The following is a 288358-nucleotide window of genomic DNA, read 5'->3' on the forward strand; positions in this document are numbered from 1 at the left end:
AGATCTCGGATAAAAATGGGTTTCTTTGGAGGATAAAATGCACAGGTTGAATCATTTGAAGGGCAGGTGTCTACAATGCTCTGCACACCTGTCTTGATGGGGCCCGGAGCTGATGCTGGAGCCCGTTTCCCTGCAATGGCCTCCCTTGCCTATTTGTCTTAGAGTGGCCCTCATTCCCCCAGTGATGCCCTCATTGGCAACAAGGACACAAACCTGGCTTAGTATGATCAACTCTATCTCGAACTTGTCCAGTCTCCCTTCGAGTACATTCTCTCTTAAAGTGTCCTATCTGGCCACATCTGAAACATGTTTTCAGCCAGACTACCCCAGAAGTTGACCGTCCCTGAACAGCAGAAGCTAATATTTGTCCCACTATGTTAGTAGTATCTATACTTTGGCAAATTTTCAGATAGTCATTCACACTTTTGTATTTATAAGGCCAAAGGGCTTCCTGACAATACTTATTAGCATTTTCAAAGGCCAATTGCTTGATAATAAGCATGGCTCCTTCCACATCTCCAAAAATCCTTCCTGCCAATTGCATAAGGCGATCAACAAATTCCTGGAAGGGCTCCGAGGACCCCTGGACCACATTAGACAGCTGTTCTCCTGCCCGGTTATTAGGCAAGGACTTCCAAGCCCTCATGGCGCAAGTTGCAATCTGCGCATACACAGCTGGGTCATTTTGCATCTGGGCACTAAGTTCAGTATACAAACCCATGCCTGCTAGCATATCCACGTTTCTCTGTGGAACCCCAGCTGCTGCATTATGTGCGGCGGTCTGAATACACTGTTCTTGATAATCACTGCACCAAAGCAAATAATCACCCCCACTGAGGACTGCTCTACACATTTGTTGCCAATCACTAGGTGTTAAGAATTGTCCTGTGAAGGACTAAAAAATGGCAGTCATAAAAGGGGCATGTGGATCATAGGCCATAACTGCCTCCTTAAGCTGTTTTATGTCTTTAAACTGGAGGGCTTTGATGCTGTCTCTGTATTGGGTTAGTTGGGTGAGGCACACTGACTACTGGAGAGACTACCCCCCGAGGGGGAGCAGAAGGCTTTGCCAAAGACAATTGACTTCGATAATCTGGGTTATAAACTGGGGGCCGCTCTCCTCTAGTTTCTTTTCCTTTAATCTTACACTCCTTCAACTTCTTCTTTAGGGGCCGTATCTCAGAGGTTAAAGTTGCCTCTTCCTCCTCAGAATTAGAAGAAGATATTTCAGAGACAATCTCAGACGGGGCCAAAGATTTTAAAGATTGCTCCTCCTGCACTTCATTTAGGGCAAGTTCCAAACTTCCTAGCTGCTCTCTTGTTGTCTCATCCTCGCGCCTAAACGCATCTCTAACAAGACGCCATAACGAAAAGGTAGCAATAGGAACACTGTTGGGCCCTTCATTTCGTAAAGTCCTCTGGAGATCAGCTTTCACCTGATCCCAATCTTGTATATTTAGCTCTCCCGCTACCCTAAACCAAGGACTACTCAATTCTATTATTTTTATAAAATTTTTAACACTCGCATGCTTAATCATGGTGCCTTAATCCTCTAACAATCTCACTACTTGATCCACCAGAACTGTGGATGAACCTATGGCACCCAATTTAACACTCTCATACTTAATCCCGGTGCCTTAATCACTAGCCCACCAGAACCGTGGACGAACCTGCGGCACCTGTTTCTCTGGCGCCTTAATCACTAGCCTACCAGAACCGTGGACGAACCTGCGGCACCTGTTTCTCTGGCGCCTTAATCACCAGCCCACCAGAACCGTGGACGAACCTGTGGCACCTATTTTCCCGGCGCCTTAATCACCAGCCCACCAGAACCGTGGACGAACCTGTGGCACCTATTTTCCCGGTGCCTTAATCACCAGCCCACAAGAACCGTGGATGAACCTGCGGCACCTATTTTCCCGGTGCCTTAATCACCAGCCCACAAGAACCGTGGATGAACCTGCGGCACCTATTTTCCCGGTGCCTTAATCACTAGCCCACCAAAACCGTGGAAGAACCTGTGGCACCTATTTCCAACACGCCCATTTCCTACCTTCCTGAGGCGCTGGCCAGCTTCCCTGGGCGATCCGTCAGCTTCCTCCATTCCTTCGCTGAGCTCGGTGGGACCTCCACTTGTGGCACCCGCGCTGCCACCGCGGTACCGAGTCCAGGGCGAGGGACTGCAGACTTAACTCACGCACACGCACACACACACACAAACACAGCGGGTCCTTCGTGCTAAGAGAGCAGCGGCTACAGCAGCAGCCGCGGCAGCGGTTTATTATTCCCAGAGTTCCAAAGAGCCTTCTTATAGGCAGCAAAACAGGAATCCTCCTCCCAGGTGAAATCCCTCAAGAGGTGATTGCACACAGGAGGAAAAGGGGCGCGTTCTCAGAGACAAGTTAACCAACATAAACACAGACATGGAAGCTGCTAGAAACAGGACATGAAACAGCAAGACAGGCAGGCAGCCCAGTCGGGCCTGGTTCCTACACAGTTGTGCATATACAGTTGTGCTCATGTGGAGCCCAGAAAAGGAACACACAAGTCTTTTTCTTTTATTGCTTTTGACTTAGTTTTTGGTTTGTTTAAGACAGAATCTTTGACTGAATACGGGCCTATATTTCTCCATCCCGTCACCTGCCTAAGAATTCCTTGACCCCCTGCACCAATTTCCAGATCTATCCATCATTGATGTAGACTTAACTGAGAAATAGGCAAGTTCGGCTTACTGGCTGGCCAGTGAGCTCACAGATGTCCACCTCCTTGCAAATGAGCCGTGTGTGTGTGTGTGTGTGTGTGTGTGTGTGTGTGTGTGTGTTGAGGATTTAAACTCATATGTGCGCTCAACCCAGACCACAGATAAAATTTTGATTAGGTACTCACTCCAGTTGTGGTCACTGGGTGTGTATGAGGGGAGTGGGGTTTGGTCAGTAGCTTCTGTTATCCACTTGATTTCTGTCCTCATGTCCATCACTGGCACCCTCAAACCGTAGATGGATTCAGAGTGCCCTTCAACTCTGCACTTCTGCCCGGCATTTCTTTCCACTGTATTCCCAACAATTCCTTGGATTTTAACAACCTCTGTCTCACCTGAGACTTTGCCTATTTCTCAGTTAAGTCTACATCAATGATGGCTAGATCTGGAAATTGGTGTGGGGGGGTCAAAGAATTCTTATCCAGATGACAGGCTGGAGAAATATAGGCCTTCTGCAAGACTGTACACAGGACTGTTCACATAGTGAAAACTTTGCAGTTTTCTTTGACTGTACACACACACACACACACACACACACACACACACACACACACACACAATTCTAGAACAAATTTTCTTAAATTTGAGAGATGCCAGCCCATATGAAAGGGGAGAAGATTGGTACTGTCACAGTTACAGAGGCATGGAAACTTGTTTATGTATACCCCTGGAGGTCTTAAGATGTTATTCTTCAACTCAGCTTGAGCACTGCAGTTATAGAATCTCACTGTTCCCACTTGAGCACATGAGTCTTTCTGAGCATCCCATGAGTAGATACAATGGAGAAAATCATTTCTACAGTAGGGTGCTGATGTGAGGGTTGGGTTTCTTGCAGTCTAACATTAACCTAGCAACAGGAGAATGCAATCCTTCAAAGTGGTTGAGTGGTACTCCTCTGATATAGTATGTCTTCCAGATATAGGAGTACAGGTTATGCCTCCTTCAGGGAATGTTAAATTCTCATATCAAATCCATCCTCCGGATTTCCATATCATTTCCGGCTCTGGACTGACCACAGACTAAGTGGGTTCCAACTAGGAACATGGCAGCGAGTCTTATTTCTTAAGTGAAGCTGCACAGACAAGGGTAAATTTCTTGGTTGACATAGATTATTCTGATTTTTGGCTGTTGTCACTGGCCTCTCACTTTAGCGATGAAGTAGCTGCTTTAGCAGAGTTCCCTCGGCAGGGTCCTGAACCTGGCCTTCTATGTGTCACTGTGCCATCTGTTCTGTGTTGCACCATTTCCCCAGGTCATAATCAGTGCACTGAGTTTAAGTTTTTAATTGACAGGTAACCTATTGTTTTTCTTCTTAATCTTTGAAAAACTGTCCCATTTTATTTTAAAAGATATCTTTATATACCTCAATCCTTCTGAAATAGAAGACAATATTTCTGAGATTACCTTGGCAGCTTTATCATTTCTTATCAAAATGTGAAACACATACACACAAGCACACGTACACAAGCACACATGTATGCACACACAGACCTACACACACAAGCTATCCAGTGCAATTGTTTTTCATGTGCCTAGATGCTAATTTGTAATATAGGCATGAAGAGCAGAGCCCTCATGAATCCTATAAATGTATATTTTCCATAGCACTTACTCTTTGAGATCCATGATGACTTTAAACCTGTGACTTTCCTCAATAACTGTGTGCTGACATCTTCCACAAAAATAATGTTTGGAATTTCAAAATAACTAAGGGTGAAGGATACCGGGTTTGTCACTAAAGTATATGTTGTATCTAAGAAGTTCAGCTGTGTATGGTGGTCAGAGGTCATGAATGTTCACCTCTGCTTTCCCCATGTCAGAAAGCCCTGTGGATAGGCTTGACGCAAATGTTTCTTGAAAAGTGACCAAGTAAGTAAACACCAGATAAGCCTGCTCATGCCATTTTAGTGAGGACATAGAAATCATTTGTGATAATTTGGGAGTGAGTCCAAGGTGGACTTCTAAACACATAAGCAAGGTAGTTATTTTTGTTGAACACGTGTTCAGTTCTCTACTAAGATTATATTAAAGATCCACAGATCCTATCTAATTATTCAACTTCAGATACATGTTGAAGATTACATAAATAAAGTCTTATGTTTATCCCGTTTTCATGAAGAAAGACCATCCAGTTCTTAATTGGTTATTTCTAACATACAATATTTATAGCTAAACTGATGGAACACAATAACTGCTAAGACATTTTAGAGGTGGAACAAACGTCTGTGAAATATATGCTGAATGTAAAAGGGTTATAATTAATTTTTTAAAAAGGAGCATATATCATTTATAGACCACTTACTGTAACTTGTACTGTGTTAGGAGTGCTGTCATCTCATCTTTACAATTCCTTAGAGTAAGGTAAATGTATGCCTCAAGTTTACAGACAAGAAAACTGAGAGTTAGTGCAGTGTGTGTGTGTGTGTGTGTGTGTGTGTGTGTGTGTGTGTGTGCAGAACATTGTTTTAGGCGTCGCATAAGAACCCAAGTTGAAGTCTTCAAGGCAGTGGGTTCTGAGCTTCTAAAATCCCATGTTTCTCACAAAATTGTTAATAATATATGCCAAGCACGTGGACATTTATGCAAAAGAAAACCACACGTAGAACTTTTAACTTTTATTTATATTACTTAGCTCAAGAATTACACACTAGCCAACATTGTTATATATTTACATGCTGAAACTGGCTGCAATAAGTTGAAATTCATGAAAATAATTCTTATGTGCTATTCATTGATAATCCTCTTTTGATTTTTACTACCGCATGTATCCCAGAGATTTTAGAAGTCCGGCTTTTAGAAAGATGTGAAAAAAACGATGCAATGAATCCCGCTAGTGCTCTGCATTTTCTAGCTGTTGGGGAGTGCGCATGATGTGTGTTTTCAGAAAGGCTACAAGGTCATCGTAAGGCTGATAATCACTACATCGTGAAGAAACTAGAACATCGCTTTTCATAAAAGGACAGTTCAGAACTATGCAGGGACAATTCCATAACAGAACTATTTAAACACCCATGCAAAGAAAAAGTGTTAAGCGGCGTGGAATTTAAATTATAGGCAGCTTGGAGTGACTTGTGTTCAAAATGAATGTGACTGGACTCTTAGTCACTGAGCCAAAACATGAAATGGAAAAGAATACAAGCTGATGGAAATGTTGACTTGATCCAAACAGGGCAATGACAGAGATGTGTCATCAGATGTACGGTGGTGTGACAGGGAGTGGCATTTGCTTTATAACTCAAAATAAACTTTAGTTTTTCATAGTTTTGGATGTTTATCAAAAATTACTTCTTAAATAAAATTAAAAATTGATGTCAAAATCTTGGCACATATCTAGAGAAATGTTCTCAATGAATTTCCAAAAACTGAAGCTACTTAAGGGTACAGGTTTTTTTTTCCAACTTAAAAAAAAACAAACAAACACACAAACAAACAATAATTTGCTCAGGGCAGCATCTGAATTTGCTCTCTATTGACTCCTTTCTAATTTTTAAAACCATCTTCCTACTGCATTTGGAAAAATTATTTAAACTTTGGTGTGAAGCAGTGTCCTTTTTTTCCATATCTTTTCTTCATTCTTTTTTTTTTCTATCCTTTTGAAAAATAATTCTGGAGTCTTTGGTTGAAAGGAATAATACTATCTAAAGACAAAATGCTACTATATACTTTAAAAAAAAACTTCTTCTAGCATGCATTGTATGTAACAAATTTCTGGAGCTGGTATGAATAAACCTTTTGTTATCTTCAGTGCTGCTATAAACCTCTAGTTTTGGGGAATAGCTACAGTTTGCAAACTTTGGCTTCTTTTATCTAGCATAGAAAAACTATTAAGTTAACCCTAACCATGTCTCCTTTTTTCCATTTGCCATTTCTACAGCATCTCTTGGTTGTTAGTATGATGCCAAAACAATGCTATATTTCTCACTGAAAGTGAGAAAATGGGAGTGAAAAACTAGGAGTAGAAGATGGTGTGTGTGTGTGTGTGTGTGTGTGTGTGTGTGTGTGTGTGTGTGTGTTGTGTGTTATACATATTCATACCTTTATGTGAGAAACAGCAATAGAAACCCTTCTGTCTGGGATTCCCAAATCATTTATGCAAAAGGGTGTTTAAATTACTCTGCTGGGGCACTCCAGTAAACATACTTAGTAAAAAATAAATAGACAAAATTAAGACAAAAACCCTAAGCAATTATTTGTATCTATTGACTATTAATTTACAGCATCTGTAATTATGTACATAATGTAACACGTCAATGTAAGCCATAAACAGAATTAGTACATTGCCTTACCATAAAATACAAATTAGAAGTTAAAAATATTTAAGAAATCTGTTTAAATATTTACACACGCTCAGTGAAAGTTATGGTTGCTTACATAACAGACTCTGTACACTTAGCATAATGGCATGAGAGCTACAGTTGTAATTTTCCCTAACCAACATGGTGAGGGGTAGTGTTTTTTTTTTTTAATTTTGGTCCTCCCCTGAGGAATTTTTTTCCATTTTCTTAATTATTTTAAAAATTTTTTAAATCACCAATGGACAATGTTATCTGTGTCCTTAAAAAGAGAGCAAATGGACATTTGACAAGCAATGGGACACTAGCTAAGAGCTGTTACTCTGAGTACAGTACTATTGGAGTGTCAAACTGTGCAATGTTCTTAGGAACTGGAGGCATTGGTTTGCTGAGAGAGATACTCAGTACCCTGTATTACTTATTTCGGGATGGTGACTGTCGGTTGCCAAATTAAGAAAAAAATTACTCATATACAGGCTCAATGAAGGAAACAACTCATTAGCTTGTTCCTTTTGTTTCTGACATATGAATGCATACGTATGCCTGTGTGTTTACATGAATCTCTATATACACATATACACATGTAGATATGCTGCTGTAAGACCTGTCTGTTGACACTTTCAGTTTTTATTTTTGAACATGAAGTTAGCCATTATACCAAAACACAGTGTCCTACAGAAAATGGAAGTGGTCATAGTTGTCAATTTAAAGCAGGTCTTGCTTAAAATAACTGTGATGTATTTCTCCATTAGGTATTCCACTGCGCTTTTGTGATGTGTTGTGCTTTTGTAAGCGGAAAGATCATTTCTGTGTGTGGTCCTAATGCTAGAATGTAGTGTCTTTTGGTTTAAAAAACATTATTATTATCATTGTTATTATCTTATTATTTTACTTAGCACTGCTCTTGTTGAAATGAAGAGACAGAAGGACTAAATGACACTGTTTGAGTCCTATCCCCTGTTGTTTAATTGCAGTAGAAATAATTGTAACATTCCTATGCAAACACATGGGTATGCTGCATGAGATTTCAATTCGGAAGTGCATTTCATACCTACAAGCAGTCATGTACAATATATATATATACAGATTGAGATCAGAGATTTTGTTTAGACTGTGCATTTGAGAGTCAGAATTTGTCTACTAATTTCTCAAGAATGAAAAAAAAACACCTTAATTGCTGGCTATCTGGCTATTGTATAATCAAAAGAAAAAAACTATACATATGTATAAACTGAGAGTAATACCATTTCGAGATTGCCAAAACACACCTTGGTGGTCCTTTAGTTTTATTACTGGGTAACAAACTAATTGGTTTTCCCAGATTCATCAGATGTAGCACCCTTTCCCACATTCTAATTCAACTAAATATGTAGCTTAAAAATAAATTCTACATGGACCGCTATTCCTGGACAGGATGAATCAGCATTTCTGACCTACATGGTTATTGAATGCCAACATATGGTTTCACTCGGGGGCATTGGTTCCAAGGTCCCATCTTTTCTCTGCACTCATTAGAGCAGAGATGGATTTCCTAGTCATAAGCATATGAAGCCCGCTCTGTGTGGCTGCCTCCCTCCATTTTGATCTAAATTGTGTAGCTGACGTCCCTGGACATCTAAGGTTTTGTTATAATCACAAATGACAATATCAAGGAATTATTATGGCTTTTATGGAAATTGCAAATGGGAGCCTAGACTTTAGGCTCTGAATTGTCTTTAGAAAAATCTTTTCAAAATGGCATGTCACGGATATGCCCCTGAGTTGATTGTTACGCTTCTTCCTGCTGTTTTCTACTTGGACTTCACCCCTGGTGACAAGGGATAGGCACTTTTATTACTGTGATTCCCCAGAAATGATTGTGGAGGAGAAAGCCCTGGAGAAACCTGAAGAATTGTTACTCTAAGCACATGCAGAGATCCTTGGTCATCTGTAGTCCTGTAACTCAAACATGTTCAAGTACATAATTAAAACACAGGAGCCAGACTCCCCAACATTGATTGGGAAAACAAAAACACTATAACCTACCAACTCACTTTTGAGAAAAATTAGAAAATAAATGATAAACTATTTTTTCTTGTTTTCCCCCCCATAATTGTTGGAATACACAATAGTGCTTAATGTCCCAAGAGTTTTAATCACAGGGTGTAGGTGTAGGTGTCGGTGGGGGTGTGGGTGTGGGTGTAGATGTGGGTGTGTGTGTGTGTGTGGGTGTGTGTGGGAAATAGTCATCTGCAGGATGATACATTTACCGGGGACACTACTCTGATGACAGAATTTTTTGATTGCTTTAAACATAGAAAGAGCCAAGTCATCATCTGAGGAAAAGGTCAATCAGAGTCAAATTTATAGAAAACTTAGTAATTCGGTATTTTCTATAAGTAAAAGCCAAATAGGACCTCTCTACATTGAAAAAATAAAATAAAATATAGAATTGTATTCTCTTCTGTGCCTAGCATATGAATGCGTATGCCCAATGTGGAAAGATGCACAATGACATCATTTGAAAAGCAGGATAAAAACAATGCATCACACCAGCCTGCTTGTCAGTCACCTTCGCTGCTGTAACATCAAGTACAGCACTCACCACCACTTTGTCCTAATCCCATTGTCCACTGGTTCTCATGTTTTGCTCGATTAAGTAGATTGCAGTATATACAATGAAAGCACCCTTTAAATCACCAAACCCCACTGAGCTGCAGATTCCATTGATGCATATACATGCCTTGAAGAATACAGAGATGGACCTCATGGCACATAAGAAAACCCAGTTGACGCAGTCTCAGCAAAGCCTCACCAGGCCTCTCTCCTAAGTGTAAAATAAGAATTTGGAAAGCAAGAAAAGCTGAGATGATGATTAATCCTTCAAGGCAAAGAACAAATTCTCTTTTTGAAATACTATATTAGATTCAGAAATAAACTTATAGGGAAGACAATGTAGGGGCAATCTGATACTGAGAAAAATGACCTGCTCCTCTATTCTCTGTAGTTGACTATTAGGATGATTCTCAATCTACCAAAATACTTTTAATTCTCTTCACATTTCTATTTGATAGCTACTTTTTGATGAGATAAATGATTTTTTTAAAAAAATACTCCTTATGTATGCTAAGCTTATGAAGTTGGCACATCAAACCCTCTTATCTACTCTTTGCTGGTCAGCGCTGTGTCCAGACCAGTTGCTGTATAGCACTGATAAGGGTCATGCTTGTTTTTGTTTTTGTTTTTGTTTTTGTTTTTGTTTTTGTTTTTTACTTTCTCTTCACCACAGTCATTTTTGGATTTGTTTTTTTACCCTGACCTGTGCTGTTAACTTTTATTTTAACCTCCTAGGAAATAGCTTTTTGGCAAACATGAGCTTTGGCTGCTATGGTGATCTGTTCAGGAGTCTGCCTCTCTCTAATGCCTATATGAAAGACATGGCAGCTGGTTCTTTGTAGGCAATCAAACAGACCAGTGGAATTGGTTTCCTGAGTCTCCTTGAAGCTTTGCCCCGTATCTCTGCTTTGACTGTGCTCAGAATGCATGTGGATCTATTAGACCCCTGAGAATCATCTTTCTGTGACACCTTCATCGTCTGGCACGGACATCACTGACCATTGGAAGTTACATGTTTGCATTATTGCAGATAATGTTTCATAAGCATAGTGCTGTTCCAATAGCAGGCAGATCTTAGGGAAAATGATGGAGAGCGCTTGGGAATGGCCGTGTCTCAGAGAACTGACTGCCAATGCTACTGAGCTTTCTAACATCTCCTAGAATCTATAAAGTGGAACACTTCACACTTGGTCTTGCCAGCATGTGTACAAATCACTTGCATTGTAACTGGAAAACCACAAGGACCTTAGTGTATCCATTACTTAGTAGAAGCAACCCAAATGGTATGAAATGGACCACAGGATAGGCCAGCAACTAAGGTATTTTAACATCACTTTTGTCCTGGATTGATGTGTTTTCCAAGTCCTACATCAGGCTGTACAACTGTTTGAGGAGGAATCTAGTCTTTGCTTCCCGTGGGAGGCTGTAGTTTAGTTCACATAATAAAGCCAATAGACAATGTTGAAGAAGGAAAACACCACGGGGAAGAAAATGCGGGACCACCGATCTATGGCGTTCACATCAGTCAAGTCGGGGATGGTGATTTTCAGTTGGGACGCACGTCTCCTCAGGCGACTCTTCTTTTGTGCCACATGTCGCTCCAGAGCATTTCGGCCAAAACTGTGCCTGGGCAACCCAGCTTTTCGATACTGGATGCTGGAGGCATCGTAGGCAAGCATTGTGCTCCTGGGGTCTCCAAGTCCCATTACTGCTTCCGATGTGGCCATCTCATTTTTTATCTCAAGAGTGCTGAGTAAGATGTTCTCATGGGGGTCCATCTGCCAGGAAGAAGAACCAGAAAAGGCACATCAGAAACCATAAAGCTTTGCTGATGCTTGTACTACAAGGAACTAGACAGACATTTAAAGAACTATCTATTGCAGTGACAGAGTGCTAGCAATCCTGTTGCAATGCTTGACTTTTAATTGCAGCTCTGCCGCTATGAGCTATTTGAGTTTCAGGTTTTCTTATTTATTAGATGGTATAGATTCAACCCAGAAGATTCCTAAAATGTAATTATAATAGATTAACTAGCATAAGCTTCATAATTTCTACTTATTTCAGGCAGGGAAATATAATATTGATATAAACAGATGCAGAATCCAACTTTATTATGCATGGTATAATGGTATGGAATTAGCTGCAGTTTATTCACGTGTTTATGTAACTTAAATATTTACTGAGTATATTTATTTTGAGTATCAATGTATAATAACTGTCATTTTTTTTACCTCTCTGGCTGTGTTAAGGACTGCACTTGGAGCCTTCACTATTATAGGTAAATGCTCTACCACTGAGCAACATGCCCATCACTATTTTTCAAAATTACAGAATAAGAAAAAGTAAATTCAACTTTCTGTGCATTGAGAAGTAGAATGTTCTACAAGAACCGAACATGTATGGTATCTTTAAGGCATTGATTATGCAAGTGAGTCTTTCTCCTTGATTTCATTGACCATCACTGCAATAGAAACTAACATGACTGATCAACTAAATATATTTGTCACACTGACCCACTTAGAAAAAAAAATATTTTTAAAAGAAATTTGTTCTGTAAGACAAGATTTTGTAACCTGAAAATTTCCCCTGGGCTCAGTTCCCAGCATGCACATGGTGGCTTACAAAATCTGTAATCTACTTCTAGAGGATCCAGTGCTTTCTCCTGGCCACCATGGGCACCTCCTACATGTATTACACATATATACTATGCAGGCAGAACACTTACACACAGCCAATAAAAACAAAAAAATCTGTAAAAGTATGAAACTATTCTATTAGTATATTGCTAACATGTGAATTGCAATTCTATACATAAAGTATAATAAAAGTAATAAATGGGGGGGGGAAACTGGCTGGTTGTAGGTATCAATGATGTACAGAGACAAAACCAAGTAATGTATTATATGATATAGTGGCATGAACATGGATTATGCAGAAAACAAAATGTTATGAGGACTACATATTAGTAATTAGCATTCATCTAAGCTCTTCTGAAAATTGGGTACTATAAAATATAAAACATACTGGAGTATAATAGTTGACCACCTCTATCAAATATTCTTTGTTTGTTTATAGTATAAGGGTACTTGGTGGCTAGACTAAACAAGAGTGCTACTAAAATTAATCTGAGGAGCTTATAAGAGTCGGAAGCACAAATGCATATATGCTAAAAGAGTCCCGACTGTCACCGCAGGAAAGGGGCACTGAAATGCTTTTGCTATGTTGTATTCTCTGTGTCAAGTGTTGCACTAAATATACATAACCTCCCTTAGGAAAAAGTGCTCTTTCTCCCTGTTCACAGGCAAGGGTGTTCATCTGAATCTCCCTGCAGACATGTGGTCTCACCTGAACCACCTCCCCAGACATGTGGTCTCACCTAAACTTCCCCCAGACATGTGGTCTCACCTGAACCTCACCCCAGACACGTGGTCTCTCAGTACAACTGTAAGTCAAAGCTGGCTCTTCTAAAAATTCACATTTGCAAGTGAGAGGATGGGACTTGTCATCACTCCCTGTAGCTTTAACACTACATCTGCTGTCTGTTTTTTGTCTGTACTGTCCCTTTACTCATATAGGAAATAACTTTTAGCATATATTTTTTTCTTTAATGACTTTTGTAGCTTTCCTTATTCTGACCCCAGGATGTTTGCCTTATTACTGTGGTAGTGCAGCAGGAGAGGTTACAAATCAATGCTAGACTTGGCTGTTAATTGTGTAAAAGAATAGTAACAACTGTATTAAGAGAGTTGGCAACTATCAAAAGTAACCTTTTTGAAAGTTCTAACAGATTGTCCTCGGATGATTGATATAGCTTCAATGAGTTCCTAGCTTATTATGTATGGAATTCAAGAATTTAATTCAGTGATCCCTAAAGCCTTATATGTATTTATTTTTCATTTACAAATTCGAGAGATACGTTCTGTGTGATTAGCAGAGTGGGTACTATAGAGAGATACAGTGCAGAGGAAGACTACACTGTTGCAGAGTCCTCAGGGCAAGGGCAGCCCCCAGAAACAATACTGGGTGCCGGTCAAACTGTTACTTTTTAAAATATCCGTTTGTTATTATATTTCCAATTTGTTATTTTTAACATTAGAAAGTTACACATTCCCTCAACTCTATTGAGAGCTAAGGTAGGACTTGAGAAAATTAACTGAAATGAAATAAGTAAAAAGGAAGACACTAAAGCACTATAGGAGCTTATTGTCATGAAGTGGGATGATTGTAGTGAGAGGCAAGCAAGTTCCAGGAACATGGAAAACAACAACAACAACAAAAACAAAAACAACAACAACACCAGCAGCAGCAGCACCAGCAGCAGCAATGAATAGCCATGCCAAAGAAAAAAGTTAGTGTGTTGGCGTGTACATATTGTCTTATGTCATGGGAAACATTCCCAAATACATAACTGATCTTATAAAACTAATATCACTGTTCACTGGATCACTAAATTTGATATTCTAGAATAGACTCAGGTGATGATCTTGCCAGGCTGAAGCAGGAGGAGGTGGTGGGGATGGATGAAGTGCATGGTGTACCCGTGTGGACAAAGGAGGAGCTGCGTCTACTCTTTGGTAGGGACTCCCTCACTAGAACACTTTTTTTTTCTTTCTCTTTTTTTGAGACAGGCTTTCTCTGTGTAGCCCTTGCTGTTCTGGAACTCATTCTGTAGACCAGGCTGCCCTCAAATTCTGAGCTCCACCTGCTTCTGCCTCCTGAATGCATCACCACACCTTCCTCAAGAACACTTAAACTGTAAAATAAGACTGCTTTTCTAGATTCAATTAGCTGACCAGTAAGAGGAAAGAACAAATTTATCTAAAATGCCTTTTTTTTCCTAAAAAAAATTCTTACCCATGGCTATGGATATATGAAGTAGGGAGGAATAAGAAATTATTATTTTCATTTGTAATTTATGTCTCAATTAAGAGGCAGGAAAGAGACTCAAGCCAGTTGTAGTTCCCTGTCATATGCTTAAAGTAGAACCCAGTGACATTGCTGTGTTTTTCCCAGCCAGTCCTTGGAAGAACCATTTTTTTTCTCCTTCATCGGTCCTGTTTTCTACAAGGCCTCTTATATACAGCAGTTACCTTCACTTTCTGCTTAAGTGTAATTAATTCCTCACTAAAAAGGCACTCCGTGGTGCCCATTCTTGGGATCACCAGGTTAGAGAGTACTCGTCAGTCTGCATTATCAGCACCTGGAACACGTGCTTTTTACTGCCATGAGACAGGCTGTTGTACACTGTCCTGTTTCTCTGTCCTGGAGCAATCTGAGCTGATCCAGGTGCTGCCTTTCAGACTTAAGATTCAACCTCTCTGATTTCAGTTTTATCAAGTATCAATTGGTGGTGGGGAGTAGCAACACCAGTTTTCTGGGACTGTTTGAGAGGACGCAACAGCTGTTTGTGCAAAACACTTAGGCTCTCTTTGTTCATAGCCAACATTCAAGAAGCCATAGCTAAGTTTGTCATTAAAAGACTCAATACAGCTGAGCACTCTACTGTTTCTTATTCTCTGCATGCCTTCACTGTAAATAGAACATCTGTAGCACACTGATTTCCCCCTACACCTTCCACACACACACACACACACATGCATTAAGGCTGAATAAGAGTAAACACGGAGATTATAGAAGCTGGAGGCAGTGGCTGCTTGCTGTGAAACAGTATTTTACCAGACATGACATGGTGGTCACGCACATGAACTCATAGCAGCTGTGGCTGCTGCATGCACAAGAGTGATACGAGATCACACCAGTGAAAGCCCAGTATGGGTAGGAGACAGGCTCATCACACTCTACCCCAACTGAGGAGCTATTGGCAACTGATGGCTTCAGGTGGAGGGAGAGAGTTCTCTTTAGGCATGAGGCCCATGAGAGGCTACCTCTGTTCCAGCTGACAGTCCTATACTCACACACATGCAGAGAGCATTAAGTGGGATTAGTAGGGCTTTCTTTAAGCATATGAAATTGACATTAAACATGGTAGGGGAAGAGGAGAGGAATCAGGTGGGACGGGAATGGGCATAGATTTTGTGACAATGCATTATAATCATATATAAAATTATCAAACAATAAAAATCTCAATAGCTACTCAATAGCTACTCCAGGATGGTTTGATTCGCCATTCAGAAATTTAGACTCACCAAGATAGGAAAAGGCTTTCTTCAAGGTTGACAAATATGAATAGCCAAAACACTATGATTGTCACACTAATATAATTCCTGATTGTTTCATGGTTCTTCTTGCTGTATGAAGTTTATTTTATATATGTATAATAATATAATGCATATGTAAAATATTATTTAAAAATGCTGCAGGCAATCATATAAGCTAAACCTTCAGAATCGCTACTTTAAAAATCTGGATTAGTTGGTGGTCTCTTTAAATTTCTGAGTGAAATACTTAGCATTTATTAACTACTATATGTTTAATTATAAAATACAATTTTGTTAAACATATTAAGTCTACCCTGAGTGATTTCCAAATGTTGAGATGAGATGAGTAGAAGTTGCATTTAATTTCTTGGGCAGAGAAAGAACAAAAGGCTAGGAGGCATTGCTACATGCACCATGTATGCCCACTCATTTTACTCTACCTAGTATCACCTAGGAGGGCAGTGTTATAAAGAAAATTTTCTAGAACAAATTTATCAGTGCTGAATTGTCTTGATAGTCAATTGATACAGGAAGACCCAGCAGCATTCTCCAGACAGAGGATCTGGAACAATGTTAAGAGGGGGGAAAGAAAGCCGAACACCTAACCAAGCAAGGCACCACACCAATCATTCTGTGCTTTTAACCGTGGATATATGATGTAATTCCTGCCTTGACTTCCCTCAAGTGATGAACTGTAATTTGGGATATAAGCTGAGATAATTCCTTTGTCCCATGAGTTTCTGTGGGTCAGGATGTTTGATCGCAGTAACGGAAATGAAAGTAGGACACCACATTTACAGAACAAGTAACACCCTACTGATGACAAGAAAAACAGGGCCTAGAGGCTAAGGTCAAAGAAAGACATTGCCAGTGTACAGTGGCAGAGAGCAGGGACAAATGACCTGACTTGTCTTTTCCTCCTGTTATAGTAGTTTCACTAACATGCTGATTACAGAAAATTATACTAATTTTCTTCACATTTGTCATTCTATCAGACAATACTTCTTGAGGGCACATGAAAAGAGGTCTGTGCGTGCCAGTGTTGCATTGTCAAATATCCTGCTTTTCTCACAGCACAAAGCAGATGCTCAATAAAGAGTGATTGAATGAAATCAGTGTTGTGATAGTGAGCAACCATAGTCACCTCCCTGTGAGTCATTAGTAAGTTCGAGTCAATAATCTCATGTCACTTTAAAGATCAGAACTCCCCAGGGACACCACTGCAACTCCTTCTTTGCCTCCAAGATTCCTTTCTCTAGTGGCACAGGTCTTTTTCTAAAATAGAAAAACTATACTCCCATGGTTCCCAGGGTCACTTCCAGGACGAACAGCCTGAAGCTAAGATTAAGCATTTAATTTTCAGACCCCTCTCAGTTATTCCAGAAGCCATGAAGAGCTGGCTCTGATCCCACAGCTGGAAATTAGTAAAGTGGTGCCAGAGTATGAACTAGATTTATGTTGGCTCCACTTCCCCTGCCCCTACCTCAGTGGGGCAGTCATCTGGAGGCTTGCACAGTTCTCCACAGGAAGCATCAGATAGGAGTGTTTGGAATTAAATGTGTGAAGAAAGGTAAGAGTTGGGGTAAACTTGTGTGAACTCCGACACCTTCAGGAGAGAACACCATCTGTGTTCTAGCTGCTTATCATGTGTGGCCTACTTGTTATAAGTTAGGCCTGGGAATACACCAGCCGCATCTTTCGTATCCATTTTTGTGCCCTTGCTGCAAGTGTCCTTGAATAAGTGTCTTCCTGTTGTTGTGATGGGCTAAGTAATAGACATTTGACCTTTTTAGGAGCATGTTATGAGTCTTCAGATAAACAAGACAGAAAAAATATACTCAACCAATGCTAGCAGATTTACACCTAGAAGCAGGTGGCTCTGGGTGGGGAAGATTACATTAAGATACTTGAAGTGTAAGGGGCACTCATGGCCCCACCAAGTAGCTGGCACAGACAAGGAGTCTATGATCTGATGTCTCCGTGCCTTTTTATGGTGACTTGCCTGATGCTAAGAAAGGCTCTCTTTCTTCATCCTTTTTTTAAAAATCACTTTATTTCTTTATCTTCTTTTTTTCCTTTACTTCCTCCCTACTTTCCTGTCTTCCTTTCTGCCTCTCTCACTTCCTCTGCCCTTTTATCTCATCTTTTTCGTAAGTGATCATGAGTTCAGTTTTATGTGATCCAAGACTCAAAAGATCACTAGGATGTGCTTCGTGTCATTTAGAGGTCTCAGGAACTCTGTAATACAGGCAGAGCAGGAAAGGAATTAGAGACAGTTTTCTCTCATAAGAGTTGCTCATAATTCAAATTGCAAATGAGGTGATCCAGCAGAGGAGTTCAATCATTGCAGGCAAAACAGTGTTGAGTTTTTGTGTTTGGACCGGAATAAATGAGTACAGGACCTGCTAGATCTGAGAGCCTGCCTGTTAAATTGGTGGCTCTGTATTTCCTTGTATACATTGTTCTTTCTCCTCAAAGGTTGTAAACCATGTAAGGAACCAATTTACTGGGTCATGGCTAAACTGACAGACTCTTTTACACATGTCTTATACTCAAGGCACATTACCTCTAAGGTTCTTTTAATTCTCCATAGTTTGTGTAAAAGCAACATTTACAATAAGTATTTTGTTAGAAGAAAAGAAAAATTGCTTTTATATGTGGATTTTAAAGTCAATAATGAATGTTTATGTTTATGTGTTTAAGGAGCGATGTCTGTTGTTATAAGATGCTGTTTGCTATGAAGGTTTTAGAAAGAGATTCCCAAAGAACTTTAGAACAGGCATTATCAAGAGGGTAGGAAACAGAAGATGGGAAAAAATGTAGTGAGGTGCCTAAAATGTCACTATTTATAAGTCAGAGAAGAGTGTAGCATTGCTGACCTGTGGGTCTCAGTGTAGTACGTCAATGCTGCCACCAACCTGTCTCAGGTCGACCAGGGAAGCCTGACTTGGGTGGTACTGTGGCGGGTGAGAAGATGTGTCCCTGGTTCCTAAGCTCAAGTGTGCATCGCAACCCCCTGGAGATCTTGTTAAAACATATCTGGCTTCCACTCTTAGGATACCCGAATCAGCAAACTTGGAATGCATCTCAGTAATCTGCATTTCTAATGAGTTCCCAGGTGACACCAGGTTTCTGGTGTAGGGTCTATATTTAGGAACTACATCCTTTGGACAATAGATGGAGGGTACAATGTGACTTCACATAAAGATGCAGCAGAGCTCTGAAAATGTTGAAAAGGGAAGTTACTGGCCAGTTGACCACCCAGTAGAGAGCAGCTTTCCTAGGAAACATATGCAACTTCTGTTTGTGCTGTGTTTACAAGAAATAAGCATCTCATGATTAGCTTTAAGAGATTATCACTTTTCTGCAGCCTGACAGAAACTCTATGCCACATGAATCACTATATCCTCATCTTAAATATGAGAAGACAAAGCATAATGGCTAGGGATATGCCTAGGTGTGTGTCCAAGATCTCCTCCTAGTTATTCAACTGTAGGTCCTCCAGGATGAGCTGTGTCACAGAATGCCTTCTCTGCACATCACTTAGGTGATAACTATTAGAACATTAGAAGACATTGCCTTAAAAATAAGGGTGGAGCCGGGCGTGGTGGCGCACGCCTTTAGTCCCAACACTCGGGAGGCAGAGGCAGGTGGATCACTGTGAGTTCGAGGCCAGCCTGGTCTACAAAGTGAGTCCAGGACAGCCAAGGCTAACAGAGAGACCCTGTCTTGAAAAACAAAAAGCAAAACAAAACAAAAGGGTGTTTTTTTTTTGTTGTTGTTGTTGTTTGATTGTTTTTCCCACTCTAACCTTTCCTGGTTGTCTCTCTTCATGAGAGCAGTAAAGGTGCAGGGAACACTGTTTATCTTGTCTGGTTTCTCCTGAAGACATGAATAAGAGATCATTTCCCTGTAACCTATTGCCCTGCAAGAGTCTCCATTGCCTTAGAAAACACTCCAGCATTGGTACGAAACTCTTCTCTCCTGGTATTGCTACCTATTCAAATAGGCATGGGTATTTTGTTGATAGCAGCTGAAACCAGGTGGACAAGGCAAAAAGCAAACAAAGCAAAGAGAGAGAAATGGGGGAGTAATCCCACATGATGTCTTTTCAGGGAGCCTTGCTGATGGTTATGCATTGTGCTCTTATTCCAGACTCGGCTTGTTTGGGGAAGGTTTTTAAAAATCACCCTTATCAATCAATTTTGCTGTTTCCCATCCAGCACCGCTCCCTGCATATAAAGATGCACCTGGAGTTGCATTTATTAATCAAGAACCAAGTTCTTGATTTTGAGAGGCAGACAAGAGTCTCCAGCCAGGATCCTCTGAGAATAAAGACAGCGTGCATATCATTGACATGGAGGGCCTATTGGCTGCAGAGACACCTTTACTCATGTGACATGTCTTACTTTGCAGACTGACCCAGGAAACACTGACCCAGGGCATTTAGAATACAGCATTGTTTGTCTTCTTATTGTCACTATGTTAACATTTTTCATCAGGGGAAAAAAGCTTGGCTGGCTAAAGACCCCTATTTTGCTGTTTAAAATTATATTAGATTTTGAAAAGGGTGCCTTAGTTTTATAAAATGATTGACTAACCCCAAACTTGGCTTTAGATTCACTGCTTCTTTGCCTGCTTTCTAACCATGATTGGCATACTATCTATAGGGACGTCCTTATGTCTAAGGTCATATACAGAAAAAAAAATCACATCTCTCACCGGCAGATTAGAATCGCCAGTTTACCTGAAAAGGGGGAATAGGGCTACTTTAAAATTCAGCTCACCACTGACATTACCCACGGAATGAGAAATTGCAGATATATAGAAACAAGTCCTAACGATGCAATTTCCCATCACTGTACCTAGTGAGGGCAGGAGATCTTGTTTTATCTTCCATGAAATGGCACTGTGGCCTGCAAGATTTGAAAAAGCTGCTAAGGCAATGAACCAGTAACACCCGGGGAGATACAGAGCGCTCTTTCTGGAGGGGAAATCCTCTGAAAATACCTAGCATACACTCAGGATTCTGTGAAGTGAAAGAAAGGTCAACCAAGCAGAATATGCAATGGAGATTCTAGGAGTGCAAGTGAGGGCCAATGCTGTTGACTCTTCAAGTCCTTGAACCAACGCAAGTGGAGAAAACAGCACACAAAGCTGGCATTTAAACTTTGGGACTGGGTGTGGAGAGTACTTCTAGAATACCCAGGTAGCTTTTGTGTCACTTTTATATGCATCCTCCTTTCATTCCCTCCTCTTTCCTTCTTCTCTCTCGTTCTCCCTTTGTCTTTTCCTTCATTTAAAAAATATATATTAAATTGTCACACAGTTACTGTGCAAATTGCACATGCTTTCATATGTTAGCTGGAAGGTATAGGTGGGCCAGAAGAAAACAACTCTGTCCCCCAGATTCAGTGATTTTTTTTTTCTCTCTTCCCTAAGCTCGCCAAACCAGTGTGTCTTCAAGACAGGAAAAGTGAGACTGCCTGTGTGTTGTAGGTCCTGGATCCGTAAAACCATCTGAAAATTTGCCACAACTACTTACTCAAACAACAACAGTGCTAACAATGATAAACTGACTCTCTAACAGAGTTAGATAAGTCTGGAAGCTTCTTCTAGTCTAGGCTAGGACATGGAACCCACCAGGTGCTGAGAGATAAATATTACACAATCATATTCATCTGTGGATACAACAATAACAACACCCCCACCCCCCACCCCCAACACACACTACCAGCAATGAAAAGGTGGGGTTTTTTTTTGGTTTGTTAATTTGTTTTTGTTTTTTTTTTTTAAACAAAAGCCAGGATGTATATAAGATCTGGTTTACTATCGTCATACTAGAGCTGCCCTTTGTATCAAAAATGAGAGGTCTGCATCTGTCAGGGATCTAGGGGAGAGGAATAGAGTGGAAGAGGGAGGGAGGGTAGGGAATGGGAAGATACCAGTGAGGGGATAACAATCGGGATGTAGTCTGAATAAATTATAAGAAATTAAAATTTTAAAAATGAGTTCATGATTATTTCAGGCCTAGTTATGTGCTTAAAGCTTTTTTTTTTTTTTTTTTCATTATAAACACTTAGCAGAGAATGTACTGTGTTGATTATTTTCAGTATAGATTTTAAAAAGTAGCACGGGGTGGATGCAGTGACAGCTCATGTAATTTTGATCATTCTTATTTTTTTTTAAAACTGGGCATGAGTGTACATATCAAAATCCCCTTAGTAAACGGCTTTTATGTTAAGCATCATCAATCAATGCAGTCATTCCTTATGGATCAGCCACCTGTGTGGTTCTAATGTCATCATCCAATGAAAAGTTTCTGTTTCTTGGCTACCAAGAAGAGACTTGATACCCTATGAGCATATACAAGGGGAGGAGGTCCCCCTCAGTCACAGACATAGGGGAGGGGAGTAAGGGGAAAACGGGAGGGAGGGAGTAATGGGAGGATACAAGGGATGGGATAACAATTGAGATGTAATTTGAATAAATTAATAAAATATACTTTTAAAAAAAGAAACGTTTCTGTTTCTCTTACAAAAGGATTCCATTGGGCCAGCAGAGAAATCAGGTGTGCTAGGGGATGTTTTTTTTTTTCGGGGGGGGGGGGCAAGCATCCATTCTAAGGAAGTGGAAGCAGAACTCAGCATCAAAAAGAGCACATGCAGTTTCTTTTCTTTCAAGTGCCCTGGCGACAGGCCTCATAACACTTGTAATTAGTGGAGAATGAGTACTGTGGAGCCCATGATAGGCATGACTGTCTATTGACTTGACACTCTTACCCTTTAGATGCTTCTACTAGAGTTCCTGCCCTTTCTAAAGTTACAAGCATTGACAAGAACATTGGCTTCTGCAAGGACGGCAGATTGCCGTTTTGACTTTCTCTCCTTCTCCTTCTCCTTCTCCTCCTCCTCCTTTTCCTCCTCCTATCCTCCCCACCTCTGCCTGCTCCTCTTTATCCTCCTCCTCCCCCTTCTGTTCCACTTCTCCTACACTTCTTCCTTTTTCTAATTCTGTCTTGCTTTTTCCTGCCCCCTCTCATCCTACTCCCTTCTTCCTCTTCCTCCGCATCCTCTTCCTTGGCTGCCCTAATCTCTTCCTCCTTCATTTTCTTCTTCAACACTATTACTCACTGCTTGTCTCAAGACTCTGTATCTTCACCTGGGGCTTTCTGAAATTATGGACATGCTAAACCCCTTAATGCACCTTAGTCAGAAAATCTAGGTGGATTAAGGAAGCCTTTGCTAACTCTGTCCACTGGGTTCAAAGCTGTTTATTAAGTTTGCCAAATCTGTGTATCCCTCAAGAGAGGTGATGCAAATGGTTTGTGGCTTGATGCTCTGGATCGATTATTCTGACTGCTACAATGGGTACAAATGAGCACTCAAAATCAAACTAAGTTGAATCTTCAACAATGTTATATTAAATCTTATATCACTCATATAATCTGGCTTATGATGGTTATAAAACAAATTTGAAGCAGGTATAACGGAAAATATGGAAAACTTGGTCCAGAAGTGAATTAGATTAAAAGATAGCCTACCTTGATTACAGCTAAATAAAAAGTGTCAGCATAATGTGATGGTCAAAATTACAGCTAAGTGTTCATGAGGAGTCGGATAAACTTCATTTTAGACTTCATTTATACAAATTTCTCTTGTAGCTGCATTTAATTTGTTATTAGCAACTAACTTTTTTCACTTAATATATGGAATGATGTTAGAAATTGGAGAGAAGGAAAAATTTTGTCCTAAACTTCATGTGGTGGAAAACACTTCTGATCTCAGCACTCCGAAGACTAAGAGGTTGCAGGATCTCAAGTTTGAGGTCAGCCTGCATTACAATCAAGTTCTGGCAGGCCTGAGCTGTACAGAGAGACTGTTAAAAATTAAAAAAAAAAAAAAAGAATACTACTTCTTTCCTCATTGTGTAAGGCATTGTAGAAGCAAAATCTCTAGGGACCCTCTCTAGTAGAAATTCTTAAGCAGTTTTCTTGATTTTTGGTAGCTTACAAACTTTCCAACTCTTTCCTTCTTACAGAAACCAATTGGCATCTTCCTGATACTAATTACAGGTAGTAGGTTTGTATTTGTACAGGATATTTGGATTGAAATAGATGAGCAGCAGTTAAAATTAGAAGAGAGATGAACACATTCAAACAGCAATACGTTATATTATTAAACCACCATGAATAACGTGCACACTGAGCAAATGTTTTGAGGATTGGTGAAATTTTCTCTTGGTGCCTTTTCTTAATTTAGTAAAGAACATATTAAATTTGAAAGTAAGGTATCATCTTTGCTGTAGGGAAAAGAAATAGGGATTAGTTTAAAATTTTCTGAAGAAGGGAAAATTGAAACTGTATGTATTAATAGTTAATATTTTTTGCATTCCCAAGAGGTTTTGATTGTTAAAGATCTCTGTGTTGTAGAAAATGAAGTCAACTTTTGTGATGAGCTTTCCTTGGTTCAAAACATTTTTCTCTAGGTATAAGTATGTTGGTCCTGGCTTGACCTTAAGTTCCTAGGATTAAGAGCTCTTTCTGCTTCTCAGCCTGCCAAGGAGATGTGACTGTCAGTTTGCACCATTGCATCATTTGGGAAAGTTTGGGCAAGTTTCCAGAAGTGGATGTGAGAATCTACACAACCCAACCACAGTAACTCACAGGAGAATGAGACAAAAGTTTCTCTCAGCTCAGTTTACATGTGCTGTGCTGACACAAGCCCCAGGCTGGAATCAGTACATTGATAAAAATCTCTCATGAACCAGCTCATCTATCCCAAAGCATCATAGGTGGTGAGTTCTTTGAGATCTTTTACCTATATTACATAGCTTGCAATTCACCATTTAGGTTATGAATTAAGTTACATAGTAAGACCACAGAACACACTTGCTTTGCTTTCCTTCTGAAGGCTAGAAGCATGCTAGTCGGTGGCTTTTAGTGTATCGAAGTATGGAGGACAGAAGTGGGAAGCTACACTGGAAGAGGGGCTGTGTTTTTTCCTGGGACACACACACCACGCCAAGTATGGTAAGGAGGTGTATAAGTAAGAGAGGTAAACAGTGTCTTCAGACATGTTCCCATCCCTATCACAACCTTCAATCTACTATGATTATTAATAAGTTCATAAGGTCGACTTTCAAGTTTACTTAAAGGTTGCAATTAATTTCAAGGTTGTGGTTTAAATGGAACCAGGTCATTAGAGGGGGATACTTATGATTGTTTTCTTCTCTTTGGGTTTGGTTTTGTAACTAATCCTGAAAGATATTGTCCCATAAATAAATGAAGTGGGTTTTGTCTGAAAAAACAAAAAACAAAAAACAAAAACAAAAACAAAAAACAAAACAACAAAAAACACCCTCTGCCTCCATTCTAAGTCAGGGAAATTGTAACCCACTTGGAGTTTTTAATCAAAAAGCAAGAAGTCCACAGTTTGGTTGCCGCCACGTTCAGTCATGGCACCAATGTTGTGTTCTATCTTGTACTTTTTAAAGGTTCATTTATTGTTTGGTTTGTTTGTGTGTTGTGTGTGTGTGCATTTTGTGCATGTGTAGCGTAAGTGTAGGGTTAGAGGATGGCTTAGATGTGTTGACTCCTAAACTCACAGCAGATGTAATTATTCTAGCAAGATTTGCAAAACCTTTGCCCCACCTACATTCCAGCCTGTGTCAGGAGGGTCTTATGAGGCTCCACTTCTAGCTGAGGACCTAACAGCAAGAACTGTATGGCTGCCGAGAGAGGAGAAACTGTTGTTTGTTTGTTTGCTTGTTTTTTCTTCAGTGGAATAGCCACCGCTCATGTTCCAGTAAATAACCTCAGACCCGTGTACACACAACATCCCTAATTAAATAGTTGGGAAGAAGAGAATCAAGGGAATGTACACGGGAAGAGAGAGAGAGAAGTGGGGGTAGAATACAATCAAGACATGTGTGCATGCATGTAACTATTAAAGAATAAATAAAAATAATTTTAAGAAGTTCAAGTCTATTAGAACCGAGACAGAACCATTATGCTCAGGAATGTTAGTGCTAAAGCCTGGCTGCTCAGGCTTAAGTCAGGTGGGTAAAGGCATATCACAGTGTAATCCTAGGGTTATATTAACCTTGCTGAGGTCATTTAATTATTAAAAAAAAATAGTATGTGTCCAATTGGGTTAGAGGGGATGACTCAAATACCTTGAACTCAAATAATAAACTCAATAAATACTAAGCCTTATTCTACAGAAGTCAGGAGCTGCACTCATGTGTAAATTAAGAAAGGTTTGGTCTGGTAAAACAGCTCCCAGTACCAAACATCTATGAACTGTAGAGGGGATGTAAGCAGTACCACCTCTAGCACTCTCAAAAAAACAAATGCATCGACCCAGGTGTGGTCCTCTTTGTTACAGCCCTCTGTCAGAGAGCTGCTCCTAGGCATGAGGCTATATCAGTGTTGTAGTTTCAATATGCTAGGAGGTGACTAAAGTTAAAAACCTCATTGTTTGCAGGAAGCAAAAGGACTGTCAATCATGTATATTCCTGGTGCTTAATTTGGGGACCTTGTTTGCATCTTTATCCTTACGGTGACCAGAGGCAAGAAACAAGTAGAAATATTCCACTTCATTATCTGCCAACAGGATTAGTCTAAGTTTTGGAAGGCCCAGCCTGCACTCATCAACAAAATTAAATTTTCAGACTAGTTCTTATTCCATTTATATATGGAAAATAAGTATCTGTTCCTGCAAATGAAATGCGTCAATAAAGACAGCCTCATTATGATGATAATGATAATATGCAATTCACATTCTGTGCGTGCTCTTTGTATAGTCACATTTAAAATTCGAATAGAGACAAGAACATTTATATAGTTAACAACTAAATTTGCAAATTGGAGTTGTGGAGACAGCTTCGCATTCTCGCTCATCTCCCAATTTGCTGGGGGAGGGGGGGTTCTTGGTTTAGTTCCACAGCTTGACTGAGCCTCAGTTTCCACATTGTTAAAATACAGGAATGAAAAGAAGGTGACAGAATACATAGGCCACCAAAGCAGAAGGCAGGGAGGGAGGCAGGGACCATTAGGAGGAACTAGAGGACAGGAGAGGAAGTGGGAAAGGAGCACCAACAGGACAGAAACATCTGGAAAACATCATAATAAAAACCACTGCTCCAGAGGCTAATTTCAGGAGAACTAATACAATATAAAGAGAAGGAATGTTATTTTGAGGTTGTTTTAGGATGGCTTTACAGTATTTAAAAAGTGTCCTCCAAAGGGCCACAATTTAAAGGCTTAGAATCAAGCCTGTGGCTCTGTTGAGAAGCAGCAAAATGGTTAGGAGGTAGGGCATATAGGTCATATTGTGAGCATGTTCACGTAGGGCATAGTGATGCATTAGTAAAGTGTTGTCAACCTGTGCACCGTGATCCCTCTGGAGTTGAATGACTCTTTCACAGGGGTTGTCTAAGACCACCAGAAAACACAGATATTTGTACTACAATTCATGAAAGTAGCAAAATTGCAGTTATGAAGTAGCAATGAAAATATTATGGTAGGGTCACCACAACATGAGGAACTGTATTAAAGGGTTACCACATTACGAAGGTTCAGAAGCACAGTCTTAGTGCCTTTCCCCCCTATTTTTAGCTTTTAGAACATCCTGACTATGCTAAGTTGCTTTTAGATTAAGTGGATATGCTCCTACTGGCAATGGGAGCAATGAGGTGTGGAGTAAACCGTAAGACAAATACACCTTTCTGTTGATTTGTTTCAGATTTCATTTTACACAACAATGAAAAGCTGACTAACACTGTAGATCCACCAGTCTGTCTGCAATAACAAAACGTCACCATTTTTAAGGCGCTAATAATAACTTGCAAAGTCTATAAACCGTAGAAATGATTCAACTTTATAGACTCATTTACTCAGACAACTCTGTTTTGCTGTTGTTGTTGTTGTTGTTGTTGTTTTGTTTTCTCTCTGCTTCCTGGTAGATCTATACTTCCACTGTGACAGAGTAGCAATGACCTCCCATCCCAAGTGGGTGGCTTTAAGCCAGATTCATTACTCATTCCCTTCCCCTTGGCAGTGACTGGTGCTGCAATGGAAAAGACAAAACAGCCCGTGACAAGGAGGACTTGTTCCTAAGAGGCTCCCGCATACAAAGGAAATGCCCATCTCTCCTGGCCAAGAAAGAGAAAAGAGGAAACCATTTTTGCTAATATGGAGGTCTTGTATCAGAACAAAGTGTTCTAAGTAAGATTTAGGGCTGTCTGGCTTGGTCCCCCCATCTTTTGTTTTATTCCCATTAAGAACTGGTAAAGAATCAGGAAGATCTCATAATAATTAGCAATCTCTTCAGATAAAATTTGACCCAAGGGGTGTGTGAGTGTGTATGTATGTGTGTGTGCGCGTGCGCGTGTGTGTGTGCGTGTGCGTGCTCGCGCGTGAGGTTGAGGCAAGTTCTTAGGCCGGCCCGAGATTCACTGTGTAACCTGGGCTACTCTCAGATTTCCAGCTATCATCCTGCTCCAGCTTTCTGACTGCTGGACTAGTACCCTACAAGTCTAAAAGTAGTCATCTTTTGAGGAAAATTCAATTACGTCTTACAGCATTCTAAATAAAATTTTTCTGAACTTATTTGAGTCACTTCAGTTCTTTAGTGTGCTTTCTGATCTTTCAGCTTGCTGATCTCGGCAACATCAGAGTGAGCTTGAGAGATTAGGTCTGTGTCTGTTAATCTCACAAACAAGAAACTGAAGAGAAGGGGAACTCTTTAGTGAAAGTCACAGAGTTGTTCCAGAGACTCAGCTATGCTGACTACCCTGGCTTTATGAATCCAAATTAGATTCTGTGACTGGTTCTGACAATTATAGAAGCGAGAGGAAAGTTATTTTAAAACAGCTTCACATGCAATCTGTGATTAAAATGTGCAACTCAGAGCGAGAGAAAGAAAAATCTAGGCATGCATTCTAGCTTTATATAGTCCCAGCCCAATAACTTTCTGGCTTGTATGGGATTCTGAATAAATCCCTGAAATCGCTGGGTTTCAGCATCTGTGTGTTACATGAGAGAATTTTTGGACATGATGCTGTCTACTCTTAAGTTCATGATAGGCAATGCTAATGGACCAGCTGGTCCCGGACACAATTTCAGCATTCTCCCTGTAGCTCTCAAGGCAGCAGGCATGAATCATCCGGAGTTGGTAGTCAGGGAGCACTCACTTGCATTCCCTCAGCTAGACCCTTGCTATTTCGTGTGACCCATAGATCAGTTGCTTTTTCGTCACAACACTGGAAAGCCTGTGGAGATTACAGAATCTCAAATTTAGATTTAGACATTACAGACTAAGCGGTTTGTATTCTACCAGGGTCCCTAGGTTACTTGTATGCATATTAAAGATTAAGAGGAATTGGGATAAATCAATTAGCTCTAACCATGTTATCTGACCTTCTAAAAGTCAATGGTATCTGGTTTAAAAGAAAATTAAAAAAAAAAAAAAAAAAAGAAGGCCGTGGGAGGATGAATGCACACTATGTTCCTCACTCACGCATCTGGATTAATCACAAGTAAGGCTCCATAGAAACCCTCCAGGAGAAAGTGAGCTGCAGAGGGAGCTATCAACTCTATAGCAGCCAAGGAGTTCTTACTCAGCTGTGGTCTGCTGCCTTTTGTGCATTTGGCCAATTACATGCTGAATTACCCTAGTGAGCATTTTTCAAATGCACCCTCTTCTGTGCCTTCTCAACTCTCTCCTTAGGAGAACTGCTGTTCCTGCGATGCAGCCTCGTCAAATATCGTCCTGCCCCATCCTAACACTCAATTTCCCCTAGCTCAGAAGTTAGAAGGTGACGGTAGACAGCACATGCTGCTGAACTCTGGGACACAGAGGAAGGCAATAAAAGAAAAAAATAAATACATTTAGAAGATGTGGCTTAACATTGTGCTTAGCTGATGCCCTGATATTTCCCAAAAGGAGAAAATCCCAACTGGATTCTGGGTGAAATACTGAAACCATTCAAAGCAAAAGAACCTGGGTTCAAATGACATGTTTGTCTTCTGTGAGCTATGAAAATGAATTCTGCTCTCTAGGCTTCAGCTTTGATCACGAGTGTCATTTTCTGGGACCAAACAGTTTATTGAGTAAGTTTATGTGGTCATGTCAGTTCTTTGGTGGATTTTTCTAAAATTTATTTTCCCAGGTAATCAGAAATTCTGACCTAATATGCTGGAAATAGAGCTAAGAGAAATCTATGAGAATATAGGTTATTCACATATAGTGGCCCAAAGATGACCCTCTATGTAATTGTGTTTTGGGGGGAGTGGGTAACAGGAGATGTTTTAAGTAGATGACTTCACTGACTTCTGACTTAACACAGCTCTTAGCGAGTAGTAGCTCTTAAGAGATATCAATATTCGAGACTTGGATAATTTGCTCATTGCTACAGAGTGCTAGAGATAGAATGGATTCCATTCACCAGAATGCTGCCCTGTGTATTCACATCTCTCAAAGGCATCATTGTCAGAATAAAGAGTCTGTGGTGTCCTGCAGATCAAACTATGCAGTTTTAACTCACAGGATATAACGCCATATAGTGCAGGACAGTGCTATAATGAGGCATACTACATTAGAGCACAAGCCTTAATTATCTAATTGTTGTGTGACCTTGGGTTGGTCCTTTATGTTTATGCATTAGTCTCTTCATTAATAATGAGAAGATCCTTCAAATAATTCCCTAGAGTGAAATGCTTTTCTGACATGCTAGGTCCATTCAGCCATGCTAGACAGGGGAGAGACTTTTTCCTACTTCTGATTTTCATGTTAGGTTTAAAATTTACATTTTATTCTGTGATGTTTTTCCCTGAACATACAGCTGAATGCAGCATCTCTCCCCTGTGAAAGTGGGTAGCACGCATTATTATCAGTGTGCTGAATGAACTAGCATCATCTCGAGGACCCATACTACTAGAATCATCTTCCAGAGGCCATGGGAGAACCCAGCAGACCCAGTGAGATGACAGCATCGAATTCAGAAGCAAATCTTTAAAACCAGAAAACAGTCTCAACTCTGTCCTACTATTCTTCCATAATCAGAGTCAGTTACCATTCGCAAATGCCAGCTGCTCTCCCAAGAGCTGTCTACCTGTCTTTGATAAGACCATGGTTTTGTGGCAGCGCTGTAAGTTTCACTGCGCAAATGGGATTTTGAAACTCTCTGAGCTTCTACCCCAAGCACACACTGCTAAAACATGAGTCTTGGATCTTGAGCTATGTGCTGTCGCCAATCCAAGCTGAAGCTAGGTTCATCAATCTAGAACTTTCTGTGCCCTTAAACCATCAACATAGAGAAGGCGATCCTCTAGGAGTAATCATCTGGTAAATACTTCGTGACTGGTAATCACATTCACGGTGTTCTTTCCAAAGCTGTGTTCTTTGTGAGAAATTCCATCCTGGTCTGCCAAGGGCTAATAAAAGAGGAACAAAGTGTAACTGAGAGACTGTCAACGGGGACAAAACGCACGTGCTTGCTTTCAGGAGGCAAGCATTCTCAAATAATCCCTGAGCCTCAGTAATAATCCATCTGAGCGTAGAACTGTGACTGCTAGAAATTCTGAAGGTGTGAGGTACAGGTTGTGATGGAAGGTAGATAATGGGTAATTAATATAGATGGAAAGATGAAATTCTAACACTCTCTACCACAAGGATGTGACCCGTTCAAAATTCAAAATCACCTTGTATATTATAGGAAGAATTAGAAGAAAAGAACCAGAGGGTTCCAAGATTATTAAGTAATGAAAAAAAAACCCAAAACATTCATTATTCTAATTTAAACAGAGCATACTGGGCACATGTATTAGATTATCATACTGTATTTCATAAATGTGTCTGATAACAATAATAGCCCTTTGTTCCTGGCCTGAGGAAGTGTGGAATACTCCATGAAGCAGTACTATGTGGGTGGTTGATCTTACAGCATGCTTTCCAGAAGATAGCTGAGACTGGCTGGCTTCTCCTCCCCTGACTCAAATATTTAGGTCCAGCTCCTCTTTAAGCAACCACCGCAAGTGTCCTTTGACTCAGGAAAGGAAGGCTGCTGGAGCTTGTCCAACTTTCAGAAACATCTACAGTCAGGGCTAGGAGAAGTGTTGTGAAGAAAACAGCTTGTTTATTTTTGAGGGGGATTTCAAAAATCATGTCAGGGTCCATTTATGTTATGTCTCCCGAGGTACCCTTTTGGCCAAAATTAAATAAGTATCAAGTTATATTGCACAGCTCTTTGCAGCAGAAGCCGTAACAATCCTGAATTTCCTTAGGAAAGTGAAAAGAAACTTGCTGGAGATATTGTATTTTTTTTGTTGTGAAATAATTCAATATTAATAGGAAGGTGATTAATAAAAATGTGACGGCAGCTATTGATTCCCAGAATGGCTCATGGAGCACACACTTTTTTATCTTTATTTTATTTAATAAACATTTCATAATCCTTATGGTTTTTTTTTTCAGGGAAAAAAAGATTCCTGATGATAAAACTTTACCTCATTTTCTAGAATCTGAAATTCTATCAGTGTAAAATAAATACTGTAAAATAACTCATCCATGGATAAATGTATGCATAAGAAAATATGAGAAACTAATTATTCATATTATGTGTGTCTCATTCTAACTTCACTAACTTGAAGAGGCTAATCATTTGCTTTAAAATTGAACACTATTGGAAAATGATAATTTCCTTCTTTTAAAGACCAAATTGATTTTCAGTGTATCAAATTATTTTTTATTTATAGCCAAGAATAAATACTGATGTTTTAGGAACGGTCTTTTTGGTGTCTACAGGTTAAGAAATATTTCAGTCTTTGAATTTTTATACATATTATCCATGTCCCTCAAGACAACAAGCACCTTAAACTGAGCTTTATGAGTCTTCTCTGTACATTTCTATTTAGTGATTTTTTTCCTTCTATTGATGTTTATTATTGAAGTAGATCTGTGGTTTATTTTATGGTTTTAATAGGAGTTTGGTATCATTTATTTGTGGTGAACATTTAAATGACTTAGACATTTTCTTTACTGCTATGTACTATAAGAATTTTAGCATAGCTAAAGGTAACTACATTTCAATGTTTGAAAGGATTTATTGTGGACACTTTATGGGCTGGATGTTCTTTTTGGGCTAGGGTTACCATTAATATCTATTCTATCAGACACAAATATAGCATCATTTTCACACTCATTTCCCAGCCTCTAGAAAGATCTCTTTGCTTTTAGATTCATGTGTGTGTATGCGTTTGTGTGTGTGTGTGTGTGTGTGTGTGTGTGTGTGTGTGTGTGTGTGTGCGTGTATGTGTGTGTATGTGTGTGTGTGTGTGTGTGTGTGTGTGAGAATGTGTATATGTACATGTGTGGGTGCATGCTTGTGTGATGTGATCAGGGGACAACTTATAAAAATAATTTATTGGGATTCAACTCAGGCCATCAGCTGTGGGTACAGAGTTTGAATCCAATGAGGCCAGTTAGAACCTTCAATCTCCTCTTGCTCCCATTTCTAACCCTTTGTTTCTTCTCCATTTATGGAGAGACCTGGTGGCACTCAGAGGAAGGCTAGCAGGCTACCAAGAAGAGACTTGATACCCTATGAGCATATACAAGGGGGAGGAAATCCCCCTCAGTCACAGTCATAGGGGAGAGGAGTAAGGGAAAATGGGAAGGAGGGAGGAATGGGAGGATACAAGGGAGGGGATAACTATTGAGATGTAATATGAATAAATTAATAAAAATAAAAATAAAAAAAGAAAAGTTATCATAAAATTCATCTTGAGATACAGCTTTTTCTCAGCTAGAATCATTTTCTTTTCATTTTTGTTTCTCTAGTATTGACCCCTGCCCTTCTGATCACATTTACCTCTTCCAGGGTTTCTATGTTGTTTCCTTGTTTGCATTCCTCATCTTGATTCAGATTTTGCTATTGGGGTTTCCTGTTCCCTTAGCTACATTATGGGTAGATTTCTTTGAGCTCCACTGCCATTAGCTCTGGCTTTGCTTACATATCTTTTCCATGCAGAGCCTCAGTTGATAGTGAGTGTTGCTTTATTCCCCTTGTTTGTTTTACTTTTCAATTTCTGTTTTATTATTTAGGAATTTTTAGACAGAGAGAAGATAAAATGAATTATTTTATACTTCCATATCTCTAGTACTTAATTGCTCAGAGTAAAACACGTGCTTTCTGTTTTTTTCTTCCCATTTTAGAGGTGAAGCATACATATGGCACACCCCTCCATGGTGCTAGTATATAAACATACTACATATAGAAAGTGATAGGGAATGATATGTAAATAGAGATCAATATTTTATTCTTCATCAAAACTTTTTCATTTTGTATGTCAGGACTTAACAGTGTACAAGCATGTCAGCAATATCTTTCTTATTTTATAGTTGTTCATATTAGACACACCTCAGGAACAATTCACATATCTAACAATGCATGGATATTAAATACATGTTTAGTAACTTATGATCTGGAATTCAGCAAAACATTGTCATTGGTTTGATTTATATTTTGTATTTGAAAATACAAAAACTAGCAATCCATGCAATGGTAGAACATGTCAACTTTATATAAAATAGTATCACTAAGTATGAATCAAAGGCAGTGTTAGTAATAGTTATACCTGTGTGTGTGTGGATACAGGTGTTCTCCACTGTTTAAAACCTTAAAAATATAGGTCCTCTTGGCAACCAATGCCAATATTAGTAGCCAGTTATAACTGAGTGCCCTTTGCCTGGTACTGTATACGGCCTTAGCATAATTACCTCACTCATCTTAGCAGTCCCAAGTGACTTACGGTTTTCAGTCAAAGAACTTAAAACATTAAAATATCCAATGTCATACAGCTCAGAAAGACAATACCAGAAAGTGGACTCATTTCAGTCTGACTCTAAAATATAGTCTTTCTCATGGCCTCTCATGATTGCCAGAAACATCTTGATTATTTAGCATATTACAGCTCTTATTTAAAAATTTAAATTCTGAATACAAACTTAAAATGAAGAACAAAGACATCTAGAAAAAGAAGGACAATATCAGAAAAAACATCAGACTTCATACTTCAATGTATATTGTTGAACATTCTCTTTAACCAAGTATATGAAACAGAGGAGCTTGAAAAACAAGGGGTTTGTTCATTGGGTCATAGGGTATTAACTTCTTCAAACCATCACTTACACAACGTGGTACCCAAGAGGCAAAATTTCTTCAAAATATTCTCATGGTGAAAGACTATTCTGAATTTTCTTGGTGCTTTATCCAATCATCAGAATAATCATCATGAATTTTTTTTACAAATGTAACATTTTTCAAACATTGGTATAATAAACACGAACTCCCATATTGTTTCATTCAACATGATCATCGTTACTTCCAGAGCAGTGCTGGATCAAACCAGTCTACTTTCAACAACAGTAACTGAAGTTTAAACATCATGGCAGAAACAACATACTCATGATAGCCTGAAAGCACAGAAACGACAGCCTCTAGATTTTGACGTGATTAAGACGAAAACAGTGATTAACAAACTCTCAAATTCCTCTACTCCCAGAACCTATTGCCATCTCTCAGGTAAATTCTTAACAAGCAATGAAGTACCAAAACCAAGATGCCAACTAACACATCATCCAAATCTGTGCCTCTGCACAATGGCCAAGGGAGGAATGAAGTGTAAAGACTTTTGAAGCCAAAATAGTAAAATTCAAGAACAGGATAGTTAGGAGACACAATATGGGAACCCCTCAGGCATCAAGTCCTCACAGCAAAGGCTGAAAAGCAGTATTACTCTATCCCAATCAGGAAACGGACATCAGAACACAAAGCCGAAGTGTGCCAGTGGACTAGTGGTGAGTGATTGGGTGAACGGCAGAGTATTATAGAGTAGCTTCTCCCCTCTCACTCGGAAGGTAATAGGATGGACTGTTTGCCCATCACTGACACGTGGGGATTCAGAACCCCAACTCTCAGTATTAGTACACAAGCAGACTAAGAGTTGTTTAATCACAAGATTTAACAAGGGTCCTTTCAATTACTGTCTTTACCTCCCGTGATAAAAGTGTGGGACCTGCCAAACTAATACGTATTTATAAAACAGATAACAATAAAGCAAGGACTTGATGCAAATATAACATTCTTAGCTACAGACAAAATAATCTATGGCAGAAGGTAAAAGTTTTGAACTCCCGTATTCCAAACAACAGAAGAAAAGTTTGGCTTCTTCCTCAGTCAACTGTTCAAAACACCCAACAGCAAAACCAAGAAAAGCCAAGCTATATCATGATACTGCAGTCTCTCTATACAAACAACAGGCATATCTAAATGCAATTCCCTCACTCTGCTCTCTAGTACTGTGGTAATTTAACAGTTATGTCCCCCACAGCTGTGTCATATTGAAGACTCAAGTAAGTCTCCTGAGGATATTTCTCTTAGACTCAAATCCCAGTGGACACATGCCTATGGATTATCTTCATTGATGCCAAACTCTATTTTAAAGGGAACATCTAAACAAATTTGTCCCAAACAGAAATAGAAAAAAAATGGATTAAAAACTGGCTATCTAACCGTATACAGAGAGAAATCGTAATTGGTAGTCCGTCTAGCTGGGGAGAGGTTTCCAGTAGGGTCCCACAAGGATCGATACTGGGTCCCATTTTGTTTAATATCTTTATAAAAAATCTGGAAGACAAAGTAGAGAATGTGCTAATTAAGTTGACTGATGGCACTAGTAGTTAAGGTGAACTGGATGTATATATATATATATGTAAACGCTATTGGTCTTCAGGAAAACTAAAGAAAAAGACCAACACTAATGAAGAATGGGAGAATGCTGGTTAGTTGCTTTTCACAAGAATTTGCAGGGTTAATTCTAAGCAGTAGGAACAACACTGAAAAGGTCAGTTTCTTTGCATTACAAAAGAGTCAGCCAAGGCATATGAACAATACAGAGTCACAACACCCCAATGCAGAATAAAGGGCCTCAAATGGGGATCCTCTTTGGAAGAGTTTTATTTAGAAAACTGGTGGCTGTGGGTTTCACAATGTGAAAAGCAGATTGGAAGGACTTCAAGTGTGCAATAACCGAGACGGAAAGAGCAAAAATGACTAGATCCCCAAACGCATACACGGAGCAATGGGCAGAAAAAGAACTCAGAGAACCACAGGAAGCTTAAAACAGGGAAAGTGAGGAACTGACAACTTGAGGCATGAGAAGAAACAGGGCAAGAAAATTTTTAAAAACGCAAATTCTATCAGGAAATACATACAGAGGTTCGCTTGCTCCTGCTCACGCACACATGCAAGAGCGAAGAGATAGGCTCTTGCGTATTTTTCTCATTATCTATTTTTGGGAGATATTATATGTTTTGAATTACTGCAAAGGACACTTGGTCAAAATATCAGTAGGTCTTATGCTGGTTTGAAGCTGATTTAAAACGCTTAGTATTTTAGTATCTTAATATTTGCAATTTAGGTTGTTACATAGGAACAGGTAAAGGTTATACTCAGTTATTGACTTTCACATGCAGGATGCTGGGTTTAAGTCAAATAAACTGAACAGATGGACTAATGTGGAACGAGAGTTGCAATTTTCTGTTAGGACCATGCACCGCACGCGAAGTATGGTCAGAAAACCCAGAGCAGATCTGGGGGGCCTTGGTTAATTTCCCTAAACAATTGTGGTTATTGGATATTTCCTTATTAGCTTCGGTTTCTGGATTAAAGAACAGCGTGGGAAGTGTTTTAAAAGCTGAAAAATATTTTTCAAAATGTAACAGTAACTAATAAAGAGAAAAAAGAAAATACGGAAGTAAGCACAGCTTTTCACCTTTGACATTTCTTATCTCATTCTACCTCGACCTTGAAACATTCGAAATCATCTCAGCTGGTCAGATACAGTTCTTTCCTCTCTAGGACGTCATCAAAGCAGAAAAAAAACTAATCCCTCTCCTAGTGGTTGATTCTTTTTATTTTTTATTTTTTGCTACAGGAGATAACAATGCTTAGCTGATTATGTGTCCAATCTTGGGGGGGAAATAATCTTACAATTACAGTTGAAAAGAAGAGACATTTCTGGTAAGGAATCATGGTATTATGCAATGATACTGACACAAAAGAAAAGATTACATAATCAGAATCTGGCGTGGCTCTCCTCTGACTTTTTGTGCTGGGTGAAGGAAAGTTGGTACCTGAAATGCTATATGGACATCTTTTTGTCTTAATCTAGTCAAGATGATATCAGATGTTCTGCCCTATAATGTGTCTGACAGAATTTGACACAATGAGTTTGCTGTAAATTGTATAGCTAATAATAATTGAAAAACAGCATCTCTTGTTGTCATGGTAATTTCTGATATACATTCTATTTTAGGTAGTATCCTTCATTTGGGATGTTGGACCATGTAATACCAAAGAAATAAGTACTAATAGGTATACAGTTGGCCTATTTTAATGTGAAAGCAGTAATGCTTACCATACATAAGAGCCACATTTTTATTAATATATGCTACTTAATTGATAGCTATTAGATAGTGAGGACTCTCTCACACTCTTCACATTATCATAATAATCTTTAAACAATCTCTTCATAATAACATTATGAGAGAAGAATTGACCCAATTTCATAGATGAAATATTGAAGGCCAGATAGATTGACTACTTTCTGTTGTTACACAGATCCAAATGTTAAACCTGATTGATTCAAAACTTGATGTGGAATTGTTCTTGATATCTTTACTGAGGTGCTGATCAAAAATGATGAAATTATGTGGTCAAAGAAACACAAATATACTACTTGTTGGGGGGAGGCATTGTTTCTCAGGTTTCAAGTAGGAAGGTTGGGTACTTTGGGCCATATGATTCTTCATCCTAGGAAGCTGTCCTGGGCACTGTGGTTTGTTTACTGACATCCTTGGCTGCGTCACTAATAGCAACAGCCACCTCCTAGTTTGATGATGTCTTGAGACACACTTCCCTGTTTTGAAAACCAGCTACTATTCAGAGCTCCCTTGGCATTCTTGGTGTTCTCTGTCTTGCTATGATCTGCACTGTGCTTGGCCTCAGCCAGGGGGATGGTCTTTGCATTATCAAAAAGTGCCTACCCCATGAGCTCCTCCCTGCTTCTGTTTGGAAACAATTGGATTTCAAACTTTGCAAGGCTCTTTGGGTTCCTTTTGTTTAAAATCTCCACTGCCTCCGTCTTAAATTTATCATTTAAATGTAAATTAGTATAAAGAGATCACATAGATGAAGGTGAAAATGGATCAGATGGTATCTTATTAAGTCAGTCTTGCATTCGGCCACTCTTTAACTCATTTCAAACCTGAGTCCTAGGAGACAGTTTTATTTATTATTCTTTCTGTTTTCTTTATGTATCTGGTGAATCATGAAACAGTCTTAACAGTGCTCTCATTTGTCAATCTGAGGAAGGCATACCAATAGGCTGGCTGTTGCTGCCTACCAGCCCGCAGATTCCAGCTATGGCGTACCTGAACACTGGGATTAAATGGGCATTTGCTTGACTTCATGCTTATTGGCCTTTATAGATTATATATACCTACCATCTTCTGAGAAAGATGAGTCTTTAATTAAAAATACAGTCTACAAACAAACATCAGACCTATGGTTAAACTGGGTTTATGACTCAGAATTTGGATGGAATTGGCTCTAAGTCCAGTGGCAGAGGGTACTTGTGTTCTATCTTTGGAATTAAACTGAAGTTGAAGACATTAAGATGTCACTGACCTAGTAAACTGATGTTATGGTTAATAATTACAGGTGGTTGTAGCACATTTTTTTTTCCCAGACCATCAGTGTGAACTATTTAATGAGTTCTATATTATATGCTATTTCAAAAATGCTAGGAAAACATTAAATGAAAACATGATTTAACTCAAAAAAAGTTCAAACATGGAATATAAAGACATAACATCATAGTTACTCTGTTTAAGGCAGAAAACTCTACAAAAGTAAGCCAGGTGAAGTTATTTGGATCAAATAAACTCCCCTCCATGGAGACTGTGACAAAGCCCTCAATGTGATAATTCCTAAATTGGCTTGCAAGCCAGAATAAGCCAATGAACCTAAAACACATATGATGCCCAGGCTTAGGAGGGACCCAGGATTCAATCTTTTAAAAATTCTTTTCTGAGCATTTCACTGAGATGAAAACCTGACTTCAAGGAAAAGGAAAACAGTATGTAAACTTGTGTAGGAAGTCTTTGATCCTGTTTCACTTCGTAAATATGGGAGGCTCATTCAGGGAAGTCCTCTGGGGTAAGTGGTACATGGGGGAAGGCTTTAAGTAATCCTGTACAACTGGAGAAAATTACTCCCTCCCTCCCCCCATTTCTCCCTATCATTTTGATTACTTGGAGAGGAAAAACAATCTCAGGTTGTTGTTGGTAGGTATTTAATGCTTTAAAAAGTCATTTATTTCTATTTTAAAAGAAATCGAATGTAGCTATAGGGTCCAGAGCCTTCGTTTAGTAGAAGCAGAAGTTTAACGGATGCAGTTTTATTTTTTTATTAAGGTCAGGTACCAGCAAGTGCCATTGAGTGAGATGAAGTTTTCTTTTTAAATAAATATAAACAAGTGAGTGAGTTTAGAGTAATGTAAAGTATTCACAACATATGACTCTCATATATAGAAATACAGCCTGTGTGGTTATCATGCAACAGAAAGGGAATCCAAGCACTGGGTGATACATTTGGGTAGCCAATTTTGCCTTTCACGTGTCATCTATGTAGTTTTTGGAGGACATCATCATTTTTCCCTTAGACCCTGTTTTCCTATGTCTTAACAACTCCATCAAGTCCTATAGCATCCTTCTATGAGTTTAAGCAACAAAGACTATTTCTCTGTAAATGTACCTTGTTGACATCCAGACGCATCTTCTCATTGTTGGCATTAGCAGCTTTCTCAGCTGCTTTCTTTTGGCGCTGGGGTCCTCTCCCAAAAAAGATGTAGTTGACCAAAGCATATTCCAGAAGGGCCATGAAGACAAAGACAAAGCACCCCATTAGGTACATGTCGATGGCTTTTACATAGGGGATTTTAGGGAGTGTCTCCCGGAGGTGGGTGTTGATTGTGGTCATTGTTAGGACAGTTGTAATTCCTAAAAGAAGAAGAAGAAAAAAATAGAGTAATGACATTCCTGTCTCCTTGCTGTTCTCATAGCAGCTAGAAAAGCTAGTTTTACTTACTTATATATACCAGCCTATACACTTCCTAGCAATATATGCAAATTAACTTACAGTGAACATGAATTGTTATGGAAATTTTAATTGTATTTTATGTTTTGTAGTTTTTTTATAATTAGTGGATTGGAAATATGAATTAAATATTGTGATAGCCATGTACACTTGGGGCAAATTAGTATAGGGATGATCCTAGCTCAGATTCCTAATGTGTCAGGAATAGGAATTCAGGTTCTGGGAGGCGCTTCCAGAGGAATGAGTACATATGTCTCAGTCAAACAGAGACTGGAGATGAACAGTCACAGCAGACTTAGGACATTATATGTGGGAAAACTTCATGTAAAGGCTGGATTAGAGAGAGCTCACAGCTCTTTAACAAGATTTCAAGATCTTAATATGCATATTAGAGAAAAATGGAGGTCAAATGAGAGTCTAATTTAAAGATACTACCCAATGCTGTCTAGATGTAGACAGGGAAGCACAAACACAGACATACTGAATTTAAGAAAATCATCCTGGTAGCAGTGTGGGGAATGAAGAACACAATATAAGACAATGGTATAAAAAAATACCAGTTAAAAAGTTTCCATGATATTCCATATGAAAACGGAAAGGTAAATTTAAAAAGCAGACATGGATCTATGAATGCATTATACAGTTGACATACACCAACTAGTGCAAACATTTGAAAGCTGGAAGCAGAGGGTTAAAGACAGAGGAGCCAGAGTGCTCATGTTTTTGAGTTGGACAACTGAACACATAACACACAGACAAGAGGCACAGATCAGTTATAGTGGTCCTTATTGAAAATGTCACCCTTGGTCAGGCTATCATTGCTTGTCCAACAATGGAGAGCAGTTAAACTGAAAGCTATTATTGGAAGGTAAAAGCATTGCAAGTTCAGAGTCCTTGGTATGATCCAGTCCAGTTTTGTAGTAAAAGAATGATAAGAAAACAGACAAATCACAGACAGGGACCACGATCACGGGGGGGGGGGGGGGGTGGGGGGGGTGGGGGGGGTGGGGGGGGTGGGAGGGGGTGGGGGGTGGGGGGGGGGTGGGGGGGGAAGGGGGGAGGGAAAGCTGCACTGAGATCTGGGGAGCTTTCATCTTCAAACCTACCCTAAATCACAGCTCAAAACTTTAACTTCACTGTCCAAATACTTCTCTCATGCACTTTTCTCTTTTAATCCTTCCTCAGCAATATTTTTCGTTTTGTTTTTCTTAGAAGCTCATGAGTAGCTACATGAACATAAGTCCGGACTTCAGTTTACTTTAGATAAAATGTTTTCTTACTAATCTCAGATGTTCTTTTTATTAGTCATTTTGAAACGTTTCCAATTTCATTTTGCTCCTTGTCATTTTTTACTATAGTAAAATCTATATTTTACACATACTAAACCTGGTCATGCCTAGTGAAGTCATTGGAAGTTAGTTATGTACCTCATAATAAATAGTTCGAATACAAAGATGTTTTAAGCGTTTTTAAAAGCATCAATAAGTTACTTTTCTGTCCAATCACATCCTTAAATCTCTTTTTGACCCTTTAGTCTCCCGTCTCCTGCTGTCTTTACCTATAACCTCTTTTCATGCTGTCCTCTACAGGTCCCATGAACACAATTGACAGACCATCACAAACTAGGCAGAAATTGTATGTGTAGTTAGTCTACACAGGTACTTTATGTCGCTCTAAGATGATACATAACAGAGATCACCTATTCCTTATTCCTGGAGGTCACTGTGCCTCCCTCTTCCCTTTGATCCATCTCAGGCTAACTAACAGCATCCAATGGAACCCCGATCAAACTGAAGCTAAGTCCTTTCACTCACCTACTCAGTGTCTCTATTACATTTGGAATAAAAACAAAGCTCTTAACCATACCCTTGAATCTCCCCCTTTTAAAAATTAAGAATTTATCATATGTTTGAGTGCTAGCTAGATCTGCATGTCAGAAGAGGGCATCAGATTCCAGTATAGATGGCTGTGAGCCTCCTTGTGGGTGCTGGGATTTGAACTCAGGAACTCTGGAAGAGCAGACAGTGCTCTTATCTATTGGCCCCTCTCTCCAACCCCTGAATCCATTCTTGACCCTTTAGTCTCTCATCTCCTACTATCTTTCCTTATGGCCACTCTCCATACTCCCCGGTGCCTCATTGGCATCCCTGGTTTGTTCCAACCCAAGAGCTTTTGGCATGAGCTTAGACTATCATCACCCAGATATCTTCCTAGATATTTATTTTCTTTAAGTTTTTTTTCTCCTCCTGGAACAACACTTCTGTGTGATGTTACCCTTGATCACGGTAACACTCCCATGGATAGCTACAAAATGCTTGCTTACTTATTTCTGCAGACTTACCTCATGTTATAATTTTTGTGGCTCTTCAGTTTCTCACTTTTTAAAAACATCATTTTAGAATTATCATACAAAAGTTTAGGTATCATTATGACATGTTTTAGAACACTTTCTTTGTTGCTCCTTACTGGTCATCCTCTCCTCTAGCCCTCTCTCCCACTTTTACCATCCCATCCTGGTACCCACCTTTGAGCTTTCAGACAAACTCTGGTGCCCTCCTCCCTTTCCTCCACACCTATTTTTGTTTTTTCATGATGACCTTTCTACTTTTATTCACATATATCTACATACTTACACATAAAAACACTAAAAGTTAGCAATCCCATGTGATAAAAAAAATGATGTAGCATTTATCTTGCTGAGAACCTCACTTGATATAATTTCCAGATTAATCTACTTTGTCTCAAATTTTATAATTTCACTTTTTACAATTTAATAAAATTCCATTCTGTATACAGATCACATCTGCATTATTCCTTTTGGCCTGTTTAGTGGACATTGAGGCTGCTTTTGATTTCCTGCTGTAGTGACTCTTAGTTATATTTACTGATAGAATGTAAGTTTTAATAAAGAGAACTCCATCTTCGGTACCTTGCTGTGTTAGCACATGTCAGATGCAAATGTTTTTGAATGAAAAATGAGTGCCTTTTCTGTGAGTGTAGTGACATAAGCGCGATGTTATGATGAAGGTAAACAACCTGTTATCTTAAGGGGGTTGTTTAGAAGTGTAAGTAGAGATATCTGTGCAAAAGGTCATATGATTTGCTTTACTTGAATCTTATAAAATACTTACTCAATGTACTTTAATCACATCTGGTGTAATGACAGAAAAACAAAGCCAGGCATATGATAAACTAGATGACCAAGGATGTCCCAGCATCATGGCTCCTTTGTCTCCTGCCCTGCACATGCTGTATTGAAGCATGAATGAACCACCAGAAAACATTTTGCTTATATATTTGTTACATAGCACATCTCCATGCTAGGGCAGGGGATAAAAGGAAGCATTTAGCAGGTGAAAGAGCATGAAGACAAATTGAGCAATTATACAACATTATTACATGAAATATGTTTTGATAAGACTACCAAACTGATGAAACCAATTTCATTACCCACAGCTTTACCGTTAACTAATTTTGACACGGAAGAGCTTTAATTTGTGTTTAATTGATTTAACACTGAGTCAGATCATCGAAGTCTCATGGCTGAACTCTTGTAATGAGAAAAGTCCAGTCTTATCATACGCTACAAAATGTGCGCACGCGCGCGCACACACACACACACACACACACACACACACACACACACACACACACACACACACCCCACAGGGGTTAAAGATGAGAGAGGAAGGAAAAAACAGAGAGGGAAGAGGCAGAGAGGAGAGAGGGAAATGGGGGAGAGAGAGAGAGTGGGGAGAGGGAGAAAGGGCAAAGGGAGAGAGAGAGGACTCTACAGTTTGCAGATGGCCTACCTAACGCAACTCGTGCAGCAGAAGCATCATAGTTGATCCAGAAGGAGACCCAGGAGAGGATGGTAATCAGAATGGATGGCATGTATGTCTGCAGGATGAAGTAGCCAATATTCCTTTTCAGTTTAAAGCTGAGGGACAATCTAGGGTAGGAACCTAGAAAGGCAATTTGAAAGCATCATCATTATCCCTCAGTAGTTATAGGGTACTTTCCATGCTAGGCCCATGGAAAGTTTGCACTTCTTTCCAACTGTCATTCTAGCTACTGCTGAAGGGCATATTTTTTTTCCTGTAAATTTAGTCTGAGATCCCAGGTGTTTTAATGAGCAGCAGAACTTAAGAGTGAACACATTCCATTCTTGCCAGCAACTAAAGAGTCCTTGCTCTTCCTGATCAGCCTCATATATTACCTCTAAGACGTTCAATCCCTGCAACTGTGAGGACAATAGAATTTGGAGCAGTCACTTTGGTTTCCCTCTTTCTATATCTTCTTAGTATATTTACCTTGAATTTTTTTAAAATATAAGAACAAGGATCTAGTGACAGTAAAAAACACCCTCAGAAACCACAGAAGGCATTTTTCAGTCTATGATCAGAACCCAGGTGTCTGTGTGGGCTCTCACTCTGTATAACCTTCGGTTTGCTTAGCAAATTAATTGCTTGTATTATAATCTAAAGTAAAGAAACCACCTATGGTAATGTAGTGAATTTCCACCTTTAAGTATGATCTATGTGCAATAAACCAAAGAACCAACGTGGTGCTAAGAACACAGCTTTTAGTATGCACTAGGCTACAGGGGCTAGGTGGGTGGGCATGGTGGGGGAACCCAACCCAAAATAATGCCTCTCTTCCAAGTACCAAACAAAACAATCCATCTCCTCTTGGCAAAGAAGAGGTAAAGAGATGGGCTGGGCTCTGCTTGAGATTGCCTTCTGGAATACACCTGTGTATTTCTGAATAGTCCAAGAGGCCTCTTAGAAATAGTAATAGTAACATAACTTCTCTACTGCTGCTTTCCTAAGGTATAGCACCTCCCATCTACGCCCCACTCCAAGGCATCCTGAAAAAAAAATAGGATGAAGAAGCTAGTTTTGCTTAAATCATTCCCCCGATACAAACCTGTGGAGAAAACCACCTTCTTGGTTATGAGTTTATAATCTACGATGGAGAATTGAGGAAGCTCGATTTTTGTCACCCCCGTGACTGCATTGTCATCACCACGCCAGTAGAACTCAATGTCATCAGTTGTGTAGCCATCTGTAAAAGGAAAAACACATGGATGCACAGAACAGAAACAAACACATGGAAAGAAGACTTGTGAAAATGGCCGCACTCATATGTATAAGAAGCTACAATGATGCTGCGATGTGTGCAGTAGCAATCTAAACATTTGGAAGTCCACTGAAGCATTCCAACCTCACAGAACCTTATCAAAATGGAGGTATTGGTATTGTTAGACCCACACACGGTGTCAAAGGCTTAAGGAAATTAACAGAATCCTCCTCTTACAAGTAGGGAACGGTGCACATGAGGTTCATATGTAGATCAATCTGCTTGTGAGTCTTCCCCATCTACAAAACATGATCACATTATCATTTGACCCTAGACTGAGCTTTAAAATGATAAAAGAAGAAAAACAAGTAATTCGTTTGGTGCTGAATTACTTTTTCATATTCCACCTCTCCAAACCCATCTTTTTTTTTTTCTCATTGATTTTTGAGCACTCAAGATCTTTTGACTTTAATAATCTCTAATAGACGTGAATGGGTAGTGCGATTACAAATGCACAGTACACTCAGGAAGCATACTTCCATCCACTTAACATTAATTTATAGGACCCACATGATGCTCATCACTCACTATTTGCAGAGAAAGGTTTCCTTTTGATAAAGACATTGATGTCTTTATTAATGATAATGATCCCAAAATCCATGAATCTTAACAAGCAAGCACAGAAACCGTAAGTGCAACAAATAGCACTTATTAGATTATAAACAATATTTTCTTTTTTAAATTTTTTAAATTTTTTATTATTAATTTATTCTTGTTACATCTCAATAGTTATCCCATCCCTTGTATCCTCCCATTCTTCCCTCCCTCCCATTTTCCCCTTATTGCCCCTCCCCTATGACTGTTCCTGAGGGGGATTACCTCCCCCTGTATATGCTCATAGGGTATCTCTTCTCCGTAACCTGCTGTCCTTCTTCTGAGTGCCACCAGGTCTCCCCCTCCAGGGGACAAAGGTACATGCAACAGAACCTAGTATAGATTAATAATTAATAGTCTCACCTAGCCTAGTTGTCACTTAAAACATTATGTGTGTGCATGTTTATATGTACATGTTTCTCTGTGAGTATAGACATGCACATGTGACACACATGCAAAGGTCAGAGGACAAACACAGGTATTGGTTCTCACCTTCCACCTTGCCAGAGAAAGGTTTTCTTGTTTTGCTCTAGCATATGCTAGACTAGCTGTCCCATGAGTGTTTGGGGAGTCTCCTGTGTCTGATTGCTCACTCACCATAGGAGTGCTGAGATTACAGACAGAGCTACTGTATCTAGCTTCACATGGCTTCTGAGGATTGGAACTGAAGTCTCCATGTTTGCACAGCAAGTGTTTTATCCACTGAACTATCTCTCCAGCCAAGAAAAAATATTTTTGATAGCAGTAGCATATTTTCTATTTTCTGCACAGACTACACCTCAGTTCTGATTATGGCAACTTGAAGAACATTTGAAGTTTCACCCATTCATAATTACATATCCATTTTTATTCAGAGCACAAATACAGATCTTCTAAGACTTAGTGAGCATCTGTATAGGTGGTTCTACAGTGTAGGATTTGGTGACCTTGTCAAAATTTTGTTTCTTTTCAAACACCATAAACTCTATTGAAACAGAATTGTGGACTTTTAATTGATCATATTTTATTGGCATGAGCTAATCTGGTTATCTTTTTTAAATGGAGTGTCTGTTTTCATAAAAAAAAACCTTTGATTTGAAAGTAACTTTGATGATTTTATGTACATTTAAGTGATAAGTTAATGGTACCATAAATAAATTCCCAGCAGAGAATTTATAACCCATTAAAATACTCATCACAATCCTAAGAAGTGAGGTTTCTCTAAGAAAGGACAAGGATATTTGTCTGAAGGTTACACTTTTCCTATTAGCAACTCATGGTCCAGACTGATAACTCAAATGCAATACAATTTATTTGTTTTATATATATATATATATATATATATATATATATATATATATATATATAATGAGTTAGTTCAGAGTCTTTGATAAAAGCAATTTACAATAAGAGAAAAGGTTAGAAGTTTTTAGAAGCAATCAAGGCAGGTACTAAGAAATTTTTCCTAAAATTGGATTTGTCATCCATAAACATAAAAAGGGGTATTTGTGAAACAACAAAGCACAATCAGGTCCCATGGGAAGAGGTTTGGAAACAGCAATGGCCACTTATAGATCCAGTCAAAGTTGGTTGGCAGATACTAGATGTCATCCCTTTTCCTGAGAGCCAAACCTCGAAGAACAATGAATCTGGGTTCATTATCCCAGGAGCCTAGTAATTAAGATGCTTGTGGAGCTGGTGATTTGACCTAGGGACTTGCTTTTCCTTTCAGGTACGCATCTTAGATAACTGCATTTTGTGTGGCACGTGAAAGCCTTGAGAACCACTTGTCTATACGCGAGGTATAATACCTCTATAAAATATGGCCTTTTTTTTTCACTAGGACCTCTAAAATAAAAATAACATATTTACTTATATCAACATTTACAATAATAATTTTATAGGGGAGAAGTATTTATACACATTATTGTAAGTGTTGACTGCCCATATTGTGTATGAATTACTTTTATCCTAACTTGATGGCAGGGAAAACTAAGGCTAGGAAAGATTACATAATGTGTTTAAAGTTACCTGTCTGGCATGTGGCTGTGTAAGGAATTCTTGCCAGTTTTCCCCCAAAGACAGCATTCTACCACTGCACAGTGTTGCTAGGAAACATAAAACAAGCACTATGCTAAAAAGAGGCAAAGTGCCCATTTTGTAATGTAAGCACAGGGTAAGCAACACCATACCAGAAGAGGAGAAAGCAATCTGTAAAAATTTTCCAATCAAAGGACTAAGGCTGAGCTAGTGAAGACTCTTCCAGCTTCTCCTCCTCCTTCCGCTCTTCCTTGGTATTGCTCATCTTTTCATTGATCAGTGTGAATCTTACACAGCCAGAGACAGAGGAATTGGAAAACAGGAGGCATTTCGGCAGGAAAGCGTAGGTTCACCTAGTGGAAACATTACTAAGAACTATATCCACTTGCTTCACAGTGTTCCCTAGCTAATACCTGCTAGAGGAAAAGGCACACAGTAAAGTCACTTTGTTAGCAAAATAGTGACTTAATGTTCATGTTGATTTGAGTGGACAGTTATTTATAACTATGATTTATCTACTTGTTTATACATTATGGCCACACACACACACACATACACACACTGGCTACGTATCTATGTCCCAAATAAATATTTTCAAATTTGATTTTTAAAATTTATAAGAACATTTAAGGTTTAGCTATCCAGTGGTTCTTTGTCATACATTTATTCTGTGTCTTGTAAAATTACTGTATGTATTCTTTGTTTTCTCATATATAAAGTAGATAATAAAAATAATAGTTGCTTTAGAGGGGTGAATTACAAAAAAATCATTGCAAGCTTTTTACAGTTATTTATTATTTAAATTTTTAAATTCTTTTCAAATGCCACAAAACATATTTTTATCACATTTCTCTCAGTTTCACCCTTACAGCTTCCCGTATCCAGCCTGGAACTTTCTGTTTTTTGTTTTATTTTAAATTTAATAATCACCAACTCCAATTGTGCTATCAATATATTTCTGGGTGTGGGGTCAGCTACTCCAATGAGGCTGACCTACACCTTTAAAGCAAATGGGACCCTCCTCCCATAATTCAGATAACTGTACAGAAGAGATAGTATTAATTTTTTGATAGTTTAAAATATGAATTAACAAAACAATAACATTTAGCTACATTCCATCTCTTTGTGGTTTTATGAGCAGATACCAGGGAAGGCATGCTGGGAAAGATGAGTGATTTGACCACATTGGTAGGACTCTCCTAAAGGTCTAGAAATTGGAAGTAAAGAGTTCATTTTGATGCCAAAGATTTTGAAATCTAATAAAATGATATAGCACATTATTAATTTTTCTTGGCTGGGTTGGAGAGATGGCACAGTGGTTGAGAGCACTGACAACTCTTCCAGAGGACCCAGGTTCAATTCCCAGTACCCACATGGCTGTTCACAACTCTCTGTAACTCCAGTTCCTGGGAACACAAGACCTTCACACAGACATACATACAGACAAAATAATGTTCATAAAATAAAAATAAAATTTAAAATAATACTTCTTGGCTACAGCTAGTCTTCAAAAGCAAAGTCATCCTGACATCATTTTGGTTAGTGTGGGCTAAAATATTCCAAGTTAAAAAAAAACACCAAAACGAATGCATTTGCACACACCCTCTGTTTCTGAAGATGAAAGGCCCAGTCCTCTTTGACTGAGCTAGGGCAGGCAAGTTTAAAAAGACAGTTCGCTATATGGTATAGGATTGGTTTAAAACAGACCTAGTTTTCTCCTTACTTTGAGTTTTCTCCAGAGAAATGTTTAGCTCTCTCTCTCTCTCTCTCTCTCTCTCTCTCTCTCTCTCTCTCTCTTTCTCTCTGAGTGATTAAAATCTAAGAGGAAATATATGCAAATGTGCATGACCTGACTTTCATAGCATTCATAATGAAAATAGGTTTCTTTTAGAAATCATCAGAAGGTAGCCACATACTGAATTGCTGCATTAATGTCTCCCAAATCAGACTTACCTTTTATATTTTAATTATCTGAGCAATTACATTATTTTTGTTTGTATCATCAAAATCACGACCTAAAAACAAATTTCAGATGGGCTATGAATTATACAAAGCACAAATTTGATGCATTTTACCTGGAGGAATGAAAGTGATATGAGCTCACACCGTGACAGCACTTCAGATGAGGAAGTAAAGATATGGGCATTTATAAGTAAGTGTATAAAAAGAATGAGTTGGAAACATTTTGATTTCAAATATCATTAAATAAATGTGTTACTAAAGATCTAGGGAGTAGAAATGCCACATTTAAACACAGATACAAAAATGATTGAATGTATCCTTACAAGAGTAAGATTATTTTATTACACAACTACACATCTTGGTATTTTAATTTTTTCACTCTTTTTTTCTTTTCTTTCTTTCTTTTCTTTTTTCTTTTTTTAATTTTGAGTCAGGATTTCTCTGTGTAGCCTTGGCTTGTCCTGGACTTGCTTTATAGACCAGGCTGGCCTTGAACTCACAGTGATCTGCCTGCCTCTGCCTCCCTGAGTGCTGGGATCACAGGCATACTCCACAGCACCTGGCTATGTTTTTCACTCTTAACTGTCAGTCTACACTTATCGTGTTATTCATTAGGTAAATGTTCAATTTTATAATTTTACTTTGAAAACAGTATGTACCCATCCCAAGACATTAAGCCATGGAGACCAATGAGCACACTGATAAGAAATGAACTGCTTACAGCAGCATTTATTTTGGGTAGTGGGGGATTAAAGTGGCTTTGTCCTGATGTCATTTTTTCACTCTGGAAGCTGCTAACCTGCACTTCATGTTTACTCAGGTAATTAATTTTATTCCTTCTCATGTCTTTGATGGAATTGAGGACCAGATAGTTTAGTTTTACAATTAAGCTTAGTTGTTTTGGGGTTAAGATGTTTTTAGGTCTAGATAGATGTTTTAAGTTGATAAGTATGAGATATGATAGATATTGATTTACACTGAGAATTTTAGATAGGAAAGATATTTTCTTCAAGGTTGCCAAATACAAATAGCCAAAACACTATGAATGTAAGATTTATATAATCCCCGATTGTTTCATGGTTCTTCTTGCTGTATGTAGTTTATTGTATATGTATGTAATAATATAAATGTATATGTAAAAAGAAAAACAATAAAAAAGAAAAAGAAGTGACTTTGTTCACTCATAATTCCTCCAGGCTTTCTTTTATAGTAGATATGAATTACATATGAGTTTATTTGTTAGAAAATCATATTAGGAAACATTTGAACTCAAATTCTCCACCTTTCAGAAATATAAAATAGCACTTGGAAAACTTTCCATCAAACACTCTATTTCTAAAAATTTAGCATTTAACTCACTCTTAGTATTCATTTCCATGTGGTCACTTCGAGTCTCTTAGGGACTGTTAGCAGGAAACATTACTCTTATAATGCGCTTTATGGAAAAAGGTTCCATCATCAATACGTTGAAGAATAAGAGCACATTTGGGCCAGTGTCTGTTGTCACAGAACATTTAACATAGTAAAGGAAAAGAAACCATGAAGTAAACAATCCATTTAATTTTACTTATTCCTAACATAGCTGAGACTTGTTTGGCTTAAAAAAAAAAACCCTTCTCATTCCAAGGCAATTTTTCCATAAATGCTGGATGGCTGGATGGGACCAGTTCACACACTGTAGGGAAACCATCCATAGTGCTCTCAGTAATGCCCACCAAGCACTTCAGAGAAGCACATGAGACTGCTTATGAACCCTCAGAAGTAACCCTCTTTAATAGATTAAACATCATTTTATTCCAAATGTTTCCAAGAAAATATTGTTAATAAAAGAAATGAACTGTCTTTCGTAGAGCAAAGCAGGCAGACATTTTAGGGAAGAAGTGTGGAGAAATGATCTCAAGAAAGAGAGTAGACAAACTATGGCACCAGCCAAGGAAAATATAGGCAGTAAGCTTCGAACCCCTACCCAGACCTAGCCAATGGACAGGACATTCTCCACCACTGAATGGTGAGTGAACTCTGACTTTCATACAAACTCTGGGGCCCCATTTCTGACCACGTCTCCTTGATGGGGAGGCTTGGTGGCACTCAGAGGAAGGATAACAGGTCACGAAGAAGAGACTCGATACCCTATGAGCATATACAGGGGGAGGAGGTCCCCATAGTCACAGACATAGGGGAGGGGAGTAGGGGGAAAGTGGGAGGGAGGGAGGAATGGGAGGATACAAGGGATTGGCTAACAATTGAGATGTAATATGAATAAATTAATAATAATAATAATAATAATAATAATAATAATAATAATAATAATAATGTGAGTAGAGTCCTTGTGTCTAACTCAAGTGACCGTAATTAGAAGCCTACAAATAAAATGGACTCCATTATATGCAATGGGCCTAAATGTTGGGCAGGAGTACAGGACTGTAGTATCAATACCAAAGCCATGAGGATTTTTCAGATACAGTCATGGCTTTTAAAATTCACGAATGAGTATTGCTAAGACACTCTGAGTGATTTCTCTGACTCTTTGTTTCACTTTCTTCACGCTGTTCTTTAGATGAACTGCTAATCATAAATGTTCCGCTGTAAAACCATTTCTAGACCTCAAGCAGATGAAAGTAATTGGGCAAGAGAAGGCCAGGCTTGATTGTGCAGTGCTTGATCACAAAGCATGCCATAGGTCATAGCCCAATATTCATACATGCATCAAAGATTGTGTGTGTGTGTGTGTGTGTGTGTGTGTGTGTGTGTGCACCTGTGATTAGCACTCATAAAAATTCAACTCTTATGAATTATGAGACTATAAAATCTATCACATTCAAGTAAAATGTCAAAGGGTGGACTTTAAAATAGATTAGCCCTGGCAAAACAGTAATTTTTATCTCCATATAGGGCCAGAGTGATTTGTGATATTTTATAAAAGTTTAACTGTAGTGCAAATTTTAAATGTTTCTATTGTGCTTGCAGAGATAAAGACACTAATGCAATAGTTCAGATCTAAAAACATTAAAGAATAATAAACAAAAAGCTATGGACATCAATAATAGCAGCTATGAATTTGGAAGCCTTATGGACAAGGTACATCCTTAAACTTTTTATATGGTCAGAGCATTACAGTTGGTTGCGATTGGTTCTGGATGTTGGGATTCTTCCTGTGACAGAGGAAGAATATTTGCCCAAACATATGAGCTCTCAGTCGCAAAATAATACAGAAGATTCAGAAAAGTTTTGGATTTAAAAAAAAAATAGGCCAGTGCTTCCTAAACTTTCTGTGTATAGAAATCATCCAGAGATTTTGTTAAAAATGCAGACTTGATTTAGATACGAAGCCCGAGACTCGGCAGTTCTATCAAAGCCCTAAGGGAGCTGATGCTGTTTGTTGACAGACCATCCTAGAAGAGCAAAGGATTAAAGGATTTTTGCAAGGTGAAATTTCTCTCATCTGCCGTGAGAGTCAGGTAAGGGATGCCTTGAAACTAACAGGATGAACTAGGGAACATGATGTCTCTGACAAACAAAACTTTTATTGGATCCAAAATTAAAATATCTTTTCTTGTTTTAGGGTAGATACTAGAAAACAATTCTGGTATACTGTCTGGGGAGCTGGTTTTATTTAACTGTCTACAAGTTATCAAAAAGTGATACTGCACAGAGCAGGAGAGGGGCCTGGGTCCAAAATTTTAGCACAAATGTACATGTATGCCAATTTCATCTCAGTGTTTACCCTCATTAGGTTCTCCCTCCATATCTAGCATCCTAGAGTCAGCACTCTTGAATGACCCATCTTAGCATCCCTTGTTTACTTGAGGTCCTTGTCTCTTTCCATTCCTGCAGCTTCCTTTGAGAGCACTCTAGCTGAGTGTCTGCCACCATACTTCCCAGAGTCCAGTCTTTATTAGAGGATTTGTGGATCTGCTGGTCTTAGTGACCAGATTATCAAGACGAATATCTGGCTCTGTAACTGTCTTCCTCTTTTGTGCAGGTCTAACTCAAGCCAGAACTTGTCCTACCAGGGTGAAGTGAATGTCAGTACGGTACTAACCCCACCCACCTGTGCCTCATCAAATCTCTTATGTGAGACCCAAAGCTATTTGCTGAGTGGCAGATTGGTAAAATCGCAAGCCTGAGCATCATCAGTGGCTTAAGCTGTGCGAGTCCCAGGCCTCAAGTTCAAAGTCATTAACAGAATGCCAGTGCTGCTGGTACCAGTCCAAAGAAGTATTTTATTGAGTGGTGGCTGTGTTTAGTCAAAATTCCAGATGTTTTGAGCTTTTAATAGGTCTTGTCACTCCTAGAGTGAACTGAAGTATCCTTTGATGAGCCTCAGCACTCTAGTAATGATTTTCTCTGGGCTGATAGATTTTGGGAACCAGTCTGCCACACTAGCCTCCAGAGGGATCCAATACCTGCAGCTCAAATACAATAGTGCTCCCTTGGGGAAGGCAGAAATAGTCACACAGAAGAGCGTGCTAACTCAAGAGTGGTAATGGAAGATGCTTAAATTAACAAGGACAATTGAATGGCCAAGAAGATACACACAGCTGTGCAATAAAATGCCACCAACTGTGACACCAACCCATCTGCTTCCTAATAAGAGGTGACAAAGGAAGTAAAGGCCCAGCTGACTGCTTCAGGGACTGATGGGGATCTTGTCATCTTATCCCACTCTTTTGCATAGTCTTGCTGGGACACAAGATGAACAGAGGATCACTTCTACAAATGGGGCAGGCAGGAAACTCATAGTGAGGGATGTTTGGTCTAGAAAAACTGCTCATCTATCCTATGGAACTATTAGGATAGAGCCTGTCTCATAATACTCTTCTTACACGTTGTATAAAAATCTCCTATTTGTACTTGAATAATATGTAAGGGCATCTGATATATTTAATATAAGTCATCTGGCACCGACCGCATCTCTTTCACTAAACCATGAGATCTTATTTAAACAAAGCATATGCTCTTTACATTCACAAAGTGGAAAGAAATATGCCAAACATCAGATATTTATTACACAGTTATTGAGACAAACTAGATTTATGTTCTGTAAGAGGGTTTATGTACCCAGCAAGAGGGAGGACATAGAGACTGATGACTTACACGGCACTCATGTCGACAGATGTGCAGTTAAATGTGTCACTGCTGGCTTGTCTGAGGGAGTTGAGAAGAATTCACTATACTGGGATAGAGAAGGGGTTTTATAAGACAGCCATTGGCTTATGTGATTAAAGTATTTCAGCTCCAAGAAGCCCGGTGCTTCCTAAGCATCACCTCATCCCATCTTTAATAAGCCCTCTAACACAGAAGTTATTTTCTTTATTTTGTATGAAGAGGTTAAGTTACTTGCCCTGGTGTCATAAATGGGAATTGAACTCAATCCTCTTTAATATTGGTGAAGAATCTAATCCCTTGGTCAATATAATTTGCCACCACACATTATGATACAAAGGCCATATGTTTGAATTATGTAACAGTATTGAGGTATTATAATGGAATTCACTTTTTTCATTTTAGAGCATAGTTTGGCATACTTTTACTGGAATATAGGGTCACCCGAGGACATTTGTATTAACATTGTATCCACTCCTCTTTGTAATGGGAATTTATAACTCCTGCCATCAAGAGGTAGACTATTTCTCTGCACCCCAAATCTAAGCTGTCTTTGATGCTTGTTTTCATCATCAGTACTGCTGACACAGCTCCAGCTTCGGCCTCAGGAAACTTTGTAGCTATGATTATCCTTTGAGCTTCCTACTGCCACCATGGAAGCAGGCCTTGGACAGCCTGCTGGATAATATGGAGTGCGCGGCACACTTTCCTTTATCGTGGCAGTCAGACAGCAAGCCCTCAGCCTTCCTGCCTGAGGACAATAGATGCATGCATGGCCACAGCTAAAACGAGCAAAACTTGGCTTAGCTCGACAGAACCTCCCAGCTAATTTGTCGTCTTTTAAGCAACAGCAAAGATTGCCTTTTGTTTTAACTCACTGAGTTTTAGGCTAGCTTTTAAGTACCAGGAACTAAGAGAGAACAATACATCTGATTTAAGACTAAAAACAATCTCTCTTCCCTTCCTGGAGATGTAGGATGTATATATATATATATATATATATGTGTGTGTGTGTGTGTGTGTGTGTGTGTGTGTGTGTGTGTGTGTGTGTGTGTGTATACATACACTTTTCTTTCTACGGTGGAATTCACTGTCATATCCAAGCAATACTTCAGGAAATCTCTGACTGCTTTTATAAATAGAACACCAACCAGAACACCTACCTAGATTACTGTTACAGTCTGCTACACAGACACCATAGCACTGAGACAGCAGAATATAAGCCACTCAGAGTTCATGTCCTGCATTTCAAAAAGCATTATTGTCCTCAAACAGCAACTCTCACGTCTTGGATTCCACATCCCCCCAAACCACTGAAGACCCTAAAAAGCTATTTCTGTGGATTACAGTTGGGGATATTTACCATGCTATAAATTAAAATGTGCATTAAAAACATTATTATTAGTCATTAACTAGTTGACCGAAACAGTCATGGTCCAATACTTTTCTAATATGAATAACATCTATTTATATTAAGACAAATTATCCTTTGCAATAAAAAAAACTATATAGAAACATGTTATTTTGAATTTTGGTTCATCTCTTCTATGTCAACAGAAGTTAGCTAGATCCCCAAGTATAGGTTCGCATTGCCACTGCAGTCACATAGGTATGTGTGTTCCCTCTAGGTATTGTGTGTTCATGGTGTGAAAGAATTGAGGTAATGAGGCAAATAAAGTCTTGATACTCTTGTGAAGGGAGCTTCACACCTGGGAACATTCTAGAAAGTTCTCTAGATTTCCTCAGGGAAATATGAGGAGTGCAGACCACATGTTGGGAAACTGCCTTTGGGATTCAGCAATATGAAATTCTATGATGTAGGTAAAACCATGAAAAAAATTCATTTTTCTTTTAGATCTATTTAGTGAGTAGGCATGTTTTTGCTTGTCTGCGCCATGGGGGTCAGAAGAGAGTAGAACTATAATGTGGGTTCTAGGAACTAAACCTTGGTTCTCTACAACATCAGTAAGTGCTCTTAACCACTGAACTAGATCTCTGGTTCCAATTCATCCCATTTTGAAATGGCTAAAGACTACTAAAATCTAACGTTGTTGTCTTATGCCGAAGAAATAAAAATACTTCACCCTCGAAAAGCTGGAGATTTAGAAGTCATTTTTAGTTCTCGGCTAACTTAGAAGTAGTATGCATTCACAGTTCTTATTTTAACGTTTAAAATTTTTCCCCCTTGGTCAAGGTGGGCATGTGTATCTGAGAAAGGAAATTAATGCATTTATATGCAACTGAAGCTACTGTCCATTCATATCTGCCTCTCAACCTGGCAGGAGCTGTGTATGTGATTGTGGGTTTAAAAAATACATTTGCTCTTTATCTTGGGATGCTTACCCTCTTCCTCATCACTTGGATCCTTTTCTCTAAGTGTGAGGAAGAGAAGGGGCTGCTGACCAACACTCAGAGGACTGCTGTTCCTAGTTCAATAGCTTCAAGCATCTGAGGCCTGCTGCCGTTCTGTAAGTGAGCCTGGAGTCAGACTTCTCCAAATGAACCTTCAGGCGAGACCACGGGTGCAGATGGCAGCTTGACCACAACTGAATAAGAAACTCTGAACTCAAGGCACCCTTACTAAGAATTTCTTTTTTTTCCTGAGCTTTACGCATTCTGAAATACGAAATGTCTGCCACTTAAATCATTTAGGCCTAAGGGAAATTTGTGAGTCAGAAACAAATTAACATTCCATTTGTGAAATAAACACTAAAAAAAAAATTGGTGTCTAGAAGAATGGATGTTAACACAATAAATTTACAATAAAACCACAGTTAACAGTAGAGTCAATGATGAAAAGTCAAGAACATTTTCATTCATCTCTCCGGAGTTGATGTTCACTCTAGCTGCTTTCATTCAACACAGTACTTGAAGAATCACTAGTAAAAACAATTGGGCAAGAGAAATAAATAAATTAACCTAACTGGGAAAGAAGAGATTAAATTGTATCTGTTTGGAAACACATATATGCATATGCATCCAAACATGCATACACAAGTACATATATACACACACACATACACACAAACAAAAATGTGCATACACACAAAATATTCACTCATACATGAACATATACACAGATGCACAGATACATACACACATATAAACTTGCATGCACACAGATGAACATACATGTACACACATACACAAATGTACACACACACACACACAATCACTTAAAACTAATAAATGTATAAGGAATGCAAGATACCGAGTCTAAGTTTTAAGAAATAATTAGTGTTTCTTCACATGAACAATAAACTACCTGAAAATGAAATCTAGAAAACAACCATATTCATAAAAGATACAAAACTTTAGAAAAAAGTCTAATCAGTGAGATAAAATAAATTGAAAACTGAAAAACATAAATGAAACAAACAAATCCTGCCATATGAAATAGAGTGTGAGCATTGTGACAACAAAGTATTTCTAGACAAATACAAAGCTGAGTGAGCATCGAGACAGGGAAGGCTTCGTGTGTTACAGGTTTATTTGAGTTTAATACATGCAGACCTGAATATGTAAACTTTGACACATGGGAAAATGTTTTAACTGGAGATAAACGTCTGAATATAAACAGCACATTGATGATTAAGTGTTGTGCAACTGTATGAGATAATATGTGAATTCAAATTAGGCCAAACATAAATGCAGTCTAAGGTTGAGCAGTCAGTGTATGCGCTCACACCCTCAGCTAATATGGTAAGATAAAAACAAGGAGACCATGAAAAAGAATCAGAAAAAATACATATAGTAGGAGACAAAATTAGAGAGCATGCCACCAATGTCATCAGAGGAGAAAAGGGTAATGAGAGGAAACCAGTATCAACAGTGTTAAGTGATTCACCTCCAAAAGGTCATTTGAGAGAACTGGAGAGTTGCACTGAGGTCATTAAGAGCCATGGCAATCTCAGCTTGAGTCATGGTAGAGGGGCAAGACATACTGGGAGAGTTTGCTACAACACGGAAAGTTAGCCTTGTAGCCAGCTGTGTTTGTTAATTAAAGGAAGATGTTTGCTTTTAAATAAGAAGAAATGTGATCTCCCTTGTCACCCTGTAGTGGAGCAATAGGGCTGATAGAGGAAAGAGAGTGAATGGTTGCAGCCATTCCCTTGAGTGGGCAAAGAAGAAGAAATTTCTATTTACAGGAAGCATGACAACAGCAGGGAGAAGGTGGCATGTGGGTGAGGATGCTGGTGGCTGGGTAGGGTGCAGGGTGGGAGGATTCTAAGTCCTCTCATGATGATTCGGCTTTCTTAGTGGGGTGGAAAGCAAGGCCATTAGCTAGGAGAACACCAAAGGATGTGTTGAGAAGATAAGAAGAAAGGAAAAGCATTAGGAGAGAGGGAGAATAAACGGATCAATTATTTATAACATGGTTGTCCAGCTAAATCAATGACACAATTGAAAGCTGTAATCGGAAAGACAAAATAGGCTCATCATACTGCTTTGCTTAAGCTACTTTAACTGGCCTTTTTCTCTGATCCAAAACATTCAGACCAGAATATAGAATTGCATAGAAACAGCTTTGCCTCTTGGGAAATCTGTGGGTGGCAACTTTTTATTTTGATGTTTTAATGATAAAAATCTAGGACACGATTATGTGAGTGTCTTTTTTTTTTGTACCCTGGAAGAAAGAAAGAAAATCTAAATTCTAACACATCTAAATATATCTAAGCACACTCAATCCAATGGTTACAGATGTGCAAGCATACTACATACATATAGTATGTACACTCACAACCACAGACACCCAATCACACAATTTTAGAAATATTTGCAATTTTAATTTATCTATATTGCTCTATAATCCCTCATAATCACATGACATTAATAGTAAAATTTATACTTTTATAACATCTGCTTAACATTGATAAATTTTCTATAAATTTCAATTTTTTTTTGTTTTCAACAACTCTGTAGATACATTTAAACTGAAATGCTTCCCAGAAACATGGACTTGGACCTTTATCCAGTTCATCTATGTAATAGATAGGGCCACAATTCCAGAGACATAGTTTCTTTCCCTCAGAGCATAAGGATTACAAAGGCATAGGTATATCTTACTATAAGATGATGGTGATGGTGATGGTGATGATGATGATGATGATGATGGTGGTGGTGGTGGTGGTGGTGGTAGTGGTGAAGGTGGTTGGTGGTGATGCTGATGCTGATGGTCATGATGTTAAAAACAAAATAATATTGAATTTTTAGTACACTGCACTATGGTAAACTCTATGTAAGATAATATGGCATGCTTTAAATTATTTTTTAATGAAGCAACTGTTTAGATAAGTTTTCCTTAACCCCATTTAGACTTATACAATGCCAAAGATATTACCTAGGGTTTTATTTTGAAAAAGTTTTTTTTTAAACCAGCTTATAAGAACTCATGCTATTTTTCATCCATAAAAAAAAAAGTCATCTTCTCCAGCAATCTACTGAAAAGCCTCAGAAGTGAGCAGCCTTGTTGTCAGTGGTTGCTCGGCATTGTTCTCAAAGCAACCCATGATGATTTAGAAAAATGGCAGATTTCTATCTGGGGAAGAGAAAGTACGAACTAGAACACTGCAAAACGAAAAGAAAGCAAAGAATACTAGATTTGTATAAAAATACTCAGTTTTCCAACCTGCCCATTGGCAAAAATTAAGGAATGGTTTCAAGCTCAGGAAATAGAGATGGTGCAATGAGTAAAGTCAATGGTTAAATACTCCTCTCAGCACATGCCAGTCTAGGGTTAACATGGAAGAATACTAGGAAATCAACTCATTATTTTGAAAAGCAATACAAAAAAGTATAGGAAGTCTTAATTATTAATAAAAATATAAAATAATTTAAGACGAGGGAACTAATTCTCATAGAAATATCTTAGCTAATAAGTTAAAAAACAAGAATAATTATATGATCAATCATTTCACAAGCTGTGATGATGTACTAGATCTAAGGCTCTTGCCACAAGAAGATGGCCCCAGTGCCACTTGTCCTGCTATAAAAAAATGATTCTCACTAGGTAGTTAGTGCACTTGACGAAAGTAAAACCACACAATTACTAGAAATGATTAAGGTTTATTCCTGCAAAAAAGCCTGAGGAGGAAAAGTCCCCCAATAAGACACTCAGAAAGATAGATAAAATTAGGAAATAAAGATGTCTTAAAATCTACCACACTAAACTAAGCACTCAGCCTTCTTTTACATTGTATGGAAATCTAAAGAAAAACGTAACAGTTTTTAATATGAGCAAAATTATACATCAAAACTACTTGAAAGAATTACAATTGCACGGACTTTATTTGGATCTGAACTTGGCCAGTCTAACTGCTTTGAAAATAAACTCATCTAATATATGTGGGCACTGACTAAAATTTGATTACATTGAGATATAATTTCAAAATGTGATGTTCAGTGATTATCCCTATCCATAGTCTAAAAGGAGTTTTTAATCTAATGGGACAGCTGTAGTACTTAAGGACTTGGCTGCAAAGCTGTTCTGACCCGGCCCGTGGTACGGCAAAACAGCTCTGTGGACCTTCACTTCTGAGTACTGAGCTCACAAGCTCATCACATTGGTATCTTTTTTAGTACCCGGCTGAGCTTTCCCGTTTTAAAAGTGAGGGAAAGTATGGTTCGTGGACAGGGAGAAGCAGAGAACAGCACTGTGTTTCATCGCAGGTCCCTGGACTGTTTTGTAATTTGTTTGGTATTTTCTTCTTTTGGAGGCTTATGAAGCAATTGTGGTAAAATAATCCTTCATTTCTTTCATGCTTTTTTTTTTTCCTGGGAGCCATCAACCACATTTACAGATCTCGGCTTACTTGTGCCAAATATAGGCCAGAGGGAATGTTACAAAAAGTAGGTTCCTAAAAACAGACATGCTGTTTTTGAATAATTTCAAAGGTTTGTACTGTTCCCATCATAATGTAATTTTAATCAAAGACAATTCTAAAGGAAAAGGATTTTAAATATTCAGCGTTTTGTTAAAAGTTTAACAAGCTGAATAGAGGAATGGAAAAGCTGCTTTCATCATTGTCGTTGTTGTTGTTGTTGTTGTTGTTGTTGTTGTTGTTATTATTATTATTATTATTATTATTATTATTATTATAGTACTGGGAATTGAACCTAGTGCCAGGCAAATGATAGACAAGTTCCCTCACACTGAGCACAACACAGCCCCAATTTATACTGGTTTGGGAAATTTATTTTTTCTGCCTCACATATGACTCAGTACCAATAGTGATTAAAGACTACATAATTTTCTTCAAGATGTAATACATAGAATGACAGTCTTCAAATATTTCAGTTACAATGATTTATTTTACATTTTATACTACTGCAGTTTTCATCAATCTATACTGTATGGAAAACAACTCAAACTTGATTATTTATACTTATGTGTCTAGATAATTGTGTATGATAATCTGTATTTTGGTAAAAATGTTCGCATTATTTGATGTTAATTTGTTTTTATATTTTACTCTATAGAGTTTTTTCATGGATCATATATTAAACTCATCTAATCTTTTGATAATGAAATAGGGAAACTTTATGACATAGGCTTTAGAGTTATTTTCTGTTATTGTATTATACCAACTACCTGCAATACTTTATAATTATATATTATATATTTTATATATAAACACTTTATATATAAAACACTTAATTTTGGAAAATCCTAATTTGGAAAATTTGGAAAATACTTGTCCATTTGATTTTTTAATTTATTTATTTTTATTGAAAATAAATTCTTCTCTCATATAATACTCCTCAACTACAGTTTTCCCTCTTCTACTCCTCCCAGCTCCTCCAACCTCCCCTCTTCTCTCTGCCTCTATTTACTCTTTAGAAAATAATAGACATCCAAGAGACAACAATCAAAGAAGACAAAACAGATCCAACAAGGCGAAGCAAAAGCCTTCATATTGAGGCAGGACAAGGCAACCCAATATGAGGAAAAGAGTCCCAAGAGCAGGCAAAAGAATAGAGATACATCCTCTGCCACCCTTAGGAGTCCCTCTCCCCAAACACCAAGCTAACATCTGCAATACACATGCACACACACACACACACACACACACACACACACACACACACACACACGACAGCTGGTGCAAACCATGTAGGCTCCGTGTTTTCCATTTCAGTCTATGTGAGCCCATATGTCCCCTGCTTAGTGGGGCTATCGTCTCCTAGTGCCCTCCATCCCTTCTGCCACCTAGAATCTTTCTTCCTCCTCTTCCACAAGGCTCCTAGATCTCCAAGGAGATGCAATGGAGACCTACTGTTTAGTAGTTTAGACTCTCTCATTGCATAATGTGGGTGGTGTCTGTGCCCCATCTCCTATCTGCTTTCAGAGGAAACTTCTCTGATGATGACTGGACAAGGCACCAATCTATGAGTGTAGCAGAATGTCATTAGGAATCGTTTTGTTGATTTTTTTTTCTTGGCCAGTAGTATTTGATTCTACCCTAGGTCTCTGGGCTATCCAGTTTCTGATTCTTGACTATGCAGTATTAGGCATAGGCTCCCTCTCATGGTCTCGGCCACCATTGGTCTAGTAGGTATTGCAAGCAAGACATATCATAGGCTGCGGTTTCTATGAATGTGTTCCTGTCTAGGTTTTCCTTTCTTTAGTCTGGAGTGTATCTTACCATGCCAAAGAAACTAGATTGCAGGAGTGGAAGCTCCATACAGGGACTTGCTTGGACCTCTCTATGTTCAGTGAGCCATGTGGATGTTGTCCAAAGCAGTGGGGCCCTGCTATCAGTTTTCAGGGGGCATCTAAGTTGTTTTAAGTTTCTGGATACTATGAATAAAGCTGCTATAAACATAGTTCAGCAAGTATCCTTGTGTTAGGATGAAGCATCCTTTAGGTATATGCCTAAGTGTGGTATAGCTGAGTCTTGACGTAGATTGATTCCCAATTTTCTGATGAACCACCATATTGATTTCCATAGTGGCTGTCCAAATTTGTACTCCCACCAGCAAATGAGGAGTGTTTCCCTTCCTCCACATCCTTGCCAGTATGAACTGTTATTTGTCCTATTTATCTTAACCATCCCCACAGGTGTAAGATAGAATCTCCAAAGTAGTTTTGATGTGCCTTTCCCTGTGAGCTAAGGATACTGAGCACTTCCTGAAGTGTTTCTCAGTCATCTGAGATTCCTCTTTGAAAATTCTCTATGGAGGTCAGTACCCCCGTTTACATATAGGATTATTTGGTGTTTTGATATCTAGTTTCTTGAGTTCTTTATATATTTGGCTGTTAGATCAATATTGTATGTGGATTTGGTAAAAAATCTCTTTCCATTTGTGTAGGTTGCTGCTTTCTCGTATTGATGGTGTCCTTTGCCTTACAGAATATTTTCACTTTCATAAGGTCTCATTTATTAATTGTTGATTCTGAATCAACAGTACTGTACTGTGCTATCGGTGTTCTATTCAGAAACTCAACCCTTGGGCCAATGAGCTCAAGGTTATTTTATATATTCATTTTATATGTTCTTATATTTCTCTCCTATATCTTAGGGGGAAAAAGGCAAAAATAATGTTTATGGTATTAATTTTATGCAAGTACTCACATTATATCTTGCCAGGCAACTGATTAATAAGGCACTTATTTTCTAATCTTAGAAAATTAAACTACTTTTTGTTTCTTCCAAGTTTAAAATGGCCTACTTTGAAGATAAAGATATAGTACTTCTATAAAAAGTATATTTGTAGTTATTCAGACTAGTGCATATTATAAAGCAGATTTTTAAAAACGTCATTTGAATTTGAAGAAGAATAATATCTTATATTCTTTAAAAGCACTCTTTAACTGTACAATAATATGACCTGCATAGAAGTACCTTTTATTTTTTCTTTTTCTTCTTTTTATTTTTGTTTTTGTTTTTGAGAGAAGGTTTCTCTTCCCTTCCTGCCCTAGGCTTGCTTTGTAGACCAGGCTGGCCTCAAACTCACAGTGATCCACCTGCCTCTGCCTCCTAAGTGCTGTTATTAAAGGCATGTGCCCCCATGCCCAGCTCTAGAAGTACCTTTTCTAGTTTTTCATATTTTTACAATTATGTCTGCTTATTTATTTATTTATTTATTTATTCACACTGTTGTGTTTGTGCATGTGTTTATGTAACACATAAACTGTCAGTAGACAGCTTTCAGAAGTCAATTCTCTCCTTTCTCTGAGGAGGTTCTGAAGCTGAACACTGGGAAGTATGCTTGACTGGGAAGCCTTCTTCCTGGAACACTTCATCAGTTTAGCATAATGGAAATTTTAAAAAATTAACACATATCATATGATTCATCATATATACACACATATATACACTACCCATACACATAAATGTATATACATATATGTACATAACTGAAGTTAGTTTCTAGAAGAGATATCTGCTTGTGATGTTCATTGCTACATTTTCAATAATAGCCAAGCTTTGAAAATGTTTAAATGTTCATTGGTTGAAAAAGGATAAAGAAGATACAATATACCCAGGAAAGGGATTTTATTTGGCCATACACACAAGGAAATCCTGCCTCATGCAACAACATTGGTGAACCTGTTGGACACCGCATTTAGTGAAGTGAACCAGGCACAATATGACAAATTTTGTGCAATTCCTTTACATGAGCTGGATAAAATAACTCAGAGATTGAGTGGGCATCGTCAGGAAATAAAGGAGTAGAAACCAAGGAATAGCTGTTTAGTGTATATGAAATATAGAGGTTCCTCCCCAAACCAGAAAAAAGAGCTATTGTATGCTCATTGGTTCTATTAATTCCTAGGAATTCCAAGGAATTAAAATATGTAGTTTGGAGACAGGACAAATACCCTGAACTGCTCATTACTTGTTATATATACTGAAATGCTACACCACACAAGGGAAATATGTAACATTGTTTTATATCATTTAAAATGTAAAAATGCAAACAACAAATTTAGTGAGGATATAGACAAAGGAAAAAAACATTACCCATTGTTGATTGGAATGTTGCCTTGTCTAGCCACTGTAGAAATCATAATAACAGTTTCTCCAAAATCTGAAAAATAGATCTACCATGTGACCTAGCACTACCATAGCTGTGTATTTACCCAAAGCATTCTGAGTCCAAATAGCTCAGAGATATTTACCTATCAATGTTTATTGAATAACTAATCATGATAGTTAGTGATGGAGCCAAAATAGATGTCCCTCAACAGAGGAACGGGTGATAAAGATATGTTATGCACACAGTGGAGTTTTAGGGTTTTTGTTTTTGGAGACAGGGTTTCTTTGTGTAGCTTTGGCTGCCGTGGGCTAGTTTTGGAGACTATGCTGACCATAAACTCAAAGAGATCTGCTGCCTTTGCCTCCCTGAGTGCCAGCAGTGGAGTTTTTCAGCCACAAAGAAGAAAGAGCTTATGACAGTTGCAGGAAAATGGATGCAGATGGAGAAACTCATTTATAATAAACATGTATATTCTCTTATGTCACCATTCACTACATAATAAAAAGTGAAGCTGCATATTTAAATAAACAGATACAAACTCCAACTCAGCCAACAAATGGAAGAATAATGCTTCTCTTGGGTACTTATTCACCTCAAAAATGAGTTTTGTTCCCATGCTTTAGAGCGCTCTCTCTCTCTCTCCTTTTTAAATTTTATTTTTATTTTGAAATTACAGCCTATTATATAATTTCTCTCTTTTCCTCTCTCTAATCCTTCCCATGCTCCCACACCCACTCACTCTTAAAATGATGGCCTCTATTTCTCTAATTGGCATTTCATATACATATATGAACTCACATACTCCTAAATATATAACTGTCTTGGCTTCTTATCCAAGAAAGATCTCATGAGTGTTTTCTGTAGTAATGAAGATGCTGGCAATTTCTCACTCAGGCATTTTATTTTTCTTTTTGTTTTGAATCTGCTTAAGTTATATGATTTAGGATCCTTTTATGGATAATGTTAGGGTCACCCGGTCATCCCCGTGCACTTAGCAGATTCTATATACCTCAATGTTCGGTAAGGTTGCTCCTTAATTGGAAAGTCTGCAGACAGGAAAGTTGGCGCCTTCACATTGGGGAGTGTTTCATTCTGCCAAGTTCCCCAGAGATCCGATGTTATAAAAAGCAACCTAGCTTCCTAAGAATACAATAAACCATTTCGAAAAGGAAATGACAGTCACAGAAAGGGAACCTCTTTAAAACTGCAACTAAACTGAAAAGTATGACTGACTGGCAGTGAGCTCCAAGACAGAATCACGCTGACAAAGCAATGGCCGAAGAAGATTTCCTACTATCCTCCAGCCATCTCAGGGATTCTGTTCTCCTGCTTTTTAGCTATGAAATTGGAAAGTCGTTGTTCTCCATATTTGGATACTTGAATCTCATTCAAGTAAATGTGCACAAAGTACTACAAATTTAGAACCAATCATTTGACATCATATCAAGAAAATCAGAGGAGATCTAATTTAATGACGTTGCTTTTTCTACCCCAATGCTAGTCACCTGGTCACCTTGAGAACAGGAATAAAAGTCACCATTGCCCTGTGTAGTATGTGGTAAATGATTAACTAACTCTTCACTCAAAGTATGCATGCAAGAACGCATAAATGGTGCAACAATGCATAAATGATGCTATTCTTAACACAGAAATAAGGGCTTGGTAACAGTGATGAATCAGTATTAATATAATATCTTGGTAACAATTTAAGTAAGTTTTTTTTAAAAAAATACAACCTTTTGGAAAATTACATATGGTTCTAAGACATGTTACAATAAGAGAAAGAGAATTCCTTGAGAGACAACAATACTTTTTCTCCCGATTTACTAATCTTTCAGTGTCAGGATTAGAAATGTCTGATTATCTCTAGTTTGTGTTAAATTCCAGATTCTACTTTTTGTGGTTATTTAATAAAATGTCCACTTTCATAACATTTCAATCTGTAGATATGAAGAGATGTTTCTGTATATGACAAAGCATCAGTTTTTTTTAAATATATATGACCCTTGTGAAGATAAATCACAAAATGAGTAAGGAGGTAACAATCGGGATATAATGTGAATAAATTATAAAAAAATAAAAATTTAATTTAAAAAATGAAAAAATGCTTCAGGTGAGGCCTGGTACTTACAAAGAAATGAACTAAAGTTAGATCTATTCTTATGAAAAATTCAAATAAAATGCTAAACTAATTCCATACTTTTAGTTTTTTAAATATTGTGTATCAACATTACATTTCTCTCTGGGTGCAGTATGAATTGTTATCTAATATAAATTAGAAAGTCTGGCATTTTCATCATTTTTTTTTAGTGTTTGATGATTTTATACATGAATATAATGAGCTGTGATTAGGTCCCTTCTCCATTCCTTTCTCTCCAGTTTTTTCCTGTGTACCCTTCACTGTATGGGGATGGCTTTAAGGCCATGTACTGGAGCAGAAATGACTCTCCCAACTCCATAGCCATCAATTGCCAATAGCCCTTCGCCCATCCATGCTGGGATTTGGGGAGGATTTATATTTTGCAGGGTTTGTGCATTCAGTCACAGCCACTGTGTGTTCACATATGCAACAGCCTTGTCATGTCAGGCAACTTCTGTTTTGTCATATTTAATTCAAATTTTCTCCTCTTTTTGTTATACATAAGTATATATTTATCATAGGTTGTGTCTCTGCAACTAAATTATTTAAAGTCTAAATTTATCATCCAAATACCCCAAGAAATGTCATTTCAAGTGTCAGAAAAAGCTACCACATGCTTCAAAGTTCAGTGGAAATGACATACACATTTAAAGATCAAATGTTGGCTTCAAGATGTTGAACGCCAGGAAATAGAGAGAAGCATTTCACAGTATTAAATGTCTCTTCGAGTGATAAGGAAGAATTAAGGAAAACACTCCTTACTTGTATTTATTTATCTTACAAGTGTGAGTTATCACATAAACGCATACGCGTGCCCCAGGGCACGGGTGTGGAGGTCAGGGGATAACTTGTGGGAGTCACTTTTTTCCGCACCAAGTGCCTTATGAAGATCAAACCCAGGCCATCAGGCCTTTATCCACTAAGCCATTTCATTGGATCAAAATGCCACATTTTATAGGAAAATTTAAATATTATTTTGGAAAGACATCTCCAGAATCCACTCAGGCAGAAACCCCAAATCTAGTGACTGATGCACACAGGTAAACCTAAGCTTCTTCCACATTTGAAATTTAATTTGTGATCTCATTTTGCATAATCCAATTTATGTATTCTCTTTCTCCTCCCCTCCCATTTATCACCCAGAATATTTTTATTTCATTTACATTTAATTTAATGCGTATGGATGTGTTGCCTGCATATATGTATGTGTACTATTTACTCGCCTGGTCCCTATGGCATCTAGAAGAGGGCATCCTACAGTCTGGGGTTTCTGTTAGAGATGGTTACGAGGTACCATGTGGGATCTGGGGATCAGGGCTGGTTTCTCTGGAAGAGAAGCCTGTTCTCTTAACTACTAAGCCCTCTCTCTAGGTCCACTCTGTATTTTTATAATAAAGTATAGACAAAAAAATCAAGAAACATAAAAGCATCAGAGTTCTCTCAATTAAAAACAAAAATACATACAAGGTATCAGTACTTTTTAAAATTTAGCTGCTGAAAAACTATTCGGTGATGGTAAGCTGCGAGTTCAGGCTTGAGTTGGGATGAAAATGAGTTTCGAATGGGAGGATACAAGGGATGGGATAACCATTGAGATGTAACAAGAATACATTAATAAAAAATTAAAAAAAATTAAAATAAAAAAAAAAACAGAAAATGAGTTTCGAAGTTGTAACACGTAGCATAGCGTAAGATTTTAGAGAAGTGTACTGAGCAAGGCTTTAGAGATTATTACAGAAGAGAGAAAAGTCTAAAGGAAGGTAAGAAAGAGAATTGCCAAGCAGGAAGCAGACAAACATGGCTATAGAGGTTCAGCAGGGCCCAAATATGCAACATCATCAACACGTACAAGAGTAGAGGATTTCCAGTTACTCTCGGAAGAAAGTCCCGATTTCATGGCAACATTTCAAGAGGCTGAGAAGAGGCTTCCTGAGGTAGAGCTCCCTTATTTTCCACATTGAGTCTCCTTGCATTATTTGCACAGCCAGGCCTGTATTTGATGATATGTTACTTAGTACTGATAAGCCTAGTGGCCCAACAAGAGATGGGAAACCTTAGGCAAGAGACGTGATTGTGGGTTTGGGTAAGCGTAGGAGCCAGTAGACTTCCCAAAGGCGAATGTGTAGACGCTGTTAGCAATTTAGGTGGAGCACGCTTTGGGTGTAGATGATAAACGTGTTGGATCCATTCTCCTGTTGTTGGCTCTCCTTCACTGTACTGAAAGGTGCCACGCATGCTACTGAGACCTGCGCTTAGCATCCTAACTCAGCTAAGGGCCATGTGTGCTACGCTACTGACCGGCCAGGTAAGGTGTGCCCACTAGTGTGGTAGTGCCTAGTATGTTATGAAAACACTTACTAAATTCCTGCTGCTGTCCTAGGCCACTGGCAGAAACATAAGAATTATAGTTTATTTTGGTTTAGAGTTCTAGAGGGATAAAAGCCCATCGTGGTGGGGCAGATGCATGGCAAAAATGGTAAATGGAGCAGGAGGGTGAGGAGAGATGACATTTTTTAGAGCAACCATGAGACAGAGAGTAAATTTGAAGAACTGGGAAGCTGTGTAACCGCAAAGTCCACCCCCAAGTGATGTAGTTCCTCCACAACAGGGCCACCAAATGGAAACAAAGTGTTCAAGCACTACCGCCTATGGCCTGCACTTCCCACTCAAACCTCCAGTGTAAGCAACTGCTTTCTGATTGGCTCTGAGTCTTGCTCTATGGGAAGGAATTCGTATCTGAATCTTTAAATATGGATAAAAGTCCCTGGCGGGGGGAGGGGGGCTTATAGACCCTAATAGGAAAGCTGCTGTTGGAAAAAAGGGGGGCAGGGCATAGAAAGTGTTATAATTTCTGTTGCCTTCCATTAACAGATTGTGGTTATTCAACCTACTTGAGATAATCTTTTAACATTTTAACATTTAAAATGATGCCTGATAGAATAATTCAGCAAAGCCAAGTAAAATATTACAGATGGCCTCAATATCATCAGATCTGCAATTGGTTTGATTACACATGTTGATGCTTATGAGTGCCACTCAATCTGCAGGCAGGTCCTCATTTGGCAACCTCTCCCAGCAAGGCTTCCTATCTTTAAATTTCTCTAGGTCCTATTATTAGAAACACTTGTTTTAGAAGTTCATATAAGCTCCTGGTTTCTCTCATGTGGTTGTGATCCGATCAACCTGCTGAAACCGATGCTGTAAAATAGATTTCCTGCAGGAAAACTGGCAGCTCCCGCCGTGAGACCATTGAGTTATTATTGATTAAGAAATCTTAAAGGAAAGTATTTTTTAAGTAGTACTTTATATAACAGTTCTATTTTTGACTCCATGATAAGAATATGCATTAGTGTGGTATATATCATGTGAATTTCTCATAGATGTGAGTGACAAGCATCTCTCCATTATAAAGAAAGAATCTGAGAGAGAGGCTTAGATTTTTCTACAAGTTTGTAAGGCATAAATGACCTCTCAGAGACAGAGATGGGCAGGTGGACACACACAGATGCAGGGAGAGACAGACAGAGAAACAGATTGGAAACTACCCCTTGAAGTGGGTAAGTCAATCCATTGAGATGCCTGTAGTTGAATGAGTGGTGATATTCTTAGGGTAAATTTTAGTTTGTTCTTAGAAATGGATTTGCTGTATCCTGTGGACGGTCTTCATTACGACTTACTACACATGGCACAGCTACAACTGAAGTATGTTAGTAATAATTAGAATCTTTATTACTGGGCAGGAGAGATGATTCAGCATGTAAGAACAGAGAACCTGAGTTTGGTTCCTAGCACTCAGGGGCATTGGCGCCCAACTACCTGTATCGGATGTGTACATATAAACAAAAGCAGATGCAGAGTTCCTTCCTGTGAACTTGTCAAGATTATTGGTGTAACCTTTTGAAGTAACAGTTGAAGCCATTTCTGCTCCTCAGCCTTTTCTTCCCCTTTTAAAGGGCAAATTACAAACAGAATTTTCAGATAAATTTGCTTATATTTCAGTGATTACTAATGCTCAGTGCGATAAACATTTTGGTCAGGACTAAACATTTTAAAGAGAAATTCCTAAGAAGCAAAACACAGACAAGCCTTAGAATGTGCTGCTCGGCATTGGAAGCTGGCCTTTTCAAAAAGCACACCTTTTTCTTCTTTAAAAGTGAAAAGTAAAACCTAAGGATTTCATACAGGTAAAATGGGATGGCTTACTACAGAGCAGACATTACGTGAATGAAAGAAAGTGTTGGTTTATCTCTCCAGGGCTTTTTTCCTCCAACAGCCCATATACTCAGTTTGATCTATTTATCAAGTGTTTATAAAACCTACATTTAGGTCTTGTTTGGAATACCTGGACTATGTCACACAGAGTGAGACCAATTTCCAAACAGCTATGTGACTTGGAACAGTTTACCTAGCGGGAGGAATGTAGAAATATCTATTTTTTTTCATTCACCAGTATGTGTCTAAAACTCTGTGTCCACTCTGTATATGTATCTGTCATTTCACGAGAAACTACACTCCAGCATTTCTATTGGCTATCATTCATTCAAAGTATCTGTCCTCTATTTTTTCCCATCTCTACCATTCTGTATATCTGTCATTTCATCTAGAGAAACTACACTCTATCTTTACTATTGGCTACCATTTCTATTGGCTATCATTCATTCAAATATCTGTTCTGTAATTTTATTCCCACCTTTGAATTAGGTGTTTGGCAAGAACAGGCACGTAGGTTTTTGTTTGTTTGTTTGTCTGCTTCAAGACAGGGTTTCTCTGCTTAGCCTTGGCAGTCGTAGAGCAGGCTACCCTCAAACGCACAGAGAGCCACCTGTCCTTGCCTCCCATAGCGTACCACTGCACCCAGCTAATTTTTGCTTTGGTTTGTTCAAACTGACAAATTTGGGCCGTACAGATGGCTCAGCAGCTAAGAATGTTTGCTGTTCTTGCAGAGATCTGGACTCAGTTGCCATTGCACACCCTCTGTAACTCCTGATCCAGGGAGCCCTGTACTTTACTGTCCTCTGAGGCCACCAGGTCCACCATTCTGCACACTTCCAGTTTCCTCCAGCTGAACTACCAACGAAGCTCAAGCCAGTGGGGGGAAAGTCAACTCTGCTATTTGCTGCAAAATTAAACCAGAAGAGGAGCCAAGTATGACCACCAGTAAGCCCTTAGCACTCAGGTTGATAAAAGAGACACTGTTGAGTACCAGGTCCTGAGACTTCAGGTGTTGGCGAAGTCAGCCCCTATGTTGTGGATTCCATAGAGTACAACAAGCAATGTTTCTCATCTCTTTTTATTTTTATTTTTTATTTTTTATTTTTTGGTTTTTCAAGACAGGGTTTCTCTGTTTTAGCCTTGGCTGTCCTGGACTCGCTTTGTAGACCAGGCTGGCCTCGAACTCACAGCGACCCACCTGCCTCTGCCTCCCGAGTGCTGGGATTAAAGGCGTGCGCCACCAACACCCGGCTCTCTCATCTCTTTTTAAAGAAAAGTAGTACGGAGGTACATTGGGATCTAAGAGCTCTGGGGTTATTTTCTTAATGTTCCCTCACCTCTTCCTCCACTTAGTTCTGAGAGACAGTGAGGGCTTGAATGTTGAAGGAATTGTTAAGACATAATCTTGTTTCCAACCCCCTCTGACAAGACTCAAGCTTCAGAAATATTAACATTACTTTTATTTACAATGTTTTATTTCTAAGTCATGATCTTGAGACTAATTTCTTTTGGGGATAAGACTTCTAGGAAAATGCAGAAGCTAAAGTAAAAAAAAAATGATGACCATTGGTATTCATATTTAAACCATAAAAATTCTCATGTATGAGGTCTATATGAACTGACATATTCTTATCATCTTTCTATGCATGTATCATCTGTCTATACCTTCAATTTATCATCTTTCTGTCTCCCATTTATCTCTATATATTTCCTCTTCTTTCCATATGACCAAACTGAATGTCAATAATCTTTTTGAATGCTATGCTCCATCTTTAAGAATCGTGATTGCCATGTAGTATGGGCCCCGTAAAGTCTTGATCCTTTGTTTTACTATTTCTTACAAAATCTCACTGAGTTGTAAGAAATGGGAAAAAAAAGTATATATACAACACATTTGTATTTCAAGCCCTTCACTAGTCAGGAAACTAATTGAATGCATGAGTGGCCATGCTAACCATTTATGAATTCTCAGATATTAACATGTGCTACAGCCCATATGACTGCTTATCAGAGTAATGGTTTCAACACACCAGTCAGAAGATATCAAGTATAATAAGTAAGGTCATACCCGTGACCAGGGGATAAATCTCAAATTAGATGTATGTTACTCAGAATTTAGTTTCATATGAAAATTAAGTATCTTTTTTTTTCTTAAAAACAAAACAGAATTTTAACAACAATGACCTTGTATTCTCTTTTGGGAAGCAAGAGACACAACTGAAGATGTGTGTCGTCTTCAGAGGTAGCTTGGGATATGGTCTCTTTCTGTCTTGGCTGCTTCTCATATTAATATGGTTTTTCTAACCTTACTGATTCTGCCTTTGTGTAAATGGCAATTCCTATCATTCCATCACTGCAAAAGGCCTTCAGGAAAAGCAATATTCTAACAGGGATAAGATTTTGAGATTTTTGAGCCAAATGGATTTGGTTTCCAGTTATCAGCCTCATCACTTGTAGTCAAATGAATACAACAGCTTCACCTCTAAACTTTAATTTTTTCCCGTATAAAAATATGGGCTACACAAAAACATCATGAGGCTTAAATAAGATAATGTAGCTAAATAGCCTGGTATCTAAAGTATTCACTAGCTGGTAGCTCTGGTGTCATAAATAGTTAGTGACAAAAAATCAGGTTTCTTATTATAAGTTTTAAGCTGACTTATATTAGAAGATATTAGAAAATGTACACCTAACATACACAAATACACTCATTCACTCGAATCTTCTGTTGCTTTTTTTAATTTCATAATCAGGATGAAAAGTCTCCTTTGCTAGAGCCATGTGTCTTGATAATTTTTAAACTGTTTCCTTCATCAAATCCACACAAATTAGACATTTATTCTGAAACTTATTATATAAAATGAAATGAAAGGATATGGATTAATTGATTGACTTTTGTAGTGTGGAGTTAGACCCAGTGTTTCAGGCATGGCTATGTCAGCACGGGACTAGTACTAGATTCCCATCCATGATCATTAAAACCATAAAATCTTAAGTTCTACAGTCATTTATTGGAAATCACAAAAGCATCTATTATAAAGACAGAGCTGAAACTGAAATAAGGGGAAGATAAAAGCAGTTAGCTTCTTTAGGATGTAAAGGATAGGTTGATGGACAGAGTACCCACTGGCCTTATTTTATGCTAATAATAAGCATGATATTATTGGAACTCAGGATGTTAGAATCAGCCACGGTATTAACAAAGTCCTAGGATGTAGATGAATCAAAACTTAGTAAGACACAATTTAATATCTACCTTAAAAGGCCAAATGGAGGTACATGCAAAGGATAACAGTCACAAAAAAATTGATAAGAACTAATATTCCCTAAATCTAGCATCATTAGTCAGAATAAAAGAAAGTATTCAGGGACATTTTAAGGGCATGAATTGCAGGAATGTTTCAGATTTTGGTCTCATTTGCTATTTATAGAAAAATAAAATATTGCTGAATGACTGAGTATAAATGTATATAGATATAATATAATAAATTATCTGCAGAAGGCTATAGTATCTCCCATCTCAAGTGTGACTAATGTTAACAAACAATGTGATATCTACATCTTCAGTCATCATGAAAACAGGATCAACAGCTTCATGTTCTCCTTTCTCCAATATGCAATAATTTCTGCTATACCCATGGTGAATTCCACCACAGGTGCAAGGCAATAGGTCGTATCAGACAAGTGTTTGTTGGGATGGATTTGAGAGAAATGAACAGAAATTTTATTCCCAGATGTCTAAAATATGTCCTTGACATTTGTAGCAGGAAGCCTTTATTTATAGACATTATAAATGAAGAGGGAGGGAAGTGAAGAAAGGGAAGTGATGACCAGAGAGCCTGCATCTGAGAAAAGCTAAGATGTGTTATTAGAATATATGGGCTAAGTCATAAGAGTCTAATTAAGATCAATTTTATTTTTGCTACCTCTTCCTTTATTTGAAGTTAAGCATTTAAAAAATATTAAGTCACAGTCAGGCATGGTAGTGCACGTGTTTAACCCTAGCTCTCGGGAAGGGGAGGCAGAGGCAGGTGGATCTCTGAGTTTGAGGCCAGCCTAGTGTACCTAGTGAGTTCCAGGACAGACAGGGATACACAGAAAATACTTGTCTTAAAAAAAATCAACCAACCAACAACCAACCAACCAAACAAACAAAATGTATATAAGTCATGATTGGCAAGCCTAATATTTTGGTAAATGATTTATAAAGAATATTAATGAGAATAACGCCATCTGATAAGTAGAATGTCTAAAGGGTCCCCGTGTTAGCTGGGCATGGTGGTGCACTGCTTTAATCCCAGAACTCAGGATGGCAGAGGTTTCTGTAGCTTGCTGTGAATTCAAGGCCAGGCTGGTCTACAAAATGTGTCCAGGATAGCCAAGGCTACAAAGAGAAACCCTGTCTTGAAAACCAAAAACCAAAAACCAAAAATAAAATAAATAAAGCCTTTTAACAAAAAGAAGAAACGAGAATTGTGTTTTATGACACTGGCTTCCTAACTGCAATAACTATTGCTCATTTTTAAGTATTAGTTGTGTATCTCTGAAATAAGCTTTCCATATCTATTGGGTACTAATCGTAGGAGGAATAGAACATATTCTGCCAAGGCTATGATTAATCTCATAGAGATGAGAGGATGGCATCATCATGACTAAAATCATTAGACCTGGTAAGAGCTTTTCCTGGTATTTGGCTGTGTGAAATCTTTAAAAAAATAAAAAATAAAATGGATTTGCTAATGGCTGCTCAAGGGAAATGAATAAATGTTCTAGACAAAGTTCTTAGGAGTAGGGGCCACTGTGCTTTAGCAAGTAATTTAGAATGTCTCCCGGTGTAAGCGCTCCATACATTATTGAACCATTCGTTTGGGCTAGTCATTTATAGTGTAGGAGTCCAGAGGACTCATCACATATTTTTCTCCATACATAAAGATTTTTGTTAAATTGGTGAGTCAGGGGTGAAAATTATCTTCCTACACAGGAATTGTGAATTGTGTTTGCAGATCAATTCATATCATCCTTTGTAATAATTTGTCTCAGTGTATCTTTAGGTTAGACACAGAGTCTGCATTTTTCACTTGGAAATCAGTTATTTTCTATTTTAAAATTATATCCTGCTTTAGAGGGCAAGGATGAGAAACTCGAGAACTGTGACACTAAATATTTAAGACAATAGGCTTACTAGCTCTATGCTTTCAAAAATATCAATTTATTTATTCTTTGAGATTTTTATCTAATACATTTTGAACATATTTATGCCCTCAATTTCTCTCAGATCTATCCTCTACATTCTCACCTCTCTAACCACAAAACCTGCTCAGTTTTCTTCATCTCTTTTAAAACTCAACAAACCCAATTATGATATCCAACTGCTCTGGGCATTAGGATCTGCCCTAGAGGTGGGTTGACCTACTAGAAGTCACACACTCTCCCTGTCCTAGCAGCTACTGAATGCCAACTGCTCCCCAGCTAGTAGTAAGATTTTGTGATCTACTCTTTTCTTCCATGTTGGGATTATGTCTGGCTTGAGATTCCACAGGTCTGTGAAAGCTGTCACTATCACCAGGACTTTACTCAGGTGCCCTATTGTGCCTTGGGCTTTCCTAGTTCTTAAAATCTTTCAGTTCTCTCCACCACAAATGATCTTAGATCCTGGAGCGAGGGATGTGATATACATTTTTATCATGTTAAATACACAGAGTAGTAAAATGACTACTGAAACCCATGAAACACTCTGTCGGCAGCCTTCTGTTAAACCTATGTCTAGCTCCTTCCCTACCACCTAGAGATACAGGGACTTGAGGAGTCAGTACACAGTAGAAAGGAGTTCTATAAAACGTAAGCCCATTATAGTTGTTCAAACAACACAAGACATGTTTGAGTACTATGAATAGAAGCCAATCTAAACTAAAATGGTAATCAACAGAGGCATTGACAGTCCTTTCCTGCTGTAGAGCTCATAGTGCCTGCAAAGATACCCCTCAATATTCCACTCCTGAGTCATAAACATTTACTCTTGTAATGAAGAAGTGTGCCTCCATCCTGTACACACGTTGAATATTTAAGGAAAATTTCTAAAAGTCTCATAAAACACAGAACATAGTGTTTACAAGATACTGTCTATTAAGATATTTTAAATAACATGACCTCAAAGTTTCTTATGTTTCAGTTTCACTAACTCTCTTCTTCCAAGTGCTCACACTTTCTTGATGAGGTAGTGATGCTTGATCACCACAGAGTAGACATAGCTTCATGAAGTCTTGCAACAGATTCCACTGCTAACCACTTCCAACCATTCCCTCTCACTCAAACTGCTTTGCTCTGTTATTTGGTCAAAATATGGCTTTAGGGTTGAATGCGCTTGGACTTTTAAATGTGACTTCTAGAGTGGGAAGCACTTGGAAATTTTTAGTGAATTGTGTCAAAGTGTGAAAGAGATGACCCTATTCTGACTAGAAAGCAAATGAGATCAAATATTAGGGGAAATCTTTTTGGGGGGGGTTGTTTTAAACTGAAAATAGAGGTTTTATCTACATATTTTAATTATGCTTTCTCCTCACCCAACTCCTCCCAGATACTCCCCACCCACCCAAATCCACACCCTTTTTGAAAAGTTCTTTCTTAATAATGTATTTTAAAAGTCCACACTATTTTGTCAAACAGATAACAGAAGTATAGTTACAATGTTTTCCTTCAAAAATGGAACTAATGTTTTATAATGTTAAGTATATCTTTGCAACTCACAGATAGGTTTATACATGGTTTTAATTTTTAGGAAGCATGCATTAAATTTAAAGCAATAGATAATTGACTTTTTTTCAGAATAATGTTCACAAATCCCATTTGTTTTTGCCTATTAACCAATGCCCATTATTATTATTATTATTATTATTATTATTATTATTATTATTATTATTATTATTATTATTAATTCACATTATATCCAGATTGTAATCTTCTCCCTCCTGTCTTCCTGTTCCTACCCTCCTTACCCTTCTCTGATCTATTCCTGTCCCCTATACCTCTGGCAGGAAATCTTAATTGAGAAAAGGGAGAGATGTAGAAAGAGAAGGAGGGAGCAGCACACTGAACAGTAGTAATATACTTGAGTATTTATAAATACCTCATCACTTTGTAGAGTTTATCTTACAATTCCCTTACAGCTAACTTTTCTACCTATACTTAAATGCTTTGCTGGTAGTTCTACTTCCCTGGGGTCTGTTTTATTAAGGCTGAATTACGGTCTATAACTTTTCATTTTAAGCAATATTCCTGCTCCAGGGCATGTGTGAGGTCCAAGGGGATTGCCCATTAATAAATATGTCTTCTTAACTAGCATTGGTTATTGTTAGAATCAAGTTGGCTTTATTCCACAATTCCATGATGATGAAATTTTTTTCACAAAACTTTAATTCTCCAGTACTTTAATTTACCACTAGTACTGTGAACTGTCACCAGAGCACCAGAAAGCAACTTCATTATTTTATGAGAACCAGGTCAACACAATAACTCACCAACATTCTAGAATTTATTAGGTTCGTTTCTCTTTCTCTTTCTTTCCTTCCCCTTTAACATGTTGAAATCTCTATTTTAGAAGCAAATTGCACCAACTCCATACCCAACCGTGTTTGCAAATAGCAACAAATATGACCACAAGAGTTGAGAATTGAGCCTCTTTGCAACTACCAAGGGGAATTAGCTTCCTATGTTGCTTTTGGAGTAATGCTGACTCACTTAAATTTCTGTTTCAGGCATGCAATGCTGGAAAATCAGAAAGTAGAGTGCAGGATATAGGTATAGTCCAGTGGTAGAGCCTTGCCTACTGTGTGTGTGATGTTGGGTTTGCATCCCTGTACCATGAAGGAGTTGTGAGAGCTGAGTCTCATCAGATTTCAAGTAGTATAACTTCTGACAGCATAAATGCCATGGACTTCATGGTGAACACAAACTTCCCCTGGGGTAGAATTCCACATGGGATACTGCAGGGTAAATGCAATGGCTGTGCCAAGGTACTTTGTGACAAGAAGTCAATTGTTTTCAAGATTTTACAAAAGTATAAAGAAATGGAATTGACTGATTTCTGAGGTGTGCAGGAGTAGTTATAGGACATACATTGGAATGTCACGGGCACTAAAATAATCAGATGTTCACCTGACTTCAAAGGCCCTACCACAAAGGTGCTTCATAAGAAACAATTTAGAAAGGCTGAAGTGTACTTAAAAAATGCCAGATTTAAAGCAACACTCCATCTTCCATATGCACGTACTTATTTTTCACTTAAATTTTTGCAATAGAAGAAGCATGGTATTTGGAACTACGCAGCATCAATTTCAGGAGCTGGCATTTGCATGACATGGGGAAAACAATTTAAAATTTCTGGGATTCAATTTCCAAACTTGAGAGATGAGTATCAGGATGGCAGGCCGTAAGACTATAATAAATGTGTAGATCTCTGTGTATAATCCTCAAATATGACATTACTCAATAAGGGGAATTCATCACCACCAACAGCACCATCACCACAATAGTATTATTATCATGGTGACTTAAGATCAGGGAAAGGTTAGCAGTTTTTTCCCACCTTAGAAATACTACAGAAAGCACACTTAACCAGCGACTTGTCTGGCTACTTCATCTGTCCTGTACAAAGATGTATTATTCTATCGTTGACTGATGCTTTAGGATGAGGCCATGTCCTTTTGGGAGGGGAGAGACTTCATAGTGAAATGGGCTAATGGATATTTGGTGGGTGTTCAAAGCACTCATTGCAAAAGAAAAATGTCCTGTTCCTCTTGGGTCCAGGAGTCAAGCACAGAAATATGTTTAGTGAGACTCCAAGCTAAAAATTAAATAGACACTATGCTGAGGAGAGTGAATTTTGGAGTGGAAAAATTTTCATTTCAAATCTGGCTGTGCTTTTTAGCTACATAGTTAATATAATGCTATTAACCCAGTTTTTTTTTTTTTGTCGACTACATGGGCACTGTATCTTGTCTATTTCATGTTACTGACATGTAGTTCTATCAATATTTGTATATACAGTACAGAGTTGTATACATAGAGAAATTTCAATGTTTACTCTAATCCATTGATATTATTCAACTTATACTATCTGGTTGCAAAGTAGGCTTTCTGCTTGTTTAAAATTCCACATCATCACACCTTAGTGAAGTACTCTTGAGTCATTCAAACTAACTTCAGCTTTGATGTACAAATGGAGACTATGTTACATTTTTCATGTAGTCCAGACTGTTTAAGGCAGAAAGACATGTTAACTCCTGGCAACACCCAGCCTACCTCAAAGAGGATGATGAACATCAAAGAACCTCCTTGTGGAGATGGCTTCCAATGTGGCAAACAAGCCACTGGGAAAATGGCTTCATTTCTACCACAGACAGAATTCTGCCTAAAAAGGTGCAAGTTTGGATGCAGGCAGAGTCGATGACCAAATTCTGCCAAGGCAAGGTAAGCAAGTCCTCAACAGTTCCTGCCTCACAAATATGCCTGTCAGATATACTGGACCAATATTATTGAGAGTTTTGTGTGACTATTTAGGTAGAAAACTGTCTCTGTCATCTTCTCATTTGGAAGGCTACTAACCTGCACTCCCAGCATACTCAGGTAGTCAAGTTTATTCCTTCTCAAGTCTCTGATGGAATTGAAGACCAAGTAGCTTAGTTTTATAATGCAGCTTAGTTATTTAGGGGTTAATATGTTTTTAGGTCCATATATATGTTTTAAATTGATAATGACAAGACGTGATGGAGATGGATTTACATTCAGAATTTTCGAAGCACCAAGATAGAAAAGAGGCTGTCAAATACAAATAGCCAAAACACTAAAAATGTAACATTTATATAACTCCTGATTATGTCATGGTTATTCTTACTATAGGCCACACTGATAAATTACCACTACACCGTCCTCCCCATAGTCAAGGGATTTTGAAGTAAAATCTGGCAGTGTTGTTAATATTATTACATTAAGAAATTAACAAGAATTGTTTTATAATACCAAATACACAGAAAGTATTAAAATTCCCCTACCATAAACCTTTTGCATAAGATGAGGTCTATATGGCGTATTCAGAGGTTTCAAAATAACTCAGCTTTTATGCAAAACCTGTTAAAATACACACATACATGCAAACACACACACACACACACACACACACACACACACACACAGTTTTACTTGGGAAGATTCTGTGTGGGGGTTCTCAAATCTGACAAAAACATGTTTAAGAAAAATCAAGAATCACTCCCTAAAAGGAGGTGTGTCCAAGTAAGAGATTAAGGAGATGAATTCCTTCTATTGCAAGGAAAACTGCAAAATGAAGTTGCTAAACATAAAACAAAGGAATTTATTCTTTAAAAATGTTTTAACAAATGTTCCTTTTGTTTGTTACAATGCCTACAGGGAGATATATCCTCTGTTGCATAATTCTGTGCAATTGCAATGGTGTGGAATGGGTTGAGGCGCACTCCTCCTTTTATCTCTGGTATAATTGGGAATAGACTCCCTGAAATTCTCACAATGCCCCATTCTTCCTTCGTGGCAGGTTCAAGTGTTCGCTTTCCTTCACTGATCCAGCCATTCACCAATGCGCATTAAGAGCACCAACTCACATGATGAGGCATTAGTTTTGATATAACTGTGATATGATACCAGATCTTAATGAATCCTCACATGAAGAATATTTGAGCCTTGAGACACTTAGTGCTACTGAGAACAGCTGTGCTACGGCCATCACAAGATGACTTAAAATAACTTTTTCAATGTAACAACTCTCTATCCTGTTCTTACCGGGAGCCAGGCCTGTATGTGGTGACTGGGACAGGGCAGCCTTTTGCTCATCCGGACTGCAGGCTCTTGTTCAGTTTAGGCAAACATCCCCATGCTTGTGCATTGCACGGGTGGCGTAGGTGGCTGTCTATTTATGTCTAGTATTTGGAGTGGTAAATATGTCAGTGCGAAATCACTGCTTTATGTTTTCTGTGAGCCTTCTGTTGACACCCTAAGCCTACCTGTCAAAGTTGCCATTTACCTATTGCCTGTTTACTTTCTACCTCTTCCCAGGGCATCTCTGACACCCATGAAATCAGCTTCTGTGTAAACAACCTTCAGCTGCATCTAAGTTGAGCTTCCCTTACTTCTGGCAATAAAAAAGCAGTCTTTGATTTACCCTGGCCTTTCTTTTTTTTATATATTTTATTAATTTATTCATATTACATCTCAATTGTTATCCCATCCCTTGCATCCTCCCTCCCTCCCATTTCCCCCTTACTCCTCTCCCCTATGACTGTGCATGAGGAGGACAGTCTTCCCCCTGTATATGCTCTTAGGGTATCAAGTCTCTTCCTGGTAGCCTGTTATCCTTCCTCTGAGTGCCACCAGGCCTCCCCATCCAGGGGACGTGGTCAAATATGGGGCACCAGAACTCTGGTGACCCTAGCCTTTCTTAAAACATGTCTCCAACTTCAAGGCTGGAATGAGTGTCCCATTTCACCCCAAATGCAAATATCTGCCAAGAATATCTCCATCTCTACATAGTCTGCAAGTATTCCCAATTGAACTCTAGCACATCAATCACTTTTGAGGCATCTTCTACAAAATCTCACATGAATATTTCTCTGTAAACTGTATTTCTAGCAAATTTTTACCTCATTTCTTTCTTTCACTGAAATGTGCAGAAATGGTTTCATTAGGGAAATTTGTTATAGAACAAACCGAGTCAGTATTGAATCTTGGAAACATTTTTATTTCCTACTAACTGTTTGGTTTCTGTTAAGTAAAGTAGAAGGTTCTGGATAGTAAGGTGGTAGTTAGAGAAAATGTTCTTAGGCTTTTAGCATATATGGGCCCAAGAACCACATACTCAGCTGGGTGTGGTAGCACACATTGTGATCCTAGCACTTGGGAAGGCAGAGGCAGGTGGAACACTGACTTTGAGGCCAGCCTGGTCTACAAAATGAATGCAGAACAGCCAAGACTACACAGAGAAACTCTGTCTTGAGAAACCAAAAAGCAAAAACAAGTGAAGAAAACCTTAACAAACCAAATGGCAACAATAAAACAAAAACCCCGCTATATCAAAAGGCAAAAGGAAAATAATCATTACATGATCATATGTTCTGTGTCATGTCCTATAATAACCAATGGGTACCTAATATTGAATGGCATTTTAAAAGGTCTCTTATATGGTGGCATTTAATCATAATGTATCAACATTAAATAAATGGGTATGAGAGTATATCCATAAGCTCCGTCCTGAAGTGACACTTTCTAATAAAATGCAAATAAATTGTGAGAAGGTAGTTTAAAAATTTTAAACTTCTATGTGTAAATCATACTTAAATTGTTTGTCTATTACTGCGTTGATATTTAGTTGGACACTTTCAAGCACTGTAAGTCCTTGTGTGCTATGTCAGCATGTTTTCATTATCATTGGGAAGGGGGACAATGGAATTATTACAGTAGCAATGATCCAAACATCTGCTTTCTGTGTGGCCTTGAACAACTTGAAGACAAGATAATATAGTTCTATAACCAAGTTTAGCTGGTTAGGGGACAAGATCGTTTTAGAGCAAGATAAAGAAGTTAAGCTATTAGAGTTGAGATAAGATAGATATTGAATCTCATTCGGAGATCTAGACCCAAAAAGACAGGAAAAATACTTACTTCAAAAGAGACGAATGCAGATGGCCAAGTCACTACGAATGTAACATATATAGTACTCAGTATTCTCATGATTGTCACATGGTTCTCCCTGCTATATGTAGTTTGTTTTACACATGTGTAATAAAATAAAAGTATATATATATATATATATATATATATATGTAAAATAAACTCTCAAAAAAAAAAAAAAAAAAAAGAAAGAAAGAAAAAAGGAAAAAATTCTGTGCCTCGGCAGATCTCTGTGAATTCCAGGCCAGCCTGATCCAAGGCAGCCAAGGCTACACAGAGAAACCCTACCTTGGAAAAAAAATTCTGTACTTCAGTCTCTCGCTTATGACATCAAGGTGCAAAATTTAGGCATAGGACATGTACCAGATGCCTGGGATCATTAATCGGGATTTTAAAATTAGTTGGAGAACTGAAGAGTCGCACATGACTCTTGAGGTGTGGTTGTTAGGGTGTGATGTGGCCATCAATGCTGGAACATGGAAATCGTACTGGAACCTGGAATCAAGCTGTCCCACTGTCCACGTTGCCTTCCTACCTACTGCCTATGCTACCCACTGCCCTTGTGTGCAACTAACCCCTATTTCCCTAGAGCCCAAGGGAAACGATCAGACCCTAGCTCATATGCTTGCTGCAAGATTGGGGCGAGATAAGTCAAATAGTCAAAAACTTAGACCAATGTCTTTTACTTAATAGTTTCTATGAGCAGTGCATATCCTGTTATACATTCTGAGTGCACGTGTGACTGCATGTATGAGGGCTGTGGAATGCAGTTTGTGCACATACAGAAGCAAATTCAAGTGGCCCTCAGAATTTCACTCCCAATTCAAGCAGATTCCTTCCTGCTGCTCTTTTTTTTTTTCATGCGCAACTTACTTCACTAACAAACAGGACCACAGGATGCCGTTCCTAACTGTGGGGCTGGATGCAGCAGATTCAGTCATAAGTTTCGCCATCTTATCTAATGTATACCTCAGCCCGCGATACCTGTCAACATTTGAAACAGTGGCATAATTCTCTCAGAAAGTCACCCAGACTGAAATCTCTTCTGGTGGTTTAACACCACTAAGGTCACTTAAGTAATTTCAATATTATTCAGCTGTCTCTCCTTTAAGAACCAGCCAAAGAAGCTCAATTATGAAATTAGGTGGCTTCTCAGACATTCCACTTTCCTGTTAAATATATACCGCCAAGGAAGTTAAGGAATTTGACTTGTTAGAAAATGTTGTTTTATGAGTAGTGTGAATATATATCCATTTGTATGTATACATATATGAAAATACAAAAATATAAAAACATAAATGGACTAGATAATTAAACCACATAAAACCTGCAACTGTTCTATGATAGAGTTCACCATAGACCTCATACAAGGGCAGCTGTGACAAAAATGAAAGCTCTTTTGGTGAAAAAAAACAAACGAATGTTCTCCAAACACAAAGAATAAAAAGGTTTAGAGGAAGAAAAATGAGCAGCTCATATAGTTATATGAAAACTAGATCTGAAAAGAATTTGAACTCATACTAAACTAGCGGTTATGTAAAAATGAGGCTTTATCACAGAAAACCATCTTTACTAATCATACTGCGAATGAAAATTTACATACCGATAGAGTGAACTGTGGGTTTATGAGTTAAAGAATTCTTTAGGGGGCAATTTAGCAGGGTGTAAAAAGTTTAAAATAAAAATCCCCAGATTAATCAATAAGTCCTGTTCTTTTAATGTAGTATAAAACAAAAGAGAGGACAAAGAGGACAAAATATGTGCTCTTCAACTTCCCACTATATATGATTGATTAGTTGGAGAATTAAAAAAAATTAATCAGTAGCACAGTTGTTAAATATACCATGCCACATGCACATGATGCAATACTGTGCGAGAAACAGAGAGTGGCATCTCTCAGCACTGGCTGTAATAGATGTCCGTGATATATACAGAATAAGTACGAAGAGCATCATAGGATGTAGTGCTGAAAGATAAATAATACATTATCAGCACTGTTTACCCTGGGGAATAATAAGGGGTTGCCATAAAGGTAGTAATATCTCACTTTTAATATTTGTGTAATATGGTCAAGCTTGAATGCAACATTCCCTCTAATTTCACAGGTGACGTGTATGGAGTGTTCGGTGTATAGTTGTTAATGCCATGGGTACCATCGGCCTTCATTGTCCGACTGGGTATTCTGACCACGTAGATCAATTATCTTAGAGTTGTTGACATAGGGGCCTTGTTTATTCCTACACTGGACTTCCTGTATTGTGTAGGATCTTATCCAAATGTCAGCTATCCCTTAGAGACCTGAGAGCCTGCGCACCCTGCTGCATTCCGCAGCCCCGGATATTCTAATTTGTGCAGATTAATAGAACCGTTCTCCTGCTTGTTTTCAATTGAAGAAAAAGATTCACTTGTTTTACATTAACAGTCACAGGGTGCACAGACTTTGAAATGAATCTTACTTCATAGAAGAGATGACACAGAATTTTTTTTTCAAAATAAAATCTCTGAAAATGGAATTCTTTATTTGACCCACAGTGATTAAAGTAGAAAACTGTTCTGAAATCAATAGAATTTCACACAGGAGCACAAATATATAAACAACCCCTGTGCTCTACTCACCATGTGTCCTTTGAATTATCAAAGCAATATGAAGATTTTCTGAACTTTCTGTGTCAAATTCCATTTTAATTTTGCACACACACTCATCAAGACTTCATAGTATAGATGATTATCTGTAGTCAATATTCTGATGATAATAGATGATGCAGGGCACCAACATTACAAATCATTCATCCGCTGTCTAAAGCTAAATAACTGCTCATATGCGCCCTTCGTGTAGAAAGCCCATACAACAGATCTCCGTAGCCTATCTTTTATGTCTGTTTGTATCTCTTACAAGAAAACTGGGACTCTAAAATTAAATTCAATATGATATGATTGATAAACAATTTAAAACAATATTCCAGGAAGGGTTTCAAATATTCATGCCTTAAAAACTGAGTCAGAAGTAATTAAATGGGTGGATATGGTGATAAATTCTAAGAGCTTTCAATACTGAATTGCAACTGTACCCTATGATATTGGTACTCAAAGTCAACCACAGGTCTTTAAGAACCCAGTCTGAAACATAGATGGAACATTAAAAAAAAATCATTATTTAACACGAGCTAACTAAGTACATGCATCCTTTTATTCAAAGGTCCTCTTAGTGATTTAATTAAATGCATAAGGTATACATAAACAACTAATACATTTATATAAAAAACACACACAACTTAAGTGAACTGCCTTCTCTTTGATTCCAATTTGTGTAATATTTCTGAAAGGTTCAGTAAGAAAATACTCAGAGAAAGATACTTCAAATCTGTCACTAGAATAAGGCTTTTGTAATGAGTGTGGTAATATGTTTTTATCATAATTTATTATGGTATATTAAAAGATATATTATTTTACAAATTTATTACTTTTAAGTGATACACATTTTTCAAACTGAGGGGTATAATTCAGTTAAGATTCTGGCTCTTCATTATACAAACACATTTTACGAGCACAAAAATTGTCTTATGATATACAGCATCCTTGATTATTTTTGCCCCTAGAAGACAGATAACGGGAGATGTATTGTTTACTACGAATTTAGTAATTCATATGCTATTCAAAAGTCCCTGTAAAGCAAATGTTTTAGGCTTTTTTAAGGAAAAAAATTTATGGACAATAAAATAGCCTAGAGTTTACTTTATTATCAAACCTTCACCCTCTGTGCTAGAGTACGGCATCATCACAGTCCAGTGTATCTTCAATGACAAGTTGATGATTAATTGCTATATTCAGAAATCCAGTGACCTCACTTCATCTTTGGAGAAACATGCAAATAAAATTTACATGTAAACTCGTAGAATATATATGTAGAAAAGAAGAACAACTAGAAGCTCTATTTTAATAAGCAGCATGCTGCATCATTTCAGAAACACAGGATGTGAAGGAGACAATAACATATAAAATATAGAAGCTCCAGTCTGAATCTGTGATTAACCAGACCAGTGACCTGGAAAGGATTGGTGCCTTATCTGTAAATTTGGATAGTTGAACTAGAGGATATGTGTTTCTCAATTCAGTGGATTTAAAACAACAAACAGTAAGGGCCTTTTCAGAAATTGAAGCATCCAAGTTGGGTTTTAGGCTAACAGGAATTATAATTTTACTGGGTTGCAATCACCCAGATGGTCCAAATTAGTAGGTGCACCACAACTGATCTTAGGTTATTCAGCATGTCAAAACTGTGCATAATTAAACTTTAAAATTATACTCACCAGATCCTTCTCCCGTTACATAGTTCACAGTGTGATAAATAAAAATTTTAGACTCTAACAAAAATCACTTTAGTGCTGAAGCACAAGAAATTTCAATAATAAATAAGATGTATTTATAAGCATGGCCATATATATATATATATATATATATATATATATGTATGTATGTATGTATGTATGTATGTATCAGGTGCGATGTATACATATGTCATTGTGTCTTAGCAGAGAAGAAGAAAAGGAGATGGGTAAGAAACACAGAAGGAAAAGATGAAGGAGAAAGAAGAGTTCCAGAAGGAGGAGGGATGAGGAACATAAAAAGGAGAAGGCAGGATTAAAGAGTCAGCTTGGAATATTTATTTTATAACCACAGTGAAAACATCTTGTTTTATGAATGTTTCCATCAATATAAACATTTATAACAGATCAAAAACTTCTATGATATGCCTTTCTAATGGCGTGATACATAAGTTTCTCTTAAAGACAGAGGAATCAACCACATAGGGGCAAACTTCATTTTCCAGCAAATAATTGGCACTGGTGTTGGCACTAGAAAGGTTTTGGATTAAGCAGGCTGCTCACAGTGGAAAACTGTGAAACTGGGAACCTCCCAAAACTCTCCTTGAGCTGGAGTTTCCTCAACATCAATATGATGATAATAACTGCTATGTAATAAGGTAATTTGGCATAGAAAATAGGCAATATATTTAAACCATAGTGCCTAGTTGTTTCTCTTTAAAGAAAATGTGAAATCAATTTGCAAATGATCAATCTTACTCCATGCTTTAAATAGCAGGAAATTCCACAGAGCTTTTACTGGGCTTTACACAGTGAAATGTAAATATGTAAGGACAAGTCTCCTACTCTGCTGCTCTTACGTCCATTCGGCTGGATTTTATGTGTCTTCTTAAAGAAACATAACATACATTTGAGTAGGCCAATTTTATGGGAAAAAAATCCCAAGTTAACACTGAGGGATCTTCTGGAGCAGCCCTGGAACAGTATTCAGTCTTCTAAAGTGTTAAAAACTACAGGCAGGTCAGGGCCCTGGGGTCTTCCTCAAACTATGGCACCAACCAAGGAAAATATAGGCAGTAAACTTTGAACCCCTACCCAGACTAGCCGATGGACAGGACATTCTCCACCGTGAAGTGGAGAATGAGATCTGACTTTCACACAAACTCTGGTGCCCCATATTTGACCATGTCCCTTGGATGGGGAGGCCTGGTGGCACTCAGAGGAAGGATAATAGGTCACCAAGAAGAGACTCGATACCCTATGAGCATATATAGTGGGAGGTGGTCCCCCTCAGACACAGACATAGGGCCGGGGAGTAGGGGGGAAAAGCGGGAGGGAGGGAGGAATGGGAGGATACAAGGGATGGGCTAACAACTGAGATGTAATATGAATACATTAATAAAAAAATAAAAATAAAAGAAAATTAAAGTGTTAAGCTCAACAACCTGTGTGAGCAACTCAGCATGCCTGTAAGGATATGCAAGGGTCTGGGTTGGCCCCTCAAGCAGGAAGATTATATATTCATAGAAAAGCTGGCGAAACACAAAAGATGAGCTTAGCTCATGGAGCTTTTACCAGTGCTGGTTACTTATGTGGCACAGTCGTACAACATGTTGACCTAAGGAAAGCTGGTTGAAGAGCGTGTCGGAAGCCTATATACTCTTTTTTGTAACACTTTTCCAAACAAATAGTATTTAAATAAATCCACTCCAAAAGTTTAAATTTGAAAACTGATACTACTAATAAGCAACCAGGCCTTCAACACCTGTCTCTTCTCCCTTACTTGCAGTCCTCGCTAATTTTGCTCCTCCCTTACCAGCTAGCTTTCAGCAGTATCTCAAACCTCCATTGGTTCTCACAGCGACACATTATGAAAATGTTTCAAACTGTTATACTTATTTCTATCCCCATGCATCTTTCTAGATTTCAAGTAAGAGTCAATAATAGAAAATGCACGGCTCAGAACCCGTCAGTAATCTTGGACTGAACTTATCCCAGCTAAGTTCTAAGGTTCGCACATTTCATTAGCTTAACAAATTAACTGGCAGTGACAGTGGTATGGCAATTAGGTTACATAAAACCATAACCGTAAAGACACATCATTAGGCTATATTTTTAAACTTCCATATGCCACCCAAAGTCAGGCATAAAGAAACATGTAATGCCATCTTCATGACAGATTTTCTTAAATTCGCTCGTTTCCTCAATTTTTCTGACATTTCATTGAAATTTTAATACTCTACACTCTGACATTTGACAGGTTTGCTTCAACTAACTTTGTCAAATAGGAGCATCTGTTTTAAATTGGCAAACGATGCCCCACCATCCCATCTTCCTTTTTGTTAAACTTGTGGGCCATTTTAACAAGAACTATTTTTTTTTTAAGCCTGTGCTATTCAAAGGGGTCTTTCTAAACCACGCTCCGCAAACAGCATTTGCTTACTTTCTTTAATTACTGAGCTGGCCTGCTGCGGTGTAAGGTCAGATAAGAGTAAAGTTGAATGTGAATTATTTTCACAGGGTGCAATCAGGTTTTGCCCGACTTCCGATACAAATTCTGAATTCTCATAAGGATTAGAAAACATAACACCATGAACAGCAATGAGCATGTAAGATTAGCATTGGGAAGTGCAGCAGAGTGCAAACGGGTTGCTGCAATAGGAGATGGCTGCTTGATTTTTCTTTGTCCACCCACAGTCTAAGAAAGGTGTCTCACCTTTTCTGTACTTGGGAGATGAACAGGTTCGAATGCAGAGAACATGGTGGAAGATATTAGCAACATGGGATGTGATATTCTTCACTTTTAGGGAATAAGGGGCAAGAGACAAAGGTGATCGGGCTATCAGATTATGACAATAACTTCCTGGTAGTCCAGCAGTTGTCTTGGAGTTAGAAACAGGTCAGACTGTGCCTTACATTACATACCTCTCTTAGACCTAACTCCTTGGACCTAACTTCTCATTTCTGGATAGCACATAATAATTACTGCAGAAAGTTGAGGGACAGGAGTGGTATCTGGGGGCTACAAACCTGAAATGTGGGGTGCTATGTTATGAATTATTAACTTTGGAACACTCAGCCCTAAATGGGCTGTCTCTCTTCCCTCAAATTCAGGGATCCTTCCGGAAGTGCAGGCCAAAAGAGTGTAAGAGCCAGAAGGGATAGAGGACAGAAAGAAAATAAGACCCTCGAAATCACCATGAGCCAGGCTCCTATGAAGTCACAAAGCCCTGCACAGGGCCTGCGCAGGTCTCACCACATCCTCTGCATATAGACTATGGCTTCCAGTTTAGTGTTTTTATGGGATTCTTGCTTTTTCTCTTCTATGGCTTGTCCTGTTCTCCAAGCTCAATGTGATAGCTTTTGTTTTATCTCATATTTAATTATGTTATATTTTAACATTATCTCTTAGAAGGCTGTTCTTTTCCGAAGGAAAACAGAGATGGAGTGGATTTGCATGGGAGGGAAGGCTGGGGAGGAACTGGAAGGCGTAGGGAGAGAGGAAACCATACTTAGGATATATTATGTGAGAAAAGAAACTATTCTCAATCAAAGGAAAATTAATTAAATAAATGAGAGTGCAGGTCAATGGCTTTGATCTGTAGTACTGAAGACAAAATTTAAAGTATGTCTGGAAACTCTGTTAAGCCCGGAGCCCTGTGAGCCAGCCCAGGCCTCACACAAGGTGAATCTTACAAGGCTTATCAGACAGAGCTAGGCCCATAGCTTATTTCTTTCTCTTATCCAGATGTAAAAATGTTAGTAGTTTAGGGGTTAAGATGTTTATAGGGCTAAAGGAGAATATAGGCAGTAAACTTCGAACCCCTACCAAGACCTAGCCAACGAATATGATATTCTCCACCGTTGAGTGGAGAGTGAGATCTGACTCTCACACGAACTCTGGTGCCCCTTTTCTGACCACATCCCCTGGATGGGGAGGCCTGGCGGCACTCAGAGGAAGGATAGCAAGTTACCAAGAAGAGACTCGATACTCTAAGAGCATATATAGGGGGAGGAGGTCTCCCTCAATCACAGACATAGGGGAGGGGAGGGATGGGCAAGGCCATGCTGCCACGGAGAAGTGTTTTTAGGTCTAGATAGCTGTTTTAAGTTGATAATGACAAGATGGGATGGAAGTTGATTTACATTCAGAATTTTAGATGCAACAATATAGGACAGATGTTTTCTTCAAGGCTGCCAAATACAAATATCCAAAACACTAAGAAAGTAACATTTATATAATTCTTGATTATGTCATAGTTCTTCTTGCTATAAGTAGTTTATTGTATATATATATATGTAAAAAATAAAACTTTTTAATTAATAAAAAATTAAACTTAAGCAACCACCTGTGATCAGTAACTATCAATCTATCACACAGTTACAACAATTGGAATAAATTTAGGTCAAATGTTTTGGTGGAAAAAAAATTTCCTGACAAAGGGGCTGTGATTAAGCTGTGTGCTTCTGGTAAATGTGAGTTGCTATAATATCGAGATCTATTTTATACTCATAAATAATAGTTTCTAATAAAATGAAACAAAAGCCAGATAAAAAATAAAATAAAATAAATCCAAGAACATATTTTCTAATGAAAACATAATTGAACTAAAAGTTCATCATTATATTATATACATTAATAATCTTACTAGAAGTAAAGCAACGTAATGACAAATAGTCTATGTTACAAAAATGAAATTGAAAAACCCATTAGAGAGGTTTAGAAAAAATGTTCATGAAAATAACATTTTGGGAAATCAAATAATTTGAGGATAGGGGAATTTTTTTTTGAAATTTTAAGGCTATATATTTAAAGATTCAACCTGTGGACCACTTTTTAAAATAGGTATATTTTTTAAAGTAATAAAATAAACATAAAGAGAGAAAATACAAATGGTATATAGAAAGAAATATCCAACAGCCAGGGCCAAAGAGGGCCTTTTATAATACTAAAGGGAATGACTCAGCAATTTATCAACAAAAAGAAAGTGCAGGTCACCAATATGAAAGAAAGAAAAGGGACTATTGTTGCACACCCCATTAGCATGGGTGTTATGATAAGAAAATGTGAAAACTTTACACAAATTTGATTCTTAAGGAAAAAGAAAAGTTTATTGAAATAGTCAACTTCCTCTAAATCATGCAAAAGAGAGAAGCTAATCTATTAAAAACCCATAGCTATTAAACTCTGAAATTTACCAAAAATTTCCTGAAGAGCAAACTTTCAACACAGATCATTTTACATGTCTGTGTTGAAAAGAAGTCAAGAAAGGAAGTGGAAACAGGCTCACGGAAACCTTTTTAGAAGACCAAGGGCCAGGGCCAGCAAGGTTATCACTGTCACAATGGCAAATACTAACAAAATCTCATACAAAACAGACAGAGCTTCAATGTAAGTTCATCCCTAAAGCAAAAACTAAGAAAAGAGCACATACCACACTCAATAGCTGCTTAAGTGACACTAAATCAGCATCTCTGGGAGGCATTCAATCTCAGACCATAGTTTATTTACAAACAGAGTAACCAGAGGAACAAAAGTCTCAGAATATAATTACACTATATATCAAAAACTCTTATTTTAAACAGTATGGATATTTAATTTTAGCTTGCCTTTTATACTCCAATAAAAGGTGCAAAATATGTTAAAAAATGCTACACTCTGCAAATGAAGTTAATTGCAGTTTCATCCTTTTCTGGTGTGGTTAAAATCTTTAACCTCTGGTTTCTCATCTTTACAATATGATAAAGCCACTACATGAAATCTGCGAGATGACCCAAGGAGAGACTTAGTCAAAAAATACACAGCAGAGAGACATTCCAAGTGGCAACTGCTAGTTCCACAGGTCAAATTAGAAGGGATGTTGCTGCCAAATTTAACTTATCTTTTGTTAATGTGTCTTCACAATTCAAAACACTGAGCCAACAGCAGGATCCCATGCCTGCAGTACCCATGCTTAAAGTCAAATCAAGAGATTGCCATGAGTTTGAGGTCAGCCTAGCCTACACAGTGAGTTTCAGACAAGCCTTAGATATACAGGGGGACTTTCTCTCAAGAAGAAGAACAAGAAGAGAGGGAGAGGGGGAAGGGAAACGAGGAGGGGGAGGAGGGAGGAAGGAAGAAGAAGATGAGGAGAAAAAGAAGGAGAGGAAAAAGGAGGACGAGAAAAGAGACATATCTAGTTAGTGTAGCATGACCTTAACATTCAAAGCCAGGCAGAACTGAGAGATGCATTCACATCATACCTTGTGGGCATATTGTAGCAGCTCATATGCTCTCTTCTGTTTATTTGTTATTATAAAACAAGTATAATTGAAAACATACATCATCATCCCATCAAAGGCAGTTCATCCTTGATGTATGTTTCCTGATTCTGTTCCTCAGTTATAATATTTGGCAGTAAATTTGATTAAGTGTATACTCAAGTAGTACATTACTGTACATGTAAACAAACAGACTCAGAATTTATAACTGTAGTAAATCTTTCTCTTTCAACATCATTTTTGCAAGGGAATTTTTACACAGGGCATTTGAAATCCATTCATTTGGTATAGTGCCTTTATTTTTGGTAAGAAATAAGTCTTTTATTTCCTAATTGTAAAAAAAAAAAAAATGGAGAATCGCTGACTAGAAATGCTTTAAGCGATCCTTAGATATATTTGTGCCAGGATAATAATAGTGACAAATTAAAAGCACTTTCATTTAGAACATAGACTGAGGTGCTATAGAAACTTTTATTAAAGATGTGGCTTAGTAGTACACGTCCTAGGAGAAGGATATGTGTGAAGGGAATTTCCAAGATTGCATTACAACACTACAGCTCATTAGCTCTATGACCTTTTCTTAATCATTCTTACATGACTGGCATGCTAATATCGGACAATAAATACAAGCTTTTAGTATATAACAAATGTCCAATAAAGTATATACAATCATACATGTTATACAACTATGTATGTCCGTAGGAAGATTCACATTAAGTATCTAATATTTTTATTTGAATAACACTATTTCACTTGTCAAATATATTGTTTGCAGGATAATCCAATAAAAATACATATATATGAGGGTATTCTTCATTCTATTATTTTACATCTTGTTTTGATAAGGTCTCTTGATACAGTAAGCTTTATGGAAATGGATAAATACACGTGGTGAATTTGCTGATTATCACCCACAAAGCACTACTGTTGATAAAAGATCTTTCAGGGCAAAAATCTCTCCCTTTAAAAGCTCAGTTGTCCTTACTTGCAAGTAATGGGAACTATCTTGGGATATTTTAAATAGAAAATTATTTATTAAACTTAAAATGAATAGTAACACATTATAAAATGGGATTATTCATTTATAAAGAAAAAGGTGGAAGTATCTAATAGATTGTAAATGCATCAAATGAGTAGATGGAATTTAGTAAAGGCACAATTCATATGATTTGTTTATGAACAAATTGGAGTGTGTTAATTGTGCTAGAGATATAAATAAGGAAACATAGTATATACAAATGCCTAAAGGTGTGAACTCTAACAGCAGACCAACCGGTACTGGTAGCTGACTCACTGAGGACTGCATTCTCCAGCTCACTTTGCTGGACAGTTTCAAGTGAGGTGTGAGATCTTTTAATGAGATGTGCTTGCTGAGACATGAATTCAAGGATAGACTGAGTGGAGAGAGAAGTACAGTTTACAGATTCTGGGTTATTAGCATAGATTATGTAACAAGCAGGGTACTTTAGGAGTAGCCCCTGGATTCATCAGATGGTCACATTATCTCATGAGCAGCTGTTGTTTGGCAACAGAAGGATGGGCTACCACTCTGGAAGACATACCAGAAAGCTCAACCTAGTTTCTGTTTCCTCTATCCTCTCAAGAATTCTGTAAGTCCAATTAATCTCCTCTGCTTAAAACCTAGCTATGCAATTCTATTTGCTACAACTAAATCTTATGCAATACACTGATTGCTGGCCTGTGTGGCTCCATCTATGCAGTTATATGTTGGTCTGTCTATCTACCTATCATATCTCTCTCTCTCTCTCTCTCTCTCTCTCTCTCTCTCTCTCTCTCTCTCTCTCCTCTCTTCACACAGACATTACTCAACCCTAATGTCTTATATGCTCATATGTACAGATGATATTAATAGCTGCCACCTGAGATTGGGTGAGAGCAAGTAGTCAAGTCTGTGTCTAGATAGCATGGCACTGTGCACAAAGCACTATTTGGTACATGTTGATTCTTAATACTTACAGTAAAAACAATAATCAGATAATTAAATAATAACAACTGGGTTGTTTGTCACAGAGATTGGCACAGGTATAGGGAATAGACTTGGAAGACATCATGAAGAAAGATATTTGATTTTCAAAAAAATAACCAGCATTATTTATGGCCCAGGAAAAGGGACAAATCTTCGAGGGGTAATGCAGTGAGTCAAAACGGAGATGCGTCACAGTTCAGTGAGCTGCAACTGTCAAATGAAAACAAAATAAATTGTCAGGGAGTGCTGCAGGGAAAGTCTGTGGGTGTGCTCAGGACTCTTGCTTATGTGGCTCATATCGTGTGTCTCCAGTGCTTTCCAATTTTCACCCTAAACACTAAGGAACCTACGGCTGTGGCAGCTTCTCCAAATTCAGATGGAGTATCAACTGAAGGTTGCAGGAAGAGACACTATCCACCGGATGACAGCATTGTTGACACCATTCCCCAGCCTTAAAAAAACCCAACAAATGGGTTTGCTATCTGCTCTTCCTCCCATGAACCTTGAGCACTGAGGACCCACACTGCATCTTCATATAATTGTACAGACTCAGAGCAGGGATCAACTCAGTAGTAGAAACTTTAGAAGGAGAGAGGGCATCAGATTCTGAAAGGTAAATTTGTTCAATGCTGATTTCTGAGCAAAGCATCACTAAACACCCAGTGTCCTGAAAGACTCAAGCTCACTCTGTCCTTAAGAATATGCTTTAATTTAGTGTCCCTCAGTAGAAGAATGGATAAAGAAACTGTGGTACATTTATACTATGGAATACTACTCAGCTATTAAAAGCAAGGAAATCCCGAAATTTGTGGAGAAATCGAAGGAACTAGAAATTATCATAATGAATGAGTTAACCCAGAAGCAGAAAGTCTCAAATGGTATGTACTCACTTACAATTGGACACTAACTCAAGGGGCATGTCCCATGAAAGACCTCACTTACCAGGAAATTGGGATAGATGAAAGCACACCCTATTGGGACTCTAGGTGAGAGAAGTATGAGAGAATGGGGAAATAGAAGGATCCAGAGGGTCCTAGAAACCTACAAGAAGAACATTATGATGGGTGGATCTGGGCCAAGGGGTTCTGCTCAAATTACTGCATGAACCAAGGACAATACGTGCAGAAAACATCGAACCCCTACTCAGATCTAGCCAATGAACAGGACATTCTCCACAGTTGAGTGGAGAGTGGGGAGTGACTCTCACACGAACTCTGATGCCCCATAATAGACCATGTCCCCTTGATAGGGAGGCCTGGTGGCACTCAGAGGAAGGATAGCAGGATACCAAGATGAGACTTGATACCCTATGAGCATATACAGGGGAAGGAGGTTCCCCTCAGTCATAGACATAGGGGAGGGGAATTGGGTGAAAGCAGGAGGGAGGGAGGGATAGGAGGATACAAGGGATGGAATAACAATTAAGATGTAATCTGAATAAATTAATTAAATAAAAAAAGAATATGCTTCAATTTGGGATCTGTAGCCTTGGCATTCTCCCCTTTCCTTACTCGAGCAGCTCTGTTTATCAAATAGCATTGGAAGAGTGTATTACTCTAGGAGTCTCTGGCTAAGAGATGGGGTTCATACAGCTGAAAGTTGGAAGCCATTGGGTCCAACATCTGCACATTTTATATAGTATTGATAACTCATTTCTCCCACTGAAATGTTACAGGATAAAAACTTATATGGAGGTGGAGTATATCACTAAATAATTTATCTCTAGTTTCTCAATGTCTGGATGCCAAAAAGCATCTCTGATTCTCACGAAAGTCTTGATTGTTGCCAGAAGAAAAACCACATGCCTCCCTACACTAGAAGCTCCGTACACCTCACACTTTGCACACTGTATCAGAAAAAAGCCAATGATCTGTTGAGAAAAATGAAACTGAACAAATACAATTTCCATGTACCAGACTGGGAAGTACTAATTTGATACCAGTAAGTTGTGCTTTGTTTAGGTTTTCCCAATTAGGACTAATAACAGCATTTTCCTTCGCAAATGTAACCACGATCATTTGGATTCTAAAGTGCTTCAGGTTTTTTTTTCCATCTTAATGATTTTAAATGCAATGGAGACACCGGAAGACAATAATTTAATGACTATGGGGTTTACTCTCCTTTTCTATGTGCTGGAGAATATAACAAGGGATAGTATTGAATAATACAAAATACTTGGCAGGTGCAGACTCCTTATCAAACAGACACCTTGCACTGTTCTACATCTGTTCAACATTATAGGGGGCATAAGATTTTAATATCCATTTGTATTTATGCTCTTTCTCCTTTCAACCCTAAATTTTATATTGGGAAAGCATTGTCCACATACCCTGTGTCATTAAATGTCATCATCCATGCAAAACTAGTGTGAAGAAGTGATATCAGAAAATCTCCAGCCAGGAATCATGTGTAGACCCCCACGGAACAGAATCATAAGACTTGACATTTTGGGTTTTTTTTTATGATGCAGATGTTAAATTTATGTGAATCCACCTTATATTTTGAAACAGACTTTTTGTGTGATAATAGAAATATTTTATTTGCATAATCTGTCCAATATGGCAGCTTCCAGGTTCACAGTGACAAAGCATATGAACATAACCATAGTGTAACCAAGGAATTGAATCTTTAATGTTTTTATTTTGGTAAATATAAATATCACATTGGACAGCATGGTTATATATACTATATTCGTAAATATATGTACACATGTATGTGTATGATATGAAATTATTGTGTTTAATAAGAAGTCTGGTCATGTATTTTAAGACAGAAATAACATCTTCCGCAGTGGATGACTGGTTAAATAAAAGGACATACCGCAGGAAAAAAGGTGAGGGTGGTGACTGAGCAATCAAAATTAGAGATTTTAGAAATTAGATGGATAGTTTCCAAAGGGAAAAGTTCACTAGCAAATAATTTATTTTAGAAAAATAGTAATATGGAAGAAAAAAAAAGGTAGTTCATTTTCATTCTAATCTATGATAGACAGTTTTAGGAGGCTCTATAATTATTCAGTGGGAATTCCAGGCAGAGAAAATAGAGACTACATAAAGAGGAGACGGTGAAGAAAAATAAGATTTTTTTTTTAACTGGTGAGAAAGATATTATTGAGTGAAAAGGTTCATAGCCCAGATTACGATATACGCTTCACATCCAAGGCAGTGCTTTCAAATGATTAGAGAAATGAGTAGCAGAGGAATTCAAGTACAGACGTCAAAGTCAGACCTAACACCTGCCCCAGGAGCTAAAAGTTCCTGTGCAGGACTTTTCTATGGGCAATGGTCCTAGATCCTACTCTAGATCATATTCCAAACATTGCAAGGGTGGGGAGATGCAAATTTGCCTTCTGCAAGACTAGATAAAATTCTAGAAACTGTCAAACCCATACAGCCACGCCCGATGAATTAATATGACTTGGTGATCCTTTGCCATGCTATAGGCTTTTTATTTGGTAAATAATTATAACTAGTGTACACTGAGGTTGCAGAGAAATATTTTTAATTGAAAATAATTTAAGGATCATTTAAAATTCTGGATAGCTTTACTGCTTAATGCATCTCCTTTTCTGGCTGTCCAGTACAGATATAAATAGTCACAAGTACACTCTTTTCTACTGAGCATTATGAGAGGGAACAGACTCAAACAGATTAAGATTATTTTTAAAAGAATGCAATTATAGTGGGTCTTATTAGTGTCTTAGCTTAATTCTGCACAGATACAAATGTAAAATATATTCCTAAGAGGAAAATTTGAGGAAAGAAAGATAGGTAGCTAAGTAACTGTAGATAAGCAGAAACACCACACACACACACACACACACACACACACACACACACACACACACAACTTAGCAGGGTGTGATTTTTATCTTTTCCTAAACAGCGTTGTTCCCGGAGGGATATGCAGATGGGCTCTGCAGCCTTATATAAACCAGCACTGCCTTATCATCCTTTAATTAAATTCTTTCAGCTTTTGCTGGTGCCAAGTAACCTCAACCCTCAGCTACTTAGAAACTATCTAATCTCATCACTTTCCCAATAAAATAATTTCTTCGTGCCTAGTAAATGGTCTTGCAGAATACAGCCACCCATTTGATTTTCACAAGCTCTAATTGCCAAGAGCTTTTCTTTAACTTTTCTGACCTAAATTGCCTTCTGGCATCTTTTAGCATTGGTCTATTTTTCTCTCTAGGTCAGACACAGTCAAGTTTCTTAAAGAGGAAATTCTGCAATTATTATTTGAAAACAACTATACCATTCTAGTGCTGCATTTCTTCCAGCCCCAGTGCTTTTTCCTCAAGGTGAATCAGTCTACAAGACTACAACTATATTTCCTTCTACTGGGTCTTTAAGCTGTCCATTTTATGTATTATTTACAGAAGATGTATGTTAAATTGAGTCCAATAGTCTAGAAGTAATTTGATAATATCAGTGGTGATGTTATTAGCATCAGAGCTGTTGCCTAGAGAATCATTAGTCCAAGCAAAGTATAGAAATACTATCTTGTTTATCTCACCATCTCCAAAAACTGCATGACTAATAAACAATGATTTGAATAACATCAGCTGCTACTTGCTGAGTTCACTGAAGAAGTTATATTGAGTCTTCTACTTGTATTCCGTAATAGCCACCATCACTGTGTCAGTTTAGCCCAGAGACTCATCTACTCACTACCTCCTCTGCTCTGGAATTACTGACATATTATAAAGTGATTCTGACCTTGTAGTAGTCATGACCAACAGAGTCCATACTGACCACCTAGAATTCTCAGGATGGATTTCAAGGTTTGTTCTAAGTATCATCTCTTTAACTCAAAGAATTACACACTCAGAAGGAGATGGATTAACCTGGATGAAGCTAGGGTATCCAGCTTGGTGACTCCATGCCTAACTAATGGAGAACGCATACCTAAACACAATACAGGCAATAAACAGAAAACCAATAGACAGCATCAAATTGAGATAAACTTAAAGCATTTCCACGAAAAGCAGGAACAAGAGAGGCTTGCCTGCTTTCTCCATCTCTATTCAACATAGACTTGAAGATCTAGCTAGAACAATAAGAGTATCAAAAAGGGATCAAAGGCATACAAATTGGAAAGAAAGAAGTCAAATTATAGGTATTTGCAGATAATATGATAGTATACATAAATGACCCCCAAAATTCTATCTGGGCACTGATATAGCTGAGAAACAACTCAAACAAAGTGATTGGATACAAAATTAACTCAAACTAATCAGTAGTTTACATAATCAAATAACAAATGGGCCAAGAGAGAAATTAGGGAAACAATACCCTTTACAATAGCCACAAATAATATAAAGTATCTTGGTGTAACTCTAAGCAAGTGAAAATGAAAATGAAAGACCTGTATGATAAAAACTACAAGTCTCTGAAGAAAGAAATTGAAGAAGATATCAGAAAATGGAAAGATCTCTCAGGCTTATGCATCAGTAGGATTAACAGAGCAAAAATGGCCTTCTTATCAAAACAATGTACAGATTCAATGCAATTCCCATCAAAATACCTATATAATTCTTTACAGATCTTGAAATAACAATTCTCAATTTTATATGGAACAATAAAAATCTTATCCAATAATAGAACTTCAGGAGGTGTCTCCATCCCTGATTTCAAGCTGTACTACAGAGCAATACAAATAAAAATCACATGGTATTGGCATAGAAAAAGATTGGTTGATCAATGGAATTGAATTTAAGACCATGAAATAAACCCACACAAATATGAACACTTGATTTTTGACAAAGGAGCCAAAAACATATAATGGGAAAAAGATAACATTGTCAACAAATGGTGCTGGTCAACTGGATGTCTACATGTATAAATAGATCCATATTTATCACGCTGCACAAAACTCCCAAAGACCTCAACATAAAACCAGATACATTAAATCTATTAGAAGAACTGAGGAAGAACCTTGAACTCATTGGCAAAGGAGACAACTTCCAGAATAGAACACCAACTGCTCAGGCTCTAGGATCAATGATTAATAAGTGGGACCTCATGAAACTGAAAAGGTTCTGTAAAGTGAAGGAAACTATCAATAAAACAAATGACAGCCTACAGATTAGGAAAAAATCTTCACCAATCCACATCTGACCAAGCGCTAATATCCAAAATATATAAAGAAATCAAAGAAATTAAACACCAACAAACCAAATAATCCAATTAAAAGTGGGGTGCAGAGCTAAACAAAGAATTCTCAACACAAGAATATTGAATGGCTGGAAAGCACTTACAGAAATATCCTTAGTCATCAGGGAAATCCAAATCAAAATGACCCTGAGATTCCATCTGACACCCAACAGAATGGCTAAGATTGTAAACTCAAGTGACAGCACATGCTGGTGAGGATGTGGAAAAAGGAAACACTCCTCCTTTACTGGTGGAGGTACACATTTTTATAACCACCATGGTAATCAATCTAGAGGTTTCTCAAAAAATTGGAAATAAATTTACTTCAAGACTCAACTATATCACTCCTGGGCATATACACAAAAGATCCTCCACCTTACCCTGACACTTGATGAACTATGTCCATTGCAGCCTTATTCATAGTAGCCTGAAACTGGAAAACACCTAGTTGTCCCTCAACTGGAGAGTGAATGAAGAAAATGTGGTACATTTACACAATGGAATACTACTCAGCTATTAGAAACAAGGAAATCATGACATTTGCAGGCAAATGGATGAAACTACAAGAGATCATCCAAAGTGAGGTAACCCAAAATCCAGAAAGACACACTTGGTATGTGCTCACTTATAAGTGTATAGTAGCCATATAGCACAGGATAAACATAATAAAATCCACAAACCAAGAGAAGTCAAGGAGAACCCAAGGGAAGATGCTTGAATCTCACTCAGAACAGAAAATACAATAGATATCAGAAGTAGATAGAGGGAGGGATCTGGGTGGGGAATGAGGTAGCAAAGATAACAGGAGTGGGAATCACATGGGCAAAAAGAGGAGGAGGGGCTTATAAGGAAAAGAACTGGAAGAGAGAACAGAAATGGGAGGGCATCGTGGGACAGGGGAGGCTCCTGGAAGTCTATGGGAGTGACCCTAGCAGAAACTCCAAGCAACAGGTGTTAAGGAGCATAAAGTTAGCGCCTCCTGTAGGCAGGTGGGACTTCCAGTGGAAAGAGGGTGACATCAGCCCACTCATAAAGCCTTTGACCCAAAATGTGTCTTGTCTGCGAGATGAGAAGTGGCAAAGATGAACAGAGATTGAGAGAACGGCAAACCAGTGACTGATCCAGCTTGAGACTCATCCCACAGGAGAGGTTCACTGTTACTGAGACTCTGCCATGCTTGCACACAAGAGTCTAGCATAACTGTTTTCTGAGGGACTTTATCCTGTAGCTGAGCTGATGGAGATATATGCAGAGACCCAAGGCCAAGCAGTGGGCTGAGATCAGTGGTACTGTGGAAGAGTAGGAGGAAGGAGAGAGGGAGCTGGAGGAATCAAGAATACCACAAGATGACTTACAGAGTAATCTAACCTGGGCCCATTGTGCCTCACAGAGACTGAACCACCAACCAAAGAGCTTGTATGCCCAGAACCTTGACTGTATATATATGTGTGTGTGTGTGTGTGTGTATATATATATATATATATATATATATATATATATATATGAAGCAAATGTGCAGCTTGTTCATCATGTAGGTCTCCTAGCAAAAGGAGTAGGGAATTTTTTCTCAATCTGCTCCTTACCACTGGGTCACCTTCTGTTAGATGGACTGCCTTGCCACTCCCAGGTGGGAGAAGATGTGCTTAGTCCAGCAGTGACTTGAGATAGCATGGTGAATTGGTATCAACTGGGGGCCTCCCCTTGTCTGAGAGGAAGGAGAGAGGGAAATGGGAGGAAAGAGGTGAGTAGGACTTGGAGGAGAGGAGGGAGGAGGCTGGAATTGGTATGTAAAGTGATTAGATAGATAGATAGATAGATAGATAGATAGATAGATAGGAAAAAAGAGTTAAATACTTTATTCTGCCAATATTATTTATCAGAATATTGTGTTTTATTTAATTATATCCCTAAGTCTATTATAGTGCATAGTAAGTAGTGTCCAATGAATATCAAGTCTTCTAGACACAGGTTATGCCATCTTTATTGAACCAATATATGTGTTGTCAACGTGTTGATAGATAATGATGACTTAACAATATGATTGGGGCCATTGAGACATAATAGATAGGAAGAGAAAAGAGGGAAGCAGAAAAAGAGAGAGAAGGATACAGGGGCAGGGGAAGGAAAAGAGAGAGAAGGAAAAAGTCAGATGATTCCTTGAGCTACCAAAGGAAACAATTGGGTAACATGGATATTACAGAGATCTCAGGGATCATCTATAAACCTCTTTTTAAAGGATTAGCACTTAAAGATATTCAGGAAAATGTAAAAAAAAAAAAAGCCTGCATATCACATGTATTGTTAACACAGCATCATACTCCATCTTCGACAATGATGCTTGAGTGTCTGGATAATTCTGTATGTGCTAATTCCCTTTAAAACAGATCACTTAGACTGGGACATTGAGAAAAGCTCCATCCAATATCAATGTCTTCATTAATGCACATCAATGATCTATGATCACAACAGCCAAGTTATTGTGCCTCTTGGGGGCTAAATGATCCAGGAGAGATATCATTTTTACCTCTTTGAGTCTGTTTCCCTGGTTATAAGAACGGAAATATTACCAAATACTTCATTTCACTGGGCAACTAGAAACAGACATGAGTAGGGTGAACTGAAATGTCATGTAAATGAAAAAAAAATAGCCATTTTCAGGCTATAATTTAACCCATGAGTGTTGCCTGTATATGCTTACATTCCCTTCCTTAAGATAAAAGGAACCCGTGGTGCTTTTTGTTTGTTTGTTTGTTTGTTTTTTAAGAGGAGAAGAGAAGATTTGAACGAAGATCACTAAAAGTCTTCCATCTATGAACAACTACAATTCTTTATGAGCGCAATAAAATTTTACATCCAAAAATGTAATCCAAATAAAAAATAAGTGATACCCAGAAGCAAACTTGTTTCATGAAATCCTTCCACTGAGCATCTGAAACTGCCTAAGAATTTGGGGTTTTTTTGAGAAATATTATAGCATAAGTTAAGCGCATGTAACATGCAATGCTATCCCAAAAGATATTTATATAAAATTAACCATTGAAATCCTATATTGCAGTTAAATTAACCAGTTTTGTAATGAAAAGAACTAATTTGGAAATAATGATTATCTAGAATATAAGTATGCAATTAGTTTCTTTATAAGTGTGTGTAAATTTAATTATCCCTAGAAGCTGTCTTTTATAAATGAGTAAAAATACGCACAACATTTCATAAATGCTCTATGCCTGCTCAGAGCAGTGATTTGCCATAGCTACAATTTCTCTCAAAGGCAGAAAACATCTCCCCAGTCCAGCTACTTGCTGTAAAGAACAATGAATTAAAATTGTCTACTTCTGACTATGGACTGTGATAAACTTCAAAAATGCTCCAAAACATTGGTGGAGAAAAACAGATTCAAAGTTCTTATTTCCCTTAAACCAGCTCTTTGTGAAGTCTGGAATGTAGAAAGATTACAAAATCAACTACATAGCCCACCCAGCATGGCCAATGATTGAGTAATAATAATAATAAAATCCATGGTGCAAAAAAAGCAAACACATTACAAAATAGGTCAGCATCATAAATAGAATAAACACACACATCCGCATACACACACACACACACACACACACACACAGAGAGAGAGAGAGAGAGAGAGAGAGAGAGAGAGAGAGAGAGAGAGAGAGAGAGAGAGAGAAACACATATACCTACACACACAAGCCAATTTTGCTCACTCTATGACCTTTGACCTTCCATAAGAACATAAGCTTCCAACACTGAAAATACTGTTTCAATGCAAAAACAACATCTACAGTCCAACCTACATAATGCAATCGGTCACATTCCAGATTCACTTTACGACTATAAGGAAAAACATTTGAGTTTCAAGGACAACTGGGATATTTTATGACATGTTATCACCTTGACATATTTTCTCAATCGTGTCTTAACCCTTTCACCAATTTCATACTTTAAACGCCTGAACAGCCTGTGGATTCCTTACAGGGTATTAGTGCTGTTTTTATTGCCAAATCATACTTTTTACTAAATATGTTCCACCACGATTTAGAGATAGATGGAAGGAGGTGGCAGTATTATGGAATGGAGAGGCTGTTCAGTGTCTGCCTGGATCAAATTTCAAGTACTGCTCTAGCAATTTTGGCAAGACCATTGATTTAGGTAGGATGCTGCTTAGCAGGTCAGTGGGTAGAATGAACGTCAAACCAGGAGTTCAACCCATCTGACCCCTCAGTGACTTACAGCTTTCAATCTCCAAGGTGCAGTTTTGTTCATCCAGTGGATACCGCCTTAGATCCATCATACAGGCAGCCGTAGTTGTGATTCTAGAAAAGAAACGGCAGTGTGTGTTGTTAGTGCTTAAAGCAAAGTGAAGAAGAGAAAACCAAAACAAAACCATAGCCCTCTTAGAGACTGATTCCTACCCTAAGCATCCACAAAAGAGACTGGTGCATCTTTCGAAAACCATTTTCCTTTACAAATCTTCTGTTTGCTTCTGAGGAGATTGGACTTTAAGAGCATCCAATGGGTCACTGACTACTTGAATCGAAATCACCTACATGTGTTCCTAAGGCAAGTCTCTAAAGCAAAGTCTCCAGAATGCCTTAGGGGTGAAGTGGTCCTAGTTGTATGTCAGGTGACTGGGGGTGGTGTCAAAACTTTTCCACGGAAGGACTCTCATATTTGCTTTATCCCATCCTTCCTCAGGACTCTCAAATCTAATCTTTGAATAATCTTAGCTTGCCTGCATCCTTTTCTATGCCTCACTAAACCACATGGAACTTTGTAAGCACCATCATTAACATACAACACACATCACCCTTCTATCTACGCCTGATTATGTTGCACTAAATAATCCGGTGTTCTCTTGGCTCCTTGCTTTTGCACTGGGGAGAAATCAATAGGAACAATCAAGGGGAAACAATAGAAACAAAAAAGGAGCCACCAATCAATGTTCCTTTGGCATTTACTTTCTTGGTCATAGTTTTACACTGATACTTGCATTGATGGTCTACCAGAAGCCACAAATCTCATAGGTCTAAATGATTTACAACGTTTCAATACAATATCCTGACAGATCCCAAAGACGTAGACTCAAGTATAAACTCTGGTTCTATGTACAGAAGCTAATAGAGTGCTCAACACATAGTGGGCTCTTCACATAAGAATATCTGCTGAAGAAAATGAAGAATAGAAGCGAATACTGGATTTGGCTGGCCTAGATTTGCTCAGGTGTGAGGAACTCTGAGCTCTGACAGAAATAGTAAAATAAGTTGGAGCTCTGATCTGGAGGCAAGAGTCCAGACGACACTTTTTTAAACTGAGATCATATCACATGGAGCCTCATTCCAGGAGCACACATTAGCAAACCTGAGAACTAACCCACAATGTACACTGGAAATATGTAATTTGATATTCATAATTGAGTTTCTTAATTTTAGGGTTTTTAAAATACACTTCCCAAAGCGGGTTTTTTGTTGATTTCTTTCTGTATTTAATGAGTCCTGTGGGTAACTCGGCCTCAATTCTCTACCACCCTGCGGTCTCCAATGAATCTGTCCGCATTGCTTCACCTTGAAGTCAGTGCAGGAGCTGGGCCTCACAATTTTCCTTTTGTGTCCCCACTTCCATCATCCACCCAAAGGCATAGACTTCATCACACCTCTGTTTTAAAAATGTAGTGGCTCTTCCAAGAGAACCCAAAGCGTTGACTTTGGCCTACTGATTCCCTTATGGTCTGTTTCTCTTCCTCCTTCTCACTACCGTCTCCACCTATGTCTTCGCTCAATGTCTTCCAACCTTCACTTTTGTTCCCTCTGCCTACAACATGCGTCCCCTTCCCACATCTGTGACTAAAAACCTCCCTCCTCAGAGCAGCTCTTCCGGAGCAGCCTACCCAGGATGATTTTCTTAATTCATGCTCCATCTTAGCTTTCTATCACCGCCTTCAAGCAATTACCACAATCTGGAATTAGCTTGCTAATTGTTTTCTCAGAACAGTCTATTTCTTTCAATAAAATTTAAGCTGCTTATGGGCCCAGTCTCTGTCCAATTCACTGCAAAGGCACTCAATAAATACCAGCTGAATGAGGAAACACATTAATTTATAATGAGGCAAACAGTTGGATTTGCTCATTATAAGTCTTTGCATTTGGAAGATTGTTTTATTACTTTACTTCTTTTTTTTAACTGAAAATGGTACTGTGTTTTAGGATAGAGATGTTCCTTTCACAGTTTTTACAATAAGTGGAATTTAATCAATTTAAATTACATGATGTAAATTGCACTAAAATATTTTATCAATTTGACTGTTTCAGCTTTCCATGAGATTTATATTATATCTAAATTTTATGAATTATATTAAAATTAATACATTTAAATTACAATTTATTCTGGTTACATGGTACTTAAATGGAATTTTTTTCTTGGCCCATTGTTTCCTGTTATAATTTTGCATGAATTTGTAGATTAATACACTGTGAGTTGTCACTTAACGTACAGATTACAAAAGGAAATGGAATGTTGGGCATACCATACCTCAATGCACATAAAATGGTTGAATGAATTACTCTCCCCAGAAACTAGGGAAATTACTTACTTTGTCTGGTAAAATTAATAGAGTACACAGAAATGTTACAGGGGCCTAACTGTAATGTCATAAAATGGGAGAAGCAAGTACAGAAAGGCAGCTGTGTAACTGAGGTGAAGGTTGTAATTGCTACTGCTGGTTGTAGTTCACATCACTGCTTGATACACATTCATGGCAATTAACAACCATGACCTTTGAGTTACACACCAAGAAAAACAAACCCACTAATGCTAGTAAGAAGGAATGGGGGTTCCCTTCATGTTTGAGTAAAAGGAGGGATGACTGGAGATACACACACACACACACACACACACACACACACACACACACACACACACATATATAGCGTGTTTGTGTCGTTTATTGTAGTACAGTCAAAACTGTGGCACCAAAACTATCCATTTTAAATCTTGATCATGCATGCAAGGACTACTGGCCCTTCAGACAGATGACTGGCATTCTCTGACAATTGGAAATACTTGCAAACCAAGCTGGTTGTAGGATGATAAAAGGAAGGACTGTGGAACTTATAAAGTGCTCTGCAACGTTTGTGAAAATCTGGCAGCCAATAAACAGATATCAAGGCTACTCATTTCACTGAAAGGTAGAAAAGTACTTATTTGCCCACATGAAGAAATGCAGAATGCCCACATGCATCCCTTACCAATAAGGCAGAATCGTAAATATAAATATAAATAGTGATATCATAAAAATATAGAATATTCTTACTCCATACACTTATATATCATAAACTTGGTTTTTTTTCGTGACCAAGAAGTTAAAGAATTATATGGTTTTGCCTTACTTTTATTTAAAAGGCATATGCCTGACCCATGCCACTAACTCAAGATTAAAATAATAATAAATGACCAAACAAAATAGAAAGGCACACTCCATTGTGATCACTGATTGAAAAATTAAGAATTTTTAGGTGAAACTTACTAAGGGCTAAATATAACTCATCCAAGATTTATCAAGTAAATTTGATTATTAAAATCATTATAGTAAAGAAACTACTCTGTGATAAACCCCATTCAAAGAAGTCCAGTGACAAGCATCGACATCTGTTTTGTTGATAATGGGCCTGAGGTTCCACAGCTGTAAGTACAGCAGATACAACCTCAGTCCTTATAAATATACTTAGCATTATTAACAAGCCTTAAATCACTCAGTGCAACCACTAGCTGTCATGGAAGAGGGGCTTACAACCTGTTACACACATGTCCTGGCTAAAATGTGCAAGATTCAGAAGATCAGGGAATTTTCTGTGAAATGGTGTCTCCTAGGAATGTCAGATTCTACATCCCTAAGTTCTTATCAGCATAACTCTCCAGATATGAGATGACCAAAGGTGACACTAATTACAGACATGCTCATACTAATAGACATGCCAAGTTGGACTGGAGTTAGGCCTCAACCCTACACAACGGAGGACAGGCAGAAAAGGTATGCTGAGAGCAGGGAAGTAGTTTTCACCAGGGAAGAGAACACTAGTTGCCTATCTAATACCAAATGGGCAACTCTGAAAGCCTACATACAAATAGCATTCTGTAGATTAATTAGGTTTTAAAAGCTTAACAAGATTGAGGCAGCCTTGGCTTTTAATCAAAGCAGTCAGTCTACCTCCAGAATGCATTTCACTTATGTGTGAAGAGCCTTTAATAGTGTAATTGTAAACATCTTCTAGAGAGCTGAACTCTTTTGAAGGATGATAGTTTTGATTAGAAATTCCTTTTCACTACTTAGTCATCATCAACTATCGCTCTACTGTGCCTTATATCATAAAATATTAACATAGAGCAAGAAAACTAAATACTCAGCATAGCCTAAGGATTCACTAAAGGCACTCATAAATCAAGAAATTAAAAGGTAACCCAACATTTTTATCAAAGCTATGATGGATATTTTTAAAAGTTTTAGAATGCATGCATATCCTTCAAAGTACGGGTGTAGCCAAAGATGGCTACAGAGCAAACGCAGATACCCCTTTTCCTTATTCATGGTGAAACACTCGGAATCACAATCAGAGTGACATATCTTAAACCTTCCAGGAAACTCTTTGGGAGGAGATTTGGGAGTTGAAAACACGGTCACATATGAACAGCCTGTGATAGTCTGTGTCAGATTTCAAACAAAGACGGTAAGCACATGAATGAAGTGGGTTTTGAATGACTATAATTTTTTAAATTGATGATGATATATTTATTCGTCAAAAATTGTTTTTATCCATATTATTGTGTGTTTAAAATATCAAATGTCTCATCCGGAACAACATTTTGTACACAATGTTCTAATGCATGCTGCACTTTTGTTTACTCGACAAATACATTTACTCAAATCCTACTACCAATAAAAATTGCAATGAAAAAAAGAAGACCTTCTGGAATTAGGAGGCAAAATACTGAGAGGAAAATGAAGAATTTTATAATAGGGAGAGGGAGATATGGCTCAGAAATTAAGAATATATATTGCTCTTACAGAAGGCCAGAGTTCAATTCCTAGCAGGCACATCTAGCTTGCTCACAACTGCCTGTAGCCACAGCTCGCCAGGTTCCAATGCCCTCCTTTGACCTCTGTAGGCATTGCACTCTTGATGCACACACACATACACACACATACACATACAGGCATACACATACACACATACACACACACATATACACACACACACACAGTCAAATTGAAAATAAAATCTTTAACAAGATCAATTACACAAACTTGTCAATGTGGATTTTGGCGGCTTTCAGACAAACCAATATAAATTTTCAACGTGAAAAAATATAAAATGTAAGCATTAGTATATTAATTCAAATCATAAAATGCTGGAAAGAACTCATATGATTTTTTTTCCTTAACATTTCTTTTAAAGTTGCTTTCTTGCCATCCTATTATATTTGACATCATTCTGTATCTTATGGCCACTTTCTTGGAAAACAAAATGAATCTTTCACACTAACTTGTGCAGAGTCAGCTAGATAAAGGAGGTGAATGATTTCTTAAGTGGAGTGTCAATTTCAAACACCGCATAATATTACTTGATCAGTTACTAACAAGTTATAGACATTATTAGTGCTAAGAAACCATTGCTTCTCATTTGAGTCTAGTTATTGTTGTCATCTAATAGCCGCAGGTAGTGGAGTACTTATGCAGGGTTACACTGAGAACGGCAGAGCTGAAATTTTGATGTCAGGAGTTTGATTCTTCAGTCTACGTATGTACGAATGATGTTACTAATGAGACAGACGATGTGGACAGCCTGCTGGTGATTCTTCAGAAGTCTGTTACGTACATTCAGAATGAGCCTACACGTTCTGTGATCCTGTATTCATACATTCACGATATGACCTTGAGATGCTGTAATTCTGTTTTACCCACACACGCAAATGCTGTATCTCACAGATGCTTGTGTTGTTTTACTCAATTATGTAGATGAGCCCACCCCAGACAAGTAAATACAAGTCACTCCCTGAGGAGTTCCAGTTAATACTCTCTCTCCCCCTCCCTCTGCCCCTCACCATTTTGTGTGTGTGTGTGTGTGTGTGTGTGTGTGTGTGCAGTTCTAGCCTCTCAAAAGCCGTGTTGCTTACATTAAAATCTCCAAGTCTCTTGCATAATTGTTTTTAAAAGCTCGTTTAAAGTCCTCATATAGAGTCACATGCACTACTACGCTCAACTTTGTAATCACCCAAAAAAAGTAAGATTGCTGGCAATCATGTTCCCATTTGATAAATAATGCATTTCAGATTCAAGCTATTTGTGCTCCTCTGCAGATGTTTGGCCTTCTGTGACTCTTTCATTTTCTGGAATCTTATGCTCTACAAAGATACTGTGACCATTAAAGGGCTACCCAGGTCTCTGCCACAAACGTAGACACTATTATTAAAGACATTTCCCTAAATAAATAGCCTGTTTCTGCAACACAACTAGAAGGCTCTTGAAAGATCTCATTTTGTGAGCATGTAAACCCCACTTCACCATAAACATTAATATAAATGTCCCAACCTAGGTTCTTATTTGCCTTCTCTTTTCTGCCTCTGTTTCCCCCTTCTTTCCTGTACTACCTTCATTGTGGTTTTACGTACAAATTCTATGCTTATCTCAGAAGCTTTATTTTTTTTTCTTTCTAAAATTTACATCAAGAGAAGTAAGAGGCACAAGGAAAAGTAAACGTCATATTTTAGATCATAAGTTAATTAAAATCTGACTTTGTAGCCCAGTAAGAGATCTAATGGGACTATGATTTCTTTAATAAGGGGGACATACAATAAGAATGGGAACTCTGAATTATTTAAAAATTAACTTTATTTACAATCTAAAATAATGATTTGATATACTGGTTGCTTTTGACATTATATCTTTTAAATTAATTGGCTTATTTCTTTTTCTGTGTTACATATTAGAATCCTACAATTTCAGAACAATTCATCATTTTTATCCCCATATTCTTTCTTTCTATCTATCTATCTATCTATCTATCTATCTATCTATCTATCTATCTATAGATGGAGCCTTCTGTCCACTAAGTCACAGAGGGCTATCTCTATGTCTGGAGTGCTAGGATAAAATAGTAAAAGCTTTGGGCCACAACAGTGAGCTAATTCGATTTTATTTTCAATAGCTCACAGATGTTGTTTGAGGACTTGCCTGTGACAGCCCAAATTACAACTTCAGCGGTGTCTTTTCACTTCTTTTTGGTCTATTCCAAGTATATGTTAAAACTCAAACTACACATGTGGGAGCCTTCCTTTGCTTCTCTGATTGGATCCTCTAACCCTAATCCCCAAATTTTGTCTTCTTGAAAAGTAGCCTGATTGGACTTTCCAACCTATTCTAAGCCTAGCTGTCTGGCATAAGGAATGGAGATCAGGACAGGAAACTGAGGTCAGAAGGAAGTTAAAACCCACAGAAGCCAGGCTTCTTTCTTGCTGGACCCGTGGCCCATCCAGTTCTCTTGCCTTTGAAAAGTGCATTATAGAGAGATGATGACAACCTGCTGATCCTATGTTGTTAGGGAAGGGTGTTTTTGTCTCTTTGTAAATAGTCCTTTTATTGCCTCCTCAAATTATGCCATTTTCGGTGTGCCATCTGTTTCCTGTTGGGTTCTTGACTGATAGAATACATTATAGAAATGTATTTAAAATCAGATGCACTAACAGTTATGCTGTTAAATATTAGAACAGTTCCTTTCTGGAGTTCTCTGCCCTGAGAATTTGGCATTAAAATAATGGCTATCCTTTCCCCCCTACCTTAAATGAAACACCTCACCCCTGTCATTCTGGAGTCTGTTGCTCATAGCCCATCTAAAATGCCTTCTCCCACTACCCAGCTAACACAGTGCCTCTTGCTCCCCACTACTTACCTCCCATGTTTACTTTCTTATGAATATTTATCACTGTTAGGATTCTGTGTGTTCATTTGCAGTATATGTTTCTTCCTCTACTGGAAGACTGCTGGCACTGTCTAACTAAGGCTGGATTCTCTACAAACTGATCCTGAGAAGTATTCATTTGGGATTATCAACTGTGCAGAGAAACTAGAGGAGGGTTTGGGGAGAGAAAGGCTTTTTCCTTTTGCCTGTATTCTAGGCAGGATGGCAGTAATCCCAGCATGGCTGCTCTTGTGGGAAAACCGCAAGATTGCAGTAGGACTGAAGTGGCCCTTAACCAGCCTCTCACAGCCTACTATGCACCCATAGACTATGCCAACAGAACAGAGAGTAACACAGTTGATTTATTTTTCTCCTTCCCTCATTCTCTCCTACTCCCTAGAGTTACCTTGCTGAATTGATAGGACCAAAGATTCTAAGTGGCCCACAGTTAGTCTGTCATCATACATGATTTCCATGCACTGCACCTGCATCTGTGATGAGCTGAGACCTACAACTTACTGCCAATTCATAACTGAGTCCAACACAATCTGCGCATGCCACCATCTCAGGGCTTTCTGCCACCTGACCCCAACCACCAAAGAATTGCAGCTACATGGTACTTTCTACTGTTTTGGAGTGCTATGCTTTACATAGAATTGATACAAAGATGTGGGAGGGGTGCTTAACATCACCTGTAGTAACCACACCTGTGAGTTATGAATACAAAGTAAGCTTTGGTTATTATTGCTCATATAATCAGCATAAAACTAGAGTAAACAATACCCAGACTCTGCCTAGAAATAGATGCATTCCTGTATGCTGTGGGTTGAGCAACAAACTCCTATTAAGTTTCTGAACCACTGTTTGTTTCAATCAAGCAAAACCTAGTGAATACACTAGCCTTTGCCCCGTGAAATTCCACTTTGGGGACTTAGTATGATGACAGACTGGTATACAGAGATGTTGAACAAAATTTCTGACTAGGTAAAACAGGAAGTCTCGTATATAATACATGGATGCCGAGAAAAGTTTTGTTCTGGGCACAGGATGTCATACAGCACTCTGCAGAAGAACAGAAAACATAAGGAAGCATTTAGAGGGGCCAAGCAGGCCCTCTGCATTTGCATGCTCTCATAACTACATCAGTGCATACCTTAGCAGCTAAGACTATCCTACAGGGGGTGAGGAGCATTGATTAGTTGATGGAGTATTCGGTTGGTAAGCCCTGGTCTCTGAGCTCTGTCACCATCAATGCATAGAACTCGGCTTTGTGGTGCATGGCTGTAATTCTCACCCTGAGGAGGCGGAGGCAGGAAGATCAGAAGTCGCAAACCCGTCTTCTGCTGCCTACTGAGTTCCAGACTTCCTTGGGCTACATGAAACCTTGTCACAAGAAATCTACTCAAAGAAGCAACAACAATGTAGTTGGTTGTTATTTTCCTATGTTCTGTAATTTCTTTGTTTCTAGAATGAGTAGGATTTATTTTTCTCTCTGATAAATGATTTAAAGACAATTTTATTTATGGGCTTGAGGTTAGGACAGCGCTATTCCTGGCTCTGAACTGAACTCATTCCATGGTTTTTCTTCTTCTTCAGGTGAGGACATTTGTACGTTAGGCAGGGAACACTCACTACACTCCATGGGTTTGAGAAGTGGTTATCAAAATTGTGGTGCATATAGGCACTTCAAAAGGCTGCATGACATTAAAATGTTTATGGGAAAACCATTACTTAATTCTGGGCTTTTAAAGCAGAAAAAAATGATTAAGTGACATCTATGCAAATGCCTTTCTAATGACTGAGTTCTCTCCCTGAGATTTCTATAATTATTGTTCTAATGAATCTCCACAGACTTAGAACTCAAGCTCGCTGAAAGAAAATCATTTGGTCTTCAGAAAGCTGTGATTACCAGAAAATATTGTTCTATATTTAACATCAGATTGAATTTCTTTAATTGTAAACTATTTATTCGTGTTCTTTGCAGTTTTGGTCTAGGAAGTGTTTCTATATTTCTTTTTCGTAGAGATTCTTCACAGTTTATAAAATTTATTCTCCTGGGAGCCATCTCTCACCTGCATGTTCCTTTATTCTGCTGTTATGTGTAATGTTTTTATTTGTTGCCAAATGAGTGGAAATTTAATTTGTGCATTCAGATTTTATAATTACCTCTTGAGTCCATTAAGATTTCATATGGACATATTGTTCATGCTTAGAACACAGGCTGTGTTTTTAATGTGAAAAAAAAAATGACTGCCATTATTTTCTTGAAAACTGTCATTTCTTTCCAGGGTAAGAAGTAGTGAAAGCATAGATAAGGTGAGATTCTCATCATTATTAATGCAGATATAATATAAACATTTGTATACAAATAATATATAGAGAGAGTGGAGAGTGTAGTTTAATTTCTGTAAATGCTTGCCCAGCATGCAGGAAGCCTTACATTCTAGCCTAGAACTGCATACACAGTATTGTGGTGCTCTCCTATAATCCTAGCACTCAGGAAATAGAGACAGGAGGATTCCATGTGCAAAGTTAAGTAGGCAAATTCAAAGTTAATTCTTAATTAAGTAGGAAATTCAAAGCCAGAACAGGACTCACAAGATCCTGCTAAGCGACTTTCAAACAGTAAGCTAGTAATTTTGTTTTTTATAATTTTCACGGAGCATTTTGTATAATCACAGCAGCCAGAGATGAGCACAAAGAAATATGAAATAAATACTCATCCTTCCCTGCATGCCTACTGAGAATATGGAGTTTGGTGCTTGAGACACTAGTGCAGACAGACCTCTCATATCCACAGGCACAGAAGCAAACAGGAAATGAAATTTCAGAAGCTTTGGAACTGAATATTCCTTGGCTTCTATCATGACTGCCTTTTGCTGTGGGACCTTGAACAGCTTATAAGGAAAAATGATCCTGCAGCCGGAATACTTTATCATCCTGCAGGTTCAAGCCACTCCACAAAGCCGTGAGGATGTTTGCTTAGTCGTAGAATAATTTCCTCAAGCGTGTTCAGCTACTCTGAAAGGTGGGTGTTTTGAGCTGAAGAGTGAGAGGCCCTGTGCCTCTAAGCACCTGAAATTAAGACAGCCCGTGAAGGTGCTGGACAGATGGCTCAGAGGTTAAGAGCCCTGTCTTTTCTTCCAAAGGTCCTGAGTTCAGTTCCCAGCAACCACATGGTGGCTCACAACTATCTGTAATGAGATCTGGTGCCATCTTCCAGTGTGCAGGCACACATAAGGGCAGTCTGACCAAAGAAAAGAACAGCACTGAATAAATCTAGTGGCTGATAGATTATATTGGAACCTATCCAATATAAGAGTGTTAAAAAACAGGAGCAAAAGGAGAAGAGAAAGTTCCATGTAGTCAAATGATGACTCAATTTGCAATAAACTTACCAAACTAAGCAATTAACTAAAGCAAAGTAAGATGAAGCATGCAAAAATGAAAAGCGAATCTCAATATTAGGAAGAATTTCAAAGAAAGAGAAAATGTTCACGAATGGAGATTTTTTAAAAAAGTGAAGTACCTCTGTTCTTAATGGATGGCTGAAACAGGATGACTTGAGTTGGAAGCCAGCCTGGGCTACACAGTGACGAGTTGCAGGCCATTTTATACCAAAGTGTGAGTTTGCAGGATCCAGAAAACAAAGGGGTTTCTTGTGAGACTGTGTATCCTACTAATGTGAGACCCTATAAGCATCAAGTCTCACTATGACTGCCTATATATGAGCCAAATGAGGACAATAGACATGCCAAATTACAGCAGGTAAGCCCATGAGGCCTCCAGCCTGCAAAGCAACTGCAGGCAACAAAGACATGCTGAAATGGGAGAAATCGTCTTCCTGAGAAGATCACATAAATTGGTTATCCAATAACAAATGCTCAGCCCTGAAAAAAATACATATAGGCCATATTATACATACTGAGTGGGTTGTATTTAGGGATATGTGTGTGTGCATATACACATATATATGTTACGACAATTAATGAAAAAAGGTCATAAATTTGAAAGAGAGCAAAGAGAGGTATATGGTAGGGTTTAAAGTGAGAAAAGGGAAGAGAAAATGATGTAATTTTATTATAATCTCAGAAAATAACACCCCAAGTAAAATAGAACAAAAGTATGTTGAGTAATATATTTATATTCTGAAATTATAATATAAAGTCCCCAAAATATTTTAAAACACTGTGAGCAAGACACAATGGAAAAATTCCATATTTTATGACAAGAAGAGGAGAAATTAAAAACATGATATCGGAGGAGAAAAGGCATGTGTCAGTTTTATTTCACCCCACTGTGATATAGGAAGAGGGTTGAAAGAAAATGAAGGGTGGCAATATTAAAAAATGAATCTTTTCTCACTCTTGATCCTATCTTTGTGTTTACTGTAATTCTCACTCTTTTCTTTCTTTCTTTCAGAAAAGATAGACGATCTCATGGTGGTGTCAATTGTCACTGGCTATCACAGCAGGAAAAACAGTGGATTCTAGGGGCAGGAGAAGCTCTTGGATTCTACCGGGGAGCAGAGAAGACTGATGAATGATACCAAGCTCCATTCATGTGGAGGGCTCAGTGGAGCAATGATCAGCTCTTCGCATGATTCACTGTGGACCAAAGAGAAAGGGTTGCTCATAAATTTTTACCATGAAGGGCACTGAGGATTTAGGTTAAAGAGAAAGATGACTCTGCTGCTTATAGAACTATAAATGGTGAGATGACTCTCCAGGGTGGATAAGCAGGCTTCTTTGCCTGGAGATGATGTGTAAGGAATAGGGTCGTTTGTCAAGATGATGGGATGAGGGGTAACTCAGGGTACAAGGATGAGCTATATTTTCTGGTTCATGTAGACAACCTCCCTACCTGTTAATTTATCACAACTGAAACAAATGTGTAAATTAGTTAAAATGGCAGCCTATCTTTGCTAATTTGATCTTAGCTGAATTTTAGCTAAAGAAAAAATGGACAGTGACTACTAAGGTTGGTCAGTGTAACTGCATATCTAGAGGTTCAATATAGCTTCTAAATATCAAAGTATTTCAACACATGCTTACTGACAGTAAGACTTAAGGAAAGATATTTCTGAAAACAATAGGGTAGGAGCATCCTTAAAGAGCTGGGTAATATTTCATGTCTATATCAGGGTTATTGTGGAGTCTCTGATTAGTTATGACATTTGTGGTTGAACACTACAATGCTGCTAATGAGTAATTGTTTCTGGATTAATTATTTGTAAGTGATTAAGATGCAGCATATCACTGTGACACAACTGGTTTCCTGTTTGTTTTCCCCATTGTCTCCTTGCCTTTCCCTACCTTCTACCCAAAGGAGATCCGATTGCCTTCCCTTGAGAGAAAGAAAGGTAGACTGATAATTATCTAATGCTTACCATCCTGGAGAGAAACACTAGGCAACAAGAGATATTGATAAAAGAAAATGGCGATAAATGGTATTAAGACTGTAACATATGGAAACTATTTCTACATAGAACACGAAGTGCAGTGTTCCTGGTATTTTTATTTTTCTTCCTAGAGATAATTAAAAAACAGGAACTTTACAACTGAAGCATTCTGTTATGGGGATAACCAGCAGCTTTTCAATTGGCCATAAGGCCCTCACTAAGGAGGAAAGAAACATATCCCTGGCCAAGAATCCTTGGTGGGGAAGTCATAAACCCCATTACTATTGCTAAAGGGACCTAGAATCAAGCTACCTTCTAAATAAGTATCGTATCAAGCTGCCTTCTAAAAAACTATCTATCCATAGACTGGTTCTGCTTTCACATCCCTCATGACAGAAGCAGTGGGTGGTGGTTAATACGGAGAATTACAGGGAATAAGTTTGATGTAATTAGCCCTAAACAGGATACCTATGTGTGACCACATCCTCCATCAAGGCTCAGTTACCAATGTGGAAAAGTTGATGAAATGACTATAAAAGCCATACAGCTGCAAATTAGCCTTCTACACATGAACAGGCCGTTGCACTCACAAATTCACAGCTCCTGTAGCTGCCTGCATAAGGTCTGCACAGGATCAAGTCAATCAACACTTCAGGATGAAAAGGAACCCCTCCCCTCATATAGCTAAGAGGTGCTTGCTTGTTGATAGAGTTTGGGGAGAGAGAAAGAAGGCCATTGTATGCTGACTACGCTACAGGTTATGATGCCGTATACCCTTGTGCATATGGGAGCCATTCTTTAGAGTCAGTGGATCCTAAATTGAAGAAAGACATGAAGCTGGAAGATGTTGGGAGACCTGAGAGGAGCTGTGAGATAATAAAGAGGGTAGATATGATCTAAATATATCACATATATGTGTGAAATTACCAAGAATAAATTATAAAATAAAAGAACATATTATAATATTTAATGATGTTATATTGGCCCCAAAATAACTTTTATAAGTTCCATTGCTTCTGAGGGCTGATGCTAAGTATCCCTTGCTATAATCTGTCATTTTATAATTGAGGAAATTAAACCTCTGAACGTCTAAGTGTTTAACCCTATTCTGCAGTCAGTTGGATGTGACTGAAGACCAATATAATTCTCTTTAGAGTAAAGAGTTTATCTTGGACAGAACGGGGCAGAATGAAATCACAGCCAGGACATCTATGAACTTTCAAACAACTTCAATTGTACTAATGAATGTCCTTAAAATTTAATTGTACTTTATAATAGTCTTAAATAAGCAGTAGAGTAAACTAAATGCAAAAATAATAACAATAATAATAGTTTGTAAAGCATGTAGCAGCGAATTCAGAGACTTCTAGGCCACCCAAGATTCAGAGACTATGCAGTGATTTTTGAAACAGCTAACTTATAGACTCCCTCTAAGACGCAATGTTCCATTAAGGAAGAGGGTTTAGGGAATGCAAAAGATCTGGAAAATAGGGCAAAGAGTTCAAAAAAAATGCAAAATTCTAGATGTAACACAACTATTTTAACCATCAACTCAGTGTAATTACTTGCATTGGGATCACACAAAACCAGCCCTCTAAACATCAGATAAAGAAGGAGGAGGCTCATGGGGTCCAGCATTCACCCTGGAAACTACTGGTTATTGACAAATCCCTGGAGAAGGGCAGTCACTTCCTCTCTTGTGTACATATTAGTGAGCTCGCCAGATTCCAACAGAGAGCTTTAAACCCACACTCAGTCAGACGGCACTGGTGAAACCCAAGGAAGGGTAAAATAAAATGAACGGAAATGAACATGAGAGAGACATTTGTGGGGATTGAGGAGGGTAGACAGGGGTGGTGGAGAGGTGCGGGCGGGGGGGCGGGGGGGGGAGTGGAAGAGGGCAGTATGCATCGTGCTTACCTTTTAAAATTGTAGAAAAGAAAATTTATTTTTAAAAATCAAGAAGAAATCAAAGCTAAAATATATGGCAATGATAATTGTGATTGCTCACAGGAACATACATTAAAGTGAGGATAAGACTGACATGATTGATATTACATAGTTACATTTTTAGTCAAATGTGTAGGTCTGTGAAATAGTGGCAAATTGTTCAATTACAGAAAATGAAAATGTCTTCAGGAAAGGCCAGACATCTGGTCTGTAGGCTTCTTACACTAGAGAGCTAGTGCCTACAAGCCAACACAGAGACTGGTCGCAATGAGACTCAATAAACTTTTCTAACTTTTACCTTGACTGTCTCACATATTTTGTCAAAATAACAGAAAAATAACACAAATATATGCATTAAGAAATGAGAGTATAACACTAACACTCAATGTGATATAATAAAAACATGTTTACTTATTTGTTTGCAATTTGTAATAATCTTTGATAGATATCACCTGTTACCATAGGAAACAATGAAATTTTTTGCTAATATTTTCTAAGTATTAACCATTAATTACACTTTATTAATGTTGTTTTCAAGACTATTTATTAACTACCTACTCTCTGAAAGATGAACTCAAATGAATATCATATTCAAGAGCATGTTTATTATACAATTATAGGCAAATTTGTCAAGTTTTTAATAAAACAGTTGTATTTCATGGGGGAAAAGTTTCAGCTTTTCATAATATATATGACAAGTCTATCTAAGAGCAAAATGACTAAATTATCATAAAACTATCACTACATTATTTCAGCCAACTTCCCCTTCTTTGAACTAAAATCCTAGGAGAAAGGAACACCGCTATCAAAAATTCTGAAAACTCGTAACTAACTAAAACTTCATGCTGTTGATTTTTGGAACATTATAGAAAAAACAGCCAACAGTGTTGAGCTATCTTTAGTCCTCTTACAGAAATTATTTCTCACCTCTGTATCTAACTCTAAGAGTTAACATCATTCCTCAGTCCTCCAACTAGAAATAAAATGAGTTCACAAAAGCATCAGTCCCATCAGGTACAGATAGCAGCATTTGCCTCAGTTTTTCCCAACTTCTGGCTCTTAAAATCTTTCCTTCTCCTCCTTTATGTGACGTCCCCTAGCCATTGTGGGGAAGGGAAATACTTTTTTTTATATATAACATCTGTGACTGGGAATTCAATAGACATGTGTTCTCTAGCTGTTGCACTAGAAAAGGCTCCTCTATGAGGACTGAGTTGCATCACTTTAGAGTGAGTATAGAGATACATACTTGGAGGGTAATTTGATACCATAGTATTTAGTGAACTCCCAACCCATGGGTTCTAGGTCAGATTTACAATACTGGCTATGTGTTTCCTCCTATGGAATGGGTCTTCAATCCAATCAGAATTTGGTTGGTTACCCCATAACATTTGTGGGCTCAAAACAGCATTGGACATATATTGGCAGGTCAGTTCTGAGTGTAACTTTCAGGTTCACAGCTCAATAAAATACAGATGGCTTTTCTTCTTTGGCAGCCTACATAACACTTTCTGGTAGTAGGAAAGGCTAGCCAGCACAGAGGAAGCTTCTTGGTCAGTATAAGTTTGATTTATCCATGTTCTGTTAACGATGTCTGTATTGTCTTTAGCAACATGGACTAAACATCAAGATCCAGTGGGTAACCAAGAGTAATCACAATACTTCATGTTCCTTTGGGGTCTCCAGGATACCTATGAACAATATCTTGAAGACAGGTATCTCACACACCTCACACTGTTTCTAACTTGATGAGCTATGGCTTCTCGGAAACTCAATACGCCTGTGTTGGATAACTTTAACTAAGCTCCTTTTGTGCTCCCTCTCTGCCTCTCTCTCTCTCTCCGTCTCTCTCTCTGTTTGTGGTGTGTGTGTGTGTGTGTGTGTGTGTGTGTGTGTGTGTGTGTGTGTGTGTGTGATAAAACAGAAGGTATCCATATGGCTTTTCAAAAACCCATAGTGTTAGCCATCCTCTTCTTACAGCTTTTTCTGCTCCAACCACATCTATTTGTGTGTGTGCGTGTGTCTATACACATTTTAAAGTCATTTTCACTAGCTACTTCCCCTTTATTTTCATTTGTCATGCTTTCTCTGTGTGAGTCTCTTACCTCTCTTTTTCCAAAGTTTTACTTCACTTGAGTATCTTTATGTTTTCCATGAAGTGGGTTTATCCCCAGTATTTCTCCTAACACACACATGCACGCATGCACGCACACACGCACACACACACACACACACACACACAACATGCTAACTACATAGTAGATACTTTTGTATACTGCCTTATCAGACAAGTAGTCGGTATCTCAGGAAATTATATCCAAAGATAGATGAGATGAGAAGAGGCCCAGCAGGGAGTACTAGAGACCTGTTATGGTGATTCAGTTTTTAAATACCTGTTTTAATTTACTATGTTATGTGCATGAGTGTTTTGCTTGCATGCGTGTGTATGTACCATGTACATGCTTGGTGGCTAAAGAGGTCAGAAGAGGCCGTCACCCCTCTGAGACTGGAGTGAACACACAGTTGTGAGCTACCATGTGAGTTCTGGGAATCAAATCCATGTTCCCAGAAAGAATAACAGGATCTGAACTGCTGAGCCAATGCTCCAGAACCAGTAGCAGTAGTTTTAATAGTCAACTTGACACAGTCTAGAATCACCTACAAATGGAGTCTCAGTGAGGCATTGTTTGGATTAGGTTGCCCTACCTACATGCACCTGGGGAAGTGAGGTGATTTGTAACTGTGTGTGGAAGAAGCTTCTGAACTGAGTAGGAATGGAAAAGTGAGCCGAGCACTGACCGCCATGTGTGCATTAATTCACTGCTCTCCGCTCTTGACTGTGGCTAGGACATCACTTGCTACTTCATTTCCTGTTGCCTTCACATGCCCAGAAGGGTGGACTGTAACATACCTTTCTGAGACAAATAAATACATTCTTTTTTAAGTTGCTAATATCAGAGTGTTTTTATCATATGATAGGCAAGAAAACTATAATATCAGGCAAACGGAGCCATATATAGCTCTTTTCATATGGCTTCTCTGGGGTAAAAAACAGGCCAACTAGGTCAGAATTCAGTTTCCTCACAAATATAGTTACATGTTACAGAGACTGATAGGCATCAAGAACCTGTAAATAAATCCCCCACACCCCATGCACATTTACTTTGTTGTAGAAACTTGAATATCAGCCTTGTGTATCTTAGGCCAGCACTCTACTTTTAATCCACAAGCCCAATCCTAGAAGCCTTAGAATGTCACACCCACTACCACCTGTAGTTAGTTTAAGATAGTTTTTCTCTCTCCTTAAAAGCATGGAGCAGGGGGAATTTAGCTCAGTCTCAGAGCCCATGTCAATTATGGCAGACCTTAAATAGGTGCCCTACGGAAAATTGTACATATTTTAGAAAAACCTATTAAATTCGGAAATTACAGCTAAAAAGAGAAACTCAACATATAAGACACCAATGACTGTATTAAAACAGTAAAATGCCAAAAACTCACATAAATATCCCAAGGAAAAAGGTTGGCAAAATATATCACTTCACAAAAATAATGCCGACCACGCACTCTTAAAAATGGTGCTGCAGTAAAGGGAAAACGGAAGCTTACTTATCACATAATATTAACAGGAGGAAGAAAATTACAGAGTAGCAAAAATAATCAACGTGTTCTGTGAAAAGAAATATATTCATAAGCATCTGGAAGGACATCCTGCCTAGCCCTAGTGACAGACACTTCTGAAGGTGTAATCACTAGTGTTCACTTCTAGCAGCTCTAATCCTAAACTCTTTACTTTTCTGATTCCTATGATTACATATATTCTGGCAAATAGAAATCAATATAGCACTATCATAAAGAGGAAGGAAGAAGTAAACTGAAGATACAGAAAGGGCGAGGGAGGAAAGAGGGAGGATGAAGAAGATAGAGCAAAGGAGGGCATGATAAATTGAAAATGGCGAGAGAGAAGAAAAGAAAGATGAAAAAGAAAAATTTATTTTCTTTTGTTTAATATATTTTAAATTAAAACATAATTACCGTATTCCCTCTTCCATTTCTTCCCTGTAAATCTTCCCATGCTACTCTCTCTAACCCCTTGGTAATTGATGGCTTTTATTATTTGATTAATAATAATAATATTATACAATAATATATATTTATTGTGCATAAATAATAATCAATAATCTGTTTCATCATACCTATATGATGAAAGAGAAATGGCCAATAAATAGTCTTTACAACGTTCAACACCATTACTTATCAGAGAAATTAAAATTAAAATTAAATTAAATTAAAATTGAGATTTCATTTTACCTGAGTCAGAATGGCCAAGATCAAAGAAATTAATGATAGCAGATTCTGGTCTGCATATGGGGAAATGGGAACACTTAGTCACTGCTGATAAGAGTGAAAACTGGTATAACCACTATGAAAATCCATATAGATTTTCTGGAAATATATTTATCACACGATCCAACTATATAACTCTTGGGCATATATCTAAAAGACTATGTATCTTACAATAGAAATACATGCTAACTCATATTCATTTCTGTTCTACTCACAATAGTCAGAAAATGAAAATATCCTACATATCCATCAATTGAAAAATAGATAATGAAATTGTGGTACATTGACACAACAGAGGGTTGAAAATCAACAAATAAGTTTTCGGATATCCAGTGCCTCACATTCTTAAAAATATATTTTTACACTGATAGCAAAAATTAAGTTACTAATCTTGTTATCCCGTGTGCTCTGGAGATACAGAAACCATGGAATGGCAATATTCTACACTGAATTAATGGATAAGTTACATTCTTATATACAATAATGCTTTGAAAATGAAGTCATAAACATTTGCATCTGTAACATGAATCTATAGCTAAGAGAAATTCATTCAAACAACATATCCTCAAATATGAAAGTTACTATTTGTCAATTATGCTAAGTCAGAGTTTTACAGAAAGGTTATGGTAAATGGGGCAATATGAAGTAGTTGCTATAGTTTTCTGTGTCAAACAGACATGGGTTCAGTATTCAGTTCTACTGTTACCAGATGAGTGCCTTTAGGAGCGTTACTAACACTTTCCATGTTCCTCTTTCCCAGGCATAAAATATCCATGCCTACAAGTAAATGCTTGCAAAACAATTAGTACAGTATCTAGCACATAAGAGATACTCAGTAACTACAAATTAAATGAATGCCTAAAAAAAAAATAATTGAATGGAAAAAAGAAACATGTAAAACACCATGAGCAAACATCCATATTTTGAGTGAACTTGGGAAGCATACTTATAGTGATGCTCTTGTATGGAATTTACATAAAAACACTATTCTTCTCGTCAGTGACTACGTCATAATCCTACTGTGTTATCTGCCATGCAGTCTTGATACTAACAGTACCAGGAATCTCTACTCATTGGCACAGAAAGATAGAGGCAAATGCCCATTCCTTGTGCTGGGCAATTTGCTTGCATCATAGACAGCATCATGATCCTGGAGCAGCCTAGGTCCCATGGACAATAGCTATTCAGTGCTCATGACCTGGGCCATAAGGAAGAATGCCCATCTGACACTCATTCTGCTGTCTTGTGCTTTCGTATTTCCTGTTCATTTCACTCCTCTTTTCTGATCTTGGTGTCGCCCTCAAGCCCTATGACACAGTCTGCCATCTGTTTGTGCACATGACACTGTCCAGAAAAGTCAGAGTCTTGTGTCCTCAATTCTTTTTTTTTTTCATTCTGTTGATTCTTACCAGTAAGAAAAACAAACGAGGGACCACCAGCCTATGAAACATGAGGATGTCATGACTCCTGTAAAGAATAGACCATCCAGCATCACAGACTGTTCCAGCCCAGACTTCAATATGCACTTTCGCACCACACAGAGACTGGACAACAAATATTATAGCTGGTCTTCTTAAGACTGGACATTATCCCAATTTTTCTTGGGTCCCCCCCAAAAGAAAACTCTAGCTCCAAACAGCAGGGATCAAATTTAAGAGAACAATACCCAATCTCCCAAAAATGGGTGGGTGGGTGATTTTTAGTCATTTTACGCATGATAACTGTTGTCATCATTAAAAAGGGTTGGTTACCACAAAAAAAAAAAAAAAAAGGAATATCTCCACTTTAAGGACCTGGGTTGTAGCAAATACTTATGTAGCCAACTCCTCTTAACAGTCTCCTGTATACCACAATATCTTATTGCTATTACCTATATTATGGCATCATATTCCTCCATCATGTATTTTCAGTCAGCAACTGGAGTAATGATCTATTGTGAATTTGTCTATGCATATTCTAAACTCTCTTCTATCCATGCCTACAGAAAATGAAATGCTGCAAGGATGAAATAGCTTTCTGTAATTAAACAAGGCTGTCACTGAATGATGGTACACTGGGTTTTTTTTTTCTCAGAATTTTCAAACATTACAAAGGATGAAGTTGAGCCAAGCAGCTCATTTATTCTGGGAGAAAGCCCAGAAGCCTGGGCATCAAACAAACACAGTGGAATCGCCAGAAATAAAAGGCACATGTGAGCACCAGCATCTTCCTTGTCTGAGATGCCCATGACTCTCCCAATAAGCGTGAAAACTAAAGCCAGCTCAAGGACCCAGACTTCATTCAGCTTCTTTGATGATCCAGAATTGAACACAAATGTCCCTTAATTCATATTATATAGAACATGGTCTCCTGCGGTAAACTCTGTCTTCTTTCTGGCTAGAGTTTAGTAGGCACTCATGCCTGTTTTGACTGTCCTTTCTTGTTTTCTCTCATTCGCTGCTGCCCATCCTGGGTACCTCACAGTGGATCCAGGGAAACTCAACTTAACTTTCAATAAAGGCCATGCCATGTGGTCCGTCTCATATCTTCCTTCATCAACAGTAAAGACTGTCTGCTCAGGCAATCTGGAACTTAACAAGGATCCACAAGTCAATCCATAATGAATGGTAACAGTGAGGCACTGAAATACTCACTATGTTCTTACAATATAGGCCAAAGAAAAGAACTAGGTTGAAACTCACTATCATGTTATGAGCCTCTTTGACATTGGTGTATCTAACTGCCCAAATGGAAGACAAAACTACAGGCCCAGACAATTGTGTCCAAATGCTTAAGATTTGGAAAGTTTGAAAAACAGATTTTACTTTTCCAGACATGGTAGTTTCTCTTCATGACCTCCACTACCAGCATTGCTTCCATCATATGGACAGAAGCAGAGAAAAGAGCATCTGAGTTGTAATTGATGTACTCTATGCTCAGCAAATATATGACATTATGATATCAGGGATTAGCAATCATAAAATTTAGCCACAAAGCATTTAATTTTTATGCATTTGTAGCAACCACCATGGCATTTACCTCACCCCTAATACATTTTCTGAAGCATTTTTTAAAAACCATTTTATTAGAAAGTATTCTGTCTTTGGCATACTTTATGGTAGAGGCTATTATGAGTTACCTAATTTCTATCTATACAACTCTCCTACCTTGGTATTTTCATCTATCATTTAAAGAATTTTGTTGGTCAAAAAATTTATGTGACAGAAAGGAGCACCCTGTCAGTGGAAATTTACACACAATCAATTCATATTCACATGTAAATTACAGTTTAGGAAGCTGAAGTCAGAGTAACAGTAGATCCAGTTTTTATTTTAAAACATCTGTGTAATATGCTGGAATACATATTACATGAAGATTGCTGTCACTACTAATGTAGTTTTTATTCAATAAAAAGGATGTCCAACATTGTAAACACGTAGGACAATAAGATTATATTTCATCTCACTGCAACATAGTAGCCTCTGATAATTGAGTTATAGATGATTGCAACTTAATTTTTTATTTTGTTTTCTACTCCTTACAAATTACCTCAGGAGGCAAGTTCACTGTTAGGCGGTTTTTGCATGACTTGCCTGCACTATAAAATACAGAGAGAAATCATTTGGAGAATGACTCCTTGGAGAACACACATAGCACTTAGCTGATAGAGTCAGATCTAGAATGATAGACCTCAATATTCTGTGGAAAACTGGTACTGAGTAATTCAATTACACATATATTAATTTAACATTTGTAGCTGCCTGCTGTGGAACACATGCACTAGATGTGAGGTGTTAAAAATTGGGTACAAAACAAAGTTCTCTGGTCCCATTGGGGTGCTATTTGAGTAGTGAATACATAAAAATATAAATTATATTTATATTCTTTTATATTATATAAAAGAATTAAATAAATAATATATACTATAAAGAATATAATATTTATATAATTCACTATTTTTCAAAAGTATTGAGCACAATGACATGAAAGAGAATGATTAGAAATTTTTGGACAAAGTGGCATTACATTTAAATTCCCTTGTGCACATGAGACTTTTCAGCCCTCAGAACCATGTGAGTCTTGGTTCTAACTGGAACTCATCCTCAAAGCTCTTTCTTTTTCTCAATAACTTCTCTAAGCAAATGGATAACAAATGTCATCTTCTAAAAGAGTATCTTTAGATACTTTGCAAAGATAGTATCTTTGCAGTCATTATGAAATTCCTATGGTCCTCTGTCTTCACTGAATTCATCATAACTTGAAAGCCTTGTATTCACTACTAAATACACTTATTGGTCATAATATTTACCTTGGTAGGAGCAGTGCCTGGAAATAGGCACTGTCTTTGGTTTACTCATTCCTATGCTACGAACTCACCTAGAGCAACCAGAACTACAATTAAATGAACTGATGAATATGTGAGTGAAGTGCTTAATGATTCACTTACAGATGTATCAACAATAAACTTGTTTTCATTTTTCTCCAGCTTCCATTTTGATCACTCCATAGATATTCTTAAAGTTTAGCCTATCAAACTCAATAGGTACATTGAACTTCTACTCACGAAAAGTCCTGTATGCCTTTATCTGTTTTTCCATATTCCAGTCCATGCACCAAGTTATTTCTCTCTGCTAAATCCAATTAAACTATGAAGGATTAGGTTTTAGAGTCAAACAGTGTTTGAAGCTATTTCTAGCTTTGTCATGCATAGTGCAACTTTGAACAACTTACTGAATTTGTTTTAATATCCTTTATTTTAATAAAATGATTCCTTGCTTTCAATCACACTCTTATTTAATTGTATCATTTTCAATGAAGATCCGTTATGTGACTTTCTACCACCTATGTCTTTGAAGCTAGAGTCTGGCTTTTGCTATACTCTTTCTCTTCTTATGTGTTTATTTTCTTCCCCTATTAACTTCCAATTTTTTGTAAGTCGCTGAATTTGGAGGGCTCATTTGCATTTGTGTGTGCCCAATGCTGGCATGCAGTGGGTACACAGTAAGTATTCACTCATGTATTTCCTTCGTCTCATAATTCATTCCCAACTTAACATCATAAGCTACAACATAATAAGTCAAAGTAAGATATTTGCAGTAATGCTAATAATAACAATTATCTTTGAAATCTACTTAATAAGCACCGGACAATTTGCTAAATGCTTTATAACTACTCATTTAATTGGCTCAATAACCCCCCAAAGTAAGTATGATAAGATACCATTTTACTGTTAAGAAAACTGAAGCTCAGAATGTCCTTGAAACAAGGCGATTAGAGTCTAAAGCCGTGCTCTTCACATTGCACTATGGCTGGGCCATTGGATCAGTGTGTGGATCTGTGTAAATGCCCAGATATCTCCTAGTGTTCTGACATCTGAAGAATCTTTGTTTTCCTCCTTTTTTAAAAATCTTGTTGGTTTCCCTTAGCTGTCAGCTTATTGCAGCTGCTAAAATATAAATCCCTAATTATTTCCACCATTATGGCTAGTGGGAGCAATCCAACATAGGATTAGTATCTTCGTCTAAGGATTTATAGCCATTTAGCATCATGCTGCCTTTCTATTCTGTCCATAGGAGAACACATAATGAGCTCATTCTGTTAAGTAAAACAGCTTGAGAAATTCATGTTATGGGGAATGAGATTTGAGTCATTAGCCTATTATACTGGTTCAGTTTCAAAGGGAAGGCTTGCTTCATTTGTGGCCTCCAAAATCAGGAGGTACAGATGGCTAGAGCTTTCCCCTTATCCATCTAGTAAAATGACTGATTAAAATACTTTTTTAAAGTCTTTAAACAAATTCTTGGAGGTAATTTATACAGGTTGAGTAATTTTCAATTTTCTTTTTCTTCTTTCTTTCTCTTCCAAAGAGAAATAAAACGGAAACAAATATCACTACTTGGTCCATAAAACCAATAGTTATTCCAATGTTCTTTTGAACCTTGCCCAAAAGTCTGGTTCATAAGAGAATCTGACTAGTTGCCCGTAATTTAAAGGCTAGATAGACTCTGAACTCTCTGCCTCCCCCTCCATTTTAAATGTTGATTCTAAAGTTCCTAGTGAAAATCTCAAACAGAAAATAATGCTTTTACATCTTGAAATAGAAGTTAGAAAGTAATTTGGGTAAATTCTTCCTGAACTACAAATTAAGAATAAGAAGTCTTTAATGTATCAGCAATAATCTTCAATGTCCACTGGGAAATACTTTTCTTTAAATGAGACAGAGTCAACTATACATCCAATACCTTATCATATGTATAATATTCTGTTGACCCATGGTCAACATGGATGAAATGAAGAATGTGCAAGTTATGCCACTTAATTTGTATAAAATTGTGTAAATATTTGCCCACTGTAGTATATAAATTATACAATGTTATCCATAGATATTTTCAAAATCCCATTAACACATTGGCAGTGGGTTCCAACACCTTGCCCCTTTTTCCTCGTCATTGACGTGATCATATTTATTCTTTATGCCTATAGTACCAGATTCGTGCCTTTTGGGGAGCACTGCTTGGAATCTGATAGTCTCTGACCATTCCTTTCCTGCAAATCTCTTTCATGCCTCTGCTTTGTATCAGAGCCAACATTTGACTCTGAGACATTATGAGTCTGATGCATTATGACAACAGCCATATTCAGCTTTCTTTCCACTGAAGTCAGTGGACATAATGGTATCTAGGGACACATGTAGGTGGGAATAACCACTAGGATTTGGTGAGACAGAAATATTAAAAAAAAAAAAAAGCAAGGTAGTTAGCTTTGCCTTTCCATTTCAGATGTTTTTCTATTTAAAACATCAGCAATATGTTACAACAAAATGTGCCCACGCACCATCTCTACTTCACAGTCTTCAGAGTCCTGTGATTCTGGCTATAATGCTGTTGATTTGCATTTGAACTAATTGGTAATGTCAATAAAACAATGATGATTCTAATTCATCCCATGAAACCTTAGGCAGCAACTGCAACAACAGCAAGACAGAAAGCAAATCTTTGAATTGGAAGTTGAGTGTTTGGGTATAATACTGTACCTTTAAAAGAAAGGAAGGAAGGTGTCCTAACCAGGGTACTAGAAACACCACATCTGAGGCAATTTTACAACAAAGTGTTTAAATGGGGCTTACTTAAAATTTTTAGAGGGTCAGTCTACTCTCTCTAGGTATGGAGCACGGAAGCGGGCAGCCATAGCCCTGCAGAAGTAGCTGAAAGAGAGACTGGGCTAGGCATGAGCTTTTAAAACCTTGAAGCCCATGCCAAGTGATATACTTCCTCCAGCAAGGCCAAGCCTCTTAATCCTTCCTAAATAGTTCCACCATTTGGGAACCAAGTATTCAAATATGTGAGCTTATGGGTCGGGGGGTGGTAGGTGCCATTCTCACTCAAACCACCACAGAAAGTGAACTTACATGTACTATAAATTGTTTCTAAATACACTTACTTTTATTCTAAGTGATTTTTTATATGAAAAGGATGAAGAAGAAAGTTACTTTTAAATCTAGGTATGTAGGGGGCTAGATTCAGTTCATGCATGTTCTTTGCTGGTACTTCTGTCTCTCTGTAAGGCCTCATGGACCCAGGTTTGTTAATTCTGTTGGTCTTTAAGTGGCCTCTCCTCCAGGTCCCTCCTATCCTTCCCCAACCCCCACTCTTCCAACAGGACTCCCAGAGCTCTGCCCGATGGTTGGCTGTGAGTCTCAGCATCTGATTAGATCAGAAGCTGGGATCTCTCAGAGGACCATTTTGTGACTGATGGGCATTTTGATCTTTGTGTGGGTTCCCTCGTGTGTTGAGCAGGTGCTGTCTAAATTCCCCCTAATGGGGCTGCTCTTCCTGCCCTCAGTGGATGAGGATGAGCTCAGTCCTCATGCAATGCGATGTGCTAGTGTGGGTTGGTAGTGGGGCTCCCCTGTTCTGAGGAGAAGGGGAGGGAGGATGGGGAAAAAAACAGGAGGGTGAGACCTGAAGGAAAGGAGACCTAACAATATCAGGATGTAAAGTGAATATGTAAATTACAAGTACATTTTTAAAACTACCTACGGTTCTTTTAAAAATTCATCTAAAATGTCCCATGATATTAATTTTTCCCCATGGAGCAGAGGCAGGACTTTTTTCCCTGCTTTGAGGACTAGTATTGTGTGATGCGTTCTCTCACTCTGGCCAAGAAGACTGATATCCTTAATAAAATCTCTTTTGTTCAGCCTGACAAAATACAATTACTCAATATCTGTATAAAATTAATTAAACCAATTAGGAAGTCTAAGCTAAAATTGATATATTAATGTTTAATAGACCACATTTCTATGTGTGATGATATCTTGTACTAAAACGTGCAAAGTAGAGAGAGCAGATGGAATTAATAAAACTCCACTTGCCTATACTCACTACAGGCTAAAATCATCTTTTGCCATTTTCCTACTGGCAGAGCTTACACAGGAGGTGGTTGAAGTACTGTTTCTGGAACCTGCTAGGTCTTTCTTTAATAATGTGAACCTTGCTGGGCATGGTGGCACATGCCTGTAATCTCAGCAGTCTAGGAGGCAGAAGCAGGCAGATCTCTGTGAGTTCCAGGTCAATCTTGTCTAAAAAGCAAGTCCAGGACATCCAAGGCTACACAGAGAAACCCTCTTCTGAAAAAAAAAACCAAAAACTAAACAATGAAACAAAAAGTAAATAACAAAAAATATGATATGAACCTTCAATTAGGAGTGGCAAGTTTCTGATGTAATGTTACCTATAAGATATATATAGATATGTGATATCAAACTGACTCCTACCTCTACACACACAAATAGAGAGTAAGTGAACATAGATGCCATCTTTAGATGGGCCAGCTACTACAAGCTACGACTTTTGCAGCAGTGAAGTAACTACTATAGTAGTTTAGCTACTACTAAAAGCAAGAAGGCCGTTTTGTATGTAAAACTGGCTCCAAATCAAATCAAAACAAACAACAACAAGAAAAAAGGCTCTAGTATGTTTTCAGAGTCATTTCTTTACTAAGTGAGATTGCAGATGTAAACAGTACAGATATGGTACATTTCTAAATTGTACTATAAGCAGCCTTCCCAGTTTCTCATTAAAGTACTAAGCAAATTTTAAAGAATATCACTATGTCTTAGATAAACAATCTCATAACTCACCTTCATCAAAGCCCACAAATCATATCTTGTATTAGGTAAGAAATACATCTTAAGCATATCCTATAATTGTTAAAAAATAAATTTTGGAAGGATTTTATTCACATACTACTTTGTTTATAATTACAAACTCTTAAAAACCAGATACCCAGGTCATATGTCTAGTTTTACAGAAAACTACACATGTACTTTTCTAAAATGATTATAGGTGAAAATTAGAGTAAAGGGTTTTACTTTTTTAACTGCATTTTCTAAATATTCAAAAAGGAAAATAAAATTTTATAAGTTAAAATGTTTTCTTTCTGTTATGGTTAAAGAGTTTTTAATGTGACAATACGCTTAGAAGTGATATTAATGAACCGGCATTAAATAATTTCAATGCTGATGCTATTTTAATGAAAATCTAAGTTGTTACAAAGCGATATCACCTGTTGACAACATGGGTTAACCAGAATGTGATACTATTGTTCATACTTTACAATTAATATATTAGAAGAGGGTTTAAAAAAAAAGATAACTTATATCCTTGGTATAGCTCAGCTTATTGAAAAATGCTACATGCAAATGAGATGAGATTTGCAAGGATAGCATACATAAGCAAAATTGCAGGACTTCAGGCTTTGGGGGGGCTAGAATAAGCATTTAAAAACATTTTTAAAAATTGATTGAATGAGTCATCAAGTTTCAGACTAGAATGTTGACTGGCTTCCAGTTTTATTATTCATTAGCCTTTGAAATGCATTAAATATAGTAAATTTCAGCAAGAAGGAATATGGATTATGCGTTTGTAACATGTTTGTGACCCTAACAACATAAGATAAAATCCGATTCCTACTGGCTCATCAACCAGGGTGATGAATAGAAATTTCATGTCTTTCTTTCACGAAGGGGTCCGCAATGATCTGGTTGAGTGAGTGCTATGTGAGAGTAGAACATCGTTGACTCTGATTGAAATATTTGCCTTATTAAACAAAAGGAAATTTTCCTGTACAGTAAAAGTTTTCTATTTTATTCTTTTCTTTTTTGTTTTTAAACCACTACTTCCGTAGTATTGTTCCTTACTTGAGAACACTCTTCCCCATATTTGTTCATATCTCCTAACAGAAACATTTAAAGAGACCACATGCCCTGTGTCCCGTTCTCCATTCCCATAACTCTGCTTGTTTTCCTGGAATTCTGGGAGGACCAGAAACACCAAGCAAGCCACTCCTCCCCAAAGCTTATATTTGCCAAAATACTTAAAAGTACACCCAACAGTAGTAATCTGCCCCCCCATACAATGTATCCCATTCCCCAACCCACAATTTTGCCTGCTTTATCGGAGGCCTGCCAGGTGTCCAGAGGCACCGGGTAAGCGCCTCCTCCTCCATGCTGGCCTGCCAACTCCTCTGAAGATACCCCACAACAGCAAGTTGCACCCCATACCATGAACTCCATTTCCCTCCCCACAACTCTGCCTGTACTATTGGAGGCCTGCAGTCACCAGGGACAATGAGGTAAGATCCTTGCCCACTCTATTCACTAAAACACACCCATTACCCTTAAACTGCTCCCTACACCCTGGACTCCATTTTCCATTCTACAGCTCGGTCTGCCACCCTGGAAGCCCGCCAGCACAGGTTATACCAGATCAAGTTGGGAATAGAAACTCCAGAGGCAAGGGTAGCATCCAAAACACCAAAGACCACACAAGCCATAAACACCCCAGGGTAGATACTCTACTGTTCCTAAAGACTAGCTAGTCACCAGAACTCCAGGCTACTCAACCCAGCAGACAGAAATGAAAGAGAAACCAATGGGAAAACATGCAAATAACACCCATGCAACAAAAATAAACTCAGAAATCAGCATCTATACAAAACCCAGATGGCTAAAGGCCAGCATAAAAACACAGTCAACAAGAGCCAAGGCAATTTGGCACCACCAGAACAGAGCTATCCAACTTTAGCAAGCCCTATCCTAACATAGATGAAGCACAAGAAAATGACCTTAAATCTAGACTTAGGAAGAGGATAAAGGCTTTTAAATAAGAAATGAATAAAGCCCTGAAAGAAATACAGGAAACCCTGGATATGTGAAAACTAGATAAGATATCAGGAACTACATACACAAACATCACCAACAGAATACAAGAGATGAATGACAGAACCTCAGAAGATATAATAGAAGAAATCAATATATTGGTTAAAGAAAATGTTATATCTAAAAAGTTCCTGACACAAACCTTTGGGTCATCTGGGACACTCAGAAAGGACAAAACCTAAGCAGAATAGGAGTAGAAAAAGAAGATTCCCTGCTCAAAGTTCCAGAATATATTTTCAACAAAATCACATAAGAAAATGTTCATGACCTAAAGTAAAATATGCCTATAAACATACAAGAATCTTGCAGAACACCAAATATATTAGACCAAAAAAGAAAGTTTTCCAATACATGACAATCAAAACACTCAATGTATAAAATAAAGCAAGAATATTAAAAGCTGGAAGGGGGAAAAAGCCAAATTACATATGAAGGCAGACCTATCAGAATTACACCCAACTTCTCAACAGAGACTTTTAAAGTCATAATGGCTTAGATAGATGTCTTACAGTCTCTAAGAGACTACAGATGCCAGCACAGGCTTCTATCGCCAGCAAAACATTTAATCACTATATATTAAGAAAACAAGATATTCTATGACAAAACCAGATTTTAAAAATATCTAGCCACAAATCTAGCCCTACAGAAGATATTAGAAAGGGGACTCCAACCCAAGGAAGTTAATTAGACCCTCACCAAAAAGGAAAGAAATAATTACATACAAGTAAAAACAATGGAAGAGAAGCACAGGCACACACACACACACACACACACACACACACACACACACACACACACACAAACATGCGTGTGTGCACATGTACATGCCTATACACTCACTACCACCAACATCAAAATAACAGGAATTAACAATCATTGTCCATTAATATCTATGAAAATCAAAGGACTCAATTCACCAGTTAAAAGGCACAGGCTAAGAGAATGGATTCGAAACAGGATCCATCATTCTGATGCATAAAAGAAACACACCTCAGCAACAAAGAAAGATATTACCTAAAAGTAAAGGACAGGAAAAAGATTTGCCATTCTAATATCTAATAAAATAGACTTTCATCCAAAATTAATCAAAAGAGGAGGACACTTTAAACTCATTGAAGGAAAAGTCTCCCAAAATTATGTGTCAATTCTGAATATCTATGCCCCAAATGTAAGGGCATCCACATATGTAAAAGAAACATTACTAAAGCTTAAGTCACACTTTGAACCATACATGTTCACAGTAGGAGAATTCAACACATTTCCCTCACCAAAGGACAAATCATTCAGAAAGAAACCAAAGAAAGAAATAATGACACTAATAGATATTATGAATCAAATGGACCTAACAAATATCTACAGAATATTTCACCCAAACACAAGAAAATACACCTTCTTCTCAGCACCTCACTGAAACGTCTCTAATGTTGACCATATACTTGGATGCAAAGCAACTCTTAACAGATATAAGAAAATTGAAATAACCCCCTGTATCTTATTAGACCACCATTGATTAAGGCTGGAACTCAACAACATAAATATCAACATAAAGTTTATAAACTCATGGAAATGGAAACACTCCCAACTCTTCAACATAAAGTTCATAAACCCATGGAAACGAAAACACTCCCAACTCTAGGACCACTGGCTCAAGGAATAAATAAAGAAATAAAGTACTAAAGACTTTCTAGAGTTAATTAAAATGAAGGCGCAAAATACCCAAACTTAATGGAGCACAAAAGAAGCAGTGCTAAGGGGAAAGTTCATATCACTAAGGACTTTCATAAAGAACTAGGAGAGATCCCATAGGGGTGACTTAACAGCACACCTAAAAACTCAAGAACAAAAAAAAGCAAACACTTCAAAGAGGAGTAAATGGTAGAAAATACTCAAACTCAGGCTGAAATCAACAAATTATAAACAAAGAGAACAATAATACAAAGAACCAACAAAACCAAGAGTTGGTTCTTTGAGAAAATCAACAAGATAGACAAACCATTAGCCAAATCAACTAAAAGTCAGAGAGAGAATATCCAAACAAATAAAACCTAAAAGAAAAGAGGGATATACAACAGACACCAAGGAAATCCAAAGAATCATTAGGTCTTACTTAAAAAAATGTATACTCTACACAATTGTAGAGTATTATAGCATCTATGACATATTATATTGGTTTTTTGGTTGTTATTGATTCTTTTACAAACTTCATGATAAACATTTTCAAGTACGCTAGCAATCTGAAAAAAATGACACCATTAAATTCAACAGGCATGATTTCCATCATACTACTAGTGTCTCTATCACTGTTATGTTTTAATTCCTAAAAGGTTTACTAAGTAGTATTTTCTAACAGTTCACTCAAATACTGTGGATTTAGGTCTTTCCTACCTGTGGAGAGGGTTAGGGAAGCAGTGATTGGTGCATGCTCTTGGTTTATGCCACAGACATTCAGCTTTTCAAAGTCTCTGACTTGCAAAATGTACTACTGGTCATTGTCTTGGTATATAAAACTCTCTGACTCTCAGCCTCCTCCCTCCATGTTGAATGATTAGCCTTTCAGTTTTCATTAGCGCACTGATAGGTTTTACTGACTTTTCTTTTTCCTTTTTGCAATGACCTTGTCTATGTCCAAGGATTAAAAATACACACACACACACACACACACACACACACACACACACACACACACGAACACACACACACACACACGAACACACACACACGAACACACATACATACTCAACACAAATCTTCGGTTTAACTAGAACTCCCACAGACCTGCTGTTTTGGGGGTTTTATTTGATCATTCAGGAGAAAAGTCAGTCTCTACTGATCTACCAAAAGATGTTTCCAGCTGGCATTTCTCCTTTTCCTTTCTCTCTAGATTTGTTTCAGGGCTTTTCTAAAGTATTGCTTATCACCACACAACCAGTACACAAAAGAAGGGACAGAAGAATAAAGAGTAGTATTTCTGCATTAAGACAACTAAACTATCCTGTACATTAGCTATGTAAATTTATATAGGTTAATTTGTTCTTCATATAATATGGAAAAACAACAGGACTAAGTAGTAAGAAATAAGAAAATATATACAGTATCTCATACAACATGCTGTAAAGCCTTCCATGCGTCCTAGTTATTTACAATAACATTCTAATTGTAAGTAATGTTTCAACATTTCTTTTATTTCACATCAAATCCAAATAAAGTTTTTACCAGACTATTAGCAATGGGAAAAACAGGACTGATAGTAGATGAATAGAGGGAGAGGCTATAAGCATTTGTACTCTATATGGACAGTGGTCATTTTAACCAAATTTCTTTTATCTACTGCAAATAATATTCCTGGAAACAAGAAAAGAGTATCATGTATGCACTGGTTTTCAGTAAAAAAAAAAAAAGTTCTTTTTTTCCATAAAATTTGCCAGGGCTACTTAAAATGTACTTTAAAATCTTTTTATTAATTTCATTTGCTGATTAACATTGCAACTGAGAGAACAATCAAATTAATGATCCAGCTTTGCATAGCAGTGATAGTTTTATGAATATCACAAGTGTTCAAAAAATTGTTTATTGCACCAAGAGCCTTTGTTGGACATGGAGATGGAATAATAATGATCTTCTACTATCAGGAGTCCAGGTTGCCCTTTCTGTATCCAGCTCAGATATATAAGAGGTCCCCAAACCATTTGCTTTTAGATAAGTGGTTCTCAACCATCCTAATACTGTAACCCTTTAATACAGTTCCTCATGTTGTAATGACCCCCAACCATTAACTACTCTTGTTGCTACTTCATAACTGTCATTTTGCTACTGTTAAGAATCATAATGCAAATATTTGATATGCAGGATTTTGATATGCAACACCTGTGAAATGGACATTTGACCCAAGAGGGTCATGACCCACAGGTTAAGAATCTTTGCTCTAGGTGCACACTTTGACTAAACCTGTACCACCCAGGCACTTCCTCTGGCATGCTTATCCACCTCCTTGACAGTACTGGTCATAGATATATTAATAGGTTTCCAAACCATCTACTTATGAGGTACACATCTTCCTGTGGCTGTTTTTGGTCCTGACCGGTAAGCAGTTCCTCTGCACCCTGCCTCTCATGCATTCTACCATTGTCGCATTAACACTGCCTCAGCACATTATAGAGCTACAATCTTGTACCTCTGGGGCATACTTTTATTACTTTGTGAGCTCAATGACACCAGACAGAGACTAATGAAGGAGCCATGGGTGTGGAAGTCACTTCCCTGCCCCTAGCGTACTTCTGTGCCCTGAACACCACAAGAAGTCAGAGGACATGATCTATCTACATCTGTCACACATGCACAACACTCTTCAAAACACCACAGCTTATGAATTTAGAGGCCACAGATTCGTAACACTGACCACTGTCCCAAAATAATTTATGAAACCAGGCTCTGAATATTAGTGGACATGTGAAACTGCTGCCCTGGCATAACCCCTTGCCACACTGCACTGACTCTGGTTTATGAAGTCAGAGGCCGTGACCTATTCTGAACAAGTTTGCCTATGCCAACCACAGTCAATGCCAAGTTTTTCCCCACTAAGCTCTAAGAAGCACTGAACCAAGTCAAGCCTTGTGAAGCCAAGGAGATGCTAAACCTCCTTTAGTCACTCAATTCCACTGTGATATAAAGCCCCAAGTCACTCCAACATACAAACACCAGTGGCAAGAAAAGCCAAGAACATGTCTCCTCAAAAAATTAACAATTACATAGTGGTGGCTGCCAATGACAGTGACTTAGACAAAATTCCAGACAAAGAATTGAAAAGAATGATTATAATAAATATGTTCAAAAATTTCAAAATGGACACAAAGAAACTCGTGAGTGAACTGAAAGAGAGTGCAAATAACCTCCGGATTCAATTCTAAGAAAACACAATCAGCTGAATGAATTAGAAAATCAATTCAGAAAAAAATCATTTCAGGATTGAAACTAGAATCCATCAAAGACCAAGAAATACTGGGTATAAATCAAACTGAAATGGTACTAGAAATAAAAATTCAGTAAGTCAAATAAAAACCTCATTGGAAAGCCTCAACAGTAAATGAATCTTATATCGGTTAAAACATCAGTGTTGCAGGCAATGACAATTTTTAAAATATATGATTGAATGCCAAATATCTGTAGGACACTATAAAAAAACAAGTTTGGGAGTTATAGGCATAAAATAAGAATCTTATGACAAGAGCATAGATAGTAATGTCAATAAAAATCATAGAAGAACACTTTCTGATCTCTTAAAGAGATACCCATTCAGGCAAAAAAAGCATAGAGACTAGAACAAGAAGAAAAATACCTATATGATATTTTACTAATAGAACTAATAAAGGATTCTGATAATGTCGAGAGAGAAGGTTTATGTCTCTATAAAGGCAGATCCATCAGAGTAGCATTTGGCTTCTCAGTGGAAACACTAAAAACTAGAAGCACTTGGAGCAACAAAGGTCTTTTAAGTCCTGAAAGACTTGCAGCCAAGATTTATATACTCAAGAAAACTATTAGTCCTAATACCAAATAAACAAAAGAGTATGATAAACATTCTTAGGTGCAGAAGCAACAGAAAATAATAAACATGCATGTATATGTGGTTTTGTGGGTTAGACAGCTCTGGTTATCAGTCCTGATCTTCCACCTTGTTTGAGATAGGGTATCTTTGCTGTTCACTGCTTCATACAACAGGCCATTTGGCCAGAGCACTTCCAAGCATTCTCCTGCCTCTGTATCTCATCTCTCCATATGAGCTCTGGATAACCAACAGATAATACTATACCCAGCCCTGGATTCTGGGAATTTGAACATAGGTCCTCATTCTTACAAGGCAAACATGCTACTTTTTGATCCACCCACCACTATATTTTTCTACACAGTCAACACAAATTCTTCTAATTTATTGGTTACTGCTTCTGGATAGCACCCAGGATGGTGTCCCAACTTTCTAACAAATATATTACAAAATCCTTTTTACTAGCTTGCCATGCTCCATGAATAATTCTACTTTTTCTCATCAATCCATGAGAAACTTCTCCATGTGTTTACAGCCTGATCTGTAAAGTATTTGGGAAACTCATCAACTGCAGCTTCAGCAAATTTTATTTCAGAACAGTAGTCAAGGATTTCCATGACTGAGCAATGATCAGATTAATCAATCAAACACCAGGTAAATGCTTATTTATTGTCCATTTTACCCATTCTCTGACAAAGAACCTGAGATATAAAGTTGTATTAGAAGTAAAAATGTAGCATGAACATAATCATTTATATATCAAACATGAAGAAAAGGCAGATACATTGTGTATTATTAATACACAATTATTAATAGGACTCTAACTTTTCTTCTTCCAGGTAATTTTTTTATTTTGGCCAAAAGCAATAGTAAAAACACTGCAAAAAATGGCTGCCCCCTAGGCTTTCTGGTTATTCATTCTGTGCATGTCACCTGATTATGAAATTCACCTCGATGAGGCTGCACTGTACCAGAGTTGATCTGTCTTTCATATGTCCTGATAGTACAATCCGTGCACTTATGAATTTGGGTTTCCTAGGTGTGGTCCAGCAGGAGCTCTAAGTTTCACTGCAACTAAACACTGGTTGAAGCACATTTTTCTCTTTAATCAGTGTTTTCAATTTTGCTAGAAACAGAACAGCAGCCTAGTCACATACAACTGTATCTTCTCCGGGAAATTTTTTAGTGTCTCAACTAAACATATCCCTATGCCTTCATACGTCCCTATTACTTTAAGTACATGGTTTGGTGTCCTTCATCTTGGTATCCTCTGATGAAGTCATTGCCCAGGCTCAGTGCTTCGCACACAACACACTTTTGTCAGATGCGAGGTATTTTCTGCTCATGTCTCTGTTACATAACTGGAATGTCTTTCTTATTTTAAGTAATACTTTTCTTCGGTGTGACAACAAAACTATTAAGAATTCATTTTCCTACTTCACAATTTAATGAACAAAGATTTATTCTCCCTTTAGATATTAACAAGCTCAGCAGATTGATATTTTTGCTTCTTCATAAAAACAATAAAGTTTACCTGTTCACTAAACATGATATCTCTACAGCTTCTCTCTGCTCTATCTAAATTAATAGTCTCAGCACTCCTGAAATGGAGGACTGCTATTAAGAAAGATAAAGGGCTATTTGAACACAGCTACTGCAGTTCCATGACAGTTGATTTGACAGCCAAGATGGCTACAAAGGCAGAGTTAGCTACAGCATGGTAATGTGGAGGGACAGAGCGACCTGTTTCTTATGTAGGACAAGATAGTTCAGCACGTAAGATTTGATCATGGTAGTCATCAGGGTGCATAACTTGAGCTGGGCATGGTAGCACATGCCTTTAATCCCAGAACTCAGGGAGGCAGTGTCAGACAGATCACTCTGGGCTTGAGCCTAGCCTGGTCTACAAAACGAGTCCAGGACAGCCAAGGCTGCACAGAGAAACCCTGTCTCAAAAACAAAGTGCATAACTTGAAGCTCATCTTTCATTTTTGCTAATTCTATTTACTGTGTTCATACTGCAGTTGTTGTGGACATTTTTGCTAATTCTATTTACTGTGCAATTGTTGTGGACAATAAAACTCAAGGTGCAGATAGGATGTGGGGTGGCATCTGTACAACCTATGGAAAGCACTTAGTTCAGTGTATAACTCCTGAGAAGGGTTCAATTGATGGATATTACTGTTTCCACTATCATTATTATTATCATAGGATAGCTAGATATTTATGCAAAGTAATAGATCAGAGGCAACTGAAAAAGTTGACATTTAGAATGGTTCCCCTCTCTCATGAAAAAAAAAATTACATTGTAATAGTTTCAGAATAAAAAATATTTTGTGCAAAATAATAGATCAGAAGTAATTGAAAATGCTGTCATGTAGAGTGGTCTCCTTCTACTATGCAAATAAAATGTTTATATTGAAGTCATTTCAGAATAAAAATGTATTTTCATGTTTTTCCAGAACTTCACCAATTGGTTTTAATTGAAGTTAAGCTAGCTTTCTTTACAAATTATTACCATCCAAATAGGCTGGCATTGCAATGCTTTACTGGAGATACATTTAAAAGTGTAAATTAATCATTAATAAACATGAGGTGAATATTTATTTGCAAGTCAGATTTCTCCTTGGAGGATGAGAAGCTATGATATTCCTCTCTGTCACAGGAGGGCCATGACCCAGTTCAGCAGCTTAGGAGCATCTGCCATGTCCAAACAATCATTCAACAGTCAGGGTTTTCTGTTTTCCAATTTTCAAGAAACCTTGTGCTTCAGCTATTTTGATATTGTTTATCCTTGTTCGTTAAAGAAAGCGGCTTTGGCATCAGCAGCTGATACTGAGAGATAAATCACAAGAAGAAGGAAAAAAAAAACCATAACAACTTAGTCTTAGCAGGAGCTAAGTCCTTTGTACACATGCTATCCTAAGCTCCCAGATAGCTCCCTGATAGAAGGTTTTAACTCTTTTTCAGCGGAACTGCAGAAGGAATAAATAAAAAAACACAGTATATCCCCTGACAATGGACCATTGGGTTTTCTTTTTTCCAGGAAAACTTAAAGTTTAAGATCCACGTTACAGACCTGAGGCCATACAGGACAGTGCCATCTGGATGCAGCCGGATCATACGGTTTTTGACGGTCACTCCATGTACAAATGACTTCTTATCATTCAGGAAGTAGGTGTCAGGCACCCAGAGCTGGTCTGCCACTCGATTGTCCAAAGTCAAGTTTAAAGGGATTACGTTGTAGGACAGCCTCTTATCTCTCCAGGCTTGCTGAAAATACATCGTCAAGGTATAGTCCTGGAGAAGTGAGAAGAAGTACAGTTATTTTGGTATCCTAACAGACTCGTGAAATGTATTCATTCATTTAACTAATTATTGGAAAGCTCATATGATGTGGTATACATGTACCATAGCAGTAGGTACTGTGAAAAGAGGATGACCACACAGAATTTGTTACATGTTGCAGGAAGATAGATATCAAAGAATAATTTCATAATTTTCTTGCTGTTTCACAAACTAGAGTGCATAAGGTTGTTTAAGGTAACATATAAATACAAATTTAAAAGAACTGATAGGCACTTGTTCTCCTCTGTACTGAAACAATTAACTAGCACATCAAATCTAAGATTTCATGCATTGATTCATTCAACAAATGTTTAATTTGTTCCTGGTATGTGGCTGGCTGTGCTGAGAAGTAGATCAAAAGCCTGCTCTCAGGGAATTTATAAACCAAGCATAGATAAATGAACAGAATATCAAATAATGCTGTAGTCCACCAAACAAATAAATTGAATTTAAAAGCATCTATCTGGGATGGTGTTGAGGGAAGCCTCTCTATGGATGTGAGATGGTACAGAGATCAGCTAAGCCCAAACCCCTGACTCACAGAACATTCTAAGCACAAGTGAATCTAAAACGTCCTGCAGCTAGAGTGGAATTTCCGTGCTTGGTGAACAGAGCGAAGACACTCTCAGAAGACAGTGGGGACACATAGGAAGAGGGGGAACAGAACAAGTTCATGAGATTTACCCTTCAGAAGCAGGTGGATATTTATAATAACCAGCTGCACAACGACAATAAATGTTGGAGGGGATTTGGGGAAAGAGGAGCCCTAAGCACTTGGGAGAAACGTGAACTAGTGCAGCCACTGTAGAAATCAGTCCAGACATTTTTCTAAATCTGAAGATATAATTACCATATGACCCAGCTATACAATTTGAAGCCATACCAGAAGGACACAAAGTCCTACCACAGAGATACCTGTGCAGTGCTATTTATTTGACATTATCTGCATCCTCTAAGAAATCAAACTAGCTTAGATGCCCATAAATGAATGTATGAGAAAATGCAGTGCACGTGAATAATGGGATTTTACAGCATGAAACTAAAAATGTCACCACATTAACAGGAAAAATGAAAAATGATGGAACTGTAAATTGTTCTGTTAGCAGAAAGAAGCTGACTTTGAAAGACAAATGTTTTATGTTTTCTTTCATACATGGATCATACACACACACACACACACACACACACACACACACACACACACACACATCAGGATCATGAAATTTGAAATGGGACTATGGGAGGGGGAGCTTCTATAGGGAAGACAGGAGGACGACCAGCCAAAAGGTATAAAAGGATGGAGGATGGATGTGAGGAAAGAGAAACAAGAGCTCGTTATCAGGTATACTTTTACAGCACTTCTTTTTGCCTGAGTTGATTAAGTATAAATGGGGCTTTTAATATATGCCTAATATAATCAGAACTATTATGGAAATTAAATAAATAATGCAAATGCAATTTGTAAACCACAAAAGCAATATATTATGAATAAAGCATTTACATTTATATTGTGACATGCTTGATCCATTAGGAGCCTATGGGCACAAAGGAATTGCTCTCTCCCTTTCATTTGAATGACTAACCGGAGGACCAAATACTCGTTTGAAAAAAGATAATTACAAATCTATTTTAAAATTAATTCACAATGACCTACTTGAGGGCTTTTTAAAAAATGAGAATCATGTCTTAATCATTCCAGCAGCCTGAGAGGCTAGATCAGCACCAAGTCACAAATAGTGAATGAGTGAATGTGCTGTAAATTGTGCCTCTGGGATTTCTGCCCAGAGCTAGATAATTCCATATATAAGGAATGCTATTCAGTCTCTACAATGCCCGAGTTTTTCCCAAATGTGGTTAAGATTTATGTATTCTAATTCAGTGGCTCAAATGATATTATATGCTATATAAACTTTTAAGAAAGCTATAAGCATGTCATGTATACAAAAAGTTTAAATAAGTCTCTGGTTTTACACATTTGCTCACTTTGACCTCATCAAGACATTAGCCCATCAAACATTATTGAAAAATGCCAGCAGACTTCTCTTTTAATAATACAGACATACTACATGCTGTAGGTAAAATTCAGTTCAGTGGTTTGCTAGGAGCATTACCCTGGCCTATTCTGCCAATGTCTAGTTCAGAAAAGAGTTAGTGTGAAGGGCATTAGGGGAATTTAATAGCTTAGCAGAAACAGTACTTGAGAGTCTGGAACTACAGGGCCACAAAACTAGAGCAGGATCTTGCATAGCTTTCATAAGTCTATGTACCAAATAACTTAAAACCAGGACATAAGACATAAAATAGGCAATTAATATTGAGAATGAGAACACATTTGATTTGTAATTCTTAGAGAGAAAATGTTTGATTATTAATCCTATTAGAAATCAACACTACCTGCATTACCTTGAAAATACACTTTATGCTAAACCCAAGTGGAAAAAGCTGTTTTTTTATCAGTCTGCTGAAACATATTTGGGAACATAAAATTATATTCTCTTTTGGTCCAAATACATGTAATGATCCTATGTTACATGCTAACTCCGGCTATTTTTCAGCAAGGCACTTCCTGCTAAGAAAATTCCAATTTAGAACATGGACATTTTGTAAATTAGAATATCATCTTCCATTTCATTTATCTCAAGATTACACACCATGGCTCTGTCAAGGAGGAAAGAATTTGTGCACATGAGGAGAGAATGTTCCTGTAGTCTCTCCTCTCCTCTCCACTTTGTTTACCTCAGATAAGTCTTTCCAACTTTCCTAATAAGAGCTTGTATCCTTTAGAATTTAATGACGAGGAGCTGTCGCAAAGTTGTTGCCCTCAAACTGGAAATTCTCAATTTGACCGCCATTCAGGTCATCACCATAAACAATGATTTTAGGATGTCAAGACTAAAACCAATTATTTTCAATCTTACGCATACTGATGATTGCACTGCAGCTTGTTTGTAAAATAATAAAAAAAATCTAGAAAGCAGCTCTCTGATTATGCTGTGAAGTAGAAAATAGTAGATGGATAAGAAAAGGAATCAGCTGGGTGTGGTGGCACACGCCTGCAATCCCAGCACTCAGGGAGGCAGAGGCAGGCAGATCTCTGTGAGTTCAAGGCCAGCCTGGTCTACAAAGTGAAACAGAAAAGAAAAGAAAAGAAACATGAAACAAGATTATTATTTTAATTTGTGCTTTTTCATTTCATTGAATTATCACACATGCATGGGTGCACACGCCTTTATACAGAGCTGGAAGAATATAGCCCAAAATGAATGTACATACATGCTACATTCATGACTATGAGGGTGAATGTTATTAAGATGTCATCTCCCTTGACATTATTCCTTAAGTAAGACTCAATAACAACATTAATCTTGTCTTCCCCATTTGTTAATATTGGAAATGTGGTAAAAATGTATATGCAAACCACAGGAATAAGCACAGTCAAAATAATTTGGAAAGGAAAGAACAATGTGGAAGATCGCAGAATGGAACTTAAGGCTTAGTATGAACGAATGCTTAGATATGTGGTGATAGTTGTAGAAACATAGATCAGGGAAATGTCAGAGTCTGAGTCAATCCTCACTCTTCACACAACTGTGGAGAGTGTTCTGTCCATTAGCTAGATCTGAGTAAGGGTTCAAAGTTTACTGCATGTATTTTTTTTGGTTGGTACAGTAGTTTGAGTAAACCCTCTGGGTCCAGATCTGCCCATCATTATGTTTTTCTTGTAGGTTTCTGACCATTTCCCCCTTGGTGGGGAGGCCTGGTGGCATTCAAAGGGTAAGCAGGCTACCAATGTGAGACTTGATAGGCTGTGACCATATGGTGGGGGAGGAGGTCCCCTTCTGTCACAGACCTAGGGGAAGAGAATAGGGTGAAAGAGGGAGGGAGGGAGGGACTGGAGGATGCAAGTGATGACATAACAATTCAGATGTAATCTGTATAAATTAATAATAAACAAAGAATACTTCTGTGTTTCAAGGAACCGAGGCCACAAGACTCGTTTACTTGCAGTGTTCTCAGAGGCACTCAGAAGCTTCCTCACATGGCTCCATGCTTGGACTGTGTTCCGACAACCATTGATATCTTTAGCATTATATTATCTATTACCCAGTGTCATATACTATGACATATACTATGTGCCCTCAAATTGTCAAATAAATGTCAAGAGATGTGCCTCAAAAAGAAAGAAAGAAAGAAAGAAAGAAAGAAAGAAAGAAAGAAAGAAAGAAAGAAATGTAGAGTCTACAAATAACCCCACATGCCTGTGTCTTCACTTGATTTCCCATAAAGAAACCAAAGCAATCAATTAGAGAATGCATAATCTTTTCAACAACAATTCAACTGGATGTCCATACAAACACCAATGGCTCATCCTTCTGAACCATGAACCCAAATAAACACAATCTTCTATGAGCTGCCCTGGTCCTGAGATTTATCACAACAATAAAAACTAACACACAATATATGATACATGTATAGGCATATACATAAATGTGTACATATATGTATGGAATTGCCAAAGAAAATTTTATTCATTTGAATGCTATCCCAATAGCATTCAATTTTATAAACTAAAAAAAGCTACTTGGACCCATGTAATAAAATATAACTAAGTAACAAAGGGAACAAACATATTCATATATAACATCATCACTGTGTGATGAACATTAGCAATGAGGTGAAAGAAGTGAAAAGGATTCATATTATATAATTCATACAACATAATGGGAAAGGTAAAGCTTTTAGGAAAAGAAACAGAAGGGTGTTATTTAGGGATTCAAGATAGGCTGGGAGGTGGTTTGACACCAAAGGTACCATTTGTGATTTTCAATGGCAACAACTTTCTGTTAGATACAGAATTTTAGAATTTTGTTTAACTGAGAATTCTATCCTTACAGGAGGACCTTACTTTTTATGCAAATAATGTATTTCAACATTTCTTTTAAAAATAATGTAACTGTTGGGAGAAGGAGAAATATCTTCTTTCATCTATGAGCCCCTTTATTAGTTGTCTGCTACAGACTCCATGCACATATATCACATACATATACCTGCACAATACATATATATATATCATAAACATATGCATATATGCCTACATATATAGAAATAATAATCAAAGAAAAGGAGGCTATCTATTTGAGAGCCAGGTGGCATAGGAGAAGCCGGAAGCAGAAAAGGGGGAAAGTGAAGTGATTCAATTTAATTCAAATAAATATTGTTTAGAATATTGTTTCTGTAGCCACTCCCACAACGGTTGGTATCCAGGTTAATTTCATTTTCTTAACTCACTAAGTGAATCTAAAGCACAGGAGTCAGAGCTACAAGGGCAGACTTTATACATGCGATGGGGAAGAGTTTCCTCCATGAGATCCTCTGCTCCCATCAAGAGAAGCTGGCAAGACCAGTTTGAATGGCTATTGGTTCTCTAGTCCCAGCATATCCAGGGCGGCACTGGGATTTGGTGGCTTTCAAGGCCATTTCTATAATTAGAATAACTGGATTCCAGGAACGCACCATTGACCTTACATTCAAGGTTCTTTAATACCATTTTAAGAATGGCATAATGGCAAAACTGAATGGTTAATTTTATGATGTCTTACTTTTAAATTAATGTTTACTTTTGAGATCATAACGGACTAATTTTTTTTTTTTGCCTTTATGTCATTTGTTTTCTTATATATCAAGGTTCAAACTTTTGTTCTCTCTTTGGCTCAGTGTTTTAGAAAATACATAGCCTGAAATAATTTGTGAATATCATTATTGATTTTATAAGCTTTATCATTTATGAAGTGTCTGGTCATGATCTTTGTGACGTTCCCTGAGTATTGTATTATGTGTGTGCACAAACATGTACGTGTGTGTGTTATATGTATGGGTACACATGTTAGTACATGTGTGGTCGGTCACGTGTGTGTGTGTGTGTGTGTGTGTGTGTGTGTGTAGGTACACGAGAACATCCATATAAGTGTAGACCTAAAGTTGATATTGAATGTCTTCCTAACTCTTTCCCTCTTTACTTATTGAGCTAGGGACTCTCATGGAGCCTGGAGTTTATCAATATCAAGTAGTCTATCTGGCTAGTTTCTGAGGTATCCCCTCTCTCTGCCACCTGAGATCTTGGGTGCCAGACACTTGTCCTATCCACCACGTACTCATTTTTCATATGAATCTGTGGATCCAAATTCCACTATTCCTACTTGCATAGCATTAAACACTAATCCATCTCTCAGCCCCTTTATCACATTTTCTCCTTGAGTATATTCCTTTCTTCAGTCAAAAGTGTAGGTAGATACACCTGCATATGCATATTTTGATAATACTATTTGTAATCAGCTTTGAAATTTTTCATTTCGTTTTTTTAAGTTGTTCACTTCACATCCTGGTTGTATCCCCTTCCGTTACCATCTCCTGGTCCCACCTTCCCTCCCTCATAACCTCTTCCTCCCTTCCTTAGACCTCAGACAGGGCAAGCCCTCTTCCCCCTAACATCTGACCTCTGCCTATCAGGTCTCATCTGCACTGCCTGTATCCTCTCCCCTCGTGGCCTGGCAAGGCCATTCTGCTAGGGTGAAGTGATCAATGGGTGGACAACAGAGTCCATGCCAGAAGCAATCCTTACTTTCCATATTATGGGACCTACAAGGAGACTGTACTGTCTATCTAGTGCATCTGAACAGGGGTCTAGGTCCTTACTATACATGGTCTTCGGTTGGTGCATCTGTCTCTGCAGCATCCTGCTCCTCCACCTGGATTTGTTGGTTCCATTGGTCTCCTTGTGGAGTGCTTGACCCCTGAAGGTCCTTCTTTCTATCCCCCAACTCTTGCATAAGACTCCCTGTCCTCCACCCTGAAGTTTGGCTGTTGGTCTCAGCATCTGCTTGGATTCCCTGCTGGGTAGAGTCTTTCAGAGGACCTCTATGGTAGGCTACCTTCCTGTTCCTTCTCTTCAACTGCTTCCAGTGTCTATTCTATTTCTCCTTTTGAATGAGAATTAAGCATTCTCCCTATGGTCCTCCTTGCTATGTAGTTTCTTTAGGTCTGTGTATTAAGGTGTGGTTACCCTGTTCTCAATTTATAATTTAGAGTAAAAATTGCACAATATGTCTATAGTATATTTTGCATGACTTCCTCTAAGATGAACATTTTACATAACCATAAAACTATCAAAATAGGAAATTAATACTCAGATATCCCTATTTATCATTAACAAACTGCTAACGCCTTAGACTAGCCCCCTCATTCATTAAAGTCCTTTTTCTGTTCCAGAATCCATCCAAGTTGCCACCTTATCTTCTTATACTATTTTATTCTGGAATAGTTTCCTAGTCATTATTTTTGTGATAGTGCTTATGAAGACTTCTTGTTAGTTCTTTTTGTTGACGGTCATTCAGTCTGGATTTTCTGGTATGTGTGCCTAGTGGATTTACACAGTTTTAGACAACAAGACAAACACTAACTAACATAAGCATGATCATTACACAAGAAGATTCTTCCTATGGATCTGTCTTCCTCTCGCTACTGACTTCCCAGACTGCAGCACCTTCTGGCCAGCTCGAGCCTCAGATCTTTGCTCTGATAAGTGTTGCAGTTTCTTCATGGTCAACCCTGTAGGCTTCACTCCTGTGTCTGTGGCCACTACTCATCACAAAGCTTCTGCCTTTTCCTCTACTGCCTTTTCTTCTGAGGCTTTCTTATTCTTTTCCTTTATTTTTATCTGGGGAACTCAGCATTTCTATTCTATGGATCTTTTCCTTTTTTTTTTTTTTTTTTTTTTTTTTTTTTTTTTTTTTTTTTTTTTTTCAATCCACAGTCACTCATTTGGGGAAAATCACCAATATATTTTCATTTACTTTTCTGTGTCTGGGAAGAAGCCAACAGGGTAATGAGTGTGTTTATTTGTTTTTGGTCTATCCTTTGAACCTGCAAGAGCCTCTGCTAGCTTCTTTAATGGGATGATTTTAAAATATATTTTCACCAATGATAAAATATGGGATTAATCTGCTTTATCTATTGTAGCTTTCAAAATGACTGTTACTGCACTAGATACTGAGTTTCAGCGAGTAATCTTGTTTGTATGTTCTTCTGGATAATAACTTTGTCTTCAAAATTAGATATTTTCAGAGATTTCTCATTTTCATCTCTAAAGTTTTATGACTTTCTGGAAAAAAAAACCCTCTTTTAGTTACCACTTGTAGAAACAGCAAGTATGTCTAGTAATGGAAAGTTGCTTATACTTTCCATTAGCTAATGGAATCAACATTGAGGTTCTTTTTTATTTATTTATTTATTTATTATTTTGATTTATTTACCTATTTATTTATTTATTTTTAACATCGAGGTTCTTAATGGAGTGTCTGAACTTCTGTCGCTTCAAAGATAGTTTTAAGACTGGGAAGGCAGTAAAGGCCATGAGTATGAAATCATATGGTTAATTTAAATATAATATATGTTTCTGATATATAAAAAGCCACATACATCCAACATGTACATTAGTAGATTTTACTCTCAATTTGGCTTTTTTTTTTTTTTTGAGGGCAAGTTTAGAAGGCACATTCATGTTTCCTTTTTGTATTGTCACTGAGTTCAAATTAATTTTCACAATTAAAACTTTGTTTTTTGCAAATGATATCACACATGATGTATAAATTATTTGTAAACATTACACCTATAAAACAATTTTATACACAACACCAATTTTTTTTTTACTTCATAGGCTATGAGCTCCTTTAGAGAAATTCTATCTTATTCACATGAGAACAGACAATATTTAGTACACTTTAAGGCAAATGAGAGAACAGCTGCCTGATATATGAGATTAATTTCTTGTGAAAACTGAGAAAAATACACAAGAGACTCTACATGTTATTTTTCTTTCTCAATATTGCATTCTTAGTGGTATATTTTAATGCCTTGTTGTTTTGTTTTTAATTATATATATATATATATATATATATATATATATATATATATTGGTATGTGGGCATGTGGACATGAATCCAAGCACCTGTGTAGGTCATAGATATGAAAGTCCTCTTGGAGATAGAATTAGAGACAATTGTGAGCTGCCTGAAGAGGGTGGTACTGGGAGGACCCAACTCAAGTGTTCCTAACCAATGAGCAACCTCTCCAACCCTTGGAATATTTGTAGGAAAAAAAAACGAATGCTGTTTTCATTTAAAATATTATAACAAACTTGGTTTGTCTCCAGTCTTAACAGTTGACGGCAAATTACTACTACATGCTAATTATTACAACGTCATCGTCACTGTCTCCATGTTCCATCATTGCCTTTAATCAAGAAGCACATGATAGCAGCCTTGAATAACAATAAGACACACATCTGGGGAATGGAAATTGTAACTAAGATCACTCGTAAGAACAGGCAAGTTCAGAAGGGACTAATTGTATTCTTGTTTGTGAAACCAAAACGCACATGGTCAGAACAGTGAACATTTCCATTATTTTACGTAATTGATTTTGCATTTTATTGTAAGTAAATGCACATGGAGATATGGCTTCCTTGATTAATAGAGTTCAAAAGCTTTTAACCACGCATAGAATGAAATACCGACTTCCTTCCACAGCCTTGCATTACTTGAAAACTCCATGTTTCTTTGGACTCACCTCTTACTGTGACTTTTTTTTTCCCTCTCCTTTCTCAATTTTCAGATCCCCAAGACATTCTGGCATTCTTTCTATGTCTTATAGCTGTTTACACTCTACTAGCAAAAGAGATAAGGATCTCTGAAGGACAGGATCTATCTACTTAAAGTAAAAGGACCTCCGAGAAGCATGCATAGAGTCCGACCAAGCTCTTTCTGCATTTGTACCTTTATTAAATGCTCTGTCTTCCACAGCTGAGCCCACAGATTGTGATCTAATTCAGGTCCCAGTAATATTTCCACATTATCAACCTTCTAAACTAGAAGGCAATAGAGGAAGGTTCATCTCCCCCTTAATGGAAGCTGTCACAGCAGATGTTCAATTGCAGCATTGTGGAAGAAGCACATGGTAGCAGCCCTGATTAACAACTGTAAGACACACATTTGGGGCAGGGAAACTGTAACCAAGATCACTCATAGGGAACAGACAAGTTCAGAAGGGGCTAATTATATTCTTGCTTGTGAAACCAAAATTCACACGGTCAAAGCTATAAACTTTTCTATTATTTTGCTTAGTTGATTTTGCATTTTGTTTCGTTGTATTTATATCTTATTATAGTCTAGTGAGAGTGATATTTTTTTAATGACAAATATAACTGTTCAGCTTTGTTCTTATTCTGACTCATGGCAGACACAGCTATAGACTGGATTCCCCTCAAGAAAATAAGCACTGGGAGTGCAAACTTCTACAACTACTCTGGAAATCAATTTGCTGGTTTCTTAGAAAATTGGAAAAAGATCTACCTCAAGACCCAGTGATACCACTCCTGGGCATATACCCAAAAGATTCTCCACCATACCACAAGGACACCTGCTGAACTATGTTCATAGCAGTTTTATTTGTTAACCCTAGAAACTGGAAGTAACCTAGATGTTCTTCAACCAAAGAATAGATAAAGAAACTGTGCTACATTTACACAATGGAATCCTACTTAGCTATTAAAAACAATGACATCATGAAATTTGCAGGCAAATGGATGGAACTGGAGAAGATCCTTCTGAGTGAAGCAATGCACACTGAGAAAGACGCACAGGGTATGTACTCACTTATAAGTGGATATTAGCTGTAAAGTACCGGATAACCGTACTACAACCCACAGACCCAAAGATGCTAAGTAACAAGTACAGCTCACGGGAGAATGCTTGAATCTCACTCAGAATGGGAAATGCACTGATTGATCTGAGGTGGGTGGAGGAAGGGAGAGAACTGTGTTCTGGGAAATGGAGTGGGAAGGAGAACAAGAGAGATCAAGTGTGGGGGCGATGGAGGGAGAAAGAACTGGGAAAGAATGGGAATAAGTAAGGGGGAGCATCTCTGGGATAAGCCAGAAACCTAGGACAAGGGAAACTCCCAGGAAGCTGAGGGTGACCCTAAGCTAAGACTCTTAGCAACAGGCAGTATGGAGCCTGAAATGACCATGTCTTGTAGTGAGAAAAGATTTCCAATAGAAGGATGAGGACACCAACCCGTCAACAAAACCTTTGATACAAAATTTGCCCTGCCTCCAGGAGGTTTAGGAATAAAGATAAAGCAGAAATTGAAGGAATAGCCAAACAATGACCAGCCTAACTTGAGACCCAACCCAAGAGCAGAGCCAGTCCCTGACACTATTAACAATATTCTGTTATACTTCCAGACAGGAGTCTAGCATAACTGTCCTCTCTGAGAGGCTTCACCCAGCAGCTGATGTTAACAGATGCAGAGACCCACACTCAACCATTAGGTGGAGCTTGGGGAACCTTGTTGAAGAAGGAGGAAAGATAGAGGGGGCCTGAAGGGTCAAGGATACCACAAGAAAACCTACAGAATCAGCTAAACTGGGCCATTAGGGGCTCTCAGAGACTGAACCACCAACCAAAGGCATGCATGGGATGGACCTAGGCTCTCTACACATATATTACAGATGTGCAGCTTGGTTCTCATGTGGGACCACTAACAACTGGAGTGCTGGCTGTCGCTGACCCTGCTGCCAGCCTTTGGGTCCTTTTATCCTAACTGGGATGGCTTATCTAACCTCAATAATACATGCACCTAATCCTACTGCACCTTGATATGCCACTATGAGTTGCTATCTATGGGAGGCCTACCTTTCTGTGAGGAGAAATCGATGAGGGAATGGGGGAAGGTGAGGTATGAGGGAGTGACTAGGAGAAGAAGAGGGTAAAATGTGAACAGGATATAAAGTAAATAAATTAATTAACTATTGTAAAAAGGAAAATAGGCACTGAAATTATGTTTTCTAGTATAATTTATACCTTATTAATGGACATTTACTCTGTTTCGCTTCCATTGCTTTAGAATATTCTATATTATAATTAGCCTGTACCCAAGCTTAATATCTGACATGACATTGCCTATGGGTTCATATATATATATATTTTTCAGTAATCATAGCAACTTTGAAATGAAACATTGGATTCACCAGTTACAAGCTGCTGTGACATTTGAGTATACACCCAAACTCTCTGAGACATTGTGATCTATTTAAAGGTGAGAAACAGTGTTTTATTAATAAGTTCACAGATGAAATGTGATTGTCAGAATGCCTGTCTCAGATTTAGTTAGTGTTTCTGTGACCATTGTCTATTATATTAGCTTTACTATTTCCATCTCCAAGTTTTCCGTGTGATACATTTGAGAAAGAATAGTGAGAAGATTTTCAAAGTCATGTCTTGCCTATGGATTTCATTGATCATATAGTCCACATTCTTACCTCTTCACCAATATAAAACACCCATGATACTGTTGATTTTTACTTTTAACTTTTTCCCATATTGCTTTCATTATCCTCTATCACTGTCCACAATGCAGAAAATAATATATGCACACACAGGATTATACAGCAGTTATAAACTACAAAAATTAAGCGTATGTAAGATAAAATATATCTATTTTATTGCCAAACCCAAAGTTACACAATGTAATGAACTTACATGCAGTTAGAACTGGCACAGCAACTGATGCTGTGAACCATCACAGTTGATGTCGATGAGGACAAAGGGCAAGTGTTAGTGTCTGAACATACATCACGCAACTGCGAGTATACTGCAGAGTATCAGAAAGCACACATAGACCAAATTTAATACAAAAAATATGACTCTTTCGGTTCACTTTGATTGTGCAGAGTGAGAAAAACTATTTGGGGTGGGCAGAGAGCACTGGGAAGCAACTTACAACAACTCCCGCACTATAGGGTGCTGCCTGTGATATCCAGCTGTCTCAAAGGTGATTCAATTAGAAAAATGTTCCTTACAAATAAACACATGTGCGACTTAAATTCATATTACTCTATGAGGAGATGAGGTCTTTTCAGAATAAGATATTTGAAATTTGGTGATTCAAAGGGACAATGTATACATGATAGCTAGAAGAAGGTCATTACATGTATTTGACCATGATGAATAATTTCAGTGAATGAATAATTAACTCACATAACTTTTAAAAATAAAAGTTGGTTACTTTATAAGTGAATTTTTCATGGCTGTGTGATTTGTTTTCAGAATAAAAAAAAAGGTCACAACTTAAAGAATTGTCTGAACTTAAAAAAAAAAAAGTTTGGCTGTGACAGTGCAACATTTTCAAAGCCATATAGATCATTACCTTAGAAAACAACTATTCTAATGAGAAATTAAGCAGAGTATTTCAAATCCAGTCGCCTATCTGTTGGGTAGTTATTCCTTCAAATTAAAACATTCCCATCCTAACATTCCTGATAAGTCTCAGGAACCCCAAAACTTGAAAGGCTGAAGAAAACTTGTAAGGGACTTCTCCAAACTTACATTAAGTAGTAAACAATTGGAAGGGAAGATGGAGTGGTGCAGGATCCTGTTTCCTGACTGTGCAGGGAACTCCAGGAATGCTGCTATTGTGAGTTTCCACTCATGTGTGGGCTTTTGGGAGTGCAGCTACTTTTCACTTACTCATATCCTGATCAGGAACTCCAATAAATTCATGAGCTAGTCTTGGGTGGAATGGAATGGTCTGCTAGGTCCAATCTGTAACGATTAGTTGTCTGTTCATGTTTCCCAGTGAGAAGTTACGTGAGCCTGAATTAGTTTGTTTAAGTATATTCTGTGGTATTCATGCAACTAAAAACAAAACTGCATAATTGTAAACTTCTCAAGATAGGTTATTATCATTAATAAAACTATAGCCATTTATGTAGCCAACTTGTAAATATCAGAAACTAAGGCATTATGGCATGATTCAAGACAAGAAAAATGAAGAAAGAGGGCCTGAATTTCATAAAGATAACACAAATTTAAGTTTACTCTTTAAGACCAGTAGCTAAAGATTCTACTTGTTGGGTGTATCAGGTTCTAGATTGGGAGTGAGTGTTTTACTAAACTAAAAAAAACATTTGAGTGAGCCTAACCATATTTCTTTTCAAGACAGGGATTCAAGACAGTAGCCTTGGCTCTCTTGGACTCACTTTCTACACTAAGCTGGCCATAAACTTACAGAGATCTGCCTACCTCTGCCTCACAACTGCTAGGATTACAACCATGCACCACCATGCTCAGCTGCCTACCCATAATTTACCACATTTATTTTAGATGCTTATCTTGATGGGTTCCAATGGGGGAAATAATACTATGACTACATTTCTGCACTTCCTCATGTTCTGTTAAAATGTCCATAGAAAAACAGAGCGGAGTGCCGGGCGTGGTGGCGCACGCCTTTAATCCCAGCACTCGGGAGGCAGAGGTAGGCGGATCGCTGTGAGTTCGAGGCCAGCCTGGTCTACAAAGTGAGTCCAGGATGGCCAAGGCTACACAGAGAGACCCTGTCTTGAAAAACCAAAAAAAAAAAAAAAAAAAAAAAAACAGAGCGGAATATCATCAACTGTAAGACCTTGGAGGAAATCCAGACATGAGACACTTGCCAAGTGACACCTTAGTGTTTCTTGGCATTTCAATATGTAAAGGCAAGTACAATTGACTATGCAACCATTACAAGTCGGAATGGTGCCAAAGGCTGCATAGATCTTTATTTTAACCTGGAGTTTCTGTTTTCACAAGACTTCACTTTAAAACGAGGTATAGACTATAATTAAATGAAAATATCAACTTACAGACATGTAAGCACATGAAAAAGAAAGCAACAAACATTATGGTAAAGATCAAAATAAAAGAGAATGATATTAGAGAAACTAGAAGAGGAAGCTGGGCTGGTTGCATCAGCTCAGAGACCAAAGAACGAAAAGGATCACGAGTTTAAGGACAGCTTGGGATTCAGAATGAGTTTCTGAGCCAGCATGGGCTCCTTAACAGTGTAGTGAAACCCTGTCCAAACAAAAGAAAACTGCCCTAATAGAATATGAAACAATAGATAAAAAATTATTTGAAAAAAGCCATAAATATATTTATAAGCTTACTTAAAGCTTACACACACATATATGTATATAGATGATAGATAGATAGACAGAGGGACAGACAGACAGAGAGACAGATAGATGATAGATAGAATTAAAACTAAGTTAGCCACAGACTATTTAACAAAATCCCAATGCCAGCCAAGTGAAACCTCTCTTCTAGTATACACTATTACTATTGGGCTTTGTTACACACCATAACTTGAAGGTAGGACAGTATTTCTGAGATACTACATACTTTCAGGCAGAGGACTGTGGGAAATTAAGCTGGTATTGACCTGGTAACCTCCCCTCTGAGGACTAGTTCTGATTATAACAGAAGGTTCTATACAAGCTGTGAGTGGAGAGAAACAATTGCTAGGTCCTTCCCAGCTGTAAGTCTTTCAAAGCGCAATAATGATCATCCTGGCAAGATATCCCCATGGTGCAATTGCATCACTTATGTCTTAGGCAATAACCACAAGCTGTCTAATTGGACCGAAGGCCCACTCAATAGGATGGCACACATGCATGTAACAGTAAATTTAACTAAATACACAAAGCTAGAGAAGTCATGGACTCTAAAGGAAAACCTACAACCGCCATTTTCCTACGTAAAATATTAATAAATAATAATAAATAGTTTCTAAATGTATGCTAGACACCGAAAAGTACAGTTCTCACCCTTTATCAAATAATTTTTCTTTTGCAGCAGATGGAGTCTACTACAGAGATCCACACATGTCAAATATGAAAAGTAAGTGACCCCAGATGCCCAACCCAAGTTGGTACATTTAAAAAGCATCCCCTCCATCTAAGGCTCAGGAAACATCATGAGGGTGTGGCAGAAAGATTGTGAGAGCCAGGGGAGCAAGGCACCTGCTGGTACATAGTGTTTTCTAGATGTGACATGGCACCTTCTAGTACATACTGTTTTCTAAATGTGACATGACACCTGCTGGTACATACTGTTTTCTAGATGTGACATGACAGGGAAGCTGCTCTCATGAAATCTCAAAAACATGGTTGTATAAACAACACTTGCATAATGACCGCACCAGTCAACATGCCAAGTGGATGTAAGAGATTTCACAAGACCCCACTCTAGATGAAAATCTACAGGCAATTAATACCTACTAAGGGAGGGCAAAGTAGTTTTCTCCATCCAGGGATGTGCTCATGGAAAGGGTTTCCAGTCCCAAGTGGTTATCCTAAACATATGTGCATAGAACAACTCCAAGTGGATTCAGTAACTCAGTAGTTGTGTGTGTGTGTGTGTGTGTGTGTGTGTGTGTGTGTGTGTGTGTGTAAGAGAGAGAGGAGGTAGGGAGGAAGATTATTGAAGAGTTTATGGATTTGAAAGGGAATGGGAAAAAGGAGTAGTTGGAAGGAAGAGAAAGAGGTTGCAAATAATAGAAATTTAATGTGCTTATATACTTTGCTTGGGTATGAAAATATCAAAAAACAAAACAACAACAAAAAAAAAAAGGAAAAACCAAAGAAGACTCACAGAAAAACAAAAATATGAATCTAAACCTTTTTATTCTGAGTCAAATTTTCACTATTTTTCTACATTTACTTACCTAGATAATATTGGATAATTACCCGAAACTCAATAAAACTCAGTCTCATTATCTATAAACCAAAAGGCAATAAAAATGTCTATGTGATAAGACCGTTTTGAATACTGAATGTTAGAATTCTTGTGTAGAAGCAAGTACAGTGCCTGGTCTACAATAAACTCTAAATTAAAATGTTAAAAGGAAGACTAGAAGATTTCCCACTATGATAGGAATAAATCAACAATGTCAACTGGGACTCCTCATCAGAGCAATTACACAAGAAAAAAGTTGCAAAACAAAAGAAATCACATTACTGTCATGCTCTCTATGTATAAATGACTATTTGACAAAGCCAGTAAGAGTTATTAATTTAGAAACGTTGTAAAATACAAAAAAAAACATTCACTTGATTATATTTCTGTAACTTAAAAATGGAAATTATGGAATTGAAAAATATTTGTCAGCCATGTACCTGATAAATATTAACAATGAAAACATAATAAAGAACTCAACAACAAAAAACACAGTAATATGACATGATAGAAAGCCAAATTATTTTATCAAAATAATAGAAAAAATATCAAAAGAAGATGTCGAAATTTGTGAAACTATAAATTGACATCTCTATGAGGTGTCACTTCACACATATGGTAGCTACTATAAAAAAATCCTCCAAATGCAAAATCAATATTTAAAATACAAAAAAACCACAAAATATACAAAAAATAGAAATTTTAGAAGATGTGTAGATATTGGATGGAACTTTTGGATTATTGATGAGAATATGAAATGGGATAAATGCTATGGGAAAGTATAACTATCCAATGAGTGAATGAAGGAATGAATGAAACAACAGGTAATCATCCATGATTTCCTTTTGTGGAAATAACTGAAAGCAGGAATCTGAGAAACAAATCCAGTTCTAGAATGCTTGCATACCATGCACAAAGACCCATATATAATCACTAGTATCATAAAATTATAGTAGTTGAGAACAGAATAGTCAAAGGATATATTTTGGCCATGTTCTCAACATTGTAACAGCAGCGAAAGATAGACTCAACTAAAAGGAGGGAGGAGAGAGGGATGGAGAGAGGGAGGGATGGAAGAGAGAGAGAGAGAGAGAGAGAGAGAGAGAGAGAGAGAAGGAGAAAGGGAGGGGGAGGAGGAGTGAGAGAGGGGAACAGGGGACTAAAATACACATAGACATAGTGGGAAGTTATTCAGTATTTATGAACTGGAAGAAATCCTAATATGGTATACCACAGAGAACCTTTGAGAACATCATACTGAAATAATCCAAAGAGTCAAAAAATCAAATACTGTATAAATTTATGAGTCCTGTAATGTCTCAAGAAGTAAAACAGTAAAATAGTAGCAGAAAAGGAGGAATAACAAGTTGATTGCCAGTCTCAGAGCTTTTAGGTTATCAGATGGCAAGTTTTGTTGGTGCTGCAATATTGATGTAATAGCATCAACAGATAACCACTTTAAAAGAGCATACAAAGTACATTTGTCATATATGATATTTTTTGCTAAGCAAAGAATTATATTACAAAGCAAGCATCCCTTTCTTTTTTTTTTTACAGATTTATCTATTTATTATTATATTATATTATGTATACAGTTCTCTGCCTGCCTGTACACCTCCAAGCCAGAAGAGGGCGTCAGATCACATTATAGATGGTTGTGAGCCACCATGAGGTTGCTGGGAATTGAACTCAGGACTTCCAGAAGAGCAGTCAATGCTCTTAACCGCAGAACCATCTTCAGCCCCATCCCTTTCTTTTCTATTTTAAGTTTTATTTTTATTTTTAAAAATTTTATTAAATATTTTTACATATGCATTTATATTATTACACATATATACAATAAACTATCTACAGCAAGAAGAACCATGAAACAATTAGGAATTATATATATATGTTACATGCATAGTGTTTTGTCTGTTTGTATTTGGCAGCCTTAAAGAAAATGTCTTTCCTATCTTGATAAGTCTAAAATTCTGAACATAAATTAAGATCTACCATACCTCATCATTATCAACTTAAAAAATCTATCTAGACCTAAAAATATCTTAACCCCTAAACAATAATTGGAAAACTAAACTATCTGGTCTTCAACACCATCAGAACCTTGAGAAGGAATAAAATTGATTACCTGGGTATACGGGTGCAGGTTAGCAGCTTCCCAAGTGATAAGATGACAGAGACAGTTTGCTGCCTGAACAATCACCCAAAATTTTCTATAATGTTGGAGCATCATCATTAGCCTTCTGGCCCAGTATATCTGACAGACATATTTGTGAGGCAGGATCTATTGACAACTTGCTTATCCTGTCTTGGCAGAGGTTCACCATCAATTCTGCCTGTATCCAAGCTTGCCCATTTTTAGGCAGAATCCTGTTGGTGGTAGAAATGACATTTTTCCTAATGGCTTGTTTGTCACATTGGAAGTCATCTCCATAAGGAGGTTCTTTGATGCTTATTATCTTCAGTGAGGTAGGTTAGGTGTTGCCAGGAGTTAACCTGCCTCATTGTAAACCTATCTTTGAAATAATAATGACATCTTTAAATGTCATATTCTGAATGTCTCTAACGTTTTTGAAGACCCTATCCATCATCCCTTTCTTAATACGTTTGGATTTCTATATTTGATGACAAATGGCCTTTCCATGTAGTGAAAACTGGCCTTAAACTAATGACCACCTTTCTTAGCTTTCTCTTCGCTTGGATTACAGATGCATAAAATCATGCCAGGCTATCTTGCAGCTTTCAACAGGAGATATTGTAATGACACTCACTATAGGAGAACCTGAGATCATGTTTCCCTATTTGCATTTCAGGTGGCATAAGGTAAGCAAGCAAGCATGTCCCAAATACTCATATCACTTATATTCCCACATGTGCCGAGCATGAGTTTGATCAAGGCAACTTGGAAAACATTAAATTGATATAATATCCAGAAAGGGAAGAAATGCAACGAAAGGCATTTATAGCTTTGTTGTGTCGTGATTATGAAAATTTGAAAACTCACTTTAAACAAGTTTGCACACATAGCACCATTTTGTTTTAAATAATGTAAACTCAGTGTTCAATGATGTACATTGTCATTTTGACCAGATGTGACACATGTGGTGTGTCTTCAAAAGCAATCTTTGATATCTAAACCATCAACACCTAAGAATTCATTTTTATGCTCACTACCCAATGACCAGAGGCATATATTGTTACCAAGCATAGCAAGCTAACATATAAAAATATGCTTCTTGTGGTGTTTTCTAATGGTTCATTAATCTGCTGGTTACATTATAATTCCATACAAAACATTTCAGACAAATGCACATCCCACATGGGTTTTCAGGAGCATTTACTCTGGCTGATGACAATATTTTCTCACATGTTTTACCTTATTTACACTTACAGTGACTAGCAGAGCCCATCCAACCTTAATTGCCTACTTTATATTTCCCTTTGATTCTCAGCAGTGATTTCATATGAAAAATAAAACAGTGTAAGAAATCTGAAAGACAAGAAGTGCCATGTAGACCCTTTTCAATATTTCAGATGCTTATTTTTGTTCTTCTCAGCATGAGCCAAGCTCATTCTCTCCGAAGCGGCAGCTTCTGAGGAGATCTGACAGTTCTAAAGGGAAAGGACATTTTCAAGTAAGGACATATCTCTGTTTTCATACTTTTGACAAGCTTGTCGAAGCTGAGAACTCAGCCAATTTGCACACTGAGGCTGGCGCAAAGAGAAAATGCTCAGTCAGTGCTTCCAAGAGAACACCTGATGGCCAAGATGAAATGTAAATGCATGTGATTAGGTTTTAAAGGAAGAATGCTTTTTCTTAAGACCAAAAGTGACATTGAACATACTGTTTCAGGACTTTCTGTATTCATGGATACAGAAACAGGCTAATATTTCTGGGGATGCTCGTAGCATCCTATCTCTCATGTGTCTGACAATCCTCATCATGATCCTTAGTTCAACCTCTGCATCTAGGTAATTCTTAGATCAAAGGCCCTGGGCACCTCATGATAGCACGTTTGTCATTTCCAAACATGGTTGTTACCAGTTTTTCGAGTTTGCTACCATGAGATCACTAGAGAAAAGAGAGTCCAATGAAAGAATATAATGAGGAAAATTTAAATGGTTCAAAATGCCAAGTCACCTTGAAAATAGCACTATTATTTTTGAAAGCCATTGAATGTGTGATGACAGCACTCGAAAATGAAGGAAATGGCTTCTCTGAGTCTAAGAAAATGAACAATTTAATGGATCTGCTCAATGGTGAGAAAATTCCATGGTAACCATTCACCAAGGTGTGGGAGTTGATTACAAAAGTTAATGTTGTCCTAATATAGCAAAATTTAAGAAGTCCACATGTTGTTTTTTGATTGCACTCATAGGTCATGATGGAACTAAGTTTTTGGTGGCTTGGTTTCCTAAAACTTTCAGTGTGGTTTCTACTGAGAGAGGCCTGCACTCTCCCCTTCGAACTTGAACGAATCCTATCTGCAGGGTATGATTATCATCCTCAGGAAAGCAGCGCATGTGTTTCTGGAACAAAGCAAGTGCTCTGTCTGTGGACAAAGAAATAAAGGAAGCAGTGTTCCTATAAATAACACTGTTTTCTCATTCTAAGCCATCATCAAAGACACCAGTGACTATGTCTCCATTAAACTTTATTTCCTAACCCTTACCTTCTCTAAAGATCTGAGGCAATTTATTATAAGGTATGTTTCCCAGAGGTGGTGTTTAGTCAAATATCATAGAAAGGATATGTGTGGTCATGTCATTGCCACTAGTGTTCTTCCTAAGGCTGGCTACTTTCATTCGCTAAGACAGAAATAAAACATTAAAGTTTGATCTTATATATGAGGACTTGGTATTTTAGCACATTGAAAAGGAATTTTTTTGTAGGCGAATTTCTGTTTTATTGTTCCTTGAAGCAGAACCTCATGCAAAGTCATGTTACATAAGCAGAATAACAGAATATACTTCTTTGTATTGATTGTTTTGGAAGAGGGGGTAATACACCTTAAAGGTATATTTGTTTAAAAAAAGAAAAAATATCAAACTTGAGAGTCATTAATTTGATTTTTTAAAGCAACAGTGAATCTGCATTTTCTCCTTTCCTAGTATAAATGTATAATATGAAAAAAAATCACATAAACATTTGGTACCATAAGCCTCTATCTATTTAAAAACACAAAAATACCACTGAACAAAGATGTGGCCACATGCTATGTATCAAGTTTTATGTCAGTGTATTTTACAAGCTTGTATTTAAGTACAATGATTTGTGTGCCAAACATTTCATGAAAATACAGGTTAAAGGTAACTTGGAAAAATCCTATTATACATTAAGTATGGCCATGCAAGCAAAGGAGCTTACTGATAAGAAATGCAGAAAGCTGGGCCTGGTAACATAATTCTATAATCCCATCTACTCAAGAGGCAAAAGCAGGAAGATCACAAGTTCAAATCCTGGCTATATGGCATCGCAAGATCTTACCTCATAATTTTAAAAAAGGGAATAAAATGGAGGAAACGTAGGATGCAATTTTTTATTCTGCACCATGGCACCTGCTGATTATAGGATGGGAAAGCACTTCTACAAAGGTTTATTACGTGGTAAAATTAAACAAAATTAGATGGTGTCTAAACAGGTGGAAATACGATTTCGGGGAATACTTTGAGAAAGGATATGCACTGCAGCAAGCATGATCCTTAGCCATTTTGCCATTTTAGTCCAACAGGTAGCAAAATTCTATCCATTCTTATTAGCCTTTGCCCATGAAATCTACCAATAAAAGGTTCTTTCATTTTTTAAAATTTTTCATATTTTAATATATTTTGTTGTAGTGCCAAGGCTGAATAAGAGGACCTAGTAAGAGATCATTCTTCAAATGATAATTCCAAGTGAATAAAAGAAAAGATTCAATTATTTTTTAAAATTAAGATATTAAGTAGATGAAATCAGAGCAAAACAATGAACAAAATGTTCTCTTAAGACCTTTAGGCATCATGCTCAATCGATACGATTAAAGTAAACTAAAATGCCTTTACAATGAATAAACCTTGAATAGATGCTGTGATCCAGGACACAGAATGCAGAGTTCTGGCTAGGAAAAGGTCCATATTCAGAAAAATTTGGGGAATACTTTAGTGTAGCACATGATAAAAATAAATATTCTTTAATGGAAAGACAGAAATCATTGCTACTTTTACACACAGCATGAGACAACCCAGAAACACATACATACAGGTTTGCCTAGAAGAAAAATACAGTTAAATGTTAAAATGATGGGGCTGCTATGGAAGTATTTTTTGAAACCTGACTCTTTAAGGGAAGAATTCTTTCTCCCAAATCCCTGACAGATGGTAACCCAAATTCTGCTTGGATACTTCCAGTAATGAAATCTCTACCTGGCAGAGTCGACACTGCACTTGGGTGGGCAAGATTGGAAGAAAGCTGCTTCCCAACTCTGATTTTCACCCTCTAGTGTACACAACATTGATTTTCCCTTTGAAAAAGTAGTTGATGTGTAATTTGAGACATTTTGCATAAATTAAGGCACAAAGATAAAACGAGTGAAAACAGCAACAAAATGAGACTGTGCTTCTCATGAATATGTCTACAGACAGCTGTAAGAGGCCAGTCCTCCACTGAGAAAGGACCTCGATTTGAAGGACAAATGTTACAGCCCTACACAAGATCAGCTTGGAAAAGACTCATGAAGGAATCATTGCTGATCAACATTTCCCTTCCTTCATGCTATTTTGTCCTAAAGGTGACCAAAAAGACATCTTTTAACCTAACTTGTTTTACGGGTATATTGGGATATATATGATACCAAATATCTTTGGATCCTGCAAATTTCACGAATATTATGGGCTGATTAGTCCCCATCCAAACTCTATCCCAGTCGTCCTTTATCTGACCTATAACTCATCCATCACATCTTTTCCTTTCTCGACTTGGTCAAATAGTCACACGTTTACCAAAGTCCTTCCTCAATATACACTTTTTCACCTTTCATTTTGCTTTGTAAATTTATGTTAGTATTGGTATAGAGTGTTCAAGACAGATTTGAAACATCTTAATGATATCTATCAGAGAGTCAGCTTGATTTTCACTGTGATGCAACCTAGAATTACTAGAAAAGAGACTTTCAATGAGAAACTGTTTTGTTGTTGTTGTTGTTGTTGTTTTTTGTTGTTGTTAAAAACTGTATTGACCTGTGGACCTGCCTGTGTGAGGTTGCCTTAGTTAAGTTAATTGGTATGGGAAGACCTATCCCAGTACATGTGACAAAATTCTCTAGACAGTGTATCTTGGACAGTACAGGAAGGGAGAAAGCACAAACAAGCGAGCAAGTGCTCATCCATTCATTCTCTCCCTGTTCTTGACTGTGGTTGTGACATGACTTAAGCTCCTGCTGGTGTCACTTCCATGCGGTTGTGGTCTTCAATATGGGGGTAGAAGCTAAACTAAACCCTTTCTCATCTAAGTTACTTGTTGTCAGGGTATTTAATTGCAGTGACAGAGATTAAACTAGGATCCTGTGCTGCACTTTATGTTCTCTTAATATTAAACTTTATTCATTCCCTTTACTCTCCAGGCTCCCTAACACCTAGACTTTAACAATTTCTCATGTCTCTCACATCTTTCCTTATCAGATAATGAGTCCTTCAAACGACTCCTAGTAACTCATTAGGTTCTAATCATATGAGACTTGATGTAGGAATCCCTGTTTCTTGATGATGAGTTCTATACCATCACCATTTGCTCCTTTGCCTGCATTCTAATGTAAGTTACATATCTTCTAACACACTTTGGTGACAAATGTACAGTTTTCCTGTAAGGGTGTTTGTTATGTTACAACGTCTTATTTGATTTCTGCTCCAATACATTATAAGTTGTACTGAGTCAGGAGCATCCTTCATGTATGCATTCTATATTTCCATTGTCAGGAACTGGCACATTGTAAGAAGTTGACAACATTGAGAATATATCAGCATGAAAAAAGTAGTTAATCTCCATGGCCTTTGTGTGGTTAAACATCTATTTTTAAGAAAGGGAAGATCAGATTGTTTGATCTTATTTTAGTTTGGGTAGATATGCTGAGAACTCCACTGACTAAATACATCTTCTAGATATATACTACTACGCCTGTTGCAATGTCACTTGTGGTCCATATCTGGAACTTTTGATTTGTGAATGATATATCTTTTGGTTTAGGCATGTTTCTGATAAAAGTGGTAAATTATCAAAAGTTCCAGTTATGGTGGCCAATAAAACAAGCTAGTACCATTAATGACTGATATACTGTGGACTTAAATAGTTGTTGGATATAGATGGAAGGATGTAACAATTCTAAATATAGTACAAAAACTATATGACTAAAATATAATACAGAGAGAAAGTTGAAGATTCCTTGAAGGGAAAAATATTGAATGAAAATATGAAATGACTCTGGATTTAGCACTATGGCTAATGTCAGATGTTTTTGAGAAAAAAAAAAAGGCCTTAACTAAAGACATAAACTTCTGAAAAACTATGGCTATCAAAATAGAAAAAGCTGCTATAAAGGAAAGGAAAAAATTTCCTAGGCAATGGCAGAATATGAACGTGGGATAAAACTAATCATTAGTGAAACTTTGTAGATAACAATAATAGAAGAATTTGGAAAAGAAAAGCTTTAATCTAAACCAGCAGTTCATTGTGAGTATAGTTTAAAAACTAAATAACAATATCCTTATTACTACCCACAATAAATCCTTGCTATGTACAAAATGCGCTATTTTGTTTGATATTAGTATATTGGATATAATAGTAATAGTAAATTGAAGCATAATTAATTTAGTTGTTTTGTTAGAAAATACAGAGCTGCAGTGTTGGGATTACTGTGAGAACCCATCAAATGATACTTATTTTTAGATGTGAAAGCAAGACAAGGTTTTAGGTTTTTGTTTGTGAGTTTGTTTGTTTGTTTGTTTGTGTTTTGTTCAAACCCCAAATCAAATTATCCTAGGGTATTTTAGATTACATGAAGGGACAGCATTCTATGCAAAGGAGATTTTAACAACTTTTGAGGCATTTTAGCAAATACTTTTAGACATATTGTCTTTAAAAATCAAAGAAGATACTACATATATATATATGAATATTTTAAGAGCCATTTTTTCTCTCTACACTCATATTTAAATGAAAAATAAGTCTGACATTAATTTAGCTATCTATTTCTAAGCATCATAAAACCTCATTGTTTGACAAGTAAATGAAAAATGTTGTTAAGTTATATATTTATGATTGATTCTTTTTTCTTGAGGCTGAAATATAAATAAAGTATTTCTCCACTTTCTTTTCTCCTTCCAAAAAAAAAGAAAGAAAGAAAGAAAGAAAAGAAAAGAAAAGAAAAGAAAAAGAAAAAGAAAATAAGGAAAGAGCTCATGACTTAGGGAAATAGTCATTAAAACAGAATTCAAACTCAGAACTGTCTGCAGCTAAGCCCACCAGCACTGAAGGGCAGGATGAGAGGCTGAAAGGAGGACTTGGCAATTAAAAGCATGCATTGCTCCTGTAGAAATCTTGAATTGGAACCAAGAACACATCAAAAATATCATCCACCATAAATAAGTAGGATTCATCCCAGGCATGCACAAAACTCAAGTTCAAGTGGATCAAAGACCTCAATATAATATCAGACATACTAAATTTATTAGAAGAGAAAGTGGGGAAGAGCTTTGAACTCATTGGCATAGGAGACAACTTTCTGAACAGAACACCAACAGCTCAGGCTCTAAAATAAACAACTAATAAGTGGGACTTCATGAAACTGAATAGATTCCGTAAGGCAAAGGACACTGTCAATGGGAAAAAAAAATGACAGTCCAGTCTGAGAAATGATCTTGTCCAACCCTACACATCACAGAAAGCTAATATCAAATACATATAAAGTATGCATGAAATTAAATAGCACCAAACCAAATAATCCAATTAAAAATGGGGTACAGAGCTAAGCAGAGGATTCTCAACACAGAAATATCAAATAGCCAAGAAATATTTAAAGAAACTCTCAACGTGCTTAGTCATCAGGCAAATGCAAGTCAAAACAACTCTGAGATTCCATCTTGCACCTATCAGAATGGCTACAATCAAAAATTCAAGTGACCACACATGATGGTGGGGATACGGAGAAAGGGGAACACTCCTCCATTGCTGGTGGAAGTATAAACTTCTACAACCACTTTCGAAGTCAGCCTGGCACTTTCTCAGAAAACTGGCAACAGCTCTACCTCAATACTCATCTATATCACGCCTGGATATACACCCAAGGATGTTTCACCATACAACAAGGACATTTGTTCAACCATGCTCATAGTGTCATTTTCATAATAGCCAGAAACTGGAAGCAACCCTGATGTCCTTCACCCAGAGAATGGATAAAGAAACTGTGGTACATTTACACAATGGGAAACTATTCTGCTATTAAAATAAAGGAAGTCACTAAAATTTGCAGCCAAATAGGTGGATCTGGAAAAGATCATCCTAAGTGAGGTATCCCAGACCCAGAAGCACTGCCATGGTATATACTCACTTATAAGCACATTATTAGCCATATAATATAGGATAATCAAACTGCAATCCACAGACTTAAAGAAACTATGTAATAAGGAGGACCCTAGGTAGGATGCTTACTTCTCATTTAGAAGAACAAATAGAATAGATCCTGGAAATGGTTGTTGAAGAGAGGTAACAGGACAGGAGCCTACCATAAATATCCTCTGAATGACTCCACCAAGCAGGGGATCAAAGCAGATGCTAAGATTCACAGCCAAATGTTGGGCAGAGTGTGGTGAGTCTTATGGAATAGATGGGGGGATAGAATGGCCCAGAGGGGACAGGAGCTCCACAAGAAGACCAACAGAGCCAACAAATCTGGGCTTAGTGGGGCATGCGGAGACTGGGACCAACCAGGGACCATGTATGGAGAGGACCTAGGCCTAATGTTTAGGTGTAGCCCATAGGCAGTTAGTCTCCATGTGAGTGCTCTAGTAAGGGGAGAAGTGGCTACCGCTGCCATAGGCTCTGTTGCCTGCTCTTTGATCACTCCCCCATGGCAATGATGCCTTTCTAGGCCACAGAGGAAAGAGATGCAGGTAGTTCCGATAAGACTTGTAGTCTTGGGTCAGTTTGTAGGGCAAGAGGTCCCCCCCTTTCTGAGGACTAGGGGAAGAGTGAAGAGAGGATGAGGGAGGGAATGTGGGGCCAGGAAGAGGCAAGGGACAGAGCTACTATCTGGATGTAAAGTAAATAAATTTTTTAAAATTCATAATAATTTTAAAATAAAAAAAAGAAATCCTGAGTTGAGTCCCCAGCATCCATATCAGGTGGCACACATCTGCCTGTAATTCCACCTTCAAAGAATCTGATGCATCTGGACTGTACAGGCACCTGCAGTCATGTGCACAAACCCACGTACAGGCACATTCACATAATTAAAAAAAAAAACAAAACAAAATCTAGAAGGAAATGGAAAATACAAACTGACTATTATTAACCCAAAATACTTTTGGTCAGAGGGATTTGGGTTTAAGACACAAAATCCATTAATATTTGCGTCCATCTCATGCAGAAGGTATGACCTTCCTGTCTCAGTCTCCTGACTCTGAGGATTCAGCTGTGAATCATCACCCTTAGTTCTATGTTTTAACAGTTTCGTGTCATCTATAGTGAGGGACAAAATTTTGTCCTCATGGCATCATTTGGGTGCTCAAAAGTTCTGGATTTCTGTAATCCTGGTTCATATTTTCTAGTTACAGGTGTCAAATACTCAATATACACAGAAATTCGGATCTAAAAGGAGGCCCAGTGTCCATTATGTGTGTGTCTACTTTACTTCTGTTTCTGGATGTAGCCATCCAAAGAATTCCTTAAGAAAATGACAGCCTCAGCTAGGTATTGAAATGAGATGGACCCCGCTAGATTACGTCATCCTCTGGGCTCAGACATGTTCATATCACTCAACGTGGGTTGGTAAATCTCTACTTCACATTTTCTTGGTCTAGGAATGTGGAATAGGTGTTTTGCTTTGTAGACTGGGGACTTTTATCTTTTAAAGAGAAGGGAAACCCTTGAAAAACAACTGCCTAGGAATAAAGAGAAAAGATAAAATACAGTCAAAAATTAAGGCTGATTGAACTGATTGCAGACAAGATCATTCAAGCACCTCTAGATGCTATATTAGCAATGTCTGAAACCAAAGCAATACCTGATCATTTTGTTTAGTGAGGCAAGGCATTCCCATTTTACAGATGCCTGCTTATGTTCTGTTTTGGTTTTGTCCACTTACATGGCAAGTCCGTGATATTTGGATCACTTTAATGTACTCACCAGCAGATCCACACTAAACTTTGAAGGATATGTATGACTATTCGGTTTGAAAGATACAAATAAAACCAGAGTCCTTAGATGGAAAGAGGCATCATAAGACAAAAGCCATCATTCCTGCCATCAGAACCCTCAGTTTGACATGCTCCCTTTATCAACCACAATTCAACAGTCTATAAAACCAAAAATATATTCACTAGAGACTCCATGTGGCTTGAAAACACGCACCTGAAAGCACTTTGTCAATAGTGATGGATTGCATTTTAATCCCCTACACACATCACTGAAAGAGAGTTTGATAGCATCTATGATACACTCTAGCCAGGTTCAGGCAGCCACAACACAACGCCTTTGCCAAAGCTTACAACAGGCTAGTTTGAAGGACTGCATATTGATTGAAGAACACTCAGTCGTGGCATGTGAAGTCAGCTGTGTAATGCCTGAATTTATACATTAACTCACTGACTTTCATTATGCAACTCTAAAATAGGCAGACACTTTTTTCTTCCCATTCAGTCCTATCTTTTCAAGACTCCTCCTCCATCTGTGAAGATCATAAATAATTTATTCCAGAAAATCATCAGCTTGACGCTGGCACTCTACTGTCTTCCAAAGTGCTAGAAGGTCAGTGTGATAAACTACCTCACATAAATAATTTTGAAAATCATTGAACACAGAAAACACACCTCAAGGGTCACTGTTTGTTTTGAATTCAGGCATAAGAGAATTCCTTATCAAAAATTTCAAGAAGAAAGCTGAGCTTTTTCAGCAAAAAGACTGGCTTGTTCCTCGAATCATGTCAAGCCAGATCTATGTTTTTCTTTTAAATCCACATTCTCTTCTTAGGTTGTACAAATATTAAGGAACTAACTTTTTTTTTTTCTAGGACTATATACCTTAGTAATCCTGCAGATAATGAACATGCTTTTCATGCATTTTCCTTGATAAACCCTTTTCATGATTTGCTCTTTGCTTTCCAATTGGGAGACAAGGCCAGGGGGGATGGACCAGTGGTTAACAGTACTGATTATTTTTACAGAGGACCTGAGGTAAATTCCCAGTACCCATATGATGGCTCCCAAGAAGATACAAAGCCTTCCTCTGGCCACAAGAACCAGACATGCACTATGGTGCATAGGCTTATATGCAAATAAAAAACATTTATTAGGAGACAATTGAATTTAATTGAAGGCATCGAGTAAACACACACATACACAACATAACATATGCACATGTGCAGGTACATATACACACTGCATTCCTAGACAAAGTATCACTTTTGATATATTTCCCAACATGATAAAATGGGTCCAATTGGACTAGACCACATGATAACAGTTGTGGGGATAAACTTCATTTTCCCACTGCTGTAATTGCCCCTTGCTAATATTTAACTAAAACTATTCAAGAAAAAATAAACAAATACATTTTTAGTATATGGAGGCAAGTAGAAATTTGGGCAATAGGTCTTTACATGTGAGAAAAGTTCATGGGGTCTCTTGACTACCAGCCAACACAGGAAGGACTCAGCAGAGCACAGTTGGATTAGAACACAGACTTAAGTCTGCTCATTTTCAATTGCATAAATTTGAGCTCATTGTCTATGCTCCTAATTTTATTACCTGTAAAAATAATGTCCAATTTACAAAGTAGCTCAGAAGATACAGCAAAATACCACATAAAAGACTCGCTGATGGCTAACAGATACTCAATAAAAATGTGTTGGCTAAACACATGGAAATTATAAAGGAGAGAATTCTCCCAATTGGTATCTTCAAATACTCACATGTTCCCACATTTTTAATGCTCTTCATTTGAAAGAAGAGCTTATTACTAAGACAGAAAATTCAGTGAGTATAGATGTTCTGTGACAAAGGTTAAAAATGCTGAAAGAACCGGAAGCACTAAGCAAGGCTATATAATTAAATGCATTTGAGCATTTCCAATATGTTTTTTATGAATGTGAATAACTGAGCCATTGAAAGATGAATAAGTTCACCATTATTCCTCTACAACACTCTTTCTATTAATAACACTACTGCATTCAGTGTCACAATGATTGGGATCAATTGTGGAGGGTGCATCTGGATACTTTGATTTATATTTTCACTTGTAGTTCTTCTTCTTCTTCTTCTTCTTCTTCTTCTTCTTCTTCTTCTTCTTCTTCTTCTTCTTCTTCTTCTTCTTCTTCTTTTTTCTTAAACTTTCTTCTATAGAACTTTAGGCATTATGGTAGCAGTAGCATCAAGAGATCCTGTAAGTCTCATATTTATGTGGGCATGTAGGTTGAGCGCCAGAAGTAGATGTTAGATGCAGTGAGCTTTGCCCTCTAACTCTTTGAGGAAGAATGTACATCTTCCTGTCACTACTGTCTACTCTTCTTACTGCTTACATTCATTCTTGTGCCACCTCAGTTGCAACAGGTTTGCAAGAAATCATTGTATGAGTGTGTGCTGTGGTTAAAAAGTTGCTTATAAAACCTTTATGGTTCTAAAAGATTATCCCCTATAACTAGTTTATCGTTATTGGCTTTTGATCACAGAACATTTTAAGGAAATCTCCCAGTAGGCTGAACGGCTGGGTTTTGTGCATTACCATTATTATTTTATTATCCCCAAATGAAAAAAATTAATTTCTATTATAAATTCTTCTCTAATCCATTCAGTATGCATAGCACCTGTTAAAGGTTTGCTCCAGTTTAAAGCAAAACGTATTTATCTGGTTTTCATTACTAACTTTATAGAGTTGATTTCAGAACAAAATATTTACAGATCACTATAAGATAGTAACACATACACACACACACACACACACACACACACACACACACATATATATATATATATATATGTATATATATATATATATATATATATATAGTGGAGGAGTTTGGAAAAGAGTAAGTAGAACTACATGAGTCAGGTTAATGGTTGTTGTAAAAGTCATTATTTTGTTACATTATTGTTACATTAAGTGACTATACTTTTACTCTATGGTAAAAGATACACATATTATTATTAGAGACCAGAGATGCCTTCTAAATAAACCCAAGACATCATTTGATAGCTGAGCCATGAACTCTAATGAAGCAATCATCTTTATCCAAACAAACAGATGATTGGTGTTAAGGATGGATGGCTGCTGAGTGACAAGGCCATATGTAATGGAATTTCTAATCACAGTTTCTTCCATGCATAGAGGATCAGCTCAGTTTTGGCATAAACTATCCATCATGGATTAATGCAAAAGCACCAAATGATACTCAAAATTATGTATAAATATTTTAAAATATTTTACCACAAGAAGAAAAAGATGTAAAACAAGAACATAAACTATTTCTTACCATGTATTCATGTCAGCCAATTTATAATTTAAGTTATACAATTTCATTTTCATTAACAGCCTCACTGGTTGTATATTGCCATAACGTTGATTTCTCAAAAGTGAGAAAATCAGAGATTAGGTAAATAACTCTGCTAAGATTGTGGACATAGGAGATATGAGTATCTAAATTCAAATGCAAGCAGTGGGAGTAAGGAACTTCTGAGTACTGACTAGTCAGAGTTAGCAGAATGTAAAGCATAGTTCTACTGCATTTTCATTAAGACATTCTCTTGCCTCTAGAACAAGATACCTTTTTCACATACATACTGTTCATATTATTCATTTAAAAATTAATTTTAAAAAGAAGAAATCTTTACATCTGAGTCTTTCTCTAAATTGTAGTCAACCATTTCTGCCAGCCATTTCCTTCTCTCTCTCTCTCTCTCTCTCTCTCTCTCTCTCTCTCTCTCTCTCTCTCTCTCTCTCTCTCTCTCTCTCTGTGTGTGTGTGTGTGTGTGTGTGTGTGTGTGTGTCTGTGTCTGTGTGTGTCTGTGGGTGTACAGGCACTGGATGAAGTTTGAAAAAGATTCCTGGTGCCTGGTGTCCTGGTCTATTACTCTTTACCTTATTACCTTGATATCCTCTCTCAGTGACCATGGGCCTCACATTTTCTTTCGAATGCTTGGTCAGTAGGCCTGCCTTAGGGATGTGACTCTTTCCTACCAAAATACTGAGTTTAGGAAGACTATTCCCTACCTTGCCCACCATTTAAGAGAGTAATGGAAGTCTTCAAGAAGAGAGCATCGTCATGTTTGCATAGTGTGTGCTCTTACCTACTGACACTACTCATCCTACCTATTGGGGACTTTTCCTTATGACTCTAGAAATATTTCCCATTCTGAAAGGGCTCCTAACAGAATCACAAGCCATAATTTCTTCCTCATTTCTACATAAAATCGGAATGCTTCAATGAGGCCAGCATTATAAAATGGAAACGGTCATTAAAAATTTTTTCCCTGTATACTCAGATAATCAAGTTTATTCCTTCTCAAGTCTCTGATGGAGTTGAAGACGAGGTAGCTTAGTTTTACAATGGAGCTTAGTTGTTTATGGGTTAATATATTTTTAGGTCTAGATAGATGTTTTAAGTTGATAATGACAAGATGTGATGGAGGCTGATTTACAATCAGAATTTTAGATGCAACAAGATAGGAAAGATGCTTTCTTCAAGGCTGTCAAATACAGATAGCCAAAACACTAAGAATGTAACATTTATATAATTCCTGATTGTGTCATCGTTCGTCCTGCCATAGGTAGTTTATTGTAGATATATGTAACAATATAAATAAATGTCTTTGTAAAAAATAAAAATGTTAAAAAATAAATATAAGAATAAAAACAAGGTAAGGAGAATTAAAAAATATTTAGCCAGGGCAGCAAAATTAATCAAATACCATTAACTATTGATCTTGTAATTCATGGGGGGAAAGGTAAAGAAGCTTATAATGGTACTAGTGACAACAGCATCATTTCACTGTGTCTGACATGAGCATGCCAGCTACTTATCTAGAAGTACAAACATAACGTTACATATACTTAAATGAGACTAGAGGGATACTTGAGCATCTAAAGCCCTTACCCATGACATTAAATTCAATGATTCATGACTTTCTACTCAGTATTACTGAGGTTCTCAATGCAAATTCGCTATTGTTTTCTATTAAAGCCCTTTTCAAGTATTCTCTTTCTCTTCATTGATAAATTGCTGATTTGTATTATCGATAACAGTTTGCTTAAAGAGATATTTCCCCAATTCTGCAAAAAGATATGTGTGAAAAATTATTTAATTTATTAAATTCAAATTTAAATAAAGAGACATTACTTTAAGTAGTTCGTATTTTCCCCATTGATTTTAAATGCTGCCTTTTGTACTAAATTAAATGGTTTACTTAGCTTTCATTATTAGCTCCTTGGCAGAAAAGACTCCCAAGTTTCCTTTACAAGCATATGATTGTGTCATTAAAATTGAATTGGCTTTTCATATGAATAACTGATGTCCTTTAGTATCATTCTAATTGGTTATTGATTGTATATAGAAACTTAATTTTTGTATACTTCTGTGGTATTTGACCACTTCAACATAAATTTAACAGCTCTTGAAATAGTAATATATTTTACCTTAATATACTTGCTAATATTGAAGTTATTTGGTTTATAAATCTCCTCTTGATGCAGCAATCCTTCTCTGAAGGCACTAAATGTTCTCTTATATTCACAGTATAAGATGCAAAGAATCATATGCCTACTGGAGCTAAGCCAACTGTTCTCAATCTCTGGGTTACGACTCTTTTAGGGATAGCATATCAAATATTTACACTACAATTCATAACAGTAGCAAATTTAGAGTTATTAAGTAGTAACAAAATAATTTTTGTTTGGAGCTCACCACTCTACAAGGGTTGCAATATGAGGTGTTAAAGGGTGGCAGCATTAGGAATATTGAGAACCACTAAGCTAAGCACTCACTGTACTATTCTGGTGACAGAAGTACACATAATTAACATAATGTGGGGGTTTCCAGAGACACGGCCCCCATAGACTCATGTGTTTGAATGCTTGGCCATAGAGAGTGGCACTATTAGGAAGTGTGACCTTGTTAGAATAGGTGTGACCTTGTTGGAGTAAATGGGTCACTGTTGAGGCAGGCTTTGAGGTCTCTTATTCTCAAGCTCACCCAGTATGGCACCCAGTCTTCTTCTGCTGCGTGCAGATCAAGATGTAGAGCTCTCAGTCTCAGCTCCTTCCTTCTGCAGCACCATGTCTGCCCGCACGCTACCATGCTTCCTGCCATGACCTCCAAAACTGTAAGTCAGCCCCATTAGTTTATTTTTTTTTTAATAAGAGTTGCTAAGTTGTGCAAGGTAGCACATGCCTGTAATACCAGCACTCTGGGAGGCAGAAACTGGTGGATTTCTGTGAGTTCAAGGCCAGCCTGGTCTACAAAGTGAGTCCAGGACAGCCAAGGCTACACAAAGAAACCCTCTTTCAAAAAGAAAAAAAGAAAAAAAAAGAAAAAAAAGAAAAAGAGTTGCCATGGTCATGGTGTCTATTCACTGCAATAAAAGCCAATGAAAAACAATTATTTAAACTAATAAATTGTTACACGCTACTCTAACATGGTCTATATTTGAGGATGCATGCAAAAACTTTTGCTAGTATCACTAGATTGTATTTATTAGAGATGAAGCAAGACTATCATTATCAATTCAACATTTCACACAGCATTCTAGCTTTGACATGGAACATATGTCTTTGGTGATTTCATTTACCATTATCATGTCAATGATATGCCTGCTGCTGTGATTATGTGTGTGTGTATGTATGTGCATATAAAATGCATGAAGACATCTGCAATATTGGCTTGGAAATGAAGAACAAGTTTATTTTTCTATAGGAAGTAGACGTAAATGTGAATGGTACACTCTAGTGAGCATAAATTTTGCTCTATGTGACCTACTTGATAATTCTCTTGGTAGTACATAATGTTCAGGCTTTGAATTCCATTTGCTATCTTTATTTGAGGAAAAAAAAAAAAGAACTATTTTAAGAAATCAAAAGCCAGCAGGGCAGCATCCCGTGGCCATTTATCACAAAGCCCAATCCAAAAGCCTGTGGATAGGACAGAGCTGCTTCTCATGGGAACTCTCAGAACCTGAGGTTACTTGCTCATGATCAATCCAATTAAACATCCCAGCACAGAGGGAGGTAAGCGCCCCCCGGTGCCCCACCCTTAACTGAGGAGCTTTTGGCAACTGATGGCTTCTCTGTGAGGGAAGGTCACTGTTCCTTCCCCAGTGAGTGGCCGCACACCCATGCACAGACAGACAGCACTAACTGGACTCAGTGGGTTATAAAAATGAAAGAAGAGACGTGGAATTGGAAAGAAGACATGCTGAGCAAGGACTAGGGGGTTGGAGGGAGGCAAGATGTGCATGTTTAAATTTTTCTGTCTTTTTTAAAAAATATTTTTATTTAATTTATGTGCATTGGTGTGAGGGTGTCAGATCTTAGAGTTACAGACAGTGGTGGCTGCCATGTGGGTGCTGGGAATTGAACCCGGGTCCTTTGGAAGTGTAGACAGTGCTCTTAACCACTGAGCCATCTCTCCAGCCCCTAAAATTTTCAAACAATAAGGATACATTCCATTATAATCCATGTGTGTATGGGAAGTAAAACAAAAATAAATCTTACCAAGTTTTTTTTTAATCAGTTTTCCTTTTCTGGTATGTTTAGATTCAAAATTGGAAATGGTTTATTTGAAAAATGTTATTTTAAATTAAATTTTCTTAAGATCCATATCATATGCTTTTGAAAAGCATTCACTCATTATGATGTCTATATGAATTTAAATCCTACTTGTGTGTGTAAAGTAATATAGAAAAAAAAAGAATCAAATTCTACTTGTAGTAGTTTGAATGAGAGTAGACTCCATAGGCTTATGTCAGAAAGTGTTCAGCTCCCATTTGCTGGACTGTTGAGGAAGGATTAGGAGGTGTAGCCTTGTGGTAGAAGATGAACAATTTTGGGTGAGCTTGAAGGTTTCAAAATGAGAAGGTTGGCCCACTAGTACTCTTTCTCCTGCCTACAGATCATGATGCATGCTCTCAGCTACTGCTCCGCTGGTATGCCTGCCTGCTACCATCACACCTCCCACCATGATAGGAATGGACAAACCCTCTAAACCTGTAAGTGGGAACCCATTTAAAAGCCACGCTTGGTGGGCATGGCTGTAATCCCAGCACTCTGGGAGGCAGAGGCAGGTGGATCTCTGCGAGTTTGAGGCCAGCCTGGTCTACAGACTGAGCCCAAGAAAGCTAAGGCTACACATAGAAACCCTGTCTCAAAAAACTAATTTTAAAATTATGTCATTACAAAAACAAAACAACAACAAACAACCAATTAAATACTTTTTGTTTTAAATTGTCTTGGTCATGGTGTCACCTCTCAGTACTAGAACAATAACAAGGCACTGCTTCAGCTTAGTAACAAAAATTCACAAGAAGAAATAAAGCAATAAAACAATTGGAAACTGAATATTTTAATGTCATTCAAAAAGAGCTTTGTGTCTCACATACTTAAAAGGATTTTCTATGATTTATTTCTCTTTTTAAAAATCTGAAGATTGCTTTCTTCCAAGACAATAAATATCCTCTTTAGAAAAGGTCCTTCAAGAAATATAATGCCAACATTTCAAAATAACGGATTCTATACTCCAGGGGCTAAACGGTTTTCAAGATTCTTTGATTCAAATTATGGTCACAAATGGGAGGTTTCTCTGAAAATATCTGTGATGTTTGAACCATGCTCTAAGCCAAATCAAAGCCAAAGTCACCTTTACAAGGAAGAATGGTAGTCAAAAGAAAACATGTTTGATCTCAGTGGATGCCAACACATAAGAATTTTTGCACTGCCCTTTCTTTGTCTCTTATATAATCAGTTGGAAAATGTAGACTATTGAAGCAGATAAACTGGCACACTTCCTTGCTCCAGTGTTATTATTTGCTCATGGTGTTGTCTCTAGTCAAGTGGACTTCATACTTCCATCCCTTACTAGACATCATGAAAGTCCAGCCCATTGCTTCAACCACATAGGAAGTTCAGATATACTAAATCATTGATGGAAACAGACTACTGGCCTGTTTGGAAACAAAAGATTCTTTCTTGGGAAGGGTATGTAAACACATCAGTCAAACTGAAGAGATACAAGCACGATCATTTAGGCTACTCTTTACTATTCGTGTGACTGCACTTTGTGAAGGTTATGGAATCTCTGATTCCTTTTTCCTATCTGTGGTTTCCACATCACTCTCTCTAGAGGACCTTTAGGGAGATTAAAGTAATGAGTCACTCAGAACTGTAAAACAACTACATACTAGCATCTCATTACTTAGTAATTTTTCAATTGACTTTGTTTATAATTTTACTTTTGTCAAAATTCAAAGGCACGTATTGATATTCTATAGAAACTATCCATAAGAGTGACAGGTAGCATGAATGAATGGATAAATAGGGAATTACTCAATTATAACCTATGACTTAATCATCATTGCTGTCAAACATTGCCACATAACCTTCCAGAAGACAAATATGAGCAATTTATGACCATTTTGTGATTCTACTTTGTTATGATTTAAAGTTCAGCTACAGTTTAAATTTCTTCTCCATCATGAAATGGTGCTTTGTTATCTACAGAGGACTTACTAAATTGAAGTTGTTATCAGTGTTCTTATTAGATGGTGTGCATTTTAACATTCTTTTCATTTTATCTTCCAATATTGATAACTTCAAGGTATATCCTTACATAGTACATCGTTACACATTTGGGAAAATGTTTCCCTAGTAAATACTTTTTTTTTCTTTTAAAAGTACTTTTATTCTTTGACGATTTCATATATATGTAATGTATTAGATCATATTTATCCCATTACCCCTTTTATTGTTAAGTTACTTAATTATTCACTTTATATTCCAATCAAATATCTCAGTTATTATTTTTATTATTTGCATGGCAATGGTTATACCCCCATGAGACTTGTCTCTAGCTTCTTTAAAAATACATAAGTCAAAACCACCCGACATTCAAGGTGAGCTATTTTTTGTATTACCAGCTCTAAGTCCTATATATTAAATACATAGGAGTGCTTGACAGCATTAGTCATCACAGACAATAAAATTCATCATCACCGGGATGGCTTCATAAGAGCAGTGACAAATGTTAGAAAAATGTGAAACAATAGGTAACCATATATATTGTATTAAATAACTTATACACAATACTTATTATTAAAAACTTGGGGTGTTTAAAGAAGTATTTTAGGCACCTGAAACACGCTGATACAAAAATTGCAGTCTAGAGGGGAGGATAAGTAGCACGTAATGAAGACATGTTAACAGGTATGCCAATATTGTCCCCATTCTATAATGATGCTGGAGAGGTAGGGGATGTGATTAGAGACCAATTTCTCTAACAATATCTGAGTACCACACTATCTTTTAACGCCAAAACCGTACTTAGTCCCTGTCCTTCCACACAAAGTCCTCCTCTCAAAATCTCACTTTAACGGCGAAGAGGAAATAACAAAAGACTTTTGGAAGTAATTTCAAGTTGCATTTCCATTAAGGAAAAGGAAGTGCTGAAATTTCTGAAAAGACATCAGGCAGATATTATTGCCATGAAGTAGACACAATTAAGCAGCCTGTAGCTGGCTAGACAAAGGTCTAAGTACCATGTATTTTGTCCTGACACCATTTCATAAGAGCGTAGGCTGAAGTATTCTCTCTGTGTAGTATTAATTAGTTGTACATGTCACATAGATGGTCATCTTCGCCCATGATTTCAGAAGTACAAAGCACTATGCTAATATTAGAAAAATAAGCCATGAAAATCTGTACCCCCAGTGCTGTGCAAGTAAAGTGGAGTTAATTTACCAGAACAACCTAATTTCCTCTAAGCTATTCTCTCTTTGAAGAAGCTCTGCTTCTCTGTTTTAAACTAGTAATACTTAATTCCATTATAGATAGCTATATAAAGAAATGAGGCAACACTACATAAATGGAGCACTAGATCTTCCTTATTTTGCTCACTCTGAATTACCCTCAAACTAATAAATTTTACACTGCATATAAAATTTATTCTGATTAATGTACCTGAGAAACCAATATTAAAATACCATCTACAAAGTATGTTGTAACTATGAAAACCAGTCTTCTATCCTCATGGAAAACTGAATGTTTATCACAAACAAGTCCCGTGTCTTATGCTCAGCAGCCAATCAATAAGCAAATAAATAAATATATATATACTCATAGATGTTTAATATAAATATACTATTAACTTGAGTAAGAACTGATTTTAATCAACTCAGTATCCTGCATCGTAAAATCACTTGACAGTTATATTGCTACAATGATTTTGTTCTGTGTACATTATACTCCAATTTCAATTGACATATACATCCATGAATATCACCTTCAGTTTTAGTACCTGACATAGCAGCCAAATGCTTTCTTGCATCTGAGAAGCGTTTGCACCACTTCTATACCCTGGGGTAAAACAGCTCAGTCATCACAGTCTCAAAAATTCTTACCTGCCTTCATCAACGAGTGAATTTGTCCTCTTTTTAGTATCAGCTCTGTACTTAACACACAGCCATCCTGATATCTGTATTTACAGTACCAAATGCATCATTTGTTTACATTTACTAAACACATTCCTGTCTGATTCTAACTTCTAAGTAGTTCTCAAACCTCTCATCACATCATCTCTTCCTAGTAGTTACACTCAAGATATAGACTAACGCATTGTATTATGGCTTCATCTCCCTTTAGTTGGATTTAGTTCTTTTTCAAAGGACCTTATTTCTAATTAAGGTTATATTCTGAGGTACTGAGAACTACGATTTCAGCTCATGAATTTTGAAAAGCACAATTCAATACACATACATACACATACACACAGACACACACACACTACACACACACACACACACACACACACACACACACACACACACACACACTGTTATTAACAACACAAGATAATTCCACTTTAAAATTGAAAAATATGGCCAGGCTCAGTGGCCTGTAATTCCAGCACTCAAGGAGGCAGAAGCAGGCAGATCATTGTGTTTCCTACAAAATGAGTCCAGGCAGCCAAAAATACACAGAAAAACCCTGTCTCAAAAAAACTAAACTAAACTAAAAAAAAAAAAAATTAAATACATTTATCATGAACTGAGCAAGGATGACACCAATAAACTTGCCAAAATGGCCAAGTGAAAGCCCAGAAGACCTAAAGTCAACACGAAGAACTACAGACAACTAAGGAATTCTAGAGTGAGAGAAATGGTCTTGTCCAGTGAAGAGAAAAGTAATTGGTTAGTCAATACCAAATGGTTGCGCCTAGGACATAAATATAAATAACATAATATAGATCAAGTAGGTCATATATGTATACGTATGTATATATATATATATATATATATATATATATATATATATATATATATATATATACGTGTGTGTGTGTGTGTGTGTGTGTGTACGTATATATGCATGTATGTCATAGCAGTGAAAAAAGAACATGGATTTGAAATAGAGCAAAGATGGAAGGAGGAATGGGACAGGAGAAACGATGTAGTTATATTAGAATCTCAAAACTAAAATAATCAAAGATGTTTAACTTGAATGAGCATTGATTTTATTTTTTTATTTAAATAATTTATTCAGATTACATCTTGATTATTGTCCCCTCACTTGTATCTTCCCTTTCCCTGTTTCCTCCCTCTTTCATCCTTTCCCCTCCCCTAGGCCAGATGGCGACCTCCTCTCTCATCCTGTGATCATGGCCTGTCAGGTGTCATCTGGTAGTCTACATTGATTTTCATCATTCCAGTACCTTGGATCTCTTGCCTCCTACAACCAAGTATCGTATAAAACTCAAAAATGACCATCAGTAGAAAGTGCACCGAAATCACACACCAGGACTGAATATGACCCAGAGTGTTGCAAAGATTGGCTTTTGCAGTCTTTTGTTGCTTTCCCCAAACCAAATTCTTTCAGAGTCAGGCATTGTCGAGCTACATTGCATCTGAGGTGAGAAAACAGATGTTTTCTGTGGTGTTGTATCCTTCCCCTGCCAGAAATCTCGGCTAAGTGCAATTTCATTGCAGGATTTCATGATTACAGCTCCAGGGAGCTCAGTGATGTGTTCAACAGCTGACATTTGCCTCAAGGGTTATAAATGTGTTTGCTGGTTTCTGACCACTGTGCTGACACTTTTCCTCACGTCTTCTGAAGGGCATCCCTATTGTCCCCTCCTAGCCCAGCTTACATGAAGCCTCTGAGAAGCCATCTCCTTGTTGAGACGGTTTCCTCCATCCCTTAGTCATACCGTCATGTCATGCGTGTTTTGTTTTGTTTTGTTTTCACAGAATATTGTGTCGGATTTTATTTGCATGTTGACTTGATATTGCCACTGTCCTACACTAGGAAAAATATCAGGCAGACAGACATCTGGTCAGACTTGTTCATGTTTTTACCTCCTAACATTGTGTCTTTTCTAGAGCAAATGGTTAATGTGTATCTGTTAAATACATTTTTTGTTTTGTTTTTTTTCTCCTTTATTAATTTATTCTTGTTACATCTCAATGGTTATCCCATCCCTTGTATCCTCCCATTCTTCCCTCCCCCCCCCATTTTCCTTTTATTCCCCTCCCCTATGACTGTTCCTGAGGGGGATTACCTCCCCCTGTATATGTTCATAGGGTAGAATGGGGGTTGTATGTGCTTTGTTCACAAACTGGATGCATATGCATGTACAGACACTTGAGGGAAATGTGCTGATCACTAAACATGCACCATAGGATACTGTCCTAGGAGAGACATGCATGGCCCTTTACATTCTGGTCCTCTGAGTTCACCCAGGTATCTCAGCCATGGATTTTTTTTTTTGTTGTTGTTGTTGGTTGGTTGGTTGGTTTTTGTTTGCTTTGTTTTGCTATGTTTTTTGAGACATGGTTTCTCTGTGTAGCTTAGCTATCCAGGACTCTCTTTGTAGATAAGGCTGGCCTTGAACTCACAGATATCACCTAGACTCTTCCTCCATGAGTGCTGGGACTACAAGCATGGAACATTGCACCCAGTTCTCAGCCATGTTTAATGTCTACATACAACTCTGATTTTCAGTCATCTCAAACATGTTTTCATTAAGTCAAACTAGTGTCCTCTTTTTATGATATGCATTAGCTTTAGAGGATTAGATTTGTCTTCTGAACTTGGGTTTTCTATCAGAATTGTTAATTATTTTTTAAATGAGAAAATGTATGCCATTTTAAGACCTTACCAGAGCAAGTGCTCATTAAAGAGTGGTTATAGTACCATGTGTCAATATTTGTCAATGGATCCAGACATGCTTATGCAGGGCAGTTCATCTAAACATGACTTACAGAGGCGGGCCATGTTATGCAAAGTGAGTTCATCCAGTCAAGTCAGTCTCATTTGTTAGTGGCAAAATTGTTTGTATGTAAAGACTATTCTGAAGACTTCTATGTGAAAATCTTCATGGTTTTAAGAAATTTCTCTGGAACACTTTGACTAGACATAAGTACAAAAGAAAAGCAAAACATTTTTTCAAATGCAAAAGTAAAATAAGTCTTTTGTTGACAGCAATTTGGGTCTACTTTTGGAAAAAAATATGTTCTCTTTACCCAACGGGTAAATTGCAAAACAATTTTTTTGCTTAATTTGGATAAACCAATGTGTGAATTATTGCATACTAGTACAGCTCTAAGAAACCCAAGTTTACTGAATATTTTCTACTTTTATTTTTTCTTTAGTTGACAAGAAAAAAAATGATATTTACATTCTGATATGGTTCATGTATCCCATTAACTCCACCATGGATTTAAGATTCTTTAATCTTCACAGATTTTTAATTACTATGCAAATGTATTAACTAAGCTACTTAGAGTTAAAGGTTAGGAACCAATGTAGAAATACCAATAAAAAGTATTTCTTCCTTTTATGTTAAGAATAAAAGTAACTTAAAATTTCTTACACCAGTTGAAATTCTTTAATATTGCTTCCTATATGGCAAGAATAAGCTATGTGGATTGGCACATATCTTTAATCCCAGCACTCCTGAGGCAGAGACAGGAAGATATCTCTGAGATCAAGGCCAGCCTAGTCTACAAAGAGAGTTCAGGTCATGCTTGACAACATAGTGAGAACCTGTGTGAAAATAAATAAGTAAGCAAAACAAAAACAAAAGAAAGCTATTTTCAAATACACAAGATACCAAATACGTAAGAAAATATACTTGTTTCAACCTATAGACTAAGTAACATTTATTTTTAAAAGATATACAGACTCCTGGTCCTGGTAGTGCATGCCTTTAATCCTAGCACTCTGGAAGCAGAGGCAGGGAGATCTCTTCGTGCATTCTGTCAGCCTGGTCTACATAGTGAGTTCCAGTGCTTTGTGGAGAGATCCTGTCTCAAAAACAAATAAACAAACAAACAAACAGAAAACAGATAAGGAAATTCTAATGGGCCCAGGTCTAACAAACTAATACCAGAAAAGAAGAAGAAAAAGAAGAAGAAGAAGAAGAAGAAGAAGAAGAAGAAGAAGAAGAAGAAGAAGAAGAAGAAGAAGAAGAAGAAGCAGCTTAAGAGAAACAACACATGGATGACAAAAAATTAAAACTGAAAACTTCTAGTTTTGTCACGAGAGACTATTGTGTTTTTTTGAAGAAAATTATTTAGTTAACTGGTCTCCATGACTATACAAAATTAAAATATTGAACTGAGAAAATTGTTTGAGGAGACAAATGCAGTAATATCTTATAAGTTACGGGATTAATGAAAAAAAATCCAGCCTCAGGATGAGTTATCAAGAAACGCTCAGTTTTAATGTATGTTTGCAGGGAGGGCTCTCCTACGATTTCCCACTGTGGATATTCCTAGCCTTTGCTACCACGACTAATATGAAAGGAATGTCTTCCAGACTGAGCCCAAATGTGTCAAATGATAGATTGAAATCCCTTACATTTTCTTAACATGATACAAAGTTCATTTCACTGTTGAAACTGGAAACGTGAGTGTACCTTAAGCAGCTCAATAGGTGCAGTGCAGTCATGATGCCTGTTCCTGAAAAGTTTCTGCACATCTATGCATAGCGTGTCATGCACAGACTGATCCTTCCAAAAGCTCCTCTTGCACGTCTGTCCACTGATCTGGGAGTGTTTGATTTAGGTAGAGTAAAGGAGAGGGCAACCGAGCCGAGCCTCTGGTTGCATCAGGAAGACACCATAAAGCACATGCACCATGTGTGAATGCAGGAAAAGATGTATTACTAGTGGCCACTCATGAATGAAATCAGAAGCCTAGCAAATCTGCAGCACCAGATACGCACATGCCTGTAACACTTTACACTTGACTGCACTATTAGATTTTAGTTTAAACTGGAACTCATTAACTTAAAACAAACTCCCTTGGAATGCAAGGGTGGCAGTTTCTTACACAACACTACCATAGCAACGTCCATTGAGCTTGATAAGGTTAACAGAGCTTCAGGGCAGAGTCCATGAAGTGGTGATGAAGATGCTGCGGAGAGCATCTCGGTGGCTGTAGAGAAAGGATAAGCTTGGATGGCTCTGCTGTGGAAGGTCCTGTATGCTGGCAAGAACTGGCAAAGAAACAAGTAGCCAGATCAGAGGCACCTTTGTGGCTATCATGAGCCACAGCTGAAGTGGTAATAGTGTGGAAAGAGATTAGAAGTCAATTGCCTCACATGTATAGACTCAGAACTCACCAAGCACATGTTCATAATGTTCAGTCTTTTACCTAGTGATTCAAATTGGCTTTGCTTAGCAACACCATGCCGTGCCTCATCCTTGTCTGAACAAGAAGGAACATTCTAAAAACAGACCAGGACATTTATAGAGAAGGTTTTTATGATTCTCAGCTCTAGGTACATAGCTTTCTGGGCATCCTTTTCCCATTAAGAAGGCCATGCCATTTGTTAAGAAGGAAAGTCAGTGGTATGTTAAGGCTTTTAGTATACGAGAAAGATACCACAAAAATGATTTTAATTTTTCAGAATCTTAATTTTTAGAGACTCTTTCTGCATGTAAATTCTATTAAAGTTGGATTTTATTAAGTATGAAGAATTTAAACCTCAAACAATTCTGAGGGAGATTTACGTCATTTCACAAAAAAAGTTAAGACATTAGGCAGCATTTTCAATGCACCAGTCTTTGAGATATAATTGATGTCATTCGGGCTCTGATTATAAACTATAAAAGTGAAAAGTTATTTATAAGTTTTCATGTATTGTATGACTGTAGGAGACATGAACTAGGCTATGAACAAATATGTGTATGTTTATTGTATGTTTTTGTTAGTATGTGTGTGTGTTTGTGTGTGTGTGTATGTATGTATGTGTGCACCTTTGGAGTATGTAAGTGTCTGAGCAGCATATGCATATATGTTTGCATGTTGATGTTTTATATGTGTATGTACATGTGTGTGTGTTTGTGTGTGCATATACACCTTTGGAGTGCATATATATCTGTGCAGTGTGTACATGTATAAGCTTGTGCATGTGTGTATGCATGCTGGTGTGGTGGTGGTGGTGGTGGTGTGTGTGTGTGTATGTGTGTGTGTGTGTGTGTGTGTGTGTATGTGTGTGTGTGTGTGTGTACTTCAGCAAATAGGTAAAGCATATTTGTTTCCATGAGATAAATGCGAAAGAAGCAGAACTAAGCTCCTCATCATATTTTGCCACATTAGATCTCACGGATCAATAAACCTTGCTAAGCAGTCAATAGCTGCTGCAATACATTGCTTAAGGAAACAGGCAGAACAAATCCTATTTACTGATTTTTTTAGGCTCGTCTGATGGGGTCTACTTTTTTGGCTGTGACTAAGAATATCCAAGATTTATGATGCCTGCTTAAATGTGTCAGTCTTTTGAACCTAGATAAATCTCATATGGACAAAGGAGATGGAAGATCATTGGTTTTACTGGGTTCTCCAAGTTACCAAGGGCAATAAAATGAAATGATGCTTAGCAAGTTTCAGTTGCTCCTTTGGGACTAACTATCAGGGTTATCAGCTCTTTAAAATAATGAGTTGATACTGGCTCCAAGTACCTAATCAATGCTCTCAAAAAAAAATTCGGCATTCACTCTTTCTTAATTTTTAATAAACACACTGGCTATACTTCATATAACCTGCTTCCTGATCAATCAGGACAACACTAGACCTGAGTTTGGAAGATGAGAATTATACTTCAAAGTTACCAAATTTGTAGCTATTGCCAAAATATCTTCCTTGGTGAAACTGTTTACCACATCTGCTTCTTAAAGTCCCAACCACAAACTGAGGTTTGACTTCACCAAAGTTTATTCTGGGGATTAATAAGCTTCTTAGGCTTCTTACAGAACACAGGTGAGGAGTAACTTACAGGAGTGTTGGTAGGCCCTTGACTGAAGGCATCACCTCCAAACCATTTAGAAAGAATAGTGGCTTTCCCGTAGCCATATTCACAGACTCCCCTCCACCAGTCTTTCGCATCACTTCCACAAGATCTGAAGGCTCTATGCATACAACTTGCTAGAAGTTGTTTGATGCTGTGTTGGAGTATTCTGACCCTTCCTGCACCCTCTTCTGTGAAGCAATAGAAAAAGCCAACGAACCCAGCTAGGATAACCTCTCACAAACAAGCCCAGCTGAACTTCAGAAGTGTGACTTGGAGAACAGTTTTGTACAACAGTAACCATAGGATTTATGGAACAAAATGATACTAATGTCGACACAATTCACTTCTTAAGATTAGGAAAAGAAGGGAGGGAACAAAGTGGGAAAAAAAAACTTGGGTTCACCTGTCAAAAACTGATAGTTGAGACAGATAATATGAAGTTGCTTTCAAAATGACCAAATTAAATTGATAGCATCAATGTTCTTGTTGGGTGTAATTATATTCAAGAAGGAAGCATCAATGGACAATTACAATATTGTTCAAAACATGGTGGTCCTAATGCATGGTGCAAGCCCATGTTTGAGTCATGTTATCTGAGAACCTTGGTCATGTCAGAATACTCCCTCTGCCTCAGCAAAGAGTAAGTCACCCTTTTGTGGTAGAGAGGGCCATCTCTTCTGAAAATTCAGATTCCACTACTATTTTTCATGCTCTGAAAGTGACCTTGGCAAAAATTTCCATATGAATCAGGGGACAGCATTCCCTTTCCAGCCTGGGCACACAGAGTGATTTAATAAAATAAGATCTCTTATTTCCACTATAACATGAAAGTCAGAAGCCTTAAAGCTCTCAGGGTCCCTTCATGGGGTAAAAGTTTTGTGCCTGTTTTGTTTGTTTGTTTTCATTTTCATGAAAAGAAAAGGTGTGTCATTTTCTGTGCATGAGCCTCGGAACTGTCTTTTGAAGACGAAGCTCTTGTTAGCCTGGTGTACTTGAGAGCCTCTTCAGTGCTAGCACACATTTAAGAATCCACACATATAATTCAGGAACAAATCTCCTTTACAAAGAGCAGAGAGGAGAGTCGGTGTCCTCTTTTGCATTTCAGCTATTCAATGAATCCCTTTCAGACTCTTGAACAGATATTAGCATATGGAAATATTAGCACCTAAGGAACCTCCTGCAGATTCCTGCAGATGGGACACCTTGGGAGGATTAGCCAGCTGAAGCTTTGTGGAATCAACAACAACGCACTGCTACAAAACAGTCACAAAATATCCAGGAGGAAAGCAGATTTTCTAATGGACAGCCTAACACCATTTATCATCTATCTTTTCACTGTAAATAACAAATGCATGTTTTCTTCCTAGAGTTGACCATGTCGGGTTGCTACTTTAAAATTTTAAAACAGTCTACCATTTTTAAAAAATTCATTTTCATTCATGTTACCCATTTTTTATTTTGTTCATTTAAAAAAATATTCTGAATTGGTAGAGTATATTAGGCTAATGCTTTTATGCACCTGCATAAATATAACCAGGGCTCAGAAAAAGAAAAAGACTGGCTCAAGGTCACAAACTAGTGAGAGGTAAGATAAATTTAGAATGTAGGTTTACTAGATCCAACTCTAGTACCTCTCTGTGGAATGGTTCCCTTTTACCATTAATGTCCACATAAGGACACAATTGTATTCATTTGCTGCCCATACATAAAAGCTGAGATCGGATTTGTTTTGAAATTCCTATAGAAAAAGGTAAATTTATTGTGTGTCAAATTTTGGGCTTTTGGTTTTGTTTCGATTAAGGTAGGGTCTCACTTTAGATCGCTGACTGGCCTGAAACTCCCTATGCAGTCTTGAACTTACAGAGATCAATCTGCCACTGCGTGTCATAAAGTCAGGTGCTACTAAACCTGACTATGTGTCATCTTTTACTGGACACTATTTGTAGATGTCAAATGATGTACAGGAACTTTACTAAGCCTTGTATACACATTAAAGTATTTAATTGGGAGAATCATCCTTTGAAGTTCATACCCTTCTTGTTCTCATGCAACTGACAAGAAGACTGATAGTCTTCTTAATTTGAACAATGTCGCATAGCCAGTGGATGGCAGGCACAAGATTCTATAACCCAACATTTAAAGGCTATGCATTGTTTCCAGTGTTTATAAAACTCAAAGAAAAAGTATCCAGTCTCTAAAAATTTACCTGCCTTTATTAGTTTTAAGAAACAAACTATACTTCTAATTGATGGAAGTAGCCACAAAATGTATTCAATTCTGGCCTAGCAATAAAATATATATTGTTTTGCATTCCATTCTTTAAATGATATTGCCCAATTTAAAAAATATTCACTATTTTTAAAAAATGAACCTGCAAGGAGGCCAGGTATGGTGGCACATGCCTTTAGTCCTAGCACTCTGAAGGCAGAGGCAGGTGGATTGCTATGACTGTGAAGCCAGGCTAGTGTACATAAGGGAGTTCCAGGACAAGCTAGAGCTACAGAGTGAGACCCTGCCTCAAAACCAAACCAAACCAAACCACAACAAAACAAAATGAAAGTGAAAGCAAGAAAGGAAAAAAGAAGAAAGGAACTTCAAAGTATTGTGGCTAAAAGCAACTCCTGGGATGGAAGAGTTCATTTTCTTACACCTGACACATTAAGGCATATTTATTCTCTGGTAAGCCCTGATAAACCACATTTTATCTACAATATGATGCTTCTGTTTAGCTCTGATCTTTATTTTCTTTTTTAATTTTAGTGATAATTTCAATGTACAGACTTCAGAAAGGAATGCTGCTCATTAAAACGTCCAGTTGGATCTGCTGGTCAACTGTAAGAAGCATCTCTTGAAGGCCTCTGATACACTTTCATTCTCACCGACATGCAGATTCTTATATAAGTGAAAGAATGCTGTGTTAACATCGCACAAAGTCTTCTAAAGCAAAGTCCTAAATCGAACTGAAGCATCCTAGCATATGAACTGCTGGTTGAATGTAAGCAATAATACCTTCCAAATAAAACTATAATTTAGTTGTTCCATAACTTCCTGAGCACAAGCAGCACTAATGAAACAGATTACAGGTTATTCTAACATTAATTTAATTCATCTCTTATGTAACCACCATGAGTCAGATTCATTTTGAGTTCAACTGCATATGGTTAGAATAGTCAAGGAAACTGACTTCTAAAGCATGGCCTAGAAGGCTATCCGTGACATCTTCTCATTGAAATAAAACTTCAAAGCACAATGAGTTAAGATTTTACTCGTTATAATGATTTTAGTAATCAGAATATGAGCCATGTTAAAATCATCTGTACATTGTGAGGTCATACTACATAATTAAGTACAAAGCAAGTAGGAGTACAAAATACAGGCTGACTTGGATGTATTTCACAGGTGATAGACAAAGCAGAATTCTTTAAAAATTGATTTATAATTGATATCTAGTGTATAAAACCTACCACAGTTAGGCAAAGTGTAATTATTTTTAAACTTTGTGTACTGACATGATGTATAAAATTGCAAACTAAATCAAAGAATTCTGGATGTGGAACAACAATCATATTGAGCCCATCATGTAAACAAAGGCAGCTCCTAGCAGAAATACATGAACATCTCTACTAATAGTGCAAAATACATGCACTCCAAAATACATCTATTCTTTCTTTTCTTTCTATTTCTCTTCTCTTTTTAAAAAAACATGTAATTGGGGTTAGAGAACTGTCTCAGTGGTTAAGAACACCGGCTGCTCCTACAGAGGACTCAGGTTCAGTTCCCAACACCTACATGATAGCTCATAATTGTCTGTAACTTCAGTTCCATGGGGTTTGACACTCACACAAACATATAGGTAGGCAATAGCAGTGAACATAAAATAAAAATAAACAAATCTTTAAAAATTGTATTTGTTGACAAGTGTGTGGCATATGTGTGTATATGATCACATTCAAAAATTTTAACCAGCTGTAAACCTTTGGAACTTAAACAATGACGTGAATGGCAAGAGGTGAATATAAGTTCAAGAGTGTTGTGAATGTTATGAAGGCAACCATCCACTTTCTGAGTGGTGTTAAGGCTCACTTCATGGAAGAAATATAAGCATATTACTATAAACATAGCTGAGATCTCCTGGTTGGGTAGCTCAATGGCACCAGTGTAAACCTATCATCATCATCATCATCATCATCATCATCATCATCATCTTCCTCATCATCATCATTTTGCTAAATGGACATAGTATCATATTGCTTCTAAATTTGTTTCTCTAGACCTATAAAATATTGGGGCTCTTAGACATAATCGGAGATGTTTCTTTGTGCAGTGAACAGTGCTTAGTCTGGAATCTTCTAACTGGTCAAGATGTAGAGTGTCAGGAGTGCTCAACCAACAAAAGTCACCTACATTACCTTCCACAAGGTCCAGAGACTATAGTAGAAGGGAAATGGAGATTCTAAGAGTCAATGACTAGGAAAAACTGGACCAAAGCAAGAGAACTGCAGTCACAAACTCAATAGCAGCTATTGGTTGCCTGCATAAATCCTGGACAAGAACAAGGTAATCAATCAACAAGAACAAGGTAATCAATCAACATTCTACAGTGGTGAGTGGAGGGGATTGTGAGTCCGCATTGAGGACTGAGGAGCTATTGACAGTTGAAGGCTTTGCCTAGAATTACTTTTCTTTAAAGGTGTGGTTATGGGAGGTTGGCTACATTCCAGTGGATAGTCCCAAGCCCAGGAGTATATTGGCTGCACCAATTTTACCTAGAAGGCCTTTTTAAAAATGAAGACACAAAGTTCCACTATTCAGGGAATTGGGGTAGATCTGACAGGCAATATGGAGAGACTCTAAGATAAATAAGATCAAAATTCATTTTATAAGATTAATATTAACTATATTAAAGAGAAACTAAGCATTTCATATATTAATAAGGAAAAACAAACACACACACAAAGAAACAAACAAACAAAAACAAAAACAGAAAATGCCTTTCTACAGTTTCTGATCTCTTGCCATTTTCTCAAAGACATATTTTCTTTAACCAAAACAAAAATTAACCTACCATCAATGACTCTAAATCTCCTAAAACATATGCTGTGCTTTATTCAGTAACATGTTTTATGATATTTTCTAGAAATTTTTAGCTAAACAGATCAACATGTCCATCAAAACAGATAAATAAAACTCGCATGTCATGTTAATAGACATGGGCAAACAAGGATTGCCTTAGAATACTCTAATGGGAGAGTTTCATGGTCCTTGTTTTAAAGGCACCAGATCTCAGGACACAAGCCAGCTCTGACTTAGTGTTGAATCCTGCCAAGCCGACGCTATGGATGAACTACACAGGCAATATTAGAGCACAGAGTAGCAGGTGCACTGATTTACTTCTGATTGTAACTACTTTAGCATAAGACATCTCCTCCTTATAATATGTAGATATATCACCTGTACTCCAAGTCATTTCTAATATATATGGACATAGTCCTTGGTGGGAATCATGGTCACTCTATCCATGGAAGTTATTATTTTCAACAAGTTTACAACATGAGGGATAGAGATGGGACAACTTCTGCAAAGACAATTATTTCAACACTATATTATAGGACACAAAGTTAAAGGAAATGAAAGGGGTGTTAAGAGAATGTTTTCAGTGGCAAGCAATGTGGGTTGTTTGTGACAGATTAGAAGATTGAAATTAACATTAAGCAATCATATTTTATGCATTTAAGTTGATTAATAATAGGCTTGCCTTAAAAGAGGTGCACAATTTTATATGTGTGTGTGTGTTGGGGCGGGCAGGTATCAACCATACTATCACCATCAAGAGTGCTCCACCCTAGACTGAAACAGAAGTGACAGCAAGAACGGTGGGGCTGAAGGGGGAGTTTTGTGCTTGTTCATTTGACTGAGAATGAAAAAATAATCATTGAATGAAAAATTTTCCTTTCAGACCCATTCATAAAAAATCCAAAGCACTGACATATAAGTATAAGAATTACATGGTGCTTATGGGAATAAATTTATCAAGAAATATGCCAGGTTCACATAAAGAAAACCAAAGAATTCTATTGAAGCATTTAAAGGAATAGAGGTAAGTAGAAAAGAGAGTCAATTTCAATAGGGAGGACCCATGAGAAACAAATTTTCTACTCTGCTCCATAGGAAATTTCAAGACAATTTAGTATTTCACACAAAAAAAATTAGTGATATTTTATCCTACTAAAGTTTAAACATTTTATGAATGCAAAGGTTATAATGAGTGAATATAAGAAAGTTTTAAAATGAACATCAACGTAGTGTAGGTGATTAATTATCTTTAGCATGAAATCACCAGCACAAAATATAGATAAATATTTATGAATCAATAACAGAATAAAAATTATAGATCTAAAAGCATGAAAAATAAATTTAGAAGTATATGAAATACAAATATATATAATTATTCTATATAGTTTATTTCTTAGTATCAAAATTTTCCCAAAGTAATAAGTCTCATCCATAGAGGATTGATTTCATAAATATAGTATATATATATACTAAAAATACTACACAACCACTAGAATTACTACAGACAGCATCACAAAATATTGTCAAAATTCTGACTGTGATAAATATACCTGAAAGTATAATAATATTATCCTACTTTATTTCATATAGTAAATATATTAGTAAAACTATTAATACTATAAATAGATTTTTATGAAGTCTAATGATTTTATATTCATTTTGCTACTTATAAAAATATACATCTAGTCTTTCTGGCTAGAGACTATTTTAATGGCCAGAAGGAAAAGAAAAGAATCCAGACTTTTAAAAAGTCCTAAAATATGGAGAAAATTATGTGGCAGAGAAATTAACTTGATTTACAAATAAAATGACATGCAAGTTAAATCTATCTTACACATTTTAATTTCTCTGTTAGCAAATTAAAAAAACAAACAAACTGCTGTCTAAAACTCAGAAAAGATTTCTCATGATTCAAATTTCATCAGTTACAAATGTAGGAGTAAATTCAGGATTCTGGTGACTTTGATTTGATATAAAAATGGTTTCATAAGTGTAGAAATAATTTGTTAAAATTTGCCAGTATATTTTTGTTGAAGGACTCTGCTACTAAATAAGTATATATAATATATAACTTAGCAATTATATAAAATATATGTATGCAAGAAATATTGTATAAATACAAGATATATTTTTCCTGATTTAGTTTTAATCAATCCATGTGGAAATTAGGTAAAGTATGTTAAAGATACAGATATCAGATGTATGTTGTTTGAGCAACATACTTTAGACATGAGTCTATTCCAACTGAAGTCTTTTGATTTGAATAGCTATTATTTCATCAAAATTGAGAAGCTGATCACCGGAGCATTCTGAGACAGGTGTCATCCATTTAAAACGGCAAGTGTGATGTGAAAAGCTGATTTTTCTTCTCTCCAAAAGTCTCCCATAAAATTTATTCAAAATCTAATTTTGTTCTTAATTCCCAGGATTAGCATATACTTTCTTCTGAACACATTTTTGTGTTGAGCAAGAACTGAATTCATTTCTCAGGAATGAAAGCTAATGTACAACAGCTAAGAAAAATACAAATTATAATCTCCAATTTACTCACTAATCCTACTACTGCTGAAAGTGATAATTACTAGCAGAATTCATATCTGATTGACCGAGCCCATATGCTCAGTGTGACAAACCTTGATTTTTTTTTTTCGAACTTCTATTCCTTTCAGTTTTGTGGATTGTCAAAATTCACCTACCAAACTGGAGTGTAGACTACTACCCATCACCCTGGGGGATTACGGCAAAGGCACATGTACTCAACTCCCAGCAAATTTTTCTATTAACTTGAGAAAAACCTTTGAGTGAAATCAAGCTTCATCTCTGCTTCTGGAATATTCTAGAGTATCATAAAGAAGACTGCAATTTTCTGGTTCTAACTAGGCTCTAGCTTCATCTACTAAACCCCAAGTCCACACCCACGAACTGTTACTGTAGAATTTATTTCACAGTTTCTTGAAAATAAGAAATTATTTCTAAATTGTACCATCTCATAGAGGTTTATCAATAAAGTGAGTTGTAAAATTAGTCATAGTTATTTCCCAGTTAAACATCAGACAATATAATTCACTAGGCATAGAAGAGCATGCCTTTAATCTAGCACTTGCTAGGCAGAGGCAGGTAATCTCTGTGAATTTGAGGCCAGTTTGGTCTCCAAAGAGAGTTTCAGGACAGCCAGGGCTATTACACAGAGAAACCCTGTCTTGAAAATAGAAAAAGAAAACAGAAAGAAAGAACAGAACAGAACAGAAAAGAAAAAAAAACAATAACAAAAACAATTAAAATTCATTTCCCAATTGAATTTTTCATTTTCTTTCCAATTAAAAGGCGTAAAAAACAAAGTAGTACTGCTTCAAAGAACAAGGAAAATACACATCCACTTTGGTACATATCTCACCCAAGTTCAAAAGGGCACAATCTGGACTAGGGGTCATTGACAGAGAGAGGTTCACAATACAAGTGCTGACATTCAGCTGGGCAAAGGAAATAAAAATAAAAATGAAAGAACTAGGCAAACCAAAAGCCAATTCTAGGTTATGGACACATCTGAACATAGTCCTTATTGCATAGTTCATACAACTGACACCAAGTGAGAATCAGTCCCATCTCTGTCTCCTCTTTAAAATAAACGGCATAAAAACAGCAAGCAAAGGAGAATTGGAGAACGAACACAGAAACGGTGATTGACACATAAACTCTAGTCATGCACACCAGTTCACTCGTGCTTAAAACCCTTGTCATGGTGGAAATTTTTGCTCTCATTCAACAATAATGCTGAAAGGAGTTCTTTCTGGTGATACAGTTCAGTGATAGGCCATGCCCACCTAGCAAGTAGGTGGCCCTAACTTTGATCCTCTACACTCTGAACAAATGAACAGAAAAGGAGAAAACAAAATGATTTGTAGAAAAGTCTGTAATTCCTAAAAACTGACAGTGTTAGAAGATGATTTTTGTGAGTGGCTAAAAGGCTGCGTGACTGCTCAACTGTACAGTTGGCTGTCAATCTAACTTTCACAGCCTCGAGAAACAGGAAAGGGCAAAGCTTTGTTTGGAATGAAAGGTGAGCAACACTCAAAAGCATTGGTCTTTTTTTTTCTGTTTAAGACATTAGAACCTGCAAAGTAAAAAAAATGTGGATATATTCATGGAAAGCATCAAATAGTTAATTTTCCCTATTTAAGTACTACTATACAATATTCCTGTTAGGAATATGCAGAAAAAAGTGATCTTGAATTTTACATGATTATTAATAAGAATCCTATTTTCATGAAAATTGAAAAACTCTGAACCAGTATAAACATGAGAATACAATGAAAATATTACATCTATCTCTTTAAAAAATAAAATCCTATTTAATTGCCACACTTGATTATGTTTCATAATATACTAATGCATACATACATTGAAATATATGTAGAGCTAGAATCAAACACCCTGCAGTTTTAAACCTCAGCAGTGGCCCTATCATCATGTGATTATGAACAAGTTTATTACTCAAAGTTTAGTTTATACATCCGTAAAATGAGCGGTTATTTCTTTTAGTTATTTGGTTAATTGTGTGGTCTACTTTAGCTAAAATAAATAAACAATTTTCTAGAAACTAGGCACTAAGTGACGTCACAGAAACAAAAAACTGACATTGTAAAATGGAGTTTTAAAATTTTTATTTATTATAAAAGATTAAAAGCTATTATTCCTACCAAAATGAAATGAAAGGTCAAAATCTCAAAATCTACTAATTAGCAGATTTAAAGTGATATAATTTATTGTATATCAATATGTAAACTGTACATATTGATATATGACAGTGATTGTGTCATATCACTATGACATAACATTAAAATAATATGTTATATAAAATATTTATAAAGATATTTATAATAGACATAGAGTCATCATGTATATTTATATATTAATAATTGTGAGATAAACATTTATGAACCATGTTTATGCATCTGAAGTACCTAAATCAAATAGACTAAAAGAATAGAATTTATACAGAAATAGAAATAGCTACATCTAAATTTTAAAAGAAAATACTACTGTGAAAACCGAAATTTTTAGAGTTATTTACTTAAATAAAAGAGCATTGTTTTAGTTTGGATTTAAAATGTCTACCAAAGTTTACAGATTGAAGTTTCAAACTCTAGTAAAAGGTGGTAACTAGCGGTGGTGGAGCCTTTAAGAGGTGGGGTGTTGAGGAAGGAACTTTGGTCATTAGGTGTGAACTGAATGGGAGGTTAGAGTCTGCTCAGTTGCCATGAGGTGGACCGGTCTCTTCTACCCTCTTCTCCAGACATGGGATGCTGGACCACTACAGACTCCAAACATCAAGGGCCATCGAGAGTGGACTAAATTCACTGAAGCCATAGGCAAAACCAAAACCACCTTGATTCAGTCGATCATAGTAACGCAAAGCTGAGTAACACAATGTGATATGAAGACCTATAGCCATTTTAAAATATTTTTGATTCATAATCTTGAATAAATTTCAGTGGCTGTGTTATTGATCTTTAAGGTGCTCAATGAGCCAGGCTTTACCTTTCAAAAAGGACTTTATTTTTAATTATGTGCATATATGTATTATGTGTGTCTATGTGTGGATATGTATGTCACAGGAAGCCAGAGGAGGCTGGAGTCATTTGACCCTGTGGATTTGGAGTTACAGGCAACAGGGAGCTACCTGATATAGGGACTGCTAATTGAAATCAGGGCTTCTGGCAAGACCAGTATACCTTGATGCCAAAACCTTCATCACAATTAGAGACCAGCGCACTGTTTCCCATGACCCTAGATGGTGAAACTTATCAAATTCACTTCTAACTTTACCATACACCAGTGTTTATAAAAGAATTACATTTCCTGACAATACCTTTACCTGTGATCTCCGAGAGTTATGAGACATGAACACTTCTGTCTCACACTTAGTAAACTGGAAGACGTAACAGAAAAGGTCGAGGGTCACCATTCAAACTAATGCTCAGCATCTCATTGTGCATTGATCCTTCACATTCTTATCTCATCATCTGAAACAGTATTTATCTTCCTCTCACTTTCATCTTCTGCATTAAAGCAGAATTCTATATAGTAGAGAAAGGCTTAACTAACGTGAAATCTACTGCAACACCTACTCTAAAGCCTAGCCAATAAGGCACTGCTTCCGTCAGCACTTGATGAATATTTTCCCAAGGCTTCTACTGACAACCTTGCTTCTATGCCTCCAACAAACCCTGTCCTCAGTGGCTGCACCTCTGAGGATAGTCAGGCCTGTTCTGAGAATCAGAGGTACCTGCAGAGGCTGGCTGCCCAATCTCTGGTCTTCATCTCTGGCTCATGTATCTCTTTCCTAAGATATACATTGATCCATCTTTAAAACTTCATTAATTTAATTGTTGCTGTTATGTTAGGAGGAAATTTATTTCATCTTCAATTGCCTGAGAATTATTTTATCGTGAAGACCTCTTGGCAGGAAAATGGACACTAGGTGCCAACTTACAGAGCAAGGAAATGAGAGTTGGCAATAGAATTGCCTATAGAATGTTAACAAAACTGCCACCAAAAGCCAGCAGGCAAAACACCTCTCCAGAGTTATTCATATAGATTTTGACAACTCATGTATCCCCTTGAGTAACATATAATATGATAAAATAAAATAAAATAATATAATATAATATAAATTTGGGAAGTAAGACACCTGACTGGAAATATTGTATGAATTTTGGTTTTCTATATTTTAAAACTCATAAACATTAATGCTTTCCTCTTTAATGTTCAGTTTCAATATGTGTTTACATCACCCAAAACGTAGTAATTTTAGAAAAACTCAGAACGTCATATCTCTGTAGATATGAGTCAAGTTAATATAGATACTTTAATACAATAACTGTCTTGCATATTTTGTATATCACTGTTAATAAAACATATGATTACATTATGCTTTATTTTTAGTTAATCAATTGCTATAGATATACATATCTATAAATTAGATACAACAGATTTCTTTTTTATAACAGGCAATATAATAACTGGTAAGTGATCAATATGTTCAAATGTTTGTATATCATACAAAATTATAGAAAGAATACGGACAAACACTAATTTTCTTTGGTACTAATGATGTTATGTATTCTTACTACTATAACTGTAAATTATAAAATTAAAATGCAAATAAATGCAAATTAAAATGTCCTATGAAATTAAAATACACAGTATAATACTATAAAATAACTAAGAGAACTGAGGGAAATACGAATATGAACAGGAATTAAAATTTAATAAACCCAAATGAAAACAATTTTAAAGAATTAACAAGAGTACAGATGTTTTCTCATATTTTAAATCATTTACTCACAATAGACCTTTAACATAAATGAGAATGGCCATAAAATACAGAAAAATATTGTTCAGTAAGAATGCTCTTCCTTACTTGCTTGAAAACAAAAGCATGCTATTCTTAGCACCAATGACTCTAAAATACATTTTTTCATAACTTAATGGCTGTCATTTGCATCTAATAAATAAAAGTGTGAGATGCTATGAACACCATATGGTACACATGGCAGCTCTCTACAATAGAATAGTATCTGACCCCAAATGCCAAAGTTCAGATATTTTGAGTGAGTCCAAAATAAAAAAGCACCCTTCTTAAAATTAATCCTTCCTCATTCAAAGTATTTTCTCTAGTTTATATTCTTGTAGGAATTCTGTAACTCTGTGGATTATGAGAAAGATAAAATGCACTTATTTGATACATTTATAAATTATGGCACTAAAGAAAGTCCCCTAATCTGCTTTCTTTATAACGTAAGGCCATAGTAAGATCTTTAATTCACCTTCCATTCAAACAAAGTCTTGCTGAGTATCCAGTAAAAGAAACAGCAAAGGATGTACTCTGAGAAAGCCAAAAGAAATATTTTTAAAAGTGGAGTTATTAAATAGAGTGGCTGTTTAAAAGCACATGAAATGTCTAACGAATGCATGCTTGTGGTGATTTGTGCTTAGATCACATGGGAAAGAAGGAAAGGCACACAAAAGAGGACATAGGGTGTCTTGATAATAAAGGACAAAAAAGGAAAGAATGCGATGTTTTCACTTAGTGCCTATCCACAGCTTAAAATCGTTAAGACAGTTTAAAGCTTTTGTAAGTTAGGTCAGAGAATATTGATGGCAATTATTTACCATAAATTAGTACCCATTATGAACACTTGACTGATATCTCTGAAACACTAAAATAAAACTAGACACATCAGTGACTGACACTCATTAACAATGAGAGAAATTAACCACATCTTCTACTTCCTCAGGTGCCTGAGATCTTAAACAAATCTTCCTTTACTCACTTGGTCAGATTTAATATATACTGAATAAAGTGTTGAACTGAAGGAATTCCTTGTGTGGAATTAAGGTGTTTTAAAAACAGAACAAGGAGTGACAGTAACATCTCATAAATGACTGGTTCATTAATCTATCTGCTGTTTTCTTACACACACACACACATACACACACACACACTTCAGAAGAATGAAAAAAAAAACTCACTACAACCAAAGTATCCTAGTAAAAAGGAAATGGTCAAATCATTGGACTTTCCCATGTTAACAGTGTAGTCTAAGTGAGATGCTAAGATTGAGAGATGAGAAGGTGCTTACTTCCTGCCTGGGTGACCTTGAAGAATTCATTCTTCATCTCTGCCCTTCAGGTTTCCTTTTTATAAATAAGTTGATTGTAATGATCTCAGTTTTTATAGGAGGTTTGATAATGAGATAATGAGAAATAACATGATGACTATGTAAGACTCCATAAACAGTGTCTATAATTATTTTATGATACTAATGAGATGGTGATGATTGCTGAACAGGTAGAAGAGGAGATAGAAGAGGAGGAGGAGAAAAAAACAACATGGAAGAAGAGAAACAATCTGGAAAGAAGAAGGATGCAAAAGACGGTGAAAAAAAAAGAAAAGGAGGCGAAAAGAGAAAAGATGGAGGAGAAAGAGAAGGGAAAGAAGGTGACGAGAAAAACATGATAAGAAGAGGAAAGCGAGGAGGAAGAAAGAAAACAAGTAGAGAGGAAGTGAGGAAGAAGAGGAGAAAGAGAAGGAGGAAGGGAATAATTTGTCAAAATTGAGTTGAAGAGTTTCTATGCATAATCTGTTTAGAGCTAATGCAAGCTGTGGCCACTGAGTGTCCATTCATGCTTCTTCATGACCCTTCCTATTGTCCTAGTGACCACCCTCCACGTTCCACCAGACATTGCTACCTCCTGGTCTCATTAGAAGATGTCTTCTCTGGTAAAGAAAACATGAAAATCTTCCGTCAAAAACTCTTTCAGCCTTTTACAACAACCTATGTTGTTCTTTGAATCTTCCACCTCCTGCTTGCCTCCTGAAGGGTACAGTACATATGGCTCTTTTAAAAAAAGCAATTTTCATCTCTTCAAAAGTGCAGTTGGCCTCCAATCACTAAAACGCTTCTCACTGCACTTCCTTAATATGTTCCGGTTCCTGTGACTGAGAGAGGAGACTCACAACTTCTTTAAAGTGATTCTGTTAACACTGGACCTGATGGACCACTTGTTTGTCGTTCATACTCTGGTAAGCCTCAGCTTCTAGGCCACCAATTACTTCTTGGCTGCACGTCAGCTGCGCACCATTCTGTTTCCTCAGCTCCTCCTTGGTTTCCTACCACTTAGACTGCAGTACTCACAAGACCCCCCATTTTCAGCTACCTTTTAATTGCTTTCTAATTTTCTCTTCAAACAGTAAAGAGTCCCACTTACACGACACAGTGTTCAAGTCTATCTGCAATCCTTCTTTCTCTGTTGAAGGCTTCCATTTTCAATCACCCCATTTGAATGCTACATACATACAGAAAAGTAAAATGCTCAACATTACTTGAACTGAACCCACCATCAGCTGATGCGTCATCCTTCCGGCCTCCACTGCCATGCTTATTCTCTCTAGAGCAATAAGCGACACAATCAAAATCTCTGGATTCATCTAAACCACACCGCTCCTCATCTGTAACTGTATGGGTTTTACATCTCCTCCATTACAGCCATAGCTTAATTCACCAATGCTTCCTAGCTGTTGTAGTTATCTTCCAGATCTTCTCCTGACCTTAGACTTTGTTCCACTTCCGTTAACCTCCTGCACTTCAGAACCATCTTCTAGAAGTTTGAGTCAGCCCATACGATTCTGTTAAGATTTCTGTATGAGTCTTTTTTTCTCTTTAGAAATAAAACAAGCCTTTTTTTTCTTTTTAAATTTTAATTTATTATAATTTATTCAGATTACATCTCTATTGTTATCCCCTTGCTTGTATCTTCCCTTCGTTTCCAACTTTCTTCCCTCTTGTGCCCACTTCCCCTTCCTTTGTGTGTTACTGGGTCTCCCCACCAAGGGGAAGTGATCAAATTGGGGGCATCAGAGTTCATGTCAGAGATCGTCCCTGATCGCTCCACAAAAAATTGGGAATAGTGCTACCTTAAAACCCAGCTACACCATTCCTGGGCAAATATCTAAAAGTTGCTCCTCCATACAACAAGGATATTTGCTCAACTATGTTCATAGCAGCCTTAATCATAATAAAACAAGCTCTTGAGTAATGCAGGCAGGCAGGCAGACAGACAGACAGACACACAGATTCACACACACACACACACACACACACACACACACACACACGAGAGAGAGAGAGAGAGAGAGAGAGAGAGAGAGAGAGAGAGAGAGAGAGCACTCTATATAGTCTGAACTCTTTCTGTGGCTACATCACCAACTCTTCAGCTTTGTCCCTAGGATCACACTGCTTTTTAAAGCTAATAGCAAGTCCTTGATACCATTTCCCCCTCTCCCATATTCTCTTTTATGTCAGTTTTAGTTTCTGCTTGCAACACCCATCAATACATCTCAACCCTCCATTTTGATTTCTATGTAACTCATCATTATTCCATATTTTATTAAATTCTGTCCTCCTTCAAAGTACTTACAACTTGACACTGGGATTCACTCTATATTGTTGTTTTAAATGGTGCATGTCTACAAATTGGGGCACTATGATTCTATGCCCTGTTTCTCCACAGATGCATTATAAGTTGTAGACAGTAATAGCATTTCTGCTATGAAAATGAATTCTTCATTCGATGCTGGAAACCTCACATACTGGCAGAGACAATATTATTTGTTTTGATCTAATTCATCAAAGCAGACAGGAAAACGATGTAGCATATACTAAATACTAAATGAGCATTAAAATTATGTGACAAAAGACTGATATAAGACAGAGACTACTAGGCACCTGCTTGGCTGCTCAACAAAGGTATGAAAGAAAAGACAAGACTTAGGCTAAGCATACGTAAGAAACCGAGGCAGAATTGAAAACTAAAGCACACTCAAATATAAAGTTACATGAGGTCAGGGGCTGGATGAAATTCTCTGTTGCTCTGTCCATCAGGCCTTACACATATCTTGCTTATAGTAACTGCTAAAGAACTATTTCTTGAATTGAATTTTAAGCTGTGCAGCTGGTGATACAAGAAACATCTGTGTATTTTTAAAGCATTACTTCTCTCCATTTGCCATCCCATAAAAAGGTAATTTTGTGAATGTGTTTACTAGAACTCTTTCCTGAAAAGTGAAATATTGCTTTAGTTGGTTGGCAAATGTGCCATTTCAAAATGAAGAATCTGCCTCAAACGAAGAAAAAGCTATTTTGGTTCATAATTCTCAGAGCCAAATTTGAATCATAAAATGCACTCTTCATCAAAGAATCTTAACAAAAAGATTCCTGCCAATTTAACCAAAGACATCTAAAAATATTTCATTCTAGAGCCAAGCTTCCTGCTTAGCAGCATTCTGACTGAGATCATATTTTCCAAAGATCTTCCACTGGGTGATGGTCACCTGAGTCAAGAGCCTCCCACATTGTCACTACATTCCCAAGAACTGAGAGTGACACACTGTTTAGAAACTTTGGACTTCCTTCAATTTTTCTACATTTCAAAGTTTCCCGAAACTTTTATGTATTCAACCATTACCATAACAAACAAATATAAACAGAAGAACACATGACTTGTAGATGGAAGTCAATTGAACATGTCCTTTACACATCACCCTGGAGGAAATTGAGTCTTAGTGAGGTACATGGCCATTAAAAAATGAACACAGGGCAGCAGCAGGAATGGACCCTGGATGCCATGATGGCTGGATTGGAATTCACTCCTTAGTAAGTTGTATGTATCCCATCTTGTTTTATTAATTCTGGTACTTATCTGGGATGGTAGAAAAAGAACTATTGCTCTCCTGACACTTAAGGAAATTAAAACCTTTTTACTGTAAAAACCCTCAGAATCTTTCTACAAGTGCCATCTGTTAAAAGAAAAAAAAAATACATCAACACAATCCTTTATTGCTTCAGTCCAAATGAGGGACTATGCAATAAACATCTTATTTTGAGCGGCCAATGGGAGTGGGTGGGGGGTCTCACTCATCTCTTGCTTCCAAGTGAATAACCATATTTGGAAACAAGGTAATAGCAACATAGGCTACAAAAATATTCTTTGGAGGCTTAGTTTTAGGTCAGCGGAATTGGTAGCTGAAATAACTAAATTTTTCAACAGCTCAGAGTGTGGCTGGACAAAGCCATGAGTGTCAGCACTAAGCTAAGAAAGGAATCTGGCTTGGAATGCTTCACACTTGCTTCAAATCATTAATGCTACAGTGCTGTCCCATTTACACGCTGACATTTATTTTTGCACTTTCGACAACCCATGACTTTTCTGCAACAGTAAATAGCTCAAAGTGATGACACCCTGCCTCAGCTGGATCTATATTTTGACTAGCAGGTCTTGGCATTGTGTCCACCTCTGGTATCTCTTCAAAATGGTGCATGTAGGACAAAAATGTCAGTGAAATTCAAGGGAAAAAAACATGAAAACTTTAGCCCTCTATGCCATGTAAGGATATACTAGACCCGAGTCCTTTCCTGACCTACTGTAGTCACTTGGAGTCATTTGGTGAGCATTGGTTTATCTCTTGCATATTTTAATTTTTTATGAAATATTATTTTGTGATTTTTTTTAAAGAAGTGGTTAGTAAAATGAAGTTTTATTGGAGAAGATGAGCATAAATTAAAAAGAGAAATGAGATATGAGTTTGATCCAACCACATGTAGAAAACCCCAAACCTTGATTTCTATATGACTTTGACATTAGCAAATCAATTTAGAGTCAAGTATGTGGGATAATGGAGGAACCTAGATTAGAACATTTTCTATTTTTATGTTTATTACAAAATATGTAAACTGATGAAAGACTTCTCAAATTGCACATATGTATATATTTGCATATTTGGGAAATTTATTTCTTTTTTTTTTTTTTTTTTTTTTTTTTTTTTTTTTGGTTTTTCGAGACAGGGTTTCTCTATGTAGCCTTGGCCATCCTGGACTCACTTTGTAGACCAGGCTGGCCTCGAACTCACAGCGATCCGCCTGCCTCTGCCTCCCGAGTGCTGGGATTAAAGGCATGCGCCACCACGCCCAGCAGGAAATTTATTTCTTAAGAAAGACATTCTTAAGACCCACATAGGGGAATCCCTTACTGTGTGTTTCCAAATTATTGTCTCTCTCCTGTGTTTGTGTACCATACAACAACAAAAAATTCTAATTATTAGATTATGATGTTCCCACTGCTGAGGTAATTGATTTTCCCTCTTGAGTTTCTGTAAAATGGTCAGAATCTTATGATGCCTTCAGATTGTTACTGTCCAGCACTTATAGCCATGTAAGCTGCCTCTTTGAATTCTGGGAATATGGCAACTTCTGTTGAATTGAGGTGAGAGCCACACTAAATCCTAATACTTCAAATTTTTTGAGTTAATTAGTATGTCCTAAATTTTATGTCCCAATGGCTGGCTTAAAAGTATTTGTCTAAAAGCTTACACACTCAATCTCCTTCTTTAATTATTTGTCCACTCTCAAGACAGGAAGACCAGAGAACATCAGAGCAATCTGAAATGTGCTGTGTGCTATCAGATCTGAAAGGGATGCTGGGATAGTACATTAAGGATCCATCTATTTAGATAGATTTTTCTAAAAGCAGAGGAGAGAGAGAGAGAGAGAGAGAGAGAGAGAGAGAGAGAGAGAGAGAGAGAGAGAGAGAGAGAGAGAGAGAGAGAGAGAGAGAGGTCACTGGAGGAATGCCCCTGAGTTAAGTGGGGGAATCTGGGACACTTGTCCTTGTCATGCATGTCTGCAGTGCTCCTACATGGGCAGCAGGGGGCGCTCCTGCATGAACCAAACCCCCCCAAAAAGTGCTTCCCTGATGAAGAACACAGGTTTTCTTTTTCCCACACCCCCTCTCTCAACGTGCTTGCTTTCTGTACAAATCTCAGTAAGTGTGGCTTTCAATACATTGTATGAGGTTAGTGCACACGATGATTAACATTGCTGGGGCAGCACAGCAGTACACTTGGTAGTAAGCTTGCCTTGTGGAAAGAGAGTGGTCAGCTTTTATCTCTTTGAGATAGCTGAAGGGGTTAAAGAAGATGGAACGTAGTGGGGGTGGAGATGTGGAATGTCCTTAAGTATAAACAGACAATTTCCCAAAGCAACAAGTGGGCATCCATCCTATCCCAGGACGAATTACTTAGTCACTTTGTGATAGTTTAGTTTGCAAGGTAGACTCCTTGTTATTTTTTTTTCTCATTCAAATCCTCCTTTTACCACGACTGAGCCCCAAACCCAGAATTGGAACTTGACAAAGTGAGGCTTCTGCAAAGCTGTCAGAACCATAGCTTCTGCAAGGGGCCTCCAGCATATTGCTGCCTTTCACAAGTGAATGTGTGGTGTGTTTTACTCACTCTCTTTGGAGACACAGTATTGGATCCAAATTAGGAAAAGTGCAAAGAACTACAAGAAGTTGTTCTGTAACTACACACACCATAAGTGCCAGGGCAATATGCCTTACCCCTGTCCCAATACATTAGAAAGTGTTCAAGCATACCACACCCCCATCCCCCAATGGATGCACAACCCCCACCCTTTCCCCCAAATAAAGGACTGCAGGAACATAGCTATGAACATTAATACTCACCATATTGACTTCAGAAACCATATCAATGCTGGCGATATCAATGTTCATTCCTACAGCCACAGGGGGACCTGCAAACCAAGACGGTCAGCCACGTGACTCCTCAGAACTTAGTCATTCACACCGAGAGTTGTCACTGAGAACTCTAAAGAAAGCACCTCTCTAGAGCCAATGCTTAGATTCATTACTCTCCTACTTCTTTGCAATGAGAATTGGGGGAATACTCCTCCAGGAATATGTACGCAAGTGTTGATGGGCCAGCTGTTCCAGCTGTGTCTACACACATCGATGTCTCAGCATCTGAGTTCATACAATTGACAGCTGCACAAGAATGTTTTAGCCTTAGGGATTTGTGTATATTGCACTGAAGCCACCATCACCCCTTCTCAGTTTCCCCACCCACTTCTGTGTGTAGGTTTTAACTCTTTGAGTTCCAGGAAGAGTCTGAAGCAAAATTAAATGGCCACACTAGCATATCTGGGACTGCAGAGAGAGAGGGAGAGGGAGGGGGTCTTTTTCCTCTGCTATCTTTATTCTCCACTCCCCCTACCCCCAGACGCCCATCCTCCCCTATATTATTCCCCTTAGAGGACTGGAGAGTTCCCTACAGAAGCCACTTTAAACCATGGCCAGAACTCTTCCAAAGTAGGTGGGCACAGGGAGTTGAGGCCACCTCTCAGCCAACTGCCTCCACATTCTGTCCTCAAAAATACTCAGATAACAAGACAGCCCTGGGCACACTGTTAACTAAACTTAAGAGGCTTGTATCTCAAGAAAGCTGTGACTGGGAACAAAGATTTACCACGGTGAAAAAGGAGGAAAGCAGTTACAATGTCTGATCGATCACACGCTAAGGGGGTCTTTAAAAAAAAAAAAAAACCTTGCAATAGGTAAGCAGTAACAAACTGGCTTAAGTTTGGATCCGTTGCACAGAATGGTAAAATACACCACATGCACCCATAACTAAGGAGAGGGAAGAGACAGCACACAAGCCCAAAAAGCAGCTTCGGCTATAGCTGGGCTGTTTCTTATTTGCAAGGCAATTTCATTACCTCCAAAATCTGGTCTCAGACGAATGTCATAGCCTTTCAACAGTCTGTCCACAGTCTCTTTAACCAGCGACATATTACTAGGGTCATTGACACTAAAGGAAAAAATGACAATAAACAGGAATGAATAAAGAAGCCAGCACGGCATCTTCAACAGCCCTGCTCACAGAGAGGTATGCAGGCAGAGCACTGACAAGTGAGAAAGGAAAAAGACACTTACCTCTGAGCACAGACAGCGGCGATTATTAAGGGAAATGACCAAATCCCAAAGTAGTCCCTTTTCCGGACTCTCCACATCCCTTTAGTTTTTGATGGGATTGAGGGATTCACTGAAGAGAGGAGATCCAACTTAGTCTGCCCAGTGCAGTAATTCTAATGTGGGGCGCATGCGCACGGCGTACCAAAACATCAAAGGGGCAGTGGCGGCTGCTGGGGACCGAGATATCCGTGCTTAAAAAAATTAAAGGAAAAAAGGAAAGAAAAGCATATATGTGTGTAGTATGTACATATTTGAATAATATTAAACTGTCACCCCAGAATGCATCCGAAGTAAAATCTTTTTTGTTTTGTTTTGTTTTGTTTTAAGACAAAAGCAACCAGAGAGTCGGGTAAGTTTCTGTTGTTCTGGGAGGTAGTTTTGCACCTCACGGTGTGTTGGGGTTTTGGAGTGTGTGTGTGTGTGTGTGTGTGTGTGTGTGTGTGTGTGTGTGTGTGTGTGTGTGTGTGTGTGTGTGTCCCCTTAATTTTTTTTAAAAATAGGAGTAGGGTGTAAAGGAGAAAGACGGGTTCCTGAAATCCCACTCCGGGTCTAGGCAGGTTGAAAGGGGCCAGGAGTTGAACTTTATTTCCTTAAGAATAGCAGTCCCCTTGCTTGGGACTAGTAGAAGTGGTGGGGGTGGGGTGGGAGAATTAGGAGCGGGGAGGGGAGCAGTGGGAATTGGAGTCCGAGGAGGAGTGCTGAGCAAATGCTGGATTTTGAGCGAGGGGGGCGGGGAGAGGCTTGAGAATATGAAAGAATCAGAAAGAGGTTGAAAAGAAAGGGGAAGGATACAGGAATTCAAAGATGCTAGTCTTTCCTTGGCGTCAAGGGACAAGCTTTTTCTTCCCTACTCACGAGTGATTGCTTTCTCTTCCTCCTGTTCACCCTTTGCCCCCTGTTCTCTAAGAAGAAAACCTCGGGGTCCTGGTTTCTGGCGCTGTGACGTTCCTGACCGGCTAGTCCGGCTATTTATAGCAGGAGGGGGAGGGGGCGAGGGGAGCAGTCAGGCAAAGGCTTCTCCCGGTTTGGGTCTGACTCTGCACTGGGAAATTATAAGTGGGCAGGGTGAGGTGTGACTGAGGGACAAGGGAGGTGGGGGCGTGAGGGACAGAGAGTGACAGGCACTCCAGCACAGGTGCTGGGCTAAAAGGCGGCCAGCACGAAGGCGGGTGGCGGGGTGGGATGCTCTCATCTGGACCCCCACGCCTCGCGGACGCACGCTCACACCGCAGGCTCGTGTACATACAACACACACACACACAGAGACACACACACACAGACACACGTGCGATCACAGTCCTCACCACCCCACCACTCCTCTCCTCCGGTCCCCCACGCCTCAGGGACCCACGCTCACACGACAGAAGCGCGCGCGCACACACACACACACACACACACACACACACACACACACACACACTTGCGATTACATCCTCCCCATCCTCGCCACCCACCACTCCTTACCTCACCAGCCCGAGCTCGCAGCCCACTACTATGGCCCAACAGAGCTGTACCCCTGCTGCTCAGATCTGGCTAGCTGAAGCTATACCTCTGCATCCAAGCCCAGTCGTTCACAGAAGGCAAGCCAGTATAGGGGACCGGAGACCGCCTAAGCCACCTAGCCACCTATCTCCACACCACAACTTCTCCTTTTTCCTTTCCTAGCCCACGGGAACCTAAAGCTGCCTCCCTTCCTCCTGGTCCAGGCTCCTCACCAACACCAGAGAAAGATTCAGTTCATAGGAAAAATAATTTCCTCTGCTCGGGGAGGGAGTAAGAGGGTGCCAAAAGCAACGGGACTGGGGTGCCCCGGAGTTGTGTTTCCCGGCTTATCTTGGAGAGGGGGAGGGAACAGAGCAGGTGCTTCAACTACTGGCGGCACTCCTTGGTGAAGAGGTGGAAAGGGGGAGCTCAACCCCGAGTTTTGTGCTCCAAACTCAACCAGAACATAATACTGAGCCTTGTTATCATTTACCAAGAGCGCCTACTATGCGCATGCAGTATTAACTAGAAGCTGACTCCTTAGTGCCCCCATTTTATGGGTTTAGAAACTGGCACATTGCATCTGAGGAACCTGTCCAAGGTCATTCAGGTGGAGAAGGGTGAAAAGCGAATTGCGCTTTTAAAGCAGTTTTTCTAACGCTTAGACTAAGACGATCTAAAACTCTTAAAACTAGGACCTCGGCTAGTTCGCTATTGCCACGCGAGGGGGCTGGGGGCTTGAAGGGGAGACCTCTGAGCACACAGATGAGAAAGCACACAGATTACACCTGGCTGGTGGTCCAGCAAGTCTCTGCTGAGAGCAGGGACTCCGGATCCACAGGGTCCACAGCTAACATGGCGATGCAGGTTCCCACTTGAAATCTCTTAGTTCCCACTGTGGCCAGGTCCAGCTTCCCTCTTGACCCACATACTCCATGACCGCCCTCCCTTCCCCACTCCGCCCCCGGGACATTGAGAGTCATTCTGGGGCAGCTTAGAGAGGTGACTCCAAGGGAACTGTGGAGGAGGGACAGTTGCCAGCGGGAACCTGATAGCTTCCCTAGAATGGAGGACAGAGAAGAGGGAAAGAGCTGTTTGCTTTCATAGTCAGAGGAAGTTTCTAGGTTACAGACAGGTAAGGCATAGCACCATAAGCACAGTGCAGATGTACTGCACGACGATCTGCCAGGCTGGAGACCTACAGGAGTCAGCGCGCTCAGACACACACACACACACACACACACACACACACACACACATACACACACACGCACCCCCCCCGTGGGGGGGGGAAGGTCAGAACAGGGGGAGGATTGCTGATTTCTCTTCGTTTCCTTTGCTCTTACAGTAAGACTACTATTCAAGCTAAATACATTTCAATAACCAAAAGATTTTCAAAGTAGTTAGCTAACAATGCAACCTAATGATGAAGTCCTGGAAAACTCCCTTCTCTCCAAAAATATCTCCGAACCCAGACTTTCTTCCACTAGTTAACCCCTTTTGTCTGCCCATCACCTTCAGGAAGGCTTCCAGTTGGAAGAATGAAGTTTAGTAAACAAAATACCCTCATATCCATTCCAAAGTAATAGTAGTGATCCAATAACTGATTAGACAGATATGTATTGAGTATCTACTATGAAGAGACTCTTGCCAAACACTTAGAAATAACTTAGCAAGACATTAATGTCTTCAAACTGTGGTCTCCTTTATTTATGCAATCTAGACAAATAATAACGCTGATTTCTCCATCGAGTGAGTGCTGAATGATGTAATCTCTTGAGTAGCATGTGTCATGTGATTAGCACATATTGGCAACCTTTAATGAATGGACAAAAAAAAAAATAAAGCACACAATGTTGAGTGACATTCATCTTTAAAGATGGAAAGAACACAAATTGGATGCAATTATTATAAATTTGCCCGAGGAGAATAAAGGAGCAGCCATTTGCAGAAAATCAAAAGAGCATTGTAAAAGATGAGAAAATCGCATGTCAAAAGATGAAAGGAAGTCAGGGTGGTGTTTTTTCCCCCTATACATGGCAGCTCTCATGGATATCTCTTGTAATTGACTACAGGGAATAATATTTAAAAAATATGTTCATTCTAGTTATAAGACGTAAGATGGACATGCCTAAAACAGATTGCATTCCTGAGACTCTCAGGAAAATTTGCTGGTATAACTACCAAGGAAAATACAAAATTAACTAACGCACTCACTCACTCACTCCCTCCCTCTCTCTGTCTCTCTCTCTCTCTCTGTGTGTGTGTGTGTGTGTGTGTGTGTGTATGTGTGTGTGAATCACGTGCAATGTGAAGCTGTGTGAACTCATTGACAGTATGATCCAAGATCCAAGATCATACTGTAGAAAAACCAGGCAAAATTGTCATCAACGAAAAGAAAGCACGATCTTATAATCATGTCTGAGTATCCATTGTTTAAATACAACATGGGTGGCAATAGCCATCAACTCTGTATCACGATTCCTTTGTGTAATATTTATTTGTCATCATGGGCAAATGTTATTTGGCAAGCATTGACAATAATGTCCTGAAAACAGATATGGTCCTCATATGATATGGCTATCATAGAACTGATTGCTGGTGGAACATGTAAATGGTCTATACTGTTGGAGATCCCCCAGTCTGAGGATAAAGGTAAGGCTTATAACTGGATAAACGTTTCATTGCATGAAATTTGAAAGGTAAGCTATCCTCAGGCTGGGGCTAAACTGAAATGCCTTTCCCACTGGTTGCCTGCCATAACACCTAGAGTGTTATGCAGGTTGTTGTGGGAGATAAGGCACTGATGGTATTACCCAGCTGTGAACACCACGAGCTATAGTGCGAACGTATCCGGCAAGAGATGCTCAATTGTAGAACAGTTGCACGACTATTACGGAGGTAACCAAAAGGTGGTTAACATCCTATTTCTTGGAGGTGTAGTAGACCTAGGGGGACCTCAACACTATTCTTTGCCTAATTTGATAGGGCAGTCTAAATGTTTATGTTGAGACCCATAGATCCTCTCCCACTCTGTCCTCCAGAAGCTTCTCTTTGCAGTGAATACCAATGAACATGGAGACTCACGGCTACTCAAGATTGCTAGACTAAATGACTGTTGAGTGCTCAGCTATTTTTTCTTTAAACTAATTATTTTATTATTATTTTATATCCCAACTGTAGCCCCCTCCTCTCCTCTCCTCGCCTCTTTGTCCCACCTTCCCTCCCTCTTCCCCCTACTCCCCTCCCTTACCTCTCAGAAAAGATGAGGCTCCACCCCCACAAACCCACCCCAGTACATCAAGTGACATCAGAATTGAGTGCATCCTCTTCCTCTATAGCCTGGCAAGGCAGCCCCACCAGGGGAAAGCAATAAAAAAAGCAGGCAACAGAGTTCTTGTCAGAGACAGCCCCCACTCCCCTTACTTGGGGATCCACATGAAGACCAAGCAGCCCATTGGGCACACATGTGTAGGGGGCGTAGGTCCAGCCAATGTGTGGTCCTTTGTTGTTGTTAGTTGGTTGGTTGTGGTTATTGTTGTTTTGGTTTGGTTTGGTTTGGTTTAATTTGGTTTTGGTTTTTTGAGGCAGGATTTCTCTCTGTTGTCTTGGCTGTCCAGGACTCACTTTGTAGACCAGGCTGGCCTCGAACACATAGCAATCCACCTGCCTCTGCCTCCCCAGGGCTGGGATTAAAGGCATGTGCCACCAAGCCCAGCATGGTTCTTTGTTAGTACTTCAGTTTCCCCTAGTCCTTCTGGGCCATGGTTATTTGGTTCTGTTGGTCTACTTGTGGAGCTCCTGTCCATTCCAAGTCCTTCTATCCTTCCCCTTCATGTTTTTGCAAGACTCCCTATGCCTTGCTCAGTGTTTGGGTGTGAGTCTCAGCATCTGTTTCCACCCACTGCTGGGAGGAACCTCTCGGAAGGCAGCTATACTAGGCTCCCATCTACAGGCACAACAGAGTATATTTAATAGTGTCAGGGGTTGGCTTTCTCCCTCATTGTGGGTTACAGGTTGGGCCAGACATTGGTTAGATATTCCCTCAATCTCTGCTCTGTGTTTATCCCTGCAGCTGTTATAGGCAAGATAATTTTTGGGTTGAAGTTTTTGTGGGTCGGTTGGTCCCTGTTCGATCAGCACCAATGTTATATATTAAATATGTATCGCACAACACATATGATATAAGATTTATTGTAGAAAGGGAGAGAGGGAAGAGGAAAGGATGCTCCATGGAGACACACACACACACACACACACACACACACACACACACACACACACACATACACACACACACACACACACACACACACAGAGAGAGAGAGACAGACAGACAGACAGACAGACAGACAGACAGACAGACAGACAGAAACAGAGAGAAAGAGAGACAGAGACAGAGACAGAGAGACAGAGACGGAGACAAACAGACACAGAGAGACATGAGGTGTGAATGAACAAAGGACAGGGAAGAGTATGATAGAAGAAGAAGACTGAGAAGAAAGAGTTGGAGGTGAGAGCAAAGAGAGTGCACTACATAGGAATTAAACAGGCAAAGAGAACATTTAAATAATAATAATAATAATAATAATAATAATAATAATAATAATAATAATAATAATAGAGCTATCCTTATATAGAATTGAAGAAAAAACAGTAGCACTACCAGGTGAGAGCCAGAGTAGCCACTGAGCGGACAATGGGAATACTGTTGTGTTTGGAAGCAGAAGCGTGGCTGGTGAATTTTAATCACACTGGAGAATGACAGGTGTGGCTGTGAGGGATCTGTGAGAAGCTGGGGAGGAATGCAGATGAGAGACGCCAGTGTTGCTCTACATTCAGATGGTGGTGATAAAAACAAACACATGTCACTGCCAGCCTGAAGACAAACAGGCTCACCTTCCTGACAGGTGGGATGAGAACGGCGGTTGAGGAGGATTTGGGGATGACTCCTATATGTCTGGTCAGAGTTACTCGGCGATCGTGATAGGCAGGTCATGCTGGCTGTGATACATACAGTCTGACCACGTTCCGTCCATGTTACAAATGGAGGTTTCCTTGATATTCGGCTCTCTGAACCTTACAGCTTGGAATTGAGCGCTGAAGGCTAGGCCGGGGCAGAGCATCAGCCGCCTCTTGGCACTGTGTACTTTTCCTTCCTTGCCTTATTAATTCTTATTTTTGAATGCATTACTATGTAATCATAGCCACATTTTGTTCATTTCATTTTCATCTTCCGGAATCAAAATAAGGCCTTTTAAAATGTGGGATTTTTTTTTGTTCTTTGATTTTGTTGGTGTTCTATTTTGGAACCAGCTAGTATCCCTCCAAGACTCTGAAGACAACGTGATTGCACGGGGACAGGGAAGCACGAGCCTAGTCCCGAGAATGGTGGGAGCAGGACGCCTGGGTGCTGTAGAAGTCCCTCTCCTTGGCCTGCTGCTGGGGAAGCCCCTGATGAGTTAGGAGAAAAGTCTCATGGCCAAGAGTGAGTTACTTATTTTGCTGAGCCACTGAAATGTTTGAATTTATACTTATGTCGTTAAAATGAATAATGGCTCAGTTTTGAATATTTATCAGTCTTTTTAAATAATGTCAAGAAAATTAACAATATTCAAGAGCAAAGAGGCAGACCTCAGTAACATGTAAAAATATATCATGTAATATGTACACACACACACACACACACACACACACACACACACACACACGTTTCAGGATATGCCACAGCACAAGCTTGGACCTATTAATAAAGAATTGCCAGGTATATGGCTACCCAGACAACTGTGAAGTAAGAATACTAACTGATTAAAAAAAAAAATAAGACACACACTAACACAAAAGTCTTTTCAGCTCTGGAAACATGACACTGTACAATTATGACGACCTGAGTTCAAATCTTTAGAGCCCATGTAAAGGTTGTTGCATTAGTGTTGCCTCTGCAATCCCAGCACTTCTCAGGGGAAATTTGAGGTGGTCATAGGAGAAGCCAATGGGCTAGATAGCTTGGCGCACACAGCAGCAAAACAGCTGCTGTGTCTCAGATGGGGTGAAATGTTGGTAGTAGAGCCTCAAGCACTCCTCTGACTTCCATTTGTGTGCCCAGGAAATGCATATACCTGCATTAAATAAAACATAATATGCATTCACCCATGCACACATGTACAGAAATACACCATATGCCCACACTGGAAAAAATCACTCTAGGTATCCCACACATGAATGCATTCATATCTTTTTTTGTGGGCTAATAGGTCTGACTAAATGAGTGATCAAGTATGGTTCACCATTGTGTTCATTACACATTCTGGCCAACCTTGCCTTTTCAGAGACCTAAGGAGAAAGTTCTTCTACAATACCATAAATTACATAATAGGCTTATGGATTAACAAGATTTTTTTTTAACATTAAAGGAAAATAAGTGTGAGTTTCATGCCCACTGTGTTCTGTATCTCCTTCAACAGGTAACATAACTCTTAACTTTGGTTTTGGTAAAATATTTGGACACTGTAAGCCATAAATCACTTCATGTATTTAACTAGAAATATATTAGTAAAAATAATAAAATAGGTCATTGTGTCAAACATTATCTCAAATGCTTTTTGTAAGGCAATCTATGCAGTGCTAACAATACACCTATAAAATATAATTTCCCTTTGCACTATTAGAAGAAAACAGCATGTCAGTATCTTTATGATCACAGTTTGTGGGAAAATATTCAAGGGTTAAGGCCTTCCTGATAAGTGAAACTGCCGTACTCTGAAGCTGTTAACTTTTCTCATCGACTAAGTGAATATAACTGAAATAAAATCTCAACTCAAACAGAGGGTCTGTACACTTTATCAATCCAAAGACCAGTAGGCGCTCTGGAGCCTTGAGTTATTAGACATATTTTGAAGTAGGACACCTTTAAGCACCACCTCGGATTAATCGATCTTCAAGAATACAGACAGGAATCTGCACCTCAAAGTAGAAAATGAAATTAGTGATGCTTCTAATGGAGGCAAATTGTTCAATGAGGAAATTACCTAGAGTCTGACACCACAGGGATGCTAATTATATTCACATAAGTCTCAGCAGTAATAAAACACTATATCCCAAGTGTGCTAGAGATGGTTGGAATGGGAAGGGGTTTGGTTTTGGTTGTTGTTGTTTATATGTTTGTGGGGGGTGTTGTTTGCTTGTCAATGGTTTCTCAAAACCCATGTGGTGCGGCGGGTGGGGGTGGGGTGTAAGTAGAAATTCCATATCAATGTACATGTGCAAAGTGATAGACATGTGACAACAGGAAAGAAACATGGAATAATTTTTCACATTCTCTTTTAGCTCTCTAGCCAACAAAAGATGTCCAAAAAGGTGCATTTTTTCCGGAACATTGGTCACATTCCCTTGTGGGTTTTCTTGTGTGCTTTTCTTTTTAAGGACATGTATGTTCTTAGGTATGATTGCCAAGGACACTGGAATCTATAAAATTTTTGAGAACCTACCAAAAATGTCAGAAATCTGGAAAATGTATGTATTTCTTCAGAAATTAAAGTTAAAATCAGACTGTCAGAGCTCCGGCTGGTGTGTACTTATAGCCAAGCAATCAGGAGAATTCCCGATTCCAAACCAGCCTGAACTAAATAGCAAGCTGCTATCGTTAAACGCCAAATTCAGACAAAGCTAACCAAACCAAATTAAAAAGAAATCCCTGCAGCTGGTCAGGGTGGGGTGGGGTGAGGCAGGGCAGCTTTAATTTCAACACTTAGGAGGCAGAGACATGATCTCTATGAATTGGAATCTAGCCTGGTCTACATAACAAATTTTAGGCTAAGCAGTGATACATAGTAAAAACACCTATCTCACAACAATCTGTACGGTGCTAAAATTAGTGACTGTTTATTTGAATGCTTATAATATCTAATACTGTGTCTTCAATTAAACAGGTATAGTTAATATAGACAATATATATTTAATGTGCATTATGGTATATGTCAAAGAGCCTACAGAGACTTGGAAGTGAGTTGAGAGTACAGCTTAGTAAGGTGCTTAATGAGCAGTATACAAGACCATTGGTCGGAAAACCCAGCACTGGAAAAATGAAAAGACCCAGGATCTTTACTGTCAGACAGGCCCCATCTCTTCACACTTATGTGCATCTACAGCTAACTTATATCTACTCATGACAACATGCTTCGTCAAACACCTTATGAAAAAAAAGTGCTTTATCCAAGCACTTTAAACACATATAGTGATTTTCTACCCAGCTTGTTACTCACCAAGATTTTGAATTCACCAAGTGAGTGACAAGTTCTAACCTGTTTCAGGTGTTCATAAGAATTTTGAAGGCTAGTTACAGTATGTATGAGTCCCCACTAATACATTCCAAGTCCTGGCTCACTGTCTTCCTTTCTCTATAAAGACCACCACCAGTCCATTACTCACGTAATTTCCCCAAACGTGTAGGATGTCACTCAGTGATGCTGGGTTTGCAAGTGATAAATGATAAACCCCAAACTATGAATATCCAAGGTAAGGTAATATTATTAAGTGTAATCTAAAACTTAAAGGTACACTGAGGACCTTGCTTTTTTTTTTTTTAATTTTCAATTCTGTTTTTGTGAAATTTGGCTTAATTTGAAGCCAGGATCTCTTCCAACAGAGAACATCAGACATTCAAGGTCGACAGAGCTGAGCAGATGACCAGCTTGTCAATTCCCAAACTTGGGACACTATATAGGTAAGTGTGAGTATGGATGTACAAAATGCACACATGTATGAGTGCCTGTGGAGGCTGAGGGTCGACCTTCTCATCTTCGTCACTTCCTTTCCATCTTATAATTATAAAATTATAATTATTCTTTGTTTTTCTTTAACCTAGAAGTCAATAAGTCAGCTTCTCTGGCTTCTTGTGAGCATCTGGCATCTTATACTCTTTGCCCTCCCAGGTACTGGTGTTACAGCGATGCAACCCTGCAACTGGTTGTCACATGGATGATCGAAATTCATACTCTGGTCATTCGGTTTGGTACTATCCACTTGACCTGCTGAATTATCATCCCAGATTATAATTATAATTTCAAGTGCAAGAATTCTACAAATATGTTTTTGATATATAATCATTTATATGAAATATATCACATGTAACTATGGACTTTTTTTTAACAATAAAAATATTCCTACACATCAGGCATGATAGTGCCTTGCTCTAATCCCAGCACTTGGAAGGAAATCTCTGTGAGTTTGAGGCCAGACTGGACTACGTAGTAAGTTTCTGGGCAGCCAGAGTTGCACAGTAAGACCTTATCTTGAAAAAATAACAAGACAGTCCTTCATGTTTCTCATTTGCCCTCTGAATACAGCCATTGCTGATACAAACGCCCTTTCCTTACAGGTTATTTTCCAGTAGATGTGTATTCCACTTAATTCTCCCTCAACACTATGATGTAGGTTATAGTACTCCCTTAAATTCACAATATTTGGCAGGTGTCAAAATGGTGTCATTATGCAAAAGCTCATAGCAAAATGGGATGGGCTATAGGTGAAGTGTATGGGAGCGAACGCTTTCTGTAACTGGCACACCATGAATGACTTGTATTAACTACGACTGCTCTCTTCCATTTGTTTTAGCTGCACCCTAGAATGCACAAAGGTACTCTTTCTTCTTAGTTCCTGAAAGGATGAAGACGTAGGTTCAGATTAACAATTAAGAGCAACAAATGGAAGCCTTTCCCCACAGTTGTGCTGTGTCAGGGTGTGGAGTAACTTCATTGGTTTTTCTTTTCTTCTTAAAGACCAGGTTCATATGAAGAGGAAATCCCAACAATTGGTGTATATATCTTCAAACATAGTTACTCTAGGGTTCAGCTATGTGACTAACTGTTGGAGCTAATGATGCACTCATACACTGGGAGCAATGAGTACCTTGGGGGAATCTGATTCATTTCACCACACACATTATTCACAATGTGGGCTGTGGCTGGTTTACCAGGTGGTTTTGGACATTACATGCTCATGTATTCAAATTGTATCATACCATAAACTGAAAAAAAAAGTCTCAATTTTCAGTTCTGATTATGTCACCAAGGAAGTATCAGTTTGGTGGTCAGATGACATTTTTAAGGTTTATGTGTCCATTTTAACTGATGGTTTTAAGGGTTTGGATATATGACAATGGGTTTTTGTCATCCTGCTTATATTCATACTATTGTCTTCACTATTTTGATTCTTTAAAAGTAGAGCAAGTACTTTCTTTTATAGACAAAAATCAGTACCTTTAGGAAAGTATATAAAAGAGCAGCGCCAGTGATAGCTGGGTTTGAGAAAACCAGTGTAGGTGCTATGTAAACAACTGAAACATTGCAGCTATTTGGGCAGAAACTTGCTGTCATTTCTACAGTTGAACTTCCCACCTTTTATAAAATAATTTTTATGTGCATGAGAGTTTTGCGCACATATATATATATATATATATATATATATATATATATATATATATATATATATATATATTGTGTGTGTGTGAGCCTGGTGCCAACAGGGGCCAGGGGAAAACATAAAATCCTCTTGGATCTGTAGTTAGAGATGGCTGTGAGCCACCATAGCAACCAAACCCAATTCTCTGTCGAAGCAGCAACTGTAAGAGAAATTCCTGTAGTTAAACTTCAGTGAATTTCCTCTAACACTGTAGTATCTGTGATTACCAAATGTCAGCAGTGCAGTTAATCAATAGACATAAGATATGAGGATAGCTGAACATTCTTTCAAAACAATGACACCTTTCTGAGACTAATCCTCAAAAGTCTAGTTCAGCAACTTAATGAATATGCTGAGCCTCAATGTACCTCTCAATTTTCTTCAAAGAACACAGACAGGAATTGGTGTCCCTTCCCTTAAGGAGCTTAATTGTAGCAGCAAGAGAAAGACAGCCACCATGAATAGTATAAGAAATAAGATATTAATTTCATAAGAAATCCATAAACTGAAAAGAATATACTCTTTGGTAGATTAAAAAAAAAAAAGAGAGAGATCAGAGTTTGTTGGGAGCAAGTGGAAAACACTAAACTGGCAATAAACTATTTTGGAGATGGACTCTGAAGGACAGGCAAGATAAGTTTGCCATTATAAGTAGGCTATGAAGAAGTTTGGAATAACTTTTGCATGAGTGTAATGTATGCAAATCTTGAAGAGATAAACAATGACAAAGGCCACTAAAGTATAGGACGTGCAATATCAGCTGAAGATTACAAATTGTGTAGGTAGATAATGTGTTCTGGAAGTCAGTCTTCGTAACACTTGTGATTATTTTAATCAGGAATAAGGAAAGTTTTTTTTATCATACTATTTAATGTATGTTTTGGCAGATACTCCCCTTCTCAAGAGGTACACGCAGAGCAGCCACAGACAAAGCGAAACAATAAAAATGAGTCACAATTTAAAGAGCAATAGGCCTGAAAAGAATTAACACAACCAGGAAGCACACAATAAAATTTTACAAACAACAACAACAAAAAACAAACAAACATGGAAAATACTTCTTACGTAGCCACCATTAGTGTTCCTTAGCCATGTTTATAAATCAGTCATTTGCAGTGCATGACACGGCCTCTCACATCATTTTACCTTTAGCGTAAATTTTCCTACCCTGATGCACAAAAGCTGATCAATGGGAAAGCATAAGCAGGGTATTTTTTTTAGGCTCCGAGTTCAATCCTTAGCACTGAAAAAAAAAAAAAAAACCAATAAAGAAAAGTAAGTAAATATATTACCATGGGAATGTTGTTAAGAATTTAGAGGACTCTATAAGCATGGAGCAGATCCTCATCTCACTGTTTTCTTGCTTCACGAGATCTGGGGGTAGAAGTAGATCATGAAATCTCGTTTGCTTTCTCTTTCCTTCCACACAGGAAACAGGGGTATGACAGGGATGGGAGAAAACAAGCCGCTAGAATACTTTCACCACTAACACTTAAGGTTGGGGGTTTCCTTGTATAAGAAGAGAAATAAATAGCTAAAACTGAAAGATCAAAAATAAGTAGTTATCTGCCATGTGCAACAACTCTTGAAAGACGGGAAGTCAAACTCCTGGATTTGGAAAGCACCTCCATCAACCATTGGCGTGCTCATACAATACCCATGACTTCTTTCCTCAAAAATAAGAAAATGGTTGCTTCAAGGTTTCCAAAGACAATAGCCACAACACTAAGAATATAACATGAATGTAATTCCCGAATGTTCTGTGGTTCTTTCGCTGTATGTGGTTTATTTTATATACGTATAATAATATAAACGTATATGTAAAAAATAAAAAAATAAAAAAGAACAAATAGTTACATAAGTTTAAAATCATAATTGTTCTTTATTCATTTTTTATTAAAAATCACTTATACTTCTGAAATTTAATTATTACATAGTTTGAAACATTTTCCCTGCCAATTAAATGTTACATTTCTGAAATAAAAAAAATCTACTAAATAATTTAAAAAAAAATAAGAACTGCAAGTAGACTTCTAGCAATATCTGGTTGGCATCTACAAACAGGCTAGCTTTTGTAATCCTTCTTTTGTTAATGGTTCACAGCAGAAGACAATGTTCATGTTCCTTTCCTGAGCATCCTAGATCTGTCATATGCTGCAATCTAGGAGGGTATGTGAGCAAATCACACTAGGAACCTGTGTTAGTTAGTGTTTTATTGCTATGAAGAGACACTATACCCAAGGCAATTTTTATAACATTTAATTGGGGTTGACTTACAGCTTCGGAGATTAAGTCCGTTACCATCATGGTGAGAACCATGGCAGCATCCAGGCAGACATGGGGCTGGAGGAGGAGCTGAGTTCTACATCTTGAACCACAAGCAGCAAAGAGGAGAGTGGATGTGTTTCACACTGGGCGTAGCTTGGGCATTTAAGATCTCAAAGCCCCGCCTTCACAGTGACACACTTCCTAACAAGGCCGCACATCCTGATTGTGCCACTCCCTATGGTCAAGCATTCACGCACATGGATATATGGGGGCCACACCTATTCACACCACCGCCGAGCCTCTTTATGCAATCAGACTCTGCCTACTGCTGCATAACCTCCCCATCCTTCCCTACTTGCTTATCATTTCCACAGGAAGTGTGTCTCCCGATGTCCCAGTGAAGGAATTAGACCCAAGGCCAGTGGGCAGCTTAAAGAGTATCTAGGAAAAATCCATCATTTCTGGAAAAGAAGGCATCGATATTGGACCTCCTTAATTTCCAAACATAAAGGAGCATGGCTGGGTGCTGAGTCTTATTTGTATGATTGGTACATTGGTACCATGAAGAAGCAAAAATCTGCTAACCCTCTGCTATCTCAAATACAGACGAGAAGGTGAAACACAGATGAAACTTTCTATGATGTAACCAGACGTTAGCAAAGCTTGGATCTGGCCATATCCAGCCTTATCTCTTATTTTACTATTTAAGTTTTTTCAAGCTAGATGGGGTCCCATCACTGAGAGAAGGAAGTGGATATGTGACTCCATTCCTAACCCGGAAGGTATTTGCAATTAATACCCTCTGACAAAGGGAAAGCCAGTTTTCTCCAATGGAGTGTCACATGGTATGTGATTCACACTCCCAGGGCAGGCCCTAGGATAAGGAGTACTTGTCTAACACAAAGCAAGCTCCATGTTTTGAGGGTGCGTTAGTTTATTTATTTATTTTTTTAAACATTTTTTTCTTATTGGGAAGTTTTGTCTTTAGTTTGTGTTTATTCATTTATTTTGAGAGAGAGGGTCCAAGAGAGAATATACATATGGGTTGGTGGGTAGGGCGGCTGGAAGGCTCCGAGAGGAGCGTGGAGAGGAAAAACATCATCAAAATATATTATATGAAGAAAATTAATTGAAAACATTAAAGACAAAGAACACTTTTAGTTTTGTTGGAGTGCAGCCCTGCCCATGAGTGTAGGTGTTGCCAAGGAGTACTTTGGTACAAGCAGGAGAGATCTGAGTAACTTACTCTATTCTGGGACTTGACTTATTATCTTCAACATTAAAAAAATAGAGATACCGAGGCAAAGCAGGTCCAGTATCTTTCTCTAGTTCACCGGGGGACTGAGCAGGAGCAGGAACAAAGCCAATTTGCATGCATGCAGGAGCATGTAGCAATACAGACCAGCCCGCATTTAGGAAGAACCAAAAGGAAATGGATCTTAAAGCCTCTGAGTCATCATAATATGTTGTGTTTGTTGTATTTTTAGAAGTTGAGTTAACATCAACAGGAAGCCAAGTGGAAACATGAATGGAGGAAAATAGGGGTCGGGGGCGCTCTGCAGGCTTAACAGTTAGAAAATAACACAAAAGACACAATTTAGCTCACTGATTTTTTTTTTCACACTCACATACCATCCTAAAGTGTGTTTCATGTTTTCTTCATTTTTTTTTTCCTTCCTGGTGCAAATCCCAGACACATTCACAGATGAATTCACAAGTGAGATGCTTGACTTGGTCGTCAGCAGTGGCACCCTGCATCTGTGGAGTGGAACTAATCATTTTCTGTCACTCTTCACTTCTCATCCGCTTCCCACTTCCTCTGAGATTGCATGTCTGCTGAGACAACCTGATGCGTGAGACTTCTAAGGGCAGATGATTCACTCCTCACGATCCACAGCGGGACAGTGACAGGGAAGTTTGCTTTGTAGTGTATAGTGTATTCTTGTCTTTGTAGATCTTACTGAGGAGACCCTCTCAAAATGTATTTGCATATCCGTTCCCACCGAGGTGAAGGAGTCTTTTGAATGGAACAAATTCATGGGCTAGCATAAAATGAACAAGAAAACATTCCACAGAGATGGTGGGGAGTCATTTTCCAGTATGTCTCCCTTAAATGACAGTTAGGATTCATTTAGTGGAATCTTATAGTTTGGAGAAAAGCTTCCATAGGTTTCTAACGTAAGGACCAAACTAATGCTATGTTCTGTATGTTCTGTAACTAATTCCATGGTCTGTATTAACTGTGACCCTTACTTCTCCCAGCCTTCCGGGAATGACCACACACTGCCGTAAACGGCACCTGCCAGCAGTCTCCAGAGACTCCACCAGAGTGATTAGATACAATCAGCACCCATTGATCCTCTGAGATAAACAACTTTCCTGGAGATTCAGCCTCCACCCAACCTGCCTAAAAGTCGACATTTTTGTGACCCACAAGCCCCGCTAGTGGTTTTTCCCTTTATAAGCTCATTACCCTTTAAGCTCAGCGCCACTCTCCTATCCTGTTGCATCAGGAAGGATTGTGACCCAAGCTCGAGCCCGTAATGAGGACGCTGTATATGTTGCATCGGCATCGAGTCCTGGTGGTCTTTTTTGGAGGTCTCACAATCTGGGCAATCTGGGTCTTACACTAAAACTCCCCCTTTCCCATTCCTCCTAATTTTTCTTTCTATTTTTGTTAAACATTTGTCATTCATTAGGTTTTTAAAAATCACACGGTATGAGCCAGGTTCAAGTAACTTTGTTTTGGCCATTTAGCCGTGAGTTAACTCCTTTCTTAATGTTTCCTAATGCAAGAAAAGTGACTGGTAAATATCTTTTTCATTGTTGTTGCTGCTGCTGCTGTGTCATTTGCTATTTTGAAGCAATCGGTGATTGTTTCAATCACGTAAGTCTTTTTCACTATGTTTTTTTTTTTTCCTATAGAATGGCTTTTCCCTGTTTTTGGGGGTTTTGTTTCGTTTCGTCTGTTTGGTTTTTGGCAAGCCTTGACTTTTATTACTTAAAAAGCTGCGTATTTATTTTTCTTTCTGACTCTGTGCTTGTGCCTGACTTTTCCCTTTGTGATTTTTTTTCTCTCACGTACTGATAGTTTCTCCTCCCTCTACCCCTCCCAGTTCCGTCTTCCCTCTCCTCCCATCCAGAGCTACCCTATGTCTGACTCTTATTAGATAATAAACGGGCTTCTAATAGGCAATGATAAAAATAAAATAAAACAAAAACAGATAAATTTCTTAATTCTGCACAGGTAGGAACTTCCTGAAATTATAACTTTTAAAACTCTTTTGAATATATACTGTAAACTAAGCCTTCCCCAACTATTTCTCTCCCCCTTCTCTCCCTCTGTTTTATCTCTCCTGCATTTTTTTTTGACGTTTTAAATTTGTATTTCTCTTACTGTTGGAATGTCTGAGTTCTTAATTGTACTAGACACAGGGAGTGCCAAGCGGTGAGCTCCCTGTCACTGAGTTCTCACATTAAACTTTTGAATTTGCCACCCATACTCCTTGAAGGTGCCAGAAGTGCTTAACGACTTGCTAACGTATATGCAACAGCAATAATGAGTTATTATGATTACTTAATAATAATAAAGATGCACTTAAGATTCTGACTCAGCTGGGCTGGAGTCTAGGTGGCAACATTCAACACTGCCCATTTTCAGAGAGTAATAATCCAGATGTCCTCAAGTAGTAAAGGGGTCAAGGAAGAGCTTGCTTGCGAGGGATGGAAGAGAGACTGTACTTATGACTGTAGATCTGCAGAGCGCTTTCAGATGCCGGACACTGAGCTCAGTGTTACATGCAGTGTGCCAAGTATATTAGAAGATGATGTGAGTATTACTTTAGAAAAAAAAAAGGTCCTGTTCATTAAGATTATATTAGATATATTTGGATTGGAGGAAATACCAGCAAAGCAGAAAGGGAAATTTCTCTATACACATACATACATACACATGTACATGAGCACATAGATGTACAGTTATGTACATACACAGGAGAGAGGAAATAGGGCACCCAACAGTCTACTTAGGAATTTAAAGAACTTTTTTTTTCTGTTGTTTGTTTGTTTGTTTTGAGACAGGACTTCTCTGTGTAGCCTTGGCTGTCCTGGATCTGATTTGTAGACTAGGCTGCCTTTGAGCTCATAGAGATCTGTCTGCGTCTGCCTCTGCCTCTGCCTCCCTGAGTGCTGGGATTAACTGTGTCCACCTCCATGCCTGGCTGAATTAGGAGAACTTTAAAATGGGAAGGGTCTCTAGGAACTTTTTGAAGGAAAACCCTGGTTCTTCTTGAATAGAGTCTACTACTAGAATAAGTATTAATTTAGGGTATATTGATAAGTAATGTAAAAATTCTGAAATGGACCATATAAAAACAGAAAATGCGAGCTGCAGAGGTGGCTCAATAATTAAAAATACTAGCTGTTCTTCCAAAGGACCCTGGGTCTGATTGCCAGCACCTCCAGGGAGAGTCATAATCATCTGTAACTCCACTTCTGGGGGATCTGATGCCCTCTTCTGGCTTCCTTGGGTACTGCATGAAAATGGTACACAGATAAAACAAGCAGTTAAAAAGATTGTGCCTCCCTTATGCTTTAAGTGGGCTCTTGATGAAGAAATATAAATTGCAACAACATATGAATTACATCTAAAATGTAAGAACATGATATGTAAGATCTTCTAAGATGTTTCCAATGAGAACACTGAGCGTGGAAAAAACAAGCCTTCCAAGCCATTAGAATGCGTGATGAACTTCTGTTGGCAGCCCTCAGGCACCTGTGAGGAATAACTAAGATCCATGACACCCAATTTCCTCTGCCTAAATTTTAAGCACCAATCTGAGGACTTTATACAAATGGTGTCTTTATATTTCAGCCAGGCTCATTTGTCCTTGTCTCATTTCCAAGCCTCAGGTTCCTGCCTTGTATCACGCTGCTTTAACTTTTGCTTCCTGCACATCTCACGACTAACTGCAGTGATCCATCTAATAAAACGTTGGTCCCCTGGTCTTCAGGAACTGTTAAAGCCCAGATTGACTTCTGGAACCCACTCTCATTTGCTCCCTCCCCTCCTTCACCCGAGTCTGTCGTCAGAGGCCAACCCCATCCTCTCAGTGCTCCTGACTCTGGGTTTTATCCTCATCACTCTGCCTCGCATAGCTTTCTCCAGGTCCTCCCACAGCCAGCTGCACGCTGTCAGCTAATCTTATGCATGATCTGCTCAGACTGGCCTATCCTGAGCCAGGACCGTTTAGTCTCACCCTTATATTATAGCCATGCAACGTCTGCCCATCTGGACTGTATTTTCTTTTTTACTCATTCATTATTTTCTTGCATCAAAATGTAAATTTTAAGATGCCCCACATATCTTCTTCAAAGAGCATTCAGAACATCAGACATCCTATGTCTGAAATAAAAATTTCACACTGCAGGAGCAACTGAATTTCAGCTGTCTCAATGAGTTGTTTTTCCTGGTTGCTGCTGCTTCTTCTAATCAGCTGTAAGGGTTGCCCATTTCTGAGAATTATTTTAAGAGATGCTTTCCATACATCAAACATTTGAATTTTTACAACTTGTGAGGTAATTACTACTGTGCACATGGAAATTTCCAGAGCTGATGCACAGCAGAATCAGAATTCAGATGAAGTGGAACTTCTTGTCATTGAGCCACATGACCCTTTGTTGTCAAAAGAATAGCCCCAGATGGTTCCTGGCAGCTCACTTGATCATATGATGTATTGCTTATTTTTCTCTCTCTTATTCATATCATAGTTTTGATTTTTGTAACCTAGATGTGTGTTAGAGTTCCTCTGACAATTTTTAGGGTTTCTATTCCTTCATTCTAAAAGAGATGTGACATATCAAACATTAAATATTTTCATTAGCTGCCATTAAATTGATTAAATGCATGAAGAGATGGGGCACATATAGAAAATATTCTAAGACATTTTCATGAGAATGTATTGGTTCTTCATGAAGTGGAATCAACTGTTACATAAAAATGGAGTAGGGGTTTATCATCATATAAAACCTTCCCACAAGCACTAATAAGAATAATGTGGATATATGTAAATAGTAGCTGAAGTAAAATCTCCTAAAGGACTCACAGAAATTGCAGGAAGTTCATTTGAAGTCAAATATTTCCCCAAAAGTTTACAAGCTCATGTTACCATGTTCTGATCTCAAAAGGAACTCTTAGGCTCAGGGTACTTCTGCATCTGAGGAATAATGTTGAATCGACACCTGTACTCTGTGATTTCCCATAAAGGTCAATGTTTTTCTAAAAACTTGTAGGCTATCAAGCAGAAACATATTGAGTTATATACACATATGTGTATTGTAATCTCATGAAGTAATCTAATATATATACATAGGTATATGTTGACTATAAAGGGGGAATGGTGTGCTGAGCTGAGAAGAAAGCTTAGTAAAGTGCCTGTTGTGGAAGTGCCAAGACTTGAGCTAAGACCCTCAGCACCATCATAATGCGTAGGATTTAGTGGTGTAGGTCTGTGATCCCTGAAGAGGCTGAGACAAGTTTATTGGCTAGCTAGTCAGTGAACTGCAGCTTCAGTGAGAGACCCTGTCTTAAAAACTAAGGTGAGGAGTGACTGAAGAAAATAACTGACTTCAAACATGGTCCTGTGTATGCATTCACACACATGTTCATGGTATGTGAGTACTTGCATGCACAAGTATACACACACACACACACACACACACACACACACACACACACACACACAAAAATATGTATGCCACACACACAGATGATTGGGGGAGAGTGAGAGCACCCCAGTGGTCTATTTAGGAATTAGGGGAAGTTAAAAATCATTAATGTTCAAAGTCTTTACTAAGATGCTACTATGTACATCCTAGATCTTTTCGAGACACTAGAGATATTCTGATAAAACATTATAACTTGTTCAAGAAGACATATGTTTGTAGGAAATTAGTTACTGTATACTGTATAAGCAAAAATGTAAGTTGGTACACAGTAGAAATTATAAGTTGTTGTTGTGTTTGTGTGTATGTGTTTTCTTATGTTTTTTGTTTTTAACAAAACAGAGGTATTTGCAAAAAGAAATTGCAGAGCAATGTCTTGATGAGAGCTCAGGGTACACTTCATGAAGAAATTGCATTCAAACTGGAACCTGGAGCTGTAAGTCTAGGCATAAAATGGCAATGATGGTGTCCTGATGTTAACAGGGAGAAAGGGGGGTGTATCTAGTGGGTAGAACGGCAACCAAATCCCTCCTGGGATAAAGACGACACCAAGGGAAAGGAGCAGTGAAGTTTGTCAGGCTTCAGTTAAGACAGAATGATGGGTAGTGGCGCTTTGAAATACAAAGAGATGTGTGCGTGTGCTGATGATGTGCTGGGTGGCACCATAACCTCTGTGTACTTTTATGTAGTCATAAAGTCATCTGGTGGATCATCTTAACACCACCCATTGATCGTCCATTCTACATCACTACGCTGTCTCTTGATAGCATATTGACATAATCGACCATGCTGAAGCCAACTTGCATAGTCACACATTTCATCTTTGCATTCATTGTCTTCATCATACTAAGCAGTGGATCATGGTAGTGGGGAGGGGGATGGATAAATCTATAAATTATTCTCAGAGTTTGTGGCTTCAGTCAAAGGACAAGTTCTAAGCAGTCATCCTCTTAGGTAGAAAATTGGATAGACAATATGCTAATTGAATGTTTTTTCATTGAGTTTCAATGTATTTGTTGTAAACTGGGTGTGCTGGTGAAGTCATTGCTTTGCATGCCCCTTATCTGTAGGAGATGGAGAAAGTAGAGTGGGCATACTAGATAACTGACAGGAAATCTATATCTCAACCATTAATAGATAATATAGAAATTAAAGAGCAAACATTACATTTTCCTCCGCATGAACAAATGGAGGACTTACTTTTCCTTTATTAGAAAAGTCAGTTTGGGGCTGTATTTGCTTCTTGAGATCTGCCTGATAGTAAAAGCGACAAGACATATCATTGGTTTGGTACAGGAAGGCAGGCGGGGCAGCTCCCAGGTGATCCTAATGTGCAACGATGGTGCAAACGCCTAACCCGCAGCTTGTCTGAGGAGGGCAACCAGCCACTGCTCCACTCCTTGTCCTGGTCCCCTTCAGGGAAGAATCCAAATAAGTGCCCAGATTGCCAATGGGCAGGTGAAAGAAGGCTTGCAACTGTGGTGTTAAAGAATCTGAAAAATTCATAATAATGTGCACCTAGGGCCTCTTTTGACCTACATTTCCTGTCTGTTTGGTGAGAGTCTCTAGCTGGCTGTAAACACTGAATGTTCCCTACCCTGGGATTTTGGTTCCCACTGCATCATTATAGAACCCAGTGCCACAAGAGCTAAGAGTGTTCTTTCAAGTCATTAACAGAAATAACTTTGTATCCTGTTATAGCACAATAGGTCACACAGTAGCCTGGAAAAGTGTGTGCAGGGAAAACCATCTCACACTGAAAGGTTCAGATGTTAGATCCCCAGATTCATTCTTACCCTGCTGCTGCTGTATCTCCCAGTGCATACCTTTGATTTCTTCCATCACTACCCCATCCTGAAAACGACTTTCAGACCTTTGCACGTCCGGCAAGTCATACAAACACAACCACAGTTTTGTTTCCCCTCTTTTTGCAAATACATTATCTTTTGATCAGGCGGTCTGTTTACTCTCTTTCCTTTGTCTTCTCTGCTCCCTATGCTAATGGGAGCCTTTTAGGTATATCCGAAACAAACAGAATCTTGTGAAATCACTGAAAGCACACGCTTGCTGTGTCAGTGGGATGGGTGCAGTGAGTGTCTACCTTTCTATCAAATTCCCAGGCACCATGGCTGGAGTTGGTGCTAGACTTTTGCTTGCATCCCATGGTTTTACAAAAAGGCCTATAAGACCTGACAAATGAGCTCTGGTACTCATCTGCTTTTTGCCTGATTCATTCTTACTGATTTTCAATATTTATAGAAAAAAATATTTCAATGAGGTGTTAATATGCTTTTTACAATTGTGTAATTTATCCTTTCCCCCATCTATTCCACAGATGCTGCATAGTACTGGGCAAATTTTGGTATCAGGAGAGATTTGTACTTATAAAGTAGATCCTAATACAACTTTTGTTGTCCTTCCGTGTGACCCCTGCCCACCAATGATCAAGGCATCAATGAATTTCTTGAGAAGCATCCTGCAGTAAGAACACTTGTCTAAGATAATGGACTAGGATGATTAGGAATTTGCTACAGTGAGTAGCACATTATATACCATACTGGATCATGGGAGCCCTAATAATATGATTTCCAAACTCACAGGAAAAACAAGTTCCTTAAAGTTGTTACAGAAATTAGAGAATCTTGGCTGTGGAAGAAGGGTGGGCTACTTCTTCCTCAGAACTTCACAGACACTTTTCAAAGTTCCCCAGCAATGTTGATTGTATCACTAACTTAAATAACTATTAATTATCCTGTATGGGAAGAAGGTACTTTATTATAAACATTGGATGGTGGTGATGCTTATGCACTAACTACCCTTTGTATTTTTCTGGATGTTTCAGGGTTGTGATGCAGACTGAAGGCATCAGCTGTGGTTTGTACTTCTTGGGAACTCTTTCGTGATATGTATGTGGTAACTCAGAAACAGTAGAATATCCTAAGCGCTTATCGACTTAGCGGCTGGCACTTGCAAATCTATGGCTTGGGATAATTTAGGAGATGATTAGGAGACATTGTCTCCAATACAGTTTTGTTAATCTGGGATTAGAGACTGCCCTGTATTTAATAGGTGCTACCTCCAAACTGCTTGAAGAAACGAGCGAGCGTCAGGCTTAGTCATATTTAAAATCAGCTTGATTCACTGATTATGTAGCCAGCCGAATGCTAAGGTACCAGAAACTATGGAAACGAGAGTAGGGGCAAGCAAACCAGCAAAGAAAATCACGTTCCCTTCATCTGTTACATAAACATAAAATATTTTTGCCAAGCTTTTGAACCCAAGTTGTCAAGGCAAGAATCATTATGATTTCTGCCCAGTTAAATAAACTCATACTTTTCCACACTGTAATACTGGTATATGTCAGGAAATATGATAGAGCTACAGCTCCATATAGTCACATTAGCTAGAGGTTTAGTTCCATCCGAGCAACAGGAAGTTACAGCTGCTGTTAGAAGTCTAGTAATTATTCAGGCCATAATTCTCTGAGAAACTCCAGCTGTCTTATCAAGCATGCTTTGTCAGGAAGACTTCTTTCCTGCCAGGGGCACAAGTTGTAGGATAATCACAATGGCACAACGGCAGCAACCAGTGAAGGAGATGAAAGAAAATATTTCCGTGGATATGCTGTGGCTTTTTATTTGTTTATTTATTTATTTCGTGTGTGTGTGTGTGTGTGTGTGTGTGTGTGTGTGTGTGTGTGTGTGTGTGTTTCTTGTTTTGTTTTGGGTTCTGATTTTTTAAATTTTTTGTTTGTTTAAGTTTAAAACTCTGATATTGGTGGTTATAAAACTATAGAAAATTCTGCTTAATTAATTGTACAGAGAATCCAAGAGAGAGTGAGAGAATGTGGAGAGAGAAAAGAAACTTTAGCTCTTTTTAAAAAGAGGATAGTGGACACCCGGTGCTACCCTTAAACACAAAAAAGATTACTTGCAATTGATACCAGTGGGGAAAGGTAAAATCAATTTTCTCCAAGGGGCTATCACGGGGTGCATCAATCATATTCTAGGAGAGGCCAAGGATTACGTGGCCAGCACAAAACATACTCCATGCTTTGTGTATGTGCACATGTGTGCATGCGTGCATTCAAGCATGTGTGTGTGTGTGTGTGTGTGTGTGTGTGTGTGTGTGTGTGTGTGTGTGTGCTTTTTGTTTAATGAGATCATTCCTTTTCTCATTAGTTTTCTGTTTGTTCTGATTTTGGTTTTGTATCTTTGTGCATTTATTTTTTTAAAGAGAAAGAGAAAAAAATATAAATTTTGTGGGTGGAGAAGATCTGGGAGGAATTAGGGGAGAGGAAAAACATCATCAAAATATACTGTATAGAAATTTTTTAAAAGATTTTTTCCATACACAAAAAAATTAAAAAAATAAATGGAAAGAGATCAATAAAAACAATGATCTGCACAATAACCTGTAACATCTACCCTCTGTGCCTCAATGTAGCACCAGTTCCCTCTGGATAGAACTTAGCCCCAGACCTAATCAAGGCTCGAAATGCTTCAGTTTTTCAGTATACATCGCTAGGAAATATCCTTACCATAAAGCTAATTTATTTCCAAGGTGACCTTTGGTTCATAGAGTTACTTTCATTTTTTAATTATTTACTTTTTGTTTTAATTTGTTATAATTTATTCAGAGTACATCCGGATTGTGTCCCCTCACTTGTATCTTCCCGCTCCCACCCTTCCTCCCTCTTCCGCCCTATTCCCCTCCCCTAGACCTCTGACAGAAGGGACCTCCTCTCCCACAATATGGCCACAGCCTATCAGGTCGGATTCTGACAGCGCCTGCTTTCCTCTGTGTGCCCATAGGGCCTCTCCACTAAGCAGAAGTATCAAACTAGGGGCACCAGAGTTATGTCAGAGGCGATCTCTGCTCCCCACACAACCTTGAAGTATAATCTCTCCACTGCTATATCTGAACGGGGGGTCTAGGTTCACTGCATGTACTGTCCTTGGCTGGTGCAAGAGTTTGTGCAGGCCCCCCCTGCATCCTAGGCCACAGGCTTTGATAGTCATCTAGTGGGGCTCTTGAACCGTCTGGGTCTTTTAACCCCACCTCCTATTCTTCCATACCACTTTCAGTGATCTACCCAGAGTCAAGCAATGAGTCCCAGCATCTGTTCTGATCCGGGGCTGGGTAGAGTCTCTCAGAGGACATCTATGTTGAGCTAATATCCACTTATAAGTGAGTATCTACCATGTGTGTCTTTCTGGGACTGGGTTACCTCACTCAGGATGATCATTTTTAATTCCATCCATTTGCCTGCATATTTCAAGATTTCCTTGTTTTTAATAGCTGAGTAGTGTTCCATCATGTAAATGTAGCATAGTTTCTTTTTCCATTCTTCGGTTGAGGGACATCTAGGTTGTTTCCCAGATTCTAGCTTTATTAATCATGCTTTTTTTTAATCCTATAATATATTTCACGAAACATTAACCAAGACATAATGATGCTATAGACAGGTGATGAAATTATGGAAGAAAAATATCTCCTAACTTAGAAATAGTTTAGTTTCTTATTAGTTTAAATTCTATGTAAGTGTGCTTGTGTATATGTGTAGGTATTCACCAATGTGTGAGAGTCTCCACAAAACCAGAGGCATCAGATCTCCCCAGGAGCTGGAGTTACAGGTAGGTATGAGTTGTCTGACATAAATATGGAAAATCAAATTTGTGTCCTCTACAAGTACGGTATATGCTCTTAACTACTGAACCATCTTTCCATCTCTAAGACTTGATGTTTTTACTCTTTCATTCTCATCCTTATCCATCTGAAGATATGCTTCAGAGAAGCCCTGCTGTCATCACTCTAAGATCATGAAGCAGTGGAAAGATTCCAGGTATAGTAAATACTTACTAAACTTGTATTTTGAAGGTGTGATATATTTTAGAATACAAAGTCTGCTTAGATATTTTTGGCCAATCAAAGCTATAAGTTTACAAGTATCTTCATATAATTAAAAAAAAATAAAGTCATGGTTTCCAGAAAATGTCAAACTAGCTTTTTACCTATTTTCTCAAGTGTCCAGCTGAGTTCCAAATGAATGGTTCTGATTTGAATATTTATACAAAAATAGTGTTGTAAGAGGTGTTTCTATTGTAGGAACTAATGTGAGGAAGGAATGAGCATAAAACAGAGGGAGCTATTAAGCAAAGTCCTTTAGGGGAGGACCACCTGGGTTAGTCAGAGTTACATGCACTTTCGGGACTTAAGGAACTAAAACCTTGTTACCTCAATGGTTCCTCCAAGAAGAGGAGGTCCCATTCAGGTTCATTCAACTCACAGACTGGCTTACCACAAGAAACTGAAAAGAAGTTATTCAATAAAGAGGCAGATTCTAGGCACTGGGCCTACCTAGATAATCACCAGAGTTCATGTTCAAGGAAGTTCCACATGGGTCCAGGAGCACCACAACTCATTATAAAAGATTAGTAATAATCGATCTATTCCAAGTCCCTCCTTTTACAAATTGTGGAAATAACAGTACTGAGGTACACAGCCTTCCTAGAGTTAAACAATTAATGGGTGAAATTTGGATCACATTCAAGGTCTTCCAGTTACAAGACTATGTATTTAATTAACTAGGCAATTATATGAAATGCAAGATTTTCTCTCAGGAGGCATGGAGAATACATAGATTGTGTTAGTCATTAAATTAAGGCCTCTGTTTTAGGTGATTCTGATGTATAATTGAAGGTAAAACATGTGTCAAGCAACACTGTGAATAGACACATAAAAAATAATAAAACTTCAGGAGCAGAGGAAATACCTTGTGTACTTTAGCAGCTCAAAGGAAGCTGCTTTGAAGTTGAGCTATTTTACCTGTATATTTTCTTGATAAAATTGATATATTTAAATAAGGTCCTATACTCTGGACATGATAAGAAACCGTGGGAATATAATATTAAATGCAAAAAGAAGAGTCTCTACAGCCATTTGACTTACACATTATTTGTCTTTAAACAAATAATGATAAAGAAGATAAACAAATATGCAAGACAAGGCCAATGGTTCATGGTGGTTATGAAATAAGGTTAAGTTAACAAAAAAAAAAAAACAAAGAAAGCAAGGTTCACATTATTTAACATATAGAAATTAAGAAAGGCCACTCTGACATGTGGAATTTGAGTTGCACTCAGAAGAATGAAAAGGGCCAAAATCAGAGAAAAAAATCCCTATGAAAGAGAAACTAATACAGCAGCAACAGCCCTAAGGTAAGCTCGTGATGAGGGGGCCAGAAGGGACGGAAAGGAAATCGAGTTAGTTGATCAATGATGAGTAGCTGTAGGGAGGCCGACAGAGCCATAGAGTCCACTGGAAAGAGCTGGTGTTTTGAATCTTACGATCAAACTTGACGTTGCCTAGGTTTGAGGGTGCTATAATATACAACCTGTAAGAAATAGAAAATTTTAGTGCCAAGAATACATACATACACACACACTACATATATATATGTGTGTGTGTATGTATATATGTGTGTATGTATGTATAGATGCATGTATATAATCTGTCTAAAAATGCAGAAGAACTGTAAGCAGAAATTTAAGTAAGAACATCGATGAATGAATCAACAACCTTAATAAAATGCAAGGTATTCTAAGTCCATATATCAGAAGGCATCTGGAAAGGCCAAAAAGTGGCAGTTTTGTCCAACTCAGTGTACACTGCTCTGCTCTCTCCATTCAGATTCCAGAATGCTAACTTTCCAGACATTGACAATCTTAATCTTGAATGTATATATAAATGAAAAACTTTAGAATGGATAATACAATACTGAGACATCAAAATAGGACCGGAAGATGACATTGGCCTACTTTAGGACTGACTAAAGCTCCCATAATCACAGCAGCATGTAACCAGGGAAAGAATAGACATAGATCAATGCAGCAAAATAGCTCAGAAAAAGACTCGCACTAATTTAGCCAGCTTAGTTTTAAAATAGACACAAAGGCAGTTCAATGGAGAAGGGATAATCTTTGGAACAAATGGTGCTGTTACAATTGGGCATCTACGTAAAAATTATAAACCTAATCATAGATATTATAGCATGCACAAGGTTAATTTAAAATACATTGTAAGTTTTAGTGGAGAACCAAAACTTCAAAACTGCTCTAGGAAAACACAAGGGAAAAGTTTTTTTGTGACCTTGAGTATTTGAGATAACCTTTCAGAGGCCATCTCAAAAATATCCCTCTGAATCATTCACTCTGAAGAATGCGCAGAGCTTACAGAAGTTCCTGGTTTCTAATACTGTTCTCTAATAAAAAAAGATACAACTCTTTTAAAATAAAGCCTGATCCAGGGCTGAGACTAGGCATATGCAAGATGAGTCTGAGGTAATCTGTGGTGCCCAAAAGCAAGGAAAATTTCAAGACAAGATGGAAAGAAATACCTCACACCAATAGGTGAGGTATGACAAAGGACACAGAGTAAGAAGGAGAGAATCTCCCATGGCCACAGAGGAAATAACTCAAAGACCAAAATAGATAACATAATAATGGGATATAACCCAATATATATAGTCAATATCCACACATGCCTCCTTATGAGAAAAAGTGGTTAGAAGAATAAATAAGGAGTAGTAGTCAAATCTTCTCTCTAAAGAATTCTAACTGACTTATGCAAAAATAAGTCAGACCTCCAAAAGTCAAGGGGATCACAGTTTTCAGCTCCCAAGGTTGGTTACACCTGATGATTTCCTTCCAAAGAGCAAAGCAAAGAAATGAGGAAATGAAGGACACTAATGGAGGACAAAACTGACCAGCAGAACCTCAGGCAGTGATTCCAGTTGGAAGCACTCTGCTGCCAGGCTGGTTGCATGAACCCCCTGCTGTGACATGTGGACAATGGCACTTCTGCTCTGGTAGTCGAGACCAGAAGTATTATTGCAAGAAGAAAACACATAACATACAACACAAACACAACACACACAATCAAACATCACACACACATAACAGCACACACTTAACATATAATGCACACACTACATACATGCATACATACACACACGTGTGTGTGTGTGTATATATATATATATATGTATATATATATATATACATGCATGTGTGCATACACACAGGTTCAGACATGTTCCACAAGATGCCTCTTCAGTACATCTCAAAACTCTCAAAATCATTAAAACCAAGGAAATCTGTAGTATGTCAGGCAAGAGCCTAAAACAAGATTCAAGAAGAGATTAATAATGTGTAACTTTTCAGTAATATGATTATCAGCACCCATCTATTACTTATGATAAATATGGCAGGCCACTATGATCTATATCATAAGATATTTAATAATAGGGAAAATGGGTGTGGGGCTTGGGGGGATTCTTTTTACAATCTTCTCAACTCTTCCATTAATGTAAATCTTTTTTAAAATAAAACAGAGAAAAAACTCAAAAGGAAAAGAAAAAAAAAACTAATGTAAATGAGAAAATTTATGTCCATGTTTCTCATCACATAGTGTATCATACTACAGACAGTGAAGTTAAGAAGCATTTCAAAAGTTAAGGTTGCGTTTCAAAACCTCTTGTTGAAGAAAGAAGCCAAACTCAAAACGATGAAACTGTTTCTATGTGAATAGTTTATATTTGGAATCATCAAAAGCAAATTCTTGTTAGGGAAATAAACATGGTGGTTGCCCTAAAGAGGTAAGGGGTAGAAGAAGTTTGAGAGAAATTGTCATAGTGTGAGAAATATTCTATATCAATTTTGGTAATAATTTAGATACATATTTATCAATCCTATTGAATTATACGTTTACACCCTATGCGTTTTGTGAAATACACATTTTACTTTTCAAATGCTTACATTTAAAATTTAAAAATAACTTGGACATTCTAAGATAATAAATTCTAGGGAGCAAGCATACTACTTGGGCCACAACTAACAAAGCTCTTATAGGAGTCTCATGAAGAAATTATGTTGGTCTGAAATTAGTGACAGAACAGAGGAAAAACAAATTAAATGTTTTGGGTGCATTCAGGAACTGAAGGCTACTGGGATGTGGTGTCAAACGTATTACAGGAGCTAGACATTTCTGTGGAAAGAACTCTGCATTTAGTCAGAAATCTAGACATAGGTTTTTTCTTAGCCTCTTTTTAAATTGGATGGTCACATGCAAGTAGCTTGGTTCATGTAAGTTTTGTTTCTTTTTTAACTTTTCCCTTCCTTGAGTAATATCTTTGTTTGTTTTTGAGATGATATTTTAAATATATTCCTCTCTTTCCTCTCTCCAAACACTCCCACATCCCCTTCCCTGCAGTCCTTAAATTCACAAAATGTTTTTTACAAATTGTTAGTGCATACACATATATATTTGTATATGCATACATATTCACAAATATAACCTCTCAAGTCCATATGATGTTAGCTGTACGTATGTTTTCAGGACTGGCTGTGAGGCACTGGAAAGCCACTCGGTCTGTGGATGGGGATGACCCCTACAGCTCCCAGCATTACTCAATTGCTTGTAGTTACATTTTAGGGTTTAAGCCTCAAAATCTCATCGTTTAAATGACCTCTTTAGACTAGCTATACCTAGCTCATTGATTCCCGAAAAACGTCAAATAGGTTTCATATATGGAGGTAGTTCATAACTTTCATCACAGATGTTGGAATTATGGACTACATCACGGAAAAGTGTGTCTGTACTGAAAACTCTCCCACAAATAATCTAATCATGAACTACAAAATAATCTGAGTTAATAAACAGTTCTACTCTTTGAGGAAATACAGCTAAGGAGTTAAAATGCAGAGTTTTAGCCACACATATGAGAATATGTGTCAATAAAGGAAATCAAAATGTGTGGTAAGAAACCGGGTTTGCAGAACTGTGAATATTTTATTATATATTGTCTAGTTGGGAGAATCTTCAAATGCACAGATTTCACTGAAACAAGAGGACATCTGAAAGTTAACCTAGTTTGCATTTGATTGCAAAAAAGCAGAGAGAGCACTCATATTTTTGTGCTCACTCATCTAGGGCTATGCCACCCTAACGCTGTGCTCAAACACTCTCATAAGTCCAAGATGACAGCCAATCAAATGTGAATCTACTTTGGTTTCCTAGGCAACTGACACACAGCTAGGGAAATAGATTGCACACGACTGAAAAAAAAAACTGCAGCAATTTCACCTTACTAATACTTTTCTTTCCAAAAAGGAAGTACAGATTTGACTATCGTGTTTGGAAGGTAAAAGACAGTATTGTTTCTTGGCTAGCTCTCCTTTTTCATTTTGCTTTCTGGATCTGTGTATCTACATTATAATCAGTAGATACTACATACGATTTAGGTAAATACCACAAATTCCTCCTCCCCTCTTTTAGATTCCAGGATGTGGACACACACATACACACACACACACACCACCACCACCACCACCACCACCACCACCACCACCACCACCTGCACATGACCCCAAAAAGCCCAAGCACACTGATTAGGGTCTATGAAGACGACTGTTTTCTGAAGTAGGTTTTCAAGTGATAACATTACAAACAGTGAAGTCATTTGAAAAATTATCTTTAGATATTAACCTTGCTCTAACCTCAGTGTGGATTGAAGACTGTTTTATTGTCACTGTACAACAATTGGACAGAGTGGATATTAAGCAGCATATGTTAGCTTTCTTCTTTGCAAAATGTAGTGAATACCAAAGATACAATAGGTATTCACAACCTGCATCAAGAGGAGGATAGCATGGAACTGCATGAGTCTCTCACATCCTACTTTATCCTAAACTCAAGGGATACTTGTGATTTTCTCAATGAGTTACTGGAAAGTACCAGCTTTTGAAGCCAGAGAAATTCTCTTCCTTGGCTATTTTCCCTTCTAATGAGACTCTGAGATGTGTCAATATCTGTACCAGTAATGCCATCAGTACCAATTATCTAAGACTAATAGATAAAATAACTATAACTTCCCTCCTTTATAGCCTAGAATGTGGACTTCCTATTTTGAGATATAATAAATCAGAGCCTTTTGTTAAGCAAACATTTGTTAAGCATTTACTATATGCCAGGTGTTGCTGTGTATCATGAGTGTTTATCAAAGTTCAGTTAAAATTTACTGAAAAAACAAAGAGGGCTGTTTCCTGTCTGTTTCCACAGGATACCATTGTATTGCACAAGGGTGAGAGCAAAGAGCATGTCTGAGGGGGAGTCCTGATCTCCTTGGAAGGGTTAGAGCCACTAGGAGTCAGGAGTCCTTCATTGTAACTGAATCATTGACTGTTTCTAATAATGAATTCCAGAAAGAGACACTGCTGTTTGAAGGTTACTTTTGTAGTTCATAGAGTTTCTAAATTAATCTCACTTCATACTGTACGAAAATGGATGAAAAGAGATCCATAAAAATGATGGAAATGAAAAAACCTAAATATTGTTATTTTAAATTGTATTACATTTTTATATGTGTGTGGATTCCACTTTTGGAGTTCATCCACATAGGAACATGTTGCGAAAATTATCCAAAATGATCTAAAATGAAATGTTGTAGGAGTTTTTCGGCTTGCAGAATTTCAGATCATCATATAATCATTATAATAAAATAATTATACTCTATGAGCATTTTCAGATGAAATTCACTGAGAAACTTAAGAAAAGTATATCAATATATAGCATTACCCATAAGAAACATATGAGTGTATGAAATAACACAGTCTCTGTGGCATAAATGCAGCTCCATGAAATTTCGAATGTTTTCTGTATAGAGCACACACCTATTCAAGTCATATCTGCAGAGTCAAATTTTAGACTATCAATCTAATAAATTATACATTAGATAATACAAAATAAGCTAAATCAGTATTTATCATTATGAGAGATACTGCAGCTTTTCTAAGTGTAGATATTTTATAATGAAATGGATTATGCTATCTAGAAGTGACTATACTGCCTCCAGATTTCGGGGTTTTAAGAAAAATATCCACTTTTTAATATAATCTTAATGTATGCATCTGTAAATACCTAAGTTGAGCAGTTTTCAAAGGATTACAAGGTTGAATATGAAAACAAAGTCTTGCCTTCCTCCATTGCAAGTATATATAAAAAAAAAACCACTACCATAATTACAGTGATGATGATTATTGTCTTTAAGCTGCAAATACTCAGGTTCAAATATTCTCCATTTTCTCCTATTTGTGAAGAGCTAGGAAAAGTTAAAATGGAAGGAGGAAGGGGGAGAAGGCATGATGGAGAGGGAGAGAGGGACAGATGGACAGATGGAGAGAGGGGGCATAGAGGGCGGGAGGGCAGGAGGGGGGAGGAGGAAGAGGAGGAGGAGAGAGAAAGAGAGAGAGAGAGAGAGAGAGAGAGAGAGAGAGAGAGAGAGAGAGACAGAGACAGAGACAGAGACAGACAGAGACAGAGAGACAGAGAGAGAGACAGAGACAGAGAGACAAAGACAGAGAGAGAGACAGAGAGACAGTGAGAGAGAGAGAGAGAGAGAGAGAGAGAGAGAGAGAGAGAGAGAGAGAGAGAGAGAGAGACAGATACACAGACACACAGACAGACACACAGAGAGAGACACAGAGAGAGAATGAACAACCACACCCAGAAAATACTGCCCAGGATGGCTGTCTTGGATGGTTCTCTCAGGTGGTTAATCACAGGGACTAATTAGCAAGCATCTACTGTGAGAACTTGATCTTTTTTCTTTGAGTCTTCATTGTGCATCAGTAGGTATTTTCTAAATTCAGGCTGAACAAGTCTGTAAATTAAGCAGTGAAGCCTACTCCAGAAGGAAGGATGCTCACTGCTCACAGGTATCCATCCCAACAGTAGGAGTCACGCTCTGGGTGCTGAGTGAGAAACTAAAAAAAATACATCTGTTCCCACCCACGCCTTCTCCCACTGACAAATGCTGGGCTCTCAGGGCCAGAATTCTAGAATTTTATTGCGTAAAATACATTTATGAAAGAAGGGGGAAGAAATAAAGAAAAGGCTGTCAGAGATATAACACCTGCCCCAAACTGAATATCCAATTATGCCCAAACCCCTAAAATAGTACTTTGCAAAGCAACCAAGTGTTGCTGTCTCAAATCAGTGCACGTGTTAAAATGGGATCACAGTTAAACACATCTGCTCACGAAAATATGAAGATGCTTGCTAGAACGGAATAAAATATCGGCTCTCATAACACCAAAGTTTCAGCTGGTTAAGAATACCACCTACTCTATGCAGCAACACAGTGCAGGAGCTAGACTAGACTTCCAGTATGCAACTACATGGCAGGTACCTGAATTGGCCTAAAACATTAAACATCCTCCCTCTCCCTGCTCTCCCTCTTCCTGCTTCTCCAACCTCCCTCTCCTCCTTCCCGCTCTGCTCCATGTGGCTGTCCCTCTCTTTCCCTCTTTCCCTCCCCCTCCTCCCTCATCTCCTTTAGACTCTTTCTCCATCCTTTATCTCTTTCTCCCTTCCTCTGATTCTTTAGAGCACTGACTGTCTTCTCCCTTATGACTCCATTACCTACTAAATCCCCTGATCTGAGTACAGAAATCACAGATGTGTACCACCAGAGCTGGCACATTTTTAAACCTGTGCTGGAGTTATAGAGAGGGAGGGAAGTGATTAAAAAGTATAGACTTTTTCAAATAAATATGAACCATTTATTCTCATAGATTCTATGGTTGGATTTAGCTTATTATTTTTATACAGCATTATTAATATAGACAGTCATGCTTTTGTGTATATCATTATGTTAGATATAAAAAATATAGAGCTCAGATATTTATTCTAGGATGACCTGACAAAAACCTAAACAACAACAGCAACAACAACAACAAAAAAAAAACCTAAATAACTGACATCAGGATTCAGGAAAAATTGGATGCCTGAAATAGTTATATAAATAAGAGATATATTCAGGGTTTTTTTTTTAGGAAAAAAGGAAATATTTCAAGGAGAATAAATTATGGCTTATTGTTACAAATCAAATTTCTGTTATGTTTATGCAGCTTTCTGTACCAAGGATGAAATCATTGAACAAATAGATTATAAAGATGTTAGAACAATTCTGTGCTCTAAACATGTTAAATGAGATAACCACACATACTGCTGAATCTTTAATATATGAAAGTAAATATCTGTTATTGGTCTTAGTGTCATGTATTTTCAGATTTGTTTTCAACATATAAGATAAAATTATACTCTCTCCTTCTGGTTGAATGAGTACATTCAACTCTTTTTGACTTCCAAAACATAGTCATAGCATAGATAACATTTATCTATCATCCCTTTCCCTTTCCCTAAGTATTCAGTCATATAAATATGGCAAGATACAGGCATGGGTATGGACTTTTTAAGTAGGACTCCACTCACTCGGGAACGGAGGCCAACAATCAACAAAGCGGGACCTCATAAAAATAATTTTAATAAATATATACAGCAAAAGAGTAAACTGAGCAAAGAGGCAGGCTACACAGTTGGAGAAAATCTTTTCCGGCTATTTATTTGCACAGGAAGTTCTAGAAGATAGAAAACACTATTGAGATAAAACAACAGCTAAACACTAAGAAAATAAACAGTCTAGTTCCAAAGTGGGCTTATAAACTGCACTTCAGCTCCTCAAAGGAAGAAATACAAATAGTAAGTAAATACTTTTTAAAAGTGTTAAACATTCTAATCTATCCTGGATGCGAAAATTAAAAATAGTTTGAAGTTCCGTCTCACTGCATTAATAATAGCTATCACCAAGAAACAAACAAACAAAACAGAACAAAAATGGATGCAGGCATGGATGCGGAGAAAGAGGAACATATATATATTTTTTTCCTTGGTGGAGGATAAACTACTGTTGCCACTGGAAATCAGCATGGAGGTTCCTCAATAAACTAAAAACAGGTCTATCGTCAGACCCAGCTACACTACCCCTGGGCACACACTCACAGGACTTCACGTCCTACCGAGGAGATACTTTCACATTACATTTATTTCTGTTCTGCTCACAATAACAAGTAGAATGAACTCAACACAGGTGTCTGTCAACAGATGAATGGAAAAAAGGAAATGGTTTAAATGAAAACACAATGAATTTTTATTTACGTGTAAAGAAAAATTAAACCATGAAGTTTTCAGAAAAAAAAAAGTGTAAATTTGGAAAACTATTGAATTAAATCAAGATATCCAGGCTCAGAAAGACAAACACCACCTGCTCCCTCACACTTGCAGCTTCTAGTTTCTCGTGATTATCTGAGTGTGTTTATGTGAGACTTAAGTACGTTAGAGGCCAGGAAACTAGAAAGAGACCCATAAGAAAGAGGGATAAAGAGGCTTAATTGGAGAAGGGTTTGGGCGAGAAGAGAGGTGGGCAAGGGTCAATTCCAATTAATTGTATGTATAAAATGTATACAAACATAATAAGGAAATATTCTAATTTACCAGCTAATTGCAAATATGAAATAAAAATTTATGTGAGGACCACTTAATCATCAAAAGTCTCAGAGAGGGAGAGAAGAAACAGAGTATAAATCATAATGAAGCCCAAAGATGCTGAGCCTGAGTGTAACAGTGAAGAAGAAAACAAAATGCTGCAAATATCCCTAAAAAATTTTGAAATAACTTACTCTACTTTACCTTGAGCAATTACCAAGTAGGTAACATCTACACATTTGAGCGAGAAGTTAAGTTCTCAAGAGATTTTCTTATTTGTTCAAGGTCTAGGTCACTATAAGCTTTAGGTCTGAAATCATCTGTGAACTCATTCTGCTACCTTCAAAATATAATTTTCTTCTGATCTTCTTTAAATGCAGTAGTTCTAGAGAGAGACTGGATTTTTTGTTAGGTGATTTCTTTATTGACATATATTTTTAAAGGCTAAACCCGGGCAACAGAAATAACTGAAACAGCATTTTATGATTTAGAAAGCATTTGCACAAAACTCTTTTAATTATGTCTTTGCAGTAAGCTTGTGACTCTAAGCAAGACAGACACTGTGATCTCATCACGACAGATGAATAAAATCTAGTCTCAGAGAAACTACATGTTAGATGTTAGGCTCAAGGTCACAGAGCCAAGCAGCTCCAGTGTCAAGAATTATTCTCCAATGACAATAACACGGCCTGGGGAGTTCTCTGGAAGCAGTGAGTTCTGGGAAACCATAAAGAGATGCCTTTGCTTAAAGTAGACTCTGCAGCTAATTTGCAATTTTATTTAGCAATCAGAACCTCTGATACCATTTTTAAATCAGTCTTCATTGCAATCAGTTCTAAAAATAGGACTGATTAATATTACCACAAAATAGTAGAACAAGTCAGATTTACATTGCAAAGTAATGATGGGAAAAGAACCTAACTCGACCAAGTCCTAGACCCCAAGTTTATAAATACCTCTCTAAAATTAAATTTAAAAGAATAAACTGAAACGTGTAATGTAGTAAGGATAAATGTAACAGCTGTTTGTATCAGCCTGTTGTAGTGAGGGGAGAAAGTATAGGTATAGAATACTTAATAGTTGATTAATAGCTGTGCCCAAGGTCATATGGGCATCTCAAGGTCATGAAGCCAAGTCATGTCAGTGGAAATACTTTAAAATAGAGTTTTTATTTAATGCTTAAAGCATCACTTTGATACTTCCGAAAGAGGGAGATTATCAGGAAGGAACAACTTAAAATTAGAAAGAAAACCTGTTTAATCCATGTGTGGCAGCAAATATACAACAATCTGAAAATATGCTTTTACCACTCTGTGAGTAAACAAGCATTAGGATATAGTCAAGACTTTTATAAAAGAAATATAACTGTGTAGATAAACATGAAACTTCATTTCTGTGGAATTGTGTTGCCCAGTAACTAAGAATATGTCCAATTTATTGTTTTTTTATAACTTCATGACCTTTTAATTTCATTTATATAGTCTCAATTTTTTAAAAAAAAATTCATTTATTACAACAATACAATAAATGTCAGCTAAAGTGTTATATGACTACAGGTCTGTTTCAGAATGATCCTTTAGCCTTTGTAGAATGTTCATGAAATCATTTTATATGTGTTATCTGGAAGAAGAAAAAAATCATATCTAGGTTTGTGTATGAGGGAGGGGATGACAATTAAGCTCAATGGACAAGTTGAGCAAGCCACTGAAGAGACACCTTTGAGCACATAAATGATTATTCATTCTACATGAAAGGAAGGAGGCCCATGTAATGGTGTGCAGCAACATTTCCCCAGGCTGGAATTTCCTGGACTGAGTAAGAGGGAGAAAGCAAGCTGAGCTCCAGCATCCATCACTCTCTGCTGCTTGACTGCACACATATTGGGACGTGCTTCCCCAAGCCCCTGCTGCCATGAAGTCCTTGTCTCAGAATTGCCGAACCAAAACAAATTCCTTCTCCCTTACTTTCGTTTTGTCAGGTAATATTTCTATTGTTTTCTTTTTTATTTCACAGCAAGATGACAAATAACTAAAACAGGGAGTGTTTCCCCCACACCCTGAACTGTACCAGGAGGAAATGAGCAAAGCATCTTGTTTTATTAAGGTGATTTCACACAACAGAGAGCTAAACCTGGGCTGAAACCAAGAATTGTAAGAGATTGCCTCCTCTGAATTAAGACATGCCCCCTTTGAATGGTCGGCATTTATGTGAGTGCAGTCTGCTAAGCTAGACCATTAAAACAGCTGCCATGGTTAGTCTAAAATGCCAAAGGAAGGACATCTGAACCCTTTGTGCAGAAAACTCTTCTTGCGTCACCAGTGGAATTTCAAGTATCATCTGAACCACAATCAGATTAACTGCAGAGATGGCAAATCTTAGCTCAGAGGCACACATTCTGTTATTCTCTTGAATAAAGAAATATGTGCCTAAGTTCCAAGTGTCAGACATGATGCTAATTCTGATTTTAGCATGTCTGTGACAGAGGGAGCATTATCATTCTGGGAAGTGCTTTGAACTCATATGTTACATGATTTTTGTTGTTATATTTAGTTTCAAAAGTCTTAGTAATCGGGGTTTCTGACCTTGTTTCTGACCTATTTTCAAATGACATTTTGAGACTTCTTTATATTCTTAAATGTACTTCTACACAGCATTTCCATAGATATGTTCACTCTGAAGTTGTGTCTTCCTCTGTCTCTATGTTTATTTTTTATGAAAATGGATCCCTTTAAATCTATCTTACACATATGCACGGGTATATATAGAAATGTGGATAAGATAAACAAGCATTGGTATCTACACAAGTCTGTATCTGTGTTTATAGAGACACAGATATGTATATGTGTGTGTGTGTGTGTACTTATTGAGATATATTTAGGGATAGCATATGTAGTTGTGAAACACTGGTAACAAATATTTGATACTGAGTAATGTCTTTCTCCTGAGACCTACCTAGAAAGTCTCTTGTATTCAGTAACTCCACGTTGCCTCCTTTGTATCTCATATCAGAATGCATTTCTCATGAAGCTTTCTCAGAGTACTAATGAGACTCTGCAGGTCCCCCAGTCACTACCATCTTATAGCCGAGAAGTAGCTATTATTTTATAAAAGATAAGATCAAAGGGAAGCTGAATAACTTTCCATACAACAAAAGAAAAAATATGAATAGGAGAAACTTTATCTACGATCTGTTTCACACCAGTGTCTCCTATGTGGTTTGTCTCATTTCTTTATCAATTTCCCAGTAGATATTGAGTCTTACCACAGACTGAACTATGTTCTAAGCAGTATAGCATGCTGATGCTTATGTGGTAATAGACACAGCCAAGAAGTCAGCATCTTAACTGGAAGCCTAATGCCTGAATCATCTGACTCCATGGATTGCATAGGCTTTATTTAATATGGAAACATTTATTAATAAAAGAATTACTAAATCCACTTTGGGATATATTTAGCAACTAAAATGTGAAGCAAGGCATTCTAGAATCCAATGTTATGTCTCCCCAAATCTATATTTAGTATCCAACAAACTTTCTGGGTAACTATGACCTATATACATGTTTGGAGTCCAATTCAAGCTTACAGTTAAGTTAAAACATTTAAACAGACAGGGACTCCAAGACGGCGGCGAGCAGCATGGACCATGTTTAGAAGCTCCAGTAAACGATTCATAGAATTGCATGGAATTCTTAACCAGGAACACTAAGCTCCCCACCCCACAGTACTCCCCACCCCAGAGTACTCCACAGTTTGAAAACCTGCATACCTCTGCACACAGGAGGAGCGTGGATGTTCTCAGACCAGAGCAGCAGGGTGGTGGCTGAGGTTTGCAGCTGGGAACCCTCCGGCAGAGGGAATCGGCATGGTGACTGGTGGGAATTGCTGTGGGAGAGGGACACAGTGCAAGATTTGGGCCCCGTAATCCTAGCTGAGCTTGGCGCTCTGTTTGGGCCCTGTGACTCAAGCTCAACTCGGCAAGCGGCTCATGCCCTGAGACCCAAACTGAACTCAGTACTCGGTTTGGCCCCTAAGACCCTGGCTGAGCTCTGTGCATGGTTTGGGCCCAGAGTCACTAGCTGAATTTGGTGCGCGGCCCAGGTCCTGAGAAGCCAGCTGAACTCAGTGTGGTTTGGGCCCAGAGACCCAAACTGAACTCTGTGTGTGTGGTTTGGCCCCTAAGACCCTAGCTGAGGTCGGCTCGCAGTTTGGGCCCAGAGACCACAGTTCTTCAACCCAGCGCAGGGTTTGGGCCCCAGGACCCTGACTGAGCTCAGTATGTGGTTTGGGTCCGGAGTCCCTAGCTGAATTTGGCATGCGATTTGGGCCCAAAGAACCTAGTTGAACTTGGCAAGCATTTGGGCCCAGAGACTCTAGCTGAGCTTGATGTACAGTCTGGGCCCTGAGATTCTGGCTGGACTTGGCGAGCTCAGTGTGCGCTTTGGGCCTGAGACCCTGGTTGGACTCTGCGCTAACTGGACTAAGTGCGTGGATTAGGCCCAGAGACCCGTTTGGGTCCAGGGACCCATTTGGGTCCAGAGACACGAACTAGACTTAGTGTGTGTGCGGTTTGGGCCCCATGACACTAACCTGGACTCTGTGAGTGGTCTGGGTCCTGAAATGCTACTGGGGACCACAGACAAGCGGAGCATCAGAGCTCCGGGACTAAGGAAATCTTGGGGAGACAGGGAGTAGAGTGCCCATCAGAACCTCTCCACCCAACCTGTGTCAGTCCCTGGAAAGCTCCAGTGCCACAAGGGGACCCAGAAGGCTGTGGACACTTTGGCCTGACCCAGCATGCATTCTGAGACCCAGGACAATTACAGGACCCACAGTACAGGGGAGCTAGGGATCACTGGCTGTGAGAGACCCAAACTACAGGGCTGGCCTCCTGCCATCCAGACCAGTGAAGCATCAGAGCTTCCGGCCTAGGAAAATTGTGAGAAAATGGGTGAATCTATCCTCAGACTCCCTCCATCCAACTCTGGAAGCTACCTCCCCAAAAGACAGATGGCAAGATAGCTAAAGGACAGCATAAAATCACACACACACACACACACACACACACAACCAAAACAATATGGCATCTTCTATATACATGATAAGGAGCTGAAATAATTTTCAAATCCAATCATTCACTTTTGTGTTTGAGATGTCTGTATTGCCTACATCTCATGAAGTTGATCTGATTTCTATTTCTGTTTTCAGAAATCACCTGGAAGGTCATTCTTGTTTAAGTTTTACTTAAAATAGGGAAATAAGGCTTCCACCAGATTTCAGACACATGACATTCAAATTAAATCAAATCACTGCTAGAAGATTTCCACAGGTGAGACAAATCCAGGCAGACAGCTGAGCTAGGGACTCTAAATTTAAGACTCTGAGATTGCAAGAGTGTACTGGCAAGAGGGTATCTCTTGTTGTAATCAGAGTGACTCAGCTGTAACCTTCAGAACACTACTTTTGCCATTGGATCAATTTGGCTTCCTTTTTATTTTTCAAATGAACTTTATTATGAACCCATATTCCCAGCCTCAGTTAAGGTCCATTGTAGCATCATTTCATCAGTCGAATTGATTTGCAACTATGTTTTGATGATGCTTGTTTTGGCTGATGCCAATGATTCAGACTGAACAAACTACCCCTGTATCAGACACTTTTCTTGGCACTATGATGAATACCTGATAGAAACAACTCAACATTGTCAGAGGGCTCTGCAGCTGTGACTTGAAGGGACAGATACTAGGACTTGCTGGGAGTTGTATGGAAGAGATGGGGGGATGAGGGGTAGGCCGGGGGTTGTCAAGAGATCCATAAGGAGACTATCAAGGATGATGGATATGGACCCAAGGGGGCCTGCCCAAACTGATGCACCAACCAAGGACACTGGAAGCAGAGAACCTAGACCTGCCCTGTTCAGATGTAGCCTATGGACACCTCATTCTCCACATGGGGAGAGCAGGGAACTCTGGTACAGAGTCCCCGTGGAAACACAGAGAAAGGGGAAGCAGGCTATCCAGATGAGATCTGATAGGCTGTGGTGAGATGGCGGGGGAGGAGGACCCCACCTGTCAGAGGTCTAGGGGAGAGGAATAGGGCAGAAGAGGAAGGGAAGGTGGAAATCGCAAGATAAGTATGGGGAATTGCATTGGGGAAGTGATGTGAAAAATTATAATAAAATAAAAAGAGGGTCCTCTTACTGTTTTTGTTGGCTTGAATTGGTGTCATCCATGTGATTCTATCTAATGTACTAAATAAAGAGAAGGAAGTACTCCACAAATACTTTCTCTGAAGTAAGAATGACAATTTTTGACTTTGTAATAGTTTAACCATTTAACCTTTCAATCTAAGTTAAGTATTCAGTAAGTTCTATGAGGTATTTGACACCTCAAAAATAGGCTTTGTGTTAGACATTCTTCCTTGTTCTAGTTTGAACTAAAAATGCCCTCTAAAGACTCTTGTGTTAGGGGCTTGGTCTCCACTACAGAAATGATCAAATTTGATGCTTTGGAGGAGTGACTGTGCTCTGTGAGCATATGATTCATCAAATTACTGATTGGTCCATATCTGAGCACATGGGCAATGATAAAATATTAAGAGGTAAAACCTATTGAATGTAGCTTATAATTAGTGGCATGCTCTGGAGACTACACTCACATTCCCCATTTTGTCCCACCTCTCTAGCTACCAGAACTGAATAACCTTGCTCCAGCACACCTTTTCTTCTGTGATGCTCCATATCTTACAATCCCCCAAGCACTGAGGACAACCAATCATAAGCCAATGCTCTAAAAACATAAAGGATTTCTGCTTAATTTTGTTAGATGGTTGTTTGAGGACAATTTTAATCTTCAACAGCCTTTTGAATGTTTCAATTGGAGCACTTAGATGTTTTTTTTTTTTTCTCATTGACAGGATCCTGGCACACCCACTGTGAGATAATGCACATGTTCTGAGTGTCTTTAAGGAGCACGGGGCTAAACCAGGAAATTTGCCAGGTTGGATATGTCCATTATATTTTCTACTATCAACTTTTCAAAAGAGCAGCTAGTTATTACGATATAAACCCATGGGAAGTTGGGCTCACTTTCAAAGCGAGTGAAAGAAGATTGCTTAATACAAAAGGATTCAGTTTATGAAGCTCGTTCTCAAAAGGCTAATATGGAAACTCCTATTTGGGAATGGTTGTCTAAGGAACTTGTTGCACAAAGTTAAATAAAGCCAAGAAGGGGTGGGTAGGGGTACCAAAGCCTATGGCTTTCTAGTCCTATCTTTAAAAAAAATCATAATACAGATTTATATAAGACATGTTTCTACTTGTGACTGGGTTATAATTACTAGAGGGATAATTGCTCTTACCGGTCTTCATAACAATGTATTATACATTGTATGAAAATGATAAAAGGAAGGTGATAAATATGGAAAGAGAAGGTAAATGTTATTTCCTGTTCTATCTGGGCACCACAGGTTTAGACTAGGTAAAAGTCACTTGGAGACTGCTACAGAATAGTTTGTTGACAAAAATGATCCTGAAAGATAAATGAACTTGAAAATGGCTGATAGACAAAGTCTTCCAACAAAATAGTAATGTGCTTTAATCAGTTACAAATAGAAACAGCTCTTTGAAGCAAGCATTCCATTTTTTTTTACTGAAATGACCAGATTTTACATCTCAAACTCTTGCTGTTTATATGACTCTTCTATTTTTAAATCATAATTCATTCACTTGTTTTTTCAAAGAACATTTAAATTTACACAAAATTATAGAGTATTTTTAAGCTAAAGGGGAAAATCAATAATTTACTGTGACATACCTAACAGGTACAGTTAGTGGAGTCTTAGCTCGCTTGATACCTACCAAACATCTATCTTCAGGACATCTAAACAATATTAAATTTATCTTATTGTGGTGTCATAGTTCCATTTGATTTCTACTTCTTTTCTGTGGCTATATAATCTTTCATCATCTGTCTGTGGGCAACTTCTCAAATTCACTATAGCTTTGGGATTTTAAACGCATATTCTTAAAATTATGAGTTAATGACAGTGCCTTTAAAATTGACAAACATGGGTTTGAATATTGGATTCCTAACAACAGCAATGTGATCCTAGGAAACTATATTAACTCTATGGATGTCTATTCTATCTTTAAAGTGAAGGCACTTAATATAGCATGGCACTTCAAAATATGATAATTAAAGAAAAGACATTCAAAACAGATATGAAATCTTTATTTCCAAAAATTGTCTAATGGATGTAATTCATATATATATATATATATATATATATATATATATATATATATATATATATATTATGATGTAAAAAGCAAGTCCCTAATCAAGTTGGTTAGCACTCTCCTGTTGGTTCAAAGATGAAATCTAGTCCCAAATTGAAAATCATTTTGAAGCCATTTTCAAAACGATTTCTATGATGGACCATTGGTACAGGAGTCGGTGCAAGAGAATTTTTGTTTTAGTTCTGTTACCATTAGGTTGAGGGAAGATAGAGACTGCAAAAATATTTTCAAGACTTTGGTGTCTTGATTTGTGAGATGATACTAGTAGCATCAATGGATTCCGAGCTAAGAATGTTCTACAATTTAGATATCATATGAAGCACTCAGCAATAGCATCACTGCTTCCCAGTCAGTGTTTTTGTTATAAATCTTTCCCCATGTGTTGTATATTCAGGTATTACACTGGAATGGGAAGATGTTGATTCAGCGACTGCATTACAGTTCCATTTGATGGTGATGCAATGTACAGTGCTATGTGTAACAAATTTCAAATACAACACACACACACACACACACACACCTATGTAAGTGTAAATACAGGTATATGTGCATCTATAATCTCAGAAGCAAGCTTGTGGGTGCACATGGAAAACAAAATACATTAAAATATTTATTTTGTAAATGTGGATAATATCTGATATTTCGCTTTAGGCTTAGTGAACATACCAGATAAATACCAGCTGAAACTAATAATTTTAAACTGTATGTTAATAGGCAGAAAGCTTTGATTTCCTAGCAAATATACTGTTTGCCCACTCAATAAACTTCCCATTTCCAGATTTTTGGGTTCAATAGTGAGGTCCAATTCCAGATATTATTCAGATGGCATTACTTAGGTTGAAAAGGATATGCTTGCTACATTTCACGATCAATCCAGGCACTTTAGATTGTCTTCAGAAAAGACGTGCCAAGCATTTTAAACAGAGTGAGGGGCTGGGCACTCAGAGAGGACTTCTGCCTTCAGCTCATTAGATGCTTGTTTGAGGACAATTTTAATCTTCAGTGGCCTTTTGAGTGTTCCAATTGAAGGACTTGTTCTGGAACCTTGGCAGGTATGCTAATTGGGTTTTATGATAATATATATGATTAGCCATTATCTAGCAGTGGACAAAAGGGGTGAAGATCTCCCTTGCAAAAGTCACAGCACAGCCATTTTCTGGAAAGTTATCCGAGCTTGGCGTGTTTTAGACAGAAGATTGTAGAAGGTGAATTATTTAGGAAAAAAAACTGACTGCAGTATGATATGTCGGGTAGAGCAGCCCGGAGAGTCAGCCATTTGAAGAAGGACTATGAGAATGAACTGAGAGTAATGCAAAGGAATCTGTGGCTTGCTGTGTTCCTCAGAGGTCCAGGATTAGAGTACACATTAGTGGAGTATTTAGAAGATTAAAAATGTATGGTGGAGTATCTTTCGGGTATATGCTCAGGAGCGGTATAGCTGGGTCTTGAAGTAGCATTGTTTCCAACTTTCTGAGAAAGCGCCAGATTGATTTCCAAAGTGGTTGTACAAGTTTGCACTCCCACCAGCAATGGAGCAGTGTTCCCCCTTCTCCACATCCTCGCCAGCATGTGCTGACACTTTGATTTTTGATCTTAGCCATGCTGAGAGGTACAACATGGAATCTCAGAGTCATTTTGGTTTGCATTTCCTCGGTAACTAAGGATGTTGAGCATTTTTGTAAGTGTTTCCTAGCCATTTCATATTCCTATGTTGAGAATTCTGTTTAGCTCTGAACCACATCTCTTAATCGGGTTATTTGGTTTGGTGGTGTTTAGTTTCTTGAGTTCTTTATATATTTTGGATAATAGCCCTTTATCAGATGTAGAGTTGGTAAAGAACTTTTCCCTGTCAGTGAGCTATCATTTTTTTTCTGTTGACAGGGTCCTTTGCTTTACAAAAGGTTTTCAGTTTCATGAGGTCCCATTTATTAATTAATGCTCTTAGAGCCTGAGCTACAACAAGGACACTTGCTCAACTATGATCAGAGTAGCCTTATTCATAATAGCCAGAGTCTGGAAACAACCTGGATGTTTCAACCAAAGAAGAGATAAAGAAATTATGATACATTTACATAATGGAATATTATTCAGCTATTAAAAACAAAGAAGTCTTGAAATTTGCAAGCAAATGGTTGGCACTAGATATAATCATCATGAGTGAGGTAACCCAGGTTCAGAAGGACATACATGACATATACTCACTTATAATTGAATATTATCTATCCCTACAAAGATGTGCTCCAAAAGACTCTATTCAGTGTAGGATCAAGACAGATGCTGGGACTCACTGCTGGACTCCATGTGAGAGTGCTATGGAAGGGTAGGGGGGATGGAAAGACCCACAGGGTTTAGGAACCCTACAAGGAGACCACAAAGCTGGTGGAGCTTGACCCAAGGGCCCTGCACAAATGTTGTACCAAGGACAATGCATGCAATAAACCTAGACATCTGTTCAGATCTAGCCAATGAATAGTTCATTCTCCATGGTTGCAGGGAGAGTGAGGACTGCCTCTGACATGAACTCTGGTGCCCCCAGTTTGATCACTTCCCCTTGGTAGGGCAGCCTTACAGCACACAGAGGAAGGGAAAACAGGCTATCCAGATGAGACTTGCTAGGCTGTGGTTATACGGGAAGGAGGAGGTCCCCTTCTGTCAGAGGTCTGGGGCAGGGGAATAGGGCAGAAGAGGGAGGTAGGGTGGGGAGGGGGAAGATACAAGTGAGGGGATAACAATTGGGATGTAATCTGAATAAATTATAATAAAATTAAAAAAAAAAACTACAAATGTTGTGGCAGTCTCAACACGGAGTCTTGAATCCTCCCTCACTGTGCTACGCATGTTGATCAAACTAGACTTCATTTCTGTCAGCACAACCGAGCACCAAAATGTCTTCATATTATGAAATGCACTATGACACATGATAGCATATAGCAATTCATAGCCTTATCAATCCAGACTTTACTTCTCCCATATACATAAGTACCCAAGACATTACAAGAAGCGTTCGGGCTGAAGACACGTTATCCTTTTTATCTTGCTCCCAGGACAGTATGGAGATGAGTCACAGAACATATGGTAAGTGGAGAGTGACAGATAATTAATTGTGGTGTCTTTTCTACTCAGTACATAAATGCTAATAGTGCTCAATTGTTTACTAACATTTGTCTCTTTATCTCTCAGTTGTTTCCTCTGAAGACTTTTATTTGGATCCACTTTCCTCAGATTATTAGACAAGTATTTCCAAAGCCAATTATTCCTCATTTCTGCATGCATGAACTTACTCACTTTCATCAATGCCAGGTAGCTAATCCAGTGGTACATAACATACTTATTTTTCAGTACCCATTATATCGGCATAAGGTTATCCTGTAATTCAAATGCTGATTCCTCTACCCGCCCTCATATTTGGTTGCAATTCTTGTTTGAAGAATCTACTGTTTCAATGTTTAATAAACACTGCTCACCAATTGTTACCTGATATGATAATAAAGTAGCTTCACAGCACAATAACTGAACAGTCATTCTTTTCTTATTAACCCTCTAGGCTAATCTGGTTTCCTCCCAGCGTACACCCCAGAGATACTTGCATTTTGTAGCTTCAGCTCCTTCTTCTAATGTATCTTGGGTCTCCCCCATGGCTGAGTCCCCTTCTAACTCCTCCCCTGACTGACAGGAAGTCAAGCCCTATTTTTTTCTCCTGCTCAGTGATTGGCAGTAAGCTGCTTTATTGGCATATCAGTGGGCAATTGGGGAACAGTGTTTACACAATATTGAAACAGGAGATTCTCAGAACAACGATTGCAACCTGTTACTGGGTGGTATATAAATCAACATTTGAATTACACAGTAACCTTATGCCTACACCATGCACTGTTGCTGATTTCCCATGCCTTATTAACCGTTCTGGCCTTGGATAACTCAGTCCACATTTCCAGCTTCTGTAGGGCTTTCTCTAATTTGTCTGATACAGCCACATCAACTTCAACAGATCTGTTGCTCTCTACTAATTGGTGGTTCACTCTCACTCCTTGTGCTTATTTTCCTATATGAAATGGTTTTCCTTCACTGAGGTTTAAAAGCTATTGTTAGTTCTATTGAACATTTCCATCTACCACTGAACATTGCTCTGCTTTGTCCTTTCACTTGGGAAAACCTCTTGCCCAGCTACCTGGCTCAGGGCTCATATTTGGGGTGAAGGCTATTAGTCAGACCCATTGTATATATATTTTCTAGTTCTTCCTACCATTCTTATTTCACAAATGATTCCCAGATTTATTCTGATTCTGTCACCTATTATGTTGTTTCTTTTTTTTTTTTTTAAATTAGTGTTATCACTCAATCTTCTTGACCCATAATACTTTCTATTCTGTATTTCCCTCAATATGCTTTACGGTCTGCTCAAATACACAGGAAAGAAAACAGAAAAACCTATAAAAGAAGTAGAAGAAGGATTCTTGAATCTCACTCAGAAGGGGCAATAAAATAGACACTGGAAATGGATGGAGGGAGGAAACTGGGCAGAAGAGGGGATAGAGAGGTGAACAGGGGTGGGATTAGTGGGAGAGAGACTGGGAGGAAAGAGAGTCTGGTGACAGAATGGAAATAGGAGGTGGGGGGCATCTCTGGTATCTGCCAGAGACCTGGAGTAGGGGAGGCCCTGGAAGTCTATGAAAGTCACCCTAGCTGAGACTCCTAGACGTGGGTGAAATGGAGCCTGAAGTGGCCAGGCAGAACTTCCAGTGGTGGGATAAGGACACCAAGCCTCCCACAAAACCTTCAACACAAAATCTCTCCTGCCAAAGGCTGGCCTCTACTAGAGACCCATCCCATGAGAGAGAACCAATCCCTGACACTATGGATGTTACTCTGTTATACCGGTAGACAGGAGCCTAACATAACTCCCTGAGAAGCTTCTCTGAGAAGTTGGTGGAAACAGATGCAGAAACCCACAGCCAAACTTTAGACAGAGTTCAGGAAGTCACATGGAAAAGTTGGGGGAATGACTGAGGGAGCTCAAGGGGTCAAGGACTCCTCAGGAAGACCTACTGAGTCAAATAACTCGGGTCCATGGTGGCTCAGAGAGTATGAACCACCAACCAAAGAGCATACATGGACTGGTCCTAGGCTCCCTGTACATATGTAGCAGATGTGCAGTTTGGTCTTCACATGGGTCTCCCAGCAACTGGAGCAGGGCCTGGCTGTGAGGATTACATTTGAATCCTGTAATTGGGCTGCCTTGTCTGGCCTCAGAGGGAGAAAAGGTCCTGAAGTGACTCAATGTGCCAGGCTGGGTTGGTATCCAAAGAGGACCTCCCTGTCATCTGAGGAGAAAGAGAGGGGGGAACTGGGAAGTGGTGTATGAGGGGGGTCCACTGGGAGGAAAGGAAAGGGGCTGTGATCAGGATATAAAGTAAACAAATAAATAAAATTAAAAATTGAAAGAAGTAGGATTTGATAAGTCTTAGAATAGCTGTTTTGTTTTTTTTTTGTTGTTGTTGTTTTTGTTTTTTGTTTTTTTTTCCCTTTGGTTTTTCGAGACAGGGTCTCTCTGTGTAGCCTTGGCTGTCCTGGACTCACTTTGTAGACCAGGCTGGCCTCGAACTCACAGTGATCCACCTGCCTCTGACTCCCGAGTGCTGGGACTAAAGGCGTGCGCCACTGAGGAAAACTTTATAAAAATATATACCTATATAGTGATAATATATTTATCTTATAAGATAAAAACTAAATGCCACCAATTCGATTTTTCATGTTTTCCCCGTAAACAAATGATGAAACAACTGCTTTGTGCTTTCAGACAACTGAAAATTGGTCAATCTGGTTTTTATATGTTATTGTTATTTTTTTTTTTTTACTCATTAACTAGAAATGACTGCAAAAGGCTCTCAATTCACAAACTTTTGTCTGAAAACAACATGTCAATTTTTTCAGGTAGTGGCATCACTGGAGGTATTTATGACTAGTTAAATGGTCAATGAACTAATGGATTCTATAAATTTTCTTTAAAAACAACAACAACTTCACTTTAAAAGGTGTGGTAGTTAAATGAGATTAGAAATGATGGTTAGTCTTCAGGAAATATCTCCATCCATAAGGCTATCAACTCAAAGACAAAGTTTTCCTTCCCTACAGAACCATTCCTGGAATATCAGCCAACTAGGATTTAATAACAGATAGAATTTAGTTTTATTTCTATATAATATATCACCAGTTTCCTGGGTATTGTGTGAAAAGCAAAACCTATAGAGGAGAAAATAATAAAAAGCATTCTGCCAAATATTTATCATAGTAAATGCTCTTGGAACTGAAGAATGTATCTATCTCCCCTTTTGAAATATACATGTACAGTAGCATATTAAATACTAGGTAACTCAGAATGAAAAACATTATTAACCCACTTAACTTTGCATAATACTCCTTCTTAAAGATTCCAGAGCCTCTTGTAACAACACCGCCAGCTGGTGGCCAAGTGTCCATACCACATGATCCTATGGGGAACCTTTCACATTCCTTTAATTCCAGCTCTCAGACAAGCAGAGAATTGCTGAGAATTCAGGCCCAGTCTGGTCTACAAAGCAAGTCCAGGACAGTCAAGAAACTGTCTCAAAAAACCAAAACCAACCAACCAAAAAACCAACCAACCAACCAACCAAAAAAGCCTGCAACAAATGTCACTTTTCATTTTTACTGAATATAGTTACATTTGAGAAATACACCTTACCTCTCTTGGCCAGCCAAATTGTTTGAAATTTATAAATGTGAACCAAACAGTCAAGGATTCATATTCTGAAGTAGAGCAAAACAGCCTGTGGTGATTGCAAGGACAGTGCCTTTCACAGAAAAAAAATTATACTTGTAATACTATCAAGGTAAAATACAAACAGCAGTACAGCAGTGCACATAAGAAGTTCTGAACTTTAGCTACATGATGACCGAATGTGTTGAGATGTCCATTATCTGTTTGGTGCAGCGGACTGGAAGATATGCACGCTTTAAGAGAGACAGATGTCTAGTAGTTTTTAGTGGTGATTTCTCCGACTTCCTCAATATACGTTAATCAGCAATCAGTATACAGTTCATCATGAATCAGGCAAATAGAATTTTACTGAAAACCATGTTAATATCAATAGCTTAACACACAAGTTCTCGGGTCTCACATGTATACTGAGAGCTTGCAATAACCTAAGAAGCCACACTTCATTTATGTAGAAAAATAAGACACCGCTGCTTATAGTTCAGTTATGTGCTAAGATTTCAACAAAACCAAGGGAAATATGTATTGACTATCTTGTAAGAAAACTGTATTCCTCACCCTGAAAATAATATGAATTCACTTTAAGTTGATTTCTGTTGGAGGTAAGCCAAAGGAACTGTATAGAATATATAGTAGTTGACCCCCCCACCTCTGTCGCTGGAGAAGGAACTCACTTTCTATGCACTTGACAATCTTTGGTAGTGAGCTATTTCCAAGGTCTGGATGTAATATATAATAATCATTAATAAATTATAGCCATATATCTTGGCATTAGAACCAGTACTGCCTCCCGGAGGCAGCAATGCTGACTGTATGCTTTAACAAAGGAACATTTACGTTCCGTGCATTCATTCAGTGTTCTCATCTGGAAAATAGAAAATAATATGCTAAGTACCCCCAAAAGGTGCCTGATAATTAAATTAGGACAAGATGTAGTGGTTGGCTCATGAAGAAAGTGCTTACTTAGTTTTAGCAATTCTCTAGAATTAATATTTGAGTATTTCACTTTCAATGCAAGTAGAATGGTTTGATCCATATAAATAACCCTACTAGTAAATATAAAACTTGGAATTTTTTTTAAAAACTGTCAGAAAAAATTATTTTAAATAAATGTACACTAATGAAGTCAAATATAAAAATTAATGTATAGAGATTCTAGTACAAATTAATTCTTAAGAGATAGTATCTTAGCACATGAAAATGACCTTGCTTCTACTGAAGGTCCTCAGGGGTCACTCAGCCTGACACCTGGCCCAGACCTCTAGGTGCTGAGGTTTGGCAGGGGGCTGAGAACCCAGGCTGAGGGGATATGCAACCTGGCTTTCCTGCTATCCACACTATCCACCATCACAGCCTCCAGATGGGGCCTCCTGAAGAAATGGTGAAACGTGTCCAGGCATGACCACTACCCTACTATTTTCCCAATGCCCTGGGAGATGAAGCCAATAAAAGTTGTTTTCTGCCTCTCCAAAAGTTGGGGGTAGGGTGAAGAGCTAGGACACCAGAGTGAATGGAATTGGACCTAAGCCCCACTTGGAGGGGTCCAGCCTGGGTGCGGCTGGTGTGCCATAGGGACCACAACATTTTCTGATTCAGACTGTCATGTCACCCACTTCTGCCTACATTTGAATCGTCACCAATTCTTTCCACATAGCAGGCAGTCGTGCCCTGGGAGTGTTAAGTTGTGGGATGGTTTTGGATCCCTATAGATCCCAAACAGTACAGTTTGTGGTAGCAAATTATCTGCTGTGGAAATTGGTACTAAGATGAGAGGCATGTTTATTTTCTCCTGGTTGTGCTTAGAAACACCATATTTTTACATCTCAGCAAAAGTAGTGTTTGTCATGGCAACTTTTATAAAACAAACAAAGAAACTAACAAAACAATTAATTGGGAGTGGCTTACAGATTCTGAGATTTAGTTAGTATACTGTCATTATAGTAGTAAATGTATTGAACAACTGATAATTATACTTTGTTCATTTGTATATTTATATTTTTTTACCAACGATTATTGATTCATTCTTAGATATTCTCCCCCATAATGCCAAAATACCCAGCATAACACTAATATATGGTTTTCAATATACTATTTTCATATGTCAAGAAGAATGTTATTTGTTGACGAGGTAAATAATGTATGCTGTGAAAAAACGTTTACCCTGTTAGTATGAGTTATTAAACAGTGGAATCCTCCCGAAGCTGCAACCACTTTGTTCTCTCATTGATTATACTGCAAGGTATGAGACTGAAGAAACTTTGTCTTTATTTAATCATTAATGCTCTCATGTCTCAGGACATAGAGAAGAAGAGGGTGTCTCCCACTTCTGAATCTCCACTTCATGATGCCTATCTAGCATTTAGTTAACAATCGACAAAACCATGTTTATTCTCTGCATGGTTGGATGAATTGAAACAAGTGTTTCCTCTTGAAGCATTGAAAGTAGTTCACCTTCCACTGCTGTCTAGTTGTTTCATGCTAATGGGAGACCCACATGTTCTGAACAGCTCTTCTGTTCCCAGACTTCTGACAGCCATTTTACAGCACGTGTTATTCCTCCTCATTCACACATGAGTTAAACTTGATCTAACTCCTTATTGTTTACATTCGCCAAAAGAACAATGTAAAAGATCTTCTTCTAGACAGTTTCAAAGTTGAGGTTCAGTGGATGAATGTTGTTTTATTTACAAGTGTCAGTAAACTAAATGATGTTCAAATTAAGAAATGCCGTATTAATGCAACTTCTTTTATGTTTTAGATGACCAATTCTTAATAATTACATACTGACCAGAGTTCATTGTCACATATGGCTGTTAGCACCACTGAATTCAAATTATATCTATTAAGTTATAAATGTAGTTATTTGCATCAATATAAATGAAACAAATTATTAAAACTGACTTAGAACATATTACCTCCAGGTACAAGTGATTTCATTTTTAAGTCTGTGTAAAAGTTACAATATTTTCAATAGGCATTGTTCAATTAATTTTTCACATCTCCTCATAATTTAAATAAATTTACTCTTCAAAATGACTGTAAAATACAGAGAAAATAATTGGAGAAAATTAATTGTCTCATTTTAGTATGCTCACAAATATATTTGTGAAGTTATTATATATTGAAAGTGTATTACTACCTAATAAAATAAACTATCATAAAAATAAAAATTATTTTTGGGCTAATTTTGATGTGCTAAATCTTTGATAATAACAATAAACAATAAAATACAATTATGACATTCTTTCCAATATTAGCATATCTAGACTAGAAGTATAATTTTGTGATTTATCATCCAAGATTATTGTTTATTTGTTTTTAATCAGTTCCAAGGGCGTCTTTTTATTGTGAGACTTTTTTCCTCCTCCTAATAAACTTCTTCCTCAATAGAGTAAGCTAAAATTTCCTGCACATTGCTCACAATAAGGTTTAAGCAATTTTAATCCCATAAGCAGTAATTATTGTGCCCTAGGGAATCAGGAAATAGGAGAGTGTGGTGGCTCAGAGCCTTCCCACTTTCCACTCTGTAGTTTCTTAGATATAAAAATTATGTCCTAAGTTAATTTCTTCTAATTAAGTCAGAGTTCATGGTCCTCCTAAGAACTGAGTCTTCACTTTATGCCAAATTGCAGATCATAGGAAAAAGGAACTACGGAAGGTAATACACTCTGGTGGCTCCTAGAAGGTAGCGTATTGTACTGCAGACCCCAAAGAGTTGTTACATATTGGAATTGCAACATAACTATTAAGAAGCTAATATCACAATCTTGGATTTAGGTCAAGGTTGTTATTGCGTGCAGTTTGTTAGAGCAAAGGCTTGTTACATTTCATCTGTGTTTCTAGAAGAGGCAGGAGATTTCCAGTCTACAGCCTGCAGGGACTGAATGGACTAGTTTCTCTCCATCATCCTCTCAAAGAAGAATACCTAACCAAGGCATCTTCAGCAGCAACTTCCACAAATGTATAGTGGTCAGAATTTACTGTTTCTCCTTATGCATTTTTTACTGTTGTTTGGAGTAATGTATGACTGTGCACACATGTACATGCATAAATGCATGCTCACTCAATTGTTTGTGCAGGCCAGTGGCAGACATTGGGTAAATTCCTCAAATAGTCACCTTATTATTTATTTACTTATGTATTTACTGTGTGTTTTGAGATAGGGTCTCTCACTTGACCTCCCTGTATGGTTATCCTAGCTGGCAAGTGAACCCTAGACACCTTCTAACTCCAACTCCAGTGTTGAAGTTACATAAAAGTGTCTGCCCCCATGTGTACGATCTGATCTCAGGTCCTCTGCATGTATGACAAACACTTTACCTTTGAGTAGTCTCTTTAACTCTTCTGGCAATGTATTTAATTGTACTTTATGGAAGGGTAAATATAAATGGGTATGCTACCCATCAAGTTCAGATTGAAAAGTGTGTCTTAGCTCTTGTCATATTGAGTCACAACTTATAAGTTGCACACACACACACACACACACACACACACACACACACACACACACTTTACATACAAGAGTAAATGGAAGAGAAGAGATTTCTGGTACATCAACAGCCTGAAGAGACAGCTGACGGTCAACTTGTCCTACACTTAGACTGTTCTTCCTTAGTGTTTCTCTCTCGCTCATTCTCTCTCTCTCTCTCTCTCTCTCTCTCTCTCTCTCTCTCTCTCTCTCTCTCTCTCTCTATCTCTCTCTCTCTCTCTTACTCATTCTCTATTTTTCTCTTTCTTCTTTCTCTCAGATCTAAATCCAGCCCACAACAAATAGGAACTCTGTATATACCAGTAGTGATTTGATATGACAACTCTAACTACATTTTAATATATTGTTTAAAGCAACATTCTACTATTCAACAGCAGAGAAGGGCAAGGGATTGCATGACAATATATTAAAATTTGTTTTATTTCTATGTCTATGTGTGCATGTGAGCCTACAGGGGCCAGTACAGCAATTCCCCGGAGCTGTTGTTAGTTAGGAGCTGCTCACGTATGAGCAGCAAGCCCTCTTAACCACTGAGATGGCTTTCCAAGTCTAACAATTTATATTTTAATACTTTGCTTCTCAAATGCATCTTAATTAGATCCAAAACAAACCACAAAGTAGACCTATATCCTGGTTAGTGATTCATTTTTAAAAGATTTGTCATTGACTCAGAAAAAGAATGTTTCTTTATTGCTCTGATTCTACCCTCCTTTTCCATTTAAGTTGGAAGAAGGGGTTGACTTGAGTGAAGACATATCACCAACATCCATGAGGCTCTGTAATTTTGTGAGTATCCTAGACAAATTGCTGTCATCATCTGCTGGTTTCCTTGCTGCAGAAAGTGTGAACAATGAGGCTTTGATTTACAGAAACTCAAGGCAGGAAGCTCTAAGCAAGCATGTAAACAAATGCACACGCTGTCTCTAAAACCGATCAGATAGCAAATATGTCAGCAATGTGGATGAATGAGAGAAGTCCCATTAGCAGCTTCTGTGTTATGCTGCCAGGAGAAGCCTCTAGATGCTGTTACAAAATCATGTTTCTCTCTGGCTTTTCTTCTTTGTTCGCATCACACCCATACTCATTACCCATGTGGTTTGTTTTGTTTGATTGCAAATGCTACACTATTGACTCTAGGGGTGGTATTTTTAATTCAGTCATAAACAAACTCAACCTGCTGTCCCTCCAGTTCTTAAGACTGGCTGAGGAATGGTTACATAGTCAAGACACCAAAATGTGAGCATATGAAGCTCACACTATGTTTTTATTATCAAGTCTCAACATTCATATTTTTTGTCTATCATTTCATTTTGTGCTATGTGTGCAAAGTAAAAGAATAGGCTGACACATTGAAAGGTTAATATTTATGAAAGGACCACTGATTGTACATCATAATTCATTTGTAATCACAATAACTTTAAACCTGAGAGCAAGTGCAGAATAATTCCTTTTTACCATGTTTATGCTGATTAACTTTTAGCTGCATCTTTGATTTGAAACGTGGGACTCTTATTACTCTGGTAGGAAAGGGTAAGGTTTTTAAAAATCTCTTTTCCCACTTGTGTGCATGCAATAATGTATGCACATGGATGTGCACATATGTGTATGCCCATGTGCATGAAGAAGGTAAGGGAAGACGTTGAAGCTGTTTAACTGTATCACTCTCTGCCTTATTTCTCTGAGGCAACAACTTGCAAAGAGCCTGGAGCCCCTTGTGTTGGCTAACCAGACAGCCAGCAAGCCTCAGGTGTTTGATGTTTCTGTCCTCTCTTGGCACAGGTCACTAGCATGAAGGACCAAAGCCAGCTTTTTCCCTTGAGACCTAGGGGTTTGAACCCAAGTCCTCATGGTTGTGCATCAAATGCGCTTACCTGCTGAGTCAGCTCCCTAGTTAAAAGTAGGGCTCACAATGTTCATTTTCATGGAGATTTTGCTACATTGCTTAGATAAATACATCAAGGGAGATTACAATACAGAGTTTAAAGTTTGTGTATGTGCTAGAGCCAGTAACTAAGATTTCTCCTTTCCATTTCTTATGAGTACATCAATATGTTTCAACTCAAGCTATTATTCACATATTCCCATATACCGAGAAATCTTTGTATTTTACCCAAATAAATCAGTTGTGTAAACATTTTGTAATGCTTTGAGAATCCCAATCAAACCATCATAAAATCGGACAAAATCTACCATCCTGCTATGACGTCTCATGGAGATATTAATATTCTATCACATCTAGAATCCATTCAGTCGCTAGCTCTTGTTCATGAACAATTTTACATGGGAAATCATATACTTCTGAGACTTACTTTCTCCTTTCTTTCAATAATATTCACCAGTGGAGTGAAAAAAAGGCTGTTACACCCCAGCACACAAAAGAGAAATACAGCTGTAGATTGCTACTTCAAAGACACAGAAGTGCACAGAAAGTCAATAGAGAACAGTTACACCGGTGTCGTGTTTTACAAGGGGTTATGGGCAAATTCCTAGTGGGAAGACTGTGGTACAGGACTGAGCTTTCAAAGCAACAGCTTGGGTAATTGCTTCATCATCCATTCTTTCTTTGCCTTGCCTTCTAAAGACATATAAAGGAAACGGAAACGTGGAGTTTTAGAATCCCAGCTGTCCATTTTGCACTCAGACAATAGTTATTGAATCATAATGTGGAATATAAAAACACAATGATAAATGTGAAGAACAGAACTCCAAAACTCACGTAAGTATTAAGGCTGTGGTATTGTACATAACACCAATTATGCTTTCCAGTTACATCTTGGTGGTATTCGGAAAGCATTAGCTCAACGTCAGACTGTCTTTTGAAACACATTTGGATTAAGTCAGATAAAACATTGAGGCTGAGCAGGCCTACGAGATGACATTTAGGAGCAGAGCACTGAGGTCTTAGATATCAATGTGCATTCTGCTAGCCATCTGCAAGGACACAGACTGCACTGGAATATTCTTAGTTTCATCTCTGCCTGGTGAGAACAGCACATACGGAAGTGATTCTTGACACTCCGTCTACCAAGACACTCATGTTGGTAAAAAAAAAAAAAAAAGAGCCAAACATCTAATTTTTCTCATATCAAAATCTCATCTTTAAAAAAGACCCACATCTTTTTCAGGAGTGAGTGCAAAGAAATGACATTTTAAAGCTAAAGTCTTCCCCCGAAGTAGATCAAGAGTAAGGGGAGAAGAAGATTGCAGATCTGTCCCCTTCTCAAGGCTCTCCTCCCAGGCGGGTGGATTTCTTGAGACATTGGCAAGGAGCTTCCTCACTCCTGGGAGCTTGAAAGAAGGATGTGATTTGTAGCTATTTCAGAAGCATCCTTCCCCTCTCTGCCAGAGCAACATATCTGTTTCCAGTTTGACTTCTAGCCAAGTAACATGAAGAACTGCATGGCAGAAGGTTTCAAGCAGAGTTATCTGAGCTACCATAAAAACCAGCCCTCCAAAGCATTTCAGCATCAACAATACATACGAATATTATATTACCTGGTAAAAGTTGTTATCTCTGGCTTTAAGACCAGAGAAAGTAAAGAGCTTTTTGTCCCTGAAAAAGAAAAAAAACTATGCCTGAAAGGTTCCCCCCCCCCCCCACTCTTCCTCTCTCCAACATTTTGATGCATTTAAAATGCCCTTTATACTATGTATACTGCAGTGAAGCTTATCATAAATCTCCAAGCAAGTACTGGGTAAGGACAAAGCACATTTTGTGAAGAAAAGAATGAGAATATTGTACACTCAGGGGAGAATAGGTTTGGATTGCACACTCAGAATTGAAATGCTGAACTTGTAAGGGAGTACATACGTTTTTGAGAAAATTGTTTTTCTTTGTATTTTATACACATAATCACAGCATGTTCACAGTTGAGTGGAGAGTGGGATATGACTTTCTCACATACTCTGGTGCCTCACATTTGACCATGTCCCCTGGAGGGGGAGACCTGGTGGCAATCAGAGGAAGGACAGCAGGTTACCAAGAAGAGACTTGATACCCTATGAGCATATACAGGGGGAGGTAATCCCCCTCAGGAACAGTCATAGGGGAGGGGAATAAGGGGAAAATGGGAGGGAGGGAAGAATGGGAGGATACAAGGGATGGGATAACCATTGAGATGTAATAAGAATAAATTAATAAAGGAGAAAAAAATAATCAAAGCATGTCCCCACAGGATGGAATATATATATATATTATCGATTATATATAATGTGTGTGTGTGTGTGTGTGTGTGTGTGTGTGTGTGTGTACACAAGCTACCATCTCCTCATTATTTTCTTCCAATTTGAACATTTTAAATATAGCTAAAACTAAGATGTAGAATATTTCAGCTTTGAAACTGGTAAAATATCTCAATTCAATTTATTTTTCTTATTAGCTTTTGGCCAGAGTGTTCATCTATCATATTTTATCAGACTGCTAATACTGCTTACGTTATGGCGTATATAGTCATGGAAATGTTTCATGATGGTCAAACCAGCATACACAGTACAAAGAAGTGATTTCATAAAATTCCAGTAGTTCTTAATTCAGGTTACAAGTACTTGAGCCACTGAGCCATTAATGTTGCCGTGTGAATGCCATGCAGATAGAAAGGTGAAGCTGAGTACAAAGAAACAGAGCCATTTACTTCAACTGAAACAAAAATTCTTTCTAGTACAGTGAAATAAAACATGTCAACATGAAAAAGTAAGATGCAAACAGGTGAGGACCTGTAATTGAAAGATTATGTGAGATGCTCTCAGGCTGAATATGAGACTGAAAATCACACCTGGCTTACACTAAGACATCCTTTCAGCTACAGGAGCACAAAGGCATCTCTACAACAGGCACTTGCTCATGTCCTCATGTGCTCATTAATTGTCATTATTAGACACAGACAGGGAGCTTCACCTGTACAAAGTATTCATGTCAAAGAACTGAATCTTATTGCTAATGAGTAGAGTTGCTCCAGGACTATAAGGCACCTAAGTGACTTGGAGAAACTACTTAGTTCTCTTTTTACACTGAGATGACATATCTGCAAAGAAAAGAAATAAATTCCTAGCTGGAATAATTCACATGTTTTGTTCCTAATTAGAAGAGTATTTGACAATAAAATTAAAATACAAGATTTACTCACAATTTCCTCATACTGTCATCTTATTATTTATCAAATAGGAATTAAATAAATTTATAGAAAAGGTGAAATCATAGGCAAAATCCAACTAGTTATTTAATCATAAGTTCATAGTTTGGCTGTATATATTATATCCTACAATACCTACTCTTTTTGAAGTCTCATGGTTTTTCTTTCACTTTTTCTTTATAAACTTTGTGCCCATAGTATGTTTTTAATATCTTTTGTTAAAAATAGATTCTTTTCTTGTCCAATATATCCTGATAGCAGATCGCACTCTCTGTACTCCTCCCTGTTCTTCCACACACCCCATCCCCTGTGTATTTACTCCCTTCCTGTCTCTAAAAAGGAACAGGCTTCTAAGAGATACAACAAAGTATAACAAATAAAATATAAAAACATAAAACAAAAACTATCATATCAAAGTTGAACAATAGAAACAAGAGAAGAAAAAAAGCCCAAGAGGAAGCACAGGACTCCACAGGATTCAGGGACTCCCTCATTCATACTCTCAAAAGACATTCTTTTGCAATATAGACCAGAAGCATTAAGAGTATGTATGTAATAAACAATAAAAATAAGCAATGCAATGCTAAAACATAACTTGGTCATCAATCAAACCTTTCAATACATTACGATTTTGAGTGACAGTCTGAGTAGAGTTGTTACAACTGTACGTATTTAATCAAATCCTCTTTGCTTCTGTTACCTCTCCTATTCCTCCTTCCTCCTTCCACTGGTCAAATTAATGCTTAATTTTACTCTTCTATATGAGGAGATGTGGATTAGATATATTTTAGGATGAAAAAATTGGTGTTGTTTTAAAATAGTCAAAAAAATTTTTGTAAGTTTTATACAGGCAACCCAGCTGCTGTTGGTGGATGCACTCAACAGCCATGTTATTTCTAGAAGTCAAGACATCACGTCTGTCCTTCCCATCCACTCGATATTAAATTCTCACAGCCTGCTTTTCTCCACGTTTCATGAGCCTCGGATGGTAGGAAGTTAATATAGATGACTCATCCACAGCTGAGCACTCAGAAGTATTTATACTTGGCACTTTGACCACTCATGAGGCTTGTATTAGTCGCTACCCACTGCAAAAAGAAGCTTCTCTGTCCAAGTAGAATAGCACTAATCTGTTTTATACATGAGTATCCAGAATGCAGTTTGACAGTATAACCACTTAGCAAGCAACAGTAGAGCTTTTCTTCCCCAATCCAGAACCTCTGGTCTTTCCAATCATGGGCTTTTGAGCGTGTTTCTAGTATTAGGAATGAAATATTTTCTGTAGAGAAAATCTAATGTCCAATCACAGAGTGAATTACTGCTCCATAGTAATTGTGTCACTATCAAACTAGTTGACACATCTTGCCAGCAGGTCAGTGTTGTAGCATAAAGGGTCCAGTACTGGGGAAGTCCAATGATGTCTTTTGTCCCAAGTACCTGGCGTAGCAACTTCTGTATCTATGTAAACTAGCCAGGAGAGAGAGAACTTTGACACACGATCAACCCTGTCAAAAATCCCATAATGAACAGAGGGATTTTTGGAAGAGCTATCGACATTGATGACTTCTGTTGTGTGTAGGAGAGTAACAGTTCTTTGGGGATGTAGCCAATAGTAGAGTACATGGGGCCCAGTGGATGGCCAGACACACTTATACACATGGGCATCACTAATTGGACTCTAGGAATTATTCTGTTGTTCTTTTTTCTTTTTAGCATTTCCCTTTACTATTATTCTACCACACTTTAGTCTTCTGTCTGCCTTGTGCCTAGATTTATTGTTTCAGTTTGATATTCTTTCAAGTATCTTTTATAGAGCTAAGTTAGCACTCACGAATGCCGTTGATCTATTTTTTTTTATCATGGAAACGTATTATTCCTTCAATTATGACTGATAGCTTTGCAGGATATAGTATTCTGGGTTGGTAGTTGTTATCTTTCAGAATGTGAAATCCATCTTTCCAGCTCTATTGGATTTTTGAGTTTCATTTTACAAATCTGGTGTTATTATGATGGGATTGTGCACACACGTGTGTGTGTGTGTGTGTGTGTGTGTGTGTGTGTGTGTGTTGAAATTTCTCATTGCTCTCACTATACTCCCTTTGTTCTTGATATTTGGTGTTTTAGTTGTGATATGTTAAAGAGGTACTCTTTTCTGGACTTGTCCATTTGATGTCCCAAATGCCTCCTGAACCTGGATTGGTCTATCTTATCGTGATGCTGAGAAATTTTTCTGTTATGACTCTTCGGATAATGTTTTCTTCTCAGGTGTAATGGCACAAGTCTTTAATCCTAGCACTTGGGAGGCAGAGACAGACAGATCTCTACATTTGAGGTTAGTCTGCTCTACAGTGCAAGTTTCAGAACAGTCAGGGCTACATGAAGAAACCCTGTCTTGAAAAAAAAAAGTGAATAAAAAGTAGGGAATAAAAAGGAAATGTGTTCTGTGCATTTAAAATGAAATTCTTAACCTTCCTCTATGTTTATAATTCAGATATAAAAGGGTTCTTATGTAGGTGCAGGAATCTGAAGTCAGGGACTCATGCTTGTTCAATAAGAACTTAAAAAACATCTCTCATATGTTACATCCGGCTGCCGTTTTTCTTCTCATCATTCCTCCCAGTACCCCACCTGTCACGTCCACCCCTCCACCATTTTCCTTCAGAAAAAGCAAGACTGCCCATAGATATCAACCAACAGAGCTTATCACCACTGCAGTAAGGCACCATCCCTCGTAGTAAGGCTGCATGAGGCAACCCAGTGAGAAGAAAATAGTCTCAAAAGCAGGGACAACAGTCAGAGACATCCATGCTCCCACTGCTAGGAGACCCACAAGAAGACTAAGCTATACAACCATAACATGTATGCTGAGGACCTAGGTCAGATCCATGCAGGCGCCATGTTTGTCAGTTCAGTCTCTGAGCTAGACTCTTTCTTTACTATTAAACAAAATTAAAAATAAAAATAAGATGTAAAGTTGGAGAGAGGTTGGATGAGGGACCCTAGATAGAGTTAAAGAAAAAGCAGTGATAGACAGGATCAATATATATTATATAGATGTATATAACTTTCAAAGAATAAAACATATAATTTTTAAATTTATTTTAACTTTTCTTTCTCATCCCTTTTAATTAGAAAAAAAATAACTTATATAAGAAAAAAATCTGGGGCACTAAAAAACCTCTAACCTGGCTGGAGAAATGGCTAGTGGTTAAGAAAAACATATAATTAAAAAAATATTTTAAAATGAGTCAGTCAAATCTGAAATGAAGCTTTGTTTTCAGTGTATGAGGCATTCTGATTTTGGCCATATTATTTACTCCTTATAAACTATAGTAAAACAGATATGTGATCACTTGCCAAACAAAGATCTAAAGCTATATTGTTTAGTATTTTAAGCCTAGTATGTGTATCCAGAATATACTATTAAAAAATCCCTGAGGGCTGGAGAGATGGCTCAGAAGTGTAGAACATTTTTCACACCCACATCAGGCAACTCAAAGCTGTCTGCAATTTCAGATCTGATGTCTTCTTCTGGGATGCATAGGTACCTACACTCATAGGCATGCATAAACACACACACACACACACACACACACACACACACACACACACACACACACTGCATACAGATAATTAAAATAAAATAACTCTTTAAAGTTTAATTAAAATAATAATCCAAAACACTATTGAGTTCTCTATTTTTCAAAAACTTCTTTATCTCTGTCAACGAAATGAATGTGTTTAGTGTATGAATGAGGAATCTGACGTACAATATATAATTAGTAGACACATATTTGTGACAATTAGTGAAACACATGAAGTGAAATTAACTACCATATTTGAATACTAACATGAAAAATGTTTTACTTAGTAGAAATTTAGAGTTACGCTCATGAACCTAGAACAGGAGAATAGAATTTCAGGAGAAGATTTGGGAGAAACTAAAAAGAGAAGGAAAAGAAGGCTGAGTATTCACATCCTTGCAAATATTAGAGACAAATGTGCAAAGAACACCAAAGTAACCACATTTCGCTAAAAGTTCAAATGCCTCTTAGAAACACAGCATCATTCTTGGTAGATTATCCTTGTATGAAGGGCCACTTCCACATTAGTCATGGGAGGGAAATCCGTGGCCTAACTATCTCCTTCTTCATCAAGGCAAGACCAGACACTGGAATAGAGTTTTCCTTGGATGGTAGGTAAGTTCCAAGGGGACCTTCGCCTAGTAATAGAAATAATGAGAAGGGTGAAGTGAACACACAAGCCAGTGACTTCTGCAAGTAGATTAACTTCTCTTTGACCTGGCTTTAGTCAGGATGAAAAAAAACAGTCTATATATAGTCTGGCCTCTGTTGTCCACTTGGACCAGCCTGAGGAAAGGTGCCTATAGCACTGTGATTTTCCTGATGTAGACCTTTTGATGCAGGACTTCTTTACACTAACCTCGGTTACTAGCAATTTTATCACCTTTGTACCCCGCGCCCCAGCACCATGCCCTACACACACGCACGCGCGCGCACACACACACACACACACACACACACACACACACACACACTTTGTGTTATGTCTGTTGTTGCTTTGAGCCACTTGCCCCTGTTCACAAGATTGCAATCTCTCTTTTCAATAAACTCTTAGCTTTTGGGGCCTGTCTTTGAGTTATACTGTACAGGAAAGCCTGGGATCTTTAAGTTCCTTGGGTCTGTCTTTATTTTGCTTAAATGATGGTTTGTAGTTCATTAATTTTTCCTACCAGTGATAAAATTTCATTCTTCTCTACAGCTAATAAAATGTCTTGAGATATCTTCTATATTTTCTCTTTTTTGAGAAAAAGTGTTTTATATTTATTCATATGTATTGTGAGTCTATGTCCATATGTGCATAGCACAGACTCAATTATTCATATGCTGCTGGAATATCAGTGGAGTGTATAAACTGGATATTATGAATAAAATAAAAAATGGCAATTGATATGGAGTGAGAAATATGTGCAATCTACATTTAACTACATATACACATATATAATATGAAAGCAGAAGAGATATTATTTGAGGCAATTTGTAGGTAAGTCTATTGGTTCATTTAGGTCACCTTGACACAAGCCAGAAACATTTGGGAAGAGAAATGCCTCCACATTATTGGCCTATAGCAAGGTTATAGGGTTTGTTTTTGTTTTGTTTTGTTTTTTTTGTTTTTTGTTTTTGTTTTTTATAAATGGTTGATGTGAGAGGGCCCAGACCAGCTGGCTGTGGGCTGTGCCACTTCTGAGCAGGCGATCATGAATATAAGAGAGCAAGCTGAGCAAGTAATGAGATACAAGCTAAAATGTAGTGTCCTTCTATGGCTCCTTCTTCGTTTTCTGTCTCCAGTTGCCTGCCCTGAGTTTCTGCTCTGACTTCTCTCACTGATGGAATGTTACCTAAGAGTTGCAAAATGAAATAATCCTTTTCCTTCTCAAATTGCTTTTGGTCATGATGTTATATCACAGCTCTGGGAATCCACACTATGGGGGGAAGGAACAAGCAAAAAGTGGGGTACAAATATGAGTGACAGTAACATATTTAATGAAATTTTTATTTTTTTGTAATTTATTCACATTATATCCTGACTGTAAACCCCTTGTCTTCTCCGATTCCCACCTCGCATCCCTCTTTTCCCATCCCCCTCTCCTAGTCCTCTCAAAGGGAGAGCCCTCCTACCCTACCATCTGACCCCTCCTTAAGACTGCCTGCATCCTCTTCCTCTGTGGTCGAGCATGGCCACCCTACGAGGGGGAAGTGATCAAATGATGGGCACAAGAGTCCATGTCAGAGATGAAATTTTAATAATGAAGTCGAGTATCAAGTCCAGTATCTTCTACGCTAGCAAAAAAAAAAAAAAAAAGAAAGAAAGAAAGAAAAAAAGAACAGTACTAATAACAAATGATGCAATGAGTCATATTACTTCATCTTACTTTAGTGTATGAACCACATGGAGCTGTCACAAAATATCATTCCACTATTATAACTGGTACTCTGGGTCTTTTCTAACCTGTACTGGATCTACAGGTCTGAAATGCAAGTCATCCCCTTACTGAGACCATTCAGTTTCCTCTTCCCACTATTATGCTCTAAGTTTTGCTCTCTATTGAAATATTCCTTCAGAATATCTACAGACTACTGTACACTGTTTTATACGGTCCTTCGACAGATCTTAAATCAGCTCTGTTCTTGATTCCCTGTACCTCTTTGGGGAAAAATAATTGGCATTTTATACTTCTTATTATGATAGTCTCCTCCAATCATACATTGCTCTAAATTGGATTTTACTTAGGCAAATAGCTACCCACAATTTAAGAGAGTTTAATTTACTTATAATGTTGTCCAATTGAAATGTTCTCTTTGAGAATATACAGCTTAAATTAACATACCTCTTTATTTCTCAGATTGCATTCTCTGCCTCCACGTATTTCCTTCTCAGTTAATGACGTTAATCAGGTTACTATTTACTGAATGGTGAAGTCAAGAACCTAAGACACATAAAAGCTATTTCATTCCCTTGGTAGTCAGTATATCAGCAATCTTTCTAACCTTCAAAGTATATTTTAGTTTAACCGTATCTCATCAGCTTTTCTGCCTTGCCCTAAGTCACAATCTCGCCTTTGACTAATGTGATTCTAGCACTGCTAGCCAGATATCTTACCCCCATTATTAAAACTGCCCACTCTCTCCACATCTCTTCAATATAGTTCTTGAAGTTCTAGCTAGACCAATAAGTCAACAAAAGGAGATCAAGGGGGATCCATTAGGAAAGGAGGAAGGCAAGTTATCTCTATTTGCAGATGATATGATAGTGTACATAGGTGACTCCCAAAATTCCACCAGAGAACTACTACAGCTGATAAACACCTTCAGCAAATTGGCTGGATACAAAATTAACTCAAAAAGTCAGTAGCCTTCCTATATACAAATAACAACCATGCAGAGGAAACTACACCCTTTATGATAGCCACAAGCAATATAAAATATCTAGGAATAACTCTATTCAAGCAAGTGAAGGACTCGTTTGAAAAAGACTTCAAATCTCTGAAGAAAGGGATTGAAGATGACAACAAAAGGTGGAAGCATCTCCCTTGTTCTTGGTTCAGGAGAATTACCATCGTAAAATGGCCATCTTACCAAAAGCAATTTACAGATTCAATGCAATCGCTATCAAAATACCTACACAATTTTTTAAAGACATTGAAAGATCAATTCTTAACTTAATATGGAAAAACAAAAAAACCCAGAATAGCTAAAAATAAATCCTACAATAAAAGACTCTCCAGAGGAATCTCCATACCCAACCTCAAGTTGTACTATAGAGCAACAGTAATTAAAACAGCATGATACTGGCATAGCAATAGGCTGGTTGATCAGTAGAATCGAACCAAAGACCCGGAAATGAATCCACACACATATGGTCACTTGATTTTTGACAAAGAAGCCAAATCTATTCAATGGAAAAAGGATAGCATATTCAACAAATAATGCTGGTCTAACTAGATGTCTACATGTAGAAAACTGCAGTTAGACTCATGTTTGTCACCATGTGCAAAACTCAAGTCCAAGTGATTAAAGACCTCAATATAAAACCAGAGACACTAAATTGGTTAGAAGAAAAAGAGGGGAAGAACCTGGAACACATTGGCACAAGAGACCACTTCCTGAACAGAACACCAACAGTCCAGGCCTTAAGGTCAGCAATTAATAAATGGGACCTCATGAGGATGAGTAGCTTCTTTAAGGCAGGAAACACTGTCAACAAAACAAAGCTACAGACTAAAGACTGGGAAAAAGATCTTCATCAACCCTACATTTCACAAAGGTCTAATATCCAAAATATATGGAGAACTCAAGAAATTAAACACCACCAAACCCAATAACCCAATTAGGAAATGGGGCTCAGAATTAAACAGAGAATTCTCATCAGAGGACTATCGAATGGCTGAGAAACACTTAAAGAAATGTCCAACATCTTTAGTCATCAGAGGAATGCAAATCAAAATGACACTGAGATTCCATCTTACACCCATCAGAATGGCTAAGATTAAAAAAAAATCAAGGTGGCAAGGATGGGGAGAAAGAGGAACACTCCTTCATTGCTGGGGGGAACGCAAACTTGCACAACCACTTTGGAAATCTGTCTGGCACATCTCAGAAAACTGGGAATAGGGCTTCCTCAAGACCCAGCTATCCCACTCCTTGGAATATACCCAGAAAATTCTCCAGCATACAACAAGGACATTTGCTCAACCATGTTCATAGCAGCCTTATTCATAATAGCCAGAACCTGGAAACAGCTTAAATGTCCCTCAGTTGAAGAATGGATAAATACACTGTGGTACATTTACACTATGCAATACTACTTAGCTATAAAAAACAAGGAAATCTCGAAATTTGTGGACAAATGGTTTGAACTAGAAACAATCATACTGAGTGAATTAACCCAGAAGCAGAAAGACTCACATGATATATACTCACTTATAATTGGGCACTAACCCAAAAGATATGCCCCATGAAAGTCTTCATTTACCAGGAGATTGGGATAGATGTGAGGACATTCTACTGGGACTATAGATAAGAGAACTATTGGAGATGGGGAAATGGAAGGATCCAGAGGGTCTTAGAAACCTACAAGAAGAACATCCGAAATGGGTGGATCAAGGGACAGAGAGGTCTGCTCAAACTATTGTGCTAACTAAGGACAATAAGTAGTAAACATCGAATCCCTACCCTGATCTATTCAATGGACAGGACATTCACCACAGTTATATGGAGAGTGGGGAGTAACTCTTACATGAACTCGGGTGCCCATATTTGATGACCTCCCTTTGGTTTGGAAGCCTGGTGGCACTGAAAGAAAGAATAAGCAAGCTACCAAGATGAGATTTGATATCCTATGACCATAAAGAGGGGGAGGAGGTCTCCCTAGGTCATAGACCTAGGGGAGAGGAGAGGTAAAATGGGATCAAGGGAGGAATGGGAGGATACAAGTGATGGGATAACAATTGAATTGTAATCTGAATAAATTAATTAAATATAAAAAAGAAATAATAAGAAAAATAAGTTTTTTTGCAATTTCATACTTTGACTTAGTTTCTGTATGAAAGGACTGCTTTTACACTTTTTTAAAATGCAATCACTGAAATTCTGAAATAACCATAGTTTTACAATAATTTTTGGGCATAGTCTCCTGCTCATTCTT

The 288358-nt window shown here is 37.9% G+C and overlaps 1 protein-coding gene across 3 annotated transcripts; it reads right to left on the minus strand.

Moving 5' to 3' along the window:
* Positions 1 to 5360: 5360 nt before the first annotated feature.
* GABRB2 (gamma-aminobutyric acid type A receptor subunit beta2) lies at positions 5361 to 218970 on the minus strand. 3 transcript variants are annotated; one of them, XM_084761209.1, is made up of 11 exons: positions 218616 to 218970; positions 217113 to 217342; positions 216896 to 216987; positions 215847 to 215914; positions 148075 to 148295; positions 108844 to 108926; positions 45957 to 46094; positions 44840 to 44992; positions 40686 to 40930; positions 36381 to 36494; positions 5361 to 11423 (listed from the first exon to the last, which is right to left on the minus strand). In XM_084761209.1, exons 2-11 carry the CDS (start codon positions 217187 to 217189, stop codon positions 11076 to 11078), a joined length of 1539 nt encoding a protein of 512 aa, XP_084617335.1. In that variant the 5' UTR covers positions 217190 to 217342; positions 218616 to 218970; the 3' UTR covers positions 5361 to 11075. The 3 variants fall into 3 exon arrangements, with proteins under 3 accessions (XP_084617335.1, XP_084617333.1, XP_084617334.1); XM_084761207.1 differs by lacking the exon at positions 36381 to 36494 and having other exon boundaries at positions 218616 to 218964; XM_084761208.1 differs by lacking the exons at positions 36381 to 36494; positions 218616 to 218970 and adding an exon at positions 218007 to 218157.
* Between the last annotated feature and the right edge of the window lie 69388 nt (positions 218971 to 288358).

This window comes from Acomys minous (assembly GCF_964271855.1).
Source record: "Acomys minous genome assembly, chromosome: 16".
NCBI lineage: Eukaryota > Metazoa > Chordata > Mammalia > Rodentia > Muridae > Acomys > Acomys minous.

Bases quoted from the DNA above. Each gene is read 5' to 3' on its own strand.
- GABRB2 (XM_084761209.1), bottom strand. From the start codon at position 217,189: ATGTGGAGAGTCCGGAAAAGGGACTACTTTGGGATTTGGTCATTTCCC. The intron at 44,993-45,956 runs GTTTGTATCGGG...TTGCCTTTCTAG, and splicing joins GAAGGTGGTTTTCTCCACAG to GTTCCTACCCTAGATTGTCC. The intron at 40,931-44,839 runs GTAGGCCATCTG...TTCTTCTTTTAG, and splicing joins TGCTGCACGAGTTGCGTTAG to GAATTACAACTGTCCTAACA.